Raw genomic sequence first — 243,793 nt, 5'->3', positions numbered from 1 at the left:
TGCATAAGCCCTCTCTCTACTAAACAGCTCACACATACTAGGAAAAATATTTCAAAAGATTTAAAAGTCAAGGTGTTATAGTTCTGGTCAGCATCAGTATTTCAATAAATATATAAGCACACAGGCCTGTATATAAGAATATACTTCATGAATATAAACCTCAAAAGACTGCCAATGTTTTTAAACATCTGGACATAAATTCATCTATGCAACATAATGGCAAATTAAATTATGAATTTGACCCAAACTGCATTCAACAACTCTCAAAAGCTTCTCAGGATAAAAAAATGTTTGTATAAAAACAAAAAGATTTTAAAACTCATCTTTCTAGACAAGTGATTTCAAAAGCATAGTTATGGTCTAGCCTGTAGGAATGAACTTTGGATTTTGTCCTTATTAAATCAGGTCATGTGAATATTAAGATACACACTAAGAAGTCCATAAAATGTATGAGCAGGGATTAGTAACTTAAAAACTCAGTCTTACATAACATAAGAGTTGCTCCCAAAGTATAAAGAACCACAGTGATGACACATATCCACTGCAAAATACTGTTTTTAACTCATACCCTTGTACCTTTCATGAAAAGCAACCTCATTTGCTTGCATTCTGGTCTAAATTCAAGGTCCAGAGCCTGACATGGAGTACAAAAATTGAAACCACCAAGCCAGTTCAGTTTTACATCTCTAAATAACTAGAGGGAACACAGCAAACTTAAGAGTAGCTCTTCTTCCTGAAAATGTGTTATGGAAGTGAAAAACAGTAGGGCAACAAAAATTTAATCCAGTCAATACATATTGCTTTTTAAAAAAATCTGTGGAATTTAAGGAAGAATCTTTTCTACAGGGTATTTTAAACCTTCCCATAGAGTACTACAGCACATACAGCAATAAAGCTCTACAATATAATTAAAAATAATCAGAAAGTTAAAACATATTTCTTATTTAGCAGCTGTGCTAAATATCAACAAAGTCCATGTACATTCTCATATAGTGCATTTAACCCTTCTTATTCATTGCATCAAGCACTGGGTCAGAAGGAATATTGGAAAAAAGCGATAGCCATATTGTATGGCTTAAAATACGGAGGGAAGGAAAAGACACCTAAACTGAGGCCTGTAAGAAATCCAGTACCAATGATCTTTGGCCCCAGAAAGAAGCCACACCAGTGCCTCCGATAGTAGTGCCAAGATATATGCCTAATTCTCTCCCTTTCGATGGTGGTGTGTGTTTAACTTTGGCAGCATCACATTCGAACACGTTGTGCAAAAAGCTGTGTGCCTTTGAAATGTTTGTAGAATGCTCTGGATTTACTTCTTTTCCCTTTTTTTTTGTTAAAAAAAAAGGGGAATTTTCTAAAGCTGTGTTCTTCAATAAATCCATCCATTCATCTTGAAAGGATTACAGCCAACAAGCAGTTTTCTTATTCAGTCTGTGAATTCCCTTTGAGAAATTAAAAAGAAGAAAGAACAAAAAAAGTAGAGTTGCTGTGCCACACATGAAAAGAAAAGAAACAGTTGCGGAGGTTTTGGCAAAGGCTGCTTTCTCCAAACATTCTCCTTCTCAGTTGACTGCTTGATTACATGATGAATGCTCAGTGATTGCTTTTTTCTTCTCCATTATGTATGTATATCAACCCATATCCCCATACATACATGGTAGTTTCATGGAGTGAAAAATTTTGTAGAGGAATATCGGAAGGGCAAGATGAAATGGAATCAAGTTCTTCTAACTAGATTTATATTACTTTAGCCTTCAGTGTAGACAGAAGAAAGCTGGCTAGAACAATGATCCACTGCATTTACTTGTAGAAAACTGCTATCCTCTGGCATGCTGCGAGCTGAATCACCAAAGATACCGTTGGACCCTGCTGGAAAGTCATAAACTGGAAAAAAGACAAAAATAAATAAATAACTAGGATAACTATATCATGGAGAATCCTAATGCTTATTCAGAGAAATGGAAATGGCTTTAAACCAAACAGAAAAAAAAAAACCAAACAAGCCAACATATGTATGAAATTAATAATTACATAACTTACTGCTTACTAAGGAAGGAATTTCAGTTCTGTCGGAATCAAGTCTGAAGCACAGCAGATTTCATCACAACTAACAGTTGCCCATTTAATGAGTGCTAAAATGATGATAATTTAAAAAAATAAACTTCATGCTTGCTTATTGAATTTCATTATACCCAACATATGATGAGGCAATAAAATATTGTAGAACTCATTTGCTGTAAAGCACACCCTGACACAGAAATTACTAAATTCTACAAGTGACAGTAGTAAGCACAAGAGTAACTGTTTGCAGCAAAACTCACACCTTTTGGATTACATCTTTACATACTGTGAGATGCCTCTTTGAAGTTACAGGTGCACTGGCTTTTTAATGCACTAATGAAGGACCAAGACATAAAAGAGATTTCAAATGACAATAAATGTTAAGTGAAATCGTGTGTGGACGGACAATAAAAGACTTGGGCGTCAATTGTGCTTAGGCCCTAAGATTAGGCCCACAGTCTTGTGCTGATCCTCTGCATAGAGGTCACTTTCATCCTTTCAGAGCAGCATGCAAGCCCCTTATATACTTTTCAGCCAGGCAGAGACTAAGTCAAGTGTGCACAGAAGATTGTGCATCCAAGCAGTTCTTCTCATGAATATGTGAATAAATAAAATTCAAGACTGAGTCAAATTAAACACACATAAATCAAAATCAGTGGTTTGAATCATCTCAGGTGCCTGCTACAATATTTACAACAGAGTGGAGTGGCTGTGCAAACATCACACAGGGCTCAATGGACTGTATTTCAAAGCAAATACATGAGCTAGGGACTGTCTGACCCCCAGAGGTTAGAACCTTGAGAAGCCCTCAACAGTGTGCAGTCAGCACACAAGACAGATGTTACTGTGACCCACCGTGATGGGGTCCCAGTGCCAAGCATTCCACGAAGGTCTGAAAACCATCTCCTCTTTGTGAAGAGTCAAGTCTGTCTTGACAGGTTCCGGTCACATACACAGCTCAAGCAGGTCTGTCAAAGTCCACACCCTGTACACAACCATCCACAAAGTCCCCCAGATGTAATTTACCTGTAATACCAGAATGAGCCGAAAAATTTTGATGGAAAATGCCAAGCCCTGCCTGGCCCACTGATGTGGGAACTAAGCAGTCTTCAAAAGGAGGAACCGTATTGCAAGAAACACCCTGTTGTATGTTCTTCTGAGTGTCAGCATAATGTGGAGGGCAGAAAGTCTGAAGTTGCCCATAAAAACCTGCAACAAGGAGAAGAAAGTGGTCAGTAAAAGACCTGGACAGAGATACAAGGGACAGCCGTGAGAGCAATAAAAACCTCAATGGTAGTAGCACCAGGATGTCAATTATTTTCCATCAGTAAAGAAGCTTTGATATGAAGCTCCCTAAGACTTCCTCCATTTGCTACTAATTCTGAACACAGTACACTTCACAGACATCCTGATTCCAGCATGACTTGTGAGAGGCACTAACTGGCTAGAAGCTGAAGTTTTTCCCAGAAATTCCTCCTTTTACTCTGAAGTCCTGCTGTCTGAAATGGTACTCTCCAGATTTCACACTGGGTTGCTGCTTGAAGAATCTAAGATTAATTAAAAATAAAGGAAGATTACCCAAGTGAGGTCTGAATAAAATCTGAGGGTCTGTCACTGATGCCAAGACAGCTGTCTGGTAGTGGTGACATGCATATGAGACTCAGAAAGGCTGCTAGCTGATGATCCATGGGGCCTGCTGTTTCTAAGTACGGGGTGAGAGTCTAACCCGCTCATCAGTAGCAATGAGTCCACATGGAAGAGAACTGAGACTATCGTGTCACACGACATAAAAGATCCCCACCAGGGTTTTTGTTCTTTAAGGTTTTTTTTGTTCATTAGGTGATATTTGAGGCATATAAGCAATAAGTAAATTCACACTGAAGTACATGCCAAAATATATGTATATATAACCAAAACCATACTTCTTGGTAAAACAGGAACATGTATGCAATCTGAGAGTCACAGATAGGTGTTCTGCAGTAGGCAGGCCTAAAGATTTTTCTCATGGAAGCAAGGTCTTTTTGCCTCCTTAGAAAATGGAATCTAAGCTTTGGAGATTTTGGTCAAAGTCTGAAGGATGGCTTTTATAGGTAAAAGACTGTGGTATGTATTTATTTCTGTTTTCTATAATATGTTCTTAGAGTATATGTAAGAAATTAAAATGTTATATATTATTTTAAGAAAAACTGTGAATCAAGCTCCTGTCTGCCAGCTGTGGCTCCTTGTTCTCACCATTCTCTTTCCATGCATAAAGTGAAAAGGAAAAGGACAGTGCATTACTTTCAAGATGTTACATAGAAATTGTAGGCCTTGACTGTCCAAAAATAGGCACAGGAATCATACAGTCTCTGAAGATATCATTAGCAAACAGCTTATTGCCTAAGGGCTGGTGTGCTATATTCACTTGTTGAAAAATATGTTGTAGTAAGTCATACCAAAAAGCCATTGTCAGAAAAATTATTCGCTACCTCAGAAAGCACCTTAAGGAATATCCTGCATCTCAAGTCTATTCCAGAGACACTACTGTCAGTAGAAAAAACTCACATACAGGACTATCTCCTCTGGCCAGCCTAGTTAACCAACATCCATATGACAAAGTCCTTCCACCTGAATTTCCTATTAGCATAGAAAGATCAATAAAAAGAAACAACAACAAAACTTTCCCCAAATCCTTAAAACATCAACATCAGAAAAAAATGGAAAAAAGGGGAAAGGAGGGATTGAAAAACATCTTAATGTATCTTCCATATATAAACTCTCTACTACAGATACTTCCTTACAGTTCAAGAATTTGAATTACTCCCCTCTCCTTACGCATCTGTTTATTGTCTGTTGGATATTATGAAAAAGGAGGAAACCTTGTTACTTTCAGTGATTATAAATGTTCACAGATTTGACTTCAAAGAGCATTTAGTACTTGGAGGAAATAAAGAATCCTAATCTGGATAGTTACAAGGACAGCCAGCTCAAGTTCATCCTTCCATGTGTTCAGGAATTAACCTCAGTACTCCATACTGTGTAGTTAGGAAAGCATATTTATACCAGACATGCAGCTTTCATGCCTGGGACCTACTGATGTCCATGAGAAGTAAAAAACGATGAGTAGTAAGCAAATTAATTGACAGGATTAAAAACTCATCTTCCTCCCTAAAAGTATTGGGATGCTTGGGTGAGCAGCATATGACAAAAGGCCTTTGGGTACCATTAATGGTACCCAGTTCAGAAAGGAGGACATGTCCCAGAGGACAGAGAAGATCCTTTTATGGGAAGCATGAAACATGGAATCACAAGCTATTGATATCTGAGAGGGTCATGTCTATATCTTGGTTATTACATTACATCTGAACACAACTACTGTCTAGCCGTTAATTCTAGTAATTAGAAATGCCTTGCACGTGACATCTAGTTTTGACGTATGAATAAAAAGTACTTTAAAAATAAAAATTTTGTATTGGTGCAGTTCCACACCCCAACCCAAACAAATCTTCCAACCTCAAATCCCTTTACAGGGATACTCTATGCTTTGAAACATGTTATGAACATAAGGCACTTGGCAAACTTTTCCTGGATTGAGGCTAGGAGCTAGGTGTATGCCCATTCACTTTCCTATAGAAGTGTGCACATGGGACTACTGTTTGCTAAAGCTGCACTGAGTGTTTATGTACAGATGATATTTCATAAATAATAGGATGGAGAAAAGAGAATGATGCAGTGGAAAACATGTCATCACTTTGTGTGATATAACTGATTTTCTGACAAGCAGGAGGAAGGATGCATGATTTAGAAGTTTAATGAGACTAATTTCTTTGGCCTCCATGAAGAAACATACATATTGGCATGCATAATATGTGTCTGAATTGAAACTGAGAACTAAATATTTAAAAGCATCAGAACAGGCCAAGACTATGGACAGGAAAAGACAGCCTGAACCTGCACCCAGGAACTCAGAAAAGACCTTATGGCGAGGTCTTGGTAACAATGGTGAGTGAAATATAGACTGCATTTTATTTAGTAGTCTGGCAAGACACTTCTGCCTACACACAATGAGATAAATGCCTGACATATACATAATAAGAATTTAGATCAGGCAAATAATTACATGAAAGAACACTGAAACAATTGTCAGTGTTGTGTTTGAAAACCTGCATCAAAAAAGAGTATTTTGACTTCATATAAAAGAATAAAAAAGAAAAGAAAAAAGAAAAAAAAAGAAAAATAAAAAGTAGAGGCATGATTCCTCTTCCACAGCAGGCACAATCTGCAGACTGTGCTCATTCTGAGGCTGAACACTCATTGATTTAACTGTCTTTTGCAGGAGCTGAAGACACTTTGCAGCCCTAGCTGTGAGATGATGATTTCAATCTTTTTTTTCTTTTAAAGTTTAACTGCAAAAATACTGAGTCAGACTGCAAAGCATGTTAGGAATTTGCAACCCATTAATCCTTAAATATTCAGTCCTGACATTTAAGAATCAACTGCAGTAAAATAAAATTAAAGAAAAAAAAAATAGCCATCCAAAACTTGTCTTAGAAGCTACATAGCTATTGACAATTTTTGCCTCCTTTAAAAATGGTTTTAAAATAAACTTTTAACCAGCAATAGGACACACTGTGCAAGTTTACTGTTGAGTCAGACTAGTTATCAGAAACAACTGTGCCAATCCATAGTGGTCTAAGCCATCTGGGAAGACCCTTCGAGACACACACTGAAATGTGCTTTCACATTGCTCTGTACTCATTCTCTATTTGTGCTGTTCTCCCAGCACCCTGTTCCTGATGCAGAACAATCTGGCTGTAACTGTGACTATTGCTAGCAAGTCTGGCAGAATAACTAGTTACCTTGGGGTTGAGCTATTGTGAGTCACATCCTCTGTGTTTGCTCAGTCTCTACTTAAGCAAAAGAATATTGTCTAGCAAAGTCTTACAAGCTTTGAGCCATTGGTACCTTAACCACTATATTGCAGAAAGAACCAGGGAAGTGCACAAGGCATTTTCATTAACCGGTAAATCCCCAAATAATTTTTTAATATGGGAAGAGAGCACAGAAAAATAATTCAACTTTCCTAGGTATATGTTCTTTTCATGATTCAGTGTCATAAATATTCATCTTATAAAATAGAGAGCCACAAACAGGAAAGAGCAGAACAGAGCACAAAATCATTCTCTTTCCCTCAGTTACTTAGCACTATTCCAAATGTCTGTCCACGTCTGCAGTGCATCAAGTCACAGTGTAGAGGTCTTTGAACTGGAGCCCAAACATGACAGAGCAAAATCTTCTAAATTGGCATCAGGAGCTCTTCCCTTTATTTTCATGATGCCATGCCCAAGATAATCTTCACTACTGCTGAACATAGGATAACATGAAACCGTATGCAATTCAACCCCTAGACCCTGACTATAGCTGGCCCCTCATTCAAGATTGTTAGAGAACTGTAGCATCACCTTTCTGTGTTTTCATGAAACACTGGAAAATTAAAAAAACAGGTTGGCTAATGAAGTTCCAGCAACTTAACTTTCTCCTCAGGACTGCAACTCTGGACTGTATCAGTTGCTCTCTTATGAAACTATTTAAAACACACACACGCACATGGTTATGTCAATAGTATTTCTTTGCATCAGTGCACTATAGCCAAGATCCATGATTTCCAGATGCCAAATAAACAGTTGTTTTTCTGGGATGATAGCATTATTTCCTGAGGAAATATTTTTAAATATGATAAAATAGCTGTATGATGCAAGAATCTCTTCCAAAAGAGGGAAGCTCTTGTTTTTTATCACATACTTTTTCACATATTCTTTACCTCATCCTGAGAGATGCTGAGCATCTGAAAATCCCAGGTACACAGCCCATCTCAAATTCACAGCTGAAATTGTTGTCCATGTAAGTTTGTGATAGAGTCCTGATTCCACTGAACTGATGCAAAGATTTCATTACAGATACGTAATGAATGACTGCCACAGTCATCATTTCTTTAAGGTAGAAAGCTTCTAATGGAAATTTATTTCCTCCTCAGCCAGGTCTCTGTCTGGCACCAAAAAGAGACAGCATTTTCTCAAGAAAATCAGTATAACTGCCATTAAAAAATATACATCCTGGATGAGTGGTCTTTACTGCTATGGTATGTAAAAGTTCAGGTATCTTTGGTCTGAATTACTTCAGAATAGTGTTCCTCTGCAGTGTATTTCTACAGTGTCCACCAGGTAAATTACATAAACATCAAGTAATCATTTGGTACCATCTGAGTGTGAAGAACAAAAGGAAAAGAAAGAGTAAGACAGATATGAGTCACATATTGTACTGTCAGATTGACTTGCAAATGTGAAAAACTAGAAATGTTTCTATTCAGTTAGATTGGATTATTTATAATTAAAAGATAACTATTATTATTAGAGCTGCCCGTATAGATACACTAGTATAGTTAACTCATATCAGATAACAATTATATTAAAGAAATGGCAACTTCTTTTCTTACTGAATATTTTGCATTATTTTTTTTATTTCTTCCATTACTCAGACAGCATTGGACATCAGCTTAACTCACAAACATATATGACTTGAGTCGCAGGCACAATTTTAAAGGACAGTCAGATTTCTAGTGCAAAAATGTTCACAGTATCAGAAGCATCCAAAATCAAGTAAGCTATACCCATGCCCAAAGGAACTTTACCTCACTCTATACTATAAGCACAAGAAGCTTGCTTACTGTGAAGGAGGGGTTTCTACAGCTGTTCTTTTTTTTTCCTACCTCACACATTTCAGACCAGTAACTTGTTCTTACAGCTGTCTGTGTGCTGCAGAGGCCTGTGTCTTCAGGTACCTCTGCTGAGATCCCTGTAGTTCTTCACTGAAAAGACTCAGCAGTGCAATACATGTCCTTGGCTAATTGTTGCAGATTTCCCGGACCTGTACTGTCTTCTATTCTGTCTAGAAACACATAGCACAACAGTGTCAAGCTGTGAAGTTGTCACTCCCGTTTTCAGTCCAGGATAATGTCAGATTTACGGTAATTCAGATTTATGGTAATCCAGTAAAAGATACTACAGTCTAATGAAAGGAAAAGAATAACTTCAATTCTGCAGCTCAGTGAGTCATCTAATATCATCACTTCCAAACATCCCACGCAGCAAAGGAAATTGTGAATTTCACAAGAGGAAGGAAAGGGAATATTTAATCTATTATATAATATTAACCAAGGCAATAAAAAGCTCTCTGACATTACTGTGTATCTGATGCTGAAAATCACTAAGAACAAATAATGAAATTTGAACTGTAGACAATGCTCTTCCAAGAAAAAGCAGTTTTGCAATACAAGTAGCTATTAGATATAAAAGGCTTGTCAGTCTTGGATCTCCTACATAATTTCTTTCTAAAGGATAGTGCTCTGAGAGCTCCACGAGCTTTTAAGATGCTCAGGCTTTCAGTAAGTGAGTGTGTTTAGAACTTGTTTTCTTCAAAAAGCTTTTGGGCAATGAAACTCTTTCTTCCTCAGTACAGCCAGTTTAAATGGAGTTGACAAGTTTAAGACTGCACTGAAACAAAAATGTCACCATTGTTTGGTAGCAGACTGAGTTGAAGCGACTATAGCTACAACACTTTAAATCATGAAGAGGCAGGTTAAGAACTGCAGGAGACAGAAACTAACAGAGCTTCCCACAGACACCTCTTATATACCAAGTAGTCCAGGCTGGTGAGACAACTCCATGGTGTTTTTCTACATTATAATGATGTGACCAAGGAAGATGGAAATCTTTGTATTGCTGCTGGGAAAACATGACCATGAACTCTTGAAACCTTTGCTTTTCAGAGGGAGAGTTTAAGCAAGCCTTTCAGGCACAGGACAAAGCTTTCAGTGTAGCACATAGGAGTGAGACACATGTGCTTAAGTTGGATGGAGTACATTCTGACAAAATACCTCTTCTAGTGACAATAGGTTACTTAATCTTTGAAAGAACATTTAATACCCAAATGTGGCTATTGTATTGCAATGTATTGTATCTTTCAATACTAAAAAAGCCCCAGGGTTCCTACCAGTTTTAAGTGTAAAGATCTTTATCATTGTAACTTTGAGTTGCTATCTATGTGCATATAATTCCTGTCAGCAATTTTTCCTAAGACAGGGAGGCAAGCACAGTAATGCTAATGTAGGACTAAGTAAGGTATGGATTTAAGGCCCAAGTCCTTGAGGTTATCCATTTTTTGATTCACTCAAAACCAGTATTAAGGTCTATCTTAAATTTGAACATGGAATGGGGCTTCAGTCCATACGTCACACTCGCACAGATGAGTGTCTATTGGGCTACCTTCTTATGATGGTTTTAATGACCCATGTCTTTTGTCCCTTTAAATCCTCTTCAGACTGTAGGAGGTGGAGATGGAAACACATTAGCATCTCTCTGGCCTACCCTAAAGATGCCCAACAAGATATGGACCTAACTGCACCAGCCAGTACAAGCCCTGTGTGGAGCAGCCACTAATCCAAGATGATCTGTGAGTCTCTGAGAGGCAGGAGTCTTTGGAAACTGTTCAACTTCAGAGCAACTTGATGTGATCCTGGCTTCTAAAATTACTGAAGCTCCCATGACCATAAGAGGAAGATGGTTGTAAAGCCATCTGTGAACTTGAAGGCAATTTTGGTCCTGGCAGGAACACGGACCTTAATGTCTGAATACCTTTCTGGAAGATGAGTTCTTGCAAAATATTCAGCAAAAACCGGAACTGACTAAAATGTATTGCACTGTGGAAATAGGTAGGCTAACCTGATCCCTTCATGCCCCATATGCTAGGAATTTATTGGACATGTTGTAGCATGTCTTTGCATATGTCGTATAACAACAAACACTTTTAATAAATTTCATCCTGTACTCTGTTAGCCCTTGATTATTAGTGAACTTTAATCAGAGAATAGAGACAGTCAGCAATAACTGTACAGGATTAGCAGCTCCTGTAAGAAGAGCTCCTGGCTCAGATCCTGCTCATGTGTGGTCTAGTACAATAAGAAGAACAAATCAGGACTGGCACCTTCCTTTCTCCCCTTCACACCCAAGAACTTTGGGAAATGCCCCAGTGTCCTGTCTCATCCCTTTGCCTAGATGAACTGCTTCCATCAATGGAAGAAAATAAAAGAAGCCTTGCTTTCCTCAAGATGTTTCCTATGATATCTATTGTGATAATTCTCAGGAAGCCTTATCAAAAAAGAGAAACCCAAGGCCTAGAAAGTCCAATGTGCTATGTACCCTGTGTACGTAAATATGGCAAACCATATATTTAAACAGCTGAGAGGAAATACCATTACTGCTGTCAACACTCTTCTGAAATGTTAAGGTAATTACCATTCAGACTCCATACCAGCTAGCAAAAAAAATCTAAAACAACCCAACATTGTTTTCAGCTGCTGTTAGTTTTATTCTTGGCTAAAGAAGTTTATATTTGATTGAACAAAGAAGGAGAGAGAAGTCTTGTAGAAGCTGTTTACACAGCACAATTGGGAACATAGCTGTAAGAGATACGCAGTCTAATAAAAGAGGTCTTGATCACTCCTCAAGTGCAAGGGAGAAAAACATTCCACCTCTTGAAAACCTGGTAACACTTATGTGTAAAACCAGGAGGGATTAGAAGTGTAACATTAGAAAATTAAAAGCAGAGGCCATCACAGAATGATTTGCAGTTCTATTTAACAACAGCTCTGAAAACCAGTCTGAAGGGAAACCCATAACTCCACAGTAAGATGACTAATAATTAGCTAAACTAAGAATTTTAAGGAAGTCTGAAGGCAGGGTCCTGAAGGCTACTTTCCAGAGTCTTTCAAAAGGAAAGGTGCCTTAAAAATACTAGCACCAACCCTTGAAGTATTAAATTTTAAGCCAAGCAGCAGTGAAAAAACAATAGCATCAGTGACGAAGATTATTCTTTCTTACCTTGGATGTGGAGGCTATTTGGTTGAAAAAAAGGGTTTGCTGCTGGCTGGTATGTCTTTAGAGACATTCCTGTAGGCTGCTGAAGATGGAGAGGTTGTGGAGTCTGTCTCTGCATCATGTGATATGGAACTGAAATTCTCTGGGGGCTGATGTGATGAGAAGGAGCTGAACCAACAAACCTAGGAGTTCAGAAACACAAAACTGTAAAATCCCGAACAGAAAAGGGCTAAAGATTGTTTCTACTTTATTTAGTTCACTATAATATTTAGCAGTTTGCACAGATACAGTCTTCCAAAAGAACAGTGTACAGCCCAGATGTGGAGAAGACATATTTTCAAATGGTGACATATCATTAGATTTGACAAGGGGGAAATTAAAAGGCTGAATTGCACCCATATAATGGAAAATTCCTTTTAACATCTGTGGGTGGGTTTAAGTCTTAATGGGCAGAGATACCTCATGGGGGACCTGATTTCTGAGGCATTGCCAGCTGTCTCATTATAAGGCTTTGTATCAACTGTATCTGTCAATAAATAGCTGTCTTTCCTCACTGGGAGTGAGTGGTCAGTTCTGATCACTGGACACTGAGGAGATACTAGGTTCAGGTCCAGGTTCAGATTTCAAGTTCTAGAAATTTTTTTATGTTACATAGAACTATTTGAAAATAAACAATCTGAAGTCAATATAATGTATATGTGTTAAATCACTTCCAGTTGGGCAGTCTGACCACATCAAAATGTTGATCTGGACTCGAAGTATAAACTTACAAGCCTGGCAGAGGAGGAGAACCATTCAGACCAAACCGGGTGGTACATCTGCCACAGAGGTTCATCACTTCAGTGATATGTTTTGCAGAGGTCTGTGACTACTGGCACTAGGAGGACACACACTGCTTTGAGGATTTTACATGATGGTTTTACAGACCTTGCAAATTTAACATTTTCCTATATTTCCTTAAAACTGCATAGCTCAAAGGACATTACAAATAGGTGCTTCAGTCATTTTTGCAGATAAAATGCTGAGGTTATAAGAGCTCATCTGTCTCCGATGACCAAACTACCCACTAGACCAATGGGATCTGATTAGTAAATGAAAGCTCAGCCTGTGTTCGGGAATGTCTCAGGACCACTTTCTTATCCATGAGAGGAGAGCCTGGAAGGCCAGCAAAAAAGAGCCAGGATATTTCTGCAAGAGAATGAGGAAAACTGGTGCAGTCTTCCTGTCACAGATTGGCCTTGCTCTCTACTCCTAAAAGCAAGCTGCAAGTCTGTGCTGAGCAGGAGCCCTCACGTACCCTTCTCTGTGGTGTGTGTGCTTGGTAGCTGCGGCTAGGACAAATGAGTGCTTGCAGTTAACACGGTCTGCCAGGATCCTAAAGCATAGATCTGGTCTCCTGATCTTGTTCTCCTGAGGCTAGACCTCAGTACACTAGAAGACTTTTTTTTAACCTAGCAATAAAGAATATTTTTCCTGCAGAAGTGTAAGGAAGCTATAATCTCACCCTGAGTACAACAGAAGGTGCAACTGCAGTAGTAGCACTACAGAACAACTCTGCACAGGGTCACTGCACAGGTTATAACGACATTTAAATCCAAGACACCTTGAGATCTTTTATGCTGCAGCTCAGAATTAGTATCTGCCACACATTAGCTGTGTCATTTTGACTTAATATGAAACCAATTTACTACATTTCTGGTAGATCCATAATTTATATTTGGAGTACAGCAAGTGTCAAGATGAACTCTGGATGATTTAATGCCTATTCAGTCTTCTTTGAGAAATGCATTTTTAGGCATATTAGATACAGAGAAATCAGTAGCTATATTGTGATAAAAATATCAGAGGTTTTTAAAATGTGCTACTACTACCTGATTATATGTCTCCTGTGTAAGGACTGGAATGAGTCTTTTATATAGTGCTCACACAGTAAGACTGTTATTTGCTGCCAGAGATTAAGAGCAATTCACAGACAATCTTTTATTACTACTATTATTTAAAAAATCATGGGATATCATCCTCTGTGTTTTCAAAATTCATTTGTGAAAATTAATCTCTCAAAAATGGTTTTAACCAGCAGCCAACAACAGGGAAAAAAAACCTTTTCAAAATTCAAAGTGAAAAGCACAGTTTTACAAATTTCACATTTGATTTAACATCCCCAAAGCACTCCCAATAATAACACACTACTTTGTACAGCCCGACGGGACACCTTTTAAGTAAAATTCAGTGGCCTTTAAAAGACTTATGAATCACTTAATGAATTCCTGACTTACTCATATGAGTGACTATAGTTATCTACTTTTACTTCCCTTCTGCCTAACGAAAGTGAAACTTGGACTTGTCTTCATCCAGATTTGTCCCTGAACAAATCATAGTGTGTTACCGGGGGAACTGCAAATTTAGTTATATTCTTGAAACAGTCAGGACTGGATTGTGACCACTCAGAAACTGCCATCAAGAACTGTGGTCCAGCCCTGGAGTCAATGAAATCGGGAAACAGACTGATCTGTGGAAAGGTGCCCTTCCCTATGCCTGCTGGATGCACAATCAGAGCGGGAACATTTCTGGAGCCATCAAGTAGCCACTCCCTTTCCAACATTAGCTAGGAAAAAGTGTCCTGCTGGGGAATGGCTATATTTGGTAGCAAGCAAGATACATTACAAGGTTACCAAAGCCTACCCGTTTTGATGAGATTGATCAAAATGACGCATATATAGGGGTTTTGTTAATGACCAGTATTGGTTACTGCTACATGGAGAAAAGATTTTACTCTAGCATTTATTGACTGGAGCTGGCCCAAACATAAACTACATGCACAGTCTAAGCAATGTGTGGAAAAGGAAGGGAAGAGGAAAGCTAATAGTAATTGTATATTTATATAGTATAAACAGTGTATTTATAACTATTCATATAGTTTATTTTATCATGGTTGGCCACCTGTAAATGAGTCTTAGGTGTGGTGTGGAATCAACCTTTCATGTCTCTGTAGCAAGGATATATACAAGGTTCGTCACTTTGAGACTCCTCGATTAAAGAACTGGCTGTACTCAGTTGTCTGAGCGTCAAAGGGCTGAAGGTGTTATTTTTGGGCTGAAGGGGTTATTTTTGTAGGTGGAGAAAATACTGAGAACTGCATGGTAGAGAAACCCTTCTTTGTTAAACTTTCCATCAAGCAGAACTGCCACTGCAATACAGTGGAGACAGGTATTATAACTGTGGTATCAAGTTGTCACTTTTCAAGCTGACTGGAAACAAGGAAAGCAAGTAGAGAATTACTATTCAAAGCTCTGCTTGACCTACAGCTTTTTGATGGTGCTCCTCTTTTTCCAAGAGAATTTGAAAGACTCATGGCCTCAGTTTTATCTTGGCTTCTGTTCTTTTAGGCTGGCAGTCTTTCATTTGATTTCACATTTCCAGCCTCAGGAAGCTCATGGAAGTACGTGACTGGATGAGCAGTACTGGACATTTGCCTTATACAAGAATCTCTCAGTGGGCTTCTCCCACCTTCACTGAATGCTTGATGTCTCCAAGAGTTGTCACCTGCATCCACTTCACAGAGCTCTCTGTGGCTAAGTAGCCAGCTCCCCTTCTTAAAGGGAGAAGGCAAGGCAGTAATTTGGTCTAAGAACAGAGTTAAATCTGGTTGGCAGCTCTTTCTGAGTGGTGTCCCCAGGGCTCGGTGTTGGGGCCACTCCTGTTTAACACCTTTATTGATGATCTAGACGAGGGGATCGAGTGCACCCTCAGTCAGTTTGCAGATGACCCCAAGTTGGGTGGGAGTGTTGATCTGCTCGAGGGCAGGGAGGCTCTGCAGAGAGACCTGGACAGGCTGGAGCCATGGGCTGAGGCCAACTGTGTGAGTGTCAATAAGGGCAAATGCCGGGGGCTGCCCTTGGGCCACAACAACCCCCAGCAGCGCTACAGGCTTGGGGAGGAGTGGCTGGAGAGCTGCCAGTCAGAGAGCGACCTGGGGGGGTTGATTGACAGCTGGCTGAACAGGAGCCAGCAGTGTGCCCAGGTGGCCAAGAAGGCCAATGGCATCCTCGCTTGTGTCAGCAATAGCGTGGCCAGCAGGGACAGGGAAGGGATCTGACCCCTGTACTGGCACTGGTGAGGCCGCCCCTCGATTCCTGTGTTCAGTTTTGGGCCCCTCACTCCAAAAAGGACATTGAATGACTTGAGCGTGTCCAGAGAAGGGCAACGGAGCTGGTGCAGGGTCTGGAGCACAGGTCGTACGAGGAGCGGCTGAGGGAACTGGGGGGGTTTAGTCTGGAGAAGAGGAGGCTGAGGGGAGACCTCATCGCCCTCTACAGCTCCCTGAAAGGAGGGTGCAGAGAGCTGGGGATGAGTCTATTGAACCAAGTAACAAGTGATAGGACAAGAGGTAATGGCCTCATGTTGTGCCAGGCAAGGTTTGGGATAGATGTTAGGAAGTATTTCTTTCCAGAAGGGGTTGTTGGGCGTTGGAATGGGCTGCCCAGGTATGTGGTGGAATCCCCATTCCTGAAGGTGTTTCAGAGTTGGGTTGATTCAGCGCTTAAGGATATGCTGTAGTTGGAAACTGTCAGTGCTAGGTGAACAGTTGGATGAGATGATCTTCAAGGTCCTTTCCAACCTAGATGATTCTGTGATTCTGTGATGTAATAAGTGATAGGACAAGAGGGAATGGCCTCAAGTTGCACCAGGGAAGGTTTAGACTGGATATTAGGAAGCATTTCTTTCCAGAAGGGGTTGTTGGGCGTTGGAATGGGCTGCCCAGGGCAGTGATGGAGTCCCCATCCCTGGAGGTGTTTCAGAGTTGGGTTGACTTAGTGCTGAGGGATCTGGTGTAGTTGGGAACTGTTAATGTTGGGTTGATGGTTGGACTGGATGATCTTCAAGGTCTTTTCCTACGCAGACAATTCTGTGATTCTGTGACTGGACCCAGCATGCTGATGACAAGAAAAATTCCAAGTCTCTCATGGATTTCAGTCCAAAATGGACTGAAAAAGGAAACCCCTTTGAACTCACTGCCTGTTTCACTTACCCACCTTCTGAAAGAGAATAGTAACTCTGAGCTGCAACAACAGTCTGGTTTTCCTGCCTTCTTTTTCAGGAGATTAGGAAAAGGGCAACAAGACAGCATCCCAAATCTTTCTGCTATTCTGTCCTCCTTCCTCAATGCTTGAAACCTCACCTTGCAGAAGCAAGGAATGCAGGAAGGATGGGAAGCATAGGAGACTGGCATTTTGGGGGCAAAACTGGGGAATGATTGATTGCAAGACAGACTTAGAAGTGAGAACCACTGCAGCAGAAGAAAGCTGGAGTTACATATCTTCTTTTTGAGGAAATCTGGAAGAAGTGGCTAATCTAATTGCTATATATGCACACACATGTACATATACATACATATCATGGAAAAAAGTAACACCAAGAGTTCAAATTTCAAAATGCAGAAAAAATTCTGTTCAGTCATTAGGAAAAGCTATAATTTGGCAGCCAATCACATTGATTTGGCATCTGAGATGATATAATTTTTGAATTTTTTTTTTTAGTACTAATGGTACCATGAATTTTCCCCTCATGTTTCGGATTTTGTCTCGGATTCTCCTTCCTGTGTGGCCATATTCATAGGATATCAGAAAGCACAATTCAAATGTGAGTATAAAGATTACCTTGAATGACCAGAAAATGGTGTAAGGGCAAAGTTACTTTAAAAAATAAATTTAAAAAAAAAAAAAAAAAAGTCTGAAGGTAAACTTACTCTGACCCTTTTTTGTACTTAAAGAGAATCAATTTTGTCAAATCTTTGAGAGCTGCTAATCTATTCTAGGAAACAGGATTTAAGACTTTTTACTGCCTCCTGTTAAATAAACCAGATTACACCAAAAATGTCTGACACAACCAATTTTCCTTTTTAACAGAACATGTTAAGAACCCAAATGTCAAATAACCATTTGGCTGCAGGACAACAGCTCTGTCAGTTTCATATCCCTAGGGGGTTAGTATATTTCAGTTTTTCCTGTTTGTACTGTTTCAGAGTTGTAGAAAAAAATTGATTTTTGCTGTATCTAGCAAAATATCATTATTTCATATTACATCAAATTCTGGGTATCACTTTTCCAAACTAGTTGTTTCCTGGGAAAAAGGCTAATTCCAATTATTCTACAGTTTCAAATAAATTCTGCAAGAGACTGGGAGGATGACAAAAATAATAATAACAGCATATTGTACTATAGCAGTAGTAATAGCTAGTGAAGGGAGTATTTTCTTTGCTTGGGAACAGCAAAGAAAATATTTTCATTGCAACTAAGTATTTGTTAAAAATATATTGAAAAGAAAGGAAACAAGGAAACTGCATCTGCATATAAATGAGAAAAAGAAGATATAGTTTACCTGCCATTAATCCATGCTACACTATGACACAAAATGTTACTATCAGGAATTAGCCGAGACAGGAAATATTTAACTATGTTGGATGTAGCTATGTCTTCTTTCTCTGCTTTTTCTCAACTTTGCACTGAAAAGTAAAGCATGTGCCATCACTTAGACATCAATCCTTATGGTTGCTTTCAATATGCTTCCAAAATGGAAATGGAACATTAAAGCTGAAAACTTTAATTTATTTTTTTTTTTCAGAGGTCACTGTTTCTTTGAACAAATAGCAAACACAATTTATTGGGTTGACGCTCTGTTAACTGCCTGAATTCTAATTCTTTTTGTTGGGCTCCAACAGTTTGGGAACACAGCCAGATGTTATGCAGTTGACACAGCCAGGAGATCAGGCTTTCATCTTATTACAGTTGAAGTGTTGCCTGGACAGAGGACAAAGCCATAAACTCCCTGTAGCAGGCTGCTGTCTCCAACAGCGTCCTGTGCAGTGCTGCACTTCTGACAATGTTAAGTGAGGAACTATCTATGGTCACTCCATCTGGATTGCCTTTGTATTTCTAGGCAAATCCAGAAAATTTGGGGTGATGCCTCCATTCTCTGCTTTATCTCACATTTTGATTTGGCTCCACACTTTATTCTGCCCACTAGTGATGTTGCAACTCCTCAGTTCACTGTCAGTGGGGAAAATAATCTGCTGTAATACAGTATTCTATAACACAACATATTGCACTGTAAGTTAGTCCAGCTAGCTATCAATGACAATCAAATAATCATGGTTTAAAAACACTTGTAAGGAAAGCATAGATTTTGCTAAGCACAATTTTTAAAAATCAAATGCTTCCCCCAAAAGTCATGAATACAATAATTTGAATAAAATAACAAAACCGTAAGTTTTTCACCTACCTGTGATACAATGTGTTTCTCTCCAATGATTTTTCTGTTGCAATTGATTATTTTTAAAAGAAGAGAATCTTCTCCCATTACAGAAATATTTTGGCCAACACAAACCAAAATTTTTGTCCATAGTTTTGTTTAGCCATCAAATTTGCACTCGTCAAGCTCTGTCACACACACCACACAGCAATGATCCCACAGCAGTTTTCTATCCTCACTGTGTCTCAGGGGAGTAGACATCAGTAGACATCAATTTTATATCCTATTCTTTCCAGTCATTAATGAGTGTCTAAAAACCCTTTTCATGCTGAAGCTTTAGGAACACAGAAACTGCTATTTCAGATCAAACCAGTGGTCCACCTAGCCCAAAGAAGGGATGGCCGGAAGAAAGAACAGCTCCTCTAACTAGCGCCACATGCTCTTTGGTAAGAAGAATAAGAAAGGAGAACTTAAGCAGAATTTAAATTAGAATTCTAGGAAGGAAGCTGTGAGCAGCCACCTCAATACATAGATCCCCTTGAGACAGAGATATATAACTCTAAAATATCTCCCAGCATTTGTTGTGGTTGTGTTGTATTAGAGAGGTGAGTTGCTTGCAAATACAAAGAAAAGGAAAAGAGTGCCTTTGGAAAAAAAGAAGTGTAGAAACAGGCTGGAGAAAAATTCCAAGCTTTGCTAGGTCAGCTCTGAAACAATGCTGTAGTGATCTGGGTGTTGGTCTCTTCTCCTAAGTAACAAGTGATAGGAGAAGAGGGAAAGGCCTCAAGTTGCATCAGAGGAGGTTTAGACTGGATATTAGGGAAAACTTCTTCACTGAAAGGGTTGTCAGTGTTGAACAGGCTGCCCAGGGAAGGGGTGGAGTCACCATCCTTGGGGTATTTAAAAGATGTGTAGGCAAGGCACTTAGGGACATGGTTTAGTGGTGGACTTGGCAATGCCAGGTTAACAGTTAGACTCCATGATCTTAAAGGTCCTTTCCAACCTAAAGGATTCTATAAGTCTATGGCTCAGGTTCAGGGTTAGACTTACCACCTCCACTACTTAGCATCTGTCATGTATATGTGTCATTTGCTCACCAACAAAAAAAGTTATAATTGAAAACAAAAAATCAGACAATCTTCTGAAGTGTCACATGCCTGGAAAGAAATGACTGTATGGATTTCAAAACCACACTGTTAAGGTCTTTAACTAAAGACTTTCTTCGAGGCAGCCCCTTGTATACCACATACAAAGGGCTTTGTAAAAACTGAAGACTGGATGTCTAGTTCTTGGTTAGAGCTACTCAGAGGCTTTTCCTTTTGGAAGTCTGGCTTCAAGCTGCTTATTCTTTTACAGCAAAAGCATAAAAGGAATATAACCACAGACAAATAAGCAAAAAGAAGCACTGTTGTAGAATTTCTTATAGCTTTACAGTAATGCTAAATTGAACAGGTCAGCCCTCAGTCCTTCTTTCCAGCTTTACAGTCTCTAGAAATTTCTGTCAAGCCAGGATATGCATCATGCTGCAGGGAGATACCACTAGCTCTTGTTCACAGGAAGGTGAAAAATCATCTGGAACATAAGTCCAAATGAAAAATTCTCTTCTGGTCTCACATCAGTTAACAAGCTACTTCTTGCACCAAAGCAAGCCTTAAAAAGAAAAATGTATATGTTGGGTAATTCAATAAATAATAAAAAAATTTCAAGCATTTGGTACAATTAGTTTTGGGGCACTGAACTGCACATGTTAACTATGCCACATAAAAACAAATTTTTTTTTAATCTTTGTTTTAATGAGGTTGTTTTTTCAGCTTCCTTGAATGACCATGTCTTCTTTTATTACAAAAAATGACTGAAAAGAAAGCCAAGCATGTATTCCCTTTTATGCATATGCTTTTGGCTACCTTCAGTGAAAATTTGGACTATTTCATATTAATTGAGCACTGAAAGTATCAAAGAGCTGGAACAAACAAAATTTATATTTGCATTTTTATTATGTATGTTCATTCCTTTGATAAATGAAATCTCTGTGTGACTTGCACTCTGTGTACTCTGAGTTTTGTACACAGAATGAAAGCAGTGTAAGATGTGTCTCATATTTGGTTCTGTTTCTCACATGAATAAGGCTTAATCAAGTCCACACCCTCCCTCCCATCACCTAGGTGGAGAAAGCTGCAAAAGAAGCCTTCCAATTGTTTCTCTACTCTGTGATACCTGGAAATGTAAATCGCTTAATTCCTTCTGCTTCTGTTACTCACAAACCTGAGTCTGCTTCCAAAATGGAAGGGGCACATGACTGGCCAGTTGCCAAAGCAGTCAGGCCAGCCTGGATAAGCTTCAGTCCAACAAAGGCAGAGGTGAGTGCTGGTCAGGCAGTTCTAACTCTGGAATGACCCCAGGCATACAGAGTCCATCAGGAACTGCACAGCATGGAGGGACCAAGTCCCCTCCTTACACTCCTAAATCCTGCAGTCCTCTCACTGACTAGATTGGGATAAACAGAGTGATTCACACTTTGCAAAAACACTGTCTCTGGCACTTTGTATACCAAAGTGTTCATTTGCTCAGTTTACATTTTCACAGCTATCATCACACCCATGAAGTGGTGTAAATGACAGCCTACACAAAAGGTGAATGGACTCTATTAGACTCAAGACTGCGGATTCTGCATTAGTTTTTCTTTTAAACATTTCCCTTAATTTGTATTATATGTTCTGTAATCAAACCAACACTGCTACAATACTTTTTTCCTTTTCTGAATTTAAATTGCCATTTGTCAGTGGCATTTGTCAATGAAGATACTGGCACCTTTTTCTTTCATCTAAAGTAGCTCCACATATGGGAATTGGCACTTAAAGACTTTTTAGAGAGAGTGTATACAGCTAACATATGAGAAAGGAGTGTATCACACTAGCTTTTTATTATTGTTATTCTGTAAAGTACTGTAGTATCCTGAGGTCTGTAACACATTCAAGGACTTAATGAGTTAAGTCATACTCTAAATGCATCTGCTATGGTCCTATACTAGTAACTGGCTCAGAAATGGGCTAATGAAAAGATCATTGTCTTTCATAATGAAATTTTTACCTGTAATAATTACTGATCTGTCACTGTCTGTCATCTTGTGCTCTGGCAATTGTTGGATACAGATGTTGGACAGTTCATACACTGGAGAGAAAACTGTACTGGGAAGGAAAAGCCTCTGGGTCAGGCAAAAGAGTGGGCAGCCCTCGAGTTTGCACAGAGGGCCAGAGCCAGAGCAAGGGAAGAAGTTCGGGACTGTGTGGCCAGGAGTGGGAAGGAAGGACTGAACCACTAGATGAGCTCCAATGATAATGAAACAGTGAATTTCATCTCAGACGGGTGTACAAAAAGCTCAACACCTTTCAGTGGCTCCAGAACTGGCTGAATTCACATGTGCAGTCTGAAATCAATCAGCACTTTCACCCGGTGTCAGTTTCCTGAGCCATCATGTTCTTCCTTCTGATACAAGGCAGAGTGACTACCGCTTTCCTCCAAAGAAATTATGTTCATTTATCAGTAATTGAAATCTAGTGAATGTTCTTTTCAGGTTTTTAATTGGACACTTTGTGCTCTCCAAATTACTGGCATTGCTATCACTCAGGGAAATTAAAGACTTTGAAATACATTAATGAAATACAGCAATTTATCAGCGCACTGAAAAACAGGGACATGATTAACAAAATTAAGTATCCATATAGATACAGTAAGAATTCAGTATTTTGTGCGATGGTGTATCTTCCTGATTTTCCACTGAAAACCTATTTGCTTAGGCTATTTGCTACCAGTCTTGCAATCTGGTAGACTTCTGATTCAACAAACTATGTGGAAATCTATAATACCATACACTAGATAAATAGTTGGAAAGATTGCTGAAAATAATTTAGGGAGTGTCTAAACATGATAATTACAGGACTTCTAAGCAATCTGCTTTCACATCACTGAAATATCTAAAATCATGGAAACAGCAAAGGTCAAGGGGTTTGTACCTAGTCAGCATAAAATAAAACCTGACTATAAATCAAGTTCTTAAACTAGTGAATTAAATATTCTTCCACTGTCTCTTGGTTCTAAGAAAAAAAAAAAAAAAGCCAAAAAAAAAAAAAAGCCAAGTTCCTGCATAAATACTTACTATTGAGATAATATTGACAGAATGTGACTCTCGTACCACAACAAAACAGAAACATGAATCTCAGGGCCCCCATTCTGTAAGGAACAGCTGGGCTCCTCTGAAATTTAGTGCCCCAGCCAGTATGACTTTCCTTTTCAGGCCATTGGTGGAGATCAGAGGGGACTGGAGGAAGTCCCTGAAATGGAGATGAATGGAAATCCTCACTGCCCAGGCTGGGATAAGAACATCTCTTTCACCTCTCCTTTCCCTGGTAAACCCATACCCAGAGCAATTGTTACCTGGAGGCTGTCACCAGTGACTTTCTGCACACCAACAATTCAGTTTCCACCCTAGCTCTGAAGGCAGTCCTGTCCCAGGCTCAGCATGGGAAAAATAGGGGCTGGTCTTACCTCTCTGAGTCCACGGCTGAATGAAGGGGTAACTTGGGAGGAGAATGGAGAGGACTACCCTGTGCGTTATGTCCTGGGGAGGGGTGGCTGCTGGGGTGGGACAAGGATATTGCCCCAGTTGCTCTTCCACTTCGACTTGTCTGTGTGTCGGCTGCTGAAAGCAAAAGGAGAGAAATAACCCTCATCAGGCAGGTGATAGCATTGATAACTGATCAAATACTAACCAGTAATACCTCCCTTAAAGCTGTCGTGTCAGTTCTTAGCAACCAACTGGTTTTTCTTAAGTATTGTTTTCTGTCTGAAGGGAAGAAAATAAACCGCATAAAAATTAACTAAATAATCTTTGCTGCTCCCAAATGATACTTTCAGAAACACAGACACGACATAGTTGTGTTCTTGGGAATTTTGTCTGAGTATGGTTGCAAATCTTCTATAGCTTCCTGTTATAGAAGAAGAAGTGGCAAATACTTCCCAAGATATGTATTTTTAGAGCCAGTGAACAGAAAGCACAGTTTTGTAAATAGTGAAATACTTTCTGCATTTTACCTTCAGCTGTAAAAATCCCAGATTTCCTGAAGAGGTCAACCCAAACTCAAATATTGCTATTATTGCCCCCAGACTCCCCAGTAATGCATAAAAAAATTTTAAACTAGTGTTAACAGTTTCATAATGTTCTATGAGGTTGCTCTTGCATACCTTCCAAATAATGAAAGGTACTGGATGACTAAAAAAAAAGCAATACAGGACTCCCTCTGAATGTCCTAACTAGCTGACTCCAAATCTTGTAACCTCATTTTCACAAGTTCTTTAAATCAGGCAGTAGGAAGGTAAGACACTGACTATCAAATCTCTGAAAATCCAGTTACTCAATTATTTTTACTGACATCTGTGTCAGGTAGCTTATGTCGATGTTGAATGTCAGCCAGATATATGCACTTAAATATTTTATAAACCCTGAGAACAAATCAGATAGGGTCTCTATGGCATAAAAATGTTCTCTCACTGTTTCGTTGTCATATCTTCCAGTCCCTTTATAAAAAGGTATTGTTTAGGCCTAGTTTACAGAATAAAGTTCTACCTATAATACTTACATTGTATTAGTGAGTATGTTGGAGCTAATGATTCAAACTTACTGATAAAATGTTAGAATTTAAACCAGTTCCCCAAAGGGCATCATCACTGGTAAAAGATCTTTCTAAGTGAAGATGCCTGCATGGATGCTGCAGTCCTAGCAAAACAAACCACACTTTAGAAGTAACCCCATCATAGATCTGCCTTCAAAAAAATAATTTTATAAGTCACAATTTTGAATGTTGCTACCCAACATTAAAGGGTTGTAAAGTTCACCTCATCTCCCAATCCTCAGCCTGTTTCTGGAAAGCCTTTACTAATTCTCACAAGCCTTTGTGACACAGTAGATATTCACCAGGCTAACACACAGCTAAAGAAAGGCTCAGGAGTTTAATTATGCTATAACCTCATTAAAGAGCAGTCCTGGACATCTTTCAGCTGGTGGACATAATGGACAGTGCAAGATGACAGATAGGAAACCACTTTGTGAATAAAAACATCTAATATAGATGCTGCAGAGGTAATGTCAAAGTTTAGGGAAAGTTGGCATGAGCCACACTGGTGGATAAAGCTGGAGGAGTGAAGTCTGCCTTACCACATGGCCAGGCAAACCAACAAAAAATCTTGCAGCTGCCCTTGACACTAGCCTCTACTGTTTGCTAATTCTTATATGGACCTGAATCTCCTAATCACAACCCAAGTGACAACAGACATCTGATAGTAAAAGGCATCCCAAACCTTAAGAGAGGTACAGAGGATGCAGATCCCACAGGGAGATGAGACATCCCTTAAACAAGCAGAGTAATGCACTAAGAAAGTGCTGAGGAAGAACACCCCCTAAAACTGGGGAAGGTAGCTTTTGTTGGTTTTTTACTTTGCTAATGCACTCCAAAAATCACTCTCTCACACCTGTCTCTCAGAGTAGCATCAAGATAAGTGCAGAAGGGAAATCAAAGGAATGACCTTTTGAATTTATTACTTTATGTTTACATGCAGTGCAGAAGAAAACACTGAAAAACAACTAAATGAACATTCTGGCAGAATAAGCAGAGGGAATATTTAACAAATCAGTAGGTTGCAAAGGAAAACACTGATTATCTAAATAAAAACAGAGACTATTTAACCTGCAAAAATAGGGTAACTTGCATTTTTTCCTAAGAAAAACATTGAAATGTGTAAGAAAATACAGTTACTTCCTTTCCCAGTACTGTGATCTTAGAGTTTAAAACAAATTTCTTCAAGGCTGTGGTTGATCAAGAGTAAAAAGGCTGGACTATAACTGGGTTTCCAGCACAAGGTAGAGAGAGTTGTTCTTCCTTGTCATAGCTGTTCTCTGTCACAACCATTATGAAGATTTCAGGCAAGCATATTTTCTAAGTTGTGCTTGCCCATTTCTAGCTGGTCCAGGCTGCAGTGGTAGGACAGGTTCCCCCAGATTGGGTGACTGTCGCTGGGAAAAGGTGTATCTGCAGCCAAGCACGCTCAACCATCTGTATTTTCTCTGATCTACCTAAAGTCCAATGCAATATTCGCCACTGTAGCAGTATTTGCTACTGTAGTACCTTTTTGCTAGGTTTCCCAACAACTTCTCTGTACTTTTTTTCTGTTTCTGATGAAGAGACGGTACACAGCATAAAGTAAGAGTTAACTATGGCAGAGACTAGAGGGGCAGGTATGATATTTAAGGAAGAGAAAGCATACATATTAGCTTCAAAAACATATTACTGTAGGGTATGTTAAATGGTAACAGCATGACAGAATAGCACACCTGGGCTCACGCAGTGCCTTGTAAAGAAGCCTCTAAGAGCAGCACCATAGATGATAGCGTGGGAAACCATATAACAACTGCAGGCAGTGCAACACATGTTTTGTTAGTGCATAGAGGTACTGTGCTGACAAAAGCACCTCCGTGTGCACCCAGCAAAGCGAAATCACAGTACTGGCAGCTGATTCTTATTAGAAATGGTACTTCTAAAACTTCCTAGTATAGACATGACATTGTTCCAAGCCACTACCTGAATCTTGCAAATATCAGTTGAAGAGAAACATTGTCAGCCACTGGCAATCTACAGAGTTATGACAGTCAAAAAATTTTGTCAGTGACAGGTCATTTCCCTAGTAGACCTAGTCTCAAGAGACTGACTAAAACTGTGGACACTATTTAAGAAACTGCTAGATAACTTGACCACTTTTTCTTGGGAGCTGTGTGTGTGGCAAGCTTTTCTAGTGGTTTAGCTGTTAAACGTGAGTTGCTTGCTCAAAGTGCTGTCAGGAAATATCTACAGAAAGGAATGTCTTTTCAGTGTCTGATCCCATTAAACACCTGACTTGAATGGTATGAAACTGAAAAAATGTTCATGGTAACCAGCATACTCACTGACTCCAATATACCACCACCAGGTAGGTCCACACAGAAAGATGCAGAATTAAGTGTATTACTTAACAAAAAGGCTTCCTACAATGAGGCTTTTCTCTCTATCAATACAAGATAAACTAACACAAAGTAATTTTTGAAAGATTCATACATAATTTATCAACACATAATTTTCCATGTAAATAGCTCTGCAAAGGCTTCTCTGTGAGAAGCTAAATTTACATGTATTCTTATAATGACTAGGAAAAAATTAGGTGGTTGGAAGAGAAAAATCTGATTCTGAAGAAGGTTCCTTTAAAAAAAAAAAAAGCAAAACCAGGAAAGTAGCATTAAAAAACTTATAGAATCCAAAGCCTAAAAAAAAAATAAATATTATAGCCAGAAACCTGTAGTTTCATGGAACATTTTTAAAATGCAGAATAATCACCCTCCACTTTGCAAATTACCAGCGATGGTATAATTTACTATCTTGGATTTATTCCTGTCAAATCAGCACTCTGTCAATCTATCTCTGCCCCCAAAATACCTCTCCTCTTACCACTTCCAGCATGAAATTGGATAAGGCTGAGAATTCTTTCCATATAGACTGTGTGAAGGTTTAATTTTGTAGCTCAGTCAATTAAAATTACATACATATATTTGCAAGAGTGGGGTTTTTTTCAATTATTATGTTTAACCTTTTATTTCTATAAGGAATATTTATGTGTTCCTTGGGAACAAGTGATTTAATACTGCACAAAGAAAAAAATCTGAAATGTTTTTTGCACATGGGAGCATCAGCTTCATGCATTCTCCCCTCTCACCTCCCTAGGAAGCCCATACTTCCTTACAGGATTTCGTGGCCAGGAATATGTGGGCCTGTGCTGTGTTGAACTGTAAGTGATAAGCCCAGAAAATGTAAAAGATTCTGCCTGTGTTGCCTTAATCCTGCCCAGTTCATCTGTAAATATGAAGACTCCAGTGTGCATGGAACTTGAGAAGCCATCATACATTAAGAAGTAGAGCAGAAGTCAAAATCACATTATGAAGATAATATGCCTGTCTCCAAAGTGGATCTGTCACATGCACCATCTGCACTAATGGTCTCTGTATCTTTCTACAGATGTTCTGCACGTAGATCAGAGATACTGGAGGCATCCATGTACTGGAGGCACCTAGAAAGCTGGAGAGTTTGCAAAGTCCACACACTCAAGATATTTGGACAGAAGAAAACAAGTCTAGGGAAGCACTAGTTCAATCAGTCTCCGTCTTTTGAGATACCTTACCTCAAATATTTAGAAACATAAAGGTTTAGAACATAGAATGGTTTCATGGTAAACATCTTCCACATGTAAAAATTGTCCTAAAATACCACACCATCTACTAAGAATCTTTTCCCTTACTCCACAGCTCAGAATAGTAAAAAATTAAGAAAGTTATTGCAGAATTACCAGCTGAGTCAGAACAAAAACATCAGGGTTAGTTTATAGGTAATTATAGGTCTCTGATAAAAATAATAAAATGGTGCTTGCTAGAAGTATCCCAATTGCTTCATAGGACATTCCCAAAACAGCCTATAATATAAATAAGAAAAGGTGTGTGGTTCTGATTTTTGAACATTCTTTGATCTCTTCTCTGAGCTGGACATGATAAACATTTTCTGGTCTTGTTGCTGGGTACTTGCAATGACGGGCAGCTGGACATTATTAGTTGAGAAAGACAGGCATCCTGGAATGTCCTGTAGTTTCTGAGATTAAGAAATAATCAAAGCTCTGAAGCAATAAAGTGAGGTCTGAACTGGGATTTAAAGTTGTTCCTGCCATGGCACCTTTACATCACATGCCAGCCTTTCAAGACAGATTCTTCCCTTTCAGTGTACTATAGTTTCTGAAGTTCCGTCTCATGAATAAATGGTATAGTTGCTGTACAATGTTAGTACCAATTTATCAGTAAATGTTCTTTTCTTCATCAGTGTGAACCCAACCTTTGCACCAGTTTTTGGAGAACCATTAAGCAATGTTAAAATGGAAACAATAAACCCAGAAATAAAACTGGTGATAATAATATTAACACTTTTCAGCCCACTGTAAATGTGCTTATGGTCCTACCTGGTAATACATCACATTTAGTAGTTCTAGATATGTATGCCATATTGAAATACATCCAGAAAGGTGACAACAGAGATCCTCTTAATTGTTGGTCACCCTGCATAACGTCCTCTTTTGCATCCATTCCATTTTGCATCCATCAAATACAACTCAATTTTTCAGTGCAATGGCCATTCATATCTCACCTCTTGCTTCTCATTCTTCTTTTTTTTTTTCTTCCAGTAATAGGCTGTAACTACTTCCCAGGGCTTTTTCCTCAGAATGCCCATTGTGCCTAATGGTTAAGGAGCTCACTCACTGGGACAAATGCTTTAATAACATTCTTTCATTCTTCCTGCATCATTCCCTTATTCGTTATCTCCCTGTAATATCTACCTACTGTCCTAACATTATCTTAAACTCCTTTGGGAATGAATTCTTTCTTTTTATGCACTACTATTTCACTGGAAAAAAAGTCCAACAACCCACACAAGGAAGTGTTACTTAAGTAAAGCACATCTTAAATCATAGCCATAAAAGTAGTTAGGTCAAAGTTTCACAGTACCGCGTAAGACATTATTTAAAATACACTTAGAATTGCAACACCTTCTGTAACTTTCTTGATGAAATTTTTAATTTCCAACTTTCAAAAAAACCCATACACTTGACAATCTTTAGTAATATCATTTGCTTGCTCTGGAGCAGAGCAGAATGTGATATTCAGTACCTATTTATAAATGAATGACACATTCTAGTTTATTCTTAAACATGAAATGGTCAAGTTTTAACCAAACAGCATAGTAAAAAAAATATTTTCTGTGTTGCATTATTTATGATTCTTTCAACCTCAGGGATTCTACACTGCACTATACAAAGTAAGTTGATGTAATTTCGTAGTAGAAAAAACATCATTCATATATTCTTATTATGAATGAATTGCTCACATCTTCATTCTGCGAACTGAATAAACCTAAAAACCTATGTATATGTAAAAATTAAAACCTAGATGCTATGAGAAATTTCACACTTCCATAGAAACAGACTTCGAATTTCTGTTTTACAAAATATCAGTATGCTTAACCCTAGAAGAGTATGTGTGCTTACTTGACTTTAGGCCTGTAAATGTAATTTTATGTTAGTTTTAAGCGAAGGATCTGTCATATTAACTCACTATATTACTAAGATAATACTCAGTTTAGATTTCTTTTATAAAGTCACAAAGGCCATAAGATAAGAAAAAAACATTTAGGCAGTATTAGCTTTAAGTAACAGATACTTATTCAAAAATGTTATTGTTGTATTTCATTTCAATATATCTGCGTTTCCAGGTTCTGTACTTTAACAGTCTTAGGTCAGCAGTTTGTTCAAGCTGCTGTCAGCCTAGGTTTGGATTGACCCATCAGTGGGAGTCTGGAAGCTAGACAGTAAAAGAACCGAGTGCTCAACATATTCCAGTGGCAATCTCCTGTGAGAATGTCCTCAATTTCTGAAAACCTGGTCTCAGCTCATCTGACACACTGTCCCCACCTAGCTTCCATCCTATCTAACGACTTGAAAGGAAAAACTGAGTCTTTTATTCTCTCTCAGGTTTTTGTGCATTACACTGGGTAATGCTGGTAAATATTTTTTTTAATCTCAACATTCTTCACTATCCAACTCCCTCTCAAATATAAGGTAAACAACTGTAAACCACACTATGTCACTAGAGGTTTCTTGGCCAAAATCGGATCTTTAAAATCTGAAATATCCATTAGCTTTCAAATAACAGATTCCATCCTCAGTCTGTACTCAGACTAAGGCATTTAAAAGTTAACAGCATACAAGTAATACCAACTATTTTATAAATTAGGATACAATCCATCACAGCTTTATGTTTCCTGATTTTTGTCATGTAAAACTACATCATCACCAACTAATGTGTAGCTCACAACAGCCCTGACAAAAACATACAGAATTCATAGGTTTACAAGCCTCTCTGTAAAATAAAACTACTTACTGAAGTGGACACTTCATATAATGCCATTTTCAACACTGCACATAACATTCAGCCAGTTCTTTCACTTCCTACATCTGGTTCTCAACTATAAGTTGAACTGCTAGGAATGTAATGCATTCTGCCTGAAAGTTAAAAACATATGTCTTTACAACTACTAAAATACTGCACTAAAAAATGTTAACATCCTGCCCATTGTTGTCTTGAGCTTTGAGATATATTATCACTAATAACTTATCAAATTTCAAAGTTAGCTGAAATGTGAACAACAATTGTACATTTAGCCAGGTATGATGGATTAAGTACTTTAATACAAGAATCTCAGATACTGAACTGAAATGATAAAACAGGATGATCATATTTATAGCATAAATGTGTTTATTGGCGTATTTGTACTCATAGTATGAGAGCTCATAAAGCAGCATTTAAGTTCATTAATGTAGATCTGTTGGAAAACTGATATGTAATCCATGCCTAAGGAAGAGGAAAAATACTCCTTTGATTTTAAAGGAAGCTCAGTGAATTCACAATGTCTGCAAGGAATAGCAGAATTGCTAGCAGAAGTCAAATGCCTACAGAACATAAAACCTGCTCTTTGTTGCAGCAGGTCTTTTCATGGATAAAATACATGTAAAAATCTGTTCAAAATCTATCTTTTCATATTACTTTACAGATTCTATCCTTATCATGAGATAGATATGGATTTCAGAGTACATCCTACACTGCAAAATCATCCATAATCATTAGTGAGCAACAATATAGCAGGCTGTTGATCTATCTTTTTCTATACCTGGGTGAATATCATGAGCAGGCCCTGGGGAGTGTCCCATGGTATTATCTGCAGCATCATGTGGTGACGGGGCTGCCTGGAGAGGCTGGAATGCAAGGCAGTCGTTCAGGATGTCCTGGTCAATCTCTGAGCTTGATCGCAACTGAAACAGAAGAGATAAAAAAGGAGAAAATATTATAACATGGACCAAAAAAAAGGAAATAAATCACAAAAATCCTTAGACACGGAAAGTTGTAATGAAGAAATGTTGAGTGGTTAGAGAAAGAAATGGAGCACAAGCAGAAATCTTCTCTTTTAAATCCTGGTTAACATCCTTCCATTACAGCAGGCATTTTTTGAATCTGAGGGAAAAAACTCTCCCAGATGCTTAACAAGACTGTACTCAGAACAAGGGCTACTTGTACCAATAGGACCTTGGACAGATGGACTTGAGTATGTTTTCTTGTCATACACTGCAAAAGAGAGCAGAGTACCCTGATTCATGGATAATGGAGATTTATCAAAAGTCTGATATCTCTTTTATCAGCAGACATTTTCCTGCTGCTTTAGTGGCCTTAACTGGCTCACTGAAGGACCAGAAAAGCAAAAGTGGAAACAAGGGACTGGGAGCAAGCAGCCAGGAGTGGTATCATTCAGGATGGAAGTGGTACAACTTTATAGGGACTAAATTGTCTCAAGATCACATTGCTAAAGTGACAATGGAATAAAAATAATCCCAAAACCAAAATGAGGAAATGGGAGAAAGCCTACTGCAGCACCATGACACAAGGCTGTCCTAGATGTAATGCAAAACTGCACACCTGAGATGGATGCTGCTGCAAGCTGCTGAAACTGATGCCTGTCCCAAACCCCTGCCAGATGTTACTGTTATATATAACAAAAATGTATTTGTTCCTTACAGCCACCTTGGCTCACAGTCTGGTGTGTTCATTTAAAAGCATGAAAAATGAAGGTCTGTGCTTATATGCACGTGGACCACTGCAGTGGCTGTGATGCAAAAAATATCCTGACCTGTCAGCCATTACGATGAAGAGATAGTTCATGCCGCATGGTAACAGTAACTAGAGCAGGTAACAGTAACTACACCATAACCTAGCACCTCTAACAAACTCCTAAGGGGAGGAAGAGCAACAACAAGGGAAATTCCTGTTCATCCTATACTCAGAAATGAAGAAAAAAGGGTAAGAGTGAATGATTCTTAATGCAAGTCTAGAAAGACCCATTACTGTGCCACAATATGCTGATAATCATTCAGATGACTTCTGATGATATGTGTTAATATAAAACTGTTGCAACAGAGTGGAGAGTTGGTCTTACACATGATAAGCATGTGAAGTAGGGTGGCTGTAATAAGATAATATGCAGCCTATGATACCTATGCACAGACTGTGCATGCTGTAGATTATTTGTTCTCTTAAAAATTTAGTCAGTTATTATTAAGCCTGAAGGTAGACTACCTTTGTGACCTTTTTTTTTTTTTAATTTCTAGAATTTATTATTCTAGAATTGTAAGGGGAGGGAGGGAACATAAAGAGGGAGAAAAGGGAGAAAGGGTTAAAGGGAGAAATACCCTGACAAATGCTTTTTATTTATTATTCGTATTTACAATCTGTTATAAGTACAAATGTTTCTTCTGGTGTAGCATGTATAGTTGTCTGTTATTATCCACTAATTATTCTGTTTTTACTGTTATCACTAGTAACATTGCTTTTTCATGAAATTAAGTGCATGTGAAATCAAATGAGAGATAGATCCAGATTCAAATTCTTATCAGTTACACTATTAATGAGCATTATGCCACTTAAATTTCTATGGAATCTAATATGAAAACAAAGACTAAAAAATCTGACTTCTATAAAAAAAATCAGGATTCTATCACACAGAATACAAATTTTCAGAGGTTGCCTGTCTAAAGTTGCTTGTGCAATTTTTTTGTAAGAAACTGATTAATTTTCTGTGATCAGATAGCACCCATATGGATGAAACAGTGAGCAGAAAAAGGAAATGAGAACTAAGTATTAACACATTAGTTACAAGTATTAAATAGCAGCAACAGCCTATTTTACCCACTTTTGTATTTTCCACTGTCCAGGAGGTTTGTTTTGCATTTGAAAATCCTTTGATACTGAGAACAAATCTATCATGACAACCTCTGCTGACCTGAATTTTCTGGCTTGCTCAATAGTCCATGTTTATAAAAACAAACAAAACCCAGGATCAACAACAGAAAACTAAAATCAGTGAAACAAACACCTGGAGACAGCTGTGATCTGATTTCTGAAGATAGCTCTTAATCCATGCATTGGTTATTATTGATTCATATTTACAACTACAAGGGCTAGAAACACAGATTTTATAAACTTACATACACATCTGCATACATGTATATTAAAATAATTTTAGAGTGACAATATATGTATTTAACATGCATATAATGAAATTTCCTGAACAAGAAGTGGGTATTACACTGATTTGTGCAACTGCAGACACACACTGCTAATTCAAATTAACACTAAAAGTACTACTGTAGGCCTTCTATAAAACCTCCCCAGATAATAGGTGCTGGGAATAACTTTCCTTTACTGCAGGATATGTATGCAAGTTGCTCTTTAAGAATAATTACTGTTGCACCATTGGAAAAAGTAGGAAGCAAGTGGTAGAGGACCTCTTATCTACTCCTTAGCAGATCAGGAGCAGAAATGGGTAAGCTTTCTTTAGCAGAACTACCCATTAAATCACAGTTGCTTCCCAAACTAGACACAACTGAAAAATTCCTTTCCCCACCATTACTGTTTTCTCTTGAGAGAGACAGTAACTAAGCTTTGGTTGCTGCGTCCTCCTCCCTCTGTCATCTAAAGCTCATCCTCTATGCAATGTTTTTCCAGATCTTTCCTCTGTACCATTAACAGGGCTGGCATTAGCTGTGGCCTTTTTGGAAAAAGATAGACTGTAAAAAACAGACTCTCGTTCAAATATGGCTGATCAAGGGATTGTTTTTTCCTGTAAAGACATTCAGGGTAAAAAACCACTCTATATCAGTGAAATATTTTTGCATATTTTACAGAAAACTTTAAATAAAAAGTTTTATCTGAAACCAATATTTTACATTTTGCCAAGAACAGAGTTATGATTTTTCTTTAGTATGTGAAGAAACACAGAACAGACAATGAAAAGACAGATGATGTTAAAAACAAGCAAATAAAATAACAATGCATTGCATTAATTAAATTTTATCTTGTTAAAAAAGCTATAAATGAGAAATAATAATTGACCAGATCTAACTGCTGCAGTTTGTTTCTTGCTTTGCTCTAAATAAAATACATTTCTTTTCCAACTTAGACTGTAGACTTATCAACCAGCTGTAGAAGACAGTTGACTCTCTTTGGCTTCTGTATAAATCACATGCCAGTACAAACCTGCCAGCATCCCGGCTGCAATACCTTGCTTCCCCCATCATCACCTTGCTTTCACTGTGATCACTCAGCTGAGTACCAGTGCAATCACACTGGGACTGAAAACTTGCCAATCTGTTTTTGAGAACTAGAAGGTTAGAAAGTTACCTTGTTGAATGATGAAATCAGTAACTAACAGTTTTGCCATGCTGAGCACAGACATTCTCTGTGTTCTCTAACGTGGCCCAAATTTACGGCTGACCAAGGTGCAAGTTAACAATCAATTGCTCAGCTCACTTATAACTTGCCTGTATGACATATTTGTTTTAAATAATAGATTTTCAATTTTAATAGCTCAGTTGTACGGTAGACTCGTGGAGTTTTGTATTTGGAAATTTGAGACATTCCCATTATCAAAATGAGACATTTTTTTCTAATACACAAAACAAATCACTGTCAGTCATGATTTACAATTGTTCTACTTCTGTAACAACCAACTAATGTTTATCAGCTTTCAGAACAATGGATGGAAATTCTACTCCTGTACATTTTAGAGATGATTAAATAATTACCCAAGATTAAATGATACAAGCAGAAGTAATTAGAAGGGAGTAAGATGCCACATTCTTCAATTCTCAATTTTATTATATTTGAGTACAAGAAGTGTTGTTGATATGATGCATGACATAATTCCAGAGAAAATGTCTCCTTAAAAGATCATTTGTTTTATAGTTCTCTATATGACTAGTGTGTCCTTTATCTGAAATCTACATGTTTTTTGTACAACCTGGCTAGTTTCTTCAGCATTATTCCTGTTCAAAAGAAATCATGTACCATCAAGGAAAACGTAAGAAATGTGTGTTTATGAATGCACCTAGTCAGAGGAGAAGTAGTTTAGGATGTTTCAAACAGTATCAGTTTGTTTCCAAACCACATAAAATAGGATCTCAGTAACTTCAACACCTGTCTGCATGTACTCAGATTAACTCTAGTAATTCTTCAGCACAGTCCAGACTCATCCAGTCATTCAAACATGTCAGTTATGTCAACAAATTACAGCATTTTAAATCTTGCTTACATGAAAGCAGGCTTAATGGACTGTATGTATGCTGTACACCTAGTAGGGTATTTCTATATGCAAGGGTGACATCGGTTATAGTCTGTTTATTTTGATGTAGGTTAGATCTGTGTCTGCCATGTATAAAGCCTTCAAAAAAACCCTAAATACTGCTATATATCATTGAGAGGAATTGTTTTACACTAACTGTAGCAGCCTTATAAATGTGGTTTTGTTTTCATTATAAAGCTAAGGAGGAGTTTCTGTTATTCACATAGTCTGTGAATAGTTTACTAAGTGCCATTTGTCAAGAAGAGAGTAAGCCAGTAGTCTTCGAATCATGAATTTACTGTCTGTAAATTAAGTTGGCACAGGGAGAGGGAAGCATGACCTGTCTACATAGAGCTACATGTTGTACTAGTTTTTCTTAAGGAGTAGACAGAATTTAATATTTGCTTGTACAGTTAAACTATGTCTTGTTAGCATTATGACATTGACAGTACACACATATGACCACTAGAAAACTACAAGTTCAGTATGAATCCATGCTATGTGAGTGCTTACTCATATAATAGGTTTGCTTACTAGATCATCCCGTTACTCATGCAGATCAGCATCAGGCTCCAGTGCTTTCCTGCACAGTATTAGACATTTCTGAAAACAGACAATAAAAGTATACCCTTGCTAAAAGTTTATGCTTGCTAAGTGTTCTAATTCTTGCCTCTGGAGGCTACAGACATCTTGGGACAAAGAAGCAATGCAGACAGATGGGATTCCTCAATAACCTTTATTTCTAGTGAGTCATCTGGGAAGGATTTTTAGAGAGCCATAGCATTCATTGTTCTTCCAATTGTCTACCACAGCTATCAGATATGTGTGCATGCTATTTTCATCTGCTCTTACATTCTGTTTCAATTAAATGTTTGGCCAGGAAAACACAATAAAAATCAAGTTACACTAGCTAGCCTATCTGCACAGTAGGGATGTTAGGTTCTATAGAAAAAATAGTTACTTTTGCTCCTCTCAGTGTTTAATTACAAACTTTTGAGTTCAAATACAAAAATAGCTTCCATCTTTGTGACCTAGTGTAAATCAGGAAAACATACCCAAAATGTTTTTCAGCCTCTTGCATTAAAAATCAAAAGGACTTAGAACACACACAATCAGCTAACCAGCAAATTTCATGTCAAGAAGAAATTCTGATTTTGAAGCTATACTACAAGAGGAAAACACTGTTACATTAAGACTAATAACAGTGAAATCAATCCTGGCTTTTTTATACATAGAACAGAGAGTTTTCTTTTGATCTGTAGTATCTAATACGAGGAATAGTTCAGGTTATTGCCTCATTAAAATTATAGAGAACACCGCAAACACCATTTGAAGAGGAAAAAATTGCAGCTGAGACAGTTCTGAAAGGAAACTTTTTATTCAAAGTCAAACAGAAAATCTTACTTGAAAAAATGGAGGTATAGTTTGAGTAAGATGTATTGTAAGTGGCCACTTCCTGAAATAAACAAAAAGCTTCTGCAGTCATAGTTCTGTTGAAAACTGATTATTATTTTGCTCTACATATTTGGAAGTAATCTGTTTTAATATAGAAGACTCCTGTGAATGCTCCTTGTTGTGACACCCACTGTCTTGGAGAAGTCCACATTTTCACAAATTTTGCTTTCATTTCTTTCTCACTCTAGTCAGAGCTGAAAAGCACCATACGGATGCATATGCATGCATGCACACACACACACACACATTACCTCTCTCCCTGTCCCATATCAGATTCTATCGAATCTGAAAACATGCAACTTACAAAAAATGCTACCTACATTATACCTATGACCCTTCCTATTCCTCCTCTTTTTCTTGCTGTTCTAAGAGGTTTGGAGAGGCTTTTTTGTCTGAACAGCAATCTAAGAGCTGAGCTGTGCCATTCAAAAAGCAGGAAAAAAATCACTCTTTTGTGCCAGACTGCTTTGGAGATATAGCTAGTATATGATATCGCTAAACATCAGCTTTTCCAGGTAAATGCAGCCTGACAAAGAAACCACTTGTACTGCAGAATGATTTGCTTTCCCTTTATGAAAATATATCTGTTTGGCAAATTTTCACTTCCTGAGTGGAAAAATGTGGAAAACAAACAAGTACTTGTCCACCTGGTCCTTCATTTACTACAGACATATTTTTTCCCTGTCACAGGTTACCAAAAATTGCCATGACAATCTGTAGATAACATGAACAATTGTTAGTATACAGAAACAAAGATTTTTAGATTTCACATTCTTTTTCCAAACTCTGAAGTATCCTTTATATAACACTGCCTTTCACTTTAAATATTTGATTTTGCGTTAATCTCCACTGGAATTTAAGTTCACGCGTGTACCAGTTCCTACAAGGAAAAACTCATCTGTTCAGAATTAATACCTTGATTAGAGCCTAAGACTAGAAATGGAAAAAAATTGGCAGTTTACTAGTAAGAGATCCAAATTACTAGCCTTCAGGCATACTGTTTTTACTCTAGCAAAGACTCCTTAGGACATCCCCATACAGTTTCATCCACTGTGAGTTTCCAATTTAGTGTGTTTCCTGGCTAGATAATGATGTGTTGTGATGTGCTGGCTGCACTGGCACTGCTAGCTTTCAGAGCTCCTACATCCTCCCATTTATTGTATTTCTGTTTCTCGTTGGGTTTTTAGTTATGAAAGCCCTAATACAGCTTACAGTACAGTCTCACAAACAACTCTATCAGCAGATGGGTCAGAGCTGAGCACTATGGGGAGGAAACAAATGGGCAGATGAAGGTCCTCGTTATACAGAGACTGCCAGTGAAGCCAGTATATCATTGCTTCAGAAGTAGTACTGAGGACCCCAAAATCAGTACTTGCCAATGCAGCCCAGCTGCCAATACCCATCCCCAGCAGTGTGAAATCTGCGTGACAATGATGGATGCAGAGAAGGCCCCAGCCTGGAACAGGGAAACTCAATGAGGACAGTCTTAAAGACTTGAAGGGTGTTTGGGCTGCTATCAGGGCTATTAACTTCAACATCTTAGGCATCTTTTACACAGCTTCAGTCTTGCTCAAATACTGATGATGTTTAAGTAGCATCATGGACAGGATAGCACATTTAAACCCCAGACTGAAGTACAACTGGGTAATGAGAATTATAGAATCATAGAATCATTTAGGTTGGAAAAGACCTTTAAGATTGAGTCCAGTTGTAAACTTAGTACTGCCAAGTCCACCACTGAACTATGTCCCTAAGTGCCACATCTACACGTTTTTTAAATACCTCCAGCAATGATGATAACCCCTTACCCAGGCAGCCTGTTCCAATGCTTGACATCCCTTTCGATGAAGAAATTTTTCCTAATATTCTGCCTAAACCTCCACTGGAGCAACCTGAGGCTATTTCCTTATCTCTTATATTTCCTTATCTCTTGTTACTTGGGAGAAGAGATTGCCACCCACCTCACTACAACCTCCTTTCAGGTCATTGCAGAGAGCAGTAAGGTCTCTCCTCAGCCACCTTTTCTCCAGGCTAAACACCCCCAGTTCCCTCAGCCGCTCCTCACAGGACTTGTGTTCTAGGCACTTCACCAGCTTCGTTGCTTTTCTCTGGACATGCTCCAGCACCTCAATGTCTGCCTTGCAGTGAAGGGCCCAAAACTGAACACAGTATTCAAGGTGTGGCCTCACCAGTTCTAAGTACAGTGGGACGATCACTTCCCCAGACCTGCTGGACACACTCTTTATGATGCAGACCAGGATGTTATTTGCCTTCTTGGCCACCTGGGCACACTGACAGCTCTTAATCAGCTGGCGGTTGACCAACAGCCCCAGGTCCTTTTCCACCAAGGCAGCTCTCCAGCCACTCTTCCCCAAGCCTGTAGCATTGCATGGGGTTGTTGTGACCCAAGTGCAGGACTCAGCACTCAGCCTTATTGAATCTCACACAGTTGGCCTTGACCCATTGACCAGTCTGTCCAGGTCCTTCTGTAGAGCCTTCCTACCCTTAAGCAGACCAACACTCCCACCCAACTTGGTGTCATCTTCAGATTTACTGAGGGTGCACTTGATCCCCTCATCCAGATCATTGATAATGACATTAATCAGAACTGGCCCCAGTACTAAACCCTGGGGAACACCGCTTGTGACTGAGTGCCGGCTGGATTTAACTCCATTCATCGCAACTCTTTGGGCCTGGCCATGCAGCTAGTTTTTCACATAGCAAAGAGTACACCCATCCAGACCATAACCAGCCAGCTTCTCCAGAAGAATGCTGTGGAAAATAGTGTCAAATGCTTTTCTAAACTCCAGGTAAACATACACAGCCTTTCCCTCATCCACTAACTGCATCACTTTGTCATAGGAGGAGATCAGGTTAGTCATGAAGGAGCTGCCTTTCATAAACCCATGCTGACTGGGCCTGACCACCTGCTTGTCCTGTATGTGCTGTACGATGGCATCAAGATGGTCTGCTCCGCCAGCTTCCCTGGCACCGAGGTCAGACTGACAGACCTGTAGTTCTCTGGATCCTTCTTCTGGTCATTCTTGTAGATGGACGTCACATTTGCTAACTCCCAGTCAAGTGGGACCTCCCTGCTTAGCCAGCACTGCTCATAAATGATGGAAAGTGGCATGGTGAGCAATTCTGCTAGCTCCCTCTGTATCCTTGGGTGGATCTCATCCAGCCCCATAGACTTGTGTGTGTATAAGTGATGTAGCAGGTTCCTAACCATTTTCCCTTGGATTATGGGGTCTTCATTCTGCTCCTTGTCTCTGACTTTCAGCTCAGGGCCTGGGTACCCTGAAAACAACTGGTCTCATTGTTAAAGACTGAGGCAAAGAAGGCATTAAGTACATCAGCCTTTTCCTCATCTTTTGTCACTATGTTTTCCCCCACATCCAACAAAGGGTGGAGATTCCTCTTAACGCTCCTTTTGTTGCTAATGTATTTAGAGAAATGTTTTTTTGTCTTTTACTGCAGCAGCCAAATTAAGTTCTGTCTGGGTTTGGCCCTACTGATTTTCTCCCTGGCATAATCTCATGACATCCTTGTAGTCATCCTGAGTTTCCTGCCCCTTCTTCCAAATTTTTTTTTTTTTTTTTTCCCCTGAGCTCCAGCCAAGCTTTCTGCTTAGCCAGGTCAGTGTTCTCTCCTGCTGGCTTGTCTTTCAGCACATGGGGATAGCCCCCTCCTGCATCTCTAAGATTACATTCTTGAAGAATGTTTGGCCTTCCTGGACTCCTTTGCCCTTCAGGACTGCCTCCCAGGGGACTCTGTCAGTCAGGCCCCTAAAGAAAGAAGGGTTCCTGCTCTCTCAAGCTCACCTTCATGGATATGCTGTGGCAGGGAAGTGAAGACACACAAATGGAGAGAAGGATATTTGCTACTAAAAGTGAACCTGAAGAATACAAACTGCTATGGGCATGCATTGACAGTTGTTTATAGAGTTTTGAGACAATTTGGACATATTTTGGCACATGTGTAAATGTAATGAGGGTGACAGCATGTATTCCTTCTGGTGCACTTTTCAACACACCACACTGCTGAAGCATACAGGAGAACAAGTTCAGTGCAGAAACCAAGTGCAAGAAGGAATCATGATGTGAAGTAGCAAATGTTAACGTGAGAGTGAACCAACCATCTCCTGGTTATAACAACTGCCACAGCTACTAGAGCACCATGAAAACCATAGTGGGGCTTTTGCTGTTTCTTCCTCCCTGGAGAGCAGAGCTCTATATGCACCGCTGGCAAAACATATCCCTCACGGTGGAGCTTCCTTGCGAGGCACGCCTCATGCGTTCCACCAGAGTGCACATCGCTGCTGCTGCAGCAGATGGGGGGGCAGTCAGCCACAGCCAGTCCTCCATTGCTTTCAGGGTCTGTTTTCCTGTTTCTCACTGACCACACTCAAAAGAACTGGTCATTCGTAGTCTCAAAAGTTTTCCAACAAATTGTATGATTAAATTCCTTAAACACTGCTGCCTATTCCTAATCCCTTTTTGCCAACATCCCTTTCAGAGAAAATTGCTGCACGCCATGGTGCCTGATTTATATTTCATTTTGAAAACAGGAAGTAAAGGGATTAAAGTTGGGGATTAAAACACTTACTCTTTACTGCATTTTTTCTGCAGAATAGTTTCTTAGTTGCCATGGGCACTGCTCACTGACCCTTAGCCCCTGAATGCACTTCTTTTTGCATTAGTGACATCTCTTAAATGGACTCCATTGAGAACAAATGAGAGAAAATATCCTTATGTTCAACTGCTCTCAACGAAAGAAAATAGATTTGCTTCCCTTCCAATCTATTCACCCCCTTTTGCAGTTTTAACAGTCAAATCTAAACTAAGAGTTTGAATAAGGGCAAGTGAAACCTGAAAGACGCAGAAGCAAACTGGGCTCATACTGTAGGATATGTCTGTTTGATCCCCACAAGGCAGGTGTTCACAAACAGAGCAGTTTCTCCAGATTAATATAGTCACATAATGGACAATGTGACTAGTAACCAGCTTAGTGCCCGAATAACCTGCTGAAATACCAATGATGTAATGCCCTAGCCCTCCTTGGCTCCCTCTTTCCTCATCAATTAAACATTCTGAGTAAGACTAAAAAAGAAGTGAATTTATTTCCTGTAAGAAACACATTAAGCATTGTGTTTCTTGATTCACAAAAAAAGCCTAGTTCACATACTGAGAAATGAAAGGAAATGAAATACTGGAAATAAGTGTTGTGAAATTAAATAAACCAAAGATACTAGCTAAAGAAAGTCACCACACATAGTTTTCTATTCATATTCTTCACTAAAACTAAATGGTGGTGTAAAATTTTGTTTATTTCAAAAATCTTTAAACAAGCTGTTAGCTTCATCAATTGTGCAGTAAAATCAACGTGTGGTCACAATAAAAAAGACTGCTTCTGCTGTAGAACAATGTAAACAATGAACAATCAAGAAGTGTGCAGCCCTATAAGAAGTAAAAGTTCTGTATTATTTTGCTGAAGGAATAATGTATTTGCTGACATGAGCCACAAAAGACAAAGGTAGACAAACTCTATAGAAAACTCCATGTTAACCTGTAATGAAAACACTCGTATGTCTTATTTCCAGAGAAATACTGTTCAACAGGAGAATGTCACTTCTTTAATCATTTGGGTTTTTTACTTTTCTCTTACTGTTTTCATTGTAATATGGACAGATTTATATACATTATACATAACAGGACTCTGAGAATAGGTGAACTGTTACAAAAGGGATATAAAATCATGAGGCTTCAGAAGAATTCAGTTACTGAGATCTGCATCTGAAGCTGGAGATTTTATATCCCCCTTATGCTCATATAAGGGTTGCACACGGCAGAAAAGCAGTATCTGCAGGATCATTACTAGTTGTGCAACACGGCTTCTGTAAAGTCCCCTCAGTTCAGGTGGGAACCCTGGTCAAGGTCAGCAGAAGTTGCTCTGCAAGGCAGTTCCAGGAATTGGTTTGGTTAGGTAATCCATATACTTTTTGATTATTTCCAACATACTCCACACCTAGTGTAGACTGCTTTGCTCTACTAGCCTCTAGGTACAGTCCAAAGGAGGGATGGATATGGCTGAGGTGTCATACAGCCTGTTTCATCTCAGCAGTGCAGTGTGGCACCTTTTTTCTTTATTGTAATCAGGAAAAGTACTCTGAAAACTTCCAGCCGTTGCTAGCTGATTGTTTTTTGAAAAAAAGTGCAACCTACAAGAAGTAATGCACAAATAGCAGCAGGATTAGAGAGATTCCAACTGCCAGTTCTTTATTCCTCCTCAGCACAATAACACCTGAAAACATCTCCTTCCAACCAGATATCACAGGAACAAATCTTGGAAGAGTCCCTCTTCAGTGGGAGAATGTTTTAACAGCTCCCGAAAAGCCACTGTTCAGCAATCATTTTACAGTTGACTAATATGTGTCAAAGAGGAAGATTATTAGGCAGAAATGAACCAATCTGGAAGTCTGTGCACACTTCCCTTATGTTCTGAGGTCTCACCAGCCACTTCATTCCTTAGTGATTTGGTATCTGTATCATATAAACTACAATTCAAAAAATCCCTCCACCAAGACAACTTTCAGAAATGTCCTTTGGACCACCTTTCCCAAAGCTATGCCTCCGTGATATTTGCCTTCTGGCAGAGACAGTACAAAAACTCTGTCACGGAAAAAGCCAGAAAAATAGACACAAGCACAACTGCAGTGTTAGACTAGGACTATGTACAAATCAAATAAATAAATACAGAGCAAAATATAGTTAAGACTAAAGATTACATGATTTAGCTGATCTATGCTCCTCTGCATAGTATTGAAAAATCCTGTAGAGACTAGGAGTACCACTATGTTATGCATCTGCTGAGGTGTTAAGCTATGTGGTCAGCTGAATCCATGCACGGGTTCCTCAAGACCCATTTGAATGAGCTAAGATGATGCAGGTTTGCAAGAAACACACAGCTTTCAGAGGCAATTGTTGGGTAAGCATGCAATATCTCCAGGGCCTGTCTGTATAACCTCTCTGATCCATAACTAATTGACACAGCAAACTAAACACATGGTCTGAGCACTGTTAAAACTGCCAAAGAATCCAAGAATAATCAGCTGAAAGATGATATGATTTGGTATAAATTGTCTTTCAGTTCAAAGCCCAGACTAGGACTTTTACATTCCCTTTTGCTGGTCCTGTTTATCTGAACTGCTCAAGTTATCTTTTTCTTTTTTCCACAAAGATGGAGCTAACCAGTTGCATCCTTATCTATTACACTTGAATTAAATGGAAACAATCTTTTCAATTTTTTTTATTTTTTTTTTTTTTGGCAGAACACACTGGCTTAAAGAACTATTATACATGACAACAGTTGTTCACTGGTATAATTACAGATCAAATTAAAACTATATCTAAAAGCATAGCCGCTTTATTGTTCAGATTATAAGGTAGATGTTACCAAAGTGATCTTGTCCTTGCCAAACAGCTGTATGAAATCAAAGCAATCTTTTGTCCTTTTAAAAAATTATCTCTTATCTGTTTGCAGATACACTTTTTAAAAAGAGAAAACCTTTAAAAAACATTGCAGATGTTCATGACAAGATCTATACAAAGCTCATGGAGGGTTCATTCCATTCACAGTGGGACCTGTACTGTGAAACTTAAAAGTGAATTAAATATTTTCTTTAGATTTACAGACACAGACTTCTTCAGCAAGACTCCTCCAGAAATAGCAAATTTTTCATTGTATACTTGTATGAAAAAGATAATCTTCTTAGACTTACACAAGACAGTCTGAGTGCTAGCTTGGACAACAAACAGATCTTAATTAACAGCTTAATGGTACACTTTCTATATTGGTTTCAAATCACTGGATATATAATAGTGCAGGATCTGGATTTTGTTAATGATACATTGCATAATTTCATTTTCACCAACTTAAAAAGGCTTACAAACTAGAAGAGCTATGAATTCTTTTTTCCAAATACAGTATCAGTTCACAAATGAAAGAAATTTTCTGTTTACTGAAAACACAAAGCATAACGAACTGAAAATAAGCTCTACTTTTGTCAAATAGTGCCCTATTTTTTGACTAGTCAGAGACTCCACAGGATGAATCCAGGAACAAAATTATGCAATCCTGTTGAAGATACCAAAGCTCTCAACTGTAGCCTTCCTTATTAAAGCCATTCTACAAATAAGAACTATAGGATTTAACAAGCATGATGATTCACATAGACAATATTTCTACCACTAACAGTTGCATCTGATAGTACAGGCTGGCAATTTTCAGAGCCAGTCTATACTCAGAACAAAAAGTATCAATGCATAAATGGTCTTCAGATATTATGAAGTCAGAAATTAGTGTTATGTAAGAAGAATAAATAATATGAAGGTTAGAAGTAGATAAATACCTGTCTCGCTCATCCTTCTGTTTTCCTAACCTTTTCTTCCGATACTCTGCACTTCCACAAAGCAAACCAAATAACTATATTTTCTTGACTGTGTATTTGAAAAAAGAAATGAAATAGCAATTTCAACCCATGAATTTTTCTTCCTTGTCCTTTCCTTTCAAAAATCCTGCATGTTCACCATTGATTCTGGGAAACAATCAGTTTAGACTGTTACAGCCCCTCTTCATATAGAAGCTCCCAGTTCAGGAAGTTACAGGTAAAAACTGTGTTTCTCTTCTTTTTAGAGTTTCTCAGAAGGAAAGAAAAAAACCCACTCATTTCTCTTTCTGGTCTTTGCCTGCCTTGAAAATGCATGGAAGACTGAAAAAGCTGAACAGTTGTTAGGTAATTATTGATATGAGATGAAAAGCAAAGGTAAATGGTTCATGAGAACCTAAATGAGGTTCATGAGGTCCAAGCTAGACGAAGAATAGCAAATACACAGCATGTCAAATGTTTAAGTGGCATTTGCCTGTATGTACAATATGCTTTTTAAATTGACAGTTTAGTTGAACTCAGCTTATGAAAGCATGAAGGAAAGAAACAGGGCAAAAGATGAGAGAATTTAGGAGTATCTGGGGTAGAAGAAAGTCCTAGGACTTGTCTTACCACGGCATATGCACCTCAGCTGCCTACAGATGTTCAGTTTGGGTTGCATATCTTGAAGACACAAAGTTACAAAGGTGGAAGATAGAATAAGAAAGGAAACTGGAAAAGAAAAGAGTTACAAAAATGGAATGAGAGAAGGAAAAAAGCAGGGAGGATACATAAATTAAGGCTATTATTTTAAAGTATCAATTTAGAAGCAGATGCTTCTTCCAGATCAGGCCCAAGATCCATCCAGACTGCCTGGAATTATATACACTGTGTATACTAGCAGCTGGCATTTCAGAAGAAAGAGTGAGAAACTGCAAATAAGCAGTACAGAATAACCACACTATTCCTTAATCTTTAGCTTGATGCTGACTTCTATCCTGAAGCATGATCTTGAAGCACCAATATCCCTTGTAAATCTCATGTTTATTTTTTAATGCTGTCTCATTACCCACAGAAATATGCAGTTCCCTTTGAATCCCACATGGCTCTCAGCTTCCATTATATGTTGCAGTAATAAGCACCACATGGTACTGTTAAATTTATGAAATTTTTTAAGTTTGTTGTCCTTTCAAAGTTGAAAGTAGAATACGACTAAGAAAAAGGAACTGTAGCCCAGAGGCATGTTGCACATTAGCATTCCTCTCAGCACCACTTTATGCTCTCATTTTGGGTGCTGTCTAGTTTTCTATCACAGACTTCCCTGCTTAGAAGGAGCTCTGTCAATCCTCCCCAAGGGAAGATGAAATTCAGTCACAGTCAGCAACTTTTACTATTTAAAATAAGATAGCAAGCACTGCTTTTTATCCCACCAAAATATTTTAAAAGGATTGACTGAATATTATGATGCATAGATTATAACAAATTCTTTGCTAGACATTTTCAGCCTCTGTTCCCAGGTGTTTACATGGTATTTGTGTACATTTGCCCTCATGTTTATGAAGAATTTTAGAAATTACACAAAGATGATTAAAGCAGTTCTACTCTTCTGCTTTCATTTGAGAAGAAAATGAAAGTTGACTGTACTATCCCCTAAATTGCTTGCATTAAATGTATTTGTGCCGGGATCTTCTTGGTCTTTGGTATTTCATCACATTATCTGGAGACATTCCCAGTTAAATGTATTTGATGGATGGCCAGAGGCTGGGGTTTGGGAGGATAAGGGGAACAGTGTCTGCCTTACAAGATTTGTAGAGAAGGCATTTTTGCCTTACATGGTAAGCTATAAACATATATCAACAAAGGTTGCTTAAAATAACTCAGAGATGGAAATTTATCTATATCACATTGCATAATCTGGCCCCATTTTAGAGGGCCAAGAAAGGGGTCAAAGCTTTGAAGACAGATCTAGAAAATCTGCACCGAAGTCTCAAAGTAATGTTTAGCACAGCAAGTAGCTAATTCCACTGTTATGAATATACTTCATCCTGCTATTTTTAGTCTATGCGACATCAAAGACACATTTGCAGGTACCGTCTTGGAGAAACAGCAACTTAAGTCACCACAATAATGTCACTTGGTGTGTAGGGGGAGGTTAAAAGGAGGATTAAAAGCAGTCAGGCAAGATACAATAAATGAATCCATGACTAACAGGGTGTGACAGCAAAGGGTTTCATTCTTTTCAACAGAATAGATTCCTAGGGCTGGAAGTATTACTCCACTGTGCCCTTACCACCTTGGAATTTTTATGGTTATTTTTGATGAATTCACGTTTTTGCAAAGAGTTTTTGACATTAAGCCAATTTTTACTTTTAATTAAAGCCATAAATAACCTTAATTCTGCATTAAAAGGTTTATTGTTTCTTACTTTTTATTATTATTACTTAGGGAAAATATTTCAAATACCAAAGCATGACGTTGGTTTGCAATTACAAGTTCTCAAAAGTCCAGTAACTATGCTGTAACGTATAAACATTATACATTGCAAACTTTATCCATGCTTTAAGTATCTGGCTTGATAGATGCCACAATTTTTCTTTTCTTTTTGTGGAGGTTTGGCTTATTTCTCCTTCCAAATATCAACATATCTCAGGTGACCAATGAGCAAATAAACCCTTATTAAACAGGGATGTAAATATAAGAAAATTTAAGTCCATAATGGACTCCTCACAGAGTCAAGTGGGGAGTAAAAGAGGCCAGGTTTAAACTGTTTGGCACAAAGAAGGAATGGAAAATGAGCAAAATCACACAGTGAATGAAATGCAGGAAGAAAAATCCCACATAGTATTTCCATCTGACAAAATGAGAGAAAGGAGATAGATTATTTCACTGTCAGTGACAGTAATGTTTCAGTGCAGTCTAACACCTGCATTCAGGTCCATTATGCCAGTACTAGTTGAGGCATCACACACAAATTTCTTAGAATGCAACATCTTGACAGGCATTTACTTTATATGCTTCTAAAAGTGTCTCGGTGGCTGAGTATCTCCTGGGATAGGCAGGACAGGGCTTACAGACCCCTTTGGCAGCCCTGCCTGTGGGCAGCATGCACAGGAGCAAGGGAGTCAAGGTACTGCTTATTAAGGTGAAAATGAATGCTTAGTTGCTTCATCTCTGATACAGGAGTGGGTACTCATAAACTTAAAGGAATTTCCTCAAGAATACTACAGGGTAGTACCTCAGAGGCTGCCATGCAGGTATCTGCTGCCATGTCCTGCTTCAAAAAATAATTGAATTTGTATACTGTAGCTTTAAAGAGTGCCACTTAGTGCTTCCAATGCTCCAAGCAATTTTTTGCTACCTTCTATGAATGGCTGTGCATTTTATTTTAAAACTTCTAAACTATTACTTGTTTTACATGGGACTGACATCTCAAAGTTTATCTAGCCCTATACTAGTTCATGTATGTTTCCCTTTTATCAGGACCACCTTCCTTTAAAATAAAAGCTTAGATTTTTATCCTTAGTGATCTGAACAATCTATTGACATAGTGCCAGTGATTAATAGGAAATAGGATGAACAATGCTCGGAAAAAAAAAAAAAAAAATCCCTTAGGTTGCAACTCAGCTCTTCAAAGATACAAACAACTGTTGACTCATGGACTTGACTTCCACAGGGAAGCAGTATTGTGAAATGTCTTGGTATCTGGAAGCATCTGCCATATGGAAATAGAGCTTAATCTCACATACTGCCATCTGCCCTCAAAATCCATCTTTCCATCTGAGACTGGCTATGTAAACTGGATTTTGTATTACTATGTATTTACCAAGTGGCAGAACTTCAAAAACAAAAATTTGTGTTTTCAAAAATTATTTGCCTCATTATGTATGCTTAGTGATTATTCACCACATCAGAAAATAAAAAGCATTAAAGCCAGGCAGCCTCATTAAGTCAAAGATGAAATTGTCATCTATATAAGAACCATATTGATTATTTTCCATTAATGGTTTTTCTAATCAACAGTCTGAAATCAGCACAGGTACTTGAAGACACATTGAAACGTCTAATATTAGAACACTGACTTCTCCACATAAGCTTTAGACCATTTAACACAGTAGAAAATTTACCTTTTTTCTGACTTGTTGGTCTTTGGAAGAATGGCCTTTCACATGCTTTCTCAGGGAACTTGGATCTGTATATCGTTTAGTACATCCTGGAATCTGACATGCATAAGGTTTCTAAATCAGAAAGAAAAATAATAAATCAGTTACATCACAGCTTATTTTAACTCAAGAGAATATCTTCTGAGCCTTGGGATGCTGCAAACCACATTACTACAGAACACACATGTTGTACATTATCACAAGCAGAACGCTTGGTAATTTATTAGAAAGGAAAAGGATGAAAGCAAGGCTTATAAGGAAGACAAATCAAAGGAAAGCTTTCATTGTGGCACCTTTCACTGTTACCTTTTTTTTTTGTAATCAGTACAATGAATATTGCTAGTTATACTCACAATTCTTCCACCCTCAGAGCAATCTTTGACTTAATCAGAAAACATATTCTTTAGAATCAGGTAAAGAAACTGCAGAAAAGGCCCAGATAGACTGTTTAGGATTATAGAAGAATCTGCTTCAGAAAAAGAGAACAAGAAAAACTGTTAGTTGACTACATTACAAAGAGAGCAAGCAAAAACTAAAGCAATCCTTGAATACTGAAGTTTCAAAAATATTACACACAAAAATATCCATTTTAATATGAAGTACAAGACAAACTCCTTTAGCTCACATTTTTTAATAATGCATGTCATTTTAGAAAGATACTACTCCTGTAATACCTTTCTAGTTTTCTTAAAAGAAAGCCCAATAAATCTAACTCATCAAATAAATATATAGCTCTACAAATCTCTCTTTCTGCCTATTCTAACCTGTCTCTCCTAAGACTTGTAGGTCCACAATACAAAGTATTACATAAACAATAGGTCCAATCATTTTCTGGAATTAGCTATTTTGTAATTTAGCCATTTCAGTTTCACAAAGTGTTTCCAAAAACACCTTGTCCAAATGATTAAGTTACCAGCCATACTATGGACTATTTGAAACGGGCAATTTAAGTTTTGTGACAGCCATTTCATTCAAATGCCATTGTTCTTGTTTTCTTTCTGGACTTCTGCTCTTTAGAAATTGCTTGTCTCTGACAAAATACAATCTTTTGTTATGAAACAAAAGTTTCTTAAACAAATCTCAGCTGTGACTCAAATTCACAAGCAACAATTTGTTGGTATGAACATTTTTTGATTTACATTATTCTTCCTCTCTTGACTTTCTGGTACATGTTCCACTGAGTTTTTGTCAGAGAATAGCAGTTACTATCACAGATGTCTTCTGTGTCTTTGCACAGTGATGTCATGTTCCCTAGAGATCAGCTAAGTGGGAGAATTTTACTGCCTCTCCTTGCAGCAAATCCATGTGGACTTTTTATCAACTAGTTTGGCCCATCTTCATTCATGCTTGCATTACTGGGTCACTTCAGAAACAGCTGAAACAGCTGCATCAGATACTTGTTCCTTCTGTCTCTAGGGTTATGGGCTACCTGCTGCCACCAAGCTGGAGGAAAGGAGCACACAGTCTAATGTACAGGGGACTGCAATGGGACTTCTGCTTCCTTACAGTGTCCAAATGTGTCCTCTGGTGTTTGGCACGGTCACTGGAGTTGCTGAAAGTTTTCTGGCAGCCAGGATGCTGACAAAGGTACGGCTTTTCACCGGTATGGCTCCTTAAGTGAATCTTGAGATTTTCTAGTCTGGAAAAGGCTTTCTTGCAACCCTCAAACTAGAAAAGAAAAAAAAAAAAAAAAGTATTTGAAAGGAAAGCACATGCAGCAAACCGCAACAGCAAACATCAAGAAGGAGGTGAAAGGGCTTGTAGATACCTCCCACCCACTATGGCTGGATGCCTCTCCAAAGCTGAGGAAAGCCTGGATTCTTAGTGTGGGTGTTGCAGGATTTGAACCATTTAGACCATAAGAATGTATTTATCCTCCCTGTACATGGTTGAATTAGGAAATTATGTCCTGCTCCCATTTTACTGATCGGACACTGAGATCCAAAGAGACCACTCAGCTCAGAGCACAGCACCATCAGCCTATCTGGGAAACACAGCCCCAGCTGGTTCACCCAACAGTACATGGAAAGCAAATGGTCACTGTGGGGTTCCCCAAGTCCTGCACTAGCTACCCTTATCTCATCTCTGGGCTTGTTTCGATATTAGCAACTGAGCCAAACTCAGGCATCTCTCAGTACCAACCCAATTTACAGAGCAACAAAAAAATCATGCAGGGAAATACTAGTCTGCAAGGAAATATCAATCTGCTCTGTCTTGCTGACAGCGATGTAAAAAGTAAAGATTGTTGAAGTATTTCATTACCTTTGTGCCATGAGTAAATCTATGAGGTATTAAAAATAATGGGAACCCATCAAAATAGGATTTAATCCCCATGCATAACCAATAATCATGTGGCACAGTGTTTCTACACCTAATCAAGTACTGCATCTGCTGAGAAACCTGTGTCTTTATGAGCAGAAAAACAGCTCTTCATCTATCATGTTCCCATAGCATCCTTTTTCCTAAAGGAAACTAAACCCCATCAGTTCTATTTGACACTAGAATTTTTAAGTACATTTGATTTCAGTTAGACTTGAATATTAGTTAAAAGTATAGGCTTTTTTAATTCTATCAGTCAATATCAATCTCATTAGTTTCAGCCACTGCATATTCCACTGTGCAAGGTTTAAATTATCTGCTGCATAACATGCTAGTTTGCATTTCTTGTATATTTGGAAAAATAATCATGAATTAACAGAGACGTCAAACATTTCTAATACTAACACAAAATTTTCCACTATTTCTCTTCCAATTCATTTTACTCACTTGAAAAGAAATGGGCTGCTTTTCACTGATGTTAAAATAACACAAATCAATTTTATAATATGTGATTAAGTGCATTTATGTTTACAAAAGCATGGCTAGGAAAACACTAACATAATTCTGCTTGCAAATAGCATGGTTTTCTTACAAATCTGTAAGATCCTCAAAAAAGAGAAGCAGGATATAAAATTTTCATTGCTTTATTTTAGGGACCTCAGTTTTTTGAATTAATGCAAGAGAGAGTTACAACTTCACAGAATAAAGTGCTGGGAGAAAATTCCAGAAAAAGGAGTTTTGGCCTCCCCAAACAAACCGGGGAGGATGCATTTCTGTGTAGCACTCCCTGACAGCTTTTGTTTAGTTTTAGCAACAGAAGGAAATATACACTGAATGTTGCCCAGGAAAACACAGTATACAGGAGAAAATACACATTATCTACAAAATAGTAATATTAAAAGTAAGCTTAAGAAATTAATTTATGCTTGTACAAATAGTGTTGACTTTATGTTTACAAAGGTTTAGTATGCAAGCCAAACATTGTTGCAAGTGTAAAAATGTTTTTATTTTTAGGGAACTATTTTTACAAAATATTTCAGGATAAATTAAAAAAAATAGACAGATATCTCTAATAACTGCCTGGATAAAAATACCACTTTTTTTAAAGGAAAAAGTAAAGAGTGGAGAAAGCATAAAAAACATAAGAGCTAAGAAACTGATAAAATAAACAGCCTTATGAAATGCAAAATAACTCCAGGGCAGCTATGTTAAAATAAGAATAATAATAATAAAGAAACCTACTGATTAGCCCACCTTATGTAAACAACTTAATATTTCTTGTAAATCCATACAAGAACAACCATCCATTCTAATGACAGTAACTAAATTATACATAAGTATGAAATAAATTGCAGTATCTCAAGCAATTTACCCTATTTCATAAGGTAAAACTCAGCCCAGTGAAAAAGTTCTAAAAGAAAGCCCTCTTTCGTTTGTTTCACAAGTTATAAAACTTTGAATCTTCAAGCATACAAACAAAATTAAACATGTGTAAACAATTGTTTCTATGATTGTAAAATTAGTGGTGAATTTAACTGGGAAAAAATGTTTAACTGAGCAGAACTGGCAAATGTTATCTTATAAATTTAAAAACTCTGATTTCTGAAGACTCTTGCCCTGCTGATCATAACTTAGAAGCAGAGAATATAGTCTGAAGTTCTCCTTCCCCTCCACAGCCCTTAATTACTGTGTATCATATAGTTGTGTATTGCAGAAAAGGTCATTCTAGCAAAGCACAGATAACCACAAGGCTGTATTACCAGAAAGATCATCTTTACACAATAGTTAATTAATGTTTACTCTAAAAAACCAGACTTTTTGAAGCCTTGGAAACTTCTAATGCTTAAGATAAAAGAATTAAAAGATGTTCTTTCCAACAGCACAGAACATACAGTATTTCCTAATAACCAGATTTCAGTGAAAGGATTCAGAGAAGACATGATTAGCCATGAGGGAAAAACGTTGTGTAGATAGTAGTTGTATTTTGAAATGGAACTCTTCGTAGCCTCTAAGTTATTAGCTGTGTTAGGAGAGGAGGAAGTAACACCTCTATTACAATTAGTCATTTAAGTACATTGCATGCATTTGGCATTCTGAAGCTGTTTAACACTCAAAAACATACTCCAGATTTTTTTTTTTTCTGAAATCACATGGAATTAATTGTGTAAAGTTATCCTAAACTGCAATACAGAAATCATAGTTACTGACCTTTTATTTTTACTGTTGCATGTAAATTGAAACTATTAAGCAGCTCTTAAAAAGAATTTCCTCTCTGTGCTTCCTAAACTTGAGAGTTCTTTTTAGAACATATTCATTGAGGTGTCCATATCCATGTTTACTTTATCTTTTTATAAAGATAATTGTTAAAAGCAAGAAACTATATTTACAGTGAAAGGTGAAGCATGTCAATAAAAAGCAGCAGCAGTGCTATGACTTTAAAAAACCTGTGTTCTCATGAGTGTGCTGTTCATCTCTGCATACACAGAGATGGTGTTCAGTGTACCAGGCAACCACCCTGTAAAATTACAATATAATTACATAGATATATATAAAATAATCTCTGCAGCATGTAAAGCCCTGATGGATGCATCATGCACTTCTGAGCCCTGTCTGGAATTAGACAGCAACCTTCATTATGAAATACATTTAGACCTTCCCTTACACAGGTAGGAACAGCATGACAATAGTTTTCACTGTAAAAGGAACTGCTCTGTTGATCACCAGTGTAACAAAGACTCCAGACCTTGCTCTGGTAAACGACATCTGTCTGAGATCAGATACATTCACAGAAAAGAATCTGGTCTTAATTTTAAAGGTCAATGAGAGAGAGCCCAGCTTCTTCTTAATCCAGCTGTCCCCTAATATTTTCTAGTATTAAAAATCTTCACTTTTTCCTACATGAATTTGTTTTGCTTCGGCATCCAAACAGTGTGTTTTCTTTTGTCTTTTTCTGCTATATTAATGTGATAAGAAATGTAAAAGATAACTTCTGATTCTAGGTATTTTCTGTTATCAAGTCACTTAACTTTCTCACAAATAATGTGTATATATATATATATATATATATATAAAATTTGTTTTCTCACTATGAACAATGCTTTCTCAGACCTGCTTTGAAATTGATTCTAAACCCAAAACAAGTAAAATTAAATACACTTAGAAATAATGACATGAGCAGTATTTTTACAGTAATGTTTTCTCCAATATACAACATAATGTTACTGTCCTATTCTGATAGTCTCACATTTAGGCTTTTAATTTATTTTTTTGTTTGAATCAGTTATACACAGTAATCTTCAAACATCTTTCAGCATCACTGCATTTGGGGGACGATCATTATTTTTTAAGTGTGAAGGATAAGCATTTCCCTAGTCTATTGCCACGTGTGGGGAAATATTTTTATGGGATATTATACATTTCATATTATACATTTCACTACATGTTCCCAATCTGGTCTCTCTCTAGGGTTGTGGGTAGTTGGGTGTTTTTACTTCTTAAATTTGGCTTTGCTAAACATCAACTTTCCTCTAACCATTAAATTGCAACAGATGGCTTTCTGTGTATCAAGAGCTAGCTAGTGTCCACACAAAGTCTCAATAGCAAATCTAGATACTTCAGTGACAGAATACATTTTGTTCTTCAATAAAACAGAATACATGCCTCCAGCAAAAAGCAGAAGAGACTGAGAAGCCCTCAAAAGGATGTGATATAAGGAAATGATCAGACAAGATACATCCAAATGATCTCAGAAAGTTAGCTGTGACCAACGCTTGATGGCAAGGTGGAGAACTGTCCAAATCTCTGCCAAACTGACTTGGAGGAAATCAACCCAAACCTTTGTATGGACCCAGGACATACTAACCAGATCCTTTAAATGTGTTCCTATACAGTTGCAGAATATAAATTTGTTTGGCTTAGTTCAGTCATGGTGAACTTTTGATGATGCAGAAAGAGACAAAAAAGTGCACCCAGAAACTAAGATACACATCAGAGGGGAGAAACTCCTCCCTGATTTCACAAGGTCAGCAAGGTAAGAAGCTTTCCCTTAGCAAACATGTTTTCCATGAAAAAGTATCCATGCCTCTTCTTCATTAAATACAATGGATGCTACTTCTGGTCCAAGGACACATGGCATCATAACAGTGTGGGACTGGGCCTTCCCCACTACATGCACACAGGTAGGAAAAACAGCAATTTCACAGATGTACGGTACAGATCAGACCTATCTCTTGCCTGCTAACCCATGGCTAACTCTCATTAATCCATGACTGACTGCACATGAACACATAGATGCATACTCTAAAAACTCTTCACACAATAAAGTTTGGTTTTCCATTGACAATTTCTGTGGTCCCTTTCTGACTACTACATTCATCTGGGATATGAAATACAGGATCAGTATTTCAGTGGTAGTCTTACCAGTGCTAGGCCTTCAGGTAACATGACTTTTCTGAATCATACCCTTTTTTTCACTCATTCAAGGATAGTGTTAAGTCACAGCATTTTACAGAGGTTTTTTCATTACAGTTGGTAATACTAAATTCCCACTCAAACTCATGTTTTGATAGGCAGAATTTCTCATCTTGTAAATATAAGCTCTATGTCTGCACTCCTGCTTGTATTGCTTTGCATTTGTCTGTTTTACGGTGCACATTTTTATAACACAGTAATTCAGCAGAATCAATCAGACTGTCTGTAACAGTGTGATATCTTCAGTATTTGTGGCTCTACTAGTACCTGTTAAATGTACAAAGTTTACCTACTTAGACCACTTTTTTGAGAACAAGTGAAGCACCCTTTATCTAATATATGACCTATTAATGTAGTTTAATACAAAAAACTTAAAATCATAGAATCATTTAGGTTGTAAAAAATCTTTAAGATCATCAAGTCCAACCATTAACTTAACACTCTCAAGTCCGCCACTAAACTATGTCCCTAAGTGCCACATCTACACATCTTTTAAACACCTCCAGAGATGGTGACTCAACTCCTTCACTGGGCAGCCTGTTCCAACGCTTGACAAATCTTTCTGTGAAGAAATTTTTCCTAATATCAATCTAAACCTCCCCTGGTGCAACTTGAGGCTGTTTCCTCCCATCCTATCACTTGTTACTTGGGAGACTGACACCTCATTACAACGCCCTTTCAGTTAGTTGTAGAGATGTCCTTCCACATAAGGTTCAAAAATGTCATGTGCTTCAAACATGAAAAGCCTTGGGGAAGCCCAGTTCTAGTCTATGCTTTTTCAAAAAGAGAACCACAGGCATTTCACTAGCAGTATTTTGTATTCCATTCCACACTGACCCTCATCAGCACTGGGACAAAATCCAGTGCAACATCTCCTTTGGAAACAGCATTATCCGCCTATGATTCTACATTTGAATTACATTAATAAATTATTAATGAATAATATTGGACTATTTTAAAATATTCTGTGCTTATAATTTACAAATTATTTTTCTTCCAGTAAAATATCAATACAGAAACATGGTACTAGTTTTGTACTTTTTCCTTCTTCCATCCCAGACTGCAGAAATAACAGCTTGATAACACATGCTCCCTCGAAGAGCTGATGGATACAGGAAAAGAAAATGAAACAAGTGGGACTCTACGAAGGTGAAAAAGGACTCAAAGATGTTTTTTATATAGCCCTCTGAGTCTTTGGAAAGAGTGAGATAACTTGATATAACATGTGCTGAAGTATCCAAACTGGTATGAGTCTGCCTTCTTTAAGACAGCATAAAAAGATGCCTCTGCCTCTGGACATTGACCTGATTCCATTCACAACAGTAAGTTACTGTCTGAGACTGCTTTGAGAAGCTCCTTGACTTGTTTACATTAGTAATAGCCATAAATTGACCATCAGCATGACAAATAAGTTTTAAATCCTAGACTTTGAAGAAAGTTATCTGAATGAAAATATAAGACACTTCTGAATATTAGGGAATTCTGTCATATGTGAATGCATATACACAAATGGAAGGAATGGTATCCCTAAAAACTATAGGGAAAAAATAAATCCAGAATAGCATATACACAGGGCCCCAAAACAAATCTGTGAATTGTTCAGTAGTCATATAGAATTTAAATAAGATTATTAGCAGATAAAGGGCAAATTAATTATTTAACAATGTTTTATGTCTATCTGTCAATTAATATTGAATGCTCTGATATGCTGACCAGGTACGTTCTTCTGTCCCAGCACTATGGCAGGTGGTATGACAAGGACAAAGTATCTTTCCATTAAAGCTGTTCTTTACATGGCTTTCAAACAAGAACAATGCATTTGAAGCAGTCTTTTAAAAAGCATTTCCTTCCTCAACAGCATTAGCAGGCTGCTGCTCTGAAGGAGACGTAAGGGCTTTCAAAAAATTGAGATTAAGACCTCATATGAAAACCTTTTAAATAGCTTTTTATTCCCCCAGACTCTCCTGCCTGGCAATCTTGTGAACAACACATAATTAGTGTCAGACATCATTCAAACTGCTGACATCAGGTGCTCACCAACAAGGGGGCTGCATGACACAGCTGAGATTTAAAAGCCCAGGTTCATTTCATGTAAAGTAAGTGCTGTGCTTTTAACCTTTAAAGTGTTTAAATGTGGGAAAATGTAGCATTCAGAGTAGCACTTTATAACAGTGCAACCATTTCTATCTGAACAGAATTTATTTTGTCACATGGTGACTGAATGCTCTTGCAGATCCACAGTGCTTATAAATGGCTATCTTTTCCTCAAAGCTATTCAAAGGCTGGGATTTATTTTCTGCTTTTATAGTTTAGCTTATGAAATGATACAAAGTCTTGGCATTCTTTGCTCCAGTAAATAATGACAGACTATGTTTATATATTTTGAATGCAATTATAATACATGCTTTTTTGCCCAACTACTCAATGACAATTTGGTCCAAAGCTTATTGAAGTCAACAGGTAATTATTTTTTTTCCTACTAAAAAAGAAGGTTCCTTCCACTGCAATGTCCTCACTTCAGGTATTTCTGGTAGATTCCATTAAAATTTTAGAATTCAGCATTGCATAAGTATAAATGCAAACAAAACATAATTACAGACCATGACAAAGCCTCAGGTAAATTGTTATTTATCTTCTTTGTACTTCCTACTTTAAGCTAAAAGGCTTATTATACTCAATAGTGTACAAGAAAGTTCATATGAGACAGATATAAAACTCACTGGACTATCAGTGCTTACGGCTATAAGGCTCATATTTTAAGAGCATTTGACTAAGGAGCACATAAGGCTCTTTGTGTGTGTGTGGATAGAACAAGACTAATCCTAATCTGATTTCTGTTTTCCAATACATCAATCTCTTTGGGTATATTTTAAGTAAGAAGAACTACATACTGCTTCTATAACTGAAAAATACAGTGAACTCAATGGTAAAAAAGGAGATACTAATGCAGAGCAAAAAGTTACACATTGGTTAACATATGGGAAATCAAATTAGGCTACTTTTTCAGAAAAACACAGAAGAGAGGCTAGTCTCTTGATATCAAACTGCAATGAAGATGGAAGTGGAAGACAGGTAAGGAACTGTCCTCACCCACAATACTCTTATTGTGAGAGCTCTCTTTACAGAGAGCTTTTTTTATTTATGTGTTCTTGATAAATGTAGCATGCTCTTTTCTCCTTTTCACTGCAATACTCTGGAGATCTTCATACTTCTCACTTTCTAGAGATCTGCACCACACTGTATATTCTTACTTTCTAGATAACACTATGCCTAAAGACACAAATAGCTGAATATCTGAAATGAAGCACTGTACATTGAATGTTATCTATCCCCTGAAATAATGATGTCAAGAGATTCATTCACCATGGAAATGCCTCTTGATTTCATTAGTTTTAGTAGCTTGGCCATTTCAGACTTGGAAGCTATTTCTGTTGCTGTAGAGAAGGTAAATATTATGACAAGTCTCTTCAAAAGAAACTATTACTGAACACATCAGCTGCTACTGATTCAAAAACCATATGGTACAGAAACCATTAGAGGAAGAATGACAAATTGAGAATTCTTACATTGCTTCCTTTTGGAAGACAGTGCTCTTGTTTTTTTCTGGGTTTTCCCCTTTCTTTCTTTACCTCCTTGGCTTTTCTAAAAGGTTGTCTTTGATCCTCTTGTAACTGAGGTCACCATCTGTATTTGTGCAGCTTTCTCTACTAAAGTCAACATGGTTCTAAAATTGTTCACTGTTAAAACAGCTACTATTATTGCTAAACCCTTGAGAAGTAATCTAGATTGGAATACTTCTTCCTTCTAGTAAACTCACAGGAATTAAATAACTTTTCATCAAGTAAAAAACCAGTTATTTCCTTGCAGGTGTTTTAAAAAAATATATGCAGGAACACTACTTTGCCCTCCAATAAGACGTGTAGCCACATCTCATTTCTGTAGTTCATACCTCTATAGGATCTCATGCCAGAGATATGATATAAATGGAGACCACAGGCTTTCAGTCATGGAGATGAGGGAGTGTAAATCACATTCTCATTGGGAAGAGTCTGTTGTTTTAGAGCATTTTGCTCTTTGTGAATTTCACAAAGGACTAAATTTTTATTTCTATTACACTAGAGGGAAAAAGGAATAAAAGATCAGGGAATCTCTGAAACCAGAGCCCAAATGGGAAAGAAACATGAGTCTAGAGGGTTATTCTTCAAAAAACTCTGTCGAAATTCAGGTTCTATTGTTTCTAAATAGAGGTAGAAGTATCTATACATAGAAATAGGAATATCCTATCCTATCTATAAACATTCAAACTGGAACTGAAAAATTCAAACATGCAAGCTGTTCTACAAAGACTATCAAAGTATTTCTTTTTAAAGCTATTTGAAAATACATCAGTTGATTGCCATTTTTTCCCATATCCAATGAATAGAGTATTGGTAAACTCTCACGCTTACGGCACATAGCTCACAACTGACACTGTAAAACTTTTAGCACACCTTTTTACAGACCTGGGTATGAGGTTCTTTCTACCCCCAGCATATATACACAAGACTAGCTGCTATCTGACATAAGTTCTCTTAGTAAAATCCGTTTATTATTTACAGAGCCAAAATTAATTTTTCTCACAGATTTTTCTTTTTATTGAAAAAGCCATATAGATCACTGCCAAGAGTGATCCATTTGATCTTTCATGAGTGCAGCATTTGCCTAGAGAAAATATGCTAGAGAACAGTAGACCATATCCATAAACACTAATTTTGTGTCCAAAGAAATTTGGTACTTAAGTTACCCCAGAAAAAAAGTTTGAATAGCTCCAATTTTGAGAAACTGACACTGATGTTAATTAAAGGGCCTGGTTAAAGAGGCTTTATTAAGGCAAAAACATAAGGCATAATTCAATTGGTTGATTGTTTATGTAAAGTGCCGTTCAACTTAAAAGTGCCGGAGACAGAAAAGCACAATGCATACAGGAAGAAGCATCATTAGGAGACAGAAATATGCTTGGCCAAACCTTGACTTGCATTTAGAAGTTAAAGGTTTGCTGGAAAAATTCACCAAACAATATCCTGAAAAAATACAACGCTCAATTTTAATACTATACTGCCCTGTTGCCCTATACCTGTTGCACTTTTTTTTTCCTACCAAATTGGCTCAATCATATGTAACCTTGCATTAATAAAATTTTAATTTACACATATAAACAGTATCTTTTATTGTTAAAATAACAATAAAACTGTGGATTAAACTGTCTTGCTGTTCGAATTTGTGATGGTGTGAAGAGAACCTTTTTCCAACTAAGTTGTCTCATATGGATGCATTTCAAAATTTCAAGAACTAAAAAGTCTTAGATTTGCCTTTATGCAACAACCACCTCATTAGGGGATAGAATTTTTTGCAAATTTCACATGACAGAACTTATTTGACATTTTTGCACCAGGGAGGTAATGTTTCTAGAAAGTCTTGTTGAATTAATGAGTGGTTCAAGCCATGGTGTACTGATGGTCCAATTCTCTGGGTAACAGTTCTTTTATCTTTTTTCTCTATATTATTAACAATTTATAAAAGCGTGTCTGTGAACCAAACAATCTCACGTAACTGGCAAAGAAACAATAATTAGAATCATGCCACAAGTCTATGAAAAACTTAAGGCAAAAATAGATATTTTTTTTTTTCATTTTAAATTCTGTACTTTGACAAAAAAGAATTTATGTCCTTCTGTATTTAAAGGAAATATATCATCATAGCTTTAAGTCCAAAGAACAGGCTTCCCAACCTTCCACAGCTACTTCCTTCAGAAAGATGAGGGAAACTTGAAAACATACATCCTTTTCACTGGATGCAAGTCTTCTGCTTTTGTTAGAGGATTTAATTCCTTTTATTCATTGAGTAATTCAGGTGTTTCACTATGAAATAGAAAAAGGAGTTTAGCTGCAATGTCAGAGCCACAATACTGTTTTAAGGAAAAGTATCACTATCCAGTTGTAACATTTCATTTTATAGAAGACAGTACTTTTGCACTGTTAAAGGGAGGGTGCTGGAGGAAAGAGCTTTTCTTTAAAATGATCTGTTCACACACATAATATTTTTTTCCCCAAAAGGTTGACTGCTGAATCATAAACCAGAAGAAATTACACCTGTATTGTCAAAAATACTCTTTTTAAATTGAGAATGCCATGTAACCAATTCCAGCATAGGAACTTATGTCTAATTAAATGAAATGTAGTTTCTTTTTTTAATGTATTTAGCATTTTCCTTTTAAATAACATTTTGAATGCTATTATACCAATTAATCCCTCCAATGTCTATGTCAGAAAAGGGGGAAAACATTACTTATGTCCTACACAAAGGATCGGAGGCCAGACATATAGTAGAATGGATATGGTCATACAGTGGGAACGAATATACATATAACTAAGCTGAGCAGCCTTTCCTCTGTCAGTAATAATATTGTATAATAGATTTGCAGTGGTGACCAAAACGTTATAGGGGTTGTGGTCTCAAGATAAATCTCCTTTTAAATAAATTATTTCAAAGTTTATTTCTTGCACTGCTTTTTAGCAGGTTTTTTTGAAACTACCTGTGCACATTTATAGCTATGGCTATCCACCGTACTTGGATACTTGGCTATCCTCTAACTGTACTAACTTCAAATTTCCATCTGTTTGGGGAATAGACATGACACATACTATTTTTTTTCTAAGTCCATTTTTTAATACTCTTTACTATGAAAATCTTATCTCAGTGTTTTTTTCATAGGAAATTTTAATCCTGACAATTTTACATGAAAAGCAAACAAGAGTATGCTACCTTGTGATACTTCTAACTATCCGGAGGCATGTAAAACATACAGAAGTTACACTCATGGCCACATTCATCAGTAAATACTCAGCATTTTCTAGCACTTCAGGTGTCTAATTTAGGTTTACAGTTTTATCGCGTTCACTTGAATGGTCTGAGGCATCCAGAACACACTCTGTAGTATTTAAAATCCAGCCCCAAAACTATATAACTATGAATCTTAGAAAGATCATATTATAATGTTCATTTTCTGAATTTCAGACTTTTAAAAACTACTTAATTAAAATTTTGCAATTTTCAGAAGAAATATGCTATTGCAAAATAAAAACTGAAATTTTATGTTGAAATATGAAAATTATGTTTAGACTCTTCCCATTGCTTTGCTTTCTAATTCAGCTGAGGGAATTTGTTGACTTTGACACAAATCTGTTTATTGCTTTTGCTGGCCCTTAGCTGCATTTCCCAATAAATAAAATATTCATCAAAAATACTAGCTCAGAAACAGCAATAATTCTTACAGACACGAAAGTGGAACATCCCTTGCCAAATAGTTTTCCCCCAAAGAAAATGTTAGAAATAAATACACTAGTTTTAAATCAGATTAATTGATGCTTTATTAAAACGGGTTCAGATTAGTATTTGTATGGCTACTGAAAAAATATGGAATGGAAAACTTAACAACTATTCAGCAAAAATGTAAGCAAATTATAATAGAGCAAATGCAAAATCTTAACCTTAACATGGCTATATTACTGCCAGCCAACACTACAACTGATCTGTCATAATAACGAGGTCCCAATTCTGGACTCCTTGAATATGCACCACTTCCACTGAAGTTGCTCAGGATTTTGGATATGCAAGGAATGTAGAATTAGTTTCTTAATCCTTAGGCCACAGTCCATAATAATTAGAGTGCCCCAACTCATAATATTGCTGGCTGAACAGCTCTGCAGCACCTTTTAGGGCGTTAACAGTAGGATTCTGCTGATTTAGTCTAAAAATCATACAAGGACCTTATCTCTGCACTCTTATCTGTAATAAGCAAATTAAACTAAGCAACTGCATGTTTAGAGTGTAATTAATTTTGAACTGTTTAGCAACGTAGCCTTACCTCTTCTTCCCCATTTGTCCTCTGTTCAAGGGGAAATCAATAATACAGCTCAGCATTTAAAATCCTAGCTTTCCTCTGTTCTGAGCAGAGCTACTTACACAGCTCTCCTTTCATGGCAGAGCATAGGAGAATATTCATCTCACTGTTTAAGAGAGATGGATTGCAGAAAAGAACAGTTTTCAAAAACAAGACAAAAGTGCTTGCATTATAATCAGTGGGACTCCATCACAATAGCAAAAGGGCAAATGATGTTTCTTTGTTATCCCACAAGTAAACCATATGCAAATTTCCAGTAATATTCAAAACACACTTCCCAGCTCAGTAAATGTTTTCTATTCTTGGCTCCTTAGTATCCTCAGCTTTTTTCAATTAGATCCTGTTTGTTTAGTTAAAAAATAAATAAATAAAAAGCTCTAAAGAAAGGATTAAGCCCTGTATCTTATGGGAAAAAAAAACACCCATAAATTAGAAATCCTTTTCAAATCTAGACTATGCATTCTTTAATCTTCTGCCCTGCTGGGAAGTGTAATTAGAATAAAGGCAGAGAGAAGCATTTTTGCTTCAACTGTTTTATTCAGCTGAAAACATGCTTTTGACTATCTGCAACTAAATCTCAAAATTCATGACAACTCAGACAACACTCCCACATGTTATAAGTCTGTGAGTTAAAAAGAGAGCAGGGAAAGCTTACAGAAACCCACCTGGTGAGCAAGATCTTCAGATTGAAAAGGGCAAGACAGAAGGTCACATGGATAGGAAACAAGCAAGCTGTGGCTGTTAGAAGGTGATGAGAAGAGTTTAGATGCAGTTCTTCAGTGTGGTGTGGTCTCAGAAGGCAAATAATTTTCAAAATGACCCACAGATCTGACTGATGGATATGAGTTAGCGAGGGATGAGAAAACCAGTGGAAGAGGCCAGAGGTTGGAAAAGGTAGTGTTGGTTACCATTTACTATTTCTTCGCAATAGAATTAACTGAAATCTAATGATTATGCTTTGAATTTAAAATTAAAATGAACATAAATTGATTAAAAAAGCAGAAGTCAAAATAGAATGCTAAAAGGAGAAATAGGCACTTCTTTTTAGGATAGAAAATCACCTTGCCTGTATGTGCCACGTCAAATTGTGACAGATTTTTGCTATGATCCCATGTCAGTAAAAACAGGAGCAAGAAAAAACTCTAGAAGTTATTTTCCTCTTTTTGGTGCAATGTACCCATGTGCAAAGACCCAGTATCTAGACACACACAGAAAAGAAAGAAAAGAAGGCTGCTGTTCCTTCCCGTCCTCCTCTCAACATCAGAAAAGACATAGTAAGGAAGCAGCATGATGTTCAGATAATGGTTAGGGTATGCAGCTTTCTGACATCCCTCTCAGTGTTGCCAAAGCTCAACTCACAGTTCCAACAAACTGAGTTTATACAGCATCACCTGCAACTCAATTTATGTGCACAAGAAACCCTAGCCTCTTGTAGACATTCCTCACAGCGAAGAGAATATCTGGTGTTAGCAGAAATCACATTGTGAGGGCAGTGTGTGCTGTATTTTAGGCAAACCCTGGTCAGAGTAACACTGGGAGTCTGGGTTAGGCCGTCGATGCAGTCAGGACAAACAGAAGTCATTGGACTCAGGCTGCCACCAGTGAGTAAAGTCTAATGCCTGAGATAGCAATGTGATGCAGAATCTGGAAGGACAAATATTAGGGCTGGACCTTGGTTTGGGAGCAGGCAGGACCACAGCTAAACCAACGTACGTGTCTGGGTACCAGGAAAAGGACTAGGGGTTCAGAGCAAAGGCTGAGCACACAGGACACAATCTGAAAGACCAGGCAAGTCATGGAGCTGGACCACACCCAGTTGGTTGTAAAACTGTCATTGGGGCACAGTATTTTTCTTCTGAAGAGCTCAGCTGTCAACAGCCTCTGCCTAAGGGCAATGGTCACTGCCAGTCTTTTCTGACTCACTACAGGGTTGTTATACCTCCTGCCACACAAACTGTGAAAAAAGGTTCAAGTTCCTAAAAACAGAAGATAAGGTAATGCAAAATCTATGTGGATCCCCTTGAAAAGCTGTGCTTATTTATGTCACACATATAGGGGTTTTTGGTCCCATCTTCTGAGATGCTACCTTATGCCAACAAAATCCTTGTGACTAAAGACCTGTGATGAAGGAACTGTGAGGGATTAATGCAAAAGAATTCCCTCAGGGTGAGCCAAAAAAGCTGCTCATCTTTGAGGAGAAGTTGAGGAACATGCTAATAAAGATACTATGATGTTGATTAATTTCTTTTTTCCAACTGTCTAATAAAGTTAAATCATTCATACAACACTGACATTCCACAACCAACTTTTAAAATACTGAAGACATCTACATAGCTTAATAAAGCAAGCACGTACTTATTTCATGTCAGACATAGCTCAGAGGTGTGCTGAACCCTTTTCTTTCTCTGGGGCTCCTCAGAAAAACGTGGCATGACAGTGATGCAGAAAGAGAATTACTAAGTAATTTAGGAATAAACCAGTTTCTCTGCTCTGTATCACAGATCCAATGTGTCTAGCAATGCATTTCTTTCCCTTGAATGTGTATGTAGATGAGTCTCTTATACATTTTACATACGAGTGGTTCTCACTATGCAACTGAGGCTTAAGTTACAATAAACCTTAAGTGACCATACAGAGACAGGGCAAGAAAGAGTAAATAGAGGAATGCAGTAATAAATGTAGGGTGTTAATGGAATAATCACAAGCCTTGTTGAATCTAATAATTTTGATGCTATCCTGTAACAGATTCATTTTTAAGGGAAGCCTTGAAGGGTTTACAGACTTTACAGAAGCAGAACACTTTGGGAATAAATCCAGGCCTAGACTGAGACAAACCAGCGCAGAGTATGCAAGGCCAGGAAGAAGAATGAGATGCATAAAATAGGGAAAGGAAGGAAAAGGAGATTAGGAAGCATGGCATATTACTAAATATAAGTATATATATCTATTCCTCAAGTGAACTGTTGTTCAGTGAGTGAGTTACATGACTTCTATTCATTTATATGATATGTCTGGCACCACAACTGGTTGTGGAATACCCAGAGGACATTTTAGATAATAACAGATTAACATCTATACCTAATTTTTACTGCTCACGGATACAACCAAAAAGAACAAAACCCAAAATACCTGCAGGTTCAGAGGCACAAGTAGGGGATGAGCTGTGCGATTTTCTGAGGGCAAGGATAAGAAGCTTTGAATTTTAACAACAAAAAAATAAAAGGACGACTCAGTAAATAACTATTCTTAAAAGATACCATCAGTGCATGAAGTTAAGGGTTTTCTTCTCCTCTTATTGATGGACATTACATTCTTCTTAGTACGTATTTCCCCTTGGCAACTTAACATTTATGTCATCCACTGTGAATCATTACAGCATTCAATAGTCCTTGAAATGAATATTTTTCCCCTGAGAAAGGATGCCTTAGAGAAGCTGCAACGGATATTAGAGCTATTTTTGCACTGTTAGCCAAAACCATCATGCCTGGTTTTTTTAACTGACAACAAAAACTTTTATTCTCTATTTTAATGGTCTGTACCATTAAGACAAAAACAGATGATAAAAATACAAATAACTGCACAACACAAAGACTAATTGAAAATGAACATCAAATGAAGCTTACATGAGATAATGGAAATGGAAGACTAACTCTGAGCCTGGATTTATGCCCACCTCCTAGCCAAGTGCCACAAAACCAGTTGAAAACACAGAAGAATGGCGTTCTGTTGCACTTTACCTATCTGGAGTTTCTGTTTCAAAATAACTTTATATGTTTATACTGCTATTGAAAAGGTCAACATCTGGCTGGACAGATGTCTAAATAGAGGGTGAGCAAATTTGGTATCTCTATTCTATTTTAAAAGAGATTGGTAAATCTGATAGGCGTTTGTATTGATAGCTTCATACAGGCCCCTGATTATCTTCCAATAACAACTTCTCTGTTACAGTGTGTGGGAAGGATGGAATGATGCGTGAGGGGTAAAGTGGAATGGTTTCAGAGACCTGGAAGAATCAAGAAACCAAAATGAATGGTCAATCTTAGGATGGATCCTGCTGGATTCAGCACTTACTGACTCTAGTCACACCAACAGCACTGTGAAAAACATCTGTGACATCTGCATTCTGTTCTTCCTTTTGCATTCTGTGTACCAATAAAGCATTCAAACTGGCATGGTTTATCTTTGAAGATCACTCGAGTTTCAGACCTCAGAGATAACTTATGGAGGGCTCAGTGGAAATTCTGGGCGTACTGCACAGGCAACTTTTATTTCCTCTAGAAAACTGATCAGTTGAAGAAAATGTGATGGTTTATTTTTTTTATTTTTATGTGAGTCAGAGGGGGAATCAGAGCACAGCAATGAAGAAGGAAGATGGTAATCATGATATTGCTGGTAAGAAGATGGTGCTACAGGTTTTTTTTTCCTCCGATACTGTGTGCTCATAAGAAGGCCTCACATCTAATCACCTTTGTTAGCCCTACTAGCAGTGACCTTTAGATGTTTATTAACAGCGTGCACTGTAATTCCAAACTCAACATACATTATGGGATCCTGATGTTAAGGCTACACCCCTATAGTGATTATATTCCCTTTACAAAAACTATGCATAGATCAAACATTAAACACTCTCCATTAAATGTATGCCAGCTGTTACTCTGTTACTTACATTACTTTATTACTTGACTTTGTCCTACAGTCTGAAAACCCGGCGAAAACCTGAGTAAGTCTTTTGCATTTAGCTCATTCAATACACATATATATACACACTTACCTGAACTTACCAAGCCACTACTGTCAATAAAGGTCTAAAGGGTTCTTAGTAAGACTTCCCTTTGATTTCTGCTTCAATTTATAGTATGAACACTACTTGTAAAGCTCAATTGTTTCCTACAATGTCCTGATGTCCCATCAAAAAAACCTGAATTGATTGAAATACAGCCCACTGATGCTTTTGTATCACTATAGAAGCTGATGGCAACCTTCCACCTCTTTTGCTGAATGGTGTAATTGGCCTGCCAGAGAGGATTTGGGACTTTAACACGTTCCTTATTTAGCTGAGCTAACCAATTATTCTGCAGTTGCTATCAAGGCTGCAGACTTTTCTTCACTGGGGTCATTAAGCTTGTCAAAACTAATTTGTCACCACAACCGCTGACCCTCATTCCCTCTGACAGCAGCACAAGTGTCTCACTACACAGGCCTTTGCATTACAAGAAAGTAAATGACTGATCAGAGCCCACCAAGCGTCCTGACCGTATGCCACAGTCTGACCTTCTGACCCCGTGAGAGGTGGAAACAGTACCACCTAAATGGCATAGGGTCACATAACGACACTACTAATCATTCTGTAGAATAAGTAAAAAAAGCCTCAAACAGCTGAAGTGAAAGAACACTTGAAAGTGATATGTGACCTGCAATGATGATAAGAAAGTTTTGGGCTGTTTTATTTTTAATTAAAAAGAGATTATTAAAGTGACTTATTCTGAAACAAAATTCTATGAAAGAAGTTACCAGCTGACTCAGACTGTGTTTTTGGAAAGTTACTCAGACATGGCAGCTGACAGTGGAGCACTTTGTCCAATACACCAGATCATTACTGCATAATCCTTTGTGTAATTCTTGACCACTGAGTGACAACTGAATCAGGCCAGCAGCAGGTTCTTCATCTGACGTAATACTAGCCACAAAGTACTTAGTGTCAGTTCATACTTACTACAGTGGGTTAAAATCTGGCCCAGAAACATCTGCATATATCTAGAATTTGCTTCATTGAAAGTTCAGGATGTACGAGTTTTATAATGGAGCTAATCTCTTCTAATTATCTGTATCACTAAATTATTTTGGTGACAAATAATTCATAACCTGATTTGAATTTTTCCTTCACTATTGCAATAATACTCAGTTTAATGGGGTAACTTGGAATTAGCACTATGTCAGTTGCTATAGGGTATTTGAGAGAAAAAACATGCAAAAAGAAGGTAAAGGTTTCAGAGGAACACTTTCTCTCAGAATATTCCTAACCATTCAAGGCACCAATTGCGGAAGGGCCTTTATCCCCAGTACTCTGAGAGGTCTTTCTTGGTTGAAGTAAGATGACTCATACTGCCATAAGATCATCCTATGAATAAATATTTTCAGTGTCAGGACCTTCACTTGTATGCTACCCTGAGTACAAGAACGGTTCTGCAAATACAGTGACAGCAGTGTTCAGTTTTCTCTCTAGAAGCCTTCAAATGCCATCATCTTTTATCCATACTTTTTGTAAAGCAGTATTTTTCTAAGCATTTGGAAAGATAAATCTTTAATGAAAAAAGGCAGATGCAAACAGGATCCAGTCTTAAGAGACAATGACTGGTGGTGGGTTTTTTTGTCTATGTGAATTACACTTATTTAAACAAGGCTGAATGACTTAAGGTTCATCAGCACTGTACTGACTTTGAACCCCAAAGTTCCTATTTAACAGACGAAAAATAAAGAAGGAAGATGTAAAGAGACAAAGAGGAAAGAAATGGAGAGTAGTGCTGCACAGGATCCTAGGAGTTTGTTGAGTCCTAATGATGTCATTCAGTATTTAATGCCTGGTGACAAGGGTTTTTTCCCTCCTTTCAGCAAGAAAGCAAATTCAACATTAACAAAGCCCTGTTGAAGCCAAGATTGGATGTGAATCTTAAGCTGTTCCTAGACTTCTCTATCTCTTCCTCCTGGACATAGAGAGTAGCCAACACTAAAAAAAATATGCTTAAAAAGCCACATAATTACTTTGAGCTTGGTTCTAATTTATATTTGAGATACGGTCTTGCAAAAAGGCTCACTGGAAGAAAAACAAACAATGGCAATGGTCATTATGGTATGAATAACTGGTGAACTGCCAAATATTGCAACTTGCCAAGCATCACAAACAAAAGCTTTTAAAAATATGCACATTCTTTGACTAGCATCTTTTGTTGTTAAAATCAGGCACGGGTGAACCAATTAGAATAAGGAAGAGGGAAAGTAACAGTAGAGGAAGAAATGGGTATGACACTCTTCATATTCCCTAACTACTAATCACTTCTGGAGGGAGACACTCCTCATTTAACAAATTGCATTATTTCTCAGTGCTTTTTATTTCATGGAACAGCACTGACAATAAGAGTTGGTATATGCAGAGACAGGGAAAGATTATTTTTTGCCTTTTGTTTTACTCAATGGTTAGGATCCACAGGCAGACAGATAAACTGTTTCTATCATACAATGCACATCAAAATTTTACAATGTGTTTACATGGGTCCAGTAAATATCCAAAGCCAATATTCCTAGTTTACATCAATGAAGCTTGATTCTGAATTTTTTATGATTGTCCACTAGCAGCCTAAAGCAGACAAAGTTCAATGCAAAATTAATGCCTGAGTATGAACTGTTCTGCAAAGGTTCCAAGTCAGGAAAGCAGCTGCTTAAACTGCAAAGCAGATTTTTATTTTTTGTTAAGGATTCCCATGGAAATGAATAGAAAAAGAAAATAATTAGTTTAGTATTTATTCTCTGTAAAACAAAGAACTATACCACTAAATGCAGATTCTTACCATACTAAGCATAATTTACCATCAATAGATGCCAGGGATTAGACAATAAGTGTCATAGAGAAAGAACAGAAAAAGATGCACGATGCAAAAGATGCACAAGAAGCCACCTACATGCCAGTAATCCTCAGTCATCTTCTCATAACTTCCCAAATGTGCCTAAAATACAAAATTGTTCCAGGATCTAAAAGGAAGGAATCAGAGTTGTTCAGATTACTCTTTCAATTTTAACCAGAAATCTGGGACCCATGACTTCTGAGGGCAGAAAGAAGAGTAACAGCAATGAAAATATTGTGGCTTGGTAGTAGCTTTTCAGACCAGTCATCCATCCCAGAACTAGACTTACCAAGGTAAGTCTCAAGGTCAAGTTGCCATTGCCTAATTAACATTCTGAAATGTAGAAACACTCTTCTGTTCATATGGCAATAAATAACATTTTTCAGTTTTAAACATAGATTCCTACAAATCCATCCCCTTACTTGCTATGTGGATCTGGCTACTATAGGAAATCCACACATTATAAATGTCAGAATAGACACAAGCTAACTAAAACTTCAGAGCTGTACAGCTACACAGAAAGTCTAGGAATTTGGTTTTAAAGTATTATACCAAGTAAAGTTCAAATCACATCTCTGTTCAGCCTGAACATTCCAGCAGTTAACATACTTCAGCGCAAAGGTTTATAAAAAGCTGATTTCAAAGTGATATCCATGAGTACCCAGGGAAAACAAACTTTTATCTGGATATTCCTAAATATTCATGCTGTCTGTACAAGAACATGAATAATTTCAGGTAATAAAACACAGCTTGTGTACCCAGTAGAGAAAAGTGCAATAAAATGCATAGGATCGGTATGCAGATGTGAGTTAAGAGTTGTGAGTCACTGTTGCTCCCTTTTATGCAGAAATTTTCACCAGTGAGAAATTAATGTAAGATTAAAAAAAATATAAAAGAAGTGGCATTTTGCATTAGTTTTAATTAAATATAAATATCTACACGTGTGGGAACAGCAAGAATCAAATCTGAAAAATACATAAGAAATAGTACCTAATAATGTAATATTACAAAATATTTTCGAGATTTTAATGTGCAATAGGAATGTACTGTTTATGGATATAACAAAACAGATGTGCTTACAAGCTATTCTATTATTAGTTCTAGCTATATAAGCAAACCTGTATGCAAATCTGCATTTTTTTGAATTATCAAATCATTTAGTAGTGACCTGCACTGAAAAACAGTTAAAGATCTTGAGGAAAAAAATGTCATTAAAGAGACACTGTTTGCACCTGTCCTGGTTCAGCTGGGATAGGGTCAAGTTTTCCCCAGCAGAGAGGGGGAAGGGGTCTCCAGCCGGGTTATTCATACCATGCTGGCGTCAGGTCCAGGGGCGGAGACTTTTTACTTTTGCTTTGGGTTTTGGGGGTTGCCATACACGCGGCGGCCTTGCTCCCTGACCATTTTGCGGTATTTCTCTGTATATCTTTTGTCTTGTTCACTGTTATTGCTGTTTATTGTTGTTACCATTACTACTGTTGTTGTTCAGATTGTTCTATCACTCTGTTGTATTAAATTTCTTCTTATTTTAGCCCGGGTCTGTGTTTAACTTCCAGCCCGACCAGCTGCGGGTGGGGGAAGGGCAACAGCAACGTGCTCTCCGATCCCGGCAGGGGTTAAACCTGCACAGCACCTTCAAACTTTGCCAGTTAATTTAACCTAGTGATTTTAGTATTCAAATATTCTCAGTTGACTGACATATAGGGATGAATTCAGTGAGATAAGGGTGCTGCTGTGTACTGCTGCCAGCCAAAGATGACTCTTAACTGCTCAGTGCTGCCTAATGGTTTGCTAATTGCTCCACCAACACTGATGATGTATGTGATGATGTTACAGCATTCTCTCATCCACAGGCAAAATCAGGCAGATTACTTTATATCATCAATATTTAAGCAAGATGGTTTAACACATATACACATGATTAGGGAAAAGCTATGCTGTTAACAACTTCCAAAATCAGCAAAACATGGGAAGAGTAAGTGCCAACAAAAAGCAACTACTGGGGAAAGCTTTGCTTTCTGCCATGCCACTGCCCACAAAATGTAGTATTTCTGGCTATGTCTGAGCAGCCTGGATTTTTTTCAGGGGTATTTATTTTTTCAACTTGTTAGTACTTGTATTGTATTCCCAAGGAATACAAATTCTTTCCTCAGTATTCTGTAGTCACATGTTTTTCAGTAATTTGTCAGCTGGTAACAATCCCAGTGGAGCTGTCTCAAGCAAATGACATGGTCAGAAAAGCTATTCATCGACTTTTTGGTGGTGTGAATTTACAGCTTCATCCACAGGCATCTGAAATGGACATGTATCTTTCCACAGATGCTAAAAAAGAAAAGGAGCAAAATAAGGGAAGATGAGAAATCTGCAAATGTCACTTCCAGGAAAACTAAAATTCATCCTCAGATTCCCGTGCAAGTTACTAAGCTTTCACTCTTCCAAATACAAAGTAGAATTTCATTAAAAAAAAAAAAAAAAAAAAAAAGTTAACAGAGAAAATTCACCTCACTCAAGGCTGGAGCCTGGCATCAGCTATTCAGTGAAATTCTGCAAGGATCATCTCCTCTAATCATCCTAGCTAGACACAGACAGTGATGGTTCTAGGTTTGTGTGTTGTTTCTGCTGTGCAAACAGTGATAGTTCACCTGTATGTAAATTTGCATGACTTAACAATGTTTTGTGTCAAAGCTAAGTTAAACTTTTGACTCATTATTGACTTGGTTGTACTTTGCAATCACAGGAAACAATTCTGTATTGAGTTACACAAATAATGTGTTCAAACAACGTAGTCACTGCCTTCCAGCTTGTGAATTTTGAGCACTTGAGAACAAGAGCTTTATCACCAATTCTGCAAGTAGCAAAATGCGCTATGGCATAGAATAATTATCACACTTTGCTTACCGTTTTGACTACACAACTTGAAAAATCTCTCAGACTGTATTTCAGAGATACTTATGACCTGTTTCCTACCAGACAAGTGTAATAAACTATTGTAACTAATTTGCTAAGTTAAGCAAGGCGGGTATGATAGGTTTGAATGATCTGTAAATGTTAAACCACACTATCCTGCTGTGTAAAGTATTGTAAAAATAGAATATGGTACCCTGTGTGGGTTTTGAAATGATTTGCAGTTACTATAACCTATATTACAATTAATGTTTGAATATATATGGATAAAATATAAAGTATGCCATTCGGTTGGAAAAATGTAACTGCTTCTTGGAAACCCCATCACCTGGAGCTGATAGGTAAACCGCTTCTCAGAAACCCCATCACCTAGAGATAATATGTAACTGCTTCTCGGACCCCCCACCCCCCACCTAGAAATAACCTGTAACTGCTGCTTGAAGAAAACCCTCCAAAAGATGGAATCATGAAGCTTTTAAAAGACCCAATAGAAGAAAAGCACGCCAAGAGACCAAGGCTTCGAGACTTCTGAAAGACCCCATAGGAGGAGGACAAAGACCCAAGCATCTCAAAGGACCCAATGGAGAAAAAGCAGGACAATCATCTGACGAGAGAGGATTGGTTAAAGACGGTGGCACAGAAGTATAAAAAACCGCTGGTTTTTTGAACTCGGGGTGCGTGTGGCAGAGTTGCGGCTCTCCATGCACCCAGCGCTGCTTTGCCTATTGCTTCCCACCCTAAATCAACTGAACCCAAATAAAAATATATATATTTTTATAAAAATTGGCTTTGTCTGATTATAACACAAGGATCTCACAGTTTTCAAAAATAGGTCTTCAGCATTTAAAGTTCAGCATTTGAAGAGCATAAACATGAGTGATTTACTCCAATTTATAAGTTCTTTGAATATTTCTGCTTACAAGGCATATGAGTTTCACAATGTAATTTCTCCACACAGCAGTTGAAGAAGTGACAGGTTTGAAATCTAGGCCACAATGAAGAAGAACCACTGCCTGTGACTTCTGTAAGGTTAACCCTAGTCTCCCCATTCAGCCCAATAACGACAGTACCTGCTGATGTCCACTGTTCCAGTAATCCTTCCTTCCTAAATATAACAGTGCATGTAGCAGACTAATACACTTTTACCCTGTGTAAACAAAAATTAATTTACTAATATTATTTTTATTGGTTTTCCAATTGTGTCTTACAGTATCCACATCTCATTATCTTCCACTTTAATAGTGTTAATTTCTGCTTTAATTTTAAATTGTTTTGATAGTGATTAACATGATTAAGATTTATCTGACTGCCACTACCTATTGAAGTTCTATGCTTTTACCATAGGTTTTGTGTTTGATAATTAGCCCTTCCCTCTCACTTTCTTTAGGAGTGAGCAAGTCAACTTTAATTTTGGTTTTCTTCTACTTTAAATGCAAGGAGAATGCTGTTAAGGTAACTTGAAAACTCTTGTAATTTTGACTTCCAGAAAAGAGGTTCTGCTCTGGCACTAAAGCTCAGAGCAGAAATAAACAAGTAAACAAGATCCCAAAGAAGATTCCTTGGAAGAAGGGCAAAACCAGAAACAAATGTGCTACTGCAATTTGAATCAGAGTTAGGCTTCCTGGCAACTATTTTATCCACCTGTGGTGGAAGATAAAAACATGGTTTCTCAGTAAAAATATGCAGGACAATGTAATTTTGTTTTCTTTCTCAATTTTGTAAAATTGATGTAATGTTTTTAAAGGGGGGCATTAATCATTCACTGATTATCACAACTGAGTTAAATATCATGCCTCTGTACCAAATTGATAGTGCAATGTAAACATACTGTTATTCAAGAAAATGACAACTGAGGCATCATTTTGATTTTTTTATCATTGATTGCCTAAGACTTGGATGATAGACTAAATAATGTGATTTGATAAAATTTATGCCTTTCTAAATCCTCCACTTCTATCACTTTAGTTCCTTTTTAAGCGTGTTATACTGCAAGTTTATAAGGAAAATTAATAATTTAATATTTCTGCTGTCACCAAGTTATTCTTCTCCATCAAGCAAATTGAACTTGATAGTCATTATTCTGATCAGCTTGGTATGTGTTCTCTTTAAAGTTATTAGTAGGCTGATGTAACCTAAGGTCACCATCAGCAGCAAATACTGTGGCAATGTAAGCGTCAATTATATTTCCATGAATGTGTGATTACACAATAGCTAAGCATGCTTCCTTAATAAACTTTTTTTTTTTTTAATTGTCGTTTAACACTACTTGCAGGAAAAAAGAAAAAAAATTACCTCAGCTCTGTAATTAAGACCTGTCCACAACTGAAATCATTCATGTCTGTTGAATTTACAAACACTAGGTTGCCATGCTGAAGTCAGACATAACATACAAAATTCTGAGGTCAACACAACCAAATGAGAGGTCTTAAGCTCCCTGACTATCATTTAAAGCTTTGGTGGGTTAATATATTTAGGTACACAGAAGCCAGTAATAAAACTTTCTTCAGACAGGTTACTGCTTGGAAATGAACACGATGCACAACTACAGATGTTCTGATAACAAAACACCAGGGAAGACAGAAAAGATGCAAGTATTGCTGACTTCTCAGGAACTCTGTAATTTCAGAAGTAGTTCTTATTTCTATTACAAAACTAGAAAGAAAATGGTTGACATTTTCAATGTTCCGTCTTCAAATATTTATTACTAATGAGACTATGCTTGCTGTAAAGATTACATAATTTAATGCAACTGAAAGCCTCATGATATATTTCTGATTGTCTCTAATTAGAATTGTATTTCTTTTGGAAATATATGTCCTAATCTTCTCTGCAGTTTGTTTGAAAGCATAAAATTTTATGTTTGACTACAAGTCAAGAACAGATTTGGAAAAACTGATTACTAGTGCTTATGTAGTCTAAAATAATACTAGGGGGTTTTTTTGTTAATCTTTATTATTTAGAATTCAGTCTTTCTCATTATGTAAATAACAAACAATGTTGCTGTTATACTCAACAGAAATGGCTAGGTTGTCTTTGATTCAACTTTTACCATTAATGAGAGCTGCCTTTGAGACATAGTGAATTTTAAAGGAATGTTGTTCTAGTGAAACCTATTTAATAGCTATTGTTGATGCAACTGAACCAGTTAGTGAAAAAACATGTTTCTTTTACTACTAGCAGACAAATTTGGCTTATTCTGCTCTCACAAAGTGAATCATCATTATTCACATTGTTGTTAAAAAATTTTATTTTATTTTTTTTTTTTAGCTGTGGGGAGATCAGAAAGTTCACAGAGAATTTAAAGCAAGATTGTTATATGACTTACAAGAACAACTCAGAATTTCTTTCATATATAGAGGTGAATGAGTTCTTGCAGTCTCAGTTTACAGGATTTTAGTATGTCGGACATAAAAAACCCCCAAAACATAATAGCAAAAGAATCTAATTTACTGAAACAATTTCACCTTCCCTAGGGTAAATTAATTGCAGTCTCTTGCAAAATAAAGTGTGTATTTTTCCACTCTTTTCAATGTCAAAAGGCAGCTGGAAAATCAAGACTAAACCAAGCAACATTAACTTTTCAAAAACAGGGTTATAATAACTTACAAATATTTTGCTTTCCTCATTTACATTGTGTAAGAAATGATACAATAAAGACTCAGAAGAATTTTCTAATTATGGTTATTTAGACCATAGAGCTGGATGGCAAATCATTGTTTTCCCTCTCTAATGAGAAGGCAATGGAGTATTTACTTGAAGCAGTGCTCCCACTAACAGAAAAGGGTTATGCGCTGTTGATAAGGTATATTTCAGCTAATAAAATCACTACCTTAAGGAAGAATCTATATGGAAAAAAAAATCCAGCACTTTGAAGATATGGCTGGCCTATATCTCAACAAGTGAGTGCTGGTAATGTAAGACATGTAGTCTTGTCTCTCTAAGTAATATTCTTTATTTTTATTGTTCACCACTACCTTACTGATTCCCCATAGATACACTTCAAGAGTTTGTTTCTGGAAAAAGCTTCTTCCAAGGTCTGTGGTTGTGGATACCGAGGTCATTAAATGATGGCTGAGATTTGTTAAATCTGTCTGTTTTCAGCTTGATTTGGCTGGACAGTCTCTCTAGAAAAGCACAATTTTAAAGTGAAGTGAGAAATTACTAATTACATGTGGCACTGCTGGGAGGAACAACAAACATAATTTCTGTTAGTTGCAGCAAAATATCCTGTGTGAAGAAAATAATTTAGAAATAAGAAATGGGAACAATAATTTATAGTCAATACCTAGAGTGACAGGTATATCCAGAGAGTAGGATAGATACTACAATATCCTTTTATCCTTTCAGACTTAATGAGGAAGTGCTAAGTGCAACATACAGCACAGAAAAATGTCTCTCCAGTTTCCTCTTGGAAGTCCCGTGAAACATGAACAGTGACATGTATCAATACAGTTCATATCAACACAGAATTTATTCACCTTTCTAAACTACTTTGGAGGCAACATTTTCTCTCTTAATTTTTTCCATGCTGGCATAGCCCGTGGTAGAATTTCACTTGGTTTGTTAAAACTGGTTGCCATTTTCTTACAAGCAGAGGTGGATTTCTACTACATTTCATACTTGCGAAGAGTTTTGGTGTATTTTTGGGAAAGGTAAAGCAAACACCAAAGAAACTTCTCCTGCACATAAAGCCAGAACAAAAACTGTCTAAGAACACATGACATGCTTAGTTCCATGGCCACATCAGCCACTGGACCAAACCCCATAATTTTAGTCTTGATTTTAAAAATTGTCTTGACTGGTTGGAAGAAAAGTATGAACATGTGTTTCATATTTTGCTAAAACATAACAAATGTTATTCTTAAACTTGAATATGAACATAAAAGTGTATTTCTGCTACTAAAACCTATTATAAATTATTTTAGCTTACTTATAAAATAAGTACTTCTTCTACTTCTTACTTCGTAAAAAAAGTTTTAAAACTTTTGATTTTATACTTATTTGTTTTTTTAATTAAGACAACATCCCCTTTAAAGGACAAAAAGCAACCCAAGAATGAGGGGGGACAACAACTAATCAGCTGATAAAGAGGAAGACCATACATAAATCAGAATGGAAGGAGGCTGATAACATCATCATTTTCCTACCTGTTGAAGAAAAAGCCCACCATGAGACAGGAAGCCTCCTCTCAGGTTAGACAAGGTGCTTGCAGCCACATTAACAATATTTTTCATGAATGAAAAGCTGTGTGATCTGGATGCTTTGTATTTTCCACAAGTGATTACAAGCTTGGCATTGTTGAAAAATTTATACATCAAGCATACATCTCAAGAAAGTTTACAGCATCTGAGGAAGCTTAGCAACCCTGGGGAACAAAAAAGCCCACAGCTTTCTGTAGGTTTCAAGCCTCCTTTTTTTTTCAGCTATGGGAATTGGGAGCTGAAACAGCTCACCACCAGCTCACCTTTGGAAGGAAAAATGGTACAAATGTCAGGATGCCTCTGACTAGCCTCTATCTGTAGGCTCCACATTAGGATGCTACTGCCTATACGCTGGCAGGAAGGATACTTCTGTAAACAGTTCAGCTTGTGCAGAGTCTAACACAAACAGAATGGAGGTTCTAATATCCCTGCTCTTTGCTGTGAGTACTATATTCAGTTATTTCACTGTTTCACTGCTCAGAGAAATTTCCCTTCCTTTCACAGAAATTATGGCCTACTTGTTTGTTTCATTTAAACCCATTAACACCTAAGGACATAGAAATCTTAGTAAATTCATACTAACAGTTGCTATTTTTGAAATTATCAAAATTACTTTCACAATGAAAAATTTGTTCTTTGCACAGTATCTGAACAATAATTACATACTAAATCACAGAGCTGAAGATGAAAATTCCTAGATAATTATTATTAGTCAAATGTAAATGATATATGTGAACAATTGAATACTCAGAATGATAAACAGCGTTATTCACAAAACAGACTAGAATCCTTGAAAATTCAGAGTTAAGGTCACAACTAGCAAAATAACTTAGATACAAATAAGAGCAAGATTTAGTGAATATGAGCTCACATAACTAAATATCTCAAATTTATAAAACATACAAATGTGCTGAAACACCTTCCCATTCAAATGAAAAAGAAATATTTAGGGAACACATATGTCACAGACTTCTCTGGGGAGTAACAGCGAATGGTTAGAGACACTCCCTCATTTTCAGGGATCTTCTAAGAGCTTCATAGAGTCTGCGAGATAAATCTCTGTGATCTTCAAAGGCATGGAACTAAGTCAGTTTATCCTGCTCCTCAAGAACATGACTATGCAAAGTTTCGTCAAGGTATCAGTTACAGAGTATCATCATGGCCCTCATGTGCTCTTGCAAACTAAATGCTTAAAGTTTATAACAAAATGCTTCCAGTACAATACATTTTTGACTTCTAGCATATATTATGCACTTAAGCCTAGGGAAGTGAACAGGGAAATCTTCTTCAACAGCAGTTTAACTCTCAGCTCAGCCATCAGTGAAAAATGAGGGTCAACTCTTTTAACAGGATAGAACATCTGTGCCATTTGGACCCATGAGCATAACATGATTTGTACTTGGTATCAGAAAACAGACTAGTCTTGGGGGGGGGGGGGGGGTGTGTGTGGTGTCAGTTCAAGAATATTTCTTAACTCCTGTTCTGTAATGGGGTCATGGAAAAAGTACTACTGACCCTATCTTCTGTCTGAATCGGTACAGACTGTCTGGTTCTGTTGTTCTCCTGTTTCTTGCTTGCTTTCTTTCAGAATGTTATTCTTGGTTCCCTGTAACAAGCTTCCAACAAATCAGCTAATTAAATACCACAGTGGTGACAATGAATTTCAATGAGTACTATGTGATTACTCTGTGGACTCTCGCCAGCCTCCTAGCTCAGCCAACAGACAAGTTCTGGAATGTTCAGCTGAAACAAGTCCATCACGTTTCTGCATATACTGCCTACTGACCCAGTAAAAGATGGGTTGGCATTATACTACATGCTGTATGAACAGCATAGCTAATTGTCCCTGCAAGTACTTGCAAGAAAATAATCAATAAAGTGTATGGCATATGGACTGAAAAATACCACTGTTGCAAAGATGTCAATGTCATGATTTTCATTCAATGAAAAAGCTTCAGTGAGGGGATAAGCTAATGAGAAAGAAAAGTGAAAGGAGGAGGCGAAGAATGCAAAGGAACAACAATGGAGGTAAAGAAGAAAAGACTGAAGTAAACTTTTGATTTACGCAGGGCTGAGAAAACCCAGGGAAAAATCTCTGTGGAAAGATTCTCTTTTAGCTGTTCCAGCAGATTCTCTATCAGGCTGAGCATTTGAATACCACTTTTTCCTGAACTATATTTGTTTAAATTGTTTTCTAAACCAGATTTGGAGAAAAGCTGTTACCCATCTTTGTGTCCCCAAAGTGGTGATATATGCCCATTGCAGGGTTTAAATGACAAAACTGAGGCAAAGACAATCCTGTCTGAACCATGGTTTATTCCCAGTGGTCAACACTGAGGTGGAAGACCTAAAAAAGATTTACCTGGAGGCCCTGCAGCTCTCTGATAACAGATTTCTAAGTTCCAAACCCTGGGAGGTGTTTCACATCCAAGGCCTTTTATAAAGTATCATCACAGACATGCCCAACCAGACATGCTGTCTACAGGTTTTACAGGTGACTTTGTGTTCAACAGTACTGTTTGAGAACACCTCTGTAAATCTTTAAAATAGCAGGAAAACAGGAGTTTAAGGAGATAGGATAATCAGGACAAGAAAACCATCCCACTTACAATTTCATGGTCAGATTCCTGGATGTACTTATGAAGCTTAAAAACTCAACCAACCAAAACCTACTACAGTTAAGAATAAATTATCTTTGAGTTTCTAATGAAGTGATTGTCTTCAAAAGAATCAATGCCAAAGACCCATGTCTGTTATTATACTACAAAAGCATAATACTTAAGATACTCTCTGTGCCATTAGCAGGGACATATGTATGAGTAGGGAATAACCACAACTTTAACATTCACAAACAAGAATCCTTTCAGTCAGAAAGTACACATTGCCCTTTTCAGGGCTCCAATTTTAACACTTCCAACTAAAGTCTAGATGCAAGGCATTTTTTGGCTGAAAAAATGAGATCGTAATACTTAAAATTGTTTCTTCTTTTCAATACAGTTAAACAACATCCCTCTGATTTGTTCCTTGGAATGGAGGTATAACTTTGAGCAGCTTCTCTAAATAAATACCTGCGGAGTTAAAGGACAAATCTTTTTACACGTTCGGTTGTAGCATTTTGTTACACAGATTCTATACCACCCTTTCAATTACTGTTTAAAAAGAGCTCCCATGCTTCTGAACAGACAAAATTAATGCTCTTAACAGTATTTCTGTCATGAAATACTCACTCATGTTCCTTATTGTGATTCTTGTAATTTTAAACCAACTTGCTAAGTTGAAATTTTTCTTCTCATATGCTGCACATGAAAGCAACAGGTCTATTAATACTGTGCTGTCCAAAGTCTACAACTGCTAGCAAAAGCAATTTATCATGCAGACCTTACCAATTCACAGTAATGTTTTCACTGTAAATTCTCCAAAATAGTTTTTTAGGATATTTTGGATAAACTTGATGTAAAGATAAGTGTTATTGATATATGTCTGTATCACATATCGGCACTGAGTTCTTTGAGAAAAAGGGTTGAATTTTGTTACTTTTTGTTCAAAATACATAGACTACGTGAGAGGTTAAATACATCTAGCTTCTTCAGTCATGCTCAGTAAAAAAAAGCTTCACAGACTTGCAGTGTATTTCCTGTGTCATTAGTATGATAGGATAGAGTTCATACATCATGGATGTTTCTTCATTTTAACAGAATTGAGAGTATACTGAGACAGAGTGAAAGAAAAACGCTGTGGTTTTATTTTTGTCATATTTAGGAAACACTCGTGGAAAAAGAGGGTCAATATAAACACAACTTAGGGTGCAAACAGTCCACATGAATGGATGTACTGTCTTCACGGATGGAAAAAGTCAGTGATACAGGTCTAATTTTGGTACAAACATCCTACATTTGGACATTGTGATTTAGCAGAATCAGCCCTGGAACGATTACAAGAACAGACTCCACATTTAGTCATTCTCAAAATACCATGTGTGAGAACAGCTTTCCATTTGGTATCCACCAAGGATCAGCTTCTAAACATTTCAGGAGTTTTATTCCAGTACCCTGCTGTTCTAAATCAGTGATACTGGGCTCATGTAAAAACCTGAATCTTTATTTCAACTGCAATACAACTGTTTGCTGGGGGTGGGGGGGTGTTGAAGTTACTCTGAATTGTCTTCTGTAAGTTTATTACTACTTTACAGAATAGCACACTTTAATTCCTTTAATTTTGTTGCAGAACTATTGTATTTACTTGCTAATGCAGAGACAGAAAAAACCATGACATTCCAAAATGCACTCTTTCCATGATTTGTTCTGCCTCTAACAGCATGTGGTAAGACTACTCTGAATTTTAATACAACTGTAATATCTGATGGATAAAAAGAAAAGGCTAGCATATGAATTATAGACCACTTCCAGTAGCATCTCAATTTGCCATTTGTTCTTGCAGTGAAATGTTGAAGCCTTTGCAAGCTGACATGTTCTTTAATACTAATAGGTTTATTGCATTCTTTTTTTTCAGTGTCCCTTTACAAAATAAAGAATCTTTTGTCTCTGTGAGCCTCTCCTTCTACTCATGGTACAAAATTGATTCAGGAAATAATAAAAACATAAATCATATAAAAGCTCCAGGAAGATGAGGAATTTCTTTTCTAGAGAGACTTTGCTGATGGTACATTGTACATTTAAGTTGGAAGTACTGTAGGCATCAGGTTTGGATTCATAATTCTGTTAGCATCCCAAAAATCTCTCCAGTCACTACCCAAAGAGTAACTAAGAATGCTTTAGTCTAAACACAAAACTGCTTCAGTGCCATCAGCTGAAATGCATGGCTTTTCATTCTAACTCCTGAAGTTAGCTGAGGTTGCCCTTGTGTTTCACATTTTTAATGTCTATAAAATTAAAAAATAACAACTGCATTTTTCAACTTAATTTTGTTCATGCTACAAATATTCAAATCGACATTTTATTAATCATAAAAAAGAAAAGAGAAAAACTATTTCTAAAATGATATTGTGAGGTGTAGTCTCTGGTTAAAACATTAAATTGCAACTGCAAGACTTATAAATACTCTGTGCTTACGAGTAGAAGTTATTACTCAAATGGGAGCATTATTTGTAATCTAAAGTGAATAATGCAACAAATTTCTATAGTTTAGCTTAGTACTGAATATCTGCTGTCAAATCTCAGTCTAAAATTGTAATTTTATAAAACTTTATCATCATTCCATTTAAAAATCTATAGCTTGTATTTAGCTTATTGTCCTGGTTTTGGCCAGGATAGAGTTAACTTTCCTTGGGCTGAGAGGGAGCACAGCTGGAGGGTTGGGTCCCAATAATTCATTGGAGTATTCCATATCATGCAATGTCATGCTCAGTGTATATAGGCAAGCTCCATTCTGAAAGGTGGAGCAGGGCACCATGTGAACAGCAGTTGAGCATGGGTCCATTGGACCTAAGTGATAGGTGCATGCCATTTTCAGTTTTGTGGTGCGCTCAGGTCACTGCTGCGAGGGAGTGGTTGCTGTGCTCGGTAAGCCACTGCTGCATTTTACCCGGGTTTTTTTGGACTCACTATTGTTACTGTTGTTCTCTTGTTATATTTAGTAAATTCTTTCTTTTTATTCAACCTACGAATTTTCTTCTTTTTGTCCCTCCTCTAATTCACTGAGGAGGAGGGAGGTGAACAGTCGGCCACGTGGCATCTGGCTGCCGGCTGAGTTCAAACCTCAACACTTATAAATCCAAGTAAAATTATTTCATGGGAAATTCCTCATGGCCTTGTAGTAATTTAAGCAGGAAATTAGAATAACTATAGTGCTAAAGACAAGCATCCAGTTTGAGCACAGGAGTATGGGATGTAGGTGAAAAGCACAGCACAAAAAAATTATTGCCCATATAGGCAGACCAGTAGAATGCTTTTATAAACAAGCATCTTCATTCACCAAGATGTTCCACACATAATTTTTTTCCCCCCCCTCATTTCCTTTCAGCACTTCGGTTATTACTTTATATGCCTGTGATCACCATGCCTTCTCCTCCTATCTATCCTGCCTCACCTCTTCAGCCCTTCCTACATCTTGAGCTGCCTCCCACAAGCTGCCCCTCAACATCAAGGTTGAAATAAAGTGCACTGACAGGAAAGGCTGTCTCCACCAGTCTGAATGAATGCCTTATAACTGCCATTCCCTTGACAATAGTAATAATTTGGGCTCTTAATGTATCCAGTCACTAATTTTCACACAAACTACGGGAACATTAGATGTGCTCCAGGACAGACCCTGCCCTCCCTGGTCCTTCTCTAGATGGACAGGAACCGACATAGAGAAGCTTTTCTTCTATTGAAGAGGACAAATAAAGAAAGAAAAAAAAAAAAAAAGTTGAGAGAGAGTGAGGATCAGCAGCTCAGTCTACTCTCAGATTCATGAAACTTCACTTTTGATATTTATCAGAAATTTCACTTTTTATCTATGAATTTGATCTACCCATTCTCATATACTTAGGCTGCATACACCTTAAAACCATATTAGTTACCTGTAGTCTATAGATCTTTATCTTGTGTATCAAGCCCAGACAATTATGAACTGAAACATGGATTTCTTTTATGGAGCTATCCAATTGTGATTTAAAATCTTCCATTTCTTGGAAGCTACAATGCTCATTGGTAAAATATTTCACCACATCTTTATCCTCACAGTCACATTAATGACTCATTCAAGGTTGGCTTCCATAGGTTCATCTTACCTAAATGAGGTTTTTACTTCATCACCTAAATTTTGCTTGCTGAGTAATGCCAGATATGTACTCATACAGATAACTGTAGGATGTGATCTTGCAACATTTTCATATTCTTTCCAGCTGTGTTCTTTCAGTCTTCTTTCTCACTGTGAAGAAGTCACATGCTCTACGCCACTGCGAGGTGTGTTTTCAGAAATGTGTATAGCATTTCAGAGCATTTTTTTTCATGACATGTTGAAGTTCTCTGTCATCATAATGAGTGGCACATTAGATTTCCTCAGCCAAGATTAGCCTGTTCAGGGGATGACAGAACAGGTGGCAGAAGAAATATGGGAGGTGCCTACAGAAAGCATTCCATTTCACGTTCCTGCCAAAGAACATCAATTTGCAGCTTCCATTGAAAGTACTGATGACTGGCATTTAGCTATTTTTCTCAAAGGCCACCTCCATCTGTATTATCACATAGCTTCTACTGGCAACTACTACACAACTGGCAACTACAGAAATTTACTGCAGTATTGTTCTTACTGATGCTAGGTTTTCCTAACAATCTCCCTTCCTGAAAAGAAGTCTCTATATCCATGAGGGACAGGACAAGAATGGCTTGATCCTTTTCAATAACATTTTATGCACTCAAAGAATTTACATCTGTTTTCCACTCTTCTCCAGTCTCCAGTCCTTAGCTAAAGCTAACACAGCCCTTGCACATTGTCTAGGTTGTGTTTTCAAGATCTCTGATCATTCACACTGTTCTTCCCGGAGTCCAGTGATGACACTTTTCAACTGCTCCATGACTACTTGAATTGCAGTATTAAAGTGGTCAAATTACCATGGACCAAGAACAAGCTCAGGATGATATCCCACGTCTTACATAAAGTATTTCTCCCTATAAGTCCCCATGTCCTAAAGGTCTTATTTGCAGCAGAACAGTATTATTTAATGATGTTCAGCTTGAGGACCATGATTGTATTTTTTTTTTACCCTGAAAATCTGTTACATGGCCAAATATTAACAGGCCCCTACAAGGTTCATTATTCCTGCCTACTTACAATCCCCTATATTTATTCTTACTGAATACCAACTGGAAAAAAAAAAATATCAATAGCTTTTTATTCAGATCCTAATCCACCAAGATACATACAGTTTTCCAGCTTTATCTGCAAATTGAATAAACATGTCAGACTGCTAGGCAAACTACTGACTAGACATGACAGATCACTGTGAAACCCCACTCAAGGTACATTGCCCACTCAAAGTACATCCTCCTTTGCAACACAGATCATTGGGGTCTGCTGACAGGGTACCTCTGGAAGGATTACTTAGCCTGTTTGGTATTCATCCTTTGACAGTTCTATGGTTACATTTATCCAGTGCTTACAATATGTATCACATGCAAGCATCAAAAGCTTTTGTAAAGAACAGTCACAGTATCTATGAACTCCTAAGCGTCCTCTCATGAGCAGTACCTGGCTTAGGGAAAAAAAACCCAAACAACACAAGAAACAATTGCTCTTTACAATGATGCTGCACCTTTAATAATAGAGCAGATATTTGAGAACAAGGGTGATGTCATGGACATGTTTGTGGTCAGCTGAAAGAATCCAAATTATTTCTTCAGTTGTCTGACTGCAGTCCTTATTTGCACACACTGACTCACAGATAAAGGAATTTGTGGAGGGAGGAATCACTTGAATCATGCAGTCTGACTTGGCATCATCCGTAGAGCTACCCACTGTATTTTCCTGAAGTCTCAGCTCAACTGTATTTACATGTCTGTAGTGATAACCTCTACTGCCCCCTTGTCTGTCTAGTCTGCTACCACATTATTCATGCCAACAGGATTTTCTCCTACCTCAACATCACATGCCTGAGTAAATATAGACTGAGTAAGTACATGAGTCAAGTTCTCTAAATCTGCTTTCACTTGGTGCCATAGCATACCTATCCAGTGTCAAATGACTAGCCTAATTTTGGATCCCATACATTTCCAGCATTTTTTTTTAATAAATATTTTTTTAAATTAAAAACTGATGCTTTACACTGTGAATAACAAACACTATGTACTGAGGGAACTTAGTCAAAGGAAACTTTCTGTGGACAGCAAAATGTCATTTGATTAGCCAGCTAAAATTTCTGTGATGGGTATGTACAGATCTGTTGCCTCTGACAGGACCTAACAATGGTATGTGAGACTGGAATGGATGTTCCTAGTCATGTTTCAGCATGTAAATGTTACGATGTAGTTTTAAACCTGCATTCATTTACACTGCAGTCCTTATATGAAGTAATCTCTTGCTCCTGACTACTGTATATGTGGCTAAAACTGTGCTTGATTTATTATTGTGCTATTGATTTATATAAGAGGCTTGATCCAGGCACTTTTCACATCTTACAATGTATTGTGAATCACACCATGAGAAGTACGGAGACACTGAACCTGCAGCTGAGTATTGCTGAGCAGCACCTATCATTTATGGCAAACAGCTTACAGCTGAAATCAGGACATCATGGTTTAGTAAAGGAAGGGTCCATATATTCAACAGATCCAAACAGAGTGTTCTGCAAACCATGGACACACACAGCTCAGGAGACAACTCATCTCCTATATAAGAGCTGTAAACCTGTATCCACCTGTGAGGTTCAAATAAACCATTATTTTTAAGTACTCAAAGATCAAGAGGTTCATATATTAAACAGTAGAACCTCAAATATATTACAAGGGTAATTCAATGACCAAGAAGTTATGCTGCAGATTTCTATAGAATTAAATAATTATTTGCTCCAATGTTAATTTAAGAAGAGAGCCCAAGCTCAGATACAAGATTTCTCAAAGGTTAAAGAAAAATGTCAGTGGAAATCAGAATCATAGTAGACCATGGATTAAGGAATAACAATTGCCTAGAACTGCAGATCTTCAAGACAATTTTATCAGACTAGTCCATGACTAAAGGTATACAAAAAAAGAGCTTATAGTAAATTCTAATAAAGTCAGTTTAGAAAACTGACAGGGCTAGAAAAATATTTAAGAATGACTGAAGCAGTCATTGAGCTGTAATTCTGTAATTCTTTACTAGGGGAAGAGATACTGAACACAATTAAAATGAATACCCAAAGGGGAAAAAACAAAAAAACAAAAAACAAACGAACAAACAAAACCAAAACAAAACCAAAACCCAAAACCAAAACCAAAAGCCAACAACAGAAGTCTTGAATGGGCAATAATGCCTGGCAAAGGCATCAGATACAGCATAATGCTTACCATAACAGACTGCTTACCATAACAATTGTCTATAAAATCTGAGCATGGAAAGAGCAGTTCAACAAAAGGACACCCCACAGGCAGTACTACACATCTGCAGGCTGTTTAACTGCTTTTGCAATCTTCAGTGTTCTGACTGTGTTATCTAAACTGCAGTTTTTCATATTGCTTAAAAAAAAGTTTGCCACTTTCTAGTTACATGCCTGAAATCTGTGCTGTAATCTAGACTCACCTATGGATTTGTCCTGATAATTTTGAGAAACTTTGAGATATATATATATATATACACATACATGTTTCTTACATTACCACATGAACTGTAAGGTGAGCCCAGCAAAGAAGAATTGCATCTGTTACCTCACACGCAACCCTGCAAAATTTTGTCCTGAGCACCCATAGGTTTTAATATAACACACAAGTGCAACCGAGGTACAGAACAAAGTCGGGATTTCTAAGCAGGTGCCATATGCCATACGCCGCAGCAACTTGATGCTCTGCAGCATCTGGGAAGGCTGTCTGTGCCCTGAAGAGACACCAGCCGTCCCCAGCGCTACCTCCCGCGCGTGGAGAGGTGGTGACGGCGCTGTGCGAGGGGCCCCGGGCTTGGCGGTCCCTGGGACGCTGTCAGCCTGTGATTACAGGCTGGCCATCCCTTTTCAGCAACCCTGCCAGCCACGCAGAGGAGAGCTGGTTGCCCTGAATTGAATCAGACGTTCAAAATACCCAACTTTTATTTCTGTTGTTTGGGTGGTTTTGTCTTTTTTTGTAAATTAAATCTCAGATGAGCATGTGAAGGACAAAGACATAGCCGGGTCCTCTGAAATGATGAAAAGCCCCGGGAGAACTTGAGGAAGCAGCACAGCTTGCCCCAGCTGCAGTGAGGAGGCAGTGATAAGGCCGCCTCTCTCAGCCTCCTCTCTGAACCATGATTCCGGGCAGGAACCTGATGATAGCCTTTAACTCTAGGTTAGGCAAATTTCTAATATGTGGGTGGGTGAATGAGTGACCTCTTCAGGCAGTAGACTCTAAAATACAGACTCACCATACTCAGTTACAACCACTGACGGGATAGTAGAAAAGAAAGTATTTCAGCAAAGATGTTCTCTGTGTTTCAGCCTTGCATGCTGGCCCTCAGCCTGGGCTGCAAGCTTTGAACATTGCTGCTGTATTTCATGCTTCAGTATGCCCATCAGGAACATTACAGAAAAAAACAATCAGACAATGCCAAATGGCCAAATCAGAATCTTTTCACAAGAATAAACAGGTCTGACTAAATGCTTATGTGGAAAAGCCTTCTTTCCAGTTGTATATACACTGTTTCCATATCCTCGTACAGCATTTTTCCATTTTCAGTTTGAAACTATTTACTATTACATTATTATATACATGTAAATGGAAATACCACAAGAAATGTTTAAAACCTTAAAAACATTTCAATTCACTGAATTTTAAATGTTCCACCTAACCTCCAGATGCAGCTGTTCAGCAAAACCACTGTGGTCTGATATAGATCATAACAGGTTTTGTACTGAATTGTTTGTGTAAAGAATATGTACTCTTGGCTTCTAAGCTACATTTCCAGGCCATACATAATATTGGCTAAACTGTGTAAGCTCTGTCATCTCAGTCACAAATTGCAAGTAAGCTAATCATAGGTACTGTGCTGCTGTAGGTTATGTCTGGCAGAGAACATGACTAAGAAGCCAGTTCTGGCCTGGAAAGTCAACAGGAGGGATCAAACAGCAGACAGACAGCCCCCATCCCTGACTTAACTACAGGCACTTAGCCCAACATAGGTGTGGACCAAAACACTAGCTTAACCACTGAGTATATTTGGGAAAGATGTGGACGTAAGAACCACACCCCAAGCCAGACCTCTATGCTCAAATCTAGTTTCCAGGAGGAGTGCTCTGGGGAGGTTGTGTGGCGCTGCTGTGTCCAGACTCACAACATTTTTTCCACCTGTGCAAACTTTGCTAAAGAAAAGCAAATGCCAGGCTCCCCTAGCTTGGCAGCATTATGATGATTTACTGGATTACAAAATCGATTAAATAATAGTTGCTATACAAATCACAAGCATGGACTGAAAAAGTAAGTATGCACTAAAATTGCATGATGCTGCCTCATCCTACATGAAAAGAATACCACCAAAATCTCTTAGAAAAATCTTAAGAAAGTGCTATGCCAATGAGGGAAAAAATTCCACATAAAAAAAGAATGCACTGTTAACACCAGACGTCTCTTTTAATTCTGTCAAACAAGTCTGAACCTGTAAATTTCATTACTCTATTTACTTTGTGGGCCAGAGATATATTTATGAGGCTCATGACACAGGAAGACTTGTTAGACTCCCGATACACATAAGGAAATATTCAACCTCTAGAACCTATAGTTCTAACAAAAAGTTCAGAGTGATTTTCTATAATCCTAGACAGGGTGAAAGAGATAAAATTAAGGCACTGTACTCACAATTCATACATGCGCAGGAGAAGCCAAGTTTTGGTTTAGATTTAAATTTCAACAGCATCCTCTAAGTCAGACTTTTTAACTAGTCTTCACCAATTTATCTTGATTTTAATGAACTTATCTGTTACTAAATATGTAATGTTCAACTCCATGCATGTATGTAGTGTATTACTGATTTGTACTTGTTGCTAAGACTTATAGTTCAGCATATATAGGATACTAAATCAATTAAGTCAAACAATATGTGTTTATAAAGCTAACTAAAATACAAAAATAAAACCCCACCACATGAACAGCGGAATACAGGCCTCAGCTGAAGAGTTACGTGCTGTCTAGGGCTTGCTTTCAGCCACCCCTTCCTTTCTTATGGGAAAACCCAAGGTGCAGTTGGAAGAAATGTTCTGGGATCATACTCAATTCTTCAGGGAACAAGGATAATTTCCTGTTTAACCTAAAGGACTCAGGTGTCCAGAGTTTTGCTTAGCCAGGGATGTACCAGCATCTGTGCTCCCTCCTGTGTTTATATGCACTGACCTCAGGCCATCCTGTGGCATCCCTGTGCACAGCAGGAGGCTGCAGGAGCTGATCTCTCTAGCACCTTCTTCCTTGTGTCTGCGAGGAAGGACTCCCCTCCTCCTCCTTCTCCACTGCTATTGCCTGGTCCATTGTCACCAGTTGAGTCTCCCTCCTCTCATACTGGCCTCGTCAGACTAAGATAGAAGCATGCATCTGTGCTTTTCTGTGCTGCAGTTTCTAGGTTAAATCCTCACACAAGCATGTACTCTGGTAGCAGATCCATGAGTAACTGTTCACCCTGAGACTCAGGGCAACAATCTTCTAATTAGCTTGTCATTTTACCCCAATGCATGAAAGAAAGATCTCTTGTTCGCTGCCCTTTTTTTTTTTTTTTTTTTTTTCCTGTGCTCAAGGGATTAAACACAGGAGAGCTGGATGACCAAATTAAGATCTCCTAAAGAAATCAGTGCTTAATGTATTCCGCAAAGAGACAGCAAAATCCAGGCATAAGATTACAGTGTGGGCTTGCGGCATTATACTGCAGCCCCCAATTTAAGCATGGACCGTCCTTCCTGAGAGTTATGTGGTTCTGTGCATACTTGAAAACTCCCACACAAGGCTGTGCTAAATCACTCTTTCCTTACTAAATGAAACACTGAACAATACTGCCACTCATTTATTTGTCATGTTTCTTGATGGTTTTGATGACTACACTATTTTTCAAAGCCATTACAACCCCATCACCAGATGGCAGATGGTCACATAATACTACCACCACACAGAAACACTTAAACACTGGGAGGATTGATTGAGGCCTCGGTGGTGGACAATGTAACTCACAAAATGTTCTGATATATAATCTGCAGCTACAATTCTCAACAAGCAACACTTCTATTGTTGGAGAAATAGCATATATGAGCTTTCTCTTATGGGATAAGGACCACAGCTTTTTCTCTCTCTTCAGGAAATACCGTGCCATTCAAATAGTGTTTCTTTGAGTTTTTCAAAGTCATATACTCTCTTATTAAGACTATGTGTGCCTGAGACAAATACATTAGCCTAGGCAATAAAGAATCATGCTATTTTTGAATTATTACTATTTTTCATACACTTTACTTGCAATAATATGACCATAAAGATTAAATAAGATACACTACCGCATGTAAACCATTAAAAACGATCAGATCTCAGCTCTTCTGTAGCATTTTTTCCTCAGCAGAAATAGTCATTAGCTGAATGTGAACCATTAGTCAGATACAATATGATCAGATGTTGAGAGCACAGGTCAAAAGTCAAAATCTCATCAATCCTAGCCTTTCAAATAAAATAATACTAAAAATAAAACACCGAGCCAGTCACATAGTACTAAATCCAACCAGAGACATAAAGGCTTTAACAATTTCAATGCTAAGTTTTGAACTACTTCTGTTGTGTGCAATGCACAAGGAAAAGAAGGGAACTGCCATCATCACATTTTCTGTAAGACTCATAGCCAGATATGATTGGTATTCCCCAAAAATACCAGCTTGGTTGAGCCCTCAAGGAACAGACAGAGACACATCTATTTTCTGGACTTGTCTGGGAGTCAAGACTGAAAATAGGGCTGAGTGACTCAGCTCTGTCCACACAATACCTGCACACATCCTAAACCAGAAATGCAGGTACCCATGGGTAGTTTACCAAGTGTATTCAGGACTCTGATGTCAGCTGAGAGATGGGGTTTCTTCTTCTGGGTCTGAGCCACTTGTGTCTGACCCTCCCTCTGTAACAAAGACTTGCCCTCTAAATAATGCTCTGTGCCACTGAGTAAATGCTTCATAGGTGCACTGAAGGGTGACACAGCATTTCCAACCCATAAAGAGAAGCGGCTTCCTTCCTGCCTTTTCCTCCAGTCCAGTGCTTAAAGTTGACATTTCAGGAGTCAGGCTTAGGAATTAACTCTCCAGTTATTTAATAACATGGGGACAAATAGAAGATAACCCAATCTTGTGAATGAGCTATCAATTATCACTGCATTAGAACTGAAGAAGCGATGTATAAATAAAACTGCAAACATTTTCCGCAAAAAGAAAGGAAGGGCAAGAGGCATACAAAACCCCCAAAACTTTCATATATTGGATAGTTTACATATAGAAATGGCAAAATTATGTTTATACAATGTGATAACAAGAACAGCATAACTGCATCGTTTCTCCAGTTACAAGCAACAGAACTCAGCTCTTTCTACCTGAAGGAAAAAGTCCTCCTTCTACAACAAATTCTCTTCCAAACCTGTCCTTTCATCTCAGCCTGTCCTTTCACTTCAGCTATCAAAAATGCAGGTGGACACCAAAAAGTGCATGAAGATGGGAAACTACAGAAGTTGTTCAAAATAATAATCATCTCCTTTAACTTAGAAGGGAAGCAGCAATTGCACAAAATAGATTACACATAGTTTTTAACAAAGGTTTTGATGTTTTCATGAAGAGCAAACTTTTTACTTCTGAACTAAGTATGGTGATTAAAAGCTGTGTTACAGTTAACTTATCAGATATGCCCCTGAAAAAACCTCAACTAAACCTTTGGGAGCTCATAACCCCTCCTAAACACCAGCAAACACTTGCAAAAGGCACATGCATTAAGCAAGATAACATGAAAAATAGCAATTTACAAGCAACAACCAACCTATCAGAAATCTATCAAGAGGGGAAAATTACTTATAAAAATACTGATTTGATAATTGGAAACTATTAACAAGTTGGGTTTTTTTTTTCTTTTCCTAAATGATTTATGTTCTAAAAATCCCATTTGGTGTCAGCATTTATTTGATTATAAAAGATCTGTCTCAGGTGTAAAAAACTTAATTTTCTTTATTTAATTCTTTTTATCTTAACCTTCTAACTTTTACCTTCACTACTGCAGGTTAATTTCCTTTTTCACATGAATATTGTATATAAACTCACTTCCTATTTCACATTTTAACTTAATAAGTATTTATAGATTATTTTTTATTAGGCCAGAAACATTCTTGTAAAACAAGCCAAGGTAAGTGTTTTGTGACTCATTGCAGTTATTGATCCCTTTTCTGCACTAGAAAGGACATGGGACCATCAAGCTCATACTTTGAGGAGCTTGGATGTTTACCCAGTTCTGCAGGAGCTCATGCCTTTTAATGAGGCAAACCCCTACTCAATTATCACTAGGAAGTACAAAACCAACTGGCCAGTACGGGTTGCAAGTTCCCTTTGTGAATTCCTCTACAGAGTGATTTGGAATTAAAGAATTGAGCTTTGTGACTAGCTGTGAAGACTTACATTATGCTGCAGCATTCCCCAGATGACCCCTTGTTGCAAGTGATGGCAGCCCTCAGAAAAGCATAAATGCCTGAACCTTCCAGCACTTTAAATCTTTTGTTCTAATTAGTATGAAACAAGTATTACAAGTTGGTAGCAGCAGAAAATTAATAATGGCTGCATCTCACCAGCAGTAAACAAGGAACAACAACAGATGTAGAGAAAGTCTGTGCCTGAGTATTTTTATTCCAGCTTAGGTAAGAACTTTGTCAGAATAAAACGGGTCTAGAATAAAAAAGCACGTGTTAAGGACTCTTTTCCCCTTAGTTATCACTTTCTCTACTAAACCACTGAAGCATCAGTAGAAAGATTAAGTAGTTACAAGAGTCTGAATAGTCCTTGTAGGCAGTGTAGGAGAAATGTCCTTGGATAGTTATTTTTGTGTCATGCTCACACAAAATTATAGCAACAGGTGACCTCAAAAAGCTACCTGTTTATGGCAGCTAGCATCTCCTCTACCCACTTATTTGCTGGAAGAAGTTAGCAGAAGCATTGCAGAAAGCTCAAGATGTCCCAACCAATGACTGTTTTCAGATCAGATGAATTGCCTTTTCGGAAATATCTGTGTCTGCCTGTGTGTCCTCCTCCACCGAATTTGGAGAGCCTAGAGAACTTTCTGAGGAGAGACAAAAACCACAACAAGAAGGCAAGAACAAATGCAAAGAGCTGTATGACACAGTCCACATCCTCACGGCGGCTTTCTTCAGCATCCTTGTAATACAAGCGTTCTGGTTGCTAACAGCTAGAGATCTGAAGCTACCCAGGGAAATAAAAATGATAAATGGGTTTTAAAGCATACTAACCTACTGGGTCTATTTCTAGGAAAGATTAGTCTACTAACAGTGAGGCAAAAGGGCTTTCAAAAATCACTCACCATACTTTTTACTTGCTTTGGAGAAAGGCCAAAATGCACATATTTCTGTAGTTTAGGAAGAGTATCATCACTGTTTCTATTTGTACATAATGTTGCCATTCAGAACATATTTTGAGAGATATTATTTTAAGTTTATCCGAAGTTTGCCTGACACATTACAAATATATTGAAATTTGAAACAGTGTTTAAAACTTAAATAAACTAATATGAAAAGTCTAATATGGTAGAAGAACCCTGTGTATTAATTTCAAATCACACTAAGAAACAAATGCTACAGTCCACTACTGTTTAGTACCTTCTGAACCCTCCTTTCACTCTTTAAAATGTAGTATAATTTTGGTTATCTCAATTTGGTGAGAATTTTAAAAACTCCTGGGTTTTTTATTGTTCATTGCTTCAAATATAAGCAAGGACAAAGGTATATAGACAAACTTTCCTTTTATAACAGCGGAGTGACCCTGATGAGAAACTAAATATAGCACAGATACCCCTCACTGAGAAAATGAAAGAGAAATTAGGCTTTCAGGCTTTTACATCCTTACCCATACAGGTAGTTGATTTTACAAACTTTATTGTTTCGGTTACTGCTGACAGCCTGTTATATTTCTGTGTGCACCTGAGAACAGAACAAGTTCTGTTTCCCTTTAAATGGAAAGACTCAATGTTAACAGCAGCCTGGGCAGGCACAGCACTCACTCAGACTGATCACCACACAACTGAGCCCAACACCTAACTGGTTTCCTGCTAAACCAGTCTGCCTCCCAGTGACTCTAATGATGTTTTATGGAGCCTGAGCAAGTGGAAGCCTGTAATTGCTGGTGCTCACATCCCTGGCTGAAAACAAGAGCAGCTGGAGCATCACGGTAGCTATAGGTCTGTGGGACTCAAGAAGAGCCTTGAGAAGTGTTGTAGGGTTTCCGAATCTGAAAGTGAGACTTAATAAATCATGTAGATAAAGAGATCTCTCATAATGTAACTATGAGAGAGAGTATTTTCTTTTGAGGTGATTAACATGGAGACATCTTCCAGTTTTGACATTCCATAAATATTATTCCTTCAGTGATTGTTTCTCTTGAAGTTCAAAAAGGAGTTGCACAGCTTGTTACCAAGCAATAAAGATTACTTCTGTTGGCACTCATGCAAATCTCTAATTACATGTGTCAGTGGAGGTTTACAACTGAATAAACAGTTAAGAAAACAGTTTAAGAAAACTGGAAAAAAACTGTTAGTGAAGAGATAACATCTGATGAAAAGTGTGATGCTCAGCCATTTACTCATGTCTTACAGGAAGCATCTATTTACAAAGGAAATAATGATGGAATGTAAAAGTGATGAGATCCTAGTAGAGCGAATTGTTTGGATACAATGTGATAACATTGTATTGAAGTCTTTTTTAAAAAGTTTTTAAAAAGGGCATCCTCTGAGTTTTTTACAAAATGAATGGCATATTCTGATCAGAAAGCAAGCCCCCTTTTGCACACAGAAATCTGTATTTTGGTACTCTGTGAGCTCTTGCTTTTATTGTTATGCTGAACCACTATTTTTTAATATCCTTAGTCATGACCTTGAGCACTAGATATGGCATTTAGCTTCAACAACAGAAGTTTATTTTAATGGCAGAAATAACTCAAGAAATATTTCCTGACAACTACTGGGTGTTATGAAGTATCAGGACATTTTTCCTCGCTCAAGGAACAAAATAATAATTTATTTTATGCTAAAAAAAAAATCCTTACAGTAAACAGAAATCCCATTATGGAAAATCAGAAACCAAGACTCTAAAAGACTATTTTTCACAAGATTTGGTATATTCTGTTCGATGATTATTTTTGCCATGCTTATCTTACTGTCTTCTGATGCTCGGCCTTTTGGCATACTCATTTTATCAGCCTTGATTGTAAAACCTCCATCTGATCAACCAAAAGACTACACTGGTTTCCTAGAGGGCTTTAAGTCAGGGAAGTTCAGTTAGCTTCAGAAAACCTTGTCATTGATTCATATCATGTTCATTCCTCTTTTTCAGCTCATCCTGCTTCTATTTTCATGTAAGCAAAAGGAGCAAGTTTCTTCTAGAAATAGTAAAGAGTTATAAAATTCTTAATAAAAAAACATATTAAAGAGGTGAATGTTGCGGGTATATATTATCTACAGCTGTGCAGGACAGACTAGCCTGACGCGCAGTTGGGTTTTTTTGCTGCTGAGGAGCAGTAGCAATGAGCTCCACAGGAGTCCATACCTAGCCTTAGCTAGCAAAGTATAAGGTGGTAATTAGGAAAATGGAACTAACACCAGTTGAGATATTCTTCACTATAAAATATGGGCATACAAACCAGAAGTTTAGGCAGGCTACACAACATGCTAGATGCCACATTAACACAGTGATTGCTCTTACTACTGCTATTAGAATAAAGGCATTTCTGTGAAAAAAATAATGCAATATTGCCCAAAGTCACTGTTGATTTCTGGTGTCCAGTTTGAGTAATCTCAAATTATCCCCACTTCCAGGAGGCAAGAGAAAAAGCCTATGATAAAAAATCTTCTTAAAAGAATGTTAAGTTTAGTTAGGTACTGAAAAGCCAAGGCAGACCAAGCCATTAGGCATTACTTGTCCTTCCTACAGGGTCGACAGAAGAGTAAAACACCAGAACAGGCTGTGCCCAAGTACACACCAGCACACTGAAGCATTCTGGTCTCTCAGTCAGGACAGAGACCTAGGTCAGGAACTAGAGTGTGCCCCAGATCCCTCCTTGACTGAAATCCAAGGAAATCAAAATGCTGGAGAGTTGGGGCAGACAGGCTGATGCAGATGGGACATTCCATCAAACTCAATGTCAAACTTCTGTTTCTTGCTACATGACTGGCATTAGCGTGTTAGACTTACAAATCCTCATGCTATTGTATAGTGATTAATTTATCCTTAAAAGCTTTTCAGCCAGAAATGTTGATATCCAAAAGTTTATTGTATTCATGTCACTGAAACAGTTTTCAGAATCATTAATATTTTTTATATTTTTAGAATGCCCTTTGTGAATACCTCTGAAGTTTATAATAAAAATAGTTAATCAATCACCAGAACCTGTTATTTTCTACTATGCATGTCCACTTTATTTACTGGGTTAATTTGTTGTACCACATACAGCTGCATTAAAAAAAATGATAAAGATTTGTAACATATTTGTTTGGCTTTAAGTGCATTTTGAATCCTCTACTCTAGCTGTTATTTATATACCAGAAGAAAACCCCACAGACTGGGTTGATTTTTTTTGCTAGCCAGAAACTTCTTAAGAAATGTGTCTCACCAAAAACATTCCTATCAGTATCAACTTCATCACCCATGCAGGTGCTGAGGAGCACACATACTGTCTTTCTGCAAAACAAGGAATACCTGCTGTATAATCCAGCCCAGTTTAACTTGTGGTCATTGCCTAGGAGGTATGACGGAACCCACCATTTGTAACCTGGGTGATTTCCCTTTCTGATCCCACTGTGTATATTTCTCATTTTTTCAGACAAAGGCACTCCAGGATTATGATGACTTCTGGTAATGACAACAGGATTTTCATCTAAGCTTTTCCTGAAAGTTCCCATTCCTCACTGAAGTATCCTCCCTCCCTCCCACTTTGGATTGCAGCTGCAACACCATGATATTTGACTTTGTAAAAGTGCAGCCTGGAAACCTCTTTGATGCTATAATGGTTTTCTGCATGTTTTTCATAGAGTCCAGGCCTACTCCCCTGAACAGAGAATTGGAGTCCAGGAACAGCACCTCTCCTAAAGCACTCTTACGTCCTGAAGACTGAAAGAAAATTTTTCTCAAGTGAGCACTAGGTAAAAACAATTTTAAGACAGCATAATGATAATAACTCTGCTAAAATAATTCTTTATTTCCATAGATGGTAGCACAACAGGCAGTGGAATGACTGAAGAAATCACAAAGACAGACACCACAATGTGTTTGTACTTGTGCACACACAGGCTTAGCTGAAGATAGGAAGATGTGAGTCAGCAATTCCTACAGTAATTTTCAAACCAGTCTGAGTATTTATGGCCAGCAGCAAGCAGGAGCAGCAAAACAGTACTTGAAAGGTGAGAGGAGGTGTGATTAATTGGCTAATTATTTACCAAGGATACTGATGTGGGCACCAAAAATTAGTAAATCTATGTTTTAGAAGATGAACACAATTATATTGTGCATTATGGACACACAGAGCTGCAAGAAGACAGCTGTACTTCTGGTTTTCAGCAGAACAGGGCTAATTTCATCCTACCCCAAAGTAGAAGGGAAAACTAAATAGAGAAAACAACTCAAACTGCTAAACAGAGATGATGACATGAGGCTAGAATGGCCCACTCTTCTTGAACCTGAACAATTTCTTTAATTCCACAGAGCTGCCATGTAAAAATAGCTTGAAAACAAGTACTTCTCCTTCACAGCTTACTGACACTGACACAACGAATGCTTTACTCACATGCCTCAGCATCATTCCTGAATAGGGCTGCTTCCCTGAATCTGAATCATTGAAAAATACTTACCTATTTTCACCTATTATTTCTGGTTTTGTCTTTCTAACTGCAGAAGGCCCACAAAAAGCCAGTAGCGCTAAGGAAATTCTTTCAGTCCTCTACTGCCTTTCCCCATATGCAAAAGTTATATTTTGTCTCCCTGGTACTAATAAAAAAAGAAGACACACTCTAAGATATATAAGTGAAATACAGCAGAGAATGTATTATCTGAATAGAAAAGAATATCTAGGGTGCATATGTCTGTGTTGGTATGTTTAATTATATAGAAAGTTAGAAAGGAGTAATACGGACACAATTCACCAGACTGCTAAAAAGAACAATCAGGTTTTTCGATAAAAACTTTGCAATACTTCAGCTAATAAGTCACATCAATGGAAATGATCATGTCCTTTCACAGAATCATAGGATGGTTTGGGTTGGAAGGACCTTTAAAGATCATCTATTTCATCCCCCCCTGCCATGAGCACGGACATCATCCACTAGATTAGGTTGTTGAAAAGCCCCGTCCAACCTGACCTTGAACACTTTCCAAGGATGGTAAAGATTGATCTTTCTAGGTAAGGAAGATCTTCTGGGAAATTAAACTGACTGGTCGCAGTGTTTCTTTCAAGGTCTGACTCCACTCTGACCCCTCTCCATACTTACATTATTTTCTCCCTTGTGTATTACCCACTTCTTTCTTTTTGTCATTTTTTTTTCCCTGGGTGTGGGAGGTAGGGCATCTGTAAGCATCCAACAAGTATTACTCTCCTTGCAATATTGAATATTAAAGAGATTAATTACACAGGCTGCCTTGCTCTTTTTTGTTTTAAATTCCTGTTCCATGGTTAATTATGGAATAAGTTTTATATGTCTGTCTTCTCATACTTTTTAATGTCTCTCCAACATTCTCAAGCAATGAACATACTTCTGTTCTACCTTCTCAAACACATACTAAGACTTAAGAGTTCATAGAAAGCAATTATCTTCAAGAATTGGTTTCTAATAGACTGCACAGAGGAAGTAAGTCTTAAATGTCAAATTATTTGCTCATTAGCATGAGATTGGGATGCATACTTAGGAAAGAATTACCTCACATACCATAAAGACTCAATTTAATCCCTACTTTACAAAATGAGAAAGGTCAAGATAAAGGCTCCTATTTTTATGCAGCACAACCTTTAACAAAAGGAAGTTTGGATAGTAGACAAAGTCCTAGCAAAGATCACAGAGGAACTGAATCAGAAATGGACCTGCTTGTTCTACTAACTCACATCAGCAGCTGCGTTTCTGTACTACCAATAGCGAAAGTGCACATCTGCAGGTGTGTACATAATTAAGCTGAAAGTTTTCTGTGTAGTTTTTAATGAAAATGTTCCCTGTGAAAAATAACATTGTAGGTTATAAAGTCTACAGCATAAACAGAGTATCAGTGATTTATGCAACACCATCAATTTGGCCAAACACTGACTCCCACAACAGAAGTAAAAGTATGTTTATAATTAGCCCCTAATGTGCTATCAGGGAAGTCTGAAAATTAACCAACCCAGAAATAGTTTTTATTTATGATAAAAACATAAAAACATAATGTCCATTTTTAAAAAAGGAAAAAAGGAAGACCTGGGGAACTACAGGCCACTCAGTTTCACCTCTGTTCCCACCAAGATCATGGAGTAGATCCCCTGGAATCTGTGCTAAGGCACATGGAAAATAAGGAAGTGATTGGTGACAGCTACATGGCTTCACTAAGGGTAAATTGTGCTAACAAATAGGGTGGCCTTCTATGGGGTTACAGCATTGGTGAATATGGGAAGAGCAACTGACATCACCTACCTGGACTTGTACAAAGCATCTGACACTGTCCCACATGACATCCTTGTCTTTAAATTGGAGAGACACAGATTTGACGGATGGACCACTCAGTGGATAAGAAATTGGCTGGATGGTCATACTCAAAGAGTTGCAGTCAATGTCTTGATGTCTGAGTGGAGAGCAGCAATTTCCTCAGGGGTCGGTACTGCTTTTTAACATCTTTGTTGGCAACATGGAGAGTGGGATTGAGTGCACCTTCTCTTGGTGTTGCACCCAAGTTTGCCAACAACACCAAGCTGTGTGGTGCAGTCACAGAATCACTGAATCACAGAATCATTCAGGCTGAAAAAGACCCTTGGGATCATCGAGTCCAACCATCAGCCCGACTCTACAAAGTTCTCCCCTATACCATATCCCCCAGCGTCTCATCTAAATGACCCTTAAACACATCCAGGGATGGTGACTCCACCCCCTCCCTGGGCAGCCTATTCCACTCTCTGACCACTCTTTCTGTGAAAAATTTTTTTCTAATGTCCAGTCTGAACCTCGCCTGTTGCAGTTTAAAGCCATTCCCTCTTGTTCTGTCACTAATCACCTGTGAGAAGAGACCAGCAACAAACTCTCTACAATGTCCTTTCAGGTAGTTGTAGAGAGTGATGAGGTCTCCCCTCAGCCTTCTCCTCCTCAAACTGAACAGTCCCAGCTCCTTCAATCGCTCCTCACAGGATTTGTTCTCCAGGCCCTTCACCAGCTTCGTTGCCCTCCTCTGCACTCGCTCCAGCACCTCGAGATCTCTCTCGTATTGAGGTGCCCAAAACTGGACACAACACTCCAGGTGTGGCCTCACCAGTGCAGAGCACAGGGGGACTGTCACCTCCCTGCTTCTGCTGGTCACACTATTTCTGATACAAGCCAGGATGCCGTTGGCTTTCTTGGCCACCCGGGCACACTGCTGGCTCATGTCCAGTTGCTTGTCAATGAGAACCCCCAGATCCTTCTCTCCCAGACAGCTCCAGCCACACCTCCTCAAGCCTGTAGCCATGCAGGGGGTTGTTGTGGCCCAAGTGCAGGACCTGGCACTTGGCCTTGTTGAAGCTCATCCCGTTAACGTTGGCCCACTGATCCAATCTATCCAAGTCTCTCTGTAGAGCCTCCCTATCCTCATGTAGATCGACACTCCCACTTAACTTGGTGTCATCTGCGAACTCACTGATGATACACTCTATGTCCTTACCAAGATCATCAATAAAGATGTTGAACAGAAATGGTCCCAACACCGAGCCCTGAGGAACACCACTTGTGACCGGCCGCCAGCTGGATTTAGCTCCACTGACCACCACTCTCTGGGACCGTCCATCCAGCCAGTGCTTGACCCAGCAGACCATTCGCTCAACCAGGCCATGGGCAGCCAGTTTTTCTATGAGAATTCTATGGGGAACTGTGTCAAATGCTTTTTGAAAATCCAGATAGACAATATCATTGTTTTTCCCCTTGTCCAATAGTCGGGTCATCTTGTCATAGAAGGAGATCAGGTTTGTCAGGCAGGACCTGCCCTTCATAAACCCACGCTGACTGGGGCTGATCCCCTGGTTGTCCATTATATGACTTTTCATGGCACTCAGGATTACCTGCTCCATGACCTTCCCTGGCACCGAGGTCAGACTGACAGGTCTATAGTTTCCTGGATCCTCCTTCCTGCCTCACCTGTAGATGGGTGTCACATTTGCCACCCCCCAGTCCAATGGGACCTCCCCAGTTAGCCATGACTTCAGGTAAATCATGGACAGCGGCTTGGTGAGCACATCTGCCAACTTTTTCAGCACCCTTAGGTGTAACCCATCCAGTCTCACAGATTTGTGGGCATCCCAGGGGTATAGCAGGTCTCTGACCACTTCCTCTTTAATTGTGCTGACCTCAGTCTGCTTCCCCTCCCCATCTCCCAGCTCATGAGGCTGGGTGTCCAGGGAACAGACAGTCCCACTGCTAAAGACTGAGGAAAAGTAGGCATTGAGCACCTCAGCCTTTTCCTCATCCACAGTTACCATATTTCCCTCTGCATCCAATAAAGGAGGGAGATTTTCCCTAATCCTCCTTTTGTTGTTAATGAATTTATAGAAACATTTTTTATTATCTTTAACAGCTGTAGCCAAGTTGAGCTTTAGCTGCTCTTTGGCTCTCATAATATTCTCCCTGCATAGCTTCACTACATCTTTATAGTCTTCATGACAGACCTGCCCCCTCTTCCAGTCAACATGCTGGAGGGAAGGGATGCCATCCAGGGGGGCCTTCACAGGCTTGAGAAGTGGGCCCCTGCAAACCTCACAAAGTTCAACAAGGCCAGGTGCAAGGTCCTGCACATGGGCTGAAGCAACTCCAAGCATAAATACAGGCTGAGCAATGCATGGATTGTGAGCAGCCCTGCAAAGAAAGACTTTGGAGTGTTAGTGGATAGAAAACTGACTCTAAGCCAGCAACATGCGCTTGCAGCCCAGAAAGCCAACTGTATCCTGGACTGTTTGAGAAGTGTGGCTAGCAGGTCAAGAGAGGTGATTCTCCCCCTCTATTCCATGGCTGAGAGAGTTGGGGTTGTTCAGACTAGAGAAAAGAAGCCTCCAGGGAGACCTTATAGTGGCCTTCCAGTACTTAAAGGGGCCTACAGGAAAGGTGGAGACTTTTTACAAGGGCATGTAGCGATAGGACAAGGTGCAATGGTTTTAATCTGAAAGAGAGTAGATTTAAATTAGATATAAGGAATAAATTCTTTCCTGTTGAGGGTGCTGAGGCATTGGAACAGGTTGCTCAGAGAACCTGTGGCTGCCCCCTCCCTGGCAGTGTTCAAGGCCAGGTTGGACGGGGCTCTGAGCAACCTGGTCTAGAGGAAGGTTCCCTGCCCATGGCAGGGGGGGTTGGAACTAGATGATCTTTAAGGTCCCTTCCAACCCAAATAATTCTATGATTGTGCATAATTAAGATGAGATTTGTATGGTATATAGCAAACCATTCCTATATGTAATACCGGCAAACTACACTAAAACTTTTCTAAACAAAAAGTAATTTTTGAGCATGAGCCATCATCACTTCCTTGCTCTAGCAGAGCCAGATATTCTGAGAGAATAAAGACAGGATATACTTTCAAATATCCATTTATCGTGCAGAAACTGCACAAATTAAGTTAAAGTATCCTTAAACCTAAATTAAAACGATCTAAATTCCAGCTGAATCCTGCTCTCCTACAGTATCTGGATTAGCTAATGTGTATCAGCCAGAAGGATCTGGGAAGTGTTATGCATGCAGAAATCAGCTCTGGATAGGAAGAACAGACAGATGTGGCCTGGAAAACTGGAGGGAGAACTGTCTTTCAGAGTATCCTGTAGTTTCACCACATTTTTACACAGATGGAGAATACAACTGTTGCTCCATCCTTTTAAATGTTATTTCTGCATTCACTAGGCCTATTGTTCTGGGATTACAGCTGTGCTGGCCCTTTAAACAGGGCACACAAAAAGAGCAGGCTATTCATGCTCTTTCCATACAAAAGCTTACACTTCATAGGGGTCAGGGACAAAGTGGCTTGGAAACTTGTTAGCCTTTTTTGGAATGACAGTGTAAATAATGTTTAAGTTGGTTTCTTTTTTTAAATATTTGTTCAACTGTGTGCAATATCAGCAGGTCTCTGACATATATTGATTAGTTCTATTAACATTACTTTCCCATTCAGTGAGGTAACTCTGTTAGGAGGAAGGTATTGTTACACAAATAAAATAGTAAGTTCAGTTGAGGAGAGTCTGGAAAGTTCTCTAAATAGGAAAAAGCTAAACATCTACCAGTTTATCTGTAACAATAGCAGTAACAACATCAAAGTTGATGGACAAATATATAAAAGACAAAAATTTTATAACTGATGTGGAAGAAATGAACAGCGATAGCATTTCCAGTACACAGACCTGGCTAAACACCCTGCAGAAGCATGTCTGAATAGCGGGCATGTTATTGTGTCTTCAGCTTCTTGGGACACAGCAGGAACTGGTTTGAAAATTGAGAACTGGGGGGCCAGCATCATGCACATACACAATTGCACACAAACACACACACACACCCCTTATACAGTGGAGCACAGAAGGACATGCGGGGGAAAGAAACCCATCTGCTTCCTTATCCTTTTCCAAACAGTCATTGACAGCTGATTATATTGGCCAAACAAGATGAATATATACATTTTCAGAAGTTAAATTAAAAAATCACATCACTTTGTACATCAAGTAGAAATAGCTACTTATCAGTATTGCACAATTTAACTCAGGTGAAAAGAGAAGGTAAAGTGTCGAGTATTGATGGGATGTAGTAAGTATGGTATTTGCTGACTGGGAAGAAAACACAAGATTGGAATATGCTTAAGCAGGCCCACTCTTTGCAAGTCTTTTTCCCAGTCTCTGTATATTGGGAGCATGCCTGGGAGTTCAGGTAGCTGTGTCTGTTACATGGTGCTACAAACAAAGTGAGTAACTGTTCGGCTTTCTCTAGGAATCTGCATCTATGTTCTGAGGATGACAGTAATCTGTAGCAATAAGTCTGCAGCCACAAGGAGCATGCCTTTCTGCAGCAATCCAAAGTGGATGGCATGGCTGGTGCAGAGATCAGCACAGGCCCCAAAGACAGCACAGCAAGTTCAACAGCAACACTGGGACAGTGTTGCAAGCGCAAAGCAGCACAGGCCCTCAAACCTGAGGGTTTATTAATATGATCTTATTTCTGAACAGATGTGGCAATAATGGCTTGCTGTGTGCCAGTTTACTGCTCCTCATTGCACTGGGTAGAAATGCCAAGTGGTGGCCCAAGCTGAAATCTCATCTCTATGGAAGTGATGGCCAAATAACTTATTTGGGAGCTTGACCTGTTCTGAAAAACTGACTGTCCATTCATTCATAATTTTGCTTCCCAGTTTGTTGATATGTTGTCAAGCAGTGGTCTTATTTATTCTTACTGAATACTTCAATATGCAGTGATGTTAAAACTCTCCTTTCCTTGTGCTGCCAGTACTTTTCATCACATGCGAGGAAACAAACTGAAGATGTGCAATTACAAAAACCACTGCAGTGTTCAGTGATTTTGGTACCAAAATATGACTGAGGCTTACATATTTTATATGGATGTTTTCATATTAAACATGAAGAAAAACTTTCAGATATTAGTATTCTGAATGTTAATTTTCTGACCCAGCCAACCTCTTTCATGCATGTGTGAACAGACATAAGCAAAGACTAACGGTTAAAAAGTTTACAGCGCCACTTGAATACCAGTTCGGCAGTTGCTAGTTTTTAAAGCATGATGGGATCATCACCTGCATCTAAACTGGCATCCTGAATAACACAATACACAATCAATAATTTCTTGAGTATAGGAAATTATTCATGATTACTTTCTAAGTAAACTTTATAGCCCATTAACTTATTATTTAAATAGAAAATATGTTTTAAAAGATATCTAATGTCAGTGTTGATGTTGGAAATCAAAGGGGAAATTAATCTATTATATAAATAAATTATTTTCCACTTTCATTTCTAAATTCATTCTGTTTAGAAGTGAAAGCATAAGTCCTACTTTTAAAAAGATAGCATTCCTCATGCCATATTTTTTGTTGTTTATTTGCTACTTAATATTGACTTATGCATGTGCCATAGCAAAGATGTGAAACTGACTGATTTCACTTTTCCACAGCAGAATTTGTTGATGCTACCTTTGCCATCATTGCAGGTAGGCACTGAAAAATGTTGCTGGCCTTGCAGATGGTACACAAATAAGGTGGCTTTGAGTTTTGCTCTCACAATCCAAGAGGACATAAAAAGGAACAGAACTATGCACCTACACTCTGCTTTATATCAGTTGTACAGAAGAAGTTTGAAATGTATAAATATCAGTCACATTACTGGGCCAAATACATCTGTGGTACTTACAGATGCAAATATGATGGAAGCTGTGCATAAATCAGTTGTCAAGTGAAATAGCAGTGGAAGAGAATACAACTAGAACAGTACATCACAATTCAGGGAAGGTGCTCAATGGATAGAACATACATCCTTAGAAACAGAAGAGGACTGATACACAGAACGTTATCAAGAAACCATGAAGCTAAGTATGTTCAATTAAGGCCTGTGCTGATCCAGCAGCCTACCCTAGCAAGATCTCTACAGAAACTGAACTAACACCACTTAGAGTATGCTAAGGGGAAGCAGAATAGGAATCTTTGTCCTCCTTCAGATAAATCCCATCTCATCTCATGGTACAGCACCTTGTTCTACAAGAACAAGGAACACCATATTAGAGTTTTAACCACAAGAAGCAATGTATTTAGCCTCTGAAGTCAGGATTTTGTAATCATTCATTCCTAAATTAGCAACAAGTTCCACTAAGTTACAGACCCCATATAACCCTCTTATGGGAAAACTCTCTTTTCAGCAAATACAAAAATAATGCAAGATTTTCCATTTACTGTCAACAAGCATAACAAATAAAAAACGCATCCTTCACTGAATTATATTTACTCAGTACATCTGGAATTTGCAAGAACACTAGTGGTTAAACTGCACAGAAGAATAATACATGGTGATGTATTTTAGTTTCAGTTATATACCAGTGATTACACCTACAAAAAAGGTCTCGATATGCAAACTTTCTGTCCAGTGTATCAGTAAATAAGGAAGGCTGCTGTGTCTATATAAAGTTCTACCAAGTGGCAACAGAGTATACATCAGCTGAAGATTTGTATACCTCTCAACATTGTTATCATTCATCCTAAACAGAAACCATGTGATTAAAGCAACTGAATGTAATCTATTACAAGGCAAACAAGAAAACAATTCAAAAAATACCTGATGTAACAGCACACGATTTTAATTTGTTTGCATGGTAAACATGCAGCCAAATTCTCACCTTGGATATGCTCCTTCATCACCATTTACGTCAACCAATTTAAATAGTACGGTAGTTTTAATGTAAATTTAACCATTGAAACTAAGAATGTCACATCAGAGCCATACATCACTCAAACCTGTGTAACAGAAGTCAATGAGTTTATTGGGAGCGTTCAGAGTTTGGTTCCATGCTGTCAAAAACCTAAACAGTCAATTATACAACTAAAGGAAAAAAGCTCCCAATAGCCCTTAGTAACACAGTCTGTGGTATCTTTGACACAGTTTACAAGTATATTTTGGGAACATTTAGCTTCTTCTTGAATATATTTAAAATCTATCTTAAACATTGTTTCAGAGGTCAAAGGATATTAAACTTACCAGATTGCACCTTCACTTTTTAGTAGTGATAAAACATCATTAAACCATGCTTAGAAACAAGACATTTAGACAGATGTGACAATAAGTTCAGAAGAATACTACTGTAAGAGAATCAGACATTAATATCTGCAGTGACAGATTACAGAAAACTTCTATCCCTCCCAAATGATTGAAACATTATTTTTAGTAACAGACTGTAGCCCACATATTTTATTTGATTGAAGCTTTTAAACTACTTAAAAGTTTAATTTCTTCATGAAACTTTATTTTGTATCTCTATTTGAGCAAGACGAACATTTTTCTTCAGCTACATCATATAGGACTAGTAAAACAATACAATGCTTACAGTTTGGTCTTAAGTTCTTGGAAGTATTTACTTGCTATTTAAAGCACATTTAATTTAGTACTTCATTTGATTGATTTAGTAGAAAAGCATTAATCTAATGTCCAAAATCTGAAACTATACAAATAAAAATTAGAAAAAGGGCACATTTTTAACAGTAAGTTTAATTAACCATGCACATGAGTTACCAGCATAACTACTGATTCCTTCTTCCTGAGGTTTTCAAGATTAAATGTCTTTCTGTAAGGTTTATATCAATTATCTTTAAGTTATTGGTTCAAAGTTTAACTGTATAAAATATAAAAGTTCCCAGTAGATGGTTGGGCCAGATTATGTAACAGACTGTTTTTATTTTACCCCTGTTCTGCTAACACTATCACTTAAAATAAAGTCCCTCTCACTGAAAAGTGATATGTCCCTTTTGTCCTGTGGTCTTGAAGTATTTACTCATTCGTTTGAGAGTCTGCTGTATTGCTTCACACCTGTCAATCACAACTGTAGCATACAGACAGCACTTACTCAGAATTTATTCAGCACATCAGCTGCACACCAGCTGAACTCTTTATCTCACTAAAAATTATTGTTTAACTGAATGTTAACAGGAACGTGTCAGTTCATGACATGGTAAAGATTTATACTCTTCCTTATGTACTTGAGTAAGAATTTTAAATATTAGGGACATATAAACATAGGGCTTAATTTCCACCCCTTTCCACACTTCTATGTTTTCAAATGTAAAGTATTTTTTCTTAGTTCACTGAAGTATACTACACACTAAGCATTCTGGAAATGTAACTCAGTCTGCTCCCCTTAAAAAAAAAAAAAATACTATGGTCATCTTCTGTTTTGCTGATTTCAGGCATTTCTGGTTTCTCTCTACTTTCAAGTACAATTGCAGACATTAATTTTAATCCTGCTGCCACTTTAAGTGAGATCTTTAGAAGCAGGTAGGTACATACACTAGCCACATCAGCAAAAATGTGCTGGAAGTACCCTGGTTCTCAGTTTATGTGCTTCTAATTTGATGTTGCAGCTTCATTTGCATTGCAGATCTTCTAGTGCTGTGTATGGTCTTCTTGGGAGTGTGTGATTACATATGACTCTCTACTGATGTATCCCATTATAGTGTACCTTGTCTTCCTCCTCACATAACTGATATAGCACTTAACGAAGTATCAGTAGAAGAATACTAGAGTCAACAGTTTCAAGAAGCTTTTTTTTTTAAAAAAAAAAAAAAAAAAAACAGCTGTCGATTTAATAATGTCCAAGATCCCTCCTACAGGGGGGAATCCCCGGCCAAGGCAACACTGCAGACCTTCCATCCTGTCATCATGTCTAAAGAACTGCCTTCAAGTTGAAAGAATAGCCTCAAAAACACTTCATGAGACTAAAGAGCAAAAGATACCTGAGGATCTAATCCATTACTTATGTTATTAACATGGCAGAAAACACTTTCACATAAGTAGGTAAAAAATGTTAAAATTGATATATCAGTCTCAGAAACAGCATAAGGTTACAAGAAATGTCACCAGATGGCACTATTAACATAGTCTTCAAGTTGTTTCAAGCATGTGAGCAAGCTTTTAGTATTAAAGAAAGCATACATTCTTTGTTGTTACTGTTGGTTTGTTTCTCAAGAAGTCACTGCAGACAGAAGACTCTTGCTACAGCCTGGGGGACAAAGTCCCTCCCAGAGAATTAAGCAGTAGCGAAGACACAGACTATGACTCCTGGGTACAAATCTCATGCCATTTACAGCACTTGCAAGACTTTCCTGAGGACTACAGAACTCTTTCCTGAGTCTTTCCACAGGGAAGACCGATGTCTTCAGAGGCATGGTCTGTTGTCAAGGAGCAGCTGTGACAGAAGGGTTGAACTACTATGTATGTCAGTGCAGCTGTAATGTCACTGGTTTTTGCCCTTATTAATAATAAAACCTCAAATTAAGTACCCGCAGACTTTCCTTTCCCCATCTCCTAGGAAAGGCTGTATTCTTTTCACTCTGAATATAAAATGCTAACAGTGACAGAGTAGAAGTTATGTGCTAGAAACTCATCTAATTTTACCCAGCTTTTGCAGTGATGTGAGGTGTTCAGCAAATGCTCCCCTTAAAGTGACACTGTGGTGCTGCCATTCAGTGTACAGACAACTCATGTACTTTAAAAATTAGGAAGAGATTCTGAAAGTTATTCTGACTTGAATAATGAGTCCTAAGTTATTCTGTTTATGCAGATGGGAAATTATAGTTAAACATGTAATGAGTATTTCAGAGAACTCAGATATCTGTCTTAAGCAATGTTCATTCCTGTTTTAATATTTCATAATCCTGAATCAGTAACAGTGAAGAGGAAAAAATCAATTAATATCCTGCAAGTACAGTCAGCTACTTCTCTTGCCTCTTAAACACCTTTGCATAGTGGACTCCTCAGAAAGATACTTTTGAGGTACTGATTTCTGAAAATATTTTGTTTTAAATCCAGACTGCTATATACAGTAATAAAGATGTTCCATAACTCTGCGGAACACTAGCCACTAGTCTTCTGAAAACCATAATGCAGAAATATCAGGTTACCACCTCTGACTGAGAGTTATTCTATGTGCTCCAGATTTATTATAGAAATCCTGAATCTTCTGACAATACTCTCAAAGAATTGCTGAGGAGTATAATGAATAACTCTTTGCATTAGAAAGATTCACAGGACTTTGATCAGTGTCCCAGGAAGATCAGGTCACAATGAACTGTACAAGCTGATTAGGGTTGACCATCATCAACTTATGTGTAAGCACTGCTGGTTCTGAATTGGGAAGTCAACCATAGCAAAATATACTCTGTAATAATCATTCATATCTGATGTGCTAACTAGGAGTTTAGCTACTTAATTTGTATTGAAGTTATTGTGAGGCTTTTCATCTATCAATCTAATTCCACTGAAAATGAAATCAAGCCATAGTATCTTGATAAAAGAGACTGTAATGACTTGCATGTAAGTGGTTCATTTTGTTGCTGGTTTCACAAGAGAAGCTCAGAAACCAGCTGGAAAAAGTGTTGTATTTTAAAAATCTGAGTCAACAGCCACATGCATTTTAAATTAAAGGACACAATACTTCTATTTACTGATCTTTCTTTTCCATTCCATAGTCAGCCTATGAGTTTAATTACTGAGAATGAATTAAACAGACTAAATATTAAAAGATCCTGAACCTACCCATCTTCTGGTTCTCCTTCCATTAAAATGTTCCAGTATTTTTATTATGTTTGGTCTTGCACCTACAACATATTACTCTATACATCACACTGAGAATACAGAAGCCTATGCAAAGAGTCCTGAGAAACAGGTAAGGCACACATCCTGTAGAGTTCCTTCTCTCTCCCTAGACTAGGCACTTAAGAGCTTGCAAACCACTGCAGCAAAGCACGATTCTCAGACAACCTGAGAAACTAAGGCCAAGGTGAAAGATACACTTAGTCCAAGAACTTCAGAGCCTCTCAAGAAGTTCTTTTCTCTGTTAGTGCTTTGTCTGTCCCAGCCAGGCAATCAATTACACAACGCCACATGGCCATGTTCTTTTTTAATTAGGAACAGTCCAACCTAAATAAAATAACCCCAATACAGCTAGCCACAGCTGTGCCTCCATAAATCAATATTCCAGGAGAAGAAGAGCAGGCCTGTGAAGCTGACAGAGTAGCCTGAAACAAGGACAGAGCTCATAGGATACACCCCCCCAGGACACAGCAGAGGTCCTCATTCACTGCCCAGTCCTAATCCCTGCTTGCACTGCATCAGTCTTCATTCTGTATTGCATAGCGATCACTGGTCCTTACTGCTCTGTTCTAGTTACTGCTTTTAAACCATTTGCCCATGGTCTGCTTAGCTTTCCAATTTAGCCCAAATACAAATTCGCAGCGCAGGCTCTTCAAATTGCTGGTTTCAGCCACTGGGTGCCAGATGCACTTGACAAGGTTTTTGACATGGTGCCTTTATTGGCTTCTTTGATCTGGTCATAATTTAACCTGATCATGATACCCAACTCTACCCTTGACTGTTGCTTTGGTCTGATGACTAGAAATGACTATGTCTATTACCAATGGAGACTTCCCAAACACTTCAGTTATTTTAACTTTAGGGACAGTATGAAAGTTACAGGGTTTGGGGTTTTTTTTGACTGGAAAATTGAGCTTTTCTCTTGTCTCCCCTGTACTCAAAACCACTTATGTTAATTCTGCTCAAATCTGAATAAACACTAAGACTGTAAGCATAAATTATAAATGTTGATGTGTCTACTCAGGAATGCATGGAAAAAGGTTCTGTTTCTTGGTGTATTCTGACATTTTTTATTATATCCACCTGATGTTTGCATAGATAAGCACCACTGCAAAAGATCTTTGAAGTGCAAAATAAACCCAATGATATTATAGAAGCACATGGCAGTCTGATCTATAAGATACATGAATGTCAGTTTGGTAAAACACAGAGTTTAAAAAGAAACAGAAACCACTAAAAATGGGAGCCGCTGCTCACTGCAAACAGAATTCTTAGGTGGGTCACATCATCCAGCTGCAGAAAGATCTAAGATTTTGGAGCAACAACACACGCAATGACACATGCCCTGACATAATAATATTGTTTTCAACACATGGACAGCTGGGGCAAAAGAGTGCAGGCTGCTTAAGCCTTTCCTCAAGAACTGGACTTTTAACCAGATGGCTGGACATTATCTTTTTTTTTGTTTTTTTTTTTCTTTCCTATGGAGAGCTTAGAACTATTTAATACTTCACTGTTTGCAATGGACAAGTCACTGTTGTTAACAGATGCCTTCCCTTTAGGGTACCAGATGTCTCACACTTCCCACTGTTATACAACTTTTCAACTGGAATAACAGAGGCCTGTTCATTTCTAAACTGCTTAAAATTAGCTAAAAACTGCAACTTATGGCCAGCACTTCAGGTGGCTTAGTCCTGTTTCAAGTCAAGGGCTTTTGAACTTCAGCTCCAGTTCACTGGAGCCAAGGAACCCTGTCTTCACTCAGCATCTTACTGCAAAGAGCTAAGCATCGCATGGTATGCAGCTCAGAGACTTCAGATTGTTCATTTACCTAACTGTGAATTCCTATTTGTGAGTCAGAACTGTTCAGCTTGAAAGCCACTGTAATTAAGCTGACATGCCATTCACTGACCTTGGCATAATCCTAATGAGATCTAAGTCACAGACAACAATTACTGGAAAAATAGAGGTATGGTTCAAACAAAGCAGAAAGTACTAACATTTTCCGTGAGCAAGATCGATGTACTTTACAGTAGAGAAACATAATAAACCGCTTTATCAGCTAAGTCTCTTTATCCACCACAAAAAGTGGCTTGTACCTGGACAGTACATCTGGCAACACAATCAGGCAAACAAATTACTCTAGGAGATTAATTGACTGCAAACTAGGGCCTTTACAACATTTCTTTCAACAGACAAAACACAATGCAGGCATGCCTTTTAAAAAAGTCATCAATCAATAGTACTCCAGAGTCAGCTGAGTTTTGTAGTTACTGTTGTACACTGGCAGGTGAGGAAAAGCCACATCCATGCTGCTGTCATTCCCATCGATGGTCTCCTGCTCAAAGTGAGAAGTCAGTTTTGTTCTCTCTTTGAAAGGTTATCACCCTTGAAACACAGAGGTATTTTCTTCTGCTTACAACTAACTGAAAAATGTATTTTAAAAGAAGGTTATTATTTGATAGGTTTCTACAGCAACGCAGAAAAAGCTTCCAAGTTTAAGAATCCTTTTGTATCATTTATGTCAGGTTTTATATCAAAAACTGAAAATATGTTTAGTATCTTAATAAAACAAAGAGTTGTTAAGCAGATACTCTAGGATTAGTATAAAAAAATAATGACATTGTTAAGCAATAACAGCCATTTTTATTAGAAAAAGTCAAATGACAGGATACCATATGCTGTCCTGTTATTTTGGCCTTATTTGCAATGTACAAATCTACTTGCCAGTTAGAATTTTAATGCAAGTTTACCAAGATGAGAGTCTTGTTTACAGCTCTAACACAGTCAGCTTTAATTATTCTTAGAGGGTATGGTGACACTTTGGACTTGAATTCTGTTCAAATATTTCTGAACAATCCAAGTTTTTCAAAAGAAACATGTTATTCCTGTGAAAGGATTAGTGTCTTGCAATTCAGCTATCTGTAGTGGCCTAAACCTGTGTAACTTTTCAATACACCTCTAGCAATCTAATTAATGTTCTGCCATCCACATGCCAGATGGTATAATTCCTCAAATAGATGACAGAAAAAGTTGTGATCCTCCCCAACATGTGGGTATTCTGAAACATCACAACTTAAGCCAAAGGGCATCCACACTAAACCTAACATACCTTTATTACCACAAACCATGAAGACCATATACTTGACAAGTAGCCAAGATTGAGATATTTTGTTTGCTATTCTAACAGACAGTAAATGGAGCCAATGTGTTTTACACAAGAGATATTTTATGAAGAGATGTTTATAACAAACAAAAATTGAGCTTTCTGAAATTGCAGTTCTCAAAAATCAAAATGGCTGTTTACACACACCTTATGAAGCAAAACAGGTTTTAAACAGCTTCTTTACATACATCAGAATGTGATTCATAACTAGCTCCAGATTCTAACACATGCACTTGTTTTGAAAGCCAACAAGGTCAAACTCACATTTCCTGGGATGAATCCCCTGTGAGATAGGTGTATGGGCCACACACTATACACCTGCATGCTTGTCAAGATGAATCTCATTAACTTTTCTTGAATAATGAAACAATGGCATGATAAAATCCACCTGACCACCTGAATACCACCAGTAAATTGTTCCAAGCGCTAATGACATTTTCCCCAGGAAGCCATGATTGAGGATGGCCAGGTATTTCACTGCGAATTGCTCAACGTTCTACAGAAAATGCAGCAGAAACATCCAGGGTATCTTTGTTGCAAGGACAATGATCAAGCTCTTTGCTGCTTCCTTACCCTTCCATCTCATTTCTCACCTCAGCCACAAAGCTGTTACTCATGATCAACAGTTGATTTATAGCAAGGTTCAGCTTTTGAACCATGGGAACGTATAAATTTAGTAGAATCAAATACATTTTACAAGATCATGATTAACTAGGAGAAAATATAGGGTTTTTTCCTAGCAATTACAATATGTTCCAGAATTTTCTTTACAAAAAAATTGGGTTAATCTACAAAAATTGCCAAACATTTTAAAAATCAAACTTATTGAAAACCACCCAGGATGTTTTATGATTTTGACAGTTCCTTCTCATATACAGTCAACAGGTACACTTGCAAGTCGTCAAGATACTAACACTACACAAGTTACAACCTATTAGGTGAGTTGTAGTATACTGTATGTATACAACTAGTCTATTCCAAATGCAAAGTAAAATGCATGTCTGACCTCAAGAGCTGTAGGTAAGTGTTAAGAAATTAAGATTTACCATGGCCTTGCAGGTGGCCAGTCACATGCAGAGTTGTTATTTCAATTTCAAATATAATAATTTGAAATAGAATGCCCATAGCCGTAGATTAGCTCACCATCTGACACTACAAAATCTTGCATATATTTATATCAGCAAATGAAGAAAACTACAGTATTTTTTCCTAACTTGAGAAGTTGTTCATCAGCTCTTCATATCAACAACTCAAAGAAGCTTAAATGACCAAACATTGCTACCAGCTCTAGTATGACCAAAACCAGGAGACAGAACCTCATAACGGAGCATTTTATCTTATCCTGAAGGCTAATACAGACAAAAATATTCAAAGAAAATAAATACATAAGTAAAAGAAATAAATAAATAGCTACAAACTAATGTAAGCTCCTTATCAGGGACAGATGTGTTTCATTTACTGTTTTAGCTTTCCCAAAACATATGTGACTTTTGTACACATGTCAAATAATTCACAACTTCCTGTGCAACTTTAAGTAACATGTTTCAATTATTTTCTTCATCTTCTTCTTGTGTGTGAAGTGGCAACTGCTTGGGGAGGAGGGTGTCATGGCAATGAATTTATAGAATGGAAAATTATTTTTCTAGGACTCATGTCAAAATATGTTTCATTGTAAATATTTTAATTGGCTTAAAAAGAAGAGCCTATCTGTTAATAAATTAGATCCACAGTTCATAATGAGAAATTGCATTTTGTCAGAACTTCTAACTTCAGAAGGAAAAACATGCAGATTCTGGTAAGTCTACTGATAAAGCAAGCCAAAATATTGAATGAGTTAATGCAAAGAACTCCAAGTACCATTCAAAAATGTGAGGAGTTCAAGCTGTTTAATTCAGCTTAGTCCTACCACGCAAAGGGATTTTTAAAAGTAAGGGGTTTTTTTTAAAAAAATATGCTTTTCAATAAAAATGAAAACTCATGGAATACATAGCACCACATGGTACATACACTAAACCTGTAGTAATGAGTCAGATTCTAAAACACTGACAAAGCATTTCTTGTATCTCCCATGGTGTCCCTCTAGAGGTAAAACAGAATAATGGAGTCTGTGATTTTCTTCAGAACTTAATAAAGATGACATTGTATGGCTCATGTCACTAGACCACTGAGGGAGTCTCTCAGTATGACTAAGACTGTACTAATTATGGTCTTACACGACAGAAGCGAGCTGACTCTGCCTAAACTCTGAGCTTGCTGAATACGTGCCAGAACAGATCCAAATACAACCTATTGATGATTAGTGTTGTGGACTGCTCCAACTATACAGAATTTCACAAGGACAGTGAAATCTTCACAACTAATATAAAATTACTTAATCCTGTCTATAAAGGTTGAAAATTGGAAAAAAAAAATGCTAATCACATAAAACAAGAATAGCCAAAACTTGTGGGTTTTGTTGCTGCATTTTTACTGCAACAACTTCTCATAGTTATTCATTCTTACCTAAACAGTTCACTCCTACCTTTCGTTTCTCTTCAAAAACTCCTAAAATCTTGGAGCTAAAACTGTATCAGAACTTCAGTCATGGAAATCTCCAGGGGCTGGATGAACACAGTTCCTCCTTCCTATAAGCAAACAAGAATACCCATTATTCAGCTCACTTTAGTCTTCTCTGACTCCTTAGGTTCAGAGAGCGGCTAGGCATACCATTTTCTTGCTGACCAGATAAAAATTTTGCTTGATGATATGGAGGGTCTGTCACACCAGCAAAACACAGCAAAAACTAGAAGGATACTAACATTTTAGCTTCAGTTCATCTACAAAAGCCCATGGTGATGGATTCAGTGACCCATCTCTTTATAGAGGTATAAGAACTAAAGTTAAACAGAACCTGATATGATGAGTTCATTTTTGCTGTCTTCTAAGCCTTGCAAAGACTATCTGCAACATATGACCACTATGTCTCTTGCATTGATAAGCGTAAAAGAAATGAAAAAAAATTAATTCCAAAGCTTTTCACTACGGATGGCTGAAGGATGAGCTGAGAAGATGAGTTTCCAAAGATGTCATCACCATTTGTTAGGATGTGCAATGATTCAGACTCAGGATTTGAGATTAGTGTTGCATTTAGCAGTCCTCCAGCAACTCTCGACAACCAAAAGCAGAAGTACCGGACCTCTGCCTTCAGAAGAAATGTCAGCTCTCACAAATACTCATGACAGACTTTTGAGAACTTTATCACAACTAAAGCAGATCAACAATCTTGCAGATGGCTTGCTTTTAATTTGGAACCAAATTCTCCACTGATTCACTGAAGTGCCATGTTCCCATTCCAGGCTTCACAGAGATCATTTAACTGAGAGATAAATAGTCTATGAGTTTAACTGGTGATAGGCTGTATATTTTCAATCATTCTGCCTGCAGAACTGTCAATTGTAATTATTTCTACAGTATTTACTCAATCTGTATGTCTCTTTCCTTGACAAGCAATGTGATAATGGACTTGCTTCACTGGTGCAGACATAAAATCAGTGTCATAACTTAGCAGCTCACATTGTTAATTTACACAATGGATTCAGACCACATTTGTCCAGGCATTCAAAAGCCGAGTCCTTGTGAGTCAGTCAGAACTGAGCAGCCTTGTTTCTCAACAGTGACTTGTTTTTAAAAGGACTCTCAATAATCTCAGCAGTCTCAACATAAATACTCCTTAATTCAGTTTATGTATGGCCCACCCCTTTAAACTAACAAAGCAGGTCTCATGTTCATGCCATCTACCAACTTCTGTAACAGATTACCATCAAATATCTTAAACAAGGTTCAACAACTGCGTCTGAATCACTTGGAAGTTGTACAATCACAGGACTGAAACTTTGTCATACCAATTATGTAAAGCCACTGGAAAGAAATCCATGCATTTTTGCAAGCAGGTAAAGCAGGCTTTTTGTGGAACAAAAGAAGCCTTGTCTTTTTTAATTATGTGACGACTCCTAATTAGAAGCAAGGATTTTTTATTGTCAGCCCAGATAAGCTTGTTTGCATAGCTGTAATTTCTTAAAAGAGAAATCTGAATGTTACTAGGAAAATATATCCATCAGAATTACAGCAGACCTTGAAGAAGAATAGTGTCATTGCTTGATGTTTACATCCGATTAACCTTGGAGTTAACCTTGCAATTCTGCAAATGTTAAACAGTAAAGAATATAGTAAAGAGCAAAAGCAATTTAATCTTGTTTGAATGCATTTATACAAATGTACCAAGAGTACCCATAAATCCACGTTGCCATCTTTGCCTTGAGTTTGTGCCAGCTGGATTGAGTGCACCCTCAGTGAGTTTGCAGATGACCCCAAGTTGGGTGGGAGTGTTGATCTGCTCGAGGGTAGGGAGGCTCTGCAGAGAGACCTGGACAGGCTGGAGCCATGGGCTGAGGCCAACTGGGGGAGTTTCACTAAGGCCAAATGCCGGGGGCTGCCCTTGGGCCACAACAACCCCCAGCAGCGCTACAGGCTTGGGGAGGAGTGGCTGGAGAGCTGCCAGTCAGAGAGGGACCTGGGGGTGTTGATTGACAGCCGGCTGAACAGGAGCCAGCAGTGTGCCCAGGTGGCCAAGAAGGCCAATGGCATCCTGGCTTGTGTCAGCAATAGTGTGGCCAGCAGGGACAGGGAAGGGATCTTACCCCTGTACTGGCACTGGTGAGGCCGCACCTCGATGACTGGGTTCAGTTTTGGGCCCCTCACTCCAAAAAGCACACAGAGTTACTCGAACATGTCCAGAGAAGGGCTACAAAACTGCTCAAGGGTCTGAAACACATGTCCTGTGAGGAGCGGCTGAGGGAACTGGGGGTGTTTAGTCTGAAGAAGAGGAGGCTGAGGGGAGACCTCATCGCCCTCTACAGCTTCTGAAAGGCAGCTGCAGAGAGCTGGGGATGAGTCTCTTTAGCCTAGTAGAAAGTGACAGGACAAGAGGGAATGGCCTCAAGTTGTGCCAGGGAAAGTTCAGACTAGATATTAGGAAGCATTTCTTTACAGAAGGGGTTGTTGGGTGCTGGAATGGGCTGCCCAGGGCGGTGCTGGAGTCCCCATCCCTGGAGATGTTCAAGAGCAGGGTCAATTTAGAGCTTAAGGATATGCTGTAGGTGGGAACTGTGCTAGGCTAACAGTTGGACTGGATGATCTCCAGGGTCCTTTCCAACCCAGATGATTCTGTGTGTGATGACCAATAGAAACCATTCAAAGAGGGAGAAGAGGGAGGGAAACTATTTATAACAACTCTTTGTATCAAGCACACTGCTTTGTGGACAGATGAAGAACATTACCTTTCAACATTTCATGAAGAAACAGCTCTTAAAAAATAATTTTTTACTGCAGTGACATCTCTCTAAAATGACTCACTTATGATCTTGAGCTTTGTAATGATGCATGTTATTCTCAAGATCTTAGTACCCATGGAATAAAGTTGCTATATATCCTTTAAAATGATGATAAGAAAGTATCAAACCTAAATCACACTATAATAGACAGGAAAAGCAAGCATTCTGAGTACATAAAGGTGGTATCAGAAAACAATCACCATGTGACTATTCCAACATTTAGCAAATCGAGATGCATTGAACAGCGCTGAGTACCACAGCAGTTCTAGACAAGTCACAGCACTCTCACTATCTCCTCTTTCTGAATTTCCTTTTCACAGTTAGTTCAGCAGTCTACACAGAAACAGACTGCACCTTCACAGTGACCACCTCTAAAAATACCTCCCTGTTTCCATGCAGCTTTATTCAGAAAGGTTTTTTCAGCAGTTGTTCAAGCCCTGTTAACACAAGATCAACAGCAATTACATTTCTGTAAGAGAGGACTCCACTACACTGGCTGTATTGGCAATATCCTTGTCCAGGGAGCCTATTAAACGATTTTTAGGGAGACACCACTATAATCCCGTTCTGAACAACGCTTAATCTTTATGGTGTCCAAGTCCTTTGGAAGCCTACCCTGCAAGTATCTGTCTGTAAAAGTACATAAGCTTTTAGCATCTGCTAAATCCTGCTCCAGCTAATTGAGACTACAATGGCAGTAAAATAGAATTGCTTAAGGGATCAGAATGAATCAAGCTGATTTTTGTCTTTCTTGGTGTTTGGACTACTGTGTCTGAGGCTGAGGGGAGACCTCATCCCTCTCTGGAAGTACCTGAAAGGATGCTGCAGTGAGGTGAGTGTCTGTCTCTTCTCCCAAGTAAGAAGTGGTAGGATAATAGTAAACAGCCTCAAGCTGTTCACAGGACCAGGGGATGTTTAGATTGGATATTAGGAAAAATTTCTTCACTGGATATATTATCAAGCACTGGAAGTATTTAAAAGCCCTGCAGATGTGGTGATTAGGGACATGATTTAGTGATGGACTTGACAGTGCTAGGATTATAATTGGACTCAATGATCTCAAGGGTCTTTTCCAACCTAAATGATTCTGTGATTCTATGTAAATATGCATATAAACCAGTGTTCAAGACATGTCATTGAAATCAATGGAATCACTAAGTGGTGTGGATTCTGCCTGGAAGAATCTCACCAGTCTATGAGACTACTGCTGTGCATCTTACCCTTTAAAAATTCTCATGATCAGTCCCTTCTCTTGACTCCTTTAAACATTAAGACAGTAAAAAACATTAAGACAGTAAAAATACCTTAAACTAAATCTGAGTGCTGAAGAAAATGTCAAATACTTTAGCATGTCCAAATGCTTCAGAATATATTTGCATTTTGTTTGCAACATATCTAACTAGTGTAATCATATGTGCACAAAAAGGTATGTGGCATTTTTCCATTTCTTAATTATTCTGTACAAATAATCCAGTGACTGTTCTATGATGCTTAATACTCAACATTTGTTTTTAAAGCCTATGTTCACAGCTAAACCATCAGACTCAGATAGATGTCTGTGAAGTTCTCCACAGAGCTCCAGAAGCATTAATTAAACCTCTAATCCTTAGGAAATCAGTGTCAGTCACCTGAATAAAAGCTGACAGTGTGTTTACCTTTGCTTAAAACTGTATTTCCTCTCTGAAGAAGTAACATTGCAATGCACAGTATAACCTATTAACTAGTTCCCTCTACTGCTCTCTTCCTTTCTTTAAAACAAAATCATGTTTTCTGGGAAAGGTTTTTGTCTGGTTTTGTTGTGACTGTGTCATAACTTGCACTTTCCCATTAGATAGTGTTAGGCTTTTCTATTAGTAAATGGAAAGCTTCATAATTTACTCACTCCGTTCCTGATATAGGTCCAGCCATCCACAAAACAGGGATGCTGAAAGTGTGAAGTAAAACTGGCAGAAAACAGAAGGTATCTAAAAATATTTTATGGCCTGGAGAACAATCCAATTTCCAAATACTTCACGCAGAAATGCTCCACAACCTCAGCATTAGCCCCCCAGCTTTGCACTCAAATAGTTTTCTGGTTTAAAACCCTAGTATTAAAAAAACAAACCAACCAAAAAAAAAACCCACCAACAAAACCAAATCCAACCTCTGAATTTTCTGCAATTGAAATTTTGACAGATACAAAGTTTGATCTGGGATTCCACAGTTTACGTAGATGAAATTTTTAAGGGTGCTTCATTTTTTTAGTTTACCCTTTATTTATAGTTTGGTTCAGCAATGAAAAAAAAATCTCAACAATGCTGAATTAAAATTATACTACAGAGAAATGAAAATAAATAAAATATAAGCTTTGTGCCTTTCCACAAGCACAAAGAGGTAATAAATTAGAAGCATTTCCACACAAATGCAAGTGTTTATGAAATTAGGAATGTTCATTGTTATTTTTGGATACTTCATGTTCTGGATTAGAGTGAAACTAAAAAGATGTCTGTTTGCAAAAGTTCATTAAAAACCTGTCTTAAATTTTCCAAAATCTAATTCAAAAGGCAAGAAAACCTCATTTGAATACTTAACAGGAATTATTAATTAGAAGAACAACACTAGGGGTTTCATAAATTTTATTCTGTAACATAAGATATGGTTCTCTGGCTATCATTTTTCACTGTCATCAGTTCTACATCTGCAGGTAGAAGGGAGTTTTGTTTGCATTTTTGCATGCATAAAGAGATGATTTGATATTAAAGGTCAGTACTTCAGATATCATAAGCCTTTAGGTGCTCACTGAACTCTACTGGAAACTGCACATCTTAAGCAGTCACAGGAAAAGCACATACCATTATATTTTGAACTATGGACACATTATATATGTCACACTGAAAGAATAATATTTAATTATTTACATTAGTACCGTTGCTGAGATGTAAGATTTATTAGCTTGAGCTAGATGTCATCTGGTGTGATCACATGAATTTGAGCTGTTTGTGGAGGCACACCCACAATCATTATTTTGTGTTTCCTTTAAACAGTTAAAACATCTTAACCAAAACCAGTAGTTTATTAAGACTGAACAAACTTGTGAGAGTTAGGAAGTCTTAGCTTTATGGTTGCAAATTAAAACTCAGCTTTTCTGTGTCTATACCCCATGATACACATCATCTCATATATCTCTGCCTTTTCCATGGTATTTCTCTTTCAGTTAGTTTACCAAATTAGTGAAGAAATAGACAATGGGCAACTATAAACTTGGTGATTCTACAATTAAATCACTGTTCTTTTAACATTGTTTAAGACTAGGTGCTTGATTGCTACTTTAGCATAGTGAAAAATTGTTCAGCAAGCATGTAAGCAAAAACATTTCAAATTCAGAAATTTTTATAGTTTCTCTTTTGTCAATACTTCAGTGCAATATAGGATTTGATACGGCCTTTCCTCATCATCAAGAAATAGCGATATGTGCTGTACATAAAATATATACTAAACTATCTATATAAGACACCATATGAAGGCACATCACTAAAGTCTGAAGACAGAAAAAAATTCCCAATCTTTTTTACAGAATGCATTTCTGCTTTTAATCAAAATTTCATCTTGAACACCATCTTTGTAGCACATTCTTCAAACAGCACACACACACATCTGTCTAAATACTTATGCTCACCCAAAGATATTTACCTATGTCTCAAAAAAGCATTATATGTTTTAAGTTTTATGTTCTTTTTTTTAACCAGACCTTCTGTTTTACAAGCTTAGTAGACTGATGTGCTGTGGAATGATTTCAGCTACTCAGCAGATGTTGAATGGATGATGCTTCAAATCTGACAGGAATACTAGCAATTCTACTGGTTTGAATCACACCAAGCAGCTGTGATAAAAAGTGCAGTATATGTATTACTATCCCATACTTTGAAAAAATAACTGCATTGTGCTGAAGCATAGCTCAGAACTTACAGAAAGCAGAAAGATTGAAATTGCTTTCAAAAGGGGAAGCATTCCTAGTGTGCCTGAATGAAACTGCAAAGAGAGAGCCTGAAATTTATCTCTAACAACATGCTGTTGCTATTTGCACCAGATTAAATATACTAAACCTACTGTTTGCATAGCATGACAATAAGGCTAATTAAGTACCTCTTATTGCAGCCGAACTTTTAAAGTACAAAAATACTCACTATAAAAGAAGGAACACTGAGTAGAAAATAAGATCACAGGTACATCCAAAGAGAGCAAAAGGTCAGCATTTGCCAATTGCTACTGTAAAGTTTCCACAGCTACCGGGAATTCTCTTTTATTCTAATCCAGAGGAAATCTGAGGGAACCTCAGATACCATTGTGTGGTAACTGCTGGCAAATGTTTCAGATCTTATCTCAACCACTGGTGTACTAACTGCTTGCATTTCAACATCAATTTTTCATTCAACTTCTTTAACTTCTTCCTACAAAGTTCAAGCTAATGCATAGAACAATAAATAAACACATTGAAATGTGCCATACCCACATATAAACAAGTTTAGGAATAGACACTACATATATATTACCATGCCATTAATACATTTTTTTAGTCTTTAGACGAGGTCAGTGAAAAGAAGATACATTCCAGATGCAGTAAACTGGAATAGAACCTGATATTTTAATGAACAGTAATAGAGCCCAATACATTTTAACAGATATTTAATGAATTCCTATTCCAAATAAGTCAACTTCAGGGTGAGGTCTCCTGCATGCAGGTACTCTTCCAACTTCACAAACTTCCATGTAAGAAAGCAAGGCCAAGCATAGACACCTACTTTGGCTTCTCATATTAAATAAAATGCAGGACTCCATGAAATTCATGCTTTTTAAAATTAAAGTGCATTTTTTTTAGAACAAGAACCAATCTTCTAAAAATGGGCAGGAATGAAAAATACACCATGATTTTTCAGTACACGGAGAATGTATATTGTATCAAATTGCCAAAAGCTTTGCAGCTTCAGCAGCAAATTCATTAAAGCTGGAAAAAAGGAGCCTGATTCACAGAAAAATACAATATGAAACAAATCTGTGAGGACCAGTATGCAATTATTTTCCACTCCATCCTAGTTACCTTTGTACAGAGGGACAAATACGTTCTGAGTTTCTGACCTTTAGAATGCTTGACTTTTATTTTGGATATGATTATCATGATTGTCATATGTTTTTATGTGCTGCTATCTGATTAATACTCACCCTACAACACTTTTATCTTCCAGAATCTAAGAAAACTGTTCATCTAGAACAAGAAGGAACTAATGACTAGAATATTGCTTGTTATATAGTTTATCACTTCAAATTTTTGTTACATAGGTAAACAGAAACTAGTTCAGATGTGGCAAAACAGATGCTGAGGTCAAAGGAATATTCTGCTTGGCTCTGATACTAACTATAAGCACATCAAGTACTGCAGTCCTAGCTGTTCTTCAAGCCTCCTTCTCAAATTGATTTCATCATCACAGAGGGATAACAGAGAATAATAAAACAATTTTATGAATTTCATCTTATAACTAGTTGTGTGTCTGATTCCACATCATCTCTATCAGCATTACAATAAAACAACTTAGAAATAACCCTGACCTTGTATTACAAAAACCTTGCAAATCTTGCTGAACTATCACAACAATCCACTGGGATACACAACACAGTATAATACACTTTCTAAGTCAGCTGCACAGAAACAAATACTGCATGATAAATATACTGACTAGGACCATTGCAATATATGCTTAATGAGAAGATTGTTTCTTGCAAAATGTTAGGAACCATCAACACATACAATACGCACACAATGACTAGTGTGTGATGTCACTAAGGTGACTAGTGTAACTTCCTGCCTTTGATTATAGGATGTCTTGATATGTTATATTAAGATAGTTCCTCCCAAAGACCTATTACTTCTCCTATGTTCTCTGTAGTAAATCTGGTTGGTTCATATAATTAATAGATGTGTATTTGGCATTTTTCCTTCCCTGCTTGCTCTACCAGACTGACTCTTACTTGTCTACAAACAGCAGTGGATGTAGACTTTCACTTTATAGTGACCTTAGAGACAGAGGCATCCTAAACACAGAACCAGGAAATAAATTAGAGAAAGACCCCAGGTGGACAAATACAAATTATGAATGGATTGTTTTGATTTATCACTGAAATGCATAAATTCATACAGGTTTGGTGAAAAGTTTCTGATTTCTGATTTCTTTTGCATAATTTTTTGTTCATACTTCACAATCAGCTTGCCCAATGTGTTCTCCCTAATACCTCACTTATAATATTTAAGGTTTAAAACCTTAAATTGTATTAATATGATAGTAAATTTCACTGCTTGGTGAGAAAGTTATGAAGTCTGGATGAAGTACAGTTTCCTAAATATACTGAGAGACTTCCAGACCATGGCCCCTCAGCATTAGAAAGCCAAATACATTTTTCCAAACGCACACCATTTGCAAAGGTAAAGGAAAAAAGTGGCAAGCTGTTTCACTCAAACTCTGCTAAAGAATGCCATTTCTGCATGTTTGTCGCAAGAAAGGGGGGCTATGTTACAGATTTACACCCACATTATAAGGCTTATCATGTCACCCTGAATACTTCTACATTTCATAACACTTCTAAACAGGAAAACAAAATAAGCATGTGGCTGCTGCTTCTGATATGCAAACTTTTTGGCACTATCCAGCAATACTTGCTGAAGTTCAGTAAAATTAATCATATTTTCTAATGTTTATGAAAGAATCACTCTTTGAGAAGCTAATATTAGACAGCTCATTTTTTTGTGACACAGCATGGCTTGGCACACACTTTAGGTTTAGTAATCTCAAAAAAGTTGTCATATGAAGTACCTTATCTGCTTCAGCATTAACATTATTTATCATCAGGGAATAACGATTTCTTCAAAGCTAAGGACTCCTCGAGGAGGCCTCATAATCATGAGAAGGTCACCATAAACTTCCTTTCTGAACAGTCAGGGTAGGGAATATAGAGAGCTACTAACACAATATTTTCCCCCAGTCTTACTGGATCCCTCATCATAATTCTCCTACTAGAAAGATGCTGGGTACTTGCATTACTCTTTTTTTCAGTGGTCCTCCACCATTCCTGCCCTCTTTCTTCATACTGTTGTCTGTCCTCAACCATCTGCTGATGTCTGTCTCCATCTCTTTTTTTTCCATGTGCTGTTCCCTTGAAAAATTACTTTCTTGACTCCTAATAATTTTTTTTTCCTCCTTCTCTCTCTTGCTACAAAGCTGACGAGAAATCCCTGAGGAGGAACTGAAATTAATGGTAAACTCCAATCCAGTTTATCTGGAGACCAGAAAAGAGAATATTATGGAATCTAAAAAAAAATACTTAGAAAACAGAGACACTGAGCTCAGGCTCTGGTGTGACAAAAGGGAAGGATAAAGAGTCTTCTTAGCATCATGACACAATCTCTACCAGGTCCTTTAAATTCCAGAGAGAAACTTGGGAAGATATCTGCTCTCCTTGAAGGATATTGGCCCTTCGAAGTAACAGAAATAAGAGAAAAAAATTTCCTCTATCTACTGTACAAGCAAACATCTACATCATGGTAAGAAAATTATTCAACTAGGCACACACTTTATATTTCACAACTTATAAACAAATATTTTTTTTCCAATTGAATAATAATCAGCAGTTATTCCTAGAAATTATATACTCATTGTTTTGTTAGGTTATGATGAGAACAGCACTGATGAGGCTGCTTTCTGCTGACACTTCATAAGGGTAAGCTAATCATCGTACAAAATACAGACTATATGTAAGGGCCAATCAAGAATCTGAATTACAGAGATTATAGATAGTTCACAGAGTCTATACATAAACTGAGTCTAGGATTTACTAGCTAGATTGTTACCTTCTGTGATTATGTATGTGTGATACTGACTTGGAGTGACCCTAAGAAAAACAGCAAGAAAAATATGACTTTGGGGGTTGAATGCTCACTGCTAGAATCTGTGAACAGGTAAATTGTTACGTGTTTTATTCCTAGTATATTAATGGAAACAGGGCTGTGGTCTGTTTTCTGATAGTAATGAAACAACTGCCTTAGAAAATACCCAACTGTTCTCAGTTTCTCATGGTAACACTATGCAAGATCCTGAAAGTTCTCAAGTCAAAAAGGAGTAACATGATGCAAGAATATTTCAGGATAGATTGTGCCATTTATTCTGCAGCCCTTTTTCCACATGTATGCTTCATGCAGGTACTTAAGTACTGATGGTACTTAAGTTTTGCTTTATGAAGTTCTACCACATCACTTTTGCAGTTTACAGTAAAAGTTTATAAATTTAGAAAATAAAATTTTGTCTAATCCTTTCTCTCAGTACATACCAAATTAAAGAATACTTTTCCTTTCTATCTAGGTGGAGAGATGGAGCAGTCATTCATTCACATGGGCTAGTTAAAAAAGCACACCATTAACTAGGAAAAACAAAGGCAGAATTACAACTTCTCTATATTTTCATGAATAATGTAGAGCCTTTTAATGGTAAGAGAGGCAGAATTCAGACTTACTGTGCATTTGTTTGGCTTCTCTCCTGAGTGGACTCTCATGTGAATCAGCAGTTTATAACGGGCATTAAATGGCTTGTACCTTCGTGGACACCCTGCCCAGAAGCAAGTGAAGTCCTCTCCCTTCCTCTGGTCTATATGGATCTTCTCTATGTGCTGCACAAGTTCCTCTTGCCGGTTACACAGTGCACTGCAGTCAACCCAGTGACAGCCATGCTTGCCATTGGAATGGTCTAGCTCACCATTTTCATCAAGCAAGGAGCCTGGGGCAGAAGGAGGCACAGGCAGTGGGTGAACGTGACTGGGGACGCTGTGTGGATGCCACTGCTGGTGAGCATGGTATGGTGGGGGTGGCCCTTGTGGAGGAGGTGGAGGAAGCAGGGATGGAGGAGGCATATTGACCGTACGGCCTGATAAGTCATCCAGCTGTTCATCTTTCGGGACATCCACCACCTGGTTCTCCACAGGTGGCACGTTCTGCTGGATCACCATATTACTTGTGGCTGCCATCTGCAAGCTGGCTTGCTCTAGCTGCTGCATCTGCTGGCACTCACCAGCCCCATTCTCAGTGTACCCTGGGAAGGTGACATTGCCATTAGCCATGACAAGGCCTTTCTGGGCAGTTGGAATAGAGAAATTTTGGGGTCTAAAGCTTCCTCTAACTCCCAAAAAATGTCCGTAGACCTCAGGGTGTGGGGACACGTTTGCTGGTGATGTCCTGGAGCTGTTGATGTAGGCTACCAGAGAGCTTGGGGATGTATGGATGATTGTATTGAATTCAATCCCAATGCTGTCAGAGAGAGGAGATAGAGAGAGTGCTCTCTTTTTGGAGTGGACTGGTTGAGACCGAGCTGAGGAATGGCAGGGACTAGAGTAAGGGGAATGCTTGTTTTCTGTGCCATATAAGTAGGACGGTAACGAGTTAGAGATGCAGTTAGTGGACACAGATGTTCCAGGCAAAAAATTTAGTAAATCTCCCAGCTCACTGCCATTTGGTAAACCTTGGTCAGGAGGAGCGGAAGGAAGTGTCCTGTACCCATGCAACCACTCTTGCTTAACACTTGAAGTGGACTGACTTTCTGACAAGCCTAATGTAGTAGAGGCCAGAGACTCACGTGACAGGAGTGACCTGAAATAAAGGCACGATAAAGTAAGCAAGTTAGACAATACAGCAGTGGTTCTTCTATCTTTACATGCACATAAAATTAAAGAAAGGCTACATGTGAGCAACGTTGTCCCTAATTTTAGGTACTCAACTTTAGCACTCTCGGTTAATGTACCAGCAGGCATACACAGGCAATACATATGTAACAAGGTCACTTAGGAAACCAACTTATTTTAAAACTTCAAGATTTTGAAGAAAAGTTGCTGTAAAGGTTCTTGATACATCGCTGCAGAAATCAACACAAATTTTATCATCAACTGTGATGTAAACATGGGTTCTGAAGCCCCATTATGCTCCTGCCTTGCACAAAACTCAATATTGACTTGACTACTTTTACTGGCAAAGAATGGGAAGAAAACTGATTAATAAGAAATAAATATTTAACCTGAATGACTTTGCCAGTTGTAACGCATACAAATGGTATTCTCTACAGAAATAGCTCACGTTTATAAATACAGATAATATCTAACTTTACAAAACAAACAAAATAAATGAATAATGTAGAAGAACTGGTTGAAGGGGTTTATTTAGTTTTGATTTGATGATGTATCTGCCTCCAAGTCAGCAATCAAAATTTTTCACGAAACTTTAATCTTGCTGTTATCATTTGTTTTTCACAGAATTATCATGAAACTTGTTTGTGCTGCAAATGTCCTCCTGGTAGCTTAAAAAAAGAACTCAAGCTCTTAACAATATTGTTTTCTATAGAAAGGTGAAAAAAGGAAATACAAGAACATCAGGGTCCCTGTTTCATGGCTGCAAATGTTGGGTAGGGACCAAGTGGATTTATGTCTTTATGTTTCCAGTTCACATATTGGCAGACTTGAATTTCCTGCCAGCCAGTGGTGTTATTGGTATATTAATTTCTATTTTTAGGGGGTTCTAACAGTAGGATGAACCATGTATGTAGATAAACCTGGGGATCTCACAGAAACAGAAGCCGCTGCATCTTATGTTTTGGGTGTTAATTTCTGGGTTTATTATTTTCACAACACACTTTTGAAGAAGCATAGAATTTCATTGGTGGATCAAGTACACAGGAAATTTGGTTTCTCCTCTAAATATAAAATGTATTTTTAAGGTGGACAAGACAATTGCTGCTTCTCAGCTTCTCACATGAAAAATCAAGACGCTAAATGGTTCCTCCTATCATACAAAGACTTCAGGAGGTCAAAATAACTTAAAAAAAGACAGCTAGTAAGTGCTAATAGGAACCTTAATTATCAGGCATTGAAAAATATTTCTTATACCTCTCAGTAAACAGCATATGAAATATTTACATGCAATAATACAAAGGGACTGTCACACAGGAAAGAAATAGCATATCCCTGTTTACAAAGGTAAATTCCTATAATCAGTTATTTATAATTATTTTACTGCATGGTCTTGTATTGCTGCAAACTTCAGATTTCTAAAAGACAAAGTATGCACCATAAAATTAATCTCATCTCTTTCTTGATTCAGACACAGTTATATGAGGCACTTCTACCTACATTACTTTCTTCTTTCTTCTTAATAGAGGAACAAGTTTTGATGTCTAAACAGGGTAAGCAATATTCTGAGTTCTTCAAGATTTTCTTATAGACACTGCTTCAGGAAACACAGATCCATAAGACAGGTCTGTTAAGGCTCATAGTTGCATTGTATGTCTGCATCACAGCCCCACTGCAGTGACTGCAGCTTCAGTGGAGATACATAAAAATACTTAATTTAAGAATTGGTGATAGGCTAAAACTGGAAATCTGAATTCCATTTAAAACACCATGAATCAATCCAAGAGAGCAAGAACAGATCCTAAACAATGGCTGTGGAGATATTCCCAGTGAATGTGCCAATATTTACTAAATTCCATGATTTTGCTTGGTAAAGCAACTTTTTCACCTCTGATATCTGTGCATTATCTTTCAATTACATAATCAAGGTTGAAAGAATATATGAAAACACCAGGTAAAGTCATTCAGGCAAGAGAAATGTATACAGCTTTCCACATTCAGTTCTAGCTACAGATGTTAAAGCTGAAAAAACGGTGTCTTTGTTATCTTATTCTGCCTAGGACACAAGCACTCCTGAGTGATGGTTTTATTCATACTACTCAATAATACAGCATTTTCCAGCACTTCAGAGTTAATCAACATGAAAAAAGAAAAGTCAGTTTGCAGTGACTTTAGTTTAAGGGCTGGATCATGCTGCAAGAACACAGCCAAGTCACTGCCAGAGAGCTGGAGGCAGGGAATTTGTGCTCAGCACACTGTGGCTGCCCCCTCAGCCCCTTTTTGTCTAGAGATGAATCTTGACAGAGGCTGAGAGAGCAAGCAGTTTGAAGGTGCTGTGTCTACATGCTGAGGTAGCTCACAGAGAAAATGTAGCTTTAAATATCAGCCAGCCTTGCTGTAGTGACGTATGGGTCAAATTTGGTGTGTATCAGAGTAAGAAATGTCCTGTTCAGACTGAATGTCAATATAGGGTACTGTTATGGGGGTTATGTTATTCCATTGGGGTTTAAATAGTACTTTCAAAACAGAGCATGAATTAAAACACAATTAACATGCTGACTACAATTTACACTGAGAGAAATGAGAAAAACAGGATTGCTCTATCAGGTCAATCTTGTGTAAGACTTAGATCTAAAGGGATCATTATTTATGAAAAAAAAATTTATTTAGGCTGTTGAGTCTATTACTGCTTTGCTAAGGCACAGTTCATTATAGGGCAGTTAAATCATGTTAGTATGCTGTGACCCCAAATACTGATCCACAGTCTTCAACAGAGCAAGAAAAATAAGTAAGGTTTGATTTTTCCATCCTAGGCTATATATATTTAAATGTGGAAAACATAAAGAGGGGATTTTTCTGCCAGTTAAATCATTTAAATTTTTATTTTCTATGTAGGGAAAAAAAATCATGCATCAATAAACAGGTCTGGTTTTGTAATGTCAAGAGTTTTAATCAGATGCATAGTAGGACCAGTATCATTAAAAAAGCTACTAAAGCCTAACACAAAGGGAATACCCATCAAAGAAGCTGAAGAAAAAAAGGCATGTTCAAAGTCTCATAATAGGACAAAAATGAAAAGTTGGGCCAGAATTTCAAGTATACAGTAAGAGCCAGATAAACTGAAGAAGTTTGGTTCTCACTTAAGCCTCTAAATTCAAAAGTAACAAAGATTCCCATTCCCAAAACAAAGAAAATGCCTTTAAAACCCAGATCACACTGTGACTAAGTAGTTTTCTGAGGGAAAATAAATACAGCTAATATGAAAATGAAGGGCCAGCTATACCACCATGCCAGATTCTCAGATGGTATTAATCGGCACATCTGCCTACTGTAATCTAAACCATCTTCAGTCTTGACCAGATCTTTTCTGAATATTTACAAGAGATTCCTGCAATTACTTTCTATTCTCCCTGTCTGTACAGAGGCCACAGTGTCAAGTATAACCCAGAATCTTAAAAATAAACGTGGAAGAGTGAAAACTATGTTTTCTTCTTTTTTTTTTCCATGATCTTCTGTTTTACTAGTCAAGAACCCTTTGCTCTTTTCTAGATCCTCTTCTGACACATCAAAGTAAATGGCAGTATTACATCTGGTTTCAAGCATAACTGAATACTCTGAAAGAAGTTTTGGGGAAATTCTCAAAAAAGATGGGAAAGGTTTTATTCCTCATGGGCTATACACCCATTTCTGATATTATCTGTAGCAAAACTCCAATTCGTCAAATTTTTCTTTCTTCAATCAAGAAAAATCAAGACAAGTCATTCCGGTTTGGGTCAATTCAGCAAATAATCTGGTTTGAATTGACATGCCAGAGCACAGCTCATGATGCCCAAGGGATAAAACCCAGACAAGGCAATCAACCCATGAAGGATTGTGGAGTCAATTTAGGCAACCAGTTTAGGCAAATGCAGTTAAAAAAAAAAAAAAAACAAACCCAAAACAAAAACCACCACAAACAAAAAAAACCCCCACACATCAAAACAAAACTAAACCAAATAACAATAAAAACAAACAAAAAACCCCCCAACCTGTTTCAACAATCTGTGAATTAAAATCTGACTTTAAACTTGTTTTGCCTGATAAAATAGTCAATTTGAGGGCAAAATTGCTGAAATGGACATTCTTTGTATGACAAACTGATTTTATAACATCTTCATTGATAAATCATTAAAAGAGACTCTACAGACACTACAGCCTCAATTCTGCCAGAGTTTCAACTTCAGTTCGCCCTTAGTAAATGTTTCTTTAAAATACAAACAAAAATGTATAACTTTGTGCTGACATAGTACACCCAACCACACACCCAGCTAAAAATAACAGTGTGGATGTGTATTTGGGGTGTGCCGTACAGGAACACCTAAAACTATTAAAATAAGTAATAATTACTTAATTATATTTTTATATCATCAGTTTTGTTCTGTCTCAAAGGCACGCCTCTGGATTTGTCATCTGTCGTCATTTTAGCACTGAAAGCTTTTCCTTGACATGTTTAAATAGGAAGCATAATCAATTTTGTAAACTGTCCCCAGGGAGTCAGTCTTCACAACTGAAATAACAGAAATGTCACAAACTATCTTATGGTAAAGTAAAGCCAAGTTTTCTTCCAGTTACATAACACCAATTTTAATTATTTCAAGAATGTTTCTCGACTTGTAATAAAGTGATATAGTAAAATGTAAACTGTTTTGAGAATAAAGTCTCTTGTAGCCTTTTGTAAATAAGAACAGTTAGTTACATTTCAACCCAGCAGGCAACTGTTGCAAAAGTGACATCTACGAAAGTGGGAATGTCGCTCCTGAAGTAACACACTGGAATGTTTTTTCATTGTATGTTTAACTAATATCCAGAGACATGCTTAATGTACTTGTATGGAGGTTGTCAAATAACTATTTTCCCTTCATTCATATTTGTTGACAATACTCATAGCCATAATCTCAAAATTTATTTAAGCATTTAAAAATTAATTAACAAATATTTATCCATGGTTTAGTAATATAAAAAGGCAACATTTACAAGGAGAGGCCATAGTTTTTATTAAACTACCCAACCAAACCTAGGAAAATGGACACGTTTTCAGGAACACAAGTCTAACACTGACAAAGTTAACTGCTGGCTCAGTGCAGACTGGGAACAATTGATCTGATTAATTTAATTATATCAACTATTAAATAATTGGAAAACAAAGGTATTTGATGAGGAGAGAGGAACATTAGCAGGGCTTTATTTTAACTTTATTTTGTCTGACATTAGTGTTACCTGATAGGCACCAACATAACACTTTTAGGACTGTGGTAAACTTAAAACAGGTCACTGCACCTGAAGAGGTTACATGTGGACTACTTCTGCTTTCATCCTCACTAACAATTCCTGTCCTTCCTGTAAAAATACAGTTAAGTGGCTATAAAAATCTTTATCTAAAAAAAAAAAAAAAAAAGCCCTATCAAACATAGAAAATGTGTGGCCAAATTTCACCCATGATTTGAATGATCCAAACAGTATGCTTATAGCTGACGTAAATTAAATTGCATTGAACTAAAATTTCTGTAGCATCATTTTGGCCACTTTAATCACCAGAAAGGTTGCATTTAAATTACAGGATAATTAAAATACCCTCTTTTTAAAGTACTGAACATCAAAAAGTAACTCAGGACCTTGTTTCTGATGGAGAAGCACTCAGGCTGGAAGCATCCACAGACCTCTGTGAGCTAGGGCTGGTCTTGTTGCATGTTGTTGAAACCTGATTAGCAGGAGGCGAAACAGGTTCCAGCTGTTGAACTGTCATGGGACCGCTGGTGACTATCACATTGTTGCAGCCACCTTTTCCAATGGATTTGCACTGGGGTCCATAACCAAAACCTCCTAAAAATAAACAAGGCAGGTTAGTATTCATACCCTGTGAACCCATGATGAGGCCACAGAAATCACATCAGTTTGCAAAGCAGGAAAAGTGGCTGGAACTCAGTATCTTCAGATGAGGACCAAACCGGCGACCAATACAAGAATTTTGCAAATTTCTTCAAACATAAAGAGCAATATTCTAAAGGAGAATTAATAAATTATGCATGTTTAAAACATGTGCAGAAGTATACAAACTGAATCTTTACATAGCATCATGGATAAACATCAGAGAAACCACCACTGGAAGAGTCCAGGTAAAAGACCAGCCTTCAGCTGAGGGCCAGCCAAGACATAAGTGCACCTTTCTCTAAAGGACAGAAAAGAGAACCAACGAGGCTGCAGGAACACCACCCTGACTTGAATTCTACCAAACACCACAGCTCCAAGCCATTGCAAGACCTTCCATCATTCCTACCACGAGACACCCAAAAAGCAAAGGGCACTGCAGGCGCATATGCAAATTGCAACCCCTGCAACAGGTCTGTTGTGGCGAAGCGTACAGGCTGCAGAGCTTCCCTGGCAGGAGAGTTACAGCTGGAACCCAGAATTCTTCAGAGGTCTGGGGAGAGGAATCTGAGCTGGATCAAGCAGAGAAGCATTCTGGACTTTCTTTAAAAAGCCACAGTCTGCTCTTAATCGCTGCTGCCATGACTCAAACTGATGGGTATTATTACACAGTAGCAGGAGATGATTACAGAGGTAGCTGGCAAGTAGGACATATCTGCAAAATGCTCTGTGTACTTTGTGTTCTGATTTAGATCACAGATGGTAGTTTACAAGATCCTCTGCATTAAAACCCATCAAGATGAAAGAGTTACAATGTAGGTGGTAGTACAGAAGTTGTTGGTTATTTAGCAAATTCTCATCAACAGTTAATCTAAATTAACATTTAGATGATTCCCATTTCTAGATGTCTCCCTCTGCTCAGACTATACCCCAAAGCAGGATAGAAACCTCAGGACAAATTGTGAAAAGTACTTCAATTTAAATAATTTTCTAAATTATATTTACTTTTCACTTGGTTGTACAACTTACATACTAGTTTTTCTCAAGGATGTTCAAAAGGGTTGTGAACTTCACAAAGAAGTACATTAAGGCATTTATGGCCATCACATTCATAGGAACAAAATCCGAATCCTTCAATCTCCTCCAGATCAAACAGGATTATCTTAAAAATATAGCTTTTCTTTTCTTAAAAAAAAAGGAGAACAAATACATATGTTTAATCCTGTTTCAGAGGTCTGTGCCTTCTTTTCAAACTATTTGTCTTTGCTTTGTCTAATTAGTAATATCTCACATATTGTGAGGAGCAGATACATGATTCCCAGTCCACTGGGATCCTAAGTGCTTTGTAAATTCATGCACAGATGTTACAAATTGATTACATGATCCACCACCAAAATGTACTCCTTGGGAAGAGTAGCCCTTTAAGAAAAACGGCTTACTCATTGCTACTACTTCAAAACAGAAGTGAAGAATATAACATCTGGCTGAAAACTCAAGAGTAAGGAAAGAAGAAAACATTTAATAACCCATGCTGAAATTTAGCTAGAAGGACTGGAAATTTCCAAGGACAAACATGTCAGGAGAATTCCTTGTACTTCACTCAACTCTATTGTGAGTACCAGTAAAAAGCTTTTAAGCTTTGTAGGATTACTGTCTGCTCTCACTAAAGATGTCCAATTAAATCAAAAGAATAAGAGAATGCATATTATTTTCTTTCCTGTGAAGCAGTTTGTATTTTGAACTCACTAAAGATGAATCAGTGTGCTACTCAGCAGTTGCTTTTATAATGTTACAGAGTGCTAAAATGGAACCAGCCAGCAAAAATTAGGCAAAAAAAAGGCTAAGTTGCCCCTGGTAGTAGTATGAATGCCACTCCTCTTAGCGAAAGGCTCAGTGGGGTTAAGTTAAAAATTTACATGACACATTCACATCATGTAAAAAACAGAATACTACACAATATGTCTATATGTATGTGTATATTACATATGTTCAGTCAGCTATTTTTTAGAAAAGAGTCTTTAGTATGTAGAACCAAAGGCTTTCTGCACCAAAAGATATGAAGGACAGGGAAGCATGTTATAATAACAAAAGAAATCCAACTGGTTTTGACAATGAAACACAGTTGTAATGCTTGGAGAGTCTATATATATTTACTACTTAATAAGTTGGAAACCTATTATTTAGCATTGACAAAAGGAGCTCTACCACAAAAATGTACCAAATATATACTGACTCTTCCCTGGATGACACCATAATGCCCTTCAGTAATAAGCCACTTTCAACAAATTTCAATGGTAACAGTAACATCTACTTTATCATATGCAGGAAATCAAGGGTTGTGCACATTTAAGATTTTCATTTAGGAACAGGCAATATGTAAGTTCAAATAACAATCTGCAATCATACAGTGATATTGCTATTTATACATAATTAAACCTGAGCTGCTTGGAGTTTACAAGTCAGGAAAAAAAAAAAAATTACAAAAGCAAAACCAGAAAAGGGACTAGTGTCAAACCAGTACTGTTAAATACAGAATGTTGCATCCTCGATACACGCTGGTTTCCCTTTCAGTTATAGCATCTGCTCTTATTATCTGTGCATAAACAGCACCTCAGTAATGCTGAGAACAGCTAAGAGAATTTGTTGTGTAAGGATAAGGATGAAGGCCAAAGATGGTTTGGGCACTGATCACTGAAAGGAAAATATGAGAAAAGGAGTACTTTGGAAAGATTGTATTACTGGGATGACAGACAAAAGTAATGCAAGGCTCTGGTCCTGATAAACATTTGCCTGGGCATTTCTCTGAAGCAGAAGTGCAAGGAAATGGTTTTGGTTTATCTTTGACAGCCATTTGCTGTTACGGGAAAATTACAATTCTTCCACTTAAAAGGCCAAGGCAGGAAGAGAGATTATCAAGAAAGACTCCATCATCAACTGCCACCATTGAAAGAGACAGTGAAGTAAAAGACTAGTGCTATGAAAAGCAGTTATAACATTTTATCCACTGTTTCATACAGGTGCAAATGTGCCGAAAGACCACCATTAACACCTTGTCTGTGCCCAGCAGGTCACTAAGCAGTATTAATTTGATCTGTAGAGCCCAGTCAGAGCACAAGATAGGAAGCTTATGCTAACTTTGAGCTTGCTGCAGGAGTACAGACCATATCTGATCTAAAGTTAAATGAGTGGACCATGGACATCTAACCTGTCATGAGCCTGCTGCTAAAAGGCAAGCTGTCAGAAGAGATGTTCAAAAGCACTGAATAAATGTGAACAGGCTGAATGACTATGCCCCTTATCAGCATTTGGCATCATATGCCTACAGGACAAGAGGAGCCCTCAGTCCAGGTCTGCTGTATCGTTGACCCAAAGCCTGAAAATTTCAGAACAGTGAAAGGACAACCAGGAATTCCTTAATGTCTTGAATTTACATCAGCTGAGATAAATGGGAACCTCTTTGAAGGACATCAGTGGATTTTGAATAAGGCTGTAGATCCTAAGAAAAATACATGGACCTAATATTTTAAATGAGCAAGATAAGCATTTTCTTTTCTCATATAATAAGATATAATTCAGGAGATAGTCCAATAAAGGCAACAATAGTTGGGGAGACACAGTAGTCCTGAGCTGGCTCACAGGAAGAGCTAAGGGCTAAGGTTGATCAGTTTGTCATTTATTCCAAATAAACACATTACACATAAATCAAAACTGTTCCTTATTGATATTTAACAGTAATAGTTAACAAGCATAAACAGTAAAAATATTTAATGGAAATATTTTAATCCATTCACTTCCTCATTAGTTAACTTACCTATTTTCCCTGTTTATTCTCTACAGTTATTTAATAGCTAAGCTTCACTCATCCTTGACATGCAAAAATATTTCACTGCAATCTTCTGAGGGCTATTCAAAGAATTTGAAAGAATTCAACTAGTTTAATTTAAGTACACTTAATTTCAGATGAGATTCCCTTAATTTATATCAGTTGTACTTTTTGGAGACAGAGTTCAATATGAAATTATTTCCATTTAAACACACATTCTTTTATCAGATATCGATTGAAAACCAACTAATTTCTTTGTCTACTTCTCCAAGTAAAAATGTAGTAACTTGTTAATTCTGCCAAGTAATTCAGGTTATAAAATGAAACTGCTTCACCAAATCTTTGAAATTGTAAACTATGCTTCCCATGTATAAATGACAACACAACATATAACAGCAAAACCAGTTTTAATTCTTTTGTGTTCTGAAATGCAAAACATACCAAATACATAACACCAGATCAAATTAAATCATCTTTTAGATAAATAAATTCTTCAATAACTGAATTAATCAGTATGAAATAAAGCTATTAAAATTATCTGAAAATCTGTCCTGCTGTTACGGGTAAAGTAACAGCTAGAAATAAAAGAATTGCAACAAAAGAGCAAAAGGTAACTTCCTTAGGGGATTTTCTGTCTGTTGACATACAGTAATTAAGAGCTGTGGAAATGGTTGGTTTTGTTTCCCTTGTAATTGGCTTCCAGTCTTGTTTGTGTGGATTCTGTATTCACCAAAACAGAAAAAAAGGGCACAACCAAAAAAGCATATTGTAAGACAATAAATATTAAAGACGACAGGGACCAAAACAGTAAGTTAGACTGTGTCAGCGTATTCTTCACATAGATTAGACACAAGCCACCAAGGCCTTTTCAAACCAAATGTGGTCTTTTTCCACAATATGGTGAATCTTCTGGATGTTGCAGCCCCTAGCTACCATGTAAATCCTTGCTTGGTGACACACAGGGTCTGCAGGGTTGTTGACACCCTACTTGAAAGGGCTTCGCAGTAGCTGCTGACTGAACAAACTCAAAGGTCTGCTTAGAAAACCTGTTTCCAGATGGGAAATATCCCATATCCCAATCCCTCTTGCCTCGAGACTGTCAAACCTTTCAGTCTTCCCCTCCTCCTCCACCAATTTTAGTTGTATTATTAATAACTACTAGAGAGCTAGCACTTGTCCCTTTGTCCTTAAACAAAATGGCCAGTTTTCTATTGTTTGTACAGCCAGCTAAGAGGCACTATGGCACAACTATGTAGACAGAGGCACCAGCCACAGGGCAGTGGATATCAAACTGCTCGAAATCCTCTTTAAGTGTGTTAAACTGGAGCTTCAGAGAGGAAAAAAACCAAACCAAAACAAAACAAAACAACAACAACAACAACAACCCAACAAAAAATCTAAAAAAAAAAAATACACAGAATTAGGGGGATATTGCTTCTATTAGCACAGGATCAGCCACAATCTTTGTCTATTTGGGAATCTGGGCTTCCTCACAATGGTATCATCCTTTGAGTCAAAGTTTTTTTGGAATCCTTGAGGCTTTTAGGCAAACTACACAAAAACTCAGTCAAAATTACATCAGCAATTTTTGATGGCATGCAATCTGGAATTTTTCAGGGTACAAGTAAATTACTAAACTATGGCTCAAAAAGTTATCAAATTATTATTTTTATTATAAGTCTTATGAAATATAGCAGTTTCTCCACTACACCATATACACACTACATGGAAGTGAAACAGTGATTCTTGGCCTTTATTTTCTTAAAAATAAAACTTTTAAAAATCGAGGTTTTGTAGTCAGAGTAAATTCCGAAATTGAGATTCTAAAACCTCACTGGTTTTACCCTCACGTTTATGCTCTTAGCTCATGATTTTCTTAACACTTACAGTTAGCAATACCTTGTTAGTAAGAAATTTCCTACAAAGCCTCTGGCAGTGTCCATTCTGAACAGCAAGTTAGACAGACCATTAATCTGACTAATATTGGCAATTCCCATGTTCTTAACTGTTTGCAGAGACTTAATCTTTACAATCAAGAAAATAATCTGGAGGAAAACACTAAACATATGACCACATTGTATTATGAGAAAATATTATGTATGTACTTTAAAAGCTCTCCATGCTTTGAATCTTGGAAGGGCAGTTTCTTCAATATCAGAGTGCACTTGGTAAATTGGCTTGCACTAATTTCTAATGCTATTTGCCATTCATTGTGTGAAGTAATCAAGCATGTACTTTCAGCAACCCTACTGTGAGACAAAAGAGACTGACAAAGCACAATGAAAAACAATGTCTCCCTTCAAGTGGAACCAAGGTAAAAAATTATCCAGAACTGACTGGTGAAAACAATACCTCACAGGTGATTAACTTAGCTGGTTTAAGGCAGACAGCAATGAGATCACCTTCTTCTATGGAACACTTCAACCACTAAATTTAAACAAATGAAAACAGTGGTCTCATAATGACTAAACTAAGAATATATTATGAAACAGTCAGGTTCAGGAAACTTCCAGAAGAAAATGCACACTGTGAAACAAAGATTTTCAATTAGCTCTGCAGACATTTATAATATGTCATATTAATTCTGGATCACTTTTATTTATATCAGGAAGGTCTCCCACTTATTAAAATGCTATTCTGAAAGCTACTTTATTTTCTTATTTTGCATAAACAGTAAGAAGTTATCAGTTAACTACTGCACAGACGAGTAAATGTTTAACTGAACGAAAATATAAATGTTTTAGCTGCAATGGGTAACTCCTTTTATGTCATCAGTGACATAAGATGATTCTGCCTTTGTCCTTGTTAGGATAATATACAGCATGTGCTCTTCTATTGCAGAAACACACAGCTTTACATCTTTAGCTTATGCTACCACTTCTCTATAGCATTAGTTACTCATACCGGCGTCTCCTAAGTTTCTACCTACAAAACTTAGCCTGACCTTTTAGTTTGTATTTCTGAAAAAATAATACATTGTGCAAGCCTTGTATTCTTCTCAAATAACTTTTAGGAATCAAGAGATACTCCACTAGTAATGCAATATATTACTCTACTGGTATATTAATCTAATGATGAAAAACATCAGGTGAAAAGAAAAAAAAGTTTACTGTTTTAAATTTCAGTATTGGCCAGCTCCTCAAAATACATCACAACACAGACAGAGAGAAAATTATTATTACAAGCAAACCAGAAATATTCAGATATTTGAAAGAACAAAAGGGAATCATATAGGAATTAGAGATAATATCTTCCATTTCCAGTGCCATTGAGAAACTACTGTTTGAATCTGACCCAAATGAACACAAAACATACATCTGTATATGTGTGAGAGAACAGACTGTTATTTCAACTGATTTGAAAGTGGCATTATTTCAGGGGCCAACAAAAAATAAAACCCAACAAACTGTTAAAACTTCCTCATACATTATGAATGGTAGGACTCAAATGAAGTCCATAGGGAAACACTTTGCCCATTAAACATTGTTGTACTCAACTGCAAAATAAGCAGATCAATTCCAGCAGAGTTGTTGGAGTATTTATTTGCTAATCCCATCTGATTGCGATGCAGAACAGCTAACTATGGAGGGGCAATAAGAACACACTTCAGAAAAATTCTCTGGACTCTGCAACCCTTCATCTCCCACAACAACTTCTAGCACTGTTCAAACTTCACTGCACTTTTGTGCTTTTCTTGTTAATTCATACTTAGAATTTTTTCCAGTAATTCTTGAAGTTTTATTCTTCAATTTTAATTAAAAAATTCTCAGATCAGATAATTTCTGTTATCACAAAATCCTTAGTGTTTTAAAAAATACCACACAGCAGCTTTGCTATCTGTAGTCATGGGCACATGTGGATCCATTACTAAAAATACTTTATTGTTCCATGTACTGAAGTAAGGCAGCACCACAATGTACCCCCTGCTCACACAGTAATTTCTGATTTCTCAACTGTGTTCACTGGCCTACTACTTAACATGGAGGCAGTCTTCCTTGTGTACACTTTTTACAGTGTCAGCCTGCTTATATGGGCAGTGAGTAATGTTGGGAAGAAAGAAGCAGACCCTTTCCTTCCTCCAGGCCCCAGGTAAAGGGATCTTTTGTCTCCTTTACCCACTTAGACACAGGGATTCTAACTCCATTCGGCAGAGCACCAACAGTAAGGGGCAGACTCTCAGCAGGTTTAGGCTGCCTTAACTCCAATGATCTATGACAACTTCCCCCAACTAAATACTGCTGCCAGCTGTGCAGGAGTTCTGAGCAGAGGACAGAAGAGCAAGGAGGTTGCTTTCTACCTCCAGCATGGGCCAGGTCTCAGACTCTGCACCACAACACATCAGTCCCAGACTGTATTGCATGTCATGATCCAGCAGGAGACATCTGTTCAGCAAAAAAGCACGCAATAAAGGCTTTGTTCAATGTTAAACTGTAGTTCCATGTGAGGCTCTGTTTCTAAATCTTTACAGGTAACCCAAGGTATTTAGCCACTGCTTCTCGGAAGAGCATCATTCCTCCTTTAAGAGTCAAAAATACGTAAGCAAGAGAAAAGAATAATAAATGCCAACCTGCTGAATAGTGATACTAATTAAGGACAGGTAGCAAATGTTAACATAGAAAGAACTGCAGAAACTGGGTCTTGTGGTATGCAAGCAGGAATGTAAGTAACTTGCAATCACATTCAGTATGGTTTTGTTTCCCATACAAAGTTCACTGTTCAAGGATACTAAAGGGTAATTTTTAAAACTTCTTTGTCCGAGTTTCTGAGCAGTACAAATCATTTCCTCTTTTTCCTTGCATTAAAAACAAGATACTGTTTAACGTTTCTCCTAAAAGATAATATGAGAACATTATCCTAGTTGTCAATTTAACCAGACAGAAATAACAAGCATAAGCCCACATAACGTATGTATTCTTAAGAGGCTTTACACTCAGTTAATTAGTTTAACTATTACTTTCATGGTTCATTTAAAAGTTTCATGCTTCATTAAATATCAGTATATTTTATCACCTAAAAAAACTATTCAGTAAAAATACAATTGTCTTTTCAAGTGATAATCTTATTAACTGATATATACATTTCAAGCATGTCTATGAGACACTATCGAAGTCCGAATTGCTGCAGTAGCATTATCTCAAAGCATTATGCAAATTTCATTCCACACAGAATGGAATGTGTGGAATGGAAAGATTTCTTTTTTTGTCTGAAACAAAAATGCTTTGTCAAGAAAAATAAAATGTTTTTGTCAGATATTATTTTCATCATTAAAAAAGTTCCTGCACTGATCGCTAGTTGTTCCACCTTCACAACAATCATCTCAAACATTCTTTAAAATCAGTAGTGGTGACTGTTTTGTCAAAAGTCTGTAAGTTCAGAAAGTCAGAAAGTCATATCCTTAAGAAGCATAGAGATCAATGAAAGTAATAGTTGCAAAGATACTGAGGCCAAAAGACAAGAGCAACTTATAAAAATAAACTTCTGTGGTTAAAAGAACATTTTTTCTACTATAAAGGTTTACTTACTTATGCAGAGTATGCATTTTCTCAATTCAGGATACAAGATTACCTCAGAGCAGTTTAGAAGAACAGTTTCCAGACTCCAGAAATTACTCCTTAAAAGTCCACAATTTCTCTGGAAATTTCTACACTATCTTCATATGCAATCTTATTGTATGAAATATATGGTCAGTAAGGTGCCTTGCAATAATAAAATGACAGTGGTTACTATTTAAACTGACTTTTAGAGAAGGCCACTATCAGCATCCTTCATGTTATAGCCTATTTAGATTCCTTAAAAGCTGAAATGTTACTACATCGTGGTCCAAACAAAACCCTCCACTTGTCTTTCCACTCTGATCTCTCCAAGTCAATGAGAGGCAAACCCTGGGAAAACTATACAAACAGCCACAAGTATTTAAAATCTGTATTGTCGCTACATGCTTCCACTCTTCTCAAAGCTTTAGACATTTTTCTTTCAATTTTATTCTTTCATTAGTCCAAGGCGTGCTAATTAATCAGAATTTCCCAGGCCTTTTGTTGTTGTGACCAAGGAGAAAAGACCAAAAAAAAGCTCATTCCATCTTGTTAAAGTGAGTCCATCTACCTTCCACAAAGCCAGGGTAATAAGAGGGAGGATTAAGGCCACTTGAATGGCTTAGGGCCCGTAAAGACAACTCCAGCTCCTGCCCTTAGCCGTTGTCCTTGACAAAATTGATTTACAGAGAATGACATCTTAACCACAGCTATTACTCTGTGAAGAGGAGGCTGCTGTGTTGGCAGGGTTTGGCACCCGAAGTTGGCTACTGAGTAAGGTCTGATGTGAAGACACAGGAAACCACACTGGCATACCAACGCAGTGGTGTGTGTGTATGTGTGTCTGCAAGGGCTGTCTGAAGGGTGGAAATAAATGTTCATGGACAAAAGCATAAAAAAGGCAAATGTATACATGCTCCGCTGAGCCGAAGCACCTTTGCTAAAGGGTGGAAACCCACACAAATGTCCTGATGGAGACCGAAATCTTTTTAAGAAGCTGGTCATCCCAACTGTGTATCTATCCCCCATACCTCTAAAAAAATCAAGGAATACCCATCTTTACATTAGTTTCACAGAGAGAATGTGCTATGTAGGTAAGAGCAAAATGTTCAGATCTGATGATGTGATTTTTGAGGACTTCATCCTACTGACTTTCAGTGAAGTTGAATTCCCAAGTTCATAATAATTTTTACAAACAGGACCTGGCCTTATGAGCTGCTTTTTCAAGCTTTTGTCATATGTAGATGATCACATATTCCTCTTCATACAATTTATTGTGTGTTTCTTTAGTATTCTGGTCTGATTTTCATTAAATTGCAGGGATATGATTCCCTGCAATTCAGGGATCACAATTCCCTGAAGTTAATGTGAATAGGATACAAATCAGCACCTCTTACAGTCAGCTGCTGTTGTATTTCTCTATTACTGAAACCCACACTCTATTCTACAGTTTGTAAAACTTTATGTTAAAAAAACATGTTTGCTTTTGAAGTACTTCAGATGTGCACTGCATGCTAAAGATGCAAAACAAAGCCCATTCCACTTCCAAAATACTCAAGAAGACTAAACCAGGCCAACAGAGAAGAGTGCTTATAATTGAAGAAAATGCAATAATCAAAATAATGGTTATAGTATTTTTCTTTTTATATGACTAGCTCCATTTTTCATGCAACATTCAAGAATCAGGTCTGCACAGGCAGGCTGAATGAAGAAAAGAGTGTGGATCTGCAGCCTGGGTTTGGAAGTTTTCAATGCCTACATGTGGAAGGTTGACCTTGGCTGGCTGACAGATGCCCACCCAGCCAGTCTGTCACTCCCCCCCACACACACACCTCAATAGCACAGGGGAAGAAACTAAGATGGAAAACCTCCTAGGTCAACATAAGTACAATTTAATAAGAAAAACAAAAGCTGCATGCAGAGGCAAAGCAAAATAAGGAATGTATTTGCTACTTCCCATCAGTAGGCAGGTGTCCAGCCACTTCCTCGGCAGCAGGGCCTCAGTATGTGTAGCAGTTGCTCAGAAAGAGCTAATGTCCCTGCATCCTCCTTCTTTCCCTCAGCTTTTATTGCTGAGCATAATGACATCATACAGTATGAAATATCCCTTTGGTCAGTTTGTGTCAGCTGTCTGGGCTGTGCCTCCTCCCAACCTCTTGCTCATCCCCAGTGGCCTGTTCTTTGTGGGGTGGTAGACAGAAAGCCTTGACACTATGCAAGCACTGTTCATCAAGAACTAAAACACTGTGTTGAACTATCAAGAACTATAACACTGGTGTGTTATTATTTGTGTGTTATCACTGGTGTGTTATCAACACTGTCTAGTCACAAATGCAAAGCACAACACCATATGGGCTGCTATGAAGAAAGTTAACTTCATCCAGCCCAGTATACTAGATAGGGAAGAAACCCGGTGAAATGTCAGGAGAATGCTCTGGGAGAGGCAAATGTGTGAGTAACCAGCTCAGTGGGGTAGGGAGGGGAAGCACTTCCCAGTGAATGCCTGGACTTCAGGCAACACTCCAGAGTTCAAATTTACTTGTAAAAACATTATCAGATTCCATTTTGTAAAGAGGAATGCTTTCCCATTGTGATTTTCTTTTAAAATATATGAGAAAAAGGAAAATTAAACATTGGATATGTATTAAACGTTCAGGTTTTTGTTCAAATAATGTAATTGTAGGATTTCACAAGGCTTGCATTTTCAGGAAAGAAAGTCACTAGTTTCATAATCAGGGATGTCTTACTGGTTTCAAACAGCAAGAACTTTGAATATGAATACTTCCACTCTATTCACTCTGAATAATTCTTTGAAAGCCAATTTCTGCTTTTAAATCATCATTACACAAAGGCTGTTGCTTTTCTAATCAGCAGGCATTTTTTCAAGAGGATGTTTCTGCCTGAGAAACTGAAGCAACGAGGAATCCTGGAGGCTCAGCCAAAATTGCAAACTGAGCTCAGTCTTGCAGGCACCACAGAGGTGATCCTGTTTCCTCATGCACATCCTTTCCAGAAATTATATTGACTAAACCACCACAATTCCTTCCCCTGGTCTTCTCAGGCAGATATGATTTGGATGTATAGGAGAAGTTACCTACCCAAGAAACAGACAGGCAGAAGGACAGTAGCTCCCCTTTGCAGAATCAGAGCAGCAGGACAAATGCAGTGGTGGGATTAAAAACTGAGACATAAACTGCTCCTCTTCCAGGACTAAGAGGAGGACCCCAACAACAGCCTCTCCTCTCAGTCGCCCCAGGAGGACTTCAGTTCTACACCACAGATACAAGCACAGGCTGTAAGGTGACAGCCTATCTCACAAAGTACAAAGAGGGGTAAAATCTAGGATGTGAGGCGAGCAGTTCAGAATAATAATTATCTCACAGGAATATGGATATTCACAGGAAAATCTAAGCCAGCAAGCAAATTTCACATAAAACTTCCAACAATTGCTCAAAGATGCTCTCTTCAGGTCCAGCTTTACTTCCATATAAATGCAAGAAAGCACTAAATGCGTACACCAACTAGGTATCTTTCCTTTTGGTAGCTCTTCCTGACTGTCCTCAGAATCAGAAAAGAAACTGAACTAAGACTGCCCAGTTCCTTCTGCTTAACATGCAAGACAAATCCTACTTAGCTTCCTAGGTGAAAAGGCCAAAAGCTTATATCCTGAGACAACTTCAACGGGTCTAACAGTTGTTGGAGAAACTCCAAATTTGTCAGCTAAGACAAGGTTGTAGACCCTTTTACAATTCTTCTTGTTAGAAGTCAGGTGCTGAAATGTGGAAATCAGCAGCATTTTCTGCAATGCCAAAAAAATATATCTTAAACCCTACCCACACACATTAGATTGTGAATTTTTTCTCCTAAGCCTAATCAGATACCTATTCATGGTCCCTCTGATTTCTAGTCCAAAACAGGTATTAGTCAGTTTCAACACTAATCTTTGCCTTATGATAATGAGAGTAAATTTTTCATCAAATTATCTTTGAAAACAAGTCCTTGTGTTGTTGTTTTAATCTCATTCCGCAAGAAGTGCAACACAATCATAGCTTCACATAACAAATATATGCTACACTTTATTTCTCTTTGGGGATTATAACAGGGTACTACTAAGAATGCATGCGAAACTAAACCATATTGCATTTTACCACAGATAAGCATGTATTACCACCTAATGTGTACATACACAGGGGCAAAAGTACACCTACATATATGTCTTTAATTTTCCTAGTTCTTAGACAAGTCATAAACGGACACCTATAAACTCTGAAGTCTCCATGTCTACATGTTGATCTTTATGTTTGCTCTATTCTAATCTTGTTACGGTCATCACAACATTTTTAAGATACTTTGCCGCCATGTTTTTCAAAAGGCTGAGCTGAGGGGCAGGAAAAAAATGCAAATATCTCTAAAGTTATCAATGGGCTAAAGGAGGGTGCTTCACTGAACCAACTATGCAATCAATGTGATTGGCCACATGGATGAAGAACCCAACATCCTGACCACATGGAGTGAAATAAATCCCCTGGAAAAGGGTATCTCACACCAGTAAAGGTGTGTAAATTCTTAAGTATTTCTGGGACTGGGTCATAACTGTGATCACAGTAAACCTACACATTTTATTAACCTAATACAAATTTCAATAGCCCAACCAAGTTTTCTATTTTAAAAAAACAATGAAAGACGCTTTACTTGGATCATGTTTGTTATGACTGCAAATCAGACCCTGGTTTCTTGTTTGCAACTCCTACAAAATTATTTCTTTCTCCATGAATTTTTTAAAAGAAAGAAATCTTAGTCTAGCTATTACATGTTAGGTCATCTCAAAGGAAAAAAATAGATTACCATCATTATGTTCAAGTCTGGTTTTAACAAACCCCTTGCAAAAGATTCCAGCATCTAATTTAAAAGACTCATTTTAGTGATATGTGGGTAAAGAACTATTCAAATTATTCAGTTTGATCATTAATGAACTTATAGGTTAGTATATGGTGAAGGAATTAATGACAAGAGCAATCATGTGGAAAGAATCTGCTCATGACTGTTCCTGTTTTGCAGAACTTTTTTTTTTTTTTTAATCCAATCAACGTGGATTGGCTCTTTCTAGTTTAACATACTACAAAGTTTCTTAAGTCTTCTCAGAGACTAAGGAACTCAGAATCTTTCTTGAATGAGAATCCCCAAAACTGAATATAAGAAGAAATGCAGAATGAAAGATAAAGTTGGTTTTTTTTTGTTTGTGCTGAATCCATGTCCTATAATGTTTGAAGTATGACTATACAAAATTAGGCTAATTGCTATAGCACTTAAGAGAGTATTTTGGTTAGTCAAGAATGGGAATATATTCTTCTTGTATTCTCACACCCTCCCAATTCTATTTATAAATCAACACCTCTCAGTAAAAGTCAATTTTTATAAACATGAGCTGGGAGAAAGAAGAGTTAAAGATCACACTCAACATGTTCACCACCGTGAAACATTAGGTCAGAAATGAATCTTTTTCCTAAAGATACATACACAGTTTCACACACATCTTTTCTTTGATGATTCTGCTGAGTTACTCATTACACACAGAAGGAGTGATAGAAGGCACTGCACGCCTCAAATGGTATTAATGACTTAACATTTATCAACAAAACAGCATGGCCAGCAGGGACAGGGAAGGGATCTTACCCCTGTGCTTGGCACTGGTGAGGTCGCCCCTCGATTCCTGTGTTCAGTTTTGGGCCCCTCACTCCAAAAAGGACATTGAATGACTCGAGCGTGTCCAGAGAAGGGCAACGGAGCTGGTGCAGGGTCTGGAGCACAGGTCGTAGGAGGAGCGGCTGAGGGAACTGGGGGTGTTTAGTCTGGAGAAGAGGAGGCTGAGGGGAGACCTCATCGCCCTCTACAGCTCCCTGAAAGGAGGGTGCAGAGAGCTGGGGATGAATCTCTTGAACCAGGTAACAAGTGACAGGACAAGAGGGAATGGCCTCAAAGTGCACCAGGGAAAGTTTAGACTGGATATTAGGAATATTTTCTTTCCAGAAGGGGTTGTTGGGCGTTGGAATGGGCTGCCCGGGGAGGTGGTGGAGTCCCCATCCCTGGAGGGGTTTAAGATTTGGGTTGACATAGCGCTGAGGGATCTGGTGTAGTTGGGAACTGTCAGTGTGAGGTTAATGGTTGGACTGGATGATCTTCAAGGTCTTTTCCAACCTAGACAATTCTGTGCTTCTGTGAACATTTTCCACAGAGCTGTCTCTAAATATAATAATGTACATTTTGTTTTCACACTCAAGCTAAGAGGGACTGGTGAGGGTACTGGCAGGACCCTGTTTGCCCTCTACCCTCAACACCAGGCACATTTGGAGCTGCCACTTGGTATTTGCCAGCTTAATTGTGTTCTTCCTCTACCTGCCATCAGGAGGCAAAACTTAAGGGGAACCTGAAGGGGTCCTGGCATGGTGAGCCACTTGTGTGAACAGAGGGGGTCTAGGGACACAGCCCTGGAGCACACTGCACATCTGCAGACACCCATTGTGGAGGTGCCACTGGTGGACAAAACAGGCTCCTTAAGTTCAACAAAAAAGAGCTTTTTCCTTGGTTCTAGCTCTTGCAGGCAAATGTCAGCACTGCTCTTTAGAATATTATGTAGACTGAGAAAGCACAGATGTCAAAAGATCTGGAGACACTGGAAAGATCTGAAACCTGCTAAAAACCTACTACAGCTGCAAACCTTGTTTTGATGATTTTGTGCCTAATTTTTTTACCTGAAGACTCAGAAGTTGGTGCTCACAAAACCTTCTTTCCATGGTAGCTCACAATCAACTGATCATTATATATTTAAAAGCCAAAAAGGCTGTACAGTACCTTTACAGTTTTGCAAGGTGCCAACAATAGCAAAACAGACCATTTATATATACAATTACACAAACTAGTTACATAATTAGTTAATGTTTGCACAGTGCTTTAATTATGCATTTTTTCTTAAGAGTTGCTCATGTTTATCAGCTGGCAATGCAAGAAGACCAAGATCATCGTGTCACAGCTGCACTCTGCAGTGCAAAACCCAACTAAATGTGCCCACTGGAGACACATGTTGTCCATAACAGCACAGAACTTGCGCAGTCCAGCTCCCTACCTACAGGTGCTCTCAGCAGCCCTTGAGTATAAATTTGTCTCACACCTGCACTCAGTCCCCACCTCTACTTCTGTAAATGTAAAACGAGATTTTCAAAAAGTGCCAGTAAGTTTTTTACTTCACTTCCACTGCACTCAGACCTCAGGATCAAAGTGAGACCATCACTGAAGGTTTTGAAAAAGCCCATCAATGAAATGTTCAAGCAGCTACAGTAAATTCAAGCTCATCATTATGTAGTCAAGTCTTTTGACTTCATTTTCCTGACAGACTTTTGTGAAAACACAAGAAACAAGAAAAATTCAAATACCTCTGGGTGCTTTTACACCCTGCACGCTGTAAGAGTAAGAATTGTACAACATGTGGTAACACTGATTTTTTTTCTGCAGGGTATGTGTTTTATGCTGTCTAAAATGAATAAACCAAGTGCAGGTTTTTAGTGTTGTGATTTTTTTTTTTCTTGTAGTGCTGAGATTCTAGCTTGTTTCATTGACTTTCCTTTATTCTTGGCTTCCATATAGAATTTGTCATCCTTTTTTTTCTGAAGGCTACAGTTCAGAGTGCAGTAAGTACGGTCTGGAAATTTTGTTTTCAGTGGTCTGTCTTCCCCTTTAATGTATGAGGCCGTAAGATAATCACAATTTGTATTTGAAAGGAGCAAAGATAAGATGCAATAAGCAGTACCAGACCAAGCTATGCTCTTCTAGGTGTCCAACAACAGTACAACAAACAGTACAAGAAGACTGACCCTACAGTGTTTAGTCTAGACAAAGGCAGACAATAATGAAGTTAAAAGTAAAGAAAATAAAATACAGAAAATAAAGTAAAGCAAAACTGCATCTTCCCAGTGAAACCTGTGAACTTTGAGGCACAATGCTTCCCAGGTCTCTCTCTCAGGAAGTACAGCTTTGTAAAACTTCTCAAGTAACCTGAATGTCATTTACACAGATTTGGTCCTTGGTGTTCCCCTTGGCTTACAGCAGGGCAATTAGTGGCATACTCCCTTTGTCCAGCTGGCAGAATTATACTCTGGTTAAGTAAACATGGGGCATGTACACTTTGTTCTCCCTCTTCCTCCCACAGGGATCCCTTCACACACTTTCAGCTCCAACACCCAAACAAATTTCAATCAGTATGTGTCTTACCAGAGGTAAAAGGCAAGGTAATAAATCTGAGGAAAAAAATATTACCTTCTTGTGCAAGAAGATGGCTTCAATTAATGTTTTAATCTGCTCTGTATCTATGTCTTTCTGTAGCTGTATGTTAAGTATGTATTTTTAACACTAGAACATTGTTACTTATTATGAGTGCTGTCATAGTAGCCTTTTATCACTTTATAAAGAAGGAGCGGTGGAGGGGTGAGATTTGAACAGTGCTTTGAAAAGTCTCAAAATAAAAGGTAGCAGTGATGGGGAAATAACCAGAGCACAATGAGGATGAGAGAACATACACTGGAAGCAAGAAAACAATCATTGAGATATGAAAAACGAGTTACACTTATCATTGCCCTCCACCTCATTTGATTTCATCGCATCTGATAAAAGACCACCCCAAAGGAGCTTCTGACATGTACTACCACGGTGGGGAAACAAGTACTAACCTGTGTCTTTATTGAGTTATCACACCTGCCACAGACACTAATTTAGAGGTGTTACTACTCATCCTTGCCAGGAACTCATCCTCCACATACAACTGCAGGCCTAATGCAAAGAATCATGTTATAAAAATTTGAACAGGATTCAGCAGCATCTGGAAAATATTTATTAATATTCATAGACCAGGTATATTTCAGACAAAAAGAGACATACTGAAGGCATATGACAGGTAATTGAGAGGTATGGCCACAGGCACTGTGCAGACATTGAGACACTTCTGTAATATGCAGTTGTAATTTTTTTGTACAGTAACAGCAGCAGATTTTCTCAGATACAGTAAGCAACAACTCAGAGTACCTAGAAGAGGAATTGCTAGTGAGAAAGCAGCAGAACCTGAGATCAGGGAAAGAAATGGTCATTTTCCATTTCCAGAGCTAACAGACATGAATACAATACAGGTATGTCATTTTATGTGAGCTTTTTTAGTTTGTATTTCTTTCAACGTAAGGGGAAAATCTGGCATAATGTCCTACTGCAGTGCAAAAAAGCAGCTGATGCATTTTTTCGCTTTGGTGATAAGAGCATTATTGCAAACAGCAGTAATCAGTGGCCACTATTTTTCTGGTCACAAGTTATATACAGCTACACTATCTGATTCACTTGTACATAGGAATAAGGTAGGTTTGCATCTTGTAGCTTGAATTTGTGTTGCATTAGTCATGAGCATATAAATTTAGGATATGTGCATATATTACTATGTAAATAGATAATAAGCACAAATACTATAAACAGTTATTAATCAGAAAAATTGATTAAAATAGTTGCTAAGAATCAAACCCTAAATCTTATAATACTGCATTAGGAGCAGCGATTCACTTATTTTAATGAAGTCATCTGAACTTCAGATTGCATCCTTTGCAACCAGGTATTAGGTATGAACAACTGAAAATACTGATGTTCCACTTTTTCTGTCAGTAATTCGAAACAGTACCTTAAAAATGTATGCAGTTGGAAAATCAGATGCTTCGCCAATCTTCTACACATTATTATTTCTTTAACAGTTTGGTTTTCCTGTTCTAAAATAGCCCAGGTCTTTTTAAAAGTTTAGAGAGGAGACACTTAGACACAAAAAAAAATATCCTATATACTCTTTTTCTCTTATATTTCAAAGCTACTAATATCCCTTAGTAAGTGACATATCTTTGGCACTTCGTAATCCAAACTCAATTAACTTTCTTTCAACACTATTTTTGACATATTAATTTTAACAAAATCTCTCCTATGAAGAATGCCATATTCTGGAGTTTAATTGGAATTAAATAAATAAATCCGTCTAAATTTCTAGAATCTAACATGAAGTTTTCTTCCTACACTACCAAAACTTCTAGAAATACCCAGTAGAGTTTTCCATTAGACTCTATAAAAGTCCAGCATTTTTAAATAAAACTTTTATGACTTGTCCACAAAGGCTAAAAAATAAACCACTTCAGCAACCTTTCATTCTGAGTTTCAGCTTCACCCTTTGACAGGGAAAAGTTGTTACCATCTAGAAGAAATGTCTTCCCAGCTGCACAGACCCTACCACCATCCTCAATACAAGATGTTAATTAAAAAAATCTCCAGATTAAAGACGAAACTCATGTGGGAATCAGGAAACATTCATGCAATATTTTCTGTTAATAAGAACACACAAACTCTTGCTTTTGTGACCAACAGCAGACACAGACATGTCAAAAGAGCTTCCCAGCTCGTAGTTTCAGAACTCTCTCAGACAGCAGTGGGGCTGATCTTCCCACTCACAAGGCCTTATGCAGAGCCATCAGCCCAAGGGTCCATGTTTTCTCCTCAGTCCACTTTTCTAGAACCTCAGTTATCAGTGATTGCAACTGTCCTCTACAGAACACAACAAAGGAATGTCCTTTTCCTTCTCCTGGGAAGAAGAATTGTACATAGTGGTTTAGGTTTGAAGGCTGAGAATACTTCAGCCATTTGCCTTCCAAAAACAACCACAAATTTAATTTTTCCCCTTATAAGTGTCAGTGCACAACGATGAGAAAATCCACATGTCTAAATAGGTCCTGCAATCTACAGGATATTGAGACTCAAATCTATAAAAATAGATTTACAAACCCACACAAGAACTGACACCAATCTGAATGTGTACTTATAATCAACACAAGTGCACAAGCACTTGCTAAACTTGAATCAAGATCTATGTTCATAACAGAATTATACCTGTATTTGAATTACACTTTCAAGTTTAAATCCTGGTTGTCCTACATATACTGACATTTTCATCTTCTGTGGTCTAGACTATGATCCTTTATTCCCATTAGCCCTTAACTTTACACAGTGTAGTATTTAGTAGGCAAAAGGTCTTCAGAATCCATCACAATGTTTTCCATATTAGGTAACAGTTATGTCTGCCAAAGGCAAAATTTAAATTCAAGATCTATTTATACTTATTTTTCATATTAGACTCATCACTGGAGTTGGAATTTTTTTTTTCCCCACAAGTGAAAGAGAGAATTCTTGCAAGCCCCAAGTTTCAGTTTCTCCACCTCACAAAATTACAACTTACTGTGCTTGCTCTTTACATGAGCAAGTTTTCCTTTTTTGTCACTGCTGTTTGACATAACTGGTAGGGGCTCAGCTGCAGGAAGGTATGAGAAGTATCAAGGAGATACAAAAGAGGCGAAGACAGGGTTATCTGAGGTATAGTATGAAGCTCCAAGGCACACCCTGCACAAGCATACTGGTTTCTAGAAAGGCTTGCTGCCAGATGAGACATAGAGGGAAAGGAGACAGAATTGTGATGCTGAGCACACCAAGACTTACCCACCATGCCAGCTGGTGGGGAGCAGTGGCCTTTGGTAACTATCAGTCAAGGGTCTATGTGGAACAGGCACGGGTGAAAAGTTTTTCAGCAGCTAACTAGACACATGGTCTTCCTCATTTGTTTTCCAAGTAGGAAATACTCGACTCAAAGTTGTTCCACCTTTCAAATGCCCAGTAAGTTAAACATCCCAGTGAGATATCAACCCTACTTACATTTCTCCACAGGACTTGGTCATGAAGTCAATAAAGGTTTCAAAGCTTCAACAGCTTCCATATTTACCAATAAAATGATTTTTCCTTTGTAAAAAAAATTCAAAACAGCCATAGGAAAAAACATTAAAAATAAATGGTGCTGGTCTTACCAAGCACCAGTGGTGTTGGTCAAGATCCTAAGCAGAGTTGGTAATTTGACTATTAACTACACAAAGCCATTTTATGAAAAAATTGCTTCCCATCCCATTCAAGTTAACAGTAATACACAGACTGATCAAAAATTGAGTTTCACTGGGTTTTGAATACTGCCCAGAGTTTGTGTGATCACAAATGAATGAATGGATGTGAACATACAAATCTATGTAAAATTAATTTCCTCATTCCTTTTCCCTCTCCATGCATTCCTAAAAAGCATCCAGTGATCCAAAAAGCTTTCATTATGACGACTCTGCTCCTTCTCCCATCTTCACACCTAAACAAGTGCAGTTAAATAACAATCACTCCCACTGCAACCAATCAAGATGCCAGAAACAATATTCCCATCATGTGAACCGCAGTAACTTCAGAGATAAATAACCATGGCTCAGGACAGAAATTTCCCTGTTCTCTTATGAACACACACGATGCATTCAAAAATAAATAGCTTTTCACATGAAAATAAGACATGTAACTATTTCACACTAAATAAAATAGTTGATAGTATATGCAAAATGAGAAAGCTGCCAACACAGCAAGAAGTCAAAATAGAAAGCCACTTCAGGTGGTCCAACAAAGGTCGCAATAATCTGAGTATAGATTAAGTGGAAGAAAAAAAACAACCCTGTAACCTTTATGGGCAAAGAAGAGTCAGGCAGCAGCATTAACCATCCCACTGCTCCAGAGTTGGCCAGGAAGGATACAGGATAACAAAAGCTGTCTTCCAGCAGGCCTTGAGGTCCCAAAATGAACAGCTTTTCTCTTACATTACAAAAGACTTTTTTAAACATTTCTCCTTGTTTGAAAGCCAACTCATTTTCTAGCTACATGCTTAAGCAAATAAATATCCAAGTAGTCCTCTCTTACTGCCAAAAGCATCAAAACATTCACAAGAAACAGTGTAGGTTGTGTTAGAAGATATGTTTCACTAATTAATTGACAGCAATGCTGGGTCAGTAGTCTTTTAGAAAGAACATTTATTTGGGAATGCTGATTTACAGATCAATTACAGTTTGGTTAGCAGGAACCTGAAAGCTAACTGCAGATTTATTAACATGTTCAGATAGTAGTATATAATAAATGTAAGTACAATCTAGATCAAATATGCTGCTGCTGAACTATTGACTTCTTCTCTGAAATAAGCCATTGAAAACATCTCAATAAGACAGAACAAGGATGTTAAAGTGTATGTTATGCAATTAAGAACTGTATTTAATTGCCAAAGTAAACTTGCTGTTGATAATGTGAGCAATGATGACGACTGCCTGTCATACTATACGGGTATTTGAATAAAGCATGAATTATAAATTCAGGCAAATATTAACATTTATTCTGGGTTTTCTCAAGTGCCTTTTTAGTATCTCTTTTTACCTTTCTAAATAAAAATTATTAAATGTATATAAACATTTATTTTTTAAAAAACTTCTGTGCTCAAAACACTTATTCAGGATGTTTCCAAACCATTCATGGTAAAATTCCTGGTAACCTTAAAGCCTTTATGGTGGCCACATCTCATTCAAGTCTCAGAAACAGAGAGACTGAGACAAACTGCACTCCTAAACTCTAAAGCTATTTTTTTAATGTAAAAGGCAGGATATAACAGTAGTTAAAAGCACTCTGTTTAGCCTTAGACTCCTAATTCAAATAACAGGAAGGAAAAGGGGCAAAATAATGAAAAGGCCTATTCGGGTGAAATAAAGAGAAACATTTTTCATCAAAATCCCAAGATTTGAGGACAAAACAGACAAAGAATCTTTTTATCACTGTATCTCCATCTTCAGTCCAGTCAATACCAAATACCACCTAAAGAGAGGAACCTGTACAATTTCACTGCTGTTCATATGAGATTATCACTCTTTGATGTTCATAATCAACAAAACATGAATACATTACACCGTTAGTAAAACATAATCCAGCCTAAAAATTCACTCTCTATTGGAAAACCCCTTTTTGGAAATAACATGATAACATTTCTTCTGCCTTGAAGCTCCTGGAGCAGTTTGCACATCTTCAATCCCACAGCTCCTGAAAATGCAATGAAGCTCTAGCAGCCTGACACGAGCGGTGTGCTCCCGGTCACATGTGCTTGCAGATAGAAAGGGCAGGGACATAGTCACTCCTGGGGAAGAGACCCACCCTCCTTTCAGGAGCTGCTGGACACTATAGTGGAGGGATAGTGCGTTGAAGAGACTGCAGGGGTAGAGCAAAGAGCCAGGATGGAGCTGAAGAGGTGGCAGTGGGTGGACAGTCAGCCACATTTCAGGAGAGAGAGCCGCAAAGACTTTGCAAAGGACGGGAGACGACCAGGCAGGGCTTGCTACTGCACCCAAACTCTTGGACTGGTTATTAGCGAGGACTTCACCTAAGTTTCCATGGGATTTATGAATAAACTTTTTGATTTCTCCTCTTTCTACTTTCACTTTTCTCTTTTTAAGAAGTTAGCCCTAGTTCTTCTATTTTTTACAACGCCTAATTTAGAAAACTTACATTAAGTTGTGGCATATCTATTGTATAATGGTCAACCATCATTCTCTATCACAGGCATTAACAGATGTTATCTCCATTAACAACCGGGGAATCGAATCAGACATTGCACGGAGATGGAATCCCTGAAACCTTCTTGAGACTATTCAGTGGAGCAGTAACAAAAACCACAGACTCAGAAATCACATCTGCCAAATTTAATCACTTACATTTTTAGTATTATCTTTGATCAATAAGAAAAGCAAAGAACATTTTGGGGGAAAAGTAACTAAAGCTTGCTATTTCCACTTGGTATCTGCCATTTCCAATTTGGAAGCTCTTAATACTTGTTGCTGCTTTTTTAGCCACACTGCAAATTTTAATCTACTGGTGTTTTTTTAATCTACTATTTTTAATCAACTATCAAATATTTTAGTAATTAATTCCTCAAATCTTGATCCGGTAAAGGATTTTTACCAAAACCAAGGTAGGAATTATCCAGAATGTTTTTGTAAAAGCAGAAGAGTCTGGATTTTCCTGCAGATGAAACAGTATCAGTTCCATGAGACTGCAGGAAAAAAGCTTTATCCCACTGCTCTGTTGGAGATCCAAATAAAGCTTCCTTAGTTGGAGATTTTAGTATGATGGAGCTTACTTCCCTGCAGATGAGAAACAGACCAGATAGCAATGGTCAAGCACCTCCAATTCCTTCTCTTTTTTTTTTTTTTTTTTTTCCAACAGAGGCAGACAGTGCAAGGAAGTGAAAATGGAAATGTACTTACAAAGTACTGCATCCACTCACCATTGTTGAAATATCTGTTCTTTTTCATATTAATCTCCAGTAAAAATCTTTATTTATTAAGGCTTTATTTCATTGAAAAATAAGCAGTACTAAGGCAAAGTCAGTCACAGCAGCCTTTCCTGAACACAAAGGAATGCCTCATGAATGAAAATAACATTTTACCCTATTGATCTAACCTCAAAGAAGAGGGAAGCTCTGCAAAATCACTCTGACCATGCAGACAAGAGTTACATCGAGGTGCAAAGTAATTCCTATTACAGCTCAAATACAAAGTTCTGAGTACACCACTGATTTCAACAGGAATTTGGCTAGAGCAAGATTTGCCGTCATTTCAAGGAGCGAGGCTTTCGGACACATTTGCAAGGGGAAAGTGTAGTGAGAAAAATATAAGTTTCCTCACCATTGCACATAGCTACCATGGGTCGGCCAGGATACCATTTCTTCTCACTGGATGAAATTCACCCACTCCAAGCACCAACAGGAGACTCATGCCCTGGAGATGTCCCCTTGGACACTATCCGTCTGCCATGTGAACACCTGCAGGGCAACCTGTCATGCCAAAATTCTTTCCAGAGCTTTTACAAGGGAAATGTTAGGCAGCAACCACTTTGTTATAGTAACTAAAGCTGAGGAAGGCATGTCTCTTCTGTGATTCTGTTGACCTCTCAAGCTTGGTGCTGTCCTCAGACAAAATGTCAGACTCATGGTTAAACTGACAAACCTGAAAAGATTGTGGACTCTGCTCATTAAAGCATAATAATACACTGTAGACACTCTCATTATCATTTGAAACCACTTATATAGGAAGATAAAAGTTGGCATGTCTATACCAGACAGATGCAGACATCATCAGTATTAGTACTTCACATGCTTGTATACTTTTTCATGACAAACATTTGCTACTGTCAAGATTGCTAGAACTATAGCTACAGACTGAGGGTGTGATTCTCATACACACTAGCCCTCTTCTACTTTCAGTTGCCCATATAGAGGCCCAGAGAAAATGTCCAATTTTAAGGTGAATTTTCACAGAACTCTAGACACGTGCTTCCAAAAAAAGAATGAAAAAATGCTCAAGTATACAAACTGTGTGTTTGTATTGTGAAACAATACGTGTATGTAAAAATACACAGCTGCCATGCTGAAGTTACACCATATATGAAATTTTAATCAATCATGTGCTGACACACACATCATCTGAATGTAGTTCGCAAGCAAACAGCTATAGATTTGCACAATAGTTTTCATCTGAAACCTAGCTCCCAACTTCAAAAACTTTCACCACAACCGTTTAGGGATATTTCTGGGTACAGATGCAGGAAGACAGTAAGTTCAAAAACACAGGACTAGATCAGTGAACCCAGTTGCAAGAGTGACCAATCAAAGAGGCAAACATTTTCCACTATTTCAGAATCATCTCAGTAACTGCTTAGTTAACTAACTTAATTTCTCCTGAAGGTCAGTCTCTAGAAATGTCATGTATACAGAGTCCTGTTATAGAGTAAGTAGGATAACTGACTGCAACAATTGCCAATTTATGCAGTTTAAAATAGCCCGTCAGAAGAAATACACTGCACTGCTTCATTCATTCATTCATTCATTCATTTATTTTCCATTTAAATCTGAATGATATGAATCCACAACAGAAAAAATGTCTAAGACACTCAATTAGCAAAGTATTTGCTAATATCCTAACTGTCCAAATATTCGTTCTGCCTGAGTAGAAAATAAAATACATGATGGGAGTTGAATGGAACAACTTCCACCACAGAATAGGGTAATTGCTCCAGAAAGGAATTCCTCTTTCTGATCATCTTCTCACAAAGGCTTTCTACACAGCGTTTTTTTTTCAAAAAGACAGCAGTAGCAAAAGTGAACCATACTCTGTTTCAGCCTATTAATGTGCAAATGATTAGACTAAATAGGGATATATTTCTCAGTAGAGCCCAGAGAAAACCACTTAAACCACTGACTTTATCAACTGCATAGTATCTGTAGAACTGACTGCATAAAACTCTGACGAACTGAGAATTTTATCACAAGGAAGAGTTCCATTTCATCTGTTTAGAGCTGCAACTGGAGAATATTGCCTGACACGTGGGTTTTTTTCTTAAGGGCCTACGTATCAGCTGTATCCTGTATCACAAGAGTGAGGGAAAGGGCCCAGAGAGGGAAAAAGCTCACTCCCTGTTCCTGCCCCAGGCCCTCCTTCCTTTCATGATGTGAGACACATTCATTATACCCCCTTTCCATTCTGGAGGGACTATGGATCACCTTCTAGAAACAATTCAACAGTTAACCAGCTTCAGCAGCAAATGTAGCCCTGTGACACCCAAACACTACTAGTCTTGCCTCTTAAATCTTTCTAGAACCACTGGCCACAGAACAGCTGAAGGGCATGCTTGCTGCCTGCAGAATTTCACAAACATAGGTATAAAATGGCAATATTTGACTTAGCCCTATAAATGTGATGGTTAAATACAGACAACAAACTTCCCTAGCTGTTCACCCAATCTCAAAAATTTCTTCCCTTTATGAATAATCTAGGTTTTTATTTTAAGAAATGAACAGAAAGTGTTTATTGGTTTTGCAAGATCAACTATCAAAGATAAATTAGGAGATCAAAATCCCACCTAGAGCCACCAAAACTGAAGATGTTTCTTTGCTGAAATACAGAAGTAGTACCACTTTACCATCAAACAAGTTTCACTGGTAAATTCACAGCAGTCAGTAATTACTATTTTGCCATAATTCTGTCTACCCAACAAGTCTACCATGGGAGAGAAAAGATAAAAACCACACTTCACTGTTGCAGTTCATATTAATACATTTTAAAAGACTACAGTAGCATTTCATGGCAGTATATTTGTTCTGGTACCTTACCGATAATACCACATTTAAATTTTGTTTGTTTGTTCAAGAGAGAAAAATCTCCCCATTTACTTATTCACTATAGACACATCACACCCATTACTATGTATTATATTTTCATGACTGTCATTGTGACTTGTGTTCCAGTAATGCCCAGAGGCTGCAGTAGTGGTTTTGTCTGTCACTGGGCAAACAAAAAATAAACTCTTCAACTCTTCACCATGAATCCAGAGAAGGAAAGCTCAGAGAAGAAACTCTTCACCATGAACAGAGAAGAGAAACAAATGGGGAGAGTGAGAACAGGGGACATAGAGCTATAATGATGACACACAATAGTTCAAGAAGCTCCAGCAGCAAGTACCGCAGCAGAGACCAAAACAAAATTCTGCCATGCAGATGAAAATACCAAGTTGTGGCACAGCATCAGCTGAGCCATATTTTTACATCTTCATCTCTGCACTCCCTGCCCAGTGCCTCATCTGCTGCACTTAACACATATTGAACTGGCCTGAGATGAAATTTACCCTGGAAGGATAAATTTACCCAGACAAAGGAATATGTGCAGGTCATTTATAACCCAGTTAGAAACAGGTCAGATGATACACTGTAAGACAGTTTATTGTCCAAGCTAAGCCAAAGTTCAAATATGTAAGCATGGTCCTTTAAAATAATTCCCCTAGCTTCCTTGAACACTGAGACAGAAATAATAATCAAACTCAATTTCAGAAAGACTAGCTGGAAGTAAAATAGAAAAGAAAAAAAATCTCATTGGTGAACACAGTTCCAGCTTTTATTCACAGAGGAATTATAGAATCATAGAATCACAGCATATATCAAGTTGGAAGGGACCCATAAGGATCACTGAGTCGAACTCCCTGCTCCTCACAGGACTATCCCAGGTATTTACAACTCTGTGCAAACCCTGAAAGTAAAGAAAAGACCATTTTTGCACTTTACCTACAGAATATCATAAGAGCAGCTTCTCCTCTCATTGTCTCCCATAGGTGAGGGGTAGGAGAGAGCAGCTAAAACAAAGCAGGTAGTTGGTATGCTTCTTGTTCACCATTATTAAACAAGTATGCAGCAGTGGGGTCCAAATGAAGGAACACATTACCATGGTGAAGATCATGTTATAGCACTGCTAGGAAAGGCAATGTAGTTCAAGAAAAACACAATGGTAATATGCAAAAAAACCCAAATCCATCTGCAAAAATCAGTATTTGCACACATCTATGCTTTACTGTGTACCAGTCTGCTCTGTGGGCCCTGCTTCTGCACATAAAGAGAATAACCTGTTCTCTGTAGGTGCACATGCAGCCTCTAAATTAATTTTGTGTTTAATATAAGTAAATTTTGCTTCAGGTGGAGATCTCAAAGCACCGTATAAATGTAAAAATAATTTATCCAAAATTTGCCATTGAAAACAATAGAGGCACTGCAAATTTAAGTGACTTACCCATATTCAGACCAAAATACTCAAATCTTACTTCATGCAGTGGGAGAGGTGGCCTCAAAGCAGTTTTCAAGAATTTTCAGGTACAAAACTTCCAGAAGATTCATATTTCAACTGGATTTTTATTCCACATTTCCCCTATAAAAAGATGGCTGAAACATGCATCTCTCTGTATGAAAACAGATTTTGTTAGTGCCACCTCCTGGTGATAAAACATAACTGAAAAATCGTGCACTAAGCTGAAGATTCTCAAAGTGAAAATATAATAATTTGGCCTGTTTTGCTTTGCTTGTTTATGATGGCTTGACCTGAGGCATCAATTTTTTCTCTCTGCAGACCTTAAGGAGGATACAAGATCCATTAACGATTCTTAGGATGATATAAATGCAGATGGATAAGAATCCTTTAATCAGTGACAATGGAGAAAATAAGGAAATGCTACATTCCTGGAAGAGTCACCCTTTCAGGAAGGTGCATCTGCCTTGATTTTATCCTTTGGGAATTTTGCTGGGGAGGACATTCAAAGGCATACTGAGATCTCCACCAGAGGTTGCCCATGGGGTCATGAACTTGGTGCAGCCTCCTCTATCCAGCTTGCCTATGCTTTCTTTGCAGCCCTCCAGATGCAGATACTCTCTGGGTGCTATTGACAACAACAAGCTGTCATCATGGTGAGAAAAGGTGTCATAAAGCTATTGACAAATACACTCCACCACCTTCAACTGGTCTGCCCCAGTATGAAAGAATAATATTTGGCCTAAGAAAATTATAGAACATGAGCTTTACTTAAATCTACCCCTTTGCTACACTGCATTTTAGATAGCTGCAAATAATTTTAAAGCTCACTATCCAGACCAATAAAGCAGAGGATAAAGGTATAAGGCTGGGTATGAAAGAAGTTAAATTACACTCTCAACACAAAACGGGTGTTGGCAATATGCCTAATACTCTTGAGGGATTTTACAGTTCCTGTGTATAAAGTGGATCCTTTTTTGGCATTAAGCCTAACACTCTTCAGGGAATTTTTTGTAAGGTGCCTGGGGCCTTTATAACACATAGTGTTACACGTGTTTTGGTATCACCAGCTATTTTTATTTTCTTAAACATTTTGTTCTTAAACAAAATTCTGAATGCTTAAGATACCCTAAAAGTACAGAGACAATGTAAATCACTGCCTTCCATAATTTGTGTTCGAGAGTTGCCTGAGCATCATTTATGTTCAGGAGTTGAACCATGCCAGAAACATGACAGACAGGAAAAAAAAAAAAAAACAAAACAAAAACCTGAAATAAGCACTCCAAAGGAATGTCTTGCCCCAGGAATCTGTGCACTACATTTTACATAAAAATTAAGTACTCTTCTTGAACATTCTATGAGAGGCATACCAAGAACCACAGTGAACCTTCTCATCTGACCAGGATTACTGTTCATTTTTGCCTAAAACTAATGGCAAAATTAAACTCAGGGAGTCTCATGTTCTCAGCTGTGCCCTTTGGAAAGTCCTAGACCAGACAAAAGAATCCACCAAGACCCATCTTCAGAATGGATTTCCCCAACAACTGCCAGAGTTGCAAGCAATGATCTCCTCGCCCTGATGGATCCTGTGTCATTTTTCAAGCGTATCAAGGTCACTGAAGCATCTGCAAAGCTGAAAAATGTGTCATGCTAGATAAAACTAAGATCATTATCAGTTAATCACTTCGCTGTACCTAAACATCATCAATAACCAGGTTTAAAACTGCTGACAATTGATTATAGAAAACAACTGAAAAAGAAAATAAGTCTCCAGTCAAGCTTTCTGCATAAGGAACTGCACAGAATACTGATGAACATCTTTTTTCAGACTGCGCCAACTGACACATAAAAACAACAGTACTAGAAAGCAAAGTAAGTATGTTAAAGAGATTTCAAGTATGGCTCAAGCTGCTTACTGATTAACACTTCTGCATATAACACTCCTCACAGACCTGTGCGGTTATTGTTCAAAAGGGAAACAAGGCTGTCTTAGCAACTGGAGACAAATGGACCTCCTGACCAGGTTCACAGTTCTCCCACAGCTTAGCAGCATTGGAGCTGCTGCTTCTTCCAGAGCCACTGGGGAAAAAGAACAAATAAAAATTCCAGTCCCAAGATTTAATGCCTGTAAAGTATTTCCAGGACAGAAAGAGATAGAAAGGGCTTTAATGATCTTCAGGAGCAAATATGCTCATCTTACACATGAAGATTAGCTGACTCATTTTACTAGAAAATATTTACAGTCACATTTGCAAGAAAACAGGAAATAAACTATACAGTGATTTTTCGGGTCAAGGAACAAACTTAACACTGCAGGAACTACAGAAATGGAAGACAGCTGTCTTTTCAATGTCCCTGGAAAGGAGAACAAAAGGGGTCCATGTCTATCCACACAAGCTTCTGCATTTCTTACTAACAAATGTCCAGATTTGTTTCTTTAAGTCCCATCTCAAGTATTTTCATGTCAACTCATCACAACTATAACACATCCTTAGTCACATACCCACTAATGACTACATGGGCTTTAGCAGAGCAGTCGGGGTGGACAAAAGGTCGGACTGGTTTCCAAGGCTTGAACTCCCCACATGCACAGTGTCAACTGCTGCCTGGGATAATGGGAGATGCAAGGAGATGGCTACAGCTCTCATGACTGAGAGCTGCTCACAATTTCTAGAAAGTCTTGCCAGACATACCATCTCAAACAACTATCACGATAAGGAAGACCAAAATCCAGGTTGACAGGCTGCCTCTCCCCTCCCCATGTCCATGTTGGACATTTCCACTGGGTTATGAGCACTGTGGCTGGAGGTGCAGCATCTGTACCACCTCCACCAACAGCACCCCAGCATGGAATGTTGGTCACAGCGGAAATTCTCCATCAGCCAAATCCAAGCTGCTTTAAGACTATAATATGTTCTTACAGGACAGGAAAATCCACTCCTAAACTTTGAATGAACTGCCATAAGCACGTTAAGTATGATCACAGAGTTTCAGACCAAGGATCCAACTCCCTCAGCAGGACCCTCCCCCCCTGGTGCCTATAATGTTGGAAAAAAACAAGGTGTCCTCCAGAACTACTCCCACAGCCACCTCCTGCAACTGCCTACAAAAGCAGGGATATGTTTAATACCTCCTGATGTACTTCAAAAACATGTTTTCATTCACTGAGTAAAAGAAAACAATACAGGTGTTGAACATACTGGTCCTGTCAGAAAATGTGTTGTTTTCAGAAAGATTTGGGATTTTACATGAGATAGGAGAACACTCGGGATATGCCTGAACATAGTCCAGCTCATGCTCACAAGTCTATTGTCTGTACAGAGGACTGAATAAGACAAGCAATAAGAACAGCTGCTAGGTTTTCTAGAAAACAAAATACTATTCAGAAGTATATCAAGTGCAGATATGCTGATAATAAATCCTTGAATACATAACTTCTAGACATCACTACATTTAAATCACAGGTTTAATTTGAACTATTTGAACTATTTACACACTTCATAAAGACCAAACCAACCTTTTTAGTAAAACACTACGTAGAAAGCTGGATTTTAAAAATTACATAATTCTTCATTACAAGACTTCTGTCAAAAGATTTGCATTGATGAGAGATGTTGAAGACCAGTGCTGGCCAGGTTAGAGTCTTGCATCTTCATTTACTGTTCACCCTTTACCTCCTTCTGCTCATTCCTGCCTGATGTCTCTCTAGCTCACTTCCACATCAGCAGATACTGTCAGTAAAGGTCTCTTTGTAGGCCTGAGTAAATCTAAAAGGTATGAAACCAATTATTCACAAAAAGTGGTCAAATGCACGTATCAAACAAAATAAGAGACTGTAGATTTCCAATACCAAATATGTGTACTGTTATGCCTGCATTTTGCACCTAATTTCTATGTCAAAACATCTAATATGGGTACACAAAAGTGTACACTCCTAGCAAAACAAAAATAGTGTTCTAGCACATTTTTATGTACGGAAAAAAATCCACCATTATACTATTTTCTTTTTCATATGCACAAAATAGTACTAGAAAGCATATACCACCACCAGTACCTCACAGGAGGTAAAGTAACTTAAGTCATAAATGTACACCAGTGCATGTTCAGACTTGCTTTTTGTCGCCATACAGTAACATAGCACAATGTGCTTCAGGTTCTTATCATGCACAAAAGCGTAACAATTTCTCTTATGTGATTTAGGCGGAATCCTTTCTAAAAACCACCTCCTTCCAAAGCTTTGTAATCTTATACAAAATAAAGAGAGTCTTCACACAAAGTAAAGACTCATTACATGTTGTGGTTACTGTAGATTATTTCTGCTCTCTTTTTATGCATTCAGGACCACCTCCTGTCAAAAAAAACACAACCCTCTGTAAAAAAAACAAGGCACATGCTTGGATTGCCCCCAAATACTCTGTTCTTTCCACCATCCCAAACTGAAGCTCCTGGGATTTTTTTTTTTTTACAGTTTTATCCATTACTGAAAGAATGCAGGGAGACTATTCCAAAACCACCACCAAGTCATTTTGTTGTCTTTTAAAGTAAAAAACCAACCAAACAAACAACAAACAAAACAAAACAAAACCAAAACAAAACCAAAAAACCAACTTTGAATAGTGCAAACCTCTCTAACTGATATGGAGACAACTGTAAAAGGAAAACTGCTTGAGAAGAATGTTTAAACTAAAGTAAGTACCTACCAAAAGACATTTCCCTCCATATACCTGCAACTAGAAAAGGACAAAATATGAAAGAACGGCACAAGCATAAACTACATAAATAGTTTTGTAGGGTTTACAGTCTTATTTACATACATGCTATGCTTTAAACAGCATAGCAATGCTCAAAGTTAGAAATTTACCTGGACATGACCAAGTGAAGGAGACTGAACTCTTTCCATAGTGGGTACATTCCCAGCACTAATAATCTCCAACTCTGTAAGTGGTCCTGCTAATATCAAGAACTTCAAAGCATGAGGAATTACCAAATCCATAGAAACACAGAATCTGAAGGACACAGTATCTTGTCTAACTAGCACTAAAGCTTCCCTAATGCCAGCACTTCAGCTGAATTCTCTACTCATTATCCCACAAAACAGCAGACTACACATGTGAGAGCTGATCAGGACAAGAAGGAAAGAGGCAAATGACAGCAGCTAGGAACAGAACATTCAGGCACAGCAGATCAAAATCCCCAAACCAAGGACATTAAACTAGGTGACACTCTCTTCACCCTGTGATTTTGCTCGGCAACATATACTGCAGGTAGATTAGCTGTTATGTAGGGCTATTTTAGAGATCACAGCATGGATCTCCTGGTTTTAGGCATGTAATTGTGAAGACAGCAGGAATCAGGCTCTACCTGTGGTGAAAGATAGAGAGAAAAGCTCCTCCGAAGCTCATCATGTGAGAAGTCCATCTCTCTTCACTGTAGCAGAGTTTAAAGCTATACACTGTGATTTACAACCACTACCACCACCAAAGAAAGCAGCAGACGGGTGATCTCAGAGGTCACCCAATGAATATGCATATGCATTACCACTGGTCTGACTAAGCAGAGCACTCAAGCATGCAGTTAACTTTCAACTTGTTCTGAAATGATACCAGTTTCAAGCCTGTAAACCTCGCTGAAGAGGGATGCACTTCCTAAGTTTTCAAAGGAAAGTAGTGAAGAAAAACAGAAAATGAAGAGAACCAACACACTTGAAATAAAAGGGGAAATCTCTGTCTCCTTCTCTGCACTTTCACTCAGATATCAACCCAAGCTTTTCTTGGTATTTCAGTACATTTAATTCTTTTCTATACTTTAAATTCTCATGTCTCTATACATTCAGTTTTGAAAAAATGCTACAAAACTCCTCCAAAAGGTGATTCACATCTCCAGCATCACCAAAGTCAAGAAGTACTGAAAACAAAAGCTCTGTTTTGACTTCAGAGACCCCAGAACAGACAGTCAGGTACTTTCTCATCGATAGTTAAATCTCTGATGTACAAGCACTTACTCACAGAGCACCAGCCTCCAAATATTGTGAGAGCTATGCATCGTTATTTTCTACAGCATAAACAGTGGTTCTGAAAAATGGATTGCCAATCTATAGTTGAGACATGCTCCAAAGTGCTTTACAGCAGTTCAATCTAAGCACTCTAAAAATCATGACTACACTGCAGCTTTCATCAATAAGCAGCTGTTAGTCACCACCGGAAAGCTGTGTTCATGCATACAAGAAGGAATATTTCTGATAACATTCTCAAAATTCTGGTGCCACAGAACATAAAATGACTATCTGCGTTTGTTGAGTCAAAAGGTTAGGTTAGCAAAGCAAAGTTAAACAACACTGTTTATGAAGAATCTTGGGACAACTCAGGGATTCTAAGCAACTGCTGTGTAATACAAAGCCCCTGGGAATAATCAAACGACCAATTACTTTCGTGGGAAATAGCAAAACACTCTGTTTTAGTATCTCTTCCTTTGTAGTAAGAGTGGTGAAAACCAGACCAGATTCCATCTACTAAAACCAATATCATTGGAGTATGTGATACTGGAGAAGAAATTCTATTACTAAGAGTGATAGAAGAAGGAGTCTTACCTTCACCTGTGCATGGGGAGAAAGTATTTCCAAATTCTTGCTGTTCTGGTTTTAAAGACTGTGGGGCTGACAGTCCTGGGGGCTGTGGGACTTGTAATAAAGGCTTCCCATTTGTATCCACTTGTTTCCCGGGACTTAGAGCAGGAAGGTGAATAGTACTGTCAATAATGCTGCTCTGAGGAGCTACCCCTACTCCAAGGGGCATCTTTAAGTATAGGCTGGCAGACAAGTTTCCAGTAGCTGGGCTTGGGGTGCTGCTAGTTGAAGATGGGCAGGGCACTCCTGCATGAACTCTGACAGGTGGGATCTGCTGTCTACTGATCATCCTACGTCCATGAAGAATACCTGTTTTCTGGTGGCTCATACTGCATGACCTCCCATTCATTTTTAAGAAGTTAATGTAATCAAAGTGTGTTTTTACACACCCACAGCTATGACTGATATCAATCCAAAGTCAGTAAGTAATCCATCGTGTACTACACCTGTTTGAAAAAATACATAAATAAGAATAATTAACATTGTAGTAAATAATACATGAAAAAGGACTGCACATGACTCTTAACTTTGTAACATTACCAGTTACAAGAAACAAAGTACGAGCACTGTAAGGTCTGTCAGGGAGAAAGAACAAAGGCAAGCAATGACTTAGAGCTCTAACATGGAGAAAACCTGCCTCATCAAAAGCTGAAGTTTGCAATAAGGTCAGTTGCCTTCATATTAGCTAAATCAGCCATGAAATTAAGTGAATGCTGACCAAGTGCAAGAAGGCAGCCAGGAGTGAAAAGACTCTCTGACAGAGAGTTGTCATTAGGATGAACACAGCTATCACCCCTTTTTCTGCCATCTCCTTAGTCTATTAGTTAAAACAGTGCTGAAAAGCACACACAGTAGGCCAGCACCACGCAGATATAGACAAAACACGAAAGATATCACAGTTCACGCTCTAAAAAATGTGCATACAACAAAAGGAAGAGTGAACTGCAAAACCACAGACATGCCTCTGTGGTCCTCCAAACTCTGTGGCATTTCACAATAGAGAAGTATTGCAGGAAAGCACAGCACATAAATATTCATAAACATAACAGAAGTATTCATAAACATAACTGCAATCACTTACAAAAGTGGATGCTTATTGTAAGCCTATAGATATGCCATAATTTAATGTAATCATACAGAAGCAAATTTTCAAGGATATAATTCAAATTATACCAATGATTTTTGAACTCTGACCTTTCTTCAGTTATGTTTTCCTGTTATTTAAATCTTACAAGACAAGATTGGTAAGGGGTTTGAGAGATCATCTCAGCCACAACCTACCCTTAGGCAGAATCAACAGATCTAAACATTTCCTGACATAAAAAAGATTTGTAGGCAAAAGCTGCACTTGTCAGTGTAAATCACCGGGTTTAAGATATCACACAGATGGGGTAATTTCAGCCCTAACTCAGCTGAACAGCACATGCCCAACTTTCATTGCTAGGTTCATATGTTTAACATTAAGCACACGTCTAAATAGTTTGTTCAGTTATAGACTTGGTGCCTAATTAACTTGTTCAGACAAACAAATTAAGTTGACAGAAGTAAAACTGAAGTACAGCTTCAGTTACGGTTTTCATTCAAGTGTACATTAAGGTTTTAATTAAGTATTATTATCTTGCTGCAGCAAAATACTGAACAGTAACTTTCACCTTCAGCACACAAGATTTTCAGCACTGAAGCCAATAAGATTATAACCAGTATATTCATGACTGAATTTCATGTAAAACCTTCATACTTAACCCTTCACTTCTGCAATGTCTCAATTTTCTCCATCTGTGAACTGTCAAAAAAATCCCCAAAGAAAATACCTCCATTTATTACGCAAAACTGCATCCATAGCACACTTCCACATGAGAGTAAAAGCTATCTGAGTGTCTGTAGACATATGCGCGTAGATATTCACACACACTCTCCAGTTAAAACTCACTAATAATGAAAGGCCTAAATGCATCATCTTCAAAAGCAAGACCAAAAGCCCTACTGAACATTAATGAGAGATATATGTCCTAACCACACTTAAATGGTCATGGAAGATTTATTATACATACTATTTTTCATTGTTACATTTTTATATTATAGGAATAAAAATTGTAAAGCACACCAATTAAAAGCAATATTATTTATTTTCATGCCTGGCTGAAACATAAATCACTCTCTGCAATTCAGCCAAGGACGGGTAGATCTGAATATTCTTAAATTCTCCAAGTTTGTTTTAAAAGCAAACTGTACCTTGCTCTAACACAGGTGATTAAATCCTTAGAAAAGAATATACAAAAAAAAAGGCAGTTGTTTTGCTGGCAAGGCTATTCACCATGTCAGTATAAACTGGTTACAAATAAAATTCTTTCTTCACTGTAAATTCTTGTCTGCAATTTTAACTACATGAGAAATGTACAAATATAATCAAGAAAAGATTACACATGACAAATTAATTAGCTTTACTCAAGAAAAGCACCTTTAATTAACAGAAGAATATTTCTACCTAGTTTACACATACCTACCAGCTCAATAAAATCCAGGTCAATATACAATTTTTGGCGTTAGTAGGTTGGTCTCCTTTGTTATTCGTCTCTGGTAATATCTTACAATGAGTAACAGTGTTCTATGCTGTCGTTGTCCCAATTTTATCATTGGCTGCTGCTGGATTTATTACACTTGAAGAAAGGCCCATAGTTTCTTTCCTCATGCTAGTAAGCTGTATTTTGAACCAAATGACCTGAAAGTACAAACAAAACAACCTTTTTTATGAAAGCAGAAACAAGTTAAGCAAATTATCCACATTTTCTTCCTCTAGTCCCCTTCTTGATTCTATTGAGAATATGTGTAAACATTATATTAACATACAAGTAAGTGCTTCATTTCTTTAAAATGTTAAAGCACCTTGGAGAGCGTAACTTTTCCCATGTTTTTTAATTATTATTTTGTGGTATTTTCAATATTATTTACTTGTTCATTAGTGGGTTTTCATTAATTAGATTTGCTTACTATCAACTTCCATCACAATGTCAGGACCTTCTCATATCAAAGTTACAGTGGTCAAACTGATTCAAACTAAAGCAAGGTATCACCTACAGTTGTATTAAAGCATGTATAACTAATTAAATGCCAATTGGACGTGAATTATATTCTAAAAGTCTAACTGACTTTTGCATCAGATCCAAATTATAGCTACCCATAATAGTAAAAATAGACATAATAAATTTCTAACCGAAGTAATCTTGGAAAATGTAGGAATACAGCACCAAATACAATAGATTATTTAGAAATAAGCTTAGAAATCCTGAATAGGGTTGAAGGTTAATGTAATAAGTTAAAATGAAAAAAAAAAAAGAAACACAGGAAACAATACTATCCTGAAACTTAATGACTGTGCTGACATATATTTTTGTTCCCCCAAAGGAACACAAGCACTTGTTACCTTTTAATGAAATATTTCTGTCCATCAGTGAGATATTGTACTGACCTCTCCATGCTCCCATGGATGTTAAAGGACATACAATTACATCCACTGCTTATAAAGTCTCCCTTTTTTAAGCTGACATTACTCAAAGCTCTATGACTCTGCATTTATCAATAACAGCATGACAACATAATTACTCAAGATCCATAACAATGATTCATAAATTCACTTTCAGAAAGCCATGTAGTAAAATTTAAATTCAAGCTGAAGCTCTGGAAAATCTGAACACTAATCCTTCAGAAAGCAAAACAAAAGACGAATTCACAAATCTGTGCCTGCAGCACAGTATGCCATATAGTCTGCTTTTACAGTGCAGTTTTCAAAAGTAATCAGAGTTGGCTTACTGCTTCACCCACTGAAATAAGACGTAAGATACATTTCAACTTCAATAAAATCTGAATTACTCCAATACAGAGATCAGTTTAAGGAACTGTAATAAATACAGCTCAAAAAACACTTTCACAAAAGTAGTTATTTGACACTGGCACTTTGTGCATAGGGTAGCAAGCACTATCCCCAACCAAAAGAGAAGACTGAAAGACAAGGCACCGAACAGTCCCTCCTCTCTATTCTTCCAGTGGATACACTTCAGCTCTACAAGAGCTACCATACACCACGGAAATCAAACATGAACCGTAACATCCTCCCTTAGGACTGTGTGCTCCAAGACTGTGAGTGTCTTCCATCAGCCCCACCATGACCAGGGACAGCCAAGTAACTCTGTCTCCACATTCCCCTCCACGATCCCCCTGGCACAAATCCAGGAAAGCCTTTACTTCCTACCAGGGCTGAGCTACCTCAAGGCCACCCAAAGGGCCTACCTGCCCTTTAAACTCTGCTCTCCCCTGCCAGCCCTTACTTCCTTGCAAGGTCATGGTATTTGGACCATTGCCTGTCAGTAGCACCATGGTGAAATACCCAGAAGCCACTGCCTCCCCTGGCATCACAGCCCTGATGAGTCAGTCTAGGTGGACTCGAGGACTGGGATGGAGAGAGGAAAAGGACAGCCACCAAAAGTTACAGGGAAGCCTCACCTCAGCCTCAATGACCACTCAATGTCTACAGAAATGGGGCCTTGGGAGGCTCCTGAGGTTTTTGTGTCTCACAACTGTTGGTGACAAAGACACAACCTAATGTAGGTGTAAGCCACCAACTCAACAACTCATTTGCTATAAAGTGCACACACACATAGAAAGTCATGGTATTACAGCCTTTGTACAGTTATCTGGCTCTAGCTTACAAAGCAAGGCATGGTAACAAATTCCTCTTGGAAAGGAAAACCACACAGAGCTTTAACTAGGAAAAAAAAAATAGCTGAGAGCTTTAAATTAGGCTTGGAACAATACGTACATTAAGAATCACAGCTTCAATAAAGGAAGACAATGTGGCTTCAAAGCTGAAACTACAAAATAAGCTTTTCACTCAATTTATAGAGAATCTCTTCTCCACCCTCCGTGCCAGCCAGCATCTCAGAAGTCATGCACTACTGAGAATAATAAATACCTCACATTAGCATCCACTGTTTTGGTCATTTGTATCCATTTCTTGACAATTGCACTCTTGCACTACCACGGAGGGCTTCATTCCAAACAGAAGTATTCTGATAATACTACATTTTTCTTGGGCCCAGGTGGTCAGCCAACGAAAACTAGAAAAGGGTCACACAATCTGAGAGTTTCTAGTTTTCAAACACCAGCAGAATGCCTTCTTGATACAACATCAACGAGCAAGGGAAATGAAAGCTAAAGGAGGTCCTCTTCAGCACTGTGAGACAACCAGCCCCCAAGCATTTAGTTTCTCAGAGCTAACGTAATGAAATATACTAATTACTTATTACTTGCATCACTATAATTCCTAGGAAGATTAGTCACAGAAAGGAATGCCTTTGTGCAAGGGACTGTACAAACACAGAGCAGAGCACAATCACCGATACCGCTGAACTGCCATCAAAAGGCCAGCCGTTATCAGTGAACAGGATGATGTATATTATAGTGTAGTCGGGACCAAGCATTTTCACCATTCTGCCAGAAAATCCTTCTCAGGATTTATTATAGTAATTAAGATCTCAGCTTTTTCTCTACCATATCAGAGGTGTGCTACTGCAAGGGGTTGAGCTTTCCAGGAGCAACGTTATTCTCATTAGGGCTAGCTACAAATTCCAGACAAGCTCCTTTAAAAACCCAATACAGCCTGCGTACAAGAGTCAGAGGCATGCTTTCTGACATGCTGTCAACAGCCACAGCATCCTTTCCCAGTAACTAAAGGCTCCTGCACACCCTGACTTGTGTACCTTTTACTCACACTGTGGCCCTGCTAGCTTTGCCTGTTATGACTTTGGACTTTCCAGGAGTGTAGCCACAATTGCTAACGTTGCCGCGTCAGCAACGGTGAGAGCTTCCGTGCAAGCAGGACATGGGAAACCACCAACAGTGTTCCCATGCGAGCCAGCGGCGATGCAGAGCCAGAGGCACAGGGCCACAGGCCCCCCCTTGTGGGGCAGTGCGGGCAACCACCCAAGGCTGCCGGGCAGACGGCCTGGGAGATACCTACCGCCACCCTTATCACAGCCATGGCTCATCCCACAGACCTCGCAGCTAAAGCATCAAGCAGCTTTAACCAGGGCCAGAAGCTAACCAGGGTCTCGGAAGAGGCGGACACAGCTAAAAGCCATGAATTTCAAGTCTATTAACTTCGGGAGGCTGGCTTTACTAGCAACACACAGGACCACAGATGTGGCAGAGCTGTCACCCCAGGGGGGGCGACACGTCTGGGGTTTGGCCCGCAGAGACACTGCCTGGACGACAGCAAGCGCCGGGCAGCCCCGCGAGCCGCGCATCGCTCCGGCCGCAGTCGCGGCCGACCCCGGGCTGCTCGCCGCGATGCCCACGCGCTGCCCGCCACGCTGCCCGCCGCCCTGCCCGCGCTGCTCACACTGCCCGCACTGCCCTCTGCGCTGCCCGCCGCCCTGCCCGCCGCCCTGCCCGCACGCTCACATCGCCCGCGATGCCGCCCGCGATGTCCTCCGCGCTGCCCACATTGTCGGCGCTGCCCGCCGCGCTGCTCACACCGCCCGCGCTGCTCACACCGCCCGCGCTGCCCGCTGCGCTGCTCCGCGCTGTCCCGCCGTGCTCCCGGGGCCGGAGGGGCGGCCGGCGGGCAGGCTCTCCACTCCGCAGCCTCCTCCAGCGGGTACCTATCTCCACTTATTCATCAGCGAGATGACAAATCTCCCGGGCGGGTGTCTGCCCCGTCCTCCCAGACAGTGCTGCGTCCTCATCTCCGCGGCAGGCTTGTCGGCGAGGTGAGTAACTGCGAAGTAACTTCACCACAAGAGGGTTTATTTTGCTTTTTTCCAACCCCCCGCCCTCCGCCTCCCGGCTCTGGCACGGAGGCCGGGAGCCGCCGACTCACCCTCTCCCCGCCCGGGCCGCCGGCGGGGGGCACGGGGCAGCTCACGGGAGCGGAGCGGCGGAAGGGCCGAGACACGCCCCGCTCCGGGCAGCCGGGCCGGGGCGCGGAGCCGCCGCACACGCACCGCGTCACTCACCTCCCGCGGCCCCCGCCGCCGGCAGCGCGCAGCGCCGCGCAGGTCCCTGCCGGTCCCCCCGCACCGCAGCGCGCCGCGCCGGCCCGTGCCCCGCGGCCCGTCATGTGCTCCCTAGCCCCGCGTTAACCCTTGCCGCGGCAGGGTCACCCCGGCCCCGCCGCCGGCCTGCCCCGCCGGGCTGCCCTGCCCCGTGGGTCCGGAGGGGCCTGCGCGGGGACAAGGCTCTGCGGGGACTGGGGGGGCTGGGGGTTGTGCAGGCAGTTGAGGGCCGCTCCGTGGTGAGGCTGTGTGGGGGCTGGAGGATGCCTGGGGGGAAGCTGGCGGGTCCGCACAGGCGCTGGAGGCTGTGGCGCTATAGGGGACGGGGGCACGGGCGGTTGCCCAGAGTCTGGGGGTGGTTGCATGGGGGACCTCGCAGGGGCGGCAGACTGTGAGGGGGGAGCTGCGGAGCTGCACAAGGGCTGGAGCGGGGATGCTTAGGAGCTCTCTGGCTGGAGGGCAGCCCGGGCGCTGCATGAGGGGACAGCACGGGGGATGGCACAGAGGCTGCAAGGGGGCGTGCATGGGACCTGGCTGAGGGGTGTACGGGAAACCATGGCTGGGCAGAGGAGCAGGGAGACAAGGGGTAGGGAAGAGGATGAAAGGACTTTATGCCTGGTGGCACTTTCTGCACACACCTTAAAATTGTGGTATGAAGGCAGGAGCTCTTCTCTATTACAAGGTGGGGATCCTGCTTGCAAACACCAGAGGACTAGAAATGGAATAAAGAAGAGTTGGAAGAAAAACAGTCAGATTTGCTGCCTCCATCCCCTCACCCAGAAAGGCCCACGGATATTTAGCCTGCAGGCTGATGATCAGCCTCTTGCAGAAACAGCCGAAGCCCAGAGCTGTGTGCCACACAAGAGTATCCGTTGCTCAGGAGGAGGCTCCTACACATGGAGGGCATGGCCCAGTGGTTGAAACATGTTGGTTGTTTCATTTTGGGTCAGTTTTATTCCACTCTGATGTAACTGGGGAATGGAGAGTGTAAATGAGGTGAAGATAAGCAGCTGAAAAGCCAGGCTCAGTGCTCAGCAAGTTGTCCCATTACTCTAATGGACATGCAGACCTTGTAGCAGGGTACCCTGTCAGCAGAGAAGTCTCCGAGCAGTGGAGCCCACCTGCATGCGTGGGCACTGGAAGTGTTTTGAGAAAAAATATGCTCTCTTTCTTCTTTTTCTCTATCCCCCCAGCCCTCATAGACTGAGTAACAGTCTCCAACAGTTCCACTCCTGTCTTTTTCTAGCCTGATTCTGGTTGCATGATGCCTTTGGGTTTGTTGTCCAAGAAAGTGTTATTACTAAGCATGCTGGAGAAGACACATGCTCATATAAATCCTTGTCCCATTTGTCCAAGAGAAAGACTGTCTTTCTGGGTGAGCCATGAAAGGAGATGATGAGTGGTTAAAGATGTCTGAAAATATCTCATACAGTAGAGAAAGAGAAACTGCATGAAGATGAGATTATTTATTTATTTTGTTTGCTGGTACTTTTGGAAGGCTATTTGAGTAAGGGAATGACTCTCTGGGCAGTGAAGCATAATTTTTGGAAAGTCAAATTATTTCCTTCAGGGTCCAGAGGAAAGCCATTGTAACAGAGGGAATAGGAGACAAGGAGTGTGACAACCTGAGGACACAGCTGGTTTTAGTTTCCCTCATCTCACTCTTCTGTATACCACCAGCAGCAGTACTGAGTTTTCAGGAGAGAAAACTGGGTAGAAAGATTATAAAACAAATAAATTTTGTTGCATTTCTGTACCAAGACTGAAAAAATGTTTTGGACTCCAATACCTTGGAAACAGTAGCTGACAGTTTAACTGGAATTCAAAATTACTTTTGAAAATAAAGAGAATCCAAGAGAGTGACTAGAATACAGTGACACTTGGTTGGACAAAACTAACAGAAATAGATGGGTTTGCCTCTTGATGCCTCAGACATACTGACTACAATGAACCTAAGTATGAAAATTCACTTCTCAGACACAGATATGCAGATGCTTTTTCAAAATGCTTTTGTGGCAGCTGAAAAAAAAAATCTTGCTAACTAATCATTTCAGTCTAATTCTTTTATTTTTTCCTCAGATCTTCCATTTCCATCTATTCTATTTTCATAGTTACTGTGTCACTGAGAACATATTTTTGGTAGTTAAGGTGATGTAACAAAAATATTGATCCCTGAATTGCATGTTGAATAATATAATGTACAACAGGCATCTTGTACTGACAGAAATATATTCAAATACAGAATTGAGTTTCCCTGGTTTAGCTGCAAAATCAAGTCTTGCACCTCCTCCATCTCAGCCTAGACTGCCTCCATGGTGGGAAGGACCTCTGCAGGGGTGCTCTGTTTCCCATCATCCGTGGCCCAGCATTTCAGAGCTGATTACTCCTTCTGCTTAGTATGAAGGTGAAACAGAACATTGTGAAACAGGTGGGATCTAGAGATCGGAAATCTGAAGGAACAAATCAGGTATTGTTGGCATGAGTTCTGGGGTCAAGACCTTTTTCTTCATCTTTCCATTCACAAGTCACAGGCTGCATTTACCTCCTTCTCATATGAGACCAAGGAGAGCTGTCAGACAACATCATGGCGCAGCAGGGCCACAGAGCTGTGTTTTCTATGTAATTCTATTTCCCATTTTTATATCCCAATTTCATAAATAACACTTTTGTAGTGGGTTTTACTTGCCACATAGGAGACAAGGCAACATATTATTCCTTCCCTTTGCAATACACTAACACTATGAAGAGCACATTGCTAAGATTTCCAAAGTTCCTTACAGTATCTAGGGATCCTTACAAGAAATTGTTTCCTTTCCTTGCAGCTCCAGCAACACACCCTGCACTGTGACATGAAGAGATGTATAAAGACGATTCCATTCACATATTTAAATTTTGGCTGGCAGGTGGAGAGAAAGCTGTCTGTGGAATACATATTACCTCCTCAAAGAAACACAGTTTGATTCTCCTGTATTCTTACACAGACAAAACTGGTGCTGGTAAACAGAATTCATTTAACTAAAATGTAGACCAGTTATATAAGGTACTAACATATGTACAGAACTGTTTCAGAATAATGCAGTAACAGTATGTGGTGATACCATATAACTGTTTAAAGTCAGAAACTAAAATCATTAGATGAAAATTAATTACAGGGGAGTTCTAGGTTCCTACAGTGCCCCTGAACAAGCTGGAGCTGAGATTGATGAGTAGATTAACACCTGCAGTACTGTGGTCAGCTCTGGGGACCCCAACAGAATAAAGACATGGACCTGCTTGAGCAGACGAGGGTCATGAAGGTGATCAGAGGGCTGGAGTCCCTCCCTTATGAGGACAGGCTGAGAGAGTTGGGGTTGTTCAGCCTGGAGAAGAGAAGGCTCCAGGGAGACCTTATAGCGGCCTTCCAGTACTTAAAGGGGGCCTATGGGAAGGATGGGGAGGGACTCTTTATCAGAGAGTGTAGGGATAGGATGAGGGGTAATGGTTTTAAACTGAAAGAGAGTAAATTAGATTAGATATTAGGAAGAAATTATTCCCTGTGAGGATGGCGAGGCACAGGAACAGGTTGCCCAGGGACATTGTGGCTGCCCCCTCCTTGGCAGTGTTCAAGGCCAGGTTGGACAGGGCTTTGAGCAACATGATCCAGTGGAAGGTGTCCCTGCCCATGGCAGGGGGGGTTGGAACTAGATGATCTTAAAAGTCCCTTCCTAACTCCCATAAAAATTTAATAAGGGAGAAGACTTAATAGCAACAATGCAGTTTATCTAACATAGGCGGGTATCAATAGTTAACTGACACTTTTCACTAGGTATTTCATACACTGGGGTTCAGGTCACAAGGTGAAAACATCACATATATCAACAAATAGGTGAAGACAACAGGGGAACCACATTTGCCTAGGAACCTCAGTCTTCATGCCTGAACAGAATTTGAAGTCAAATTGAGTTTGATGTGGACCATATTATAGTAAAAGCAAACATGCTTAATTTCCATTCAGAGAGTATAAGAGATTTCAGTATCAAGAGCTGGCATTCATTCCATTCCCTAGTATCTATTGGTGACCCACACTGCTAGAAATAGCATTATAGTTAGGACACTAATTGAGGGTGAAGTAAGAAACAAAGAAGGAAACTTCCCACAGTCCACCTAGAAACCTTAGAAGAAAATGCTGCGATAAAGTGGAACTACTGTTTGTTTTACAGTAAGATCTTCTGATATTAATAATGATTTCTTTTGTAGGCCCTAGCAATTTAAGATTGAACAGCTGATAAGTGCAATGTTGAAACTCACTTTTCTTGTTTGGGAGAGTAAGCATTTTATTAATCACTTCTGTGGTATGCACATACCGTTGCAATTTTTATCCTATGCTTCTTTCTGTACCCAGTTACTTCAACTGATTTTTAATGTCAAATTATACTTTGTACCCTGTAATAGATACCTACATGTATGTAATTAGCTTTCATAACTATAGTACCTTAGGATTTCCACCCAAGGAACTAATGTAGTTCAGAAAATACTGGTCAAAAGCACATGAAAAACTAGCTCCTTAACCAATCAGCTGTTGAATGATTCGTCCCAAATCTGCAGCACCCACATGCATGGCTACTCATGGAGAGATCTCTTGCCTCTTTCCAAGTAATGGGCTTCCCATGACAACACTATACATGCAACAGCACTAGCTTCATGGATGGGCGTTCCCAAACCCTTTTCTAAATTCTACATCGTCTTTGGGAAGATGCACACTGACTGCTGGAAGTAGCCCCAGATCTTCAGAAGTCTGCCTGCTGACAGCAGCAGAAAGTTCTGATGCTCCTTTTACAGTAAGATGTGTCCAGTTTCACTGTGCCCAAGTAGCATGGGTTTTGTTCTGAGACGTTAAAAGGAGGACAAGAGTGGGCTGTCACTTCAGTAAACTGATTTGAGATGACCGGTCACCTGTCTTCTGTTTAAATACAGTAGGAGAGGAAGATGTGTGCCACATGGAGGTCACTACAATTAGTGATGCTGTATCATCCAATCTCGTAGGTGAAACATTTTAAAGCTTTAAAAATTAAAATTTTTGGTGATTTAGGGGCAGGAAGAGGTTATCCTCAGTATAAAGAAATATTCTTTCTCAGGCTTGTCCAGTCAATGCTAAAACCCAAGTAAAACGTGTCTTGACTTTGTATTTTCTACCATGTCTTCAAGAAAATCACCCTGACTCCCTTATTTTTGTTGTTTACTATGTGCCCATCATGGAAAGATGTACAATTAAAAAAAATAAAAGTGGGAATCATTTAATGCTGTGCTTTTTTTGTTCAATTTTACATGTCATTTATTCTAATAGATTAGCAGTCTTTTTCCTAGGATCATGCATTTCACTGTCAGAATTTGTTTCTCTCATGTCTTCTGATTCTACACAGTTGAATATACTTCCTAAAAGAGTACTTCCTTACTTGGGGTCAGATAAAGACTTCTATAGCCTTTATTGAAGTTAAATCAAGGTCCAGATATAGGGCTGGTCACACAGTATTCTCAGAACTTTGTGTTTAGATATGTGTTAGAAATAAGAAAAATGTCTACATGCTAGCCAAGTGTCAAAAATACTGTCTTTCCTGACTTCATTCTCACAACAGTACACACTCATATTCCCAGCTCTGTTCATGTAACTGTACAAACATATCTTCACATTTAGTTAGCTCTAAGACTGTAAGAATCTTAAAGTACAGGGATATAGTGGATTAGAAACTCAGATCCTGAGTCTTGCCTTGATTCTTTGTAAAGCAACATTAACAACTTCCCTCTTTTTACCCATTTGTAAAATTGATATAAAACCAGCCATGGTGATCTAGTAGTACAATCTTTACTTTCTGAGTAAAGTAAAAAATGTTTTGAGTGTTTGAGGTTTTTATTCTAAACTGCAATAATGTACATTGCACAAACAACATGTAGCTGTTGCTAATTCCTTATTATACTACTTTTTTTCTTGCTAAAAGGACACTAAACAGAAAAGAGTAAAAGCAGGTGACATGCTCCACTCTTACTAGGTGTATGAAGTGTCTCAGAAAAACCCACAAATGCACCTAAATGTTTTAGTAAGCTACAGCTTACTTTGTGTGACGTCAGTAATGCTGGTGTGATTTTAATTTAACACTATAATATTCTCCACTGCAGAATTGCGGAAACATTGTTTCTGTAACAGCATTGAAATTACACAAATTTATTCTTTCATAATAGTTTCAAAAGTACAAGAATCTTTTAGAAACCCATTATCTCAAAATTCTGTGTATTTTTCAGTCCCAAAGGCTTATTATAGCTTGACTGTGTTTCAGCACATTTGCATTACAGCAAATGTTGCAGATTAAATCCCTCTATTTTAATTTCTGTTTTCAGATTTCTACACCTGTGTTCAGGCTATAATCCTGATAGCCCATGCTGGAAATTACTTCCCAAGACTTACTCCCAAGCATGAAACTGAATGCTCATGCAATGAATTTGAAAGTTTATCTTAGTCACTTCAGCTTTTGTGTGACTAAAACAAAAGTGACTAAAACAAGTCACTTCCTGCTGCATTTTTACTTATTACTTCTTATACTACACAAAATTGTACTCTGTGATATGCCTATACACTTCACTAACTTCTGTGAGCCTGAGAGTGCAAATCTGTAAACATAAGTGATTTATGTACATTTCTATCCATTTTCTACACATTGCTAAAACATATTATTATCCTCCTGAAATGCTGCTTTTTATGTACTTAATTTATTCTCTAAGGACACTTAAAGCTCCCTTTTAAAATCTGGTCATTCAAAGCAGAAGTTGATAATACTGTGTGCTCTGTAACTGAAGGGATTTGCATTTCCACAAAAACCTCTGGCATTCATAGATTTAAGATGGAGCTGACTTGGAAAAATGACATTGTCAGAAAAATTCTACAACATAAGGATTAGAGTAACAAATCCAGCAAACTTTAGCTTTAGGAGAGAAATATTCCAAGCTCTCCAGAGGAGTGACACTTCTGTGGATACTTAATGAGATCACTGAAGTGCTAAGGCTTGGACAACTGGCCCAAGCCATAGCTGACCTATAGATGAATCCTGTATATTTTATAACTGAAACCATTGTGCTAGTAGGTTTTATACTAAGTTATAACAATGCACTTATGCTGATGTGAAAAGTGCTAAAGCTTTCAAGTGCTGAAGCCTGAACAACAGGCCCCAAGCTGAAGCTGCTAACTTAGTCTGGAATAATTTACAAAGTATGTAAACTCGCTAGTGAAAGATGCAGCTTAGACAAGATATAATCAGTAGTGAGGAGAGAATGTATCCACCTTCCCTTGTTTAGCCTTATTCAAAGCTGAGAACCCACGTATCTGGCCTTGTCAGAAACTCCCTTGGTTTCCCCCCCTGAGCCCTGGGCAGACTTTGGGTGGAATCCAACAGGAGAATGAAACCAGAAATTTTCCGCTCAAAACAAAGGTGCCAGCTGTTCTGGCCTGTCGATCTCTGGTCTATAGTGCTGGGCCCGTTTGCAGCGACTTTGGCAGCCTCACCTACGGGTGGAGGCACCGCGTAGGATTTCCCCCTTGCCGGGACAGGCTCTGCAAACCCTCGCTGTGACCGGGGCTGCCCAGCCACTGCGGGGCTGGGTGATGATAATATATGCAAGTGGTGATGTATTTTTCTTAATCTCCATTCTCTCTCTCGTGTAGTAATGATTTAATGCATCACCCTGTTTTTTCCTGTTTGCTGCTTTAAGTGCACTATTCTGCTTTTTCTTACTGCATGTTTGCTGTATGACACTGTTATCACTAGTAAAATACGCCTGCTCTTTTCACTCTGGTGTCTGAGTTTAATTGGTACCCTTAAGCAGCAGAACAATCACCTACCTTTCATTTTCTAGGTTCCCAGTTAAACCTGTAATGAAGACAGAGTCCTGAATTTCAGAAACTCCTGTAAATTATTCTTGTTCACCTGGATTCATACTGCCTGTTCTTTCTGGGCTATATGCAAAGTGTAATATGTGCTTAAATGGTTCTTTTATTTCTGATGACTTTGAGAACACATAATGTTGCATAGCCTGGGGATATATAAATTGCTGTGGAAAAACTTGACCAGAGAGGAACAGGAAAATTAAATACTAATAATCCATAAAAAACATTGTATTACCATCTTCTTTCCTATTAGCATCCAAGAGCTTTGACACAAGTTATTTTTTTCAAGAAAATGTACCGTATATCTAGAGAGAATATTTGTACACACATATACACATATATAAACTCAAGAATCCAGTCAAATGTAATCATATCAATGTCTAATGAAAGCCTACACCCATTATAATAAAACAGTATTGGATGTCACTAGCACTGCAATACTTAAGAATGTTTTTGTTGCACTGCATTAGTCATATGCTCCTTTTTTTTTTTTTTCTGGAATTTTCACAGCACTGAATGTTACTACTACAGGAAAATGTTTCCTAGACCTGAAGAAGTAATTGAATTAGTTTGGATTTCTGTAGAAAAAATTTTAAATATTAAAGATTCAGCAAGTTTTAAATGTTTAACTGGATTGCAGCCATGATTTTTCTGTGCCTCAAAAGGTAGAGATGCTAGAAAAGAAGGAAAATACAAAAATAAATGTCATCTAGCTAGAAAGTGTGGGTGAGCTGAAGGGCTTTCCTCAAGCTAATGATTTTTCAGAGCATATGCATTTGCATACTAGTACAAATCAAAACATGACCTCTCAAGTAGATGCTCATTAACTTTCATTGCTGTGCCATACATACTTGCATAGATTCATAGCCCTTCTCGATGTTGTGTTTTAAGCCCAGAGGACAACTGAGCACCATGCAGCTGTTCACTCAGTGCTGGGAAGGAGAAATTCAAGCAAAAGTCTCTGGAAGACTCATGCATTGTGGTCACGGGCAAGAGACAGACTCATTAGGGGAAGAAAAAGAACACCACTTTAATTCAAACTCTGACAAAACCAACACTTAACAGAAAGAGTGCGATAGTGAGAAGCTTTACCACATCTTAAAAAAAAATCTCCCCCACCTCTCCCTTCTTCCTGGGCTCAGTTTTGTTCCCAATATCTCTAGCTTCTTCTCTGACACAGTGTAGGAGGCAGGGAATGGGGGGGTTATTGTCAGTCCGCTGCTCTTTCCTCCTGAGGGGGGAAAGCACTCCTCTGCATTTCATCCCCTGCTCCACATGATTCTTCTCTCACAGAAGACAGTCCTTCATGAACTTTTTCCATCATGAATTCTTTCCACAGGCTACAGCTGTTCCCATGCTGCTCCAATGTGGATCACCCCCACATGTTGCAGTCCTCCCAGCACTGAACTACAACAGTGGGGGCTTCTTCTCCCCTCAGAGTCCCAGCCTTCTTTAAGTGCAGCCGTTTGCTCCTGTGTGAGGTTCTCCACAGGCCACAGGTCGGCATCTGCTCCACTGGTGACCTCCATGGGTGGTGGGGGGACAATCTGCTGTCTCACCATGGGCTGTGAGGGAGCTCTCTGCTCTGGCGCACCTCGCCTCCTTCCTTTCATGACCTTAGTGTTTGCACAGGTTTCTTAAATCCTCATAAATAAATAAATAAATACATAAATAAAACAGGTCTCTTCTCGTAAATCATCCTCATCAGTCCCAACCCCCTCTCTGATTCCCCTTCTTAAATATGTTATCACAGAGGCACAGCCACCATCACTAATTGTTCTGACCTTGGCCAGAGACGGGTCTGACTTGGGACCCGATAGAGATTTCAAGAAGGTCTCACAGGAGCCACTGCTGTAGCCCCCTCCCCCACTACCCCCCCACCCCCGCCCCCCCAAACCCAGCACACTCAACTTGATGTTATAGTGGCTGAGAGAGGGAAAACTGCTGTACTTCAGCCAGCCTCTCTCCTTTGTCAGGTATATTTGTGCTGCTTTAGGTTCCTCACTTCATGGAATATATTTGCCTAGTCAGGGCTGTCCTACAAGTCCTGATATTATTGGGAAAGTAAGAAGTAAGAAAAGAGCACCAAAACATGAGAATGAGGCACTCGATCTTATTAACTGAGAGCTTGGTGTCATTTTTTTTACTGAGGTCTTTCTGAAGCTCCTGAAAACCTGTACCTTCAAAGACCTTGCCTTTCTCTGTACTTTGGATGAAGTATATTGGAAGTTGTCCAACTATTAAAGTTCAGTGGTGAATCTTTTTAAAAATTACAGGTTAAACTAGTGAATTAGTAATATAAACCACATGGGAAAAAACCCCAGCCACTTCTGTCTTCAACTGCCATACTGTAATCACAGGTCCTAAGATAATTTCTGCTACATGTCATAATATGATCATTAGGTGATTTCTTAGATTCCTATGATTATTCAGCTCAAGAAAGAGCAGCTGTTATAGCATAGCTTCACTGAGATTAATCTGCTTCTTACTATACACCCTTTACTGTAGGGACAGCAGAAGATGCTGATAGCTCAGATAACAGGCGTAAAATCAGTGGATTTATTTTTGGCTGATATTCAAGCATGACAGACTCTGGAGTCACCTTTTGTTATTATAAAGTGACTAGATACAAGTATCTGTTTTCAAGATTCTGCATTTCACTATACATATGGTGTTTTTCTATATTCTAAAGCAAATCAACAACCATGGGGCCCTAATATGACTTTGAGCCTTTACATGCTCCTTTAGCATAAATTTTGAAAAGGATGTAGACAGAAGCATGAAACAGGTTTTTTTCCTAACACTTATTTCACTGGTTTAGAAACACTGTTCCTAAAACAGTGTCATGGGAAAAGAAGCACCATATTTCCCTTCATTCCTTGTACTTCAACACTGCAGATAAACACTTTAACACTTATCTGAAAAATAAACCCATTATTAATATAATCACATTACTGTTAAGTGAGTGCTAATATTTAACAGAATTTTTTTCTAAAAGGCAATCTTATGTTCAATTCAAATGTTGAAACCAGTTTTTCAAATGTACTGTTAGCATTTTTTCTAATTTGAAACACTTTATTTCACCACTCTTAAGTTAAAAAAAATTAAAATGTTTCACCAAAAATCATAGAAACAATGTCACTGACATCTTTGAAACTGCAGATCAGTTTAAGGTAGGGAAAAAATCAGAAAATCAAGATTGTGAGAGTTTTATTCTAACTTAAATTTCAACGTCCATCAAAAAAGGCACAATGACCTGGAGCCTTAATTATTTTTTTTCCTGGCTCAGAGAAGTTAAGTCAAAACACAATGTTCACTAATGTCTTGATCTCACAATTACTTAGAATCTGCCTATGAAGAATACATGACATTTTTATTTGTCACTGTGCAAACAGGCATGAGGTATAAATATTGTGTATAGGCAAAGAGCCTTCAACGTTTATTCAGTGTTAGTGTGATGGTATCCCAAAACAACATTGCAGCTGTCTCAGAAGTGGGTTTGCAGTGACCTCTGTAGGACATACCTGAGAGAGGGTCCATTCATGCTCCACACTCACTTTTGGAAAGTCATAATAATGTTGGACACAGCTGCAGCTTCTCCAGCCTAACATGGTGCAGATCTTCCACCTACCCATACCAGGATAAAAAACTGCTGACCCTCAGTGCATGATACTCCGAGAGCCTGACAACTCTGCTATGGCTGTGTGGTAGAGACCTCCCCACTGATTCCTGGAGTCTTTCGACATGTAAGTAGCAGTTGTGACTACACTAAAATTTCTGAAGAATAATTTATGTGGAACCACCTGTTGTCCTACATTTCAAGGTTTACAGAATGCAGAGGTCCTCTGGTAACACAGCTCTAGCTCAGCTATCACCACCAACCACCATCTACACAACATTCAATTCAGTCTGACTGTTGGGATTATTTCTTTAGTAACTGTGCTGCAAGACAGAGAGAGTTTGTGCAGGATAAAGAATATTTTTATCTCTGGCCTCTAGCATTTTTAACAGAACAACAGATTTTAGAAGAGCAAAATTCACCTTGTTCAGAGATCAGCTGGGAGGGACTCATGGTCCTTTATCCATGGGAAGCTTACATGGAGGATAAAGGAGTTATCGAGTGTTGGGAGTTTTTCAGGAATGCTCTCCTGGAAGCACAAAAACAATTCATCCCCTTTAAAGATAAGGGAAGTGGACAGAGCCAGAGACCCCTCTGGCTTAACTGTGATACTCTGACTCTGCTCAAAACCAAAAAAGAAGCATACCAGAGATGGAAAAGCCAGCAAATACCCATTGAGAACTACGAACGCATCGCCAGGGCGTGCAGAGATGCAGTTAGAAAAGCAAAAGATTTAAATTGGCCACAGATGTCAAAAAAGGGTTCTTCAGGTATGCAAACAACAAGCAGAAACAGAAGGAAAATATTGGCCCACTGATAAACAGAAGAGGTGAATTAGTCACCAACAATGCTGAAAAGGCAGAGGTTCTCAACTCTTCCTTCACCTCTGCCTTTACCATCTATATTGGCCCCCAAACCTTCAGAACAAAAATCCAGGTCAATGCAAACACAAACCTACCAGTCAGTGAAGAGAGTTGGTATGTGAACTATTACAGGACCTTGACCCCTAGAAATCAATGGGCTCTGATGTTATCCACCCGAGGGTGTTAAGAGCTGCCTGATGTCATTATGGCTTCGCTCTTCATAATCTTTGAGAAGTAGTGGAGATCAGGGGATGTTTCAGAAGACTGGAAGAAGGCTAATGTTACCCACATCTATAAGAAGGACTTAAAGGAGGATCCAGGAAATTATAGGCCAATCGGTTTTACTTCAATCCCTGGGAAAGTTATGAAACAAATCATCCTGGGGTCTATCACAAGTTAAACAAAGCATGTGAATAGGAAAACCCAGCATGGATTCACCAAGGGCAAATCGTGCTTGACAAACCTGATAACCTTCCATGACAAAGTAAACTGATTGGTTGATGTGGGGTTGTCATGCCCCACCTGTGAGGAGGAGGGTAGGTAACTCAGATTTGCAGATTCCTTTTGGTGTGGACTAAAATGAGATAACACTCAAGGTCCATACATAACTATCAACTTTAATGGAAATAAATATTCTCTAAACATTGACTCTTTTGCAACTGTATCTATTCTAAACTATGCAGCTTTATGGGAAATCAAGGTCGGCCTTGCCTTACTTAACAATTTTAACCATTACTTAGTAGCTTTAAGGTTATTTAGAAGGGACAGAGGGAGGAGAGAGAGAGAGAGAGAGAGAGAGAGAGAGAGAGAGGTCACCAGTCCTGGATCTAGCTTGGACCTGCCAATGGGAGTGTTTGGTGTGGAGAGTCCCCCACACTCATACCTGACCCTATTTATGGCTCCAGTTCCTGGGCTTCTGGAATCTTCTCTCATCCCCCTTTCAGGAGTGGTTCGGACAGCAGTTAATCAAGAGAAGTGACACCAGGCGCCTCCTTGTGACTTACTGAGATCTCACCCATGGGGGTGTTGCCCAAGCTCACAGTGCAGTCACTTGGGGCTCATCCCTTACAGGGGCGAGTGGTGGACATTTTCTACCTGTATTTCTCCAAGGTTCCCTCCAGCCTCCTCCTAGAGAAACTGATGCATTACAGTCTAGACGAGTGATCTGTGCAGTGGGTGGGGAATTGGATGACAGACTGCACCCAGAGGGTGGTGGTAAATAGCTCATTTTCAAACTGGCAACCTGTCACAAGCAGGGTCCCCTAAGGATCAATATTTGTGCCAATGCTGTTTAATATCTTCATAAGTGATTTGGATGATGGGATCGATTGTACCCTGATGAAGTTTGCTGATGATACAAAATTAAGTGGGGAATTGGACACTTCATAAGACAGAGCAACCATGTAGGAAGACCTTGATAGGCTTCAACAAGGGGAGTCCTGGTTTCAGCCAGGATAGAGTTAACTTTCCTTGGGCTGAAAGGGAGCACAGCTAGACAGCTGAATCCAGATCAATCACTGGAGTATTTCATATCATGTGACGTCATGCTCAGTATATAGGCAGACACGTGCTCTCTCACGCCCCGTTTCAGTTCCCAGGTCAGCATGGAGGGGTTTTTTGGTGCAGTCAGATCACTGCTGTGCGGTGGACACAAGCTGCATACCCATTGCCATGCTGCAGGCACTGTTGCCACTGCTGCATTTTCACCTGACTTGGACTTACCATTGTCACTGTTATTTTTGCTACTATTAATAAATCTCTCTTTTATTCAGCCTATGAATTTCTTCTTTTGTCCCTCCCCTATTTCACTGGGGAGCGGGTGGGGGGAGTAAATAACTGGCCACATGGTGATTGGCTACCAACTGAGTTCAAATTACAACAATGGGTTAACAAGAACATTTAGAAGTTCAGCAAGGACAAGTGTAAGGTATTGCACCTGGGAAAACATAATCCCAGCACAGGCTGGGATCTACCTGGCTGGGGAGCAGCTCTGTGGAAAGGGACCTGGGGGTCCTTGTGGACAAGCTCAATATGAGTGAACAGTGCTGCTGAAGCAGAGAAAGCCAGTAGGGTGCTGAGAATCACCAGTAGAGATAAGGAAGTTATTACTCTACTCCACTCAGCGCTTGTCAGGCCACACCTGGAATACTGTGTTCACTTTTGGTCCCCACTATACAAATATGGACAGGCTGCAAAGTGTCCAGAGGAGGGCCACAAAGATGATCAAGGGTCTGGGAAGCTTGCCGTATGAGGAAAGGCTGAGAGAACTGGGGTTGTTAAGTCTGGAGAAGAGAAGGCTGAGGGAAGACCTCATCGCCCTCTACAGCTCCCTGAAAGGAGGGTGCAGAGAGCTGGGGATGAGTCTCTTGAACCAAGTAATAAGCAATAGAACAAGAGGGAATGGCCTCAAGTTGCACCAGGGAAGGTTTAGACTGGATATTAGGAAGTATTTTTGGCAGAATGGGCTGCTCAGGGAGGTGGTGGAGTCCCCATCCTTAGAGGTGTTTAAGAGTCAGGTCGACATAGTGCTTAAGGATCTGATGTAGTTGGGAACTGTCAGTGCTAGGTTAACAGTTGGACTAGATGATCTTCAAGGTCCTTTCCAACCTAGTGGAAACTGTGATCCCAAAGGGTACCAGTGGGCTTTTGGTATAGCTGCCTTGGAAACAGAAGGAATTAAACAGCTGTCTGTGTTGCCTGGTCTCTGAGAGGATCCTTCTGTTGTGGGATTGCTGAGGGTTGAAGAACAACGGGTGCCAACTGCCACCACAGCCGTGCACCGACGGCAATACCGCAGCAACCGAGACGCTGTAACCCCCATCCATAAACTGATTCATCAGCTAGAGAGCCAAGGAGTCATAAGAAAGACGCACTCCGCTTTTAACAGCCCCATAGGGCCAGTGTGAAAGTCTAATGGAGAGTGGAGATTGGCAGTGGACTATCATGGGCTGAATGAAGTCACGCCACCGCTGAGTGCTGCCGTGCCAGACATGCTGGAACTGCATATGAACTGGAGTCGAAGGTGGCCAAGTGGTCTGCCACGACTGATACTGCCAGTGAATTTTTCTCCATCCCTCTGGCAGCAGAATGCAGACCACAGTTTGCTTTTACCTGGAGGGGTGTCCAATACACCTGGAATCAACTGCCCCAGGGGTGGAAACACAGCCCCGCCATTTGCCATGGACTGATCCATGCTGCACTGGAACAAGGTGAAGCCCCAGAACATTTGCAGTACATTGATGACATCATTATATGGGGTAATACAGCAGAAGAAGTTTTTGAGAAAGGGGAAAAAATAATCCAAATCCTTCTGAGAGACGGTTTTGCCATAAAGCGCAGTAAAGCCAAGGGACCTGCACAAGAGATGCAGTTCTTAGGAGTAAAATGGACGTCATTAGGAGTAAGATGGACATCATCAGATTCCAATGGAGGTGATTAATAAAATAACAGCTATGTCTCCACCGAGTAACAGAAAGGAGACACAAACTTTCTTAGCTGTTGTGGGTTTCTGGAGACTGCACATACCAAATTACAGTCAGATTGTCAGCCCTCTCTATCAAGTGACCCAGAAAAAGAATTATTTTATATGGGGTCAGGAGAAGTGACAGGCTTTTGAACAAATTAATCAGGAAATAGTTCATGCAGTAGCCCTCGGGCCAGTTCAGACAGGGCAAGATGTTAAAAATGTGCTTTACACTGCAGCTGGGAAGAATGGCCCTACCTGGAGTGTCTGGCAGAGAGCACCAGGGGAGACTCGGGGTCGACCCCTGGGATTTGGGGTCAGGGATACAGAGGATCAGAAGACTGCTACACTCCAACTGCAAAGGAGATACTGGCAGCATATGGAGGGGTTCGAGCTGCTTCAGAGGTGATGGGGACTGAAGCACAGCTCCTCCTGGCACCCCGACTGCCAGTGCTGTGCTAGAGGGAGTGTCCCCTCTACACACCGTGCAACTGATGCCTCGTGGAGTAAATGGGTCACATTAATCACACAAGGGGTTGAATAGGGAGCCCCAGCTGTCCGGGAATATTGGAAGTGATCACAAATTGGCCAGAAAGCAAAGATTTTGGAATGGCACCAGAGGAAGAGGTAGCACATGCTGAAGAGGCCCCACCATATAATAAACTACTGGATAACGAGAAGCGATATGCCCTGTTTACCGACGGGTCCTGTCGCATTGTGGGGAAACATTGAAGGTGGAAGGCAGCTGTGTGGAGCCCCACACGATGGGTTTCTGAAGCTGCTGAAGGAGAAGGTGAATCGGGTCAGTTCACAGAGGTGAAAGCTGTCCAGCTGGCCTTGGATATCGCTGAGTGAGAGCAGTGGCTGGTGCTCTACCTCTGCCCTGACTCATGGATGGTGGCAGATGCCCTGTGGGGGTGGTTACAGCAGTGGAAATGGACAAACTGGCAGTGTAGAGGCAAACCCCTCTGGGCTGCTGAATTATGGCAAGATATTGCTGCTCGGGTAGAGAATCTGGTTGTGAAAGTACACCATGTAGACACTCATGTACCCAAGAGCCGGGCCACTGAAGAACATCAGGACAACCAACCGGCAGATCAGACTGTCAAGATTAAGGTGTCTCAAGCAGATCTGGACTGGCAACATAAGGGTGAACAATTTCTGTCTCCCTGGACCCATGACTCCTCAGGCCATCAGGGAAGAGATGCAACATACAGATGGGCTCGTGACCGAGGGGTGGACTAACCATGGATGCTATTGCACAGGTAATCCATGAATGTGAGACATGTGCTACCATCAAGCAAGCCAAACGGTTAAAGCCCATTTGGTATGGAGGATGATGGTTAAAATAAAAATATGTGGAGGCCTGGCAGATTGATTATATCACGCTCCCACAAACTTGGCAAGGCAAACACTATGTGCTTACAATGGTGGAAGCAGCCACTGGATGGTTGGAAACTCATGCCGTGTCCCATGCCACTGCCCAGAACACCATTGTAGGCCTTGAGGAGAAAGTCTAATGGTGGCATGGCACACCAGAAAGATTGAGTCAGATAATGGGACACACTTCCAAAACAACCTCATAGACACCTGGGCCAAAGAACATGGCATGGAGTGGATATATCACATTCCCTACCATGCACCAGCCTCTGGGAAAATTGAGAGATACAACGAGTAGCTAAATAGAAACTACACTGAGAGCAATGGGTGGTGGAACTCTCAAATACTGGGACGTGCATTTAGCAGAAGGCACCTGGTTAGTCAGTCCCAGAGGATCTGCCAAGCAAGCTGGCCCTGCGTAAGGGACTTTTTGGACTTTTTGCCTGTCTCAACATTACTGCTTCACCACCACCACTTCCTGGCCTCAGCATCCTGTTGTTGCGAAGGAGTATGCCTTGAAGACAGAAAGTCCCCAACGAAACCACGGCGTCTGCCCAAGGCTGGAACAACAGCAGCCTTGGTAGTGCCCATCAAGCTACACCTGCGTGCAAGCCAGATAGGCAGTGTGAGACTGTAGGCGGTGAGGAGAGACTGGAGGCACCGCAGGTCAACCCCCACCAGCAAGACCACCGCGACCCCCTGGGCACACATGCATGGAGGACCATGGGGTGGCAAATATCACCACAAGCCCCCGTGGAAACGGGCAGACTTTTTGGAAATCATGGGGATGGGGGACTATAAAGGGACTGCGTATTCCTCTCTCGGGATGATGCTGACGCTGCTGCTGCTGCTGCTTGTTGGAAGACCTCGACAGAGCCAGGAAAGTGGCACATCATCGGCACCAAGAACAAGCCGACAGGACATTGCTGGATCCCTGGTCATGGTGGTGGTAATTAGCTGCTTCTCTATTGTTCTCTTGCTTACGGATTCTGACTTTTTTTGCTTTCTTTTCCTCTCTGTCCTATCACTCTTATCAGTTGTTATAGAAAATAAAGCTCATAAGGTTGCACAGCATCTGACCTCATTTGTGTCTTGATCTCACTCCGGGGATCATTTAAGAACCCTCCCCAATATCGGATCGGGACACCCTGTTCAATCAAACCTCCTACATACCATGGATGGGGATAAATCCCCTGTAGTGTGCATTAAAAATATGGTGGGGAAGACCGTCTGGGTTACTTCTCCATTGGGTAAAGGTAAACCCATGCGTGGGATTACTTTTGCCCAAGGACCTGAGTGCACTTGGTGGGTGATGCAGAAGGACGGAGAAGCCTGATGTGTGCTTCAATGAGATTTGATTTTAGGTGAAAAATAGCAAATTAATGAAACTGTCAAATAACACTGTGTCTTGGTTCAGGTAGGATAGGGTTAAGTTTCCTGTGTTGGGGGAAGGGATCTCCAGCTAGGTTATTCAAACCATGCTGACTTCAGGCCCTGCATGGGAAGCTTTCCTTTGTGGTTTTGGTTGCAGGAAGCACGCGCGGCAGGCTGGATGTGTTCACTGCGGTATTTCCCTGTATATATTTTGTCTTGTTTACTGTTATTACTGTTTATTGTTGTTATTGCTATTGTTGTTGTTCAGATTGTTTATTACACTGTTGTATTAAATTTCTCCTTATTTCAACACCGGGGTTTGTGCCTCACTTCCAGCCTGACCGGCTGAGGGTGGGGGAGGGACAACGGCAACGTGGTCTCCGGTCCCAGTAGGGCCTAAACCACCACAGCCTTTTTGGCGCACCAACATGGGGCACAAGAGGGTTGAAATAAGGTTCAAAAACGGACACACCCTGACCAGAGTGTGTTGGAGCAATCTGCTGGGTGCAATATTTTTTTGTTTGTATTCATACTGTTTGATAAGAAAATGTTTGCAATGCTGGCCCACTTACTTGCGTGGTGGGGCTGGATATCCATATATCCGTATATCCACTGTGTGCTAGCAATGCTGGTGTTTGTTCTCGGTGGAAAATGTATAAAGGGGCTTGTTTTGTTATACGGGCTCCTGACTGCTTATAATGTGGTTGTATCACTGGGGGGGGGGGGGGGGCGGGGCCGGTACCTGTTTGCTGCCTGGGCTTTTGTTAGGGGTCTCACCCCCTCTATGGGTGAGCCAGGAGAAGAGATCCTCTCAGTTTCTGAGAGTTTCAATTATCCTTGGAGCATCCAGGCCAGTGTGTTTGCGGCACAATGCTTTCTGGGTGTCTGCCAGATGTTGTTTTGGGCCATGCGGCACTTTTCTAACAGTAGCAGTGCCTGGAAACCTGCCCTGAGGTCAGATAATAGTGAGTGGCAAGGGGTGTTGGAAAAGATGGGCAAGCACCTGAGTCAGTAGTAACCCCCAATGCTTTGGAATTTCAGTCGGGAACAAATACAGAGCCCTGATAAACGGGCTGAGTGCTTAGAAAGGGTGTGTTACCAATCTGGCAAAACCCAGGTGACACAACTCTGCGATGTGTTGGGGACTTGCCCATGCCTACCGTGTTCTTTTTAACACTGCTCACTGCCCTCAAGGGGGAGAAAGGCCTGCAGGATCTGAGAGTGAACTTACTGGTACAGCAGCTGGGCCGGGGGAACAGGCAGAGCCAGCATCAGTCGCCTCCACCAGCACAGCAGCTGAGCCAGAGCCAGCCAGTGCCGGTATCAGTCACCCTGATCAAATACACTAGAAAGTCAGCTCGCAAAGTGGGGAATGGTGATGAGCCAGGCCCAGCACGGGAACAGGAGGAAGGGCCAGTGGTAATCGTCCAGTCTCCATCCCTGACTAAGTTGCAAGATAAGTGGAGAGATTTCGGCCACCTGTGAGGCGTGCAGATTTGTACCTGGCTGCTCTGATGCTGGGACAATGGAGCCAGTGCTTTTGAGATGGAGGGAAGAGAGGCCAAGCAGCTGGGATCTTTGGCCAAGGATGCTGGCATTGATAGGGAAATAGGGAAACAGACTCAAACCCTCAGCCTTTGGAAGCGACTCCTGCTCAGTGTAAGGGAGAGGCACCCCTACAAGGATGATATCCTATGTCAGATGAGCAAATGGACCAGCATTGAGAAAGGCATCCAGAACCTCAGGGAACTGGCTGTGTTTGAGATGATCTATGGTGATCTGAATGATGAGCAGTCACCCATGGACCCAGATCAGGCCCCTTGCACACACCTGATGTGGCGAAAGTTCCTGAAGAGCGCACCAGAAGCACACTCGAAAGCATTGGCAATAGTGTCCTGGTGGACAGACACCCACACTCTAACAGTGGATGGAGTGGTTGGCAAGCTCCGGCAATATGAGGGAAATCTCCCTTCATCTCAACATTCCTGGGTCTCAGCTGTGGAGGAACTGTCTCAGAGGGTCCAGAAAATGGAAGAGGACATGTCCTACATTCCACCTGCACGGGCTGATGTCTCAGCCATTAGAAGTAAACGTTTCCCCACCCAAGAGAAAGGCAGTAGAAGGCACACACCATGAGGCACCCTGTGGTTTTTGCTCCGTGACCATGGAGAAAACATGAGGAGGTTGGATGGACAGCCCCCTGCCGCCCTAGCTGCACGAGTAGAGCAGCTGAAAGGGAAGACCATCACAAAAGGGGAGTCCTCCAAGAAGAGCACAGCTCCAGTGTCCAGTCAGAAATCCCCCAGACAGAACAGAATGGCCAACGTTATGTCTGACCCTCTTGAGGGGACCAGTAAATCATTCTTACAAGAAGTGAGTGATGATGAGCAGAATTAGAAGGGCCCTGCCTCCAGCCAGGTGGAGGAAAGGGATAATGGGATTTACTGGACAGTGTGGATCCGACGGCCTGGCACGTCAGACCCACAAGAGGATAAGGCTTTGGGGGACACTGGCGCACAGTGCACCCTGATGCCATCGAGCTGCAGTGGGGTTGAATCCATCTGCATCTCCGGAGTGACAGGGGGATCCCAACAGCTGACCCTACTGGAAGCTGAAGTGAGCCTGACTGGGAAGGACTGGCACAAGCACCCCATTGTGACTGGCCCAGATGCCCCGTGCATCCTGGGCATAGACTATCTCAGGAGAGGGCACTTCAGAGACCCAAAAGGGTACCGGTGGGCTTTTGGTGTAGCTGCCCTGGAGAAGGTTGAACAGTTGTCCACCTTACCCGGCCTCTCAGAGGATCCCTCAGTGGTGGGGCGGCTTAAGGTTGAGGAGCAGCGAGTGCCGATTGCTACCAGGACGGTGCACCGGCGGCAGTACCGCACCAACCGAGATTCCCTGGTCCCATCCATCAGCTGATCTGTCAACTAGAAAGCCAGAAGGTGACCAGCAAAACTCACTCGCCCTTCAACAGCCCTGTATGGCCAGTGAGAAAGCCTAATGGCGAATGGAGGCTGACTGTGGACTACCATGGCCTGAATGAAGTTACGCCAGCAATGAGTGCTGCAGTGCCGGACATGCTGGAGCTCCAGTATGAACTGGAGTCGAAGGCAGCCAAGTGGTACGACATTGCTAACGCGTTCTTCTCCATTCCGATAGCGCCAGAGTGCAGGCCACAGTTTGCGTTCACTTGGAGAGGCATCCAGTACACCTGGAATTGATTGCCCCAGGGGTGGAACCACAGCTGCACCATTTGCCATGGACTGGTCCATACTGCACTGGAGAAAGGTGGGGCTCCAGAACACCTGCAGTACATTGATGACATCATTGTATGGGGGGACACAGCTGAGGAAGTCTTTGAGAAAGGGAAGAAGATAATCGAAATCCTCCTGAAGGCCGGCCTTGCTATTAGGCAAAAGAAAGTTAAGGGGCCTGCAAGGGAAATTCAATTCCTAGGGATAAAATGGCAAGATGGGCGTCGCCACATCCCAATGGAGGTGATAAACAAGATAACAGCCATGGCCCCACCAACCTCTAAAAAGGAGACTCAGCCTTTCCTGGGCCCTGTGGGGTTCTGGAGGATGCACATCCCCAACTACAGCCTGATTGTGAGCCCTCTCTACCACGTAACCCATAAGAAGAATGATTTTGAATGGGGCCCTGAGCAACAACAATCCTTTGAACAAATTAAGCGGGAGATTGCCCAAGCAGTAGCCCTGGGGCCAGTCCGGGAAGGGCAGGAGGTTAAGAACATGCTCTACATCGCAGCCGGGGAGAATGGCCCTACCTGGAGCCTCTGGCAGAGAGCACCTGGGGAAACCCGAGGCCGACCTCTAGGCTTTTGGAGCCGGGGATACAAAGGTTCTGAAGCTAATTACACACCAACTGAGAAGGAGATACTGGCAGCGTATGAAGGAGTTCAGGCTGCCTCAGATGTGGTCAGCACTGAAACACAGCTCCTCCCGGCACCCCGACTGCCGGTGCTGGGGTGGATGTTCAGAGGAAAGTCTTCCTCCACACATCATGCAACCGATGCCATGTGGAGTAAATGGGTTGTGTTGATAACACAATGGGCTCAAATAGGGAAACATAGCTGCCCAGGGATACTAGAGGTGATCATGAACTGGCCGGAGAGCAAAGATTCCGGGATGTCACCAGAACAGGAGGTGACACGTGCTAAGGAGGCCCCACCATATAACGAGCTGCCGGATGAGGAGAAGGGATATGCCCTGTTCACTGATGGGTCTTGTCGCATTGTGGGAAAACATCGACGGTGGAAGGCTGCTGTGTGGAGTCCCACACGACGGGTCACTGCAGCTGCTGAGGGACAGGGTGAATCCAGCCAGTTTGCAGAGGTGAAAGCCATCCAGCTTGCTTTGGATATTGCTGAGCGGGAAAAGTGGCCAAGGCTCTACCTCTACACCGACTCGTGGGCAGTGGCGAATACCCTGTGGAAATGGCTGCAGCAATGGAAACAGAGCAACTGGCAACGTAAGGGTAAAACCGTCTGGGCTGCTGAAGTATGGCAGGACATTGCAGCCCGTGTGGAAAACCTCGTTGTGAAGGTGTGCCATGTGGATGCCCATGTACCCAAGAGTTGGGCCACTGATGAACATCGACACAACCAGCAGGCAGACCAAGCTGCTCAGATTAGAGTGGCTCAGGTGGACTTGGACTGGCAGCGCAAAGGTGAACTCTTCATAGCCCGGTGGGCCCATGAGTCCTCGGGCCACCAAGGTAGGGATGCAACATACAGGTGGGCTCGAGATCGAGGGGTGGACCTCACCATTAACACCATTGCAGAGATCATCCACGGATGTGAGACATGTGCTGCAATCAAACATGCCAAGCGGGTGAAGCCCCAGCGAAATGGAGAGCGATGGCTGAAATACAGATATGGAGAGGCCTGGCAGATCGACTACATCACACTGCCACAGACCCGCCACAGGAAGCGCCACGGGCTCACAATGGTGGAAGTAACCACTGGATGGCTGGAAGCTTACCCAGCACCCCACGCCACCGCCTGGAACACCATCCTGGGCCTTGAAACCCAAGTCCTGTGGCGACACAGCACCCCAGAGAGAACTGAGTCAGACAATGGGACCCACTTCCGAAACATCCTCATAAATGCCTGGGCAGAAGAACACGGCATCGAGGGGGTCTGCCATATCCCCTACCACGCACCAGCCTCTGGGAAGATCGAGCGCTACAATGGACTGCTAAAAAACACACTGAAAGCACTGGGAGGTGGGACCTTCAAAGACTGGGACATGCATCTAGCAAAGGCCACCTGGCTAGTCAACACAAGAGGGTCTGCCAGTCGAGCTGGCCCGGCTCAGTCAAAACCTCCACGTGCTGTAGATGGGGATAAAGTCCCTGCGGTGCGCATGAGGAATATATTGGGAAAAATGGTCTGGTTTAGTCCTGAGCCAGGCAAAGGTAAAGGCAAACCCATCCACGGTATTGCTTTTGCTCCAGGACCTGGGTGTACCTGGTGGGTGATGCAGGACAATGGAGAGGTCCGATGTGTACCACAGGGGGACTTGATTCTGGGTGAGAACATGCCGTGAATTATGCTGTGCCTTTGTAAATTGTTATTTTGTTATTGTTAACTGCTAAATGGCAGCTGGACATGATGCAGATGGTATAGAATAAAGGGGTGGATTATGTCCTGGTTCAGCTAGGATAGGGTTAAGTTTCCCCAGCAGGGGGAAGGGATCTCCAGCCGGGTTAGTCATACCATGCTGACGTCAGGTCCATGCGCCAAGCGCAGGAAGGGTTTCCTTTGGGCTTTTGTCCGGGGAAGCACAAGTGGGGGGCTGGCTCTGTCCATTGCGGTACTTCTCTGTATAGCTTTTGTCTTGTTTACTGTTATTACTGTTTTTTGTTGTTGTTATTGCTATTGTTGTTGTTCAGATTGTTTATCACACTGTTGTATTAAATCTTCCCTTATTTCAACCCTGGGGTTTGTGCCTCACTTCCAGCCTGACCGGCTGAGGATGGGGGAGGGACAATGGAAACGTGGTCTCTGGTCCCGGCAGGGTCTAAACCACCACAAGCTCCTACTGCAATTGGTGCCTCACAATATTCTCCTGCCACATCCACAGCCTCCTGTTCTACTGACTGAGCTGACTCCACCTCATTCCTCCAGCCTTTTAGACTGTAGTGACAGATGGAACCCAAAGTTATGGACTAAATGAACTCAGTAGACATTTTGAAAGAATGGCCCATAGACTGAGGGAATGATATATGTGATACCTGGGAAAAGGGGTGGTGATTCCTTAGAATGTATTTGAAACCTGAGCACGACGTCAAAGGTATGGAATAAGGGGTGAAGACTGTCCTGGTTTCAACCAGAATAGAGTTAACTTTCCTTGGGCTCAGAGGTAGCACAGCTAGAGGGCCGGACCTGGATCAGTCATTGGAGTATTCCATATCATGTGACGACATGTTCAGTATATAAGTGGACGTGTGCTCTCTTACAGTCCATTTTGGTTTCGGTTTCTGGGCTGGCTCAGCGGGATTTCTGATGCAGTCGACTGCTGCATTTTACCCATTTGGACTTACTATTTTTACTGTTTTTCTGTTACTATTACTAATTATTTTTATTTAACCTACATATTTCTTTTTTTTTGTTGTTCTTCCCCTATTTCACCTGGGGGTGGGGGCAGGGCAGGAAATGGTTGGCCTCGTCGTGATTTGCTACCGGCTGAGTTCAGACCACGAAACCATAGGTTCAGGTTCCTCAGGTCATCTTAAACCTGGTCTTCTATCAAGTGGAAGAGACTTTACTCCCCCAAACCCTGCCTTGTGTTCCATCCACTCAAGAAGTGTGCAAAAAGCAGTTGCCAATGAAGGTTGAGGCAAAAAAGTTGTCGAGTACCTCAGCCTTCTCCCCATCCGTTGTTACCAGTTTGCCAGTGCTCATTTGTGGAATACACTTTCTTTGACCTTCAGCTTCCTCAAGGGAGGATACAGAGAAGTCAGAGCCAAACTTTGCAAAACTGCACATCAATAGATGAAAAGCAAGACACACAAGGTGGAGCATAGAAAGTTCAGACTAGAAATAAGTAAAATGTTTTGCACCATGGGTGTGGTCAAGCACTCTGGAACAGAGAGGTCATGAAGTCTGTCTACCTGTGCAAGGCTGTGAGTAACTTGCTGTCATTGACCATGGGGGCTGGACGTGGTGATCGCCAGAGGTGCTGACCAGCTTCAGCCACTTCTGTTTCTTTGAAATGGCTTCTACACAAGATCATGCCAAGAAACTCAACAAGGAATTTTTTTTTAATTTGTTACTGTTTAGAAAAACCTATGTAGTTCCTAAATCCAGATTCTCAGAGAAGAAATGCTGCGCTGGTGAGTACCTTGTGCCTCATGGTTGTGAAATGCAAAAACTTCAGGCAGCATTCAGAATTCCAAGGCTATAAAGGACTAAGGGGGAAAATGTTGTATACTTTTTCCAATTATAATTACCATGAGCAGGCACTCAATTTCCTTGAAGATACCATCAAGATATACTCAATGAACAAATGTGTCAAATGATATCTATATCAATCTTGCCTTTATTTTTGCAGGACGAGGTTGTGAGACGAGACACACAGCAATATGGTTAACAGTCAAGCTCAAACGTTTATTAGAAAAACAAGTCCTTATATATTCTTGTAACAGCAAATCCATGTGTTGCTCTGGCACATGCTCATTTCAAAAACTCGTTCCTCTCAGCACTTTCAACAAGCACTACTAAGCGTGCACAACCAGTAGATAAATTTCTGCTTTGTTGTTCTAAAGAATCCCTTCTTATCTGTTTCTTCCCTAACACGCACAAATTCTTTTGCTTTTAGCCGTTGTTAATCTAGACGCTGTTAGTCTTCTACCACAAGTGCGTCATTAATTTAGACATTGTTAATCTTCTAACCTGAATGCTAATGACACTTTTACATTGTCAGTGATGCAGTCGGTTCATTACCCGGCATGCGCACCCACAATTCCCCCTTTTCTTTTTATTAAGGCCTCCATCCTATTTATCACACAAGACAGACAACATCTCATTAAAACAGGAAGACAGCATATCAGTAATCCCACTATGCACATTGTCTTGCAGTTACTAACAATGCCTAAATATAAACTGAGAGTCATCTGAAAGATTCACACAGCACATACCCTCAGATTCTTCATATCCATGTCCTTGTGCCAGTAACAAAAATCTATAGTTGCTTTATTCTGCAAAACAGCATGCCTTACACTATCTACATCTGTCAAAAAATTACTTATTATATTAGATGTTAAATTAAATTGTTTTACACTCCAACAGGCTATTTGTTGGAGTGTTTGTTCCCCTACTCTTGGGGACTAAGAGAGATGCAGTGACAATCAATCCAGGCCTCCACAATGCCATTTTATTAAAGGATACACAGCAATTTATAGACTACCATAAAGTACAAGCGCAGCTACTTGATTGCTCATAGGCTAAAGCTACTTGTCCATGTGCCCTTTTACTCTCTATGATTGGTCCTGATGTGGTGTCCACGAGCCGTTCTCCTGACAGGCAAACATCTTGTTTTTCACACTCCAGCTTCCTTATCTTTTTGCTACGTATGCAGTTTCTCAGCCCCTTGGCCTTGCAGGTGTTCTTCACAACAGCTACAACCTGTTGTTACAGTGAGGCCATTCGGTCTGGATTGCTCACAATATGCCCGTTGTTTTCCAGTCATTCCAAAAATCCCCCTTTTTGTTTTTTTGAGCAATCCAGATCCCTTTTATTGCTCAGTCCATCATTCTCAAAACACTTCCACACACAGTTTAACATCATTAAAAGGATTATAATGACAATTTAAACTGTTATTCTATGTAAAAACAAATCTTTTAACCATCCAGTAATTGGTAACCTTTTAGCCAAATCATTATTAAATATTATTCCTTCTTTAAGATGTAAACCCATCATATAAGCATCACTACAAAACCAAATGTCATTTACCGGTACTGCTGACGGGGTCACGTTTTGCCATTCCAGCCAGACTGTCTGATTATACCAACCATGATGGCTAGTCAGATTGGCTTTTTGTCCACCAAACTATATACATCCCCAGGCCTGATCTTGCATGCTATTCCCAGCTACTGGGGGAGGAGAGCCTCTCAGCTCTAATTCCAGTCACACAGGTCTGAGATGGGTCAGCAGCAATTGCTAAGCCTAGGCAAAATGCCTGCTGTCCTGATTGATTTTTCCCTGACACCTTGGCACAACTCAGCAGTTTCTTATCTATCCTACAAGGCCTGTTCTTCATCAAAGCTCAGCTATTTGTCAGAAGCTGTGTAAGGCCGATGCCTCTCAGATCTCCCCTTTGTTTTGCAGCGGCACCTGCAAGACTTGTTTGAGAGCTGTATCAATTAAAGGTCAGACAAACTTCAAAAAACATAGAATACTTAGAATAGTTCCACAGAAGTCTAAAAACAATACAGCAGTTACAATTACTAGTTAAAAAGAGTAGGCTAATTTCACTACCCATAAGTAAGGGATATGACTAAATACCACAAAAATAAACAGTAAGGTAAACATGGAGTAGCACACTTACTTAATGGGGTACTAACATTCAGATCCGCAATCGCTGGAGAACCCTGGATGCAGCAAGAATTTAGAGTGCCCTTCCTCATAAACCAGAAATCCTATGCAATGCGTCCATCTGTAGGTGAGGCATCCAAAATCACTGCAAGCAGGTCCAGCCTCTGGATCAACAGGCCAAAATAACTGGCAATTTTCTCTGAGCGGGAACATCTGATTTCATCCTCTGTTGGGTTCCACCCAGAGCCTGGCCAGCACTCCAGGGGGAAACCAAGGGAGTTTCTAATAAGGTTAAACACTTAAGAACACTAGTTCTTAATTCTTAATATTGCTAAACAAAGAAAGTTGAATACACATTCTTACAGCATTTCATCCTCATTAATAACTACATTCTGTGTAAGTTACATCTTTCACTATTGGCTAGTAAGCCTATATATTTCATTAAGGAGTTGTAATTACTGTTAGCATTTTCTCTTTTAAGAGTTGGCAACCACAGTGTATTTTGTCCTATTGCAGTAGCAAACATTACCCGGACAGTCTGCTTAAATGATCAGTCAAAGAGATCACAAACTGTCAGCACAGGGGCACTCACAGCACCCACAGCTGGATCCTGAGTGCTGGCTGCCTCTCACGCCTCAGGTATGGTCGCACACACCTTGCCGGTAACCACTGGAGACCAAGACCTGTGGAGACACAAGCATAACCTCTTCCCCAGGTTATAAAAGGATATGTCCTTCCTAGTTACCACTTTCTAGGTTTTTTGTTAACACTGGAGCCTTGCCCTGGACTTCTTGTTGATCTGGTATCTGTGATGAGAAATAACACAATATTGGTGGCACCTGTGAGACAGGGGAAATGTTTAAAAGGTTCATGACATATAATGTCTTATTTAGCCTTTCATGAGGTGTAGATTGATATCTTGCATCTTCCCCCCCTTTGTTGTTGTTGTTGTTGTTATAATAGACGCTTTAGCTTGCCAGGTGTATGCTCCACAGTGGCCTGACCGGCCGGTGTGTGGGGAATGCCAGTCAGATCACTGTATGGCAGGATGCAAACAGTGTTCCAGAAAAGGTGTTAACAGACACATGTATGTATTTTAACATTTCAAATGCAGCTAAGTGAGTGACATCAGACTGGCATAATTCTGAGGAGGTGAGTCCCCAAGGGTCGACACCACTTCACTGTTGAAGAGATGGAGTCTTTCTGTTTTTCAGGGTGAGTCACAATGATGTCTTTAGCCTGATGCCTTGATAAAGAAAACTGTTTTCATATTGCTCTGGTATTCTGGTGGAAAAAATGCATGTGAAAGCTGTGCTTGCTTGAAGACATTTGTATTAGCCACTGTAACATGTGCATAGTAACCGTAGCAATGATACACACAGGTTCCTGACCAGAAAGTAATAGTAGGCACTGCCTACCTTTCATAATCAGTTTGGCAAACATTTCTGGACAAGTAGTGACCATGTTGTGCAGATGGTGTGACAAAAAAAAGTCCATTCAATAATAACAAGAGGTTCACTAAGTGTTTCATCCCACTAAAACAGCAGAGCATGTGGCTGCCCTGTAGCCAAGATCTCTCCCCCTTTTTGTTTTTGCAAAAGCGCTTTGAAGGTTTGGTGCACTCTGTCTACGATGGCTTGTCCCATGGGCGAATGCAGTATACCTGTGATGTGACGTATACTCATTATTATGGATTAGTCGCAATTTAGAGTGAAATAACCACCTTCAAAGTTGGTTTAGTGGTCAATAAAATTTATTAGCAAGCGAAAGTGGCACAGCGCTGGGTGTGCCAGGGTGTCTCTGCTCCACCAAGACACACACCTTACATCCCGAACCGGAGTCCTTTTAAAGCGCAGCCTTCATGAATATTCATGAGGGTGGGGGTGCTCCCTGAGGGGTTTGCGAAGATGTAAACAACTTTTTGCGGGCTTTTCTTTCGCGGGCTTTTGTTGCCAGGGGATGTTCGCGGGCTTTCCACCATGGGGGAGGAGGGAGGTGACTCAGCACAGGTGTGCTTGTATCCATGGTCCAGACATGTCTAGACATAACACCATTTGGCCTGAAGATGGCGGCCAGTTTAGCTCCCTTTTAACAACTGATTTTAACCATAAAAACTATATACATAATGCCTTATTTCTTATTTCTTTTTAAACCTTAGGTTACATGTAAAGTGCAAAAACAGTTAGAACCATAACACTGTCTGACCACAACAAAGCTCAGTTACAATACAATCTGACATTAACACAATCTCTTTTTATATTTAATTTACTGAATAATATATTTAACCATAACTTGAGATTTGAATAACAAATACTATACATGTTTTATTACAATTCCCCCCTTTTCTTTTTAACTAATTTTGTTCTTCAAATCTCCTTAACACATCACAAACTTCGTTTAAGAGATAACTTGCCATTAATACTTTCCACAGAGGAATTGTAGCTGCCTCGATTTCTTGAGAGCGCTCTGGCACTCCCCCTGTGCCACTACTAATTGAGGTAGTATCCACTGCCCTTTCCGACAGCGGTTCTTTGTTCACAATTATTGGATTTGGGCCTATTGGTTCCACATCCGGGGGTGCTATTTCCTTTTTAATAAAAATCAGTCCTCCTCTGTCTTTTCCTTCTTCCCACAACATTATTCCCCAGGTTTTTCCTATTGTCCATCCTAAATCTTGAGGACTAAGCACAGTTAAAATTATCTCTTACAAGTTCCATTATTGATGACTCCTCCAGCCCAATTTCTAGCTGGGGCTTTACATCCCCTAGGACCACGAGTGACTTGCAGAAATTTATCTGGGGGGTTTGGAGTCCAGTCTGATGCTATTGTTTCACAGCCCCAATATGCACAATGGTTATAGCCAGGCAGATTACAATAACTTTTTCCAGGATTGGAACTGGGACAAAAGTAGTATTGTTTGACATCCCACGTTGGGGATCTTCTAGGTAGAGAACAGCCAGGAAGTGGTAAAATTGAACAAACATGCTGTTCAAAACTAGGGGCTCCTGCAGTAATTACAGACTGAAGCACTTTTTGATCCTTCCCTCTAATAAGGGTCCATTTAAATGGTTGGTGGGTTAAGGTCTGGGTATGGGTTGGGGTTATGATTCCTCCCACAGCCCAAATAATTATTATAGTGAGGAAAATTGGTGGGTTCATTTTCCAATTACTAGACAATTGCATAAGCGTGCCCCCTCTCTGTCTTGTGACAGGATTTACATGCCCAGATCTTCTCCTTCTCCATACTTTCCAGTTTCCCTCGCCAACACAATTACCTGGACTGGTTGCTTTGAGGCCTTTCTTATTTTCCCATCTCCATTTGGCTCTGCCTCCTCCGCCTACTCCACTCCTTAGAGCAGCGGGGCTTTCCATCTTCTCGACAGCAGTCATATTCTTTGAGGTTAGGGTCTTGCTTTTGACACCTAAACGCCTCCCAGTTCCAGGCTTTACTTGTGGGATCATGCAAGGCACTTGGAGTATTTTGGGACCTGCAAAGAACTTATAATTTTTCCCGTTGATACCCCCACACGTAAGGCTTAACTAATTAATTTTCTTTCCCTTATATAGCACTGGTCACAGTTTTCCTTTTGGGGAATAACCGTAGATGCAGTGCGCCCACCAATTCTCTTCACAAATGGTGCATTTAAAACATACAAAGAATAACAAATACAGTTAGGGGTTTTACAAAATATTCCATCACTCATTTAGTCCTTCTTTCTTTGCAGCACTAGCTTCAGATCTCCTGATGTTTTAGCTACTTCCCAGCAATCAGGTGTTAAGGGTCCTTTTACTCTGGTAGCATGAGTCCATCCTTTTTCAGCAGTCCGGACGGCAGTCTGTGTCGTGAGCAAAACAAGAAACGGTCCCTCCCAACAAGGGGTAAGAGAAGATTCTTTCAAAGTTTTTATTAACACCTTGTCTCCAGGTCTTATAGGGTGCATAAAAATCTCTAATGACGGTCTTTGTACTACCATCCCCTTTTTACGTAGTTCTTCCCTTCTGTTCATGAGACTTATTAGATATGGTTGTAAGTTGTCTTTTTCCAGTACCGGGTGATTAGTGGGAAGTTCCATATCATAGGACATACCATACAGCATTTCAAATGGGGATACGCCAGTATCGGTTTGAGGTTGGGTTCGGATATTCAGAAGCGCAAGGGGTAAGCACTTAACCCAAGACATTTTTGTTTCGAACATTAATTTGGTAAGTTGTTTCTTGATTTCCCCATTCATTCTTTCTATTTTCCCTGAGCTTTGTGGATGCCAGGGAGTGTGAAATTCCCACCTGGTCCCTAGGGAAGTTAATGTCTCTTTAACTACTTTGGATACAAAATGGGGGCCTCTGTCGGAATCGACTACTTCTATATTTCCATACCTAGGGATGATGTTTTCTAAGAGTATTTTTACCACCATGTTTGCTGTTGGTCGAGCAGTGGGAAAGGCTTCTACATAATGTGTGAGATGATCTACCAATACTAGGAGGTATTTGTACCGTCATACTTTTGGAAGTTCCATAAAATCAATTTGAATTCTTGCGAATGGTCTGTTAGCTAAATCCCGTCCACCTTGAACCCTTTCTCTTAATTGGTGCTTTTTAATCTTCTGGCCTGATTTTTGTTTGTTCCTCAATGGTATGGAGGCAATTATGGTATAAACTTTTGCTTGGTTCCCCATATAGGAATTGTGCTGGATTTTGAAGGCTAGTTACTTCAATCTCTAATTTTGGTGAGTGTATTAATATTCCTTCATACTTGAGGAGTCTTGCGTCTGTTATCCATTTATTCGCTTTCTGTTGAAGCATTCCTCTAATGTTATGGGGGGTTAACACTTTCAGATCTCCCCAAATGTGATTTTATTAGCCTCTTCTACTAACAAGGCCACTGCCACTATTGCTTGAAGGCATGTTGGCCATCCCCTACTTACAGGGTCTAGCAGTTTAGATATGTATCCCACAGGCTTCTTTCTTTCCGGCCCATTCTTGGGTTAATACCCCAAACGCTGTGCCGTCTTCAGTATTGACAAACAGATAAAAGGGCCTTCTTATATCTGGTAAACTTAATATTGGAGCATTGACTAAGTCAGTTTTTAATTTTTCCAATTTTTCCTCATCATCTGAGGTCCATTTAAGTAATCCGTCTTTCGTTAATTTCTGGTATAAAAATTTAACATTTGCGCTATAATTTTCAATCCGTTGTCTACAGTATCCCAGTAATCCAAGGAGTTTCCTAACCTGCCGTTTGTTTCTGGGAGCTTGGAGGGAAATAATTCCATTTACCCTCTCTGGAACTAGTCTCTTGCTCCCTTTACTTATCCAGTGGCCCAAATACTTCACCTCCTCTTCTACAAATTGTAATTTAAATTTACATACTTTCAATCCTTGAAGGCTTAAGAAATTTAACAACTTAATGCTTTCCCTTCTCACTGTCTCTGGGTTGCTGCCTGCTAACAGAAGGTCATCTACATATTGTAGTAACACCTTCCCCCAAATCATAATCCCTTAAAATTTGTTCGAGGGCTTGTCCAAGGTTAGGAGACTTAGTAAAACCCTGAGGCAAAACTGTCCACCTCAACTGTTGTTTTCTAAAGGTATCTGGGTCTTCCCATTCAAAAACAAAATAATTCCTACATTCCTCTTTTAAAGGACATGCCCCAAAAGCATCTTTTGGATCTATTACACTATACCACTGAGTTTCAGGGTTCAATTAACTAAGCAAAGTATGGGGGTTTGCTACCACAGGAAATCTGGTTACAGTTCTTTTGTTGATTTCCCTTAAATCATGCACTAATCTGTAACCCCCATCTGCTTTCTTAACAGGCAATATTGGAGTATTAAAAGGTGACATACAAGGTTCCAATAGCCCCTTATTAAGGAGTCTTTCTATTTCAGGCTTTAAGCCTTTCCTGCCTTCTTGCGGCAAAGGATACTGTTTGATTCTGGTTGGAATCTCTGGGTTCCTAGTGGTTACTTCAAAGGGGGTAATATCCAATCTACCCACTGTCTCTGGGGTATACCATACTTCTGGGTTAATCTATTCTTCATCCGCAACTGTAAGGGGGCATAATCTGACTTTGAGTTCTTTTTCTTCCACTTCCAAATTGATTCCTAATTCTATAATCAGATCCCGTCCAAGCAAATTACAATCTGCTTCTGGTACTAATAAAAATGTTCCAATCACATATTTACATATTGATTCAATAATTATATTATGAAGAATCAGGACTTCAAACGGTTCACCTTTAGCCCCTATTACATTAACTTTTTCTGATGATACTTTACAACCTGGAGGTAAAGCCTGAATGGTAGATCTTTCAGCTCCTGAGTCCACAAGGAACTCTACCTCTTGTCGCTGAGGACCCACTTTAAGTTTTATCAAGGGCTCTTTGTTCTTTGGGGTCCCCAGCCCATAGAGCCCCTGACCCCACTAATCTTCAGAGAACATTTTCTCATCTTGGAATCTCTTTCGGCAAACCTTCTTCACATGCCCTTTCCTTTTGCAATAAAAACATTCCACTTCCCTCATATTTTTACGCTCAAAGTCAGAGGGATGACTGCCTCCTTTCCAGGAGTGTCTGTCCTTTTGTTCTCCAACAGGCCTTCCCATTGCTGCTAAAGCTCCTCTCTGTCCCTCTCTCACGGCCATTGCTAACACCCTCGTTTGCTCTCGCATTTGTTTTCTCTGGTTTTCCTCCTCTCTTCTAACATAAACTTTCTGAGCTTCTCAGCAATTCATCCATTCCTCTCTCCTGCCAATCCCTGATCTTTTCTAGCTTCTTCCTAATATCTACCCAGGACTTAGCCACAAACTGAGTTTTTAACAATGCCTGCCCCACAGGGGTGGCAGGATCTACTCCTGAGTATAACTGTAAGCTTTTTCTCAATCTTTCAAGCCATTCAGTAGGTGTTTCATCCTTCTGCTGCTGTTCACTAAAAGCTTTATTAATATTCTGCCCTCAGGGAACTGACTCCCTAATTCCTTGAATTATAATTGTTCTTAAGTCTGACATGTAGGTTCGGTGGCCTGGGTCTTGATTATTCCAATTAGGTCTTAATAACGGCCACTTCTGATCTGCTGCGGAACCCAGTTGATGTTGCTGGTCCCAAAGTCTCATACCTGCCCTCCTAATCATATCTCCCTCTTCCATGGTAAATAAAATTCCTAGGATAGATTGTAATTCATCCCAGGTATATAAATTTGGGCCAAGAAATTGGTCCACCCGTTCGGCTATGCCAAGCGGATCCTCCAATAGGTTCCCCATTTCTTTTTTGAAGTCCCTCACATCTCCAGTGTTAAGGGGAACAGCAACATACCCCGCTCCTGGTTCTCCTTGTATCCCTGCTCCTGGCACAAGCATCTCCCTAAGAGGGTATAGTCTCCCATCCTTAACTTTACTTTGGTTGACCTGCTGAGGGGGTTTGGGAGATTCAGAGTCAGAATCAGAATAATTTCTTTCATCTGAATTCTGGGGAGATGGTCCTTGATGGTTTGGGGCATATGGAGGGGGCCATAAGTGATCGTCTGATTCTGGACGAGGTTTCTCATGTTTCTTTTCCTTAAAGGGAAACAGAGAAACAGGCTCTGGGGTTTGGAACATCCAGAGAGCGGCATACTCACTCTCTTCGAGATTTTTGAGTTGTTTGTTATTTACCCACATATTTAGTTCTTGACATAGCCAATCATCAAAAGACCCAAACATGGGCCCAAATATATATGGGCTCTGGAGGGGCTGTCCTCCCCATACCTTAATACAATAATATATCATCTTCTTTTTGCTTTTATCCTTGTTTCTTGGGGAATTATTCCAATTCTTTAATAAAACTCCTAAAGGACTACCTGGTGGGATATCCAGCAACTTCCCCTTGCCCCCACCCATGGATCCAGAGGGCTTGCTCCTCCTCTGTCCCATCTTCCAGAGTGCCTTCTTTCACACACACACACGCTTCCCCTTATTCATCACTCGCTCCGTCGCGGGCTATGAGAACTGCACTACTAAAGGGTCTGCATTCAGGTGATCTCTTCGAGACCTCTCACTCACTCGCACTTCTGGGATCACCAACCCCAACCGAATCGGATTATCACAAATACTTACTCCTCCCCGGAGTCTTCAACCGGTCTTCGTGCACAAAATTTAAGGGGTTCTGCAGATTCTTTTGCTCACTCTCGAGTCCGAATTAAGGGGGTTCAGATATCCAGTGTTTTGGCCACGAAATTCTCAGGCTGGGGCTATCCGAAGATAGGACACCTCCCCTTACCTGAGGTTTCGCACCAAAAGATCTGGATCTGAGTCACGGCACCAAATTTGTTATGGATTAGTCGCAATTTAGAGTGAAATAACCACCTTCAAATTTGTTTTAGTGGTCAATAAAATTACAATACAATCTGACATTAACACAATCCCTTTTCATATTTAATTTACTGACTAATATATTTGACCATAACTTGAGATTTGAATAACAAATACTATATATGTTTTATTACACTCATGATGCTTGTCTGTTTGAGATGGCGTTAGCTATACAGTGGAGATCTTGTTTTGCTTTCTCTGTAAGTACTCGGGGTGATGTCAGTGAAGGATCTCTTTGTAAAATATCAAACAAGCTATGCAGATCATCATTAGTTAGGCCCAACAATAGCTATATGCAATTTATGGCTCCTAACAATTTCTGTAAATCACATAAAGTCTTAATACCAGTTTTAAGTTCAACCTGTTGCAGGACAATAGTCTGTTCGCAAATTGTCCAGCCCAGGTACTGCCACGGTGATGATTGTTGTACCTTCTCAGGTGCTACTTGTAACTCCATTTGAGATTGTGAGTCTTCAGTTAAAGCAAGAGCCTTTTCCATGATCTCCTGTGTTTCTGCTGCTATAAGGATGTCAATATAATGATATATAATAGCCTGGGGGACCTGGTGGGACTTTTTATGCTTTATGTTAAAATAACCTAGTGGTATTGTTTTGCAGGTTCACTAACATTAATAGTGGGAATAGAAAAGGTAAATTTAGGTGCATCATTGGGATGCAAGGGAATGGTAAAAAAATCAATCCTTTAGATCAATTACTACAAGATACCAGTTTCAGGTAATCATTGTTGGGGAGGGCATTTATGGTTGTAAAGTATTTTTATCTTCCATGGTATCATTAATGTGTTGGAGATGATGTAAAAGTCACTATTGACTACATGTCTTTAAAATACAAACTTAATTGTCCCTGAATTAAATCATTAAGGTGGCATGACTTTTTCCTTGGCAAGGGCCACTGACCCACCCACACAGGTGGTTCTGTTTTCCAAATTAGTTTCAGGGTGGGTTGTGCTGCAGTGGTGATTAAGACAAATTTGATCCAATTTGAGTTCCTCATTGAGCCATACAGTCACGACCCCATAATGTAACAGGGGTCTCCAGTATAAATGGATGAATATTTGCTACCCAGTTTTCTGGGCCCCTTATATGAATGAGATTTTTGCTTTGAATTGCTACAGCATGACCACTAACCCCTGAAAAGCATTTGAGTTACCCAAGCTAATAGCCAATCTGCTCATGGATATTACGGTCACATCCGCACCAGTATCTAAGACGCCTGTCAGCTCAACAGATTTTTTAGCTTTAGTGAGAGTACATTTTACCAGAAGTCAACCTTGTGTCACTGTCTGAGCCCAAAATATTTAAGGGGTGCCTGCTGATCCAAATCCTGAGTCATTGCAGCTTCTCGGCATACTATTAGGGGGAGCCACAGTAAAATAAGCAAGCTGAGCAATTTTTTGACCTTTTTGTTACTGAACACAGGCTTACAAGGGTCCAGGCCACAATTCTTATTTTCCCTTCATAATCAGCATCTACAACCCTTGGTAAAACGAACAACTCCTGTAAGATTGTAGATGATCTTTTGACAATACTTCCGTCAGGCAGATGGTTCAGAGGTGCACTCTCCCCGCAGAGTATGCAACTAAATTCAAGACAACAATTAACACAGAATTACTGCCTCCTGCTAGAGGAGATATTTCACCTGAGACACTCAAAACCCTGAGCCCAAACAAACCGCAGCACTGATGACCCAGCGGGCGGGCACTAGGACCCTGTCGTTCCTCCCCGGCCTTCCCTGGCCGGTCAGAGAACTCCGCCCTGCGCGGCTGCAGCTGGGCCGCGTCTCACACCCGCGACACAATCACACCGCACGCAAAGGGGCCCCTTACACTTACTACTCACACAACATAAAATCACAAACATTACAAATACAAAAACACCACTAAGAACATATAAAGCTATTGCTGCATGACAGCGTCAGCACCTTCTCTGTGAAAGAACTGCTGCTTTTGGCGGGGGGGTGGGTGGTGTGCCGAGAGCGAAGTGCTGGGCTCAGCCGCAGGCTGCCGCTTCCCGGCGGGGGGGCTCGTGGAGGCCCCAGGCCGCCGCCGCCAACTCCACGCCTGCAGGTGGGGGCGCGAATGCTGAGCACAGAGATCCACACGCTCGGTTTTCCAGATAGAATACTGTGCCGGCATGAAGGCCGTTTTTAAAAATGCCGGCCAATTCCATGGGACCAGTTGATATCTATGAGCGATTGCCTCCAGTACAGCTGTTGTAATCTGAGATTTTGCAGCCCGTTCTTATTAATGCTTTCTGTAGTTCTTTAATAACAGAAAAATGCCGTCCTTCCCAACGTGGCTGATGTCCTGGCTCATGGCTTACAGGAGCAAGAATCTTTCTCGCCATGTCCATATCCCCTTGCGCCAAGGTTTTTCGCCTTAATTGATCTGAGGAAAGCAAAAAAACCCAAAGGAGTGCTAGCCCTCAGGCAATGTTAAGTAGATAACATTCTTACAGAAAACAGGATAGGTAGTAAACTAATCCCTGTCTTTGAGATAAAGGGGGAGACATACCAGCTAAAGGACGTACTTTCTGGGACATCTTAACAGACACAAAAGTTCCAATTAACAAAACAAACAGGTAAAAGGCTGACTACACAACCTGGAGAGGAAGCAAAGGGCCAGAGAGTACGCACAGGAAGCCAAGTTGAAAAATTCATGAAGAGGAAGGAGAAATCTGGACTTTGCTTAACAGCGGGACACTGCGAAGAGGACCACATACTTCTCCCCTTGACTAATTCTAACAATCACACCTATTGCCCGAACTAATTGTAATAACCCAGCCCTTCCAAATTGTAATAAACTGTTGTAACAAATTTGCTAAGTTAAGCAAGGTGGGTACGATAGGTTTGAATGATCTGTAAGTGTTAAACCACACTATCCTGCTGTCTGCAGTATTGTAAAAATAGAATATGGTACCCTGTGTGGGTTTTGAAATGATTTGCAGTTACTATAACCAATACCACAATGAATGTTTGAATATATATGGATAAAATATAAAGTATGCCATTTGGTTGGAAAAATGTTACTGCTTCTTGGAAACCTCATCACCTAGAGATAACATGTAACTGCTGCTTGAAGAAAAGCCTGCCAAAAGATGGGATCATGAGGCTTTTAAAAGATCCAATAGGAGAAAAGCGCGCCAAGGGACCAAGACTTCGAGACTTTCAAAGGATCCAATGGAGAAAGAGCAGGACAATCATCTGACAAGAGAGGATTGGTTAAGACGGTGGTACAGGAGTATAAAAGACGCTGTTTTTTAGAACTCTCTGTGTGTGTCTTGGTGGAGCGGAGACTCCCGGCACACCCAGCGCTTCTTTGTCTATTTTTTCTCACTCTAAATCAATTGAACCCAATTAAAAATGTATTTAAATTTAAAACTGGCTCATTTGATTATAACAATTTGGTGACCCCGACGTGATCTCGATGTGCTTTCCTGGATTGTGGCTCCTCGAGGGGCGCCCCACAAATTGTGGCTCAAGAGTAGCAGTCTGGGTCAGTCTCCAGAGATCAACGGACAAAAGAGAAGCAATAGCCAAAGGAATTGGAGCTCCAAAGGAAAGACTGCAGTATCAAATACCCATAATTCTGGTGCATGAAGACCCGAACGAGGATGACGGAGTCGTGAGTATAAGGGATACCATTCAGTTGGGTGGGACTCTGTTGCTTGTGCGTGAGAGTGTGACTGAGACGGAACCTCATTCTAGAAACAAAAGTAGTTTCGAAGCCAGGATTTGAGTTCCGAATCGAGTGTGGAGGTCTTCTAACTGTGGTTCCAAACTCCTGCAAGGGATTTGGCCAGTGAAGGACCGAAGCAGATCCTATAGGACTCATGGGTGGGAGCACAGGTTCTAGGGGTACGTGGGTGGGTAGAGAGATCAGCCCCCTGCAAGACACTCTTACTGGTAACCAAGGGCGAGAGGAATTGCCATAGAATATTCCCAGGGTGAGAGGAATTGCCGCAGAAAATTCCCAAGGGACACGTAGGTGGATAAGAGATTCAGCTCTCCGGATCCAACCCCCTACAAGGGTTGTAGGAGTTGCCACAGTTAAACTTCCAAGATGGGTCAAAAGGAATCAAAAATCTGGGACCAGAAAAAAAGGAGTAAATTACCGGATATACCACCAGATAGTCCACTAGGCATGATTAGAAATTGGAATGAAAGAGGTCCTAGAAGAGGAAAAAGTAAATTAAAATTAGTCCAGTATTGCATGGTTAAATGGCCGAAGGAACCTTTGAAACCACCTGTCTTCTGGCCTACTTCTGGATCTTTTGAAGACTGGATTTGCCAGGCTTTAAATACATATGTTAACTCAAAGAGCCCTTTTAGTCAAGAAGAAAGCGATTATGCTAAATTGTGGATCAGGACTTGACGTCCTTATCCAGCTTCAATTCTTACACTAAAAAAGGAGGGAAAATCTGAAGAAAAAAAAAAAAGATGAGAAAGGGGAGGGGATAGGGAAAGATGATGAATGGGAACCACTAGATAACTTGCCGCCTCCATACTTTAATTATCCAACTCCGACAGTTCCGGCGGCTTTAACTGCCCCGGTGGCTCCCCTTCTGCCTCCGGCTGCATGTACAAGAAGTAAAACTGCCGTAACTGAGGGAGCTTCTTTATATCCCTTACGGGAGGTACCCCTCGGAGGTAATCAAGGAGGCATCGGATTTGGGGCAGTCCCGTTAAACACCTCCGATGTACAAAGTTTTAAATAAGAGATGGGGACTCTATTAGATGATCCTCTCAGAGTAGCTGAGAGGTTAGATCAGTTTTTAGGTCCCAATACTTACACTTGGGAAGAAGTATAGTCCATTTTAGGCATTTTATTTACTGCCAAAAAAGAAGTATGATCAGGCAAGCTGGAATGAGAATTTGGGAGAGACAAAATCAGGCAGGACCCCCGGGGGATCATAAATGGCCAAACGTGGACCCCCACTGAGATCACCAACAACCCCAGGGGAGACAAAATATGAGAGATCTAAGAAAGCTAATTATTCAAGGGATAAGGGAAGTGGTTCACGGAGGACAGAACATTAATAAAGTGTTTAATGAACAACAGGGAAAAGATGAACCTCCAACAGTATGGTTGGAAAGGTTAAGAAAAAGCTTGCAGATGTATTCTGGCATTGATCCGAATATAGCAGCGGGAATAGCACTTCTCAGAACACAATTTGTGGCAAAATCTTGGGGTGATATAAGAAAGAAATCAGAAAAATTAGAAAATTGGCAAGAAAGGGGATTGGAAGAATTACTTAGAGAAGCCCAAAATGTTTACATTAGGAGAGATGAAGAAAAACAGAAAATGAAGGCGAAGATCTTTGTAGCAGCTGTAAGGCAAAGCCAGAGAAATGAAACTCCTTCTGGAAAAAAGAAGGAGAAGAAATTAGAGCAGCCAACCCAAGAAAGACCTTACCAAGAAAGGCCTGCATTCCCTATTTGTTCCTATTGCAACTGCAATAAGAAGGGACATATCAAAAGGGACTGCCAAAACCGGAGGCAAGATGAGAGAATGTTTCAAGAAGAACAGGGGTGTCAGGGACTATATCTTCTGGGGACTTCAACATTGACAGAGCCCTTGATAAAACTATTAATTGGTCCCCACAAAGAAGAAGTTTTATTTTTAGTTGATACGGGGGCTGAAAAATCAACCATTCAGAAACTACCAAAAGGAATAGAAAAAGGGAAAATTTATGTCAGTAATAGGAGCGAAAGGGCAACCCTTTCAGGTGCCTATTTTAAAAGGTGTAGAAATAGAAGCAGAAGAAAAAATCTGTCTTAATGATTTACTTCTGCTCCCTGAAGCAGAATATAACCTATTGGGAAGAGATTTAATTCTATAACTTAACTTAAGCAGAGCCAGGGGAATAAATTGCAAATTAAAATATATAATCTAACACAAGAAGACAAAGAAGCTATTAATCCATCAGTGAGGTATAAAGAGGGGGAATCAGGAAAAATAGAAATGGCTCCTATAAGTATCCAAATAATGGACCCGTGTCATCCAATTAGAATAAAACAATATCCTATACCAATGGAGGGTCGAAAGGGATTAAAGCCAGTAGTTGATAGGCTTTTGGAGAAGGGAATATTGGAGCCATGTATGTCACCTCACAGCACACCCATCCTCCCTGTAAAGAAACAGGATGGATAATATAGAATGGTACAAGATTTGAGAGCTGTAAATCAGCGAATGATCACTAAGTTCCCTGTGGTGGCAAATCCTTATACTTTATAAAGCCATATCTCCCCTAAGTATGCTTGGTATAGTGTAATAGATTTAAAGGATGCCTTTTGGGCTTGTCCTCTGGATGAAGGGTCTAGAGATTACTTTGCCTTTGAACGGGAAGACCCTGAAACAAGACGGAAACAATTAAGGCGGACCGTATTGCCACAAGGATTTACGGAGTCGCCAAGTCTGTTTGGACAGACTGTAGAGAAAATATTACAAGAGTTTGTGCTTATTAAAGGGGTGAAATTACTACAATATGTGGATGATTCATTAGTAGCTGCAGAAGCTGAAAAGGAAGCTCAAAAAGCCACCATTAAATTGCTCGGTTTCCTGGGAGGGAAAGGATTGAAAGTGTCCCAATCAAAATTACAGTTTGTACAACAAGAAGTGAAATATTTAGGACATTGGCTAAGTCAAGGGAAAAAAAGGTTAGATCCTGACAGAGTGTCTGGAATTTTATCCTTAAGACGTCCACGAACAAAGAAAGAGATTCGACAGGTATTAGGACTGTTGGGGTACTGTAGACCGTGGATTGAAAGCTACAGTGAAAAGGTGAAATTTTTATCTGAGAAATTAACAAATAATCAACTTAAGTGGTTTATAGAAGACGATCAGAAATTTGAGGAGATAAAGGGAGCGTTAATACAAGCACCTGCATTAAGTTTACCAGATATGGAAAAACCTTTTTATCTTTTTGTGAATATATCGAATCAGACAGCATATGGAGTTCTTACTCAGGACTGGGCAGGAGTTAAGAAACCTGTAGGATATTATTCTAAGTTACTTGATCTAGTAAGCAGAGGACGGCCTGCTTGCCTCCAAGCTTTGGCTGCCACAGCTTTATTAATAGAAGAGGTAAGGAAAATTACCTTTGGTGCTCCTTTAAAGGTATATACTTCACATAATCTCAGTAGCATTTTACAACAAAAAGCGGAAAAATTGTTAACAGATAGACGAATTTTAAAGTATGAAACAATACTGATTGACTCCTCTGATTTAGAATTAAAGGTGACCTCTGCCCAAAGTCCAGCCCAATTTTTATTTGGAGAACATCAGAGATATTACAACATAATTGTTTAGAAGTAATTGAGACCCAAACAAAAATCAGACCGGGCTTAAGTGATATCGAATTAGAAGAAGGAGAAATACTGTTTATTGATGGCTCCTCCCAAGTAATAGAAGGAAAAAGAAAATCAGGATATGCAATCATTAATAAAAACTTAGAGCTTATAGAATCAGGACCTCTAGGTCCATCATGGTCAGCTCAGGCTTGTGAGCTGTATGCCTTATACAGAGCCTTAGAATTGTTAAAAGGAAAAAGCGGGACTGTGTTCACGGATTCCAAATATGCATATGGGGTAGTCCACACTTTTGGAAAAATTTGGGAAGAAACACCCAGGGAAAAGGTCTTATACACCAAGAACTGGTAGTAAAAGTTTTAAAGGCATTGAGACAACGAAAAGAAATAGCAATAGTACATGTGAGGGGACATCAAAAAGGATTAGATTATCGAACTAGGGGAAACAATTTGGCAGATAAGGAGGCGCAGGAAGCATCCTTAAAGGCTCAAGTCATCAAAATCAATGCAATACAAACAAAGGAGAACATTAGTGAAGAGGAACAGGAGGAAGGAGAAAAGAAGTTCACTCCTGAAGAAAAATCAAAGTTAGAGAAAATAGGGGCTAAATTGGAACAGGGAAAATGGATACTCCCCGATGGACGAGAAGTGTTACCAAAAGCTTATACCAGGCAAATAACAGAACGCTTACATACACAAACACATTGGGGCACAAAAGCATTAAGTCGTTATTTTCTTGAACAATTTGGTTGTATTGGAATTTTTGAAATAGCAAAGCAAATGACACAAGGCTGCTTAACTTGTCAAAAGATAAATAAGAAGGTGTTTCGACAAGTAGCAATGGGAGGAAGAAAAATGGCTTATAGGCCTTTTGAGAGGGTACAAATTGATTTTTCCGAATTACCTAAACTGGAAAGAATAAGATATTTATTGGTAATAGTGGATCATTTGACGCAATGGGTAGAAGCCTATCCTGTAGCCCAGACAGTAGTAAAAACCTTATTAGAACACTTGATTCCCAGATATGGAATAATCCAATATATTGATTCTGATCAAGGCACACACTTTATTTCTAAGATAATAAAATTATTGAGTCAATCATTAGTTATTCGGTGGGAATACCATACGCCTTGGCATCCACAGAGTTCAGGAAAAGTAGAAGGGATGAATCAAACAATAAAACAACAGTTAGCCAAATTAATGGTAGAGACGCAGATGCCTTGGACGAAATGCTTACATTTGGCACTTTTAAATATAAGAACAAAACCATATAGTGAAACTGGGCTATCCCCATATGAGCTGCTATATGGTATACCTTATTTTCAGGGAATGCCCCTGGAAAATCATGTAATTGAAGATTATAATATTCAGAAATATATAATTGCCATTGGGAAAAGATTAAAATAATTAAGAGAAATTGGGATAATAGCTCAAACCCCACCTCTAGGATTCCCAATTCATCAAATACAATCAGGCGACTGGGTATTAATTAAAAGTTGGAAAGAAGATAGCTTATCCCCTCGATGGGAGGGACCATTTCTTGTTCTTCTAACTACAGAGACTGCGGTACGGACAGCTGAAAGGGGTTGGACGCACGCCGCTCAAGTTAAAGGACCAGTGAAGCAGCCTTCAGTGGAATGGAATGTGGTATCTAAACCAGGAAGTCTCCGAATGACTGTAAGGAAAAACCAGAAGATGACTGAATGAACCACTCTAGAAAGGAAGTAAGAAATAGTCTATACCAGTGGCTCCAGATAGCCCCTGGGGATACTTTACAAAAAGTATATTTTGCACCTTGGAGGAGAGAAAGGATACCTTACCAAACTGGGGGTGGGGGTGGGGGGGAGGGGGGGGGGGGGGGGGAGGGCGGAGTTATATAAGTTAACGGGAACACTGCAGGTCCACCCTTTCTGTTGTGAAACAGAAACTGATATACCTGAACTGCCGGCAACAGACATTCCATGCATAAAACATACTACCTCTGGACACTCATGTTGGGTTACTTGTCAATGTTCAAATTGTAATAGAAAATGGTCTTGTATTCCATTTAAAAGGCAACTTTATTGTATGCAATGCTGAGATAATATAATAGTTAGTAGAGAACAATTTGCTCGAATAGAGATCTGTACTTTATTTTGTGGATGGGAGTTGCTAATACCTACAACCTGGGAAGTGTATGAGACGGAGTGGCATAAAGTCTTGAGACAGTGTGCCACAAGATTTGCCTGGAAGCGGGCACAACAACAAAATAGGTGGAAATATCAACAAATTTAGATTTTGAAATTTGATTGGCAATTATAAATCTAGAATAAAACTCAAAAAAGACTGTGTGTCTTCAGGTAATTAGGTTTATGACTGAAAAGAATAGCTCCTGAAGAATACCACTGCTGTCAAGAAGAATTCATACCTCATTGCTCCAAGCAAAGGAGTAGGCGAAGGGGACAAGAGGGGTGTAACGGTGGAGATAAAATCTGGATAAAATACATCCACTAGTAAGCCTACGACTGAAGATAATGCACAGAAATATGAGTGGTATTCTAGTGTTGTTATACCTAATCTATATTAAAAGTGTAACAAATGATTGGATACACCAACCTTTTGAATGGATTTTAGCCCGCTTTGAAGATTCAACAATAATTCGAAAAGTGATTGCCTCCGGAGCTCCCATGTTCAATGTCACAAATTGTCTTATTGAGCCCTACTTTGGGATCTCATTGTAACTTTGAACATCAGTGGAGCTGGGGAGCAACTAACATAAAGGCCACTTACTGGTGTCCAAATTTGAATCCAGGAAGAAGTTATTGCAACTCACCAGGTTATTTTTATTGTGCCTATTCGAGTTGTGAAACTATAGCTACTGCTTGGGATGTATTAGAGAAGAACAAAAATCTAAAAGTCAGGTGGAGCCCTGAACATTGTAAAACTCCAACCTATGACCATTCCGGGGGCGTACTCAACGCTGGAAATTGTAAAAATTTGACCCTGACAATAGAGAAACCTGAAGAACCAGGATGGGTTGTAGGGAGAACTTGGGGCATAATGCTGAGGGAACCTGGAACTGATAGGGGAGGATTAATCCTGATCCAAAAAAGACCTGTCCTACTGACATCTGAACCTAAACCTGTGGGCCCAAATAAAGTAATAACAAATGAAATTGGCCAGAATAAGATGGTAGTAGATAAAATTGGAACTAACATCACGAATGCCCAGGAAAATATTACTGTTTTGAGAAGCACAAGAAATACCCGGGAGAATATTACTGCTTTGAGATGCATAGAATCTAACCCCTTATGGCAACTGGTACAAACTGCGTACCAAGCCCTTAACAGTACCAATCCTAACGTTACTCTTGGATGTTGGTTGTGTTATGATGTAAGACCACCTTTATACAAAGGAATAGGACTTAAAGTTACGTACCGCCTAAGTAATGAAGCTAGCCCAGAACAATGTAAATGGAATAAAATCGGGCTTACTATGCAACAAGTTAGAGGGCAAGGGACATGTGTAGGAAAAGTGCCTAGAAACCAAAAGAATTTGTGTGGAAATAAGATACGACGAATAAACAAAGCTGGGAATAAATGGGCTATACCAAAAAAAGAGGGATGGTGGATTTGTTCAGAGACAGGACTAACTCCCTGTTTGTCCCTAACTGTGTTTAATGAAAGCAAAGAATTTTGTATACAAATAGCAGTCATGCCTCGGATCTTATATCATCCAAAAGAGTCGGTCTTTGAATATTGGAATAATAATAACCTCAGGATAAGGAAAAGAGAACCACTCACTGCCCTGACAATTGCGACCATCATAGGTCTAGGAACTGCAGGGGCAGCAACTGGAATTACTTCTCTAGTACAACAACATAAAGGGTTATCATCCTTAAGGGCTGCAGTTGATGAAGATTTAGAACTAATTGAAAAATCAATATCACTATTAGAAAAGTCCCTTACTTCCCTTTCGGAGGTCATTTTACAGAATAGAAGGGGGTTGGACTTACTATTTTTGCAGCAAGGAGGGCTCTGTGTAGCTCTAGGGGAAGAGTACTGCGTTTATGCAGACCACTCTGGGGTGGTTTGGGAATCCATGACCAAGCTGCGTGAGGGCATTATACAAAGAAAGAAGGAAAGGGAAGCTCAACAAAACTGGTTTGAATCATGGTTTAATCAATCCCCTTGGTTGACCACCCTAATAACAACCTTAATTGGACCCCTGATTATTCTGTTATTAATTCTCACTTTTGGACCTTGTATCTTGAACAAGTTAATTAACCTTGTTAAGAACAGGATTGAAACTGTCCAACTCATGATATTAAGGCAACAATATACTGACTTAACCCAACAAGAAGAACACCGATTAGAGACTGAATTAGAAGATGCCAACTTTTTAGGGGCTACTAGGGAAGCTATTTTTAAGCTTTACCAGCAAATTAATGTATAAAAAGAAAAAGGGGGGACTGTAATACACTGTTGTAACTAATTTGCTAAGTTAAGCAAGGTGGGTACGATAGGTTTGAATGATCTGTAAGTGTTAAACCACACTATCCTGCTGTCTGCAGTATTGTAAAAATAGAATATGGTACCCTGTGTGGGTTTTGAAATGATTTGCAGTTACTATAACCTATATTACAATGAATATTTGAATACATATGGATAAAATATAAAGTATGCCATTCGATTGGAAAAATGTAACTACTTCTTGGAAACCCCATCACCTGGAGCTGATAGGTAAACCGCTTCTCGGAAACCCCATCACCTAGAGATAACATGTAACTGCTGCTTGAAGAAAAGCCTGCCAAAAGATGGGATCATGAGGCTTTTAAAAGATCCAATAGGAGAAAAGCGCGCCAAGGGACCAAGACTTCGAGACTTTCAAAGGATCCAATGAGAAAGAGCAGGACAATCATCTGACAAGAGAGGATTGGTTAAGATGGTGGTACAGGAGTATAAAAGACGCTGCTTTTTACAACTCTGTGTGTGTCTTGGTGGAGCGGAGACTCCTGGCACACCCAGCGCTGCTTTGTCTATTGTTTCTCACCCTAAATCAATTGAACCCAATTAAAAATATATTTATATTTAAAACTGGCTCGTTTGATTATAACAAAATGAATATGTATGTTTTGTTGTAATAAATATATGGCTACTTGCCAAAGACAGGGTGCAAGCTTTGTGGGGGGTGCAAACTTTGTGGAGAAATCCCCTTGCACCCCAGCCGGAATAAACATGCCTGCTTTATAACTCTTTCTGAGTTGTAGAGTTTGTTTCCGTGCCTCAATTTTTACCCACAGATGATCCCCAGCTAAGGGAGGACGCAGGCCAGATTCTTTTTCAGGATTTACAGCGTCAGGGTCTAAAAGATTATCACAGTCAAAAGACCCAGCATATAAATCTTGCTCCTGGGGTTCAAAATATGCATCCTTGCCCTTTGTGTTCTCATTCTCTGTGTTAACAGCCTGGCCACGTTCATTATTTTATCTTTTTATTATCTCAAAAAAAGTTCTCCATGCGCTCACTCCATGAGCTTTTTAATATTGCTAAGAGCTGTTTCTTTGCCTCTCATAGAGAGGATACTTAACAGCAGTTTTAGTGCCACATCTGTTTCCATACCTGCAGGATTTCCAGGTTTTGGTAACTCGTCCCGTGCTCTCCTGCTTCTTCTCCTGCAGGCACCTTCAGCGATGCTGTGGAGTGTTCCGCATTTAAGCGATCCTCATTTAAGCGATTTTCTGCATTTAAGCAATTTTAAGAGCCATGACGTCGGAGTCACCAGTTGTAGCAGGAGGCCTTATTTTTGCAGGACGAGGTTGTGAGACGAGACACACAGCAATATGGTTAACAGTCAAGCTCAAACGTTTACTAGAAAAACAAGTCCTTATATATTCTTGTAACAGCAAATCCGTGTGTTGCTCTGGCACATGCTCATTTCAAAAACTCGTTCCTCTCAGCACTTTCAACAAGCACTACTAAGCGTGCACAACCAGTAGATAAATTTCTGCTTTGTTGTTCTAAAGAATCCCTTCTTATCTGTTTTTTCCCTAACACGCACAAATTCTTTTGCTTTTAGCCGTTGTTAATCTAGACACCGTTAGTCTTCTACCACAAGTGCGTCATTAATTTAGACATCGTTAATCTTCTAACCTGAATGCTGATGACACTTTTACATTGTCAGTGACGCAGACAGCTTGCGACCCGGCATGCGCACGCACACCTTCAAACAATATTTATCTTGAAAAATAAGTCATTTCATTGCTGAAAAGCCCCACAGTTAACAGGTGTAGCTAAGTGCTTTTTATGTTGAGACCACATCAATTAATGCCGTACAGACAGTGAAAGGATGATCTCTATTTACAGATGAAGAGCGTGGCTGAGCCTGGCTGTATTTACAACCTCTCTCAGCAGTCTTAAGGTCAATACTGCAGTCTTTGCCTCGAGAGCTACCAATGAGCAGCACTTAAGCAGTCACCTGGAAGAGTAACAGGAACAGAAAACGCTGTTTTCTTGCACCAGAACTTATCCCACAAGTTCACATCATCATGCTTCACAAAATGCATGGCTATTCTCACAGCAAATTGGGTGATCGTCTTGCCAAACCAGGAACACAGAGCATACCAGGAAGAAAGGCTCCCTGCACCACACAGGAAACTGAATGTTGTTAAAGACGATGTATCTGTTCTTGAATCAAACCCTGTCTCACTGTAGACTAAGTAAAACCATATGTTCTGGTTAATGCCAAAGCTATAGTGACCCTTCAATTTAGGATCAAATGTACTGCACTGATCTTCAAAGGAGGACCGCTAATCACTGGCTCTATGGTGTAAGCCTGACACTTTGTATAACCCATGGGGGCCTTGCTAACAGCTATACCCTTGAAGAGGAGCTAAAAGGCTGATAAGAGGGCAACATCCTGCCCCAGAAGGCCCAAAGGCCTGAGAAGCATGAAGTCAGTCGGCAGTAACTGGGGGAAAGGTAAAGGCAGCAGAGGGAGACCACGACCACCAACTCAATTTAAGAACAAGAGGACATGCCCTCCTCCCCCTTCAAGTCTGTGAAGAATTTAAAGTTGTGTAACTTTAAATTGAGTTGAGGCATGTTGTTAAGCAATAAGGGACAAAGTGATAAGAAACTAAAACAAACTAACGAATGGTCATTACAGTAAATGTGTATTCATGGAGTTTGAAGTGTATAAATACATCAGAGTTCTTTTGTGTGGTGTGCTAGCTTTGTGGAATTACCACCTAATGCCCTTCTTTGCACAAACATGGAATAAACAAATGTCTTGTCTCTGTGTGTAAGGTTGGCTTATTACACACCAGGTACCGGATCCTGTTTGAGGGACATCACCCCCTCCACAGACAACCACAGCAACACCAGCACAGTCCACCCAACAATCTGGGTTTCACAGCCTACTATATTTTCCTTTCTGCCCAGAGTCCCAGCTGGGCATTACCACAGCAGCCCAAAGACTTACGGCATCAGACAACTCCAATCTCCTAATCAGTCATCAAGGCAGAAACCCACAGTGATACCCACTGGACACAGCCAGCTTGCATGGCTTGTATTGTATGAACAAGAGTTGCTTCATGGGATTTTGTTCCTTTCCAGCTCCTGTATAGGACACTATCTGGTCCCTGCCAGAGCACATCCTTATCCACTCTCCCAGTGGAATCAGAAGGTGCTGCACCACTGTCGAACAGGCAATAAGCTTTTCACACAGCTGTTGCTCACCTACACTGAGACACACAGACCAGCTGAATAACAGGGCTTTTTATCTGGATAAAATATAGGCGCATGCCTCCCCATACTTCCTCAGAACTTAGTCAGGGCTCCATATACAAAGGCTGACTGGTGGAGAGGGGTGTTCCAGGTTGTGTATGAAAAAAGTGACTCAGCAACAGCCAAGCTCTAGAAGACATTGGCAGGGATGCCACAAGGACTAGTGAAATAGAGGCAAGACCATGTGCCACACCAAAAGATGCCCTGTATGGTATATATGTTGGCATGAGTAGATGTCATATATTTATCCCAATACCTTAGCGTGATGACTCCTTTCGTCAATTCCCAGGTCAGGATTAAGGTGAAACAACACGAAGGATTCTTCAAGTCACAAAACTCAATTTTTATTTGCAAACAACACATGTTGGTAAGAAACTTCACCAGTAAGCCTTGCAACCTCTTCAACAAGTGGTAAACTTCGTAACATACACTGACATACAGCAAACCTTACACTGACTAGAGGCAGATCTTATAATGTGACTCAACAAGCCTTGACCTATATGCAGGGATTCAGGAATAAGGAATGGGAGAATGAAGGAGAGGAAGAGAGAAAAAGAGAGTGAGCAAAAAAGACAAAAAAGAAAGCTTTCACTAGTCCTGGTTCCAGCACTGGTCCTGCCAGCCTGGGGATCCAGCTCCAGAGGGGCACCACCCAGGGCTTTGACACTTGTCCTTTTATAATTCCTTGCCCCTGCTTCAGGTGGGCACTTAGACTCATGTGCAGGTTTAACCCCTGCCGGGATCGGAGAGCATGTTGCTGTTGCCCTTCCCCCACCCGCAGCTGGTTGGGCTGGAAGTTAAACACAGACCCGGGCTAAAATAAGAAGAAATTTAATACAACAGTCTGATAAAACTATCTGAATAGTAGCAGTGGCAATGATAACAACAATAAACAGCAATAACAGTGAACAAGACAAAAGATATACAGAGAAATACCGCAAAATGGTCAGGGAGCAAGGCCGCCGCGTGTATGGCAACCCCCAAAACCCAAAGCAAAAGTAAAAAGGCTCCGCCCCTGGACCTGACGCCAGCATGGTATGAATAACCCGGCTGGAGACCCCTTCCCCCTCTCTCTTTGCTGGGGAAAACTTGACCCTATCCCAGCTGAACCAGGACAACTCATTAGGCTGATTAGGCATCATGCGCAGGCTGTGCTTCTCAAATTCTATTTGCTTTGGTACATACATAGTTTACACCTTCAAATTCTTCTAGAAATGGGTCAGGAGGCTTGGGGGTCATTGGGAAGTTACTCCCCACTCCCTGTAGGAGTGACTGTTGCATGAGCTTTCCTGTCAGTGCATGTGTCGTGAAAATGGCTTCTCTGTTGACTCTTTACAGAGCTCAAGATAGGGAAGTTCAGCCCCAGAGAAGTGTGACCCTGCCTCCCTGGGGACCCTCTCCTCTCACTGTGTCTTCCTGCTGTTACCTTCACACTCCTGGCATTTCCACAGAAATCATTTCCTTTACCAAAGTTCTTTATCAGATATTTGAGACATTAATCAGGGTTTCGTTGGACAGTCACGCTAGGGTGTCATGGAAGACTTTAGGGGCTTCAAATGTGAACACCAATTTCAGCATAAAGCATTCTCACTAGGCTGAAAGTATGTTTGAAAAAAAGAGGTGGACAGAGAAATGCTTATTTGTCCGGGGTCATAACCTTAATATCTGTTATCCTAATTAACATAATAGTGCAAGAGATGGAACTCAGAAATCCAATCACTTTCACAAATATTCCTTGAGTTTGTTTGCACACTACTGATTTTTAAAAGTAATTTCTCTCAAAGTTCCCCCTTTTTTGGTGAAAACAAAATGTTCTCTCCTCAATAAAATGAAGATACTCAGCAGATCAGGAGCTTTTTGGGGAAAGGGTTTGGATCTCTGAGCATAATTTTCAGCATTAGAACAGTATTCACTAATATATTACCCTACTGCATCTGATACACAAAAATATGAAGACCCTAGTTTTTCTTCCTTTGATATTCACATAGCCTACAAGTAGGAATGCTTCACATACAGCTTATCGTGACCATGGTATCTGAGACTGGGCAATGCCTTACTCAAAGTTTCCACTGTGGAATAACCCCTCAGCTGATCCTGCAGCAATTTTCCACATTTGGTTCACATCCTCCCTTCTACTTCCCTGGAGAAGACCAGAAGCCTTACCTGGCCAAGTACCCGAAGTCTGCCCCCTAGTCATTTCCTGGTCACATATTGTGTACCTGCAGATGTTTCAAACCAGCGATTTTACAGAAGGTGTTTCTCTGTGCTTCAAACTACCTGTGAAACAACAGTAAAGCCTACCCTAAATGCTGGTAACTTTTCTTGAGCATCATTGTTCCCAGAGACAATCTTACACCTAATGCACATTTTCACAGCAGATCTGTATAAAAATCTTTGTAAGTTGTCAAACATGTAATATAAAATTTTCTATTACTTGTTTTAGGTTTTCTTTCTTCAGTTTTGTGTAGAAGCTCTGCACTGATTTAATGGATTTAAGCTAGGCTGTCTTTGTGTGAACAGGTTAGAGGTGATGTTAAATTTTCTTTATACAGAAAATGAGTTACGTATCTTAGATGTGGCATGAATGAGGATCCCTTCACGGACAAATATTGACAGCATGCAGCAGCAGAAGTTTGAGACATCTGAGATGGGAAAGACACTTCTGGCAGGTAAAACAGTCCCTTCAGTAGAGTAGGATGCGGAAGATGTCTAGACTGAAGACACCTTCGTACTGCAGGAGCTACCCTGACATTCAGTATGCTCCAGTCAAAATTCTGTTGTTTCATTTTAATTTGTTGCTGTTCCCCCATACCCTTCATAGATTAAAAAAAAAAAACCAAAAAAACCAAAACCAACAACGACAACAACAGCAACAGAAAACTAAACAAAAAAAAAATCCCAACAAGAAGAAAGGAAGATAAAACCTACCATAAATCAAGTGCTGTACCGTTGGAAAGGGAGGTAAGAGTTTCTTTTAGTCTAAAGGAGGAAGAAATTAACACAAAAGGACACCAGAATCTGCCATATAGCTAAAGATTTCTCACTAAAACCCTCAGAAACACTCCCTTAATTATGTAAAAAGTAATAGGAACCCGGGTATTCCCAATTCATCGGTAGCTCATAGCTCTGTGACTTAGTCCAAAAGGAAATGCTTAGTACCTGGCTTTGTTCAGCTGCCTGTTATCTTCAAGAATAGGCCCCAACTGTCTTATTTATTACTGGCCTATCTTCAAACCCCTTTCTTCTTCACAAGAGCACCAATATTCAGCCGTGTCTGCACATTCCAGAATTGACATTGACACCGACATACTTTATTCTCAGTAACAAAATACTTAGCAAGACAAAAAGCAAAACCAAAAAAAAAAAAGTTAGCAAAACATTTTGGCTTACAGTGCAAGTGATTGAGTTACTGGCGTTTCTTCCCCTTGAATGGCACATAGTGAGACTCTGCTGTGGTATCTATTGGTATAAGCAGTCAGTATAAGAGAAATGCTTAAATCTGTATGTGGGGGAACATATACTATTTATTGTTCTCAGTGTTACATTTTTGCAGAGCTTCAGCTCTACAGCTTTAGAGAGCTACTGTCAGACAAGGAGGTAAAGAGGAACCGCAAGGGTGTGGTCCCAAGGAACCTCTAGAAATTTCTAATGACCATGATCAGCTACTCTTGGCGCACTCTGCCTGAAGGCTTTGTTGCAACTGCCCGTTAATTAGGGCTAAGCATCCTTTTAGCTGGTGCTCAGGAGAGGTCTCTGTAAGAGCCATGCCTAGACCACAGGTCCCAGAGTACGATCAACAGGTACAGCAGTTTGTAAAGAAGGGGGTCTCAGCTGAATATGCAGGACTGTAGCAGCTTCAGACATGGTACTGACATGCCAGAGCGCACTTTCCCCAGCAGGTGTTGGAGTAGTTGTCCCTGCTAGAGTAGAGGCTTTGACACAGACTGAGTTCTGGGTGGTGGATTTAGCCCTCCAAGGCTGTAGTGATACCGGAAAGCAGGTTGAAGAAAAACAAGTGTGCACACCAAGCCCCTTAGATTTACCACTTAAATGCAGGTACCTTATACATAGTCATAGGATTGCACAACACAAACATACATATTTACTATTAAGGCATGGTTATTCCAAAAAACTTCAACAGCAGTTTTAAAACAATCATGTCACTCTTGCGCCTGCGCATTGCCTCCAGGTGGGGGTCTTTGGGGGTCTTCAGGAGGAACGCCAGTAGTCTTCCTCGTCACCTTTTCCCCAATTTTGAAATCGCCAGCCCCTAAAAGCCAGACTCTTCCTGCTAAATCCTTCGTTGCCCACCTTATCTCAAGTGTGATGTCCGTTATCATCTATTTTACCAAATTTCTTAACATTTGATATATCAGTAGGGAGTTCTCTTTCTGCGGGAGCTATGTTGTCTTGGAGGATCTGTGCTGCTAAGAGGAGGAGTTAGGGGACGAAGTGAGCAGGCTTTGCAGTATCAGGGAAGAGAGGAAATAGACAGGGTCTTCTGTGAGACTCAACAGCTTGAAAAGCCACCACCCCCAGCTGCAGTGGAAAAGCTGTCAGTGTCCGCTCCTAATACTAAGGTAAGTTCAACCCCCGTAGAATGTAAAGGGTGCAAGCTGGTGACTTCTGGCATAGAGAGGAATGATCCTACCTCACTTAAGGCCTTGCAGCTACAAAATAGGTTCACTGCCCTCGAAGCTGAAGAGGACCCTCATGTGCCATCAGGCAGAGGATCTGGTCCACCTGACCCTGAGCCATGCAGTACCACCAGGAAGAAACAGTGATTGATTTTAATGGGTGGCTCCTTGCTGCAAGGGGCAGAGGCACCCATCTGTTGACCTGACCTATCAACTACAAAGGTTCACTGCCTGCCACGGACCTGGATCCAAGATATTGTACAGGTACAGATGAAGCTTGTTTGACTCTCTGACTGCTACCTGCTGCTGATCTTCCATGGGGACACAAATGATACTGCTGAGGAAACTTGGACAGTATCAGAAGTGACCTCAGAGCTCTGGGGGTAGTAGTCAAGGTCCTGAGGTCCCGGATAGTATTCTCAGTCATGATGATGAAAGGAAAAGATGTGAGGAGGAAGACATTAATGGTAAATGTCAATAATTGACTGCGGAACTGGTGTTGACAACAAGGTTTGTGGTTCTATGACCATGGGACCCTGTTTGCGATCAGCATCTCCTTGTGATAGATGGATCCACATCACTAAGTGGGGAAAATCTATTTCTCCAATAGGATGGCTGACCTCATAAGGAGGGCTTTAAAATCAACAAAATGAAGCTTAAGTGGAGTCACTTCCAGGATTTGCATACAAACAAGGAAGTGCCTACAAGGCACAACTATGGAGAAATCCCCAAGGCCCTTTCTAGGAAGTGAATGTGCTGGGGTGCTGTATGGTTATGTTAGAAAGAATGGCAAGGAGATAGGTGATGAAGGTCAGTACAGTTATTTCCCAGATTCTTTATAATAAACACCTTCATGCTTTGTGAAGGCAGCAGAGATTTCTAGTTCACATTGTAGCATATTGTTGCTTATGTTGTCCTTGGCCGGGTTTCTCTGTCATGCACTTTCCCTGTATGTGTCCACCTGCAAGGCTATCCATTTGTCATCACATCACTTAGATTCGTTGTGCATGGACATTTTTACATAAAAGCTTTATAAACTCACACCCGTTGTTCCTTGCCATGGGCCATCACTCTGGTGCCTTGGACCTGCTCCCTTGCTGTTTAACATGCTCAGGTAGTTGTTGGGGAACACCTGCTGGGATGCTGAGGTAATAGAAGATTTCTGATCATCTTTGCATGTATTGTGTTTGTGTATCCAATCCTGCTTGCGTCCGGTAAAGTGTCACCACTGGCAGAAGCTAGTCTGGTGTCGCTGCCTGGATCTGACAGATGCCTCTCCAAAGTGTATGATAAGTGTAAGGAATAAACACAATGAGTTAGACATCTGTGTGCAGTTGCAGAGCTATGATCTTGTTGGGATCACAGAGACATGGTGGGATGGTTCCTATGACTGTAATATTGCAATGAAGGGATATAGGCTCTTTAGGAAGGATGGGAAGGAACGATGAAGAGGGGAAGTTGCCCATTACATGAGAGATCAACTGAAGTCCATGGACCTCTGCCTGGGGATAGATGAGGAGCCAGCTGAGAGCTTATGGGTAAGGATTAAAGAGAGTAAAGGTAAAGGTGATGTTATAGTGGGTGTCTTCTACACACATGACTAGTAAGAACAAGTGGTGAAGCCCTCTACAGATAGGAGCAGCCTCACATCTGTGGGCCCTGGCTCTTAAGGGAGACTTCCACTACCCTGATATCTGCTGGAGGGACAACACAGCAGCACATAAGCAAACCTGGAGGTTCCTGGAGTGCATTGTTGATAAATTCCTCCTCCAAGTGACAGAGAAGCCAACAAGTAGAGGTGCTCTGCTGAACCTCATACCTACAGACAGGTTGTTGAGAATGTGAAGATCACAGGCCCTTTGGCTGCAGTGACCATGAGGTGATGGAGTTCAGGGTCCTGAGGGGAGGGACAAGAGTGAAAAACAAGCTCACAACCCTAGATTTCAGGAGAGCAGACTTTGGCCTCTTCAAATATCTTTTTGTAAGGGTCCCATGGGATAAGGTCCCAGAGGGAGGAGGTATGCAAGAAAGCTGGTTAATACTTGAGTATCACCTCCTCCAAGCCCAGGGGAGTCCATCCCAATGAATAGGAAGTCAGGCAAAAATACCAGGAGGCCTCCATGGATGAAGAAGGAGCTGCTGACCAAACTCAAACACAAAAAGGAAGCATACATATTGTGGAAGCAAGGACAGATAGGCTAGGAAGAATATAGAGATATTCTCTGAGCATGCAGGGAAGAAGTTAGGAAAGTTAAAACCCAGTGAAATTTGATCTGGTTGGGGATGTGAAAGATAACAATAAGAGCTTCTGTAAGTATATGTGTGACAAAAGGAAGACTAGGGAAAATGTGCGCTCACTGCTGAATGAGATAGGGGGCCTGGTTACATAGGGCATGGAAAAGGCTGAGGTACTGAATGCTTTCTTTTCTTCAGCCTTTTCTAGCAAGACCATCCTTTAGGAAACCCAGACACCAGGGAAAAAATGTGGAGCAACATGGACATACATAAAAACATGAGCCCTGATGGGATGCACCCATGAGTGCTGAGGTAGCTGGGAGATAGATCATAGGGACTGGGGCTGGAGAAAAGCAAATGTTACTCCTGTCTTCAAGAAGGGCAAAAAGAAGGACCCAGGGAATTAAATCAGCCTAACCTTGATCCCTGGAAAAGTGAAGGAGCAGCTAATCGTGGAAATCTTTTCCAAGCACATGAATGACAAGAATGTCATCAGGAGTATGGCTTCACAAAAGGGAATTCATGCTCGACAAGCTTGATAAACTTCTACAGTGTAATGGCTGACCTGGGAAGTGAGGGGGCAGTAGTGGATATTGTCTACTTTGACTTTAGAAAAGGCATTTAACACTGTCCACCATAAGATCCTCATAGAGAAGCAGTTGATTTATAGTGTGGATGGGTGGACTGAAAACTGACTGAATAGCTGGTATCAGAGGGTGGTTATTAGTGGACAAAAATCTAGTTGGAGGCCAGTAACTAGTGGTGTACCCAAGGAGTCAGTAGTGGGTCCAGTCCTGTTTAGCATCTTCATTAATGATGTGAATGATGGGGCAGAGTGTGCTGTGCCCTCAGCAGGTTTGCTGATAACACAGAACTGATGCAGCAGAGGTTGTGCTGCCCTCCAGAGGGGCCTCAACAGGCAGGAGTAATGGACTGATAGAAACCTCATGAAGTTCATCAAGGAGGGAGGGACATAGTCCTGCACCCAAGGGAACAACCCTCATGCACCAGTACGTGCTGGTGTTTGTGTTCCACACCAAGTTGAACACAAGCCAGCAATGTGCCCTTGCAGCAGGGGCAGAGAATGGTATCCTGCACTGCAACAGAAGGAATGCTGCCTGCAGGTCAAAGGAGGTGATCCTTGCCCTCTCCTCAGCTCTGGTGAGGCCACACCTGGAGTGCTGTGTCCAGTTCTGGGCTCCCCAGTACAAGAGAGTCATGGCCATACTGGAGAGAGTCCATCTGAGGGTCAGTAAAATGTTGAAGGGACTGGAGCACCTCTCCTATGAGGAAAGTCTGAGAGAGCTGCAATGGCTCAGCCTAGGGAGGAGGACCTCATCAGTGTATATAAACACCCGAAGGAAAGGTGCAACAAAAAGCCAGGCTCTTCTCAGAGGTCCTCAGGGACAGGACCAGAGGCAATGGGTGCAGACAGAAGCAGAGGAGGTGCACTCTGAACATCAGGAAACATTTTCTTACCATGAGGATGACCAAGGCCTGGCACATGTTTCCCAGAGAGGTTGTGGAGTCTCCCACATTGATGATATGCAAAAGCCATCCAGATATGGTTCTGGGGCAACTAGCTGTAGATGGCCCTGCATGAGCAGGGACTTCAACCAGATGACCTCCAGAGGGGCCATCCAACCTCATTCATTCTGTGATTCTGTGTGATTCATAGGGCCAATCAGTTATATATCTTGATAACAGAAATGACAAATAACTTCCGTTTCTTTTTCAAACTTAGGCCTCACATGGTGATAAATTGCCTAACACTCCTGCTGAAAATGTCTCTAGAGTGGTGAAGTACCAGTAGTAACCAGGGTAAAGCTTTTTAACCAATTTAAAATGCTGTATGAGGGAGAAGTATTAGACCACTGAACAATGTTTATCAGATGATATTGCCATTGTTTTCAACAGGGCTAGTATTTCAGATAAGCATATCTGAAGGCTTATTTTGTAATTTACTTCTGCTATCAGACCTAGATCAGATTGTTGAAAACATGGGCAATTCAGATATTTAGTATTCTGCACACAAACTCTAAGATGGAATCCCTGACTTTTCTAATATTTTTTCCCTTCTGGTCGTGCAACAGTCTTTGTGCAAATGTGTATCTTAATCTTTCTGGTGCTCCCACTGTAAGGTGAGGTGCTTGCTCGTGACATTGTTTCTGTATATTATATGTTCTCTTACTAGCAAGGTGAGAGTATTTCAGCCTTAGATGCACTCATGCTTTCTTTAATGTTATGATGCTACTGGTACCAGCACAGACTGCTATTCCCACCAACACTGATCACTTGCATTGGTTCTGCCCTGGGTGCTTGGGCTGTGACTTGGTAAGGGAATCCCCAGAGTGCTCCTCATTAAAATTTCAGCACGTAACTGAAATCCAAGACTACGCTGATGTTGCAGGCAGTACAGTTCAGGTATTGCTAAGCATAATACACCTGTGGGACTCTTAAAAAACACTTCTCAAAACCACATTGTTTGCCTTTGTATTAAGCAACTCACAGAGTCAGGTTTCCTTGGGCCAGCATTCCTGGGAGCTGTACCTTAGTGTCCACTTCCATTCTTCACCCTACCACATACCTCTCTCTTTAAACAAAACATATAGACTGCCAGGGAAAATTGGCTAGAACAACAACAAAAAAACCCAACCATATTTCCTGCAAGGTCCAGATAAAGCTATTTATGCCACTGCAACCATGCTAAGCAGCCACAAAGCTATTTCATGTGACAATCTGGCCTAGTCACTCACCTTATAGTGACACTCCTTCCTTGTTAGTGATTAGGATAATGTATTTTAGTTTAAAAGGGAAAACAAAAACAAAAACAAAAAACAAGCAAACAAACCCCCCCCCCACAAAACCAAAAACAAAACAAAAAAAAAACCCTGTCTGATTTTTACAGGCTCCATAAGCTCATTTCTTTGTACTGTACTAATGCTGATAGTTCTGGTTTAACATGGGACTCGCACTGTAACTTTAGGAAGGATAAAAATATCCAAGTCATTTTCTTGTAGCTAGATGTCACACAAGAGAGGAGGCTTAGGACTCACATTTTCAGTTCCCTTGGTCTGGCAGTTACATAAATACTTCTCCATCCATCCATCTCATAATTTTATTAACCAGTCCTCTTCAGCAAGAAATGTTTAGCTCTCCAGGTATTAATCTGGTACACAG

At 39.5% G+C, this 243,793-nt stretch overlaps 1 protein-coding gene across 3 annotated transcripts; it reads right to left on the bottom strand.

Annotated features, from left to right (window-relative positions):
- Positions 1–1,747: 1,747 nt before the first annotated feature.
- Positions 1,748–175,436, bottom strand: GLIS3 (GLIS family zinc finger 3). 3 transcript variants are annotated; one of them, XM_074932333.1, is made up of 11 exons: positions 175,052–175,436; positions 139,297–139,504; positions 132,491–133,616; positions 52,103–52,264; positions 50,561–50,671; positions 32,057–32,198; positions 27,374–27,393; positions 23,763–23,902; positions 11,976–12,154; positions 3,088–3,270; positions 1,748–1,884 (listed from the first exon to the last, which is right to left on the bottom strand). In XM_074932333.1, the coding sequence occupies exons 1-11, from the start codon at positions 175,434–175,436 to the stop codon at positions 1,748–1,750; spliced, it is 2,793 nt and encodes a 930-aa protein (XP_074788434.1). The 3 variants fall into 3 exon arrangements, with proteins under 3 accessions (XP_074788434.1, XP_074788431.1, XP_074788432.1); XM_074932330.1 differs by lacking the exon at positions 27,374–27,393 and having other exon boundaries at positions 23,763–23,916; positions 32,030–32,198; XM_074932331.1 differs by lacking the exon at positions 27,374–27,393 and having other exon boundaries at positions 23,763–23,916.
- Between the last annotated feature and the right edge of the window lie 68,357 nt (positions 175,437–243,793).

This window comes from Athene noctua, chromosome Z, assembly GCF_965140245.1.
Source record: "Athene noctua chromosome Z, bAthNoc1.hap1.1, whole genome shotgun sequence".
Classification (NCBI taxonomy): Eukaryota; Metazoa; Chordata; class Aves; order Strigiformes; family Strigidae; genus Athene; species Athene noctua.
Note: the sequence above shows the minus strand (reverse complement) of the source record. Positions and strands in the feature narration are given on the sequence as shown.

Coding starts and splice junctions, on each gene's coding strand:
- GLIS3 (XM_074932330.1), bottom strand. CDS start 175,436: ATGAATGGGAGGTCATGCAGTATGAGCCACCAGAAAACAGGTATTCTT. Junction 52,265..132,490: donor AGAAGCCAAACAAATGCACA/GTAAGTCTGAAT, acceptor TTTCTTTTCTAG/TTTGAGGGTTGCAAGAAAGC. Junction 3,271..11,975: donor AAATAGCCTCCACATCCAAG/GTAAGAAAGAAT, acceptor TCCTTGTTGCAG/GTTTTTATGGGCAACTTCAG.